The sequence below is a fragment of the Callorhinchus milii genome, unplaced genomic scaffold (genome assembly GCF_018977255.1).
Source record: "Callorhinchus milii isolate IMCB2004 unplaced genomic scaffold, IMCB_Cmil_1.0 Scaffold32, whole genome shotgun sequence".
NCBI lineage: Eukaryota > Metazoa > Chordata > Chondrichthyes > Chimaeriformes > Callorhinchidae > Callorhinchus > Callorhinchus milii.
The window spans coordinates 3,315,364-3,571,639 of NW_024704773.1; the positions used below are offsets into that span (position 1 = coordinate 3,315,364).

At 41.0% G+C, this 256,276-nt stretch overlaps 1 protein-coding gene and 1 non-coding gene across 2 annotated transcripts; one reads left to right on the forward strand and one right to left on the reverse strand.

Moving 5' to 3' along the window:
• Nucleotides 1–40,000: 40,000 nt before the first annotated feature.
• On the forward strand, nucleotides 40,001–226,374 carry LOC103178047 (fibrillin-2). Its single transcript, XM_007892531.2, is given in 69 exon segments — nucleotides 40,001–40,391; nucleotides 42,277–42,359; nucleotides 44,815–44,913; nucleotides 46,680–46,775; nucleotides 48,705–48,800; nucleotides 88,711–88,908; nucleotides 97,579–97,704; nucleotides 116,061–116,186; nucleotides 133,386–133,538; nucleotides 134,137–134,370; nucleotides 136,477–136,623; nucleotides 136,992–137,111; nucleotides 139,752–139,877; nucleotides 142,077–142,199; nucleotides 144,719–144,841; nucleotides 146,658–146,810; nucleotides 148,135–148,188; nucleotides 150,427–150,552; nucleotides 153,585–153,710; nucleotides 157,007–157,126; nucleotides 157,798–157,935; nucleotides 158,796–158,846; nucleotides 160,398–160,523; nucleotides 162,886–163,113; nucleotides 163,515–163,640; nucleotides 164,084–164,212; nucleotides 165,469–165,594; nucleotides 165,855–165,980; nucleotides 166,296–166,418; nucleotides 166,678–166,803; nucleotides 167,040–167,165; nucleotides 168,417–168,539; nucleotides 175,001–175,123; nucleotides 176,660–176,785; nucleotides 178,119–178,241; nucleotides 179,602–179,724; nucleotides 180,154–180,227; nucleotides 180,229–180,316; nucleotides 181,492–181,560; nucleotides 182,956–183,081; nucleotides 183,583–183,708; nucleotides 187,119–187,268; nucleotides 192,246–192,317; nucleotides 193,937–194,062; nucleotides 194,883–195,008; nucleotides 195,687–195,812; nucleotides 197,165–197,281; nucleotides 199,459–199,587; nucleotides 199,687–199,806; nucleotides 200,189–200,314; nucleotides 200,680–200,832; nucleotides 201,502–201,567; nucleotides 202,080–202,205; nucleotides 202,533–202,652; nucleotides 203,591–203,713; nucleotides 204,354–204,485; nucleotides 205,497–205,622; nucleotides 208,095–208,301; nucleotides 209,181–209,306; nucleotides 209,839–209,961; nucleotides 212,018–212,134; nucleotides 213,504–213,632; nucleotides 218,013–218,132; nucleotides 221,312–221,452; nucleotides 221,455–221,542; nucleotides 223,909–224,062; nucleotides 224,722–224,989; nucleotides 224,992–225,038; nucleotides 225,041–226,374. Coding segments are annotated over 69 exon segments (8,655 nt in total). The 5' UTR covers nucleotides 40,001–40,206; the 3' UTR covers nucleotides 225,098–226,374.
• trnad-guc lies at nucleotides 51,131–51,202 on the reverse strand. The gene has a single exon. It is a non-coding gene; the product is annotated as a tRNA-Asp (tRNA).
• Nucleotides 226,375–256,276: the final 29,902 nt, after the last annotated feature.

A 256,276-nucleotide genomic window follows, 5' to 3' on the forward strand; every position in this document is an offset into this window, starting at 1 on the left:
TTTAAGGTTTCACAGAATTGTGGGAAAATATTCAATTCAATCCTAATTTGGAAGACAGTTCTAGTCAAGCACTACAGAAAGCCGAACTTGCAAGTTAAAGCGGAATTAAAGAATTATCCACATTTCTACTCCATCTTAAATTTTAAGGCAAAGTGGTCTTACAGGTCAAGAAGAGATGGAACTTTGGGCCTAATGTCATCAGATTGTCACTCAAATCCAGCACTGGAACAATGGCATTTCCATAATTTGTTTCAATAGAATCTAAGGACACAATAAAAATCTCGTGAAATTTCAGGTTTCGACACAATACACTTTTTGCCTCATTAATGTACCCAATGGTCAACCTAGTAAGAGTGCAACAGTAGAGCCTCAGAGCAAGCCTTTGCCAAAATGTGTTCAGCACTGAAAGTCCCACCATGAAGCCCCTTCTTTTTTTAATAAATAAAGAACAGAATCTGGCACCATCACAAATAATAATAATAATAATAATCCTTGCATTCGATATAGCGCTTTTCACGTCAGGAGGACGTCCCAAAGCGCTTCACAGAACACACTGTAAAGTGAATTGACTGTATATTTGTGGGCGAACGCGGCAGCCAATTGCGCACAGCAATGTCCCACAAACAGTCGTAGATTGAAAATGACCCATTTATTATTGTTTTAGGTTTTTGAAGGGATTATTATTAGGCGTGTGGAGTAAGGAAGCTTGCCCAAGGTTTCGCCCTCTGCCTGGAATTGAACTCAGGTCTCTCGCTTGCAAAGCGAGTGCTCTAACCACTGAGCTACAGGACTCCAAATGTGAAGCCAATCTCGATTCTGTTGAGACACAATAGCCCTAGAATGACCCCGGTCCCCGACTGCAGCTGTTTCATCTGATATCTTAGTAATCAAGCCTGGATCACGTATGGTTTTGATTATTTGGGAGCTGAAGGGCTGCTTGGTTTTCCAGTTAAAAGTTAAAAGAAAAACAGAGCTAATCTGAGCGGGTAACACAGTAAGTGCAAACACCAGTGACACATTTCACTGAAACCTCTTTCTGCACTAAGACACAAGGGTCATTTATGTTAAGAAGATCACATTTTTCCCAACTGTACATTTATTTAGAATTCCTGATCTTAACCTAATTATAGGATTGGCAACTGGTATCACATGATATGTACTGGAGCATTTCAGCTTTCGGGTCAGTTATGCTGTTATTTGTAGCGCCTGGGAAACTGAGGAAGCAGCACATCATGATTTTCCTCCTTCAAACAGGATGATAAATCTGTGCATGATAACTAGCATGCAATAATACTACTACAACAACTGTAACTACTACTTACAGGGCCTAGAAAAACCATAATTGTGCATAAACATATCAATAAAACAAATGTCTTGACCTTCCAAATAGTGACAAACCCGACCAAATTACTAAAACAACAACAAACAACAACAACGTCCATAACTTGAATAGAAGCTGATCTATTGTTGTTCTCAATTGGACCTTTCAGTCAGGCACTCAAAAATGTCCAGCAGTTCACACAGAAATTTTGGCTTCAAGCAAGCATTTGCTTCTGTCTTCCCAGACCATCTTCAGAAGATCCCTTAATCTTGCAGTGTTCGAGTTGCTATACACAAACACTGTCAGCTGTATGAAAATGAGTGAATTCCTGGGATTAGTTACTGCTGGCAAGCAAAGATGTTTGCTCATCAAGTAAACCTCGCAGAAGTCTGATCTGTATAAATCATATAATCGCCAAAGTCATACATCTGACCAAATTCCATTCAAGAGTTTATATTCTATGCAACTTTGACATAATGTGGAGTCCTGTAGCTCAGTGGTTAGAGCACTCGCTTTGCAAGCAAGAGACCTGGGTTTGATTCCTAGCAGGGTGAAACCTTGGGCAAGTTTCCTTACTCCACACACCTGATAATAATCCCTCAAAAAAAACAATAATAAATTGGTCACTTCAATCCACGACTGTTTGTGGGACACTGCTGTGCGCAATTGGCTGCCGCATTTCGCCCACAAATATACAGTCAATTCACTTTACAGTCTATTCTGTGAAGTGCTTTGAGACGTCTAGAAGATGTAATAAGTACTATATCAAAGGCAAGGATTATTATTATTAAATCATACTTTGCATATTAAATGTATTGAACCAACTGATACCATTTATATGAGGTTTACTATACTGCATGAACAAAACACAAAATACTGCAGATGATGGAAATCTGAAACAAAAACAGAGAGAGCTGGGAAAACTCAGCAGGTCAGGCAGCATCTATGGAGAAAGGAAAGTGAGTCAACATTTCTGGTCCACGACCTTCGTCAGAACTGGGGCATGTTGGGAGGGAGAGGTTTTTAAGGACAAGTTAAGAGGGGAAGGCAGGACAAGGAAGACAAAAACGACAAAAAAGAAGACAAAGGAGAGAATGTGTTAGTTGATGGGTTAAAGAGGTGATAGTGGCGTAATACAAAAGGGGAGGTGGGGGTTTGAAACAAAACTGGGGAGAAGAGGTGTTAATAGTGCAGAACAGGCAACACACTAGAGAGAGACAAAGGGTGTTTGGTGATGATTGTCTATTACAAAGAGTGTCTGGGGTGATAATTATCCATTACAATCATCACCCCAAACACTTTTTGTCTCCCTCTGATGTGTTGCCTGTTCTGCATTATTAACACCTCTTCCTTGTCCTGTCCCCCCCTCTCAACTTGTCCTTAAAAACCTCTCCCTTCCAACAAATCCCAGTTCTGACGAAGGGTCGTGGATCTGAAACGTTGACTCACTTTTCTTTCTCCATAGATGCTGCCTGACCTGCTGAGTTTTCCCAGCTCTCTCTGTTTTTGTTCTACTATTCTGCATGTTTTGAACTGCACCATAAATTGGACTACTTGGTGAACTCGATGCCCTTCCTGTTCGATTTGATAATACACCGTTTGGGACCAGAGATGTGTTGATGACATCTACTCAATATGAGATGAGCTAACCATCAAGGCAAGGAAAACACTGCTAATAAGAATGGCCTGAATATTAGTGCTTAGATATACACATGAGAGTGAAGGGAATAGAGGGAGTAAGCAATGGGTTGAGACTCCTGTGGAGTGTAAACACTGGCCCACACCAGTTGGGCCAAATGGGCTGTTTCCGTGCTATACAATCTATGTAACTCTATGAGACTACAAAAAGAGAGTTTGTTTGGAGTATAAACCAAAGTCTCCATTACCCTGAACCATTAGCCCTTCTCTAATTTAGTGGAAAAATCAATTTAAATTAACTTTTCAGTAGTGAGTGGCTGGATACAGATGAGATTTACAAGTATGGACACATCATCAACTGCTTTGTGTGTACAAAACTCAGTATTGCCAGTGTTTTTGTAGCGTTTTGAAAGAAAGTCTTAATGTTGTTAACTCAACCAACTTCTAAATATTTCTACAGGTACTGGGCACCAAAGGAGCTCCACTAATGAAATGTATTGACAGAATGCAAAAGTGTCTTATGTCTAGACCCGAAGGAGGCCTCAATACTGGCCACTATTCAATAAGTAATTTCACCCACAAAATGTGAATAATAATAATAATCCTTGCATTTGACATAGAGCCTTATCACATCTTTGAGACGTCCTAAAGTGCTTTACAGAATATACTATAAAGTGAATTGACTATAAATTTTGTGGGTGAAACACAGCAGCCAATTATGGACAGCAGTGTTCCACAAACATTTGTGGATTGAGTGACCAAATTATTCCTTTTCTTGAAGGAATTATTACCCCCGGAAAAGCGATCCACCGATGCACTAGCCACTGGGTCCCTACTTTCTGCTAGGTAAACAGGCATGTGGACTAAGGAAATTTGCCTAACATTTTGCCCTGCACAGGAATCAAACCCTGGTCCCCTCGTTTGCAAGGCAAGTGCTCTAACCAATATTCTACAAAACTTCAGTGGGAATTATTGGCCAGGATAACGGAAGAACTTATTTTTGAATCATGTCATGTTTATCGTCTGCCTGAATAAGGCAATGGGACCTTGGCATAATGTTTCAACTGAGGCATGGCAACCTGCAGATTCCGCACCAGGTTCCTATTACCCCATCTGGAGAATTGAATGACAATTTAGGAATTTGGCTGAGATGGTGGCTATCTAAATCAGAGGCTGTAGGTTCAAGCCCCACACCAGGACTTGAGATCCATATCTCAGCTGACATTTACTATAGTGTTGAAGAGATATAATATTGTTAGAGGTGATTTAGATATGTTTTAGATGAGGTGTTAAACTGAGGCCCAGTCTACCTTGGCTACAGAGCAATGAGTTCTCCCAATGTCTTGGTCAATCTTCCTCTTTTACTCAAGCAGCTGAAAGACTGGTCATTGATCTCATTGCGGTTTAAAGGATGTTGCTGGCATGGAATAGCTGCCACATTTGCCAACATAACAAGACTTCTAAAGTTGTGTGAAGTGCTTTAAGATGTTTTGACTTGATAAAGCGCTATATCAAAATGCAAATATTTATTTTAGGAGTGATAAGCATTGTTAAAACCAGCTTCCTGCATTAGCACTAATGTACTGGCTTCCAATGCATTGAAATGGTCAGCAGCATTCATTATCTTGAAAGCAATGCATTCAGAGGTTTACAGTTGGATTGTGAAAAGCACATAAATAGTCTGCCAGGAAATATTATGCTTGGATCAGACTTACACTTGCATCTGGATTTCTATAAAGTACATATTGAACGATTACTAAGGAATTTTAGGTCCAGCTGCAAAGTATGTTTCAGGGGGCCTCCACTGAAAAGAACGTGACTCTAAATCTTACCTCAATGTTCTTGTTTTAATTCCAAAGTGTCGAACATTATAAATCCCCTGGATTTGTCCTGATAGCTTTAGCAACAGGACTCAGGACCACAGGACTCCCATTTAGACAACCTCTATCTGAAACCCATAGATAATGCAGATTCAAAGAGTTGTGATAAAAATGTGATGTTTTCAGCCTGGATTAGTAAAGAATTGTAAATGGTAACCATAATGGTTTTATCATGGTAACGGAATATTGGTCACACTGACCTTTGGGAGCATCGCTCTGCTGTGATTATCTTCCAAGTGCATTGGAGTGGAATTCCCATGTGCTGGAGTCATAATAATAATAATAATAATAATCCTTGCATTTGGTATAGCGCCTTATCATGTCTTTGAGACGTCTCAAAGCGCTTCACAGAATATACTGTAAAATGTAGTGCCTGTACATTTTGTGGGCGAAACTCGGTAGCCAATTGCGCACAGCAGTGTCCCACCAACAGTCACGGATTGATTATTGATTGATTATTTTCTTTTGTTTGAACCAATTATTACCCCCAGAAAAGCAATCCGCCAATCGACTAACAACCGGGTTCCTACTTACTGCTAGGTAAACAGAGGCGTGTGGAATAAGAAAACTTGCCCAACATTTCCTCTGCTGGGGTCTTTCTTCATGCATTGGTCACTCACTCCATGGCTGTTTATGCGACATTGCTATCCACAACAGGTTGCCGCATTTTGTCCACAAAATACACATTGAATCTACTTTACAGTATATCCTGTGAAGCACTTTGAGACATGCAAGGATTATTACTGTTGTTGTTATTCGCACATCTGGATACTGACAAGATTTGATATTTGCAATCCTCTGCATATCCAGATTGTGAAAGCTGCTTTCCCAACCTTGGTGTTATTGTTTGTGGGAAACATTTTGCTATACAGGTTATATGCAAATAATTCATTATGTGCACATAATTAAATTATATGAATCCGTAAACTCCAATTCACCCAAAACTCCACCGCCCGCATCCTTACCTGCACAGATCTCCACATGCCCATCACCCTAGTCCTTACCAGGCTCCACCTCTCTGGGTGGATTGATTTCAAGGGTCCTCACCCTCACTACTGCTCTGCTTGTTCCTCCGATTAGTTGCATATCCTCCACCTTCTCCACATTGGTGGCCATGCTTTAGATAATAATGATAATAATAATCCTGGCATTTGATATAGTGCCTTATCAGGCCATTGAGATATCTCAAAGTGCTTCACAGGCTATACTGTAAAGTTGTTTTGACTGTGTTTTTTGAGCAAAATGCTCTCAAAAGATTCTACGCCCCTACTCTTTGGAACTTCCTCTTTCTACGCCACTGTCACGCCTGCACTCCATCTTTCTTTAAGTCCCGCCTTAAAACCTTCCTCTACAACTGTTCCTACGGTCACTTCTCCTTGCCCCCTCCCCTCTCTTTCCTGTTTGGCATCCATTTGAATCATTGTAAATTACTCTGAGATGTTATCCTAAGTGAAGGGTGCTGTTTAAATGCAAGTTGCTGTTGCATATTTTATGAAAAAAAATGATAATACTGTGCATGGTAATGGTAGGAGTGAGTAACAAGACAGAAAAACAGTTTAGATCAGATGTGTGCTTTGTTTTTGTGATTTGTGACAACAATGACCAATTGATTTACTTGTTGCCTTGGAAAACTTCCTGCCTTTCAAGTAAAGTGTATTCTTTATTCCTGTCGAAAAAACACACTGACTTACTGCAGGCTGCAAAGTCCTGGAAAGAGGATTTATGTGTTATGGGACTTGTCCATTCCCAGTAATTTACAGGATTTCTTATTGTTGTAAAGCTTCAGAGAGATTTTGACCTTTTTTCGTGTTTAGTATTAAAGATGTTAGCATCTGTTCTCCATTACATGATGTGTTATAGTAAAAGACAGTCAACTTCAATTTCCCCCTTATATCCCTGTTTGTGTTTATTGTTTCCCAGTTGTTTCACATGCAGGACACAGAAAGAGGACTGATGGTTTTAAGTCTTTACACTTTTTACCTCATGTGGCAGTCAAATGCAGTATATTCTGTGAAGTGCTTTGAGACGTCTAGAAGACGTGAAAAGCGCAATATTAAATGCAAGGATTATTATTATTATAAATAGTTCATAAATAAAATTCTGATGTTCAATAATGTTATAGTATAACAGTCAATTCACTTTACAGTATATTCTGTGAAGCGCAATGAGACATCTCAACAATGTGATAAGGCACTATATCAAATCCAAGGATTATTATTTCTTTAATCTAACACTGTAATTACATGTGCACGCTTAAAGCACTGTACTACATTCCCTTAATGTTTTTTTTCCCCAAACTTCTGTAAGCAGGATAGGTGGAAGTAGCCCAGAATATTGCCATGACTTCAGCAGTGGTGCTAAAAGTTCAATCAGTGAAGTAATCCTTCTAAAATATCCATTTTCTAAAATATTTAACAAAATTACACTTTCTGAACATACATTATTTTTCACAAAATGTTTGGCTTTCTGAGAAAACCTAACTGCAGATGGAGGACAAAGAGTGACTATGAGAGTGTTTTTAACTGTGACTTTGGATACGTTTGAAATGCTATTCTGTAAGCATTGAGTCAGACTGTTTATTCCTTGTTTCCCATTAATAAGGTGTTTGCTTTTAATTCTTGTTAGGTTGGCAGGAGATGCGAATATTTTATACTTTTAGAGCACAGAGTATATTTGTATATGACATGCTCCTAGTTACCGAAAGTCGTCCCATTTTGTAACACGGAATTGTTATTAAGGATCCCCATCGAAACACACCACAGTTTAACAACAACAACAAATTACATTTGTATGGTGCCTTTCATGTCAGGAGGTCGTCCCAAAGCATTGGACAGTCAGGGATTTGGACCCAAAAAAAGGGGTTGGGATCAGGAGGGGTGGAGGGAAAGCAGGTTAGTCATAGGAGGGTGGCTGAAACGGCGGTCGAAGACGAGGGTCTTGAGATGTGCCTGGGAAGGCTGACAAGCAAGCAGTTGGCGTAGTCGATCCTAGATGTAATAAATACATGGATGAGGATTTCGGCGGCCTTAGGGTAGAGGCAGTGGCAGAGCCACTGGAGAGCCTCGGTCTTGTTGACATTCAAATGTAGAAAGTTAGCTCTCATCCAGGACTTGGTGTCTGACAGACACTCTGTCAGGACAGCAGTGGTCCTGGAGTCGAGGGTAGAGGCAGAGAGACAGAGTTGGGTGTCATCCCCAAGAGGGAGCATGTAAAGTTTAGACTCGGTATTAAAGGTTACAACAAATATCTAACAGTTCATGATATCAGCCAAATTGTCTGATAGACTTGCTGCAATCATCTATTACCTTATATGTACAAGGATTACTTGTGCGCAGACTAGGCTATCAAAAATGAATTGTCAATTTAAAACAGCAACTTTAAACAGCCCGAAGTTAATTTATTCTCAATGCCCTATTTTATGCAAGGTAAATGTTGATTTATTTTGCATTACTCAATGATAAAGCAATGTTGCAGAGTAGGACAGATTGTTTAGAAGCAACGATCGTGAAGCTTTCTGTAGGTATCTGTGTTTCTTAAATCAAAGTTAAATATGTAAGATCATCACGTAATCTTGATAAGAGATCCACTATTGAAATTTGCATTTATATAGCGCCCTTCACCCGTCAGCGGTCCAGTGTCTTAATCATCTGAATGGAAGAATTGCAGATGATGTGGGGGTGGGGGCACTGCCTCCAATGTGGTCCAATATGTTTGGTGAGAAAATGATGTGACTGGCTTCAAACTTCATCTTTTTAAGACCATGTAGCCCTGTTGTACAAGATCAAGATCATGTTGAAAGTAAACATTCAAATATTTGCCAACTAATACCTGTGGATTCAGTTTACATGGTCATGCCCACAATGAGTCTCTGGTGGGCATTGAACCATATCTTGGGAGAGAGTCAATTGGTTTGTTAAGTCAACAGGGCAGCGTCCCGGAGCTCTCGAATCAGTGCAAAGAACAATGCACGAGAGAGTGAGTGCTCTTTGGAAGCAAAGTCCAACATGACGAGAGAAAACAAAGGTGTGAACAGGGTTATCCAAATCTGCATCCCAACATTCCTGAATGCACTGAAACTACATCAGCTTAGATTATCTTGCTTGGTAGACACTACGCCCTCTATTTTCTCAATTAGTAATGACCAAAGATGTTGAAATGATTTATGTGGCATAAGATAATAATAATAATAATAATTCTTGTATTTGATATAACACCTAATCACTTTGTCAAAACATCCCGAAGCACTTTGCAGTATTTACTACAAAGTGTAGTGACTGTGTATTTGTAGACAGAGGCAGCAGCCAATTTGCAATGTCTTATAAACTGCCATGAAGTGGTTGACCAATTCACAACATTTTATCTGGAGGCTTATTGACCACGATACTGGGAGAACCTTTTCTTTTCCAACATTGCCATGGGATCTTTAACTCCAGATGAACAGACAGATGAAACCTTGGATTAACATGTGAGCTGAAGGACAGCACCTTTGACATCACAACATTTCTCCAGCATTGCAGTGGAATGTCAGCCTAGTCTACGAGTTCAAAGTCCCAATGTGAGCCTCAACCAACAAACTTCTGATTCAGAAGGAAGAGGCTACGATCAAATTTGATGAGATCAAATTCCTTCTGACTGAAATATATTTCATGTACATTATCATTTAATGTGCATTTAATCTTTCTTTTTATTTAGAAGTATAAGTTCTCATGTATCCAGAAACCCCACCAAGATCCAAGTAAAGCCAGACAAAACTAAATCCCACTTACACCACATTTGTTTCTGACCAGTAAGTATTGATCTTGATTAGGATTCAGCTAGTACACGGTCCAAATTCTGACATCTGCTTTGTTCAACACAATGAGATTCTTTTATTTCAAAAAACATCCAATCCATTTTTGCAGCTCATATTCCCTATTGGCTCACATGATACAATACTGAATCATACAAACCAAAACTTTGAAAGTTCCTGCTGTCGACTGGCGAGTCCAAAAAACTCAATCCGCAACTGTTTGTGGGACACTGCTGTGTACAATTGGCTGCCGCGTTTTGCCCACAAAATCCACTTTACAATATATTCTGTGAACCGCTCAGAGATATCTCAATGACATGATAAGCCACTAAATCAAATCCAAGGATTATTATTAGTTTTAATCCCTGGTCTTTGTTTAGTTAGATAATTTTAGCTATAATTGGTTTCAATGTCTCCAAGATACAGAGTGGATAACTAGCCTCGGGTACCTCTTATTGATAGTTATTCCTGTTAGAAATGTATATCTGCAGATTCCAGTTGAGGGTATGGTTGGGTTATGCAGTGATGGCTGTCATAATAAAAAATGAGACGCTCTAAGATGCTAACCTACATGGAGGGCGCAATATAAGTGCAAGTTGTTGTTGTTGTAAATTCCTTACTCTCCAATGTATGAAGAATGAATATTTGGTCAAAGCTTAGTAGGTGCCTTAGGGATCCATATCCTGACATGACCTTCAAGAGAGGAAGGTTAAGGAGAAAAAATTGAAAAGAGGAATTATTTCTATATGGCTGAGTTTTATCATTTAAAAATGTTCCAAAAAGCAGAATAACATTACTTCATGTTCCCAGAAATAATTTACTATTTCATTGAAAGGACATTACATCTCATTTTTCTCTTCAGCTGCAAAGTACCTGTTTGGAACAGTACTCTTCTTCTGGCCATCAGCTGTGCATCTTGTGAAAGAGGATTGCTAAAGCCAACTGTTTGCAATAGTTTCTAGTTGAGGGTACAGTTTGGTTATGTATAAATTTCAATATTAGCGTGTCAGTTTGGCTCAGTTACCAGCACACTTTGCCTTTGGGTTAGAAGTCTGTGGGCTCAAGACCCAAATTGAGACATTGGAGAAATCCCGCATTGCAGGATCTGCCTCTTTTTGATGAGACCTTAAGCTGAGTTCATGTTTGCAGGTGAATGTTAAAAGACACACACCTGATCTCCCCAAGATAAACAGAAGAAACTCAGGCACTCTAATGTGATCAGCACCCAAGTTGATAATCTTAACAACTTTTTATCTCATATCTCATATCCATTCACATTCAGTAACTGTCTATCATAGCTAGTATCTAGTATCAGGAGCTCTCCTGAAAAACCTCTTTCAATCTCCATAAATTATGTTAATCACATCGCAAAATAAAAATGTCAGATGTCTTTTCCATGCAGCCAATCCATATCCAGTGGGAAGGATGGAGCAGCACTCAATTTAAGATACTTTGGAAAAGAAGAATGTGGTGTGCAGAGAGTTGCTAATCCAGTAGGTCGAAATGGGTAAGTCAGTGTGCTCATCGTAGCTTATGTTGATGGATGTGTGTGGCACATTGCCATGTGCAAATTGGCTGCTACTTTCACCTAAAATACGATACACAGTCACTGGACTTTATGGTCAAATCCTGTGAAGCGCTTTTTGAGACATCTCGACGATGTGATAAGGTGTTATATCAAACGCAAGGATTATTATTATTATGTTTTATGACTGAAATTTTTTGAGTTGCTTACAAATTTGATTAGCAGATCTGCTTTAAAAAAAGGGAAACATCACAAGCCTGAAAGATGGCAAAAAACCTATCTGCTGGAGATTTGCTTTCTGACCTTTTGTCAGAGAACCTGAGCCTTTTCTCGGCTGAGAAACAGCCCACAAGCAACATCTGACCATTTTGATGACTTATTCTAGTTTTGTGAATGCCATATTTCAACCTCAGTATTGCTCTTCTCTGCACTTTGTAAACTGTGACCTATTCCAACAAGTGTACTGGCTGATACAGAGCAAGCTCTCAGCGAATGGGACTCAGTGAATGGATTTTGTTTTTCTTCCCATTCATTTTCTTTTTTTGGTCAGTTGGGTGTATGACACGTCACCATGCTTGACAGTATCAAAACCAAACTGAGATTTCCATGCATTCATGATAGATTGTTGGAATGGAATGCACACTCTCTCCCTGAAGGGACATATCCTGCTCCTGCTTACCTAATTCCGGAAAGTATGAGGTGCAGGTTGGCAAAGCAAGACTTGGGGACCCAGAGTACACGTTGGGGTACTGCTGGAGTGTAACCAGCTAAAATCATATGGATATTGCTGTCTGGCAAGCTTTCACGCTGCTTGTCCAACTAGGACTACCCTACCCATTAGGGCTTTGGCTTGCAGGATTACCAGGGGCTGAGTGGGATGACTCCCTGCCCCCAATGACTGGTCTGCTCTTCCAGGTCCTGCCGATGAGCTGGGCTGTGCTGTCATCAGCAGTGCCCTGGAATACCTCGGACCCGCCTGGCTCAGGAACCAGACCAGCGAGACTGACACAGAGGGTTGGTTCGATTCCGACGTTCCATTGTCAGGCATGTCACCTTGGAGCCAGTTCAGCAGAGCAACAACAACAACAAAAGCAACTTGCAATTATATAGCACCCCTCACGCATGGTAGCATCCCAGATTGCTTGACAGTGGTGGAGCACAACGCCATGCCAGGGGGAGGGGGAGGTGACCGTAGGCATGGTCGAAGAGGAAGTTCTTCAGGTGTGACCTGAAGATGTGGAAGGAAGGCATAGAGGAAGAGTGTTCCAGAGTTACAGGGCATAGTGGCTGAAAGCGAAACTACTGATGATCGAATGGAGAGCACAAAGGAACAACAACAAAAAAAATTACATTTGTGTAGCGCCTTTCATGTTAGGAGGATGTTCCCAATGCACTGGACAATCAGTGGATCAGAGCTGGGGGTCGAGATTAGTGAGGGTGGAGGGCAGGGGAGGAAAGAGGGTGACCGAAGGCATAATCGAAGAAGAGGGTCTTGACACGGGTCTTGAAGGAAGCAAGGGAGGGGGTGAGGTGGAGGGACTGCTGGATGGATTTTCAGAGGGTGGGGGCAGAGTGGCAGAAGGCCCGCCCACCAATGTTGGGGCGGGCAAGGCAGGGGATGTGAAGCAGGCCGAAGTCCGCTGAGAGGAGGGAGAGGGCAGGTTTGCAGGGGGATAAGAGGTCACAGAGGTAGGGGGGAGCAGGGCCATGGAGGGCTTTGTAGGTGAGGACTAAGATCTTGAACTGTATCCTCTGTGTGATGGGAAGCCAGTGGAGTCAGGCGAGGATGGGGCTAATAGAATCGCGGAGCCTTGTGCGGGAGAAGACATGGGCTGCAGAGTTCTGGATGATCTGCAACCTGTGGAGGGAGGAGTTGGGGCAGTCGACAAACAGGGAGTTTGTGTAGTCGAAACCTAATGTTATGAATGTGTGTATGAGAGTCTCAGTGGCCTGCGGTGTGAGACAGTGGTGGAGCTGGGCAATATTGCGGAGATGGGGGAAAGGCAAAGCGGGTCATAGCACAGATGTGGGGTAGGAAGGATAGTTGAGGGTCAAACAAGATGCCAAGGACTGGCTTAGTAAGCTGGAGTACGCATCCTTCGGTCGTGATGCTGTCAGTCCCTGAGGTGTGGAGGCACTGACGTGAGTCAATCAGGAGGGCCTCAGTCTTCTGATGTTCACTGTAGAAAGTTAGCTCTCCTCCAGGACTTGATGTCTGATAGACATTCTATCAGGACAGCAATGGTCCTGGAGTCGAGTGTGGAGGCAGAGAGATAGAGTTGGGTGTCATCCGCATACATGTGGAAGTTGACCCCATGTCTGCGGATGATATCACAAAGAGAAAGCATATAGATATTGAAAAGGAGGAGACCAAGGACAGAGCCCTGAGGAACTCTGCACAAGATGGTGGGGGCTGGAGGAGAAGCCGTTTGTGGAGATGAAGTGGAGACAGTGTGAGAGGTAGGATCTGAACCATTCAACGACAGAACCATTCAGGTTGAGGTGAGAGGAGAGGCAATGAAGGAGGATAGAGTGGTCAACAGTATTGGTTGACAGAACAGAGGTCAAGGAGAACAAGGAGGCAGAGGGTGCCTTGGTCGCAGATGGACAAACTATCATTTGTCAAGCTGTTTCTGTGCTGTGGGCAGCATACAACAACAAAAACAACAAGACTCCATTTATAGAGCGCCTTTCAAGTCGGGAGGACGTCCCAAGCGCTGGACTGTTGGGTCAGGACCCGAGCAGGGGGGAAATGGTCAAGGTGAGGGGAGGGAGCGAGGAGGGGGTAGAGAGTCGAGAGGGGAGCTGAAGGCACGGTCAAAGAGAAAGGTCTTGAGACCGCCCTTGAAGGAGGAAAGGGAGGAAGCAAGGCGAAGGCACTGGGGGATGGAGTTCCAGAGCCTAGGGGCTGAGAGGCTGAAGGCCTGGCCACCAATGGTAGGGCGATTGGGGCGGGGGATGTGGAGCAGACCGGAGCCAGAGGAATGGAGGGTACGGGCAGGTAGGTTGGGGAATAGTAGGTCGGAGAGGTAGGAGGGAGCAAGGCCGTGAATGGCCTTGTAGGTGAGGATGAGGATTTTGAATTCGATCCTCTGGGGGATGGGGAGCCAGTGGAGGCGAGCGAGGGTGGGAGTGATGTGGTCCTGGTGCGGGACAGTACACGAGCTGCAGAGTTCTGAATGACCTGCAGCTTGTGGAGGGAGGTGGTGGGAAGGCCGGCGAGGAGAGAGTTCCCATAGTCCAGCCTTGAGGTGATAAAGGCGTGGACCAGAGTTTCAGCAGCGTGAGGGGTGAGGTAGTGCCGTAGTCTGGCGATGTTTTGGAGGTGATGGAAGGCGGTACCAGTTGTGGTGCGGATATGAGGAAGGAAGGACAGCTCAGGGTCGAACAGAACGCCGAAGTTCCTGATTGCTTTGAGAGGTGGAGAGTGCAGCCTTGGATGCTGATGCTGTCAGCGCCTGAGGTGCGGAGGCGCTGACGTGAGCCAATCAGGAGGGCCTCAGTCTTGCGCACGTTGAGCTAAAGAAAGTTGTCTCTCATCCAGGACTCAATGTCGGACAGGCAGGCTGTCAGGACATCGGTGGTTGTGGAGTTGAAGGTAGAGGAGGAAAGGTAGAGTTGGGTGTCATCCACATACATGTGGAAGTTAACCCCATGTCTGCGGATGATGTCACCAAGTGGGAGCATATAGAGGGTGAAGAGGAGGGGACCGAGGACAGAGCCCTGAGGGACACAGCCCGAGACAGTGCGAGGGCTGAAGGAAAAGCCGTTTGTGGAAACAAAATGAAGACGGTGGGAGAGGTACGACCTAAACCACTCAAGGACAGGGGCTTGAAGGTTGAGGTGGGAGGACAAGCGGTGGCCGGTAACTTGATAGCTGCGACGCATCAAGGGAGGGTTTTTTCAAAGTGGGAGTGATGACGGCAGTTTTTAGGGGAATGGGAACAGAGCCAGAGGAGAGGGACAGGTTGTTGATGTCTGTGATAAGTGGGGCAAGGAGGTGGAGCTGAGAGATAAGGAATGGAGTGGGGATGAGGTCAAGGGAGCAGGTGGTGGGTTTCAGGGATAGGATGAGTTTGGTGACAGAGGGTGGAGAAACAGGTTCGAAGGTGTGTAGGGGAGGATGGGTAGGAGTCGGAGAGTGGGAGGGAAGGGGTGGGGGGTGGATGGAAGTTGGAGGGGTAGTGACCGCAGAGCGGATTCCTTTGATTTTGGATTCAGTGAAGGTTGGAGGAGATGACTTGCGTGGCGTGGCGGGGGGGATGGAGGAGTCGGGATGTGGTAGAAAACAAAGGCCTGGGGTTGTTCTTCGCATCCAGGATTATCCTGGAGTAGAAGGACGACTTGGCCGAGGCTAGAGTGGAGCGGTAGATTTTGAGGAGGTCCAGCCAGATTTTGTCGGTGGACCGTTAGGCCAGATTTGAGGCAGGTGCGTTCAGCGGCCCACACCTGGCTCTTCAGTGAGCGGAGGTGGGTGGTGAACCAGGGAGAGGAGCAAGAGTAGGAGACAGTATGGGAGGTGATGGGGGCAAGAGCGTCGAGTGTGGAGGAGAGGGTGTTGTGGAGGAAGGTGAGAGCAGAAGAGGGGTCAGTGAGGGCTGAAGGCCAGAGGGAGAGGAGTTCAGAAGACTCCAAGGCAGCGGTTAGGGATTGTGGGGGTAACTTCTTCCAGGGGCGGTAGACGATGGTGGTGGGTCTGGTGGAGGTAGGGAGTGGGGTGGAGGTGGTGAAGCAGATGAAGTGGTGATCGGAGATGGCCTTGTCGGTAATGGTGACATCCGAGACACTGAGGCCCCGGGTGATCACCAAATCGAGTGGGTGGCCATGACTGTGAGTGGCGGTGTTGATGTGGAGGGAGAGGTTGAGCGAGGAGAGCAGGGAGGAGAAGTCCGAGGAGATGGAGCAGGAGAGGGTGAAGTGCAGGTTGAAGTCGCCCAGGATGATGGGGCGATCAGAGCAGAGGCAGACAGATGTGAGTAGGGTAGAAATATCGGAGCTGAAGGTGGGAGAGGTTTTAGGGGGCCGGTAGAGGAGGAGGATTTTGAGTGAGAGGAAGGAGGGGTGGGAGAGGGTGAGGTGCTCAAAAGAGGGAAAAGAGCCAGAGGAGTAGGGGGATAGAAACCTGATTGGAGGTGTTTGTGAATGAAATGGCAGGAGAGGAAGCAGTGAAGCTGGGAAACAACGACTTGTTCCCAGACCTTGGTAAGGAAAGGGAAGTTGGAGATGGGGCGGTAGCTTGAGAGCGGGGATTGGTCCAGGGAAGGTTTTTTAAGGATAGGAGTGATGACGGCCATTTTTAGAGGGGGGGAATGGTGCCAATAGGCAGGGAGAGGTTTACGATATCTGTAAATAGGGAGGGGCAAGGAGGTGGAGCTGGGAGGTAAGGAGAGGGGTAGGGATGGGGTTGATGGAGCAAGTGGCTGGTTTGAAGGTGTGGAGGGAGGGATGGGTGGGGTCCGTGGTGTGATGGGGAAATATGAAGGGGTAGTGGTTGGAAGGGCAGAAGTTGCTGTGCGGATTCCGTTTAACTTTGATTTCGAGGAAGTCCAGCATCTCCTTGCAGTTGGCGATGAAGGAGAGGATGGGCGAGACATGAGAGGATGGGCGGAGGAGCCGATTGGTGATGGACAAGAGGAGCCTGGGATTGTCCTTGGCCTCCAAGATAGTCTGAATTCAGGATGAAATGATTGCTGACCTCAAGTGCTGCTCTGTCAGTTTCCTCATTTTCTTGTTGCTTGCTTTTTAACAGCTCAGAGCTTCTAAAACATTTTCAGGTATCATAAACAGCATATTTACAGAAACAGAAGTTTAGAGTCTTGAACTGCCCTCTGCTCTCTTGTTGATCTCTCTAACCTCCTACATTGCTTCAATCAAGCTGAACGTAAACTTCAGGAGTGAGATGTTATCTTTCTAGGATCGCTTGGGTTTTCGACCTGATTGTTTCCTTTAACATCTCAACTGTCTCCTTCATTCTTCCACTAAATTGTTCAGGTTTGGTTTTTTTCATCTCCTGTCGTGTCCCCTGAGATGCACTGGAATTTCACATCTTCTTGTTGCTCTCTCATCTGTTTTCATTTCTTTCTTCCCACCTGCCCCCCTCACCCCTCCACCCCCAGTGTTTAACTATCTGTTAATAGCCAGTCAAGATCTCTCCAGATGGCAATTTTATGACAGGCACTGGGAACTATTTCTTTACATAGAGAGTATCAATAGTTGGTTAGCAGGGTGGGTGTTAGAGGCCAGGATGCTGAACTCATTTAAGAAACAGCTTGAAGCTGTTAAAGGAAGAAGGTAGAGTGTATATTATAGAAGATGAGAAGGGTCGATCATGTCTTATGTGATCTAATAATTTTGTAACTTATTTTTTGTCTTTTCTTCCCTTGGGTGGCCCTCTTCTTCTCCTATAGAGGGAGCTCTCTCAGCCCAAGAAGGGGTTGTGTAACTTGTGTGCAAAAAAATTTCATCTATCTTAGTCTTTGTGATCCCAATTCACCTTTTGCAAAATACTAGCATTTTCTGTTTTCATTTCAGATTTACTCCATTTTATCTTTTTACTGTTATATTATAAATATGTTTGTGATTCTTTGCATTTATTGTCAGAGGTGTCATCCTTTGGCTGAGATATTAAACCATGGTCCCATCTGCCTAATCAAGTGGATGTTAAAAATCCCATGACATTGTTTGAAAAAAGGGAATTTCTCCCTGTGTCTTGGCCAACAATTCCCCAAATAAAATTGATCACTTATTTCATGGTTCTTTTAGGCTTTTAGGGACATTGTTGTGTACAATGTCTGCCACATTCTCCCACAAAACCCAATCACTATGCTTACAGTATATCCTGTGAAACACCTGACATGACAGGCACTATACCAATCATAAGGATTACTTTATTTTTACTCATAATGGTAACAATATAATTTAACATAAGCGAAACGTCTCAAAGAGCTTCACAAGGTCTATCGTAAAGTGTGATGACTTTGCACTTGTGGGTGAATGCAGCAGCCAATTTATACACAGCAGTGCCTACAAATCACTACAAAGTGAAAGACCATCTTCATCTGGAAATTCCCTACTCTTTTCAAATAGTGCTGTGCAAACTGAATTTGTTTCTTCACACTTTAAAAATATTTTGTTTCCTCATGAGAGCACTTTTGTCTGCGCTGTACAACTTCTCTAATTCATTCGCACTATGCTGGGTGTTTGTCAGCTTGTGAGAGGTTTTCAGTTATACAGCAAACACATGTGGTGGTGGTTCCCGCCCCAGCACACAAACAGGCATTTTTGTTTCAAAATCTAATTACTCACGATACAGAGAATTGGACTCAGAAATGCCTTCATGTGAACAGTAAAAGTCAAAGTACATTTTAATAGATGTAACATGTATATTCTGGAGGCTACTGGCAAGCAGCTTAGTAAGAAGTTTAAACTGCAGCTGATACATGTTTGTAATGTGACATGTAATGTGACATGTTCCCAGTATTTATCATAGCAAAACTTTGAAGTAATTTGTCTTATCCATTCTGAGAACAGAAATTATTCCCAAACCTCCACTCAATGTAAAACACAACTATTTTCTTGATTGAAACTTGATGTTATCATCGTTATCACAACAGAAGTCAACCATTGCGCTTGAATTTGAAAAAAACCTTATCATGAAAACAATCAAAATTACAGTGTGTTCATAATCTAAGGAATACAAATGGTCTTAGCCATAAAGCCATTATCTTAAAATTTGAGATAGGGCAGAATTCTGAAATGTCTTAAAATTGAGTTTTAATTCTGAAGTCAGTTTTTCACATTTCTTAAAGAGCGCCACAATTAACAAGAATAGTGTGAAACCAGCTTTCAATTAAGATTATATAAAAATGTCAAAAAGTCTGGATAATCTTAAATGCTAAGACAGCGATCTTAAGGCTAAGACAGTGAGAAATTTTGAGGCTCACGTTCCCTAAATGTATATTAACTCAAACCCTACATTTAATCGGAATTAATAATGGGGCACGTCTGAACCACAATAGTGAATCTCAGTAAAGAAAAGTTAAAGAAAACTAAAGAAAGCTATTATTATAAGAATATTGAAATAGCAATTGTGAATAGGCAATTCACCTATAGAGCTCTATAAAGCATAGACTAGGTGCAACCTACCCCATTTACTGTACCTATTTATAATAATAATTGTTGCACTTGATCTAGTGCAAGTCATCAAAATATCTCAAAACACTTCACAGGATTTTACTATGAAGGGTAGCGATTGTATATTTGCAGGCAGCTAATTTCTACATGGCAATAACCCACAATCATGAAGTGAATGAGCAATTCTACCTCCTGATAGAAAATGCTGTATCAATACTCTCCAATCCTACATGGTAATTAAATAAAATTGATGGTGGAGTAGCCAGCCTGGTCAATTAGCTTGGAGGAGTAGAACAATCACTGGGCTATGGGATTCTTTCCACTCAACTATGATAATCCTGCATGCCAAAGCCTAATGAGTAGGGTGTTCCTGTCTGGATAAGCCGCAGAAAATTTGCCAGTCTTTGTAATGAGAAGCTGCACGTTTTAGCTGATTAAATTCCAGGAGTAAACTAACATATACTCTGGGATCTCTTGTCTATTGCCAATTGCACCTAAACTACTTAGGATTAGAAAAGTAGAGAACATCCTTTTGAGGAGTGGATGCACACCCACTCTGTACCAGACAAACGGAAACCATACATATGTGGAACTCTCAGTAGTTTGGTGTGGATACTCTTAAAGCATGGTGATGTGTCAAATACCTTGCTGACCAAAAAAATCAAATAAATAATATTCACCTTCATGTTTGCACTATTCAACATCTTCCACAGTTACCATCCCCCCCAAAAAAAAATCTTTATGTTAATGTTTGATGATTTCAGTCAATCCCTATTCCTATAACCTCTAATCTCAAATCCAAATAAATATTTATCCACCTTTTTTGAGGCGTTGATCAAGATAATTTCAGCTGCTTTTATTGAGAATCAGTTCCACATGTTCCTTACTCAGCGGGTGAACCTACCTTTTTCTAATCACTAGTCTCACTTGTTAATTTTAACCGTGTGTCTTCTAGGTCTCTCTGCACTCAAGTCCACAGCCCGGCTTGCAACCACACAAATTCTGGTCTCAGCATTTTAAAGATCTAATCTTAAACCTGGTAGATTATAAATAAAATCCCACTTTTATGCACAGAATGATTTGTAAAACAAATTATGTTCCTCTTGCTAGAAAGAAATTCTGTAGATCACTTTTTCCTAACATAAGAAAGGGTGTAAGATGCAACCCAGTAAAACCACTACTTCCATGAACAATGTACAATTCACTGTACTATGGACATTAACCCCTTCTTAAGAGGAAGAGTGCCTCAAAGTTTCTCCATAAGCTATGAAGACAATTGAGCATCCTTTCACCTCCCTTGATGAATACTGACTGATTACTTTCCTCTGGTGTTATTTTCTCGGTCCCAATGGATTAGGAACCATTAAATTACCCACAGTCTCTGGAGAGTGATTCTCCGTCAATTATTTTAATAACAAAGCCATTTGCACACAGTATTATCCCATAAATGGCCATTTAGTGAATGGTCATTTTTTTTAATTGGAAGGTTGATGAGCAGGACACTTGGTGCAACTCCTTTTCTTTTTCAATAGGCAGACAAAGCCTTCAATAATATCTCATATGAAGAACGGCACCTCCGATCATATGACAACCACTGCTTTGCAGTGTCATTCTGGACTGTCCTCCCGACGTGAAAGGCACTATACAAATGTAATTTTGTTGTTATTGTTGTGAACTCAAAGTCTCCACAAAAGGGCTTCTTGAGAGTGGACCTGTCACCTTGTCAGGTGAGAGTAGTTTATTCTCTCCGGTCAGCACATGAGAGTTCATATTGATAAATTACAAGCAACAAAGAATATAAAGAGCTCACTCCATAAGATTCCTAATTATTAACCAACAGAGAATTACCTTATTTGCCTGCACATATAAGTGTCAGCCTGGCTCAGTGGTAGCATTCTCACCTCTGAGTCAATAGAATGTGGGTTGGAATCACTTAGCATACAATAGTCTGAGCTATTTCCAATGCAGTGTTGGGGTGGTTGCGTTGTGGGTGATGCCATCCTTCGGATGTGACGTTAAACTCAGATCCCGTCTGCTTGTTCAAGAGGATGTCAAAGATCCCAATGCACTATTCGACATGAGAAGGGAGTTTCTCCCAGTATCCTAGCTAACAACCCCCCAGATAAAATGGGTCACTCACTCCATGGCTGTTTGTGGGACATTGCTGTGAACATCTGGCTGTCACATTTCACCCACAAATACAGTCAAACCATTTTATTTTATCCTGTGTAGTGCTTTGAAACGTATCAACGATGCGATAAAGCGCTATACCAAATGCAAGGATTATTTTATTATAATCGTCAATACCACTCTGAACCAGGTATTTACCCAGATTTGTTTTTTGAAGGGGCTAAAAGTCCTTAACAGCTTTTACCAATTCCGCACTTACAGTACTACAGAACACATTTCATACAATGCTACCTCATTACCATTTAAAATAATTCATTTTGATCCAAGGTAGCAATTGCTGGTGCAAAAAGAATGCATTGCACATTAATGTGCACAATGTGCTGCTGTACTGTACAGTGCTTCTTGTGCGTCAGAGGTTGTGGCCAGCATTTCCTCTCTAGTCTAGTAATTTGCAGCAATCCAACAGCACATCTGCAAGAAATTATTCTGGCATGTCTCCCTGAAGACTTACAATATCCATGTGTCTGCATCAGCTTGATCTACAGATTTCTCTCATTCCACAGTACGAGAGAAACCTTATACAGTATGTTCAGAACACGCTAGGTGCAATAGTTACAGAAATATGTTACTCATTATACTCCAACGACAAAAGTGTGTTTTCAGGTTTGAAAGCAAAATGTGCTGTAATGATACACGGTAGAGTGAAACAGATAAGACCAGCCCGCATTTAATGAGAGTATATACAGAAGGCGTGTATCATTCAAACAGGAAACTTAGCAGTGAAAATCTGATGTTTAATAAACAGATTTGATGAATTGTCAGCCCCATTCTCCTACTCACATCCTGCTTCAAACATGGTACCACTGTATGCCCCTCCATCCTGCCATCAGTGTCTAAACCTTCAGTGACTGCCTTTTGGAATTCTTTCCCCAAATCCCTCCTCTATGTGCCTTCCCTACCTTTAAAACACTCCTGAACTCTTTGTTCATACATTCGGTCAACACTCTGTTACCCTTTTACCTTCCTACCTTGCTCAGTGATCTACACTATCTCCGTAAAGTGCTTTGAACTTTTTTTTCCTACTTGTAAGTCCTCTATAAGTTATTGTTACAAAATATTGCATTATCCCCCATTATATGAGGCATTATACACAGGAATAATGGAGTTTTGTTACCATCATTGATTGTTTCTTTATTCCACACGTCTCTGTTTACCAAGCAGTAAGTAGGAACCCGGTTGTTAGTCGATTGGCAGATCGCTTTTCCGGTAGTAATAATCCCTCCAAAATTAAAAAATAAATAATAATAATTTGGTCACTAAATCCATAACTGTTTGTGGGACACTGCTGTGAGCAATTGGCTGCACAGATCTCTTGCTTGCGAGGTGAGTGATCTAACCACTGAGCTACAGGACTCCTGTAGTTCATATAATCATATAATACTTGTATATCAAATATCTGTGCATGTTCTTCCAGCTGTATGGTTCTTCAACATTCACTTCCATTGTAAGGAATCTATCATTGATGGACTTTCAAACACTACTTCCATCAATAACAGGGACAGAGTCAGGTTGGTGTTCAATTTATAATTTGTAGTGTGATGCCCCTCTGCTGAAATCCATTCAAAGCATCCCCCTTTCCACTCTTCCCACTTCCACTCAGTACAAGAAGAAAATACCCTCTGGCTAGCTTTGTACATTTTCTACAACAGCAATTTTCATTTATATAGTACCCTTCTCACAGAGTAGCATCTCAGAAGCCTTACTTCCAATTAACAGCAAGCAGAATGTTCACATAGAGCACAGGATACACTAAAATGTCTTGTGTAGATGGTTGGAAAGTGAAATACTCTGCCACAAACTGTTGTTGAGGCAGAGTGTATAAAGAAGTTAGGAATATATGCATGAAAATGATGAATATTAAGGGAGTATGGGCAGCAAGGAGGACAGTGGGATTAGATTTGATGGTTCATGTGGAGAAAAACATCTGCACAGACTTGATTATCTGTTTCTGTGCAGTAACTATGAAAACCTTACTAACATGTATATAGAATTGATTGGAATTTCCAACCCAGTAATGCATTTATTTTGGAGTATAAACTGCATTGTAATATCTGCCTTACATAACAATATGGAGAGAACACATAATATACTGTTGCTGACCTTGGTCATCTGCAAGGTAAGATTCAGACACCAGCAGCAGAGGTTCAGATAGTATGGAATGAGAACATCTGTTTATGGGTTCAGCTGAAAGGCTGTTGCAAGAGGAAACAATTCTCTGAAAAACCTGAACAGTAACAGTCTCTGAGACTTAGCATTCCCATTACCACATCCTTTATTGCCAGCCCTGGGAAAGATTTCCCACTGTTTGTACATTTGGCAGAGAATTTCAGCTGTAATTCACATACTGGACCAATTAAGAGAGTTTCAGAATCTTATCCATTGAAAAACGCATCTCCTTTTAACTTGTTTTCATCTATCAGAGGATATTCATCCAGCACTAGAGTCAAAGTTGCAAAGCAATTCTATTTTCAAGAATTTAGGAATTTGTCCATTCACCTGATTTGTTTATTCAATATATTATTCAATTAATATTACTCTGTAAACCAGATAAAGTTTTCATAGAATCATAGAATTATACAGCACAAAAAGAGGCCATTCGGCCCATCGAGTTTGTGCCGGCTCTTTGAATAGAGCAATTAATGTCAATCCCACTCCCCAGCCCTTTCCCCATAACCCTGCAAACCTGTGCTCCTCAAATACCCATCAAACGCGTTTTTAAAAGTAGTTATGAATCGGCCTCGACCATCCTTTCAGGCAATGCGTTCCAGATTCGAACAACTCGCTGCATGAAAAAATTTCTTCTCACCTCCCCTCTGCTTCTTTTAGATACTATTTTGAATCTGTGACCTTGAGTCACCGACACATCCACCAGTGGAAACAGTTTTTCCCTTTCTAACCTATCAAATCCCCTCATGATTTTGAAGACCTCTATTAGGTCTCCTCATAACCTTCTCTGGTCCAATGAGAATAATCCCAGCCTCTCTAGCCTTTCCTCATAATCAAGGTCCCTCATTCCTGGTACCATCCTTGTAAATTTCCTCTGCACCCTTTCCAATGCCTTAACATACTTCCTATAGTGTGGTGCCCAGAACTGGGCGCAATATTCTAACTGAGGCCTAACCAGTGTTTTTTATAGGTTAATCATAACCTCCCGACTCTTGTATTCTATGCCCCTATTTATGAAGCCCGTTTGCCCTTTTTACAGCCTTATCTACCTGTCCTGCCACCTTCAAGGATTCATTTGCCTGCGCCCCCAGGTCTCTCTGTTCTTTTACCCCCCTTAAGATTGTATTACCAGCCTGTATTGCCTCCCCTCATTCTTTCTACCAAAATGCATTACCTCACATTTCTCTACATTGAAACTCATCTGCCATGTGTCTGCCCATTTTACCATTCTGTCTATGTCTTCCTGCATTGGCTCTTATCCTTCTCAGTGTTTACCACCCTACCTAACTTTGTGTCATCCGCAAACTTGGAAATGGGCCTTGGTATACCCAAGTCCAGATCATTTATGTATATTAAGAAGAGCAGTGGTCCTAATACCGATCCCTGGGGACGCCACTGTACTCTTCCCTCCAGTCAGAAAAGCAGCCGTTCACCACAACTCTCTGCTTTCTGTCTCCCAGCCAGTTCTGGATCCATGCTGCCACTCTCCCTTTTATACCATCTTTCTTACGTCTTTATCAGAACCAAAACTTGAGATGGAGACTTTGAACAATCGCAAGATTACATTTACTAGTGAACATTAATAATATTCCTTGCCTATGATGTAGTACCTGTAATATTGGAACATCTTAAAGTTCTTTACAATAATTACTGTTAAATGTAGTGACCTTGAATTCATAGGCAAAACACAACATCTAATTTGTGCTCAGCAATGTCTCACAGCAGACAGACAGACAGACAGACAGGATGTAATTAGCTGATTTATCTGGAGAATTGTTGGCCAGGGCTTAATAGTAGTGATAGCCATAAAGGCATTATGGGATCTTTAACATCTAAACAGATAGGCAGGACCTCGATTTAACATCTTATATGAAGGACATCACCTCCAGCAACGCAGCACTGCACTGGAATGTCACCGCTAAGACAAAATCACCGCTATGGCATTTAAATCCACCTTCTGACCCAGAGGTAATTGTATTCCCAACTGAATGAGCTGACACAACTTTTTTGGTGGTACATTCCTTTCCCCCTCCAATCTTATGCCATCTTCTCCAAAAGATGTTGGCTTATACTGGGATATAACTGCAGAGGAACCAGCACCTAACTCTGCTACATTGCCCAATTGTCAATTATATATGAATTCAGGCAAAAGGTGTCAGCAGGCTTTTCAAGTGAGAGAAGAAATTCTGCTGGTCAGTAAAATAACTGCCTTGGCAGAGTGCAGTTAAAATTAATTTCTTTTTATAAGTGTATGCCACCAAGACTGGCAATTTGATAGACCAACAAAATACTTACCCCAGTCTCTGCATGAGGAGAATGCATGACACCTGAATGAAATTGCCCAAAATTCTTATCTCCCTAAACATGAAAACACACATTATCAAATCCTTTCGAACAACAGATGAATCCACCCTGGGTGTCATTTGGGATCACATTAGTACTGAAAGAATAGCTAAGGTAGGTGTAGGACCACCAGGAGGTGAAGGGATCAACTCAACTCACAGGAGATAATAAAGAAATAACTTTGTCATGTCCTCCCAACGTGAAAGGCGCTCAATAAATGTAATTTTGTTGTAACTGGAATACAAAATGAACACTTCGCCTCAGTGTTCACAAAGAAGAACTGACAGAGAAAATATAGGAATAGCAACAACACCACCACCATCACCAACAGCAAAATTACATTTGTATAGCGCCTTTCACATCGGGAGGACGTCCCAATAAATAATGGTGCAGGGAATTAAATTATAGCGGGTAGGATGCAGAGAAAAGAGGTACGAGATAAATTAAGCAAACTTAAAGAGAGCAAAGCCCCAGGTTTGTGATTGCACCCAAGGATCTTTATAGAAACTAGGGTGGAAGTCATAATGATAATAAAAATAATCCTCACATATGATATAATTCCTTTCACTTCGGGAGGATGTCTAAAAGCATTTCATAGGATTTACTGTCAATTCACTTTACAGTATATTCTGTGAAGCACTTTGAGACATCTGGAAATGTGACAAGGTGCTATATTATATGCAAGGATTATTATTACTGTAAAGTGGATTGACTGTGTATTTTGTTGGTGTACACAGCAGCCAATTTGTGCACAGCATTGTTCCACAAACGACCATGAAGTGATTTATCAATTTTTATTCAGGGGATTGTTAGCTCAACACCTCTCTTTTTTCAAATAGTGCCATGGATCTTTAATGTCCACCTGAACAAGCAGTCAGAAACGTGGCTTAACATCTCATCTGAAGGATGGCATCTCCAAGAATGCCATGCATCCTCAGTACTGTACTGGAGTGTCAGCTTGAGTTCAAAGTCCCAATACGGCGCTGGAACCCACAAATAGTTGAGACAGCTGAGATGCGAGTATATATACTGAAGAACTCTGTAGAGAAATTAATCAAGCCAGAGAACTGAGTGATGGCAAACCCATTGCCCATTTTTAAAAATGAGATAGAGCTAATCCAGAAAACCGCAGGCTGATTAGTTTAAAATCTTTGTTGGGGAAGGTATTGGAGTGTATAATAAAGGTTGAAATAACCAAGAATCTCTAGAAGGAGAGTACTGTATAATTAAAAGCAGCCAGCAAGGATTTATGAAAGGAAGGTCATGTTTGACCAACCTTATTGAATTCTTTGAAGAAGTACAAAGTAGATAAGGGAAATGCATTGGATGTGGTGTATATGAACTTTTAGAAGCCCTTTGATACGGTACTGTATAAAAGATGCCTGGTTAAAATCAGTGCATGTAGAGTCATGGGAGAGGTAGCAAAATGGATTGATATATGGCTATAAATAGGATACGAAGAGAAAGAGTAAGGGGCAATTTCACAGGCTAGCAAGATATAGGAAGTGGTGTTCCATATTAAGACAACAACAACAACTTGTACTTGTATAGCGCCTTCCATGCAGGGTGGCATATCAGAGCACTTAAAATACAGCTACTGATCATATGTACATAAATTATTTGGACTCAGATATGGAAGAACTGGATTGAAACCCTAACCCTAATAATGATTGGCAAAAAATACAGGCTTGCAGAACAGGCAGAGAGTTGATAGAAGAAATTTAATGTAAAGAAATTTAAAGCGATTCATTTTAGTAGGAAGAATTATAGGTATTTAATCAAACACAGCAGACAATTTGTATACTGCAATGTCCCACACACAACTATGACCAATTTTATCTGGAGGATTATTAACCAAAATACTGGAAGAAAGGTCTTTCTCTTTTCGAATGAGATTATACAATATTTAACATCCACCTGAACAGGTTCAACAACAACAACAACAACAACAAGATTCCATTTATAAAGCGCCTTTCACGTCAGGAGGACGTCCCAAGGCGCTGCACAGTTGGGTCATGACCCGAGCGGGGGGGGGGGAAATGGTCAGGGTGATGGAAGGGAGGGAGCAAGGAGGGGGGAAATGGTCAGGGTGAGGGGAGGGAAGGGAGGGAGCGAGGAGGGGCAAGAGAGTCGAGAGGGGAGCTGAAGGCTCGGTCAAAGAGAAAGGTTTTGAGACGGGCCTTGAAGGAGGAAAGGGAGGAAGCGGCGAAGGCACTGGGCGATGGAGTTCCAGAGCCTGGGGGCTGAGAGGCTGAAGGCCCGACCACCGATGGTAGGGCGGTTGGGGCGGGGGACGTGGAGCAGACCAGAGCCAGAGAAACGGAGGGTACAGGCAGGTAGGTAGGGGGATAGTAGGTTGGAGAGGTAGGAGGGAGCAAGGCCGTGAATGGCCTTGTAGGTGAGGATGAGGATCTTGAAATCAATCCTCTGGGGGATGGGGAGCCAGTGGAGGCGAGCGAGGGTGGGAGTGATGTGGTCCCGAAGCCTGGTGCGGGACAGTACACGAGCTGCAGAGTTCTGAATGACCTGCAGCTTGTGGAGGGAGGTGGCGGGAAGGCCGGCGAGGAGAGAGTTCCCATAGTCCAGCCTTCAATGCCTTATCTGAAGGACAATAATTCCAACAATTCAGTGCAGCCCCAACAAAGCACTGGAGTGTCAGCCTAGACTATTTGGCACAGATCCATATTTTACTATTTTGTAGAGCAGTGCAAAACCAGAACCATTCCCATCTTACAGGAGTCCTGTAGCTCAGTGGTTAGAGCACTCGCCTTGCAAGTGAGAGAACTGGGTTTGATTCCCAGCAGGGCAAAACATTGAGCAAGTTTCCTTACTCCACACGCCTAATAATAATCTAGCAAGAAAAAAACCCTATAATAATAATGGTCACTCAATCCACAACTGTTTGTGGGACACTGCTGTGTGCAATTGGCTGCCGCGTTTCGCCCACAAAATATACAGTCAATTCACTTTACAGTATATTCTGTGAAGCGCTTTGAGACATCTAGATGACGTGAAAAGCGCAATATCAAATGCAAGGATTATTATTATATTATTATTATCTTAAAAGACTTTGTAAAAAATATTGTTCACCATTGCATTTAGCTCTTTCTTCAAACTCTGCGTCTTATATCACGACAAAAACTTGTGTTTGGTACAGTGCCTTTCATGTCGGGAGCACGTCCCAAAATGCTTCATAGAATTCACTGCCGAGTGACTGGGCATGTTTATTTGGGGCATTTTTTTTGGTCAGCAGGGGCTCTGACATATGCGGAAACCCATCACCATGCTTAAGAATATCCAAACCAAACTGAGAAGTCCATGAATCCCACCTACACATAGAAATTCCAGAGATAGATTGTTGGAATGGAATATGCACTCTCTCCCTGGAGGGACGCATCCTGCTTACTGAATTCTGGAAACTATTTTGCACAGGTTGGCAAGACCCAAGGCTTGGGGACCCCAGAATGTGGGTTGGGGTACTGGTGAAGTCCAACCAGCTTCCCACTGTTATTGCTGTCTGGTAAGCTTTCCCACTGCTACGTCCAGCTAGGTCCACCGTACTGGTTAGGGCTTTGGTTTGCAGGGTTAACAGAAGCTATTATGGACAACTGGTAACATACTTCTGGATTTAAAGTGTGGAGAATAATCCACTGCATGAAGATCTGCTCTGTCAACACTGTAATTGATATTGTTTCACTGGAATAATCGTAATGTGTTACCAGATTGAGTGGTACAAAACTAACAGATTTCAGAAGCAGTACTACTGATACCACAAACCAACTGATAGACAGGAATTGAAAATGTGTGCTTGGGTGAGTTACAAGTTAAAACAAAATCGTTTTTCTGTGGATAAGACACACAGAAACAGACCAACTAATAAAAAGCAAGTCTTTCTAAGTCATGGAGTTACTTGAGTCAACATAATATATTTAATCATATCTGGATTATAAAACAATAAATATGCTTTAAATGAACCTGTTTCTTTGCCAGTATTTGCAGAATTTGGCATGAGATATTACTCTCTAGGGTACACTCGAACTAACCAATGGATATTCCACTACAATGTCTGCTCCCCTCCCTTTTAAAACATACATCTTATTCATTAAATCAATTGCAGTGAGGTAATTTCCTTGGAAACAATTCAGAAAAATGTCATTATTTGTTGAAAAGCAGCAGCTTTGTTCACTATTTTGGGTCTAAACATTGAATAACATCTTTACAATTCTTCCATGACGATATCCAGTGCCCTACAAAGTTACTGCCTGGTCCCCTTCAACACCTTACTACAAATTGAGAACGTTTTCGTCCATAGAATATTTCTTATGGAACACTTACTTTAATACGATTGTGTGCTCAATTCTGTTCAATTCTGTGCAATCAGGCTGATCCCACTCTGTGTGCATTCCAGTGTACTGTGTGTCTCATCTGAAAACTTCACAGGTGCTTTGAACGCAAGAGACGGCACTCTTCTGTTCCTTATTTTTTTCCTTATTGTAATGATTGTTTTTCGGACTCCTTTATCACTTTTTACCAATTGTAGAATACACTCTTACAATAATTCTTGTGAAGTGCTTTGAGACATTCTTTCAACGTGAAACAACAACAACTTGCACTTATATAGCGCCCTCCACGCAGGGTAGCGTCTCAGAGCACTTATCAGTGACGGAGCCTGACTCTGAGCCGGGGGGAGGGGGGAGGTGGCCGTAAGCACGGTCGAACAGGAAAGTCTTCAGTCAGGACTTGAAAGAGGGGAGAGAGGGGGAAAGGCGAAGGGATTCAGGGAAAGTGTTCCAGAGTTTTGGGGCATAGTGGCTGAAAGCATGACATCCGATGGTGGGATGAAGGGTGCGAGTGACAAGCAGGAGGCCGGTGCCAGTTGAGTGGAGGCGCCGAGTGGTGGATTGGGGAGTGAGGACGTTGGAGACGTTTGTGGGCAGCAGAGTTCTGAATGAGCTGGATCTTGTGAATCGTGGAGCTGGGGAGACTGGGGAGGAGTACGTTGGAGTAATCCAAGCGGGAGGTGACCAACACATGCACGATGGTTTTGGCTGCATTTGGGGTAAGGTACGATTGGAGGAGGGCAATGTGGTGGAAGTGAAAGAAAGTGGTCCTGGTCAGGGACCGGGTGTGGGAGAGGAAGGACAGTTGGAGGTCGAACCGAATGCCTAGGTTGCACACTGAGTCTTAGTTTGAGTCTGAGAGTCGATGAGTCTGAGGGAGAGCCCAGGGAGGTTGAGGAGTTTAGATCCACAGGAGTGAAGACGTTGATGGGAGCTGAAGAGCATGGTTTCTGTCTTCTCCATATTTAGCTGCAGGAAGTTTACACTCATCCAACCCCTTGATGTCTGCCAGACAAGCTGATAGAACATCGGCACCTGGAGTTGGCTTAGGTGCCAGAGACTGGGAAGGAAGGAAGGAAGGAAAGAAGGAAGGAAGGAAGGAAGGAAGGAAGGATAAGGTAGCTGAAGGATAGTAGAATATATACTATACTTACCCTACCCTGTCGGATTGGAAAAAGGGGCCAGGAAGTGATGTCCAGCAGCGAGATTCGGCCATTTATCAGGCGGGGGATTTTGAAATGGCGTCTCTGCGCCTGAAGCAGCCGAACCTTCATCTCGCCGGTCGTTCAGCACCGCTAGTTCATCCACTCGTGGCCTCAGTGGTCACTCGCACCCATTATACAGACAGGAGTCCTCCCTACATTCCTCCCTTCCCACCCAGTCTCTGGCACCTAAGCCATGAGTGCCATCCCTCCCCTCCAACCCCCTCGCTGCCTCCTACAGCCCTCAGGCTGATGCTGCCCCACTGATAGCTCACTCCTGGTCTCTGCGTATGTGTTTTTTTCGTGGACCCAAAACGTTGACCCCCTTTCCTTTCTCCATAGATGCTGCCTGACCTGCCGAGTGTTCCCAGGTATTTGATAAGTAAAGGGGACCTAAATTAAATAAATTCCCTGGATCACATGATATATACCTTGGTTTCCCTGATTAGCTAAAAATTGATGAAAAATATATTGATGTTCCACAATCCAATAAAAATGCATTTTCATTGATAATTTTTTTTCAATGACAACTTCCAGATCCTCAGGTTTATTTCTAATGTCACTTCCTGCATACTGTACATGCATGCTATGATACAGCGTAAGAAGCAGAGTGCTGGTTTTACTTTGCAAAGGAACACAGCTTTTTATGAATTATGCACATGCCCAATATACAGGGAGCGACCCGGAAGTCACTGAAATAAATCAACACAAATCGGTAAAAAAACTGAGAAAACAAATAATCATCGATATTATCCAGTGAAAATCAGACAAACAAAATTGACTTCCACCAGTCCTATATATATCCCAGGGTATTGAAGGAAACCAGGGAGAATATTTGTGGGTTACCAGCTACCATGTTGGAAGAATTGTTAAGCACTAGTGAGATTCCATTGTGCTTGAAGTAGGCAAACATAGGACCCATATTTGAAAAGAGCATCAAAGTGACCCAGGCAATTACAGACCCATTAGCTTAACATCAGTAACCTGTAAAATAATATCCATTTAAACGCCAGGCCACAGGAGTACCAGGATAGCAGTAACTTAATAAGAAACAGACAGATTTAAAAGGGACGATCATGCCTGACAAAGTTTCCTGATTTTTTGAGAATGTTACAGATAAAGTGGAACAAAAGCGATTTATGTTGTGTCAATTAACTCCTTCAAAAAGAAAAACGATTAAGTGTCTTTTTAAGAATGGAACATGCAAATTAAGATATACAATGATTACTGTGCTGTTGGGAAGGAGGAGAGAGGGAACCCAGATTAAAGAGTGGATATTGATAAATATTCAGGATTTTTTTCTCAATTACCTTAAAGGTTCTGGGTAGAATCTTTTTTAGGGTGACCATATGTCCCCAGTTTCCAGGGGCAGTCCCAAATGAGGTATTGTGTCCCTGGGGCCAAATTTGCTCTGTCTTGAGTTCAGCAACAAACTAAGCAACTAAGTACCATGACTGTGTACAATTGGCTGCTGTGTTTCGCCCACAAAATATACAGTCAATTCACTTTACAGTATATTCTGTGAAGTGCTTTGAGACATTTCGAAGACATGATAAGGCACTATTACATTGAGGCTCGACTATGCAAACTCACTGCACGTTGGCCTCCGCCAACTCCTCCCTCCATAGGCTGCAGATCATCTAGAACTTTGCAGCCCGTGTCCTCTCCCGCACCAGGCTCCGTGACCCTATCACCCCTATCCTCACCCGATTCTACTGGCTTCCCATCACACAGAGGATATAGTTCAAGATCCTGGTCCTCACCTTCAAAGCCCTCCATGGTCTTGCTCCCCCCTACCTCTGCGACCTCCTAACTTCCTATCATCCTGTTCGCTCCCTCCACTCAGTGGGCTCCGGCCTGTTTCACGTCCCCCGTGTCGCTCACCCCACTATTGGCAGGCGGGCTTTCCGCCACTCTGCATTCACTCTCTGGAACTCCATCCCATGGTCCCTCTGCCTCACCCCCTCCCTCGCCACTTTCAAGACCCACCTCAAGACTCGCCTCTTTGACTGTGCTTTCGATCTCCCTGCCTTCCCCCCCTGCCCTCCACCCTCCCCCACCCCAACCCCCAGCTCAGATCCGTAATTCTCTCTGTCCAGCACCTTAGGACGTTCTCCCAACGTGAAAGGCACTATACAAATGTAATTTTGTTGTTATTGTTATATCAAAATACCAGAATCATTATTATTATTAACCTTCTAAAACAGACACACTTATCAGAGAAATACAGTCATTATTCTCCAGTAACTGCCAGCATCAACCATTGTGGTGAGTTCATTTTTTTAATATATATTTGCCCCCTAACTTTATACATCATATAGAACAACCCCTCTCCTCAGCTATGCCCCTGTGCTATGCACAGGAAATGCAACCAACAGAACGTCTTGCATGCTATGCTAGAAATAGCAGTGTTCTAACATGCTGCTGCCCCTAAGGCAGGAAATGTCATGAGCAGCACCTCCTGTGTGATGTCCAGATGCAGGAATTGACCTGAGTGGTGACCTGACAAGCTGTAGGTTGGCCAGTTTTTTGTCCTCCTTTCAGACGCGACACATTAGACATTTTGGACCCCGTTGACCACAATATAAGGGGGCTATCCCATACCTTTCTCCGAGAGATGCAGTGGGTGGTATAAGGACCATGGTAAACCAGTTTGCATGATCTATGAAAGAGGTGGGCTTGACTGACTCAATGGCAGAAATTTAGGTTCATTATAAAAGGAATTGAATGGAAGGTTATAAAAACAAATTATTTATACAGTAGATGGCTGGAATGTGGAATTCTCTGCCATTAACCATAGTGGAGAGGATGGGGATGGGGGATAAGGGTTGTGGATTCTTTGTAAAGGAAACTAGAACCTTGTGTATGTTACACAAATCTGCGAGTCCTCTGCTTCGAGGCAATCTTGGTTTGGAGCAGAGGTCCTGCATGTTGGTTTGGTATACATTGCATTCTGTGCACAAAAACATATTTTCTGTCTTGCTGTACTTGATGCTATTTTGCTCTGGGGGCTTTTCCCAATCAAACAATTTTTCAAACTCAGTAGAGGCAACCACTGTACTCCATGACAGCTGTGTTGCCTTCAGAAATGGAATAAATAACTACTTTGGGAGTGCGTTGGAATTTCTCTCCCCCTCCTCCTTTTCCTCCACCCCTTCTCCCCCCATCTTCTCCCACCCCCACTTCTGCCCCCCCCCCCCCCCACCTCAGGGGCAACAGTGCCAACAGGTTTACCTTATAGCACTGTAGTTGAAGGTGAGGCAGCATCGTAAGCTACATCTGGCATACTTCTTTATGCAAGTTTTCAATGCACTGATCAGAATGCATTTAGGATATTGCAATCAGTCTTAAACACCAAACTGCAACATATACACACACTGCAGCATTCCGAGATGCTATCCTGTGTGAAGGGCGCTATATAAATGCAAGTTTCTGTTTTTATTCTCTATTTATATGCTTGTATGTGTATATGTATGTATAACAAGAATACTGTATATTCTCTATTTGTATACTGTATATATACTTGCATTAGAAAAGGAGCAGTATTTTAGTAGTTTTTTGGGGGGTCAGCCGAGTGTCTGAGTGTAAATGGGACAGATTCGAAAGACAGATGAGAGAAATTTTGCATTCATAATCTGGAAAGAATGCTGTTGAGGGATGACCTCATCAAAATATAGAAAGTATTGAAGCCAATGTGCCAATGGGTTCCGTATGCTTTCAGCTCACACACTGTGACTTTGAAAAGTAACACTATTATAATAATAAAGCTCCTCAAATATCTGTAATGAAGTTATTACTGCACTATTTATCCCAACCCATTAAATATGAAACACAATTTAAAAAATAAATTGGAAGCTTTCTCGTCTCTGAGTCAGAAGGTTGTGGGATCAGGCTTCATGCATGTTAAAGATTCCATGGTAATTTTTCAAAAAGAACAAAAAGTGTTGTCTTGTGTCTTGGCTAACAATTCTCCAAATAAAATTAGTCATTCATTTCATGGCTGTTTGTGATACATAGCTGTGTGCTACCACGTTTACCTGTAAAATGCCCAGTCTCTGCACTTTACTGAATATCATGTGCAGAGTTTTGAGACATCCTCCTGATGTGAAAGGCATGGTATCAAATTCAAGGATTATTATGTTTTGCTATGTCTTGTTTAATTTTAACATTATGCTTTTTAAATTTATAACTTTTCTACTCTTTTTCTTTTTACCTTTCTTCTATTTGCTCCCACGATTATCTCATCTACATTGTCTCAAAACTGACCTGATAGTCTAGTATGAAAACCCAGTTTGGAGATTGTCAGGACTACACTATAGAAGAGGTCCTGTCAATCCTCATCCTAGAATTAGACATGAAAGTCAGGACATGAGTGCACGTCTGTGGCATGCAGCAAAGAATTGCGCCCTGACTTAAATACATATCAGTATTGCTCTGGAGGTTAATAGTACAGATGAGATGAACCAGGCTTTCACTTCAAAGCAAGCTGAGAATTTAAGACCAGAGAATGTAAATGGCAATGAGTAAAAAGTGAATTTGGAGCATATATCAAGAAATACCTTTTGGGGTAAAAATGGGGTAAAAAGAATGATATTTCATAACAGACGTAATGTGATAACATTGAATTTGTTATAAAACAACTCCCTCTTAACTCCCTATGAGTGATAAATATCCCTTAGATAACACTGGTCATTCACTTCACAGCTGGTTGCGGGACATCAAGTTGGCCACCGCATTCACCTCCTACACAGTCACTACAATTTCCAGTAAAATCCTTGTTAGACAGTGCTCTCAATGGCAAGCTATGCTATTTTAGCTGGCTGTATTCCAGCAATACCCTAACACAACCTCTGTGGTCCCCCAAGTAAGCTGTTGCCAACCTGTGCCTAATATTCTCTGGAATTAAATAAGATGGGTGTGTCCCCCCCAGGAAGAGAGTGTACATTCCATTCCAAACACAGCGAGATTTTCATGCATAAGCAGCATGTGTATGTGAAACTCTCTGTCTGGTTTGGATACTCTTAAGCATGATGAGGTTCTGCATGTGTCAGACACCTGGAGAACCAAAAACAAATTCCATAGTATTTACAGCTCAGAAAGTGGGCTATTCATGCCGACTCCCTGACAGAGCTATCAACCTTCTCAATTCCTGGTTTATTTTTAGGGTTGTTCCAGTGCTTTCGATGCAATTGTTAGATTTATCTCTATGAATTTTGTGATCTGTGCACTGCCACTTAAAACGACCATATCCCACAGCTGGCAGTCGTGAGCTTCATCCAATTACAGAATCATAACCTGAGGGCCACAGAACAGAGGTCAAAGATCACTCTCAAATTCGAGTGAATCTGAAGTTCACCTCCGGTGTGAAAACTTGAATTTATTCATAACTAATGTCACAGTTTCCTTCTGGCAGGTAGGTTACATTTGAGTTTCTTTGGTCAGCCAGGTGTCTGACACATGCAGAAACCCATCCATCACCATGCTTAAGAGTACCCAAACCAAGGTGATATTTGCTTGCATCCTACCTACCAGGGAAATTCCAGAGATAGATTGTTGGAATGGGCACGATCTCCCTGGAGGGATGCATTCTGCTTACCTAATTCTGGAAAGTATTAGATGCAGGTTGGCAAAAGCCTAGGCTTGGGGACCAAAGAGTGTGCATTGGGGTAATTGCTGGAGTCTAACCAGCTAAAGCTCCATAGCTTCTCATAGATAGCATTGTCTGGCAAGCTTTCCTGCTGCTTGTGCACCTTGGACTACCCTACCTGCTAGGGCTTTGGATTACACATTGGATTTCTTCCTCACATCAAAGCCATGACCCGCTCTGCCTTCCCTCACCTACGTAACATCGCCCGACTCCGCCACTACCTCACCCCTCAGGCCGCTGAAACTCTTGTTCATGCCTTCATCACCTCCAGGCTCGACTATGCAAACTCCCTGCTTGTCAGCCTTCCCAACTCCTCCCTCCACAGGCTGCAGATAATCCAGAACTCTGCAGCCGTGTCCTCTCCCGCACCAAACTCTGTGATCCCATCTCCCCCACTCTCGCCCGACTCCATTGGCTCCCTATCCTTCAGAGGACCCAGTTCAAGATCCTGGTCCTCACATACAAAGCCCTCCATAGTCTCACCCCACCCTACCTCAACAACCTCCTAACCCCCTACCAACCTGCCCGCTCCCTCCGCTCAGCCGGCTCGGGCCTGCTCCACGTCCCCCGCCCCACCCGCCCCACCACTGGTGGGAAAGCCTTCAGCCACTCTGCCCCCAACCTCTGGAATTCCATCCCACCTCGCCTCCTCCTTAGCCTCCTTCAAGTCCCGCCTCAAAACATTTCTCTTTGTCCATGCCATCGGCCACCCCCCTTCCCCTCCTCTCCCTTCTTCCCCCGACCCCAGCTTGGGACTGAAATGCCGTACACTGTCCAGCGCCTTGGGATGTCCTCCCGACGTGAAAGGCGCTATACAAATGTAATCTTGTTGTTGTTGTTGCAGGGTTAACAGCAGCTGTGTGGGAGGATTCCCTGCCCGAGTGACTGCTCTGCCCAGGTCCTGCTGATGAGCCAGGCTGTGTCTAAACATTTGAGCTTATCTCTCAGGGGAGTGGAGGGAAAGGAAGGGTTGAGTCAGACAGGATTTGCTGACTAGCATGGAATGGCACGTGGGGAAGAAAATCTGTTAAAGCAGAGGTGAGGGTGGTCGTAGTGTTATTGACAGCTCTTGTTATTTTTCTGTAGTGCAATAGAAGTGTTTTATGGTCAGGACAGCAGATTTTCTGTGTTGATATAACAAGCTACATGTGCTTTACACATTGTTTCAATCCTATTTTCCTGTTTAGGGTAACGGGGGAAGGGCACTTTATTGAACAAGCACCCACCACTTGCAAATTACATAGGCTGCATGAGAAGCGCTCCATACTAGAGACTCAAGCAGCCTTCTCCAGAACGCCAATCTTGCAATTCGCTATCTGAAACATCAATAGTAAATTGTAATACTAACAATGGAATAGGTATGGTTATGTTTTACTGTTACTGAACAAAAACCAAATCAGAGGTGTAAGAATGATACAGAATGTAACATTTCAGGTATTGTTGTTTGTTAATATCGCCCAATCCTGCGCTTTTAGTTATCTCGCATTTATGTAGCACCCTCCAGGCAAGACCCCGTCTCGGAGCGCTGAAAAAAAAGCACTTTTGACAAAATATTTATAAAGATGGAATTTTTAATGAAAATATTTTTTATAATCTTTGCATTTGATATAGCGCCTTAACATGTCGTTGAGATGAGTAACGGCCCACTATATGATGCCAGCTAGATTGTAAGGATTGATAGAAACAGAAAATATAATAATAGCAATCTTTACAGTTTAGCACGTTTCACATCAGGAGGACGTCTCACAGCGTTTCACAGAATATACTGTAAAGTGGTTTGACTGTGTATTTTGTGGGCAAAAACGCGACAGCCAATTGCGCACAAAGGCGTCTCACATACAGTCGTGGATTGAATGACCATTTTCTTTTAGGGGACTACGACCCCGCGGAAAGAGAATCCGCCAATCGACTAACAACCGGATTCCTGCTTAAAGCTCGGTAAACAGCGGTGCGCGGAGTAAGGAAAACTTACCTAAAGTTTTTATCTTTAAAAGAAAGGTTAAACTTTTTCTCTATAACGACAGCGCTTTTATAAAAACCTTTTCTATTGATAGCGATGGGACTTCAGATTATTCCCCCCTCCCCACCCACATAACCATTCAAATAAAGCAACCTCGCTTGAAATGAGAGAAGGGGGAGGAAAAGAGAGAGAGAGAGAGAGTGGGGGGGAAGGGCAAGGGCAGGGCAGGGGGCTGAGCCCCACTGAGCCATTGATCCTCAGTGCTCTGTTTGCTCTGCACCACCCAGTGGAGCTAACGGGATGTCTGGGTGTGAGATGATTGGAGTGAAGGAGCTGAGCACCTCCTTCTCAGGGCTGAGTCCACTCCCTGTAACCCCACGTGTTGCAGGGTCTCTGCTCTCTCTCTCTCTGGGCTGCCCACTGACAGCAGCAGCCACTCAAACCCCCTGCAGCTCCCTCCCCAGTCTATCAGTCAGCAAGTCAGAGAGACTGCTCCTTACACACATCTCCTGCAGTCTCACAGAGCAGAGCAGAGCAGATCTCCTCTCTCTCTCTCTCACTCACTCTCTCTCTCTTTCACTCATTCACTTTCTCACTCCCTTTTGTAACCACTTCCCCACAAGGCACCCCATTTGCAAAGCACATTTTCACTTTCCCCCCCATTTCACCTCCTCCCACCCCCCCCCCCCCCCCCCTCCCTCACCCCCTTCCCATCACCCCCTTCCCCACCCCCTCACACACACACCCACACAACAACTGAGACACAAACTCGATTTGCTGCTGGGACAAAAGTTAAAAGAACCAAAAACTTTTGAGCTGAACTTTTCTCTCTCTCCCCCCCCCCCCTCCCCCCACCCTCTCCCCACCCAAAAAAGAAAAGAAAGTTGATTCCAAGGAACAATTGAGGGGAAAACAGTTATAATCCTGTCTGTCTTTGAGCTGATCCGCGTCTTGAACTGTGAGTGAGGATTTTTTTTATATTGAGTGAAACCTGATCTGGAAAAAAAGCTGCAGAGAGAGAGGGAGAGAGGGAGAAAAAGGGGCCAAAACAGCAAGGAGCGAGTTTCCCAGGATGGGGATACAGTGGTGTTGGAAGTTGCTGCTGGGATGTATGGCGCTAACAGGGATCGCAGTGGAGAAAGCCACAGGACAGAAGTATCCTTCCAGAGGCTTTGAAGCCCAACGCTTCAACCCAGATGAACTGAGGGACGCAACCAACCGAGTGAGGAGACGAGGACAACATGACACTCTGAGAGGGTAGCTATGGATTTTATGTCGATCTCTCAATGTCCATATCAAACATATCCTAGTTTTTACTTGTGATTATTTCAAATTGTTGCTGTGCGCAATCGGCTGCCGCATTTCGCCCACAAAATACACGGTCGATTCACTTAACGGTATATGCTGGGAAGCGCTTTTGAGATGTCTCGAAGACGCGATAACGACGAAAAACATCTTGAATTTATATAGCGCCCTCCATGCAGGGTAGCGTCTCAGAGCGCTTAACAGTGGCGGAGCCTGACTGATAAGGTGCTATATCAAATGCAAGGATTATTATTATTATAAAAATTATAACCTCAGACTCCTTACTGTGTGCAATGTTAACATGCAGGCTGTGTAGATTTTCTCAGTGCTGGAGGGAATAGGCATTTAATCTGCACTAAGCTATTGTATAGCCAGGTCAATTCTACTGCTTGAAAGTATTGACCTAACTATAGTGGTTCATGTCTCCATTCCCGAGCCGATCTGTCACCCCTTTCAGTCTCAGTGAGCAGACGCTTCATTCCGATTTATAAAAGATTTCTTTTTTTTTCTATAAAATAACTTTTTATAAAGATAGAACTTTTTATATGAACGAATAACGTTTATAAAGAGAGAACTTTAGTCTAGCAATTCTCTGGTGTTGGTGTGTGAAGATCATCACCTGCAGACATACTGTAGTAAGATTTATCAGAGCTAGAATGAAAATTCACTTTGAACGTGGCTTAAAGTTGCAGACTCAGATTTACGAGTGATTTTGATGAAATCTTTAAGTGGGGGTCTCCAAAAAAAACCTGGAGTGGAGCAGTTAAAGCTGTGATTTCAGCAAGCAGAAGATGGTTATCAGTAAGCATCAGATAGCTGTTGTTGAGGTTTAACTAACAGTGCAACCGACTAACCCTACACTGTCAGAAAAAGGTGAGCGATTTGAACCTGTGTCTAATCTACAGAGTGGAATGCAGAATGGACTGCAGAACTGCACTACGTAAACTCAGACTAACTCCATACACGGAGGAGGGGGAGGGGAACTAGGAAGGGAATTCAGGGGACTTTTTTTGCTTGTTTGCAAAACTTTTTTTCAAAAAGTTTATTTTCATAGAATCCCTCCAGAGGAAAATTTATAACGTTTGTATTTTCATTTTAAAAATGACAAATAAGTTAGCATTTCCTGCATGTAGATTGCAGGAGGGTCACAAAGTTAGAGATTTATCAGAAAATAAGTATTGATGACTTTTCCCAGATGCATTAAAGGGCCAAGTTTCCATTTGTTGAGCGCATTGCCTGTGCCACAGGAGGCAATTTGGGAGTAACTATATCTGTCTATATAGACAGACTGCTAATTTTATGTGGTTTTTATAATTAAATTGGAAGTTTGTTTTACTTAATCTACATCCTGAGCAGATCAGTCAGTTGAGCACCAGACGAGGGACAAGAAGGTTTTGGATTCACGTCCCAGTGGGTGGGCCTACTCAGCTCTACTATCAAATCCCTTCCTTGTTGATAAAATGCCGACTGAGACTAAAATTTTCCTCTGTGGGGATCGGGTGGGATAAGTAAGCAGTTCGTCCCTGAGATTGGATTGGGGTGAGGTAGGTAAGCGGTTTCTCCCTGAGGTTGGATTGGCTCCAAGTAGCCAAGGGTGGTAAAGACAGTTAGATCCACAGAGATCCAAGGATTGCTGGCTTATCAATAAGATGTGTAGACATGTCTTCAACCCTGCAAGCCAAAGCTCGAACAGATAAGAGGTCTGAGCTGAACAAGTACTGTGCTGGGCAATGACCCTTTGTTTGACTTAATATGTGAGAAATGTCTTCTTTTAACCTACTCTTGTTATAGTATTATCATTGCTGAATAGTTATGATTTGAAATCTGTGTATTACAGGCCGAATGTCTGTGGATCTCGATTTCATTCATACTGCTGCCCGGGATGGAAAACATTACCTGGTGGAAACCAATGCATTGTCCGTAAGTGCTATTGCTCATAATTACTGTATCTGGTCTTAAGGTTGTGTGGTAGGATCTGATATTATGTGATGTGATATGATATTCAGGCATGTGGTAATGCTTTATATAAAATATTGTATGCTGTTAGCTGTATGAGAGAAAACATCTGGACGTAAGAAACGTAAAAGTGTTATGGGAAATACGCCGTATATTATCTTTTCTGGCACAGGGATTTCATTTTTTTTGAGCCATTATTTTCACCGCAGGGCTTGAATTTCAGTTTTGCTGGAGGCGGAAAATTGTTTGTAGCTCTAGCAGCCACAAGCAAATTTTCTCTTTCATTACCAAAGTCAATCAGAATCAAAGGAAGGACCAATGACTGGAACCCAGACTGAAATCTGAAGACAGGGGTGCTGAGACATCAGATTGTGAATCTCATTAGCAAAACTATGTTAATCGAGGAGATGGAATGCTGTTCAGTGGAAGTGCAAACCCCATGAGCATTTCTCACTAGACTGGTGTTAAAGTCCAACCTTATTATTGTGAGCTTAATAAATATTAAAGGAGAAATACAATGCGTCCTCGTTAATACAAGTTCTCTTATTACAAGCTTCTCTATATAACATGTGTTTCTACTGGTTCCAGAATGAATTTCCATTGTAAACTGTAGAAAACATCAGACCTCAATAAGTTAAATTCCTGTTAAGTATACCCACTTTTTTCTGGCCCACAAAACACACAGTCACTCCACTTTACAGTAAATCCTGTGAAGCGCTGTGAGATGTCCTCCCGATGTGAAACATGCTAAATAAACTGTAAAGATGGTTATTATTATTTTCTGTTTGTATCAATCCTTACATGTAGCTGGCTGTTACTTTTGCTACTGATGAGATAACTCACATATATTTCGGCACCCAAATGTCAGTGGTTGAAAAAATTTTTGACCTCGACCTTCAATGATTTCATCAGGTTGAATAAACCTCAATGACAAAGACTCAGCTGGCTAGAAAGCATTATTTGGAATCAGTTTTAAGTCAATCTGTGTTTATACCAGTGGAAGCAAAACCGCTTCATTTCCATCTGTACAGCAATATTGAGTAAAATAGAAATGTTGTAGTAGAAAGCACAATGCCAAGATTAGATGTTAAGTTTTGAATCTTGTTGAAGAGCGCTTCACAGTTATCAGAGCTATTTGGATCACCCAAGGTTTTGCAATGAACCCAGAATGAGGTGTCCGCTCAGTTAATCTGCAGGATTATTGACCACTCCACTGGGAGAAATTCACTCATCTTTTCAAAAAGGTACAAGAGGTTCTTTGTAGCTCACGTGAGAAACAGGCAGACAGGACCTCAATTTTAATGTCGTATCTGAAGGAAGTTATTTTCGACAAATTTAGACTTCACTGTATGACCTTTTGTGTTTACATTTGGAAAAAAACGGATACTATGTTTAAAAAACACTGTAAAGGAAATATTATTATAATAAATAGAACTGATATAAACACCAATCAGTGGGGAAAGAGGGCACTGGGCCAATATATTATGTGCTGCTTATTGCACATGCAGTTGAGGCAGATGAAATATAAGCTGCTTGTCTCTCTCTGATGTTTGAGGGTCTGAAGCAAGTTTGAAAATTCTCATTCCAGCTCAGAGTTTGCCTAGGTCCGTAGAGAAAACCGTAGAATTGGTGCTAAATTATCATCAAGGTCACTGAGCGAGGGAGAGAGGAAATGAAAAAATCCCACCAGGGCAGTGGAAGGTGTTGGTTTGAGGTGCAGAGTTCAGCTCGAAGTCAGAGGCCTTTTCATTATTTCTGTTCTGTGTTCGGAGAGTCCACATTTTCTGTTTTTTTTCTTTTAATTTCCTGTGAATATTTCAGTTTTTACTTTAATAACATCCAATCCAGGTGGAAGGGAATAACAATGTGCCATTCAACAAATCTGAATGATGACTATTTGTTAAACGGTATAAGCTTAGCTCAGCTGGAGCCTTCTTGCCTTTACACCAGAAGCTTGTGAGTTCAAGCCCCACATCAGTGAGTATTCATCTCAGAATCCAAACTGATACTTGATTGAGGAACTAGAAACATAGAAATGTATAGCACCAAAGGAGGTAATTTGGCCACCATGCCTGTGTTGGGTCTTTGAAAGAGCTATTGATTTAGTCCTATTCTTCTGCCTTTTCCCCAGACTCTTTTGTACTGTATTCTTGGAAATGCCATTATTTGAATGTGATGCTAAACCGAGGTTGACACCGAGGTTGACAGATAATGAAATGTTCCATGGCATTATCTCTTACGGCAGAATGGCAACCTCCTATGCTATCATTTCTAGGAGTCTCTAATTCTAAGCACTTCTATTAATGGGGCATGGTAGAGTTTAATGACCTGATCAGACCTAATAACTCTTCTCACTGAAATTAAATGAAATCTATTTCATATTATGTTGATAATGGACAACCCTGTTTCTTGCCTGCAGCTATTTGCCGCAATATCTGTGGCGATGGATTCTGTTCACGTCCCAACATGTGCACTTGCTCCAATGGACATATCTCACCAACTTGTGGAACTAAATCCAGTAAGTTTGCAGAACATGTCAACTCTTTTTTTTATCAGCTGGGAATACTTGTTGCTGTGTGTAGTACTGTCATGGGGAAAAGGCTTTTTTTTGCAATAACAGGAAATGCTTTATATAATACAAAATTACATTTGTATAGTGCCTTTCATGTCAGGAGGATGTCCAAAGGCACTGGACAGTCAGGGATTTGGACTGGAGCGGGGGAGGGGGTTGGGTTAAGGGAGGGTGGAGAGTGCCGAAAGCATGGTTGAAGAGGAGGGTATTGAGATGTGCCTTGAAGGAGGCAAGGGAGGGAGCAAAGTGAAAGGAATGTGGGATGGAGTTCCAAAGTGTGGGGATGGAGAGGCTGAAGGTGGGGAGGGCCGGGTGTGGGACGTGGAGCAGGTCGGAGCCTGCTGAGTGGAGGGAGCGGACAGGTTGATATGGGGTTAGCAGGTCACAGAAGTAGGAAGGAGCAAGGCCGTGGAGGGCTTTGAAGGCAAGGAAGAGGATATTGAACTCTGAGGAATGGGGAGCCGGTGGAGCCGGGAGATAGTGGGGTTCATGGGGTCACAGAGCCTGGTGCCGGTGAAGACACGAGCTGCAGAGTTCTGGATGACCTGCAGCTTGTAGAGGGAAGAGTTGCGAAGGACGACAAGCAAGGAGTTGGCGTAGTTGTGATGAACGTGTGAATGAGGGTTTTGGCGGACTGAGGAGTGAGACAGTGGATGTCAGAGCGGGTTTATGGCATGGATGTGGGGGAGAAAGGACAGTTGAGGGTCCAACAAGATGCCAAGTTTTCTTTATCCCATTAATGAAGCTAAAGGTTTGTGAATTTGAAAATGTACCATTCTATACCTTCTGTAATAACAGGATTATATTGAATTATACAATTAGTACTGTCCAGCCTCGTGGTAACACACTTCAGTATACCATGGGTTCAGATATAACATGATTAACATGATATATTATCATGGAGGTGAGCTTGCCAGCTTCCTGGTAGGGTGTGCAGGCTACCCAGGCTCCACTTGGCTCCTTGCTCCGACACACTGCCCCGCGTAAAGGGTGCTATCCAAATTGATATTGTTGTTAACCCCTGCAAGCCAACAACAACAGGTCGGGTGGTCATGGATGGTCAAGCAGGGAGAAGCTTGCCAGACAATGCTCTCCATGACAAGCTATGCAGTTTTAGCTGGTTGAACTCCTTGCTTGTCGTCCCAACACACACTCTGGGATCCCCAAGCTTTGGCTCTTGCCAACCCTGCCCCTAACAGCCCTCTTGAAGTGGGTAAGCAGGCTGTGTCCCTGCAGGGAGAGAGTGCGATTCCATTCCAGACAAGGGGACATTTTCATGTGCAGGTGTCATACCTACATGGAACTCTCAGTCTGGTTTGGAAACTCTTTATGGATGTTGATGGGTTTCTGCATGTGTCAGACACCCCGCTGACCGAACGAAAGGGATCCGTTACATTAGCAGTGAGTCTGGCAAGCCCTGATGATAATGAAGATAATTCACTTGATGGATCCCCAACTGTGTTATCTTGGGGCTGCACTGTTATCTGGGTCACATTTTAAGAGATAAGAGCTGCCCCACGATGACGCTTTTTATTAAACCAAACATAATTGCTTTTTCTCTCTCTCTGTTATCAACAACAACAAGATTACATTTGTATTGCGCCTTTCACGTCGGGAGGACGTCCCTTATCTTGTCTTATGTTTATGGCTACAACTGTCACACTTACTGCTGTGCATATGACTAGCTTGTGGTAAATGACTGCCTTTTACAGTTCAACAGTGTAACATCAGGTGCATGAATGGAGGGAGCTGCGCAGAGGACCAGTGTCAGTGCCAGAAAGGATATATTGGAACACACTGTGGACAGCGTGAGTAGACTTTACTGCACCAAATTTTGCTAGCCATCATCTGTGTCCTCGTCTGTCTCCCTGTCTACTAGCAGATCGATTTCAAGATCCTCATTCTCATTTACAAAACCCTGCATAATCTTACCCTTCCTTATATCTGTGACCTTCTACAGCCTCACCTCTCCTGCACAGCTCCTCTGAGCAGGAAATGCAGACTTTTGGTGTGTTCTCCATACATCTATTCGCCCCCCGCCCATAACCGCAGAGCCTTCAGTCACCAGACCATGCTGCCTTCCTCAACGTCTTTGTCTCGACCCCTCTCTATCTGTCCATACAAGATGCCTGAAAAACCATGTGTATCCCTATGGTCCTGGGGTCTCTATAAAGCACTCTGAGATATCCTATATGAAGGGCATTGTATGAATGCAAGTTGTTTGGATAAGTTAAGGATTTCATTTCAGTATTTTCATCATTAAACCTATTTAGAACAGTGATTGTGGAAAAAATATTGAGTAAACCGTGTTTTCCAAAATATGTCCTGCAATGTTCCTTATTAGCATGCTCTATTAAGTGCATTTTCTGCCTGATCTTATGTTTTAGGACAATGGTCTGAAGACTAAAACCATGAGAAATTTTGAGTCACAATAGCTATTATTAATTTAGGCCCCAGTTTATGCCTTAGCTAAGTCTGATTCTGTCACAGTGTCCATGCACATATACTTCTGAAATAAGGCATTGGATAGCAGTGAGGAACGAGGTCTTAGCTGATGTTCCCCTTCCCTACCCCAAAGAAATACTGAGCCCAGTTGTTGTGTAATAGTGGATGGCTGAATGTGGGAATGGTGGGCACTCAGATTATTCTGTTTGTGAGCGTAATTTTCATAGGTCACTGATGATTTCATCACTAATGGGACAAAGCGTTTTCTTTTATGTCTAAAATAAAGAGCCCTTCTCACTTTTCTCCTTGCGTCATCTTATTTGTTATTAGTGCTTCTATAGCACATCCTCTGCTCCTAAATGAGCTGAAGATAGCCTCCCCCCTTGCCCCCAGAGGACATTCTGAATGAGAAGGCAGAGAAGCTGGGTTTCAGTGGAGAAGTTGGAGAAGCCTGGTCCATGGTATTGAACTACCAGGCTTCAGCTTGTGGCCATTAGCTGCGGCCTTTCACAGGACATCCACTTCCGAGCAACTAGGAAGCTCCAAAAGTCGGTGTTCTGCTGACTGATAATCAAAGGCCACAATCTGTGAGCCGACAGCCCAAATACTGCAACCCAGCGACTCTGCCTTCTAACTGAGAATGGGTGGGGTGGGGGGAGGTGAAGAGGTAGTGGGAGCTGTACTCGCTTCAGTTGATTTGATATGATAAATATCACATGGATTGTAATTTTCACTCCATAGTTTCCTTCTGTCAGGTATCCAGAGATTCAGAACTTAAAAACTGGGAAATGTACAGTACGCTCCCCTTGAAGGGCCCATCCTGAGATTTTATATTGTCCTCAGTTGACTTCATTTTCCTATTATCTTAGTATTTTGCAGAAGAGAACCATTTCATTCTCCATAGTCGTTACACATTGCACCGTGTGGTTCTGCAATAAAACCCATTCTAAGGAAACAAACTTCAGTGTAGTAGATTCAGTGGAGCACTTTCAACAAAATTAGATGCAGGTGGACATCTGTGGAGCTCACAGAGGCATTTTCTGGAATATTCTGTCACTATGCCAAGTGCTTCCCTCAGTCTACTTTTCTACATCCCTTCGCTGTTTAGAAACTGCTGTTCCGCCCACAAAATAATAAGTCAATCCACTTTACAGTATATTCTATGAAGCGCTTTGAGATGTCTTGATGAAGTGATAAGGCGCTATATCAAATGTAAGGATTATTAATATTATTGTATTACAGACCTGACTACTTGTCACAGTGAAGCATTGACATTTCTCTTTGTGTTGCAGCTGTCTGTGAAAATGGGTGCCAGAATGGTGGCCGGTGCATTGGGCCTAATCGTTGTGCCTGCGTGTATGGATTTACTGGCCCACAGTGCGAAAGAGGTAAAACATTTCCATTGCCTTTTCTTCAGGCATATTCAATGAGTACAGTAACTAAGAAGAGTAATTGAAAGACTGTGACCGAGTCAATTTACTGAGATAAAGTGATGATCTGGAAATCTGGGAACAGACACATTCTAGACCTTCTTCGGGTGCGATAGAACTCGATAGAACTCGAACCCTATTGCAATGTCTTGCATCTTGTTTCTATTAATTAATCTGCTGCTTTAGCGGCATAAACTCAATGTCGGTGTTATTGGGCATGCAAGATCAAATGTAATGCACTACTTACCAGCACATTGCTGTTCCCTGCAGTTCACATAGCGTTGCTGTGGCACTAAACCTCATCAAAAAAAAGAATATGCCACTTCTAAAAATTACCAGGTACCTTAACAATGATTTGACTTACATAGCATCTTTCATGTTGAATGAATGCCTCAAAATGCTCAACAATTGTTATGAGTATCAGGGAGAAAAGAGTACCAAAGACTAGGACCTAAAGCATAGTATCAAATATTTAATGCATGTATTATTTGTGAATTAACTTTATTGTTGCAGTCTGATCTGATTGATTCCTTTTGCCCTCATTTTTTTCTGGTAACATGTATTGATATTTGCCCGAAGTACTTGGTTAAGCTGTTAATGCTGGCTTGCCTGCGAGTGGCATTTCTGTGGTCATGCCATCTCAAAATTAAGACAAATGGGAACAGCAAAGCTAAATAAATGTAGAAACCCATTGTCTTCACCTCCGATTTACCTTGTAAATGGAAAACCTTCACCTGTAAGACAAATGCAGTGGAAGTTCTTTAGAATCATTGCTGAATAAGTTCTTTACTCAATGCTGAAAGAGACAGGACACGTGAATCCATGACTTTACTGACACCTATCTACACAATCACTAAATATAATTACATAATGGGATGGTGCCCAACCATGTGGGTCTTGGCTCCTTCACCTCAGTTTCTCAGTTTTGAAAAAAAGGATTACTTGCACGTCAATAGAAAAACTTCACAGTGTCATTTTTTTGTTGGTTTTACTTTGTTGAACTCAATGTACAAGTAAGCAGACTTTATTACGATGATGTGGGTTATGTAATATTTTTGAGGCAATTAGGTCAAGACTCTCAGATTGGATTTATATGTTTTATTCTTGGAATATTATAACAAAGCTGAATAATGACATAAGCACAGCATACATACAACTCTCTCTGAATGATTTATCTTACAACCATTATTTCTCTGAAACTGAAAGGCTTCAGTTCATCTCTTTCTTTTCCAGAATATGTAAGTATCACAAAATGCCAGGAAAAGTTTGAACTATTAATGTTAAACTGATGTATGATTTGCTCCCCTATATTACATTTATCAACCCCTAGAATTCGTAAAAATTGCTCCCTTTTACAGTGTTTATAAAAGTTGATGGTGATATAACTCAAACAGTCGGTGCCGCTGTATTTAAATAAAGAACCCATTTGGTGACAGAGACAAGACAAGAAAATGCCATTCTCAGCATGAGTGATAAGGTTTAATTTGAAAGAGGGGCAAGTCCTTTGATGTGGTTTCTTTCATGTTTTCCATGGTTTGGTTTTCAAAGTTAGACATCTCACTTATTTTTGCTTCTTTGCAACAATAGTTTCATATTATCAGAAGAAAGCAATGCAAAGAAAATGTTTCAATACAATAGCGTTGTAGTTCTCAGTCTTTGGCCTTCTTCCACCCTCCCAAAAAATGGAAAATATCGTAACTCCTTTGGCATCATTCCCAGTGAATTTCCTGGCCTGAGGAAGACGGCAGATGGCGTCTCTATTGCAGCTGTGCATAGCGGATGCAGACTGCAGCAAGTGAAATGATAATAGCAGAGTGTATAAGTGGCTCAAAGAAACCACATTAAAGACTTGGCCTTTAGGAGGCTGAGTGTAGCCTGACCTGCTTGCTCATCCTTACCACACTGTGGTGCAGATGTAGATCTTGTCTTAGTACTTCGTAGACTTATAGCAGGAGTGAGCACCAATACAAACACAAAATCCAACTTCAAATATTTTCAGAGTGTTCTGGAAAAAGGCAATCTCTTGAAAACCCAGTTTAATAAAATAAAAAATAATAATCCTTGCATTTGATATAGTGCTTTTCACGTCTTCCAGACGTCTCAAAGTGCTTCACAGAATATACTGTAAAGTGAATTGACCGTACATTTTGTGGGTGAAACACGGCAGACATTTGTGCACAGCAGTGTCCCACAAGCAGTCATAGATTGAAGTGACCAATTTATTATTGTGTTTGTTTTCTTGAGCGATTATTATCAGGCGTTTGGAGCAAGGAAACTTGCCCAGGGTTTTGCCCTGCCGGGAATCGAACCCAGTTCTCTCGCTTGACAGACGAGTGCTCTAACCACTGAGCTACAGGACTCCACAGTTTCACTCCTGAGACTAGGGATGAGTGTTTTAACCTGTGAGCAGAGACTAGAAGAAGTTATTCTCTTTTCATTAGAATGGAGAATATTGACAGCAGCCCTGCTTGAAATCTTTAAAATTATGAGGGGATTTGATAGTATTGATAGGGAGAAATTATTCATATTGAATTAATAAATTAGTGATTAGAGGGCATCAATTTAAAGTAATTAGCAAAAGAGAACATCAGGAGGATTGTTTTACACACATATATTTGTTTAAATGCGGAATGCCCTGTCTAATGTAATAGTCAAGGCAGGATCCATATTAGTTTTCAAGAGGGAACTAGATAAATATTTAAGAGGAATAATTTAAGGGGAGATGGGGTAAAATGCATGTAAATGCGACCAAATAGATTGCTTACTTTGCTGCTGCAAAGTTCTCTGTTTCTACGTAATAAAATTACATAGAAAACACGGGAAGCAGCTGCAGGGAGGGAAGGCTTGCCAGATAGTGCTTTCAATGCTAAGCTCTACAGTTTTAGCTAGTTAGACTTCAGCAGTGTCCTAACGCACACTCTGGGGTCCCCAGGGCATGGTTCTTGGCAACCTGCACCCTAATACTCTCCGGAATTAGCTAAGCAGGATGCGTCTCTCCAAGGAGACAGTGCACATTCCATTCCAATAAATATCTTTGGAATTTCCATGTGATACATAGAACTGTCAGGTTTGGTTTGGATACTCTTAAGCATGATAATGGGTTTCCGCATATGTCAGACACCTGGCTGACCAAAACAAAATGCAATAAAATGATGTATCAGATTCCTAGGCTTTCTGTTGTTCCTTTGTCCCAAGTTACAGGTGTTGGTATTTGCACAATTTGTGGTGCATCAACATGCCTCACCATGAGGCTGCTTTATGAGTAAAATGTAACATACAGAAATAATGTGAATTATTTTTCTACTCCAGTGAGTTTAAGTTTGGAAATCTCTCAACGAAGGAAAGAGTTAATTGTTGAACGCACTATAATTTGGGGCCTAGATACACATAGGTCATCGCTTTATCGTTAGCTATAAATTAGGAATTTGAAAGGATTTTTTTTAACTAAGAATAAATGGGGCCTCTTGAAAGTTTGTGATGTGAACACAGTGCATGCCTAATCCTAATCCTTATTTCACATACAAACGTCTCTCCATGTCATTACTACAATCCCCTCATTATTATCAAATTGATTCTAGGGAAGTGGGCATGGTGGTGGTTTATTTGATATGTGAAGCAGACAGGATGATTAATTCATGATTTGGAGTGAGTTTTCTAATTTAAAATATCTGTCCTTATCACTACTGAAGGAATGGCAGACATTACGGAGAATGAATAATAATAATCCTTATATTTGATAATCAATTCTTATCACATTGTCGTGAAGTCTCCCGAGAGCTTTACAGGATTTTACTGTAAAGTGAAGTGACTTTGTGTTTTCTAGGTGAATGTGGCATACAATTTATGCACAGCAATGCCCCACAGATACCAATTTAATGTCTCATTCAAAGGACACCTTCAACAATGCACTGAACTGGATTTCAGGCCTAGACTATGAGCTCAAATTCCCAATGTGGGATTGAACTCACAACTTGCTGACAATAACTTGCTGACAAGAGCGTCAGGAGTGTCAGCCTTGATGATATGGGTTCAGACTCCCAGCTTGAAACCTGAACCCATAACCTTCTCACTCAGGTGAGAGTGCTTAACAACTGAGCCAGTCTGACACTAGTCTATTTCCTTCCTGAATGAGTTTATGCAACTGCTTATATGAAAAATGTTTAGTCAAAGAATTCTTGATTAACCTGGTGCAAAAACAACTCTTGGAGGCGCTGTATGTTGGATTTTCCACTGGAGAAGATTTGCTGATGTACTTTATGATTCTGTCTCTGGCTGACGCTCATTGTACTGCTAGGGTATAGAAAGTGAGCAGTACTTTCAGATAGGTCAAGGCAGCAGAGCAAGATGGCACTTAGTTCAGAGTTGTGAAGGACAATTTTAGAACAGAGATCAGGAAATATCTTTTACATATTGGGTAATCAACAGCTGATTCTAGTTTTGCCCTTCATTACCAACTTTCTCTAAACTTTTCAGGTTTAGAGACAATCTTCTGCTTCTTCTTAATGATCTGTCTGCCTGAACCACTTTGTTTTTTAAATCCAGATAGAGACACAGTTTGGGAGAATGTAATGTTATTAAATAAATTCCCTTGGGCTGAATTTTCGGTCTGAATAACAAGCACCAGGAAGAACAAACCATCTTTTCTCTGTTCTTTTCCAAATTCTAGCAAGGACAATAACCAGTAGAGGTGATAGAGGCCCTAATACTAGACCGAGAAGGATTAATTTCAGGGAAACAACAGGATTAACAGTATGGTATCACGCAAAATTATCCCCAAAGATCTGTTGTGATAACACTTTAACATTAGTGGTGGTGTGTGTGTGCTGTGGAAGTTGACCCTTTATGTACTTTTCTCAGTTATTAATATATTCACAAATAACCAGATACTGTGTGCTGGCATTTCTGTACAAAACAATTTTGTTTCATCTCAGAATATGCTAGCAGCAAAAGAAATCTTGTAGGCGTTATTGTGATGAGAGAATATTTTTGAGGGAATTAAAAGAGGATAAAAAACACAGACCTTAAGTACCTTTTACCCTTGGAATACTAGAACAAATATCCTTGCAGAATTGGGAAGAAATTACACTCTGGTCTAGATTTATGTAATTGACGTAGCATTGCACACCAGCCAGAATTTAGCAAATTCTTCAACGCAGCTTTCATTTAGAAGCTGGTTTAATGTAAGTTCTTTTAACAACTACAAAAAAACTGCTTCAGAGGTAAGACTTTGAGAAGTAAGAGTAAATCTAGACCGTGGTGGAATTTCTTCCCAACTGGTGCATTGAGGTCCTTTCCCAGAGAGATTGGCAAAATGTGGAGAGGACGCTCTTAAAGTAGAAAAAGGCACTTTGTAGAGGCTATTAAATCAACGTAATGTATCCGATAGCTATGATTCAGACTGCTGGGGAGGGAATTATTAGCCTTTGCAACAAGGCCATTCATTCCCTCCACTTCTGCCTCCTACTCCCTGGTTCCATCTCTGTCAATTCACATTTCACACAACTCTTCAACATTTGAATCAGTCAAACGCGCATAAAATTGGTCTTTGAAGCACTTCAAAGGATTTCGAATGTCTACATTTTTTTTCATCTCTGGCCACAATTCTTTAGATTATTTTATCCATTTTACATTGCCATAACAAAAGTCTTGTGTTATTGAATCATCGCTCGATTTGGCAAAAACACCGATGTAGTAAAGTCCTAAGAATTGTTGCTTTCCTTGCAGTGTTTAGTTTGCTGTCCAACTTCAGCTCTATCCTCATTTATCGTCCTGCTGAGAAGACCTGTTGCTTCAGGCTGCTTCTCCTACATATTCGGCTTTGTTCAGTTGTCATGTATTTACATACCAGCTTTGTAAGTTACACTAATCAGTATCCCTATGGCTAATAAGTATTTAGTAAAGGGAGGAGACATCATTGCAATGAATAGTTTCCTGAAAGGGCCTATAAAAGTGAATCAGTGCATTCCTGTGCAGTGATGTACTGGTTTAGGCTATCTAGGAAATGTCAAGATGCCTTGCTATCGAGCTGTATCTATTGACACTGCAATCCATTCTAAATATATCCACAGGCATCAGTGTACTTTGTTTTTTCAGGAAACGGAAGGAGAGTTTCCTTATGTCGAGGTTTATTGAATGGCTTGCTTAATTAGGAGAAGTGAAAAACGAGCACTGACAAAACCCTGAGTCATTCTGGGTTTAAATCTCAAGATTTACATTTCCTAGAGTTTTTCTTTGCTTAGTAAATCTGAGGTTTTTATGGTTTATGTCAAATATTGAATGAGGGCATAAGCTTTCTACCTCTTTTAGACGAAATGCTGCAGGGCCATCTGGCAAAGGGACATAGGAGGTTGTTGTTATAGTCTGGCTCACTTCTCTACATTAAACAGCGGTCACAGTGCAAGCAGCCAATGATCATGGAATGAAGGAACATTACAAGGTAAAATCAACCAGAAGGCCAGATGATGATTGCTAGCTGTAAGAGGTTCAGTTTGTTGGATACAAACTTGTGGGCAACGGCCACTTTCTATGAGGTGGAATTGGGACTCAGACCACGTTTATATTGCAATGGTGTCATGTAAATGAGGCAGCAATGGCGCTATCTCCAGAGGCACCAAGTACTGTGCCCAAAGGCAAATTTTCTTCCTGCTTCTAGAAAGAGCAAGGTAAGCAATGGGCTTATGTTGCCTCTGGTGCTGCTAACTGTTACTTCCTCTGGCTGTGGACTAGCCCACTCATACAGCTTAGTGGTTGCTCTAACACTGGTCTGTACACAGATGCTTCATTATAATGATGGTCTGCAGCAGCAAACGGGGGAAGGGCAGTTCTTTAGACTTAGTATAACCTTAATGTAACAGCTACCGTTTGTAGGAATTTATGGTTGGAACAGTAGTCGGCAGCTTCTTCTGCATTGGACAAAGCAGACTAGCATTGTATGGAATAAACTGGCTTTCTCCTTTCTCTCCCACATCCGTTCTAGATCGAGTTCTAAATTCTCATCCTCACCTTCAAGGCTCTCAATAGCCTTGCCCCTCCTACCTCTTTGACCTGCTAACCCCTTATCAACCTATCCCCTCTCTCCGCTCAGCAGGCTCTGCCCTAGTCCATATCTCCTGCCCAGCTCACCCCACCATGGGCCTTCAGCCTTGCTGCCCCACCCTCTGAAACTCCATCCCACATTCTCTTCGCTCCCCCCTTGTCTCCTACAAGGCACGTGTCAAGACTCTCCTCTTCGACCATGCTTTCAGCCACCCTCCTACCCTTTCTGCCCTCCCTGCTCCCAACCCCCCTCCCCCGCTCAGGTCCTAATCCCTGACTGTTCAGCACCTTGGGACGTCCTCCCAATGTGAAAGGCGCTTTACAAATGTAATTTAGCATTGTATTTTAGTGTAGAATGGGATTGAGTTGAATAGACTGAAACAATGAATAAGATATGAGCTCTCCTGGTGGATGGCTTGGTGTGGTACTCAGCCAAATAGATTAGGAAGGCTCCAGGTTCAATCCCTGGCGTGTGTGTCTCTGTGTCTGTGAATTATAATCCAGATTTTGTAGGCCAGATTTGTTTGTGTGTCTGTGAATGCAAGTTTCTACGTGTGAGTATGTGTGCCCAGGACCGTGGGACGTCTTCCTAACGTGAAAGGCGCAATGCATGTGTAATTTGTTGTTGCTGTTGTGTGTGTACATGCGTGCATGTGTGTATGTCTTTGTCTGTGTCTGAGCGTGCATCTGTGCATGTGTCTGTGTGTATATCGGTAGGCTTGCGTGTGTGTCTCTATTAGTTTGTTCTTGGACAGGATTGTGCCTTGGCTGTGATTCCATCTCAGATCCCCCCACAACTCTGTAGGCAACTAATTTGCCAATACCTGAGGTTCCAAAGTGCTGCTCGGTTGCCAGCATGACACATGACCTTCAGGAAAAGAAAAATAATGGGGGAGGGATGGTGGGGAAAGAATTGTCTAATAAAATAGAATGGACAGACTATGGAATTGAATAGAATATTAACAATTCTGTTTAACTTTTTTTATTCAGTCAAACACTTGTTCTACTTAATTCCTAACTGAATATAATAAACTAGAAAAGGATTTGATTGCCATGTTCCCTCTAAACATCACTTTCTACTCTGTGTGGCCTAGTGTTATTTTGCAATATTGCCTAATAATATTAATAATCCCTGAATTTGATATAGCACCTTTCACTTTGGTGGATGTCTCAAAGCACGTCACATGATTTACTGCAAAGTGCAGTGACCGTGTTTCGTACGTCAGCATCAATGGTAGAAAAAAATCGATGGCACTAGCAAATGGAGCAAAACACATTTAATACAAATGATAGCACTCAGAGATGCAATGTAGGGTGTATAAACATTCAAGTTATTGTTGTTGTTAATAGTGGTGGTGGTACAAGATTGCAGGCAGTAAATCAGTCTCAGGATTCAAGTGACTTAACAAACAACTTGAATACCCTTGCGGTTTACAACACAAGCTGATTTGAATTACTGTGTGACATTCCCCTCCCATCCATTCAGATCCCTCTATAGAATGCAATCAACAGTAAAACAGAATAAAGAAGACTGCAGGATAGAATAAAAGGAAGTAGAATGGTTGACTAAATGGTGGTTAGTAGTTAGAGTCTTCTGAGTGGGAATGAGAATGGACCTTTCTTTGGCTGACATTGATTTACGAGACCAGTGTTAGCCCTTGCATTTCGTTTTTAAATTTCAAAGCCTGGTTTGTTAGTGAGTTGAACTGCGGAGAAGGCTCTCCGGCATGGCCCAGTAGGCTTTGCTTATTGTGCTTTCCAAGCGTAAACTATGGTATTTCCATCTGCACTTACCCTTACAAGATTGGTTGTTCACTTCATGGGTCTTTGGAGGACTCTGCACATCTGTGCGCAAATTGGCTGCCACATTTGCCTACGAAATGCATAGTCACTGCACTTTACAGTATATCCTGTGAAGCGCTTTGAGACTTTCTCCGATTGTGAAAGGTGCTCTGTCAAATGCAAGGATTATCATTGGCAATTATTGTTAATGAGAATATAATCACTTTCATATTGTCGACGTGTGGAGAGGAAAAGCAGAACAGGTTCCATAGTGTGAAAACCACAAGTAATAATATCCAATTTGCAACACACATTAAAAAAAATTAGGATTTCAAGGATAGTTACAAAGCAAAAACACTTATTTTAGAACTTGTGACTAAGTGACTTAGAACTTGGCAGGGTGGGATTGGACTGGTGTGGGCTACTGTCTGAATGGTCTGTCTCTCCTTGGTCTATTTCTCAGATCAATGTACTCACTACTCAAATGTGCACCTATAAATGTGAGTTTAGGACGTAAAATACAACAGCAATCATTTTACATTTATATAGCATTTTCACATCACATAATCCTTCACGTCTCAAAGCATTTCACAGAGCCGACTAGGAGCCTGAGCGAAGGGAGGGTGGGGGAGGGAAATGTGACCAAAGGCATGATCAAAAACAAAGGTCTTAAGGTATATCGATACAATGCTGAATGTATATTTGGCTTGAAAAACAGAAACAATTGCCTGTTCAGTATTACACAAAACCACATACACGGTGCATTTATCCAATGAGCCATTGTCCATAATGTATTTTGTTCAATTTGTCATAAATGTTTGTATGAGATTACAGGTTAAGGGGAAACCCCCTATGTAACATTCATCGACTTCTGCAAGGCTTTCAATCTATTGAACGCCTTCATGATGAAACAAAGCCATGAGAATATATGGCTTTATCTTGGATTTTATCTGGAATGTGTAGTCCAGCTCCAAGATGTGGTATTGATTGGAAGATACAAGGGACATTAGTCCCAGTTGTTGATTCTTATTAATATCTGGAGGTTGTGGTGGACACCAAGTTTTGCTTGGACACTGTCCTGCAGGACTGCACAGAGAAGTGCGAAGGGCACTCTGTTTGTGCTCATCTCTCTTTAGGGGCAGCAAGGTTAGAAAACAGGGCAAGCTTGCAGTATATAAGACCTGTGTGAAAATAGTTCTCTGTTATACATCTGAGCTACTGAGGCTGCAGTAGAGAGGCTTCCTCCGATCCATTTGCAAATATCTCTGAATTTCCACGTTTAGTTTGGTTGCATGGAACTCGGTTTGGTTTGGATACTCTTAAGCATGGTGATGGGTTTCCCGCATGTGGCGGACACCTGGCTGACCAAATAAAACTGTGATGAATGTGGATAAGACAATATCATTCTGATTGAAACCACCGACAGCATTAAAATAAAGTCAAAATGAGTCTCGTTGTATGCAAACAGCAGTTTTTTTCACAAGCAAAAATTCTTGCTTATATAATCAGAGTCTGGATGAATATTGGAGGTGGATTTTTATTTCAGTTTGCTTTTGTGCGTGCTGCAAAATTAAAACAAGTTGTTCCATTTTCCATAATGTGGGACATATGCAGACTTTGTGCTCGACTGAAAATGTGACAGTTTGGCTGACTCTCCAAGTTCATAGCAGACTCATTTCTGGATTGCAGACACAGGGGCTATTTTGTTACCAGAGGATGGCAAGATTACAATATTTGGACTTCAATAGAATTTGACAAGAAAGCAAGAAGGCCTCTTTTAGGAAAACATTTGTACCATTTGGTTTCTTTTCCTCTTGCTGGCACTTCATTCCATTTTGTTCACTGACAGTTACAGTATACAGTATCTTGCATAGAGATTCTGTTTTTGCTTGTTGACAGTAAATTTGCCTTTTGTGGAGTAATGTAACAAACATTTTATGCCTTTTTATCATTTATTTGTGTCATGTCAGTCTTCAGAAAGTGACCAGGGTGGCTTAAAGTTGATTTCAGTTTTGTGAATTGTAGCAGATAGCACATGTCAAAAAAAAGACAGTTTCCCCGAAGCAGAAATTTGTCGAACGGAAATTTAAAATGAATTTTAAAACTCTTTAACTAGGTAAGCAGTTGCCTTTTTTTTAAATAATGTTTAATTCAAAGCTAATATTCTCAACAGGATGTTGTGTTTCAATTATGCCTCAATTTGAAAGCTAGTTATTAAAAAGATTAAGTTCTTAAAAAGATTAAGATTGAATTCAAGAATTTTGTCCAGTTCTGCATGATCTTAAATATTAAGGGAAAATAGTCTCACAGACTGAAACTGGGTGGAATTTCAGGCTTCACTGGTGTCATGATTTTGGAGCTGCAGATAAATTGCAGGATGGAATTAACTGCCGGCATCATTAAATCACTTTTAATCACTCTTTAACTCTCTGTTAACTATAAGTCAAAAGTTAATGCAAGTTGTAAAACCTCTGTCAGAGTGAGAAATGACAACTGTGTAAAAATAGATTCATTTACACAGATGTTTAAACAAAATGTGAAGTGGCACCTGAATTATTGGTGTATTTGACCACCAACTGGTCAAATCCTGAAATAAAAGCTGTTGTTTCACCATCCAGATGTGCAAAAGGAAGTGGGAGTAGTTGTGTTTGGCAGCTCGGGTTTAATGAAGAGCAATTCTGAGTGGCCAGCTCTTCAGTCTGTGGCAGATCACTGACAGAATGTGTTTGTTTTTTTTAAAAAAGTGCCAGATCTTTCTACAGAACCATTTGCTACTGGTTCACCTCCGAATTGTAGCATGTAGCAAATATTAAAAAAGACACTGTTTTCCCAAAGCAGAAATTTGTCAAGTGCAATTTTCTAGCAACAGGGATCTCACTAACATCTTGCTGGAAGCATGCTAAATCAGCTATGGGGTTTGCAGTTTATTTCCATTCCCTCGAACCTTTAGTTTTAAATATTGTCCAAAATGTGAGAGATTGTAGTTAACTGAATCACAAGATGCTGAGCTCTGGATTTTGTATTTGGATGAACTCACTAGTCACCTGTACGTCATTTAAAAAAAGCATATTTAATAGGTTTATATCTGAGCATCACGGCCAGAAGGCTGCTCTTAATTAACACAACCCTCAATTCCTGTCAGTTTCACTGTAGATAAGGTTACCCCGGTGGATGCAAACTTGTTCAAAAGCTTCTGTTTGGAAAATGGAATTAGTTATTCCATCTCCATTTTTTCATTTGGAAATATGTTTGTCTCCACAAAAAGAATGCCTCCATGTAGAAAATGCTCCATATAGAACCCAATTCTGCTTACTGGAGAGCATAATAATAATAATAATTATCCTTGCATTTGATATAGCGCTTTTCACGTCGGGAGGACGTCCCAAAGCGCTTCACAGAACACACTGTAAAGTGAATTGACTGTATATTTGTGGGCGAACGCGGCAGCCAATTGCGCACAGCAATGTCCCACAAACAGTCGTAGATTGAAAATGACCAATTTATTATTGTTTTTTTTGTTTTGGAGGGATTATTATTAGGCGTGTGGAGTAAGGAAACTTGCCCAAGGTTTCGCCCTCTGCCTGGAATTGAACTCAGGTCTCTCGCTTGCAAAGCGAGTGCTCTAACCACTGAGCTCCAGGACTCAAAGTTTACTGAAGGTGCTACATTTAACCTCAGCCCCAGTTCCTACTTCCATTTGGAGAGAGAAGCAAAACAAGAAATTCTTTAACAGTTCTTTGGATGCAAGAACTGCTCTTGAGCTATTTGAATAAGGACCAATATATCAATTATAAACTGTTGGGAACTTTAACAATCAATAATCCGTTTCTGAGAATGTGGCAATTTTCACTCTCTGTAAGCTGGATAGGGTTTCCATGCCCAAACTCTATTGGTTGAATGAGTCACTGAGAGGGTTGAAAACACTGTGAGGGTTGTCATGTTTTAATTAAAAAATCCAAGTGGGAATACCTTTCAGTAATTGGAAGTATGGAATGCATGCCGACACACTGGAACTCTGCTCCAAAAGTAAATCTTGCAGGAATGAGTTCCTGTGATATATTTCTGGATTCTTTAATAAAGGAATGATTTGAAGTTGCCACTGTTTGGTCCTTTACCCAGTGGTAGAAATTGCCTGTGGTGCATGCAGTGGCAGGGATGGGGGATGGGGGGAAGAAGAAAAAATTCCACGAGGTGATACAGAGAATTTTTTTTCAAGAAAAACTGCTTTCAAAATGTGATTTGATGCTGAATGCTGAAGTGGCGTTCAGCATACTTAACACTAAGGTTACATTATAGAAATTGTCTGTCGATTAGTTGCTTGCAAAATAGAAGGAAAGGTGTTAGTGCTGTTTATTTAAGCTAACACACTTACAAACAAAAGATTACCTGTGAATATATTAGCTTCGCAAACTCAAGACAAGGTGATATTGAGTTGCTGAAAGTATCTTTCTGAAAAGAACTACCTCTTCTCTTTGTGTCTTTGGTGGGGAAAAATAGCCAGTCAACTTCCCTGATGGGAGGACAGAAATAGTGAATCTCCTGCAAAGCAAACATTTTACTTGGCAGTGGTTGAGACACTTCTAGAACTAATGTAGACTTTGCTCATGACCAGCAGCATTGATCGGACAAGCGTGAAGAGGAATGATATGTATATTAGAAAAAAAATCTTTGGTACTTCTGTGTAAATTTTGAAGCAAACACTTGACGGAGACTGGGAGGAAAAGAAATAAAAATGATCCACTGCGGCGTGAAAACAAATCAGTCTCCACTGTGGGGAAGCATATGAACTCCCAAAAAGATTCTTCACCAGCTTTGCATCACGGCTTTGTGTCCACTCACTTCTCTTTATAGCAAGGCCAAAGAAAATGACCCTTGTCAATTCTTACTTATTATTTAGCTCTAGCCTTAGTGTTAGTCTGGCTCAATTGGTAGGGCTCTCGCTTTTAGGTTAGAAGTCTGCGAGTTCAAGTACTGCATTAGGACTATGAATGCACAGTCCAAGCTGACACTCCAATGCAGTATTCGGTAATATATTAGGTCTGAGGAGTTGATAGACTGAGGACTGCCTGTTAAAGATGTTGGAAGATTATGTGACAGTATTAACTAAGAAAAGGGAGTTTGAGTCTCTATGTGTACATTGGCTGATGCTTTTGCCCACAAATACACAATCACTAAACTTGACAGCAATTCCCTGTGAAGCGCTTAGAGACAATATTGAAGGCGCTATATCAATACACAGACTGTTGTTATTATCTACGCCCCATGTGTGGAGTAGAACTGCCAAGAGGGAAAGTGAAGGAAGGTGAAAGCGACCTAGGGGTGTTAGTTGATTTGTCGCTCACCATGTCCAAATATTGTGAAGCAACAATAAACAAGGCAAAATAGGATACTGGGTTATATTGCCAAATTAGTTGAGTTTAGATTCCAAGAAACCATACTCAAGCTGTCCAATGTTCTGATCAAGCCAAACCTGGAATACTGCATACACTTCAGTTTGTACTACGAGATGGGGGTGGGGGGGGTTACCTAGGTCCGAGAGGCAATGCAGAAGAGAGGAATAAGACTGATCTCACGTGATAAGGGAAAAGTTACGGTGAACAAAAATAAATAAACTAGGTATCTTCATCCTTGAAAATGGGTGTTTCAAAGGGACCTACAGAAGGCTACACAATGTTAAATAAGCTAAAGAAAATAAATTTGAAACCATACTTTAGAAACACCAAGGCTGCAGAACAGAAGAGTGCAGATTTAAGGTTATAGAGGGCAATATTAGGAAAGGCACCATGATTTTTTTTTTAACGTGAAGGTATTCAACATTTTGAACAGTTACCAGGAAGAGTGGTTTAAGACAGGACACTCAATGTTACTCTTTCAAAGAGCCAGCATAGATGTGATGGGCTTCAATGCTGTAAATGTTATGGTTCTATGGACTCATTTGTGATGATAAATTGGAAGACCCTGTGCTTGGTAATCTAAAAGGATTTTGTGAATTACTTACTTTATTAAGACTTTATTTGGAGAAATTCTCTGGCTCATTTGGTATAATTTGGGTGATCTTAAGAGCCAACCAATGGGCCTCAATGGCCCTGTTTGAGGGAACCAGAGGGAAGATCCTTTGCCTGATTGCTAGTCCGGATGTGGGGTAAAGATAGGACTGAAGTCAACTCTTACTTCTCCCCCCTTCCTTTACTGCTAAGAATTATTACACAGTCTCATGTATGAGGAATTCCCCCACAGGGTGATACGCACAAAGATTGCTATTGTCCGTGGAATTGGGCCTCAGAGTGAATCATTGCCTTCATGAGGAGGAGATGAAAGGTAGAATAAAGTCCCGATTCAGGCTAGATTGGTTGAATGACCTTTTCTCATTCCACACTTGCATATGTTATTTTTGTTGTGCCAGGAACAGCATGTATACTCTGCCTGGGCAAGAACTCAACTGGAATTAGACTCTCCTGTGTATAAAAGGCACCATGCAGGGGTAATGGAGGGAAATTATCAAATGGGAACAATCCAGCGTTAATTGAGTGCCCCTTACAATGAATGAAGGATGGAAGCCAAAAGTTTTAAAGTAAATCAGTAAAATGCCCAGGAATGTCAAGCAACATTCAGTCTGTAGTTTGAGGTTTATTTCAGGTATTTTTAACCACAAGTAATTGGTAAGTGAACTCAGTGTTTCCTGTCCTTTCATTCATGCAAGGGGATAGTGCAATGAGTTGTCATGAGATCAAATTCTGTCTGATGTTTGAAGTGCCAGAAGACCCTTTTCAGATCACTGAAGGTCTGTAGCTTCTTTGGGGAGAGGCAGCTAAAGGTATTTTTGTGGTTGTTTTGTGCTCTTCACAATGGAAAGCATTTGGCTGGGCCTCCTTAAATGTGATAATTTGGAAAAAATGGGAAAAAATCTCCCCCCCCCCCCCCCCCCCCTTCCTCCCTCTTCACTGTCTTGGAGTCATCTGAACTCCTTTCCCTCTGGGCTTCCTCCCGCAATGACCTATCCTCCTTGGTCACTCTTCTCCACAACTCCCTCTCCACCACTCTCGATGCCCTGGGTCCCCTCACTTCCCGAACTGTCTCCTACTTACGGAAGTCACCCTGGTACACCAGCTACCTCCGCTCCCTCAAGGCACAGATGTGTGCCGCCAATGCACCTGATTCAAATCTAGTTCAACGGTCCATTGGCAGATTTGGCTGGATGTTATCAAAACTTACTGCTCCGTCCTCGCCTCTGCTAAATCATCCTTCTACTACAAGACAACGTTGGAGGTCAAGGGTAACCTCAGGCTCCTCTTCTCCATCACCAACTAGCTCCTCCACCCACCCTCTCACCCCTCATCCATCCTCTTCTCCAACGCCAACTGCGAGGCGATGTTGTACTTCTTCGTAACCAAAGTCAAGGGCATCTGCTCAGCTGCCTCTGCCCTTCCGTCTACTACCCCCACCCTATCTCCCCCTCACAGCCCGGCCCCTACCCATCCCTCCCTCCACACCTTCAAATCTGTCTTCCCCCTCCTGGCAAAGTGACGAATGACATTCTGTCCTGCGACCAGGGCTCTCTGCCTCTTCGTCCTCCTTGACCTCTCCGCTGCCTTTAATACCACTGACCACTCTGTCCTCCTCCATCGCCTCTCCTCTCACCTCAGCTTTCATGGTTCTGCCCTTGACTGGTTCAGATCGTACCTCTCACACCATCTCCACTTCATCTCCACAAACGGCTTCTCCTCTAGCCCCCGCACTATCTCATGCGGCGTTCCTCATGGCTCTGTCCTTGGTCCCCTCCACTTCCACATCCATATTCAACTCTAACCACTGTCTGTCAGACATCAAGTTCTGGATGAGAGCTAACTTTCTACAGTTGTACGTCAACAAGACCAAGGCCCTCCTGACTGGCTCCCGTCAGCACTTCCTCACCTCAGGCGCTGACAGCATCACCATCCAAGGATGCACACTCCACCTTACTAAGCCAGTCCAGAACCTTGGTGTCTTGTTCGACCCTCAACTATCCTATCTACCCCACATCCATGCCATGACCCGCTCTGCTTTCCTCCACCTCCACAACATTGCCCGGTTCCGCCACTGTCTCACATCGCAGGCCGCTGAGACCCTCATATATACGCATAGCATCCAGGCTTGACTATGCAAGCTCCCTGCTTGTGGGCTCCCCAGCTCCTCCCTCCATAGTCTGCAGATCATCCAGGGCTCTGCAGCCCGTTTCCTCTCCCACACCAGGCTCTGTGACCCTATCACCCCCATCGTCCCCCGACTCCACTGGCTTCCCATCACTCAAGAGAATATAGTCCAAGATCCTGCTCCTCACCTTCTAAACCCTCCTTGGCCTTGCTCCCCTCTATCTCTGCAACCTCCTAACCCCCTACCAACCTTCCCCCACCCACCGCTGAATGGACTCCGGCCTACTTCACGTCACCCGCCTCGCCCCCCCACCATTGGCGGTCGGGCCTTCAGCCACTCTGCTCCCACCCTCTGGAACGCCATCCCGCAGTCCCTCCACCTCACCCCCTCCCTTGCCTCCTTCAAGGCCCATTCTCAAGACCCTCCTTCGACCGTGCTTTTGATCACCCTCCTTCCCCCCTCTGCTCTCCATCCTCCACCCCCAAAACTCCAAAACTCTGATTGTCCAGAGCCTTGGGACGTCCTCTTGACCTGAAAGGCGCTATACGAATGTAATTTTGTTGTTGTTGTTGATCAGTACGTTTCAAAGCCCAAAAGGCTTCATGATCTTAGACTTAAGAACCTTTAAGAAGGTGCAGAATTTTTCAGAAGACCTGAATTCACTCTTCAAGCTGATTTTCTGCCCTTTATATAAGGACAAAAAAAAATGGCTTGAAATTTAAGACAGAATTGAAGAATTTTCTTTCATTTTCTTAATGGCACAATGGGCCAAATGGCCTTCTTCTGTAGGCCGTACTGAAGAAAGAAACATGAGGAACTTCAGGCCACTGTGGAAAGCTAAGGCATGAGAATTTACGTGAAAGATTAGGATTTTTAGTAACTGGATAAAATAACATTGAGAAAGGGTATTATATATCAAGCAAAGAGCTTGCATTTTTATAGAAAATGCATTAGTGTGAATCAGAGGTGAGGACAGGCTTGTCCTGACTTGTTCCCTTTCCCTCACACAGTGGAATAGCCTGTTGATGCACTTTAAGGGATTCAGCACCTGAAGAATGGCCAATCTGAATAACCCAGCATAAATTGTGACCCTTAAGAGGGAGGGGGGGGGTGTGGGGGTGGAGGTGAGTCAACTGTAGCACATGAGTACCTAAGGGAACAGGGCATTCAGCCCATCAAACCTGTTCCACCAGTTTATTCGATCTTGACGAATAACCAATAATCCAAATATCCACCATTTCTCCATACCCCTTAATACATCATACCTCAAGTGTCTGTCTATCTCTCTTTTAAACATATTAATTCATACTAATAAAGAATTGCATAGCGATAACAGAACAGCACAGTGACACAATAAATTGGGTTCATTCCTGTTACTGTAGGAACTGCTGTTATGAGGAATTCATTTGAATTCTCTCTGCTCAACGAGATCTGTGATTATTTTGTCATCCAACATATAGTTTGCAGTAGGTACTTAGTACTCTCATTGAGAGTTTGAAGTCATGACTTACTGATTTCTGACTCTGAGTGTTGTGCCATCTGGCAATACGCACACCAGAAAGATTAGAGTTCAGACAAGACATCATATTTTTGACATATTGTGTGTTAGCCGAGTGCATTGGTTGCATTCTTTCCCCTGAGTTAGAAGGTTGTGGGTTCAAGCCCCACGTCAGGACTTGGAATCACATAGTGGACACTCCAATGGAACGCTAGGGGATGTGTTACATTGTCAGAGATGCCGTAGTTCGAATGAAAGGCTAAATCGAGAAGCCAGGTTCAGGTGGATGTTAAAAATCCCTTGGCATCTGTTCAAAAAGAGGAGGGAATTCTCCTGGGCCCTGGCCAAAAAATCCCCCAAATAAAATTGATCATTCACCCCTTGGCTGTTTCGGAAATACTGCAGTAGATACTGTGCTCTGATGCCATTAGCAATCAGCTGCTTATCGAGTTATCGTCTAGGTGCCATGTGTGATATTTAAGTTAATAATTCCACTCTCTCAAATTCTTATTCAGCAGTTTATAATGCTGATGGCACATTTTATTGTCGTGTGAAAGTGTCTTTTTGAAATAAATAGATAGTCAAACCAGTTAAAGCATCCCACTTCCATTCAGCAACCACCCCACTGTTAACAACCACCCCGGAACAGCCACTTCAGTGTGCGTTCACACACTGACTAACCCTTACTCAGAGGCTACCCATATATAAAAGGCCAATTTGGCCCAGTGGCCTGAATGGTTGTTGACGACAGGCTTGATGATTTTAAACAAAATGTAGGCTGAGCCCTCGATGCAATAATTAGTTGAACCCTTTTATAATGTAGCTCTGGTGGTGGGCAGGTTCTGTAGAATTGAGTTCCTGCATCGCAGGACGGGCTGCTGGTGAGTTGCCTGGTCAGCACTTCTCAAGTTGTCAGACACATCGCTGATATCAGGAGGAGTAGAAAGTTGGCCAATCACCAGAAATGTACAGTGTACCTGCAATACACCACAGTCTTATGGGGTCACACTATAATAATAATAATAATAATCCTTGCATTTGATATAGCGCTCTTCACGTCGGGAGGACGTCCCAAAGCGCTTCACAGAACACACTGTAAAGTGAATTGACTGTATATTTGTGGGCGAACGCGGCAGCCAATTGCGCACAGCAATGTCCCACAAACAGTCGTAGATTGAAAATGACCAATTTAATTATTGATTTTGGTTTTTTGGAGGGATTATTATTAGGTGTGTGGAGCAAGGAAACTTGCCCAAGGTTTCGCCCTGCCTGGAATTGAACTCAAGTCTCTCACTTGCAAAGCGAGTACTCTAACCATTGAGCTACAGGACTCCACTATAGAGACCAAGTCCATATTGTTTTACGAGAAGAAATGGTACACAGGCGAAACTAGCATTGTTCTTTTTACTAACTAATCAGATTGTTCCCTTTATGATAACAGCCTTTATGTTTAGTGAATCATTTCTCTGCAAATTTCCCCCCTTTTTTCTTTGAAAACTCTGGAACACTCTCCCTCAATCTCTGGAACACTCTCCCTCAATCCCTCCACCTCGCCCCACTCTCTCCTCTCTTTCAAGTCCCGCCTGAAAACGTTCCTCTTCAACCGTGCTTATGGCCACTTCTCCTCTCCCCCTGGCTTGGAGTCAAACTCCACCACTGTTAACCACTCTGAGACGCTGCCCTACGTGGAGGGCACTATATAAGTGCAAGTTGTTGTTGTTTGAAGAGATTAACAGGTCCGTGACTCCTCAGCCTGTCGAGCCTGTTCCGCCATTTAATTAGATCAGCCACGATCTAATTAAATGGCGGAACAGGCTCGACGGGCTAGATGGCCTACTTCTGTTCCTATGTTCCTCACTTTTTTCCTTTTGATAGAGAGGCAGACATTTTCAGATCTACCCGCCTCAAAAAAACGTTTTTTTAAATCTAACATATCTAATATATAGAACAATTATATCTTATAATACTTGACAAATGTGCTTACAAAAATCCCAGACAATACAACCATGAGCAATGCATTAAAGATTGGTTCGTTCTGAATCAGCCACATTTGGAATGTTGTGTGCAGTTTTGGACACTCTACCACCAATGGAGCTTGAAATGTTGGAGAGGGTTCAGAGAAGATCAGCAAGGATGATTCCAGGAACCAGAGCTCTTAAATTATGAGGGAAGTCTCACAGAGCTGAATTTGTTTTCATTGGAAAACAAATTGAGGGAAAATGAAATCCTGGTCCTTAAAATAATGAATGATTGGCATGATGTAGAATGATATAAGTGGACTATTTGATTTGGATCAGGAAGAAGAACTAAAGCTTTAAATGATAAAACCTCATGTGGGAATAGGAGATTTTAAGCAGTGGAACAGTGGATAACTGGAACAGACTCACATTAAGAGTCGTCAAATGTGCGTTAATTAGTTGTTTCAGCAACTTGCACACATTTATATATATATATAGCACCTTTCACACTAGCTAAATGTGCCAAAGTGTGCTACAGTAACGGAGTGGGAATCTGAAGCACGGTGGGAGAAGGGGAGGAGGAAATGATTAAAGGCGCAGTCAAATAAGGGGCACAATATTGGAAGATTTAGGGACAGGTCAAGAGTGAGATGTCTCCATGGTTCACAATGGTTTCTCTGCTGCTGGAGGCAGAATCGGGGTACATAGGAATGTAATAACAAGAGGAGGTCATCCATCTCACCAAGCATGTTCTGTCATTTTATTGCATCATAGCAGCTTTTCATTTGACTACCTTTTAATAATCCTTGTATGTTCTATATACCTCTTGTTGGTTTAGCGTCCACATCGATTTTGTGTACAGGGATGTTGTTTGAGAAGGAAAGGAATCTTGGATTTGTCATCCATACAATAAGCTTAGAAAGATAAATTTGGAACTTGATTCACATTGTAATACTCTGTCAGATCTAGAGCTCAACTGTAATGCAAAGTTTAGGGCACCCTCACTCAAAGGAAGCTTACAAAATATAATTTCACAGAGTGTCCCTTACTACTTTATGCGTTACACAAATACTGTATTGGATAATCTCTCAGTATTTACATTGTTTTAGCTGCCAGCCAACGTTAAATGATTATCCATTTCAGGTTATGCTACATTTGCAGCTACCAGCTTCTGTGGAACGTGTTGCAAAGCATAACTTCTTTCAACAGTTGATCAAACTACAAGTTGAAAGCGATAGCAGTTTAAAAGAGTTCACATTTTGGAAAAATCTTCACATATAATTCAAATCAACCAATAAAATACACAACGGGATGTGAGCTCTCATCTTTCATTTTGAATTTTTGATAACTGAATATTGCTGACAAGTAAATCAAATGCTGTGGAAAACATGATATTAACTAAAAAGGATTTGACGGCACTGATAATATCTGAAAAATTCTCCAGAATACCGACTGGAACACTTGGGCTACTGTTCTGCCCTTGTTGGAGCATCTAGTTCTTGAACTGGCTTTGCTCTGAAGTAATAATATAGCTTTAAAGACTACAACATCTTTTAATCCATATTCCATGCACTCCCATTACCGTGTTCTTAATCTCAATTCAAATAGTTTCAAAAGGTTTTGTACAGGATTATTATACATCAGTCAACTCCACGGATACTTAACTGCTAATGGAAAGCGAGGTCTCAATGTGGAGGACGAATATATTGGATGCCAGCTAATTTAAAAGTTTTTTTTTCAGGGGGTTTGCATAGTTTCAACATAAAATAGCAGTAGTTTATCAAAAGGAATATTGTTTATTTAATCATGGGAAATGCACTCAGCCTGAAGGTTTTTTTTACATATAATAATTTAAAGGAGAAACAATTGCTGGTAACTAAAAATAAGTAATTGAATTAACTTTGGAAAGGATAGAAGACTGCCTGGTATAAGTGAGACTACTTTCAAGAAGTCAATCAGGCAGTGGTCCTCACTTTCACAGCCATTGACTTGCTTAAGAGCCATCCTTAAAACCACTTTGAGGTAAATCCATTTAACACAAGCATATACACCATATCTACATAGTTATAAGGGAAATATCTGTCAGCCTGGCTCATTTGGAGCTACTGAAGCCAGAAGGTTGTGAATTTATACCTTCCTTTGACCACACTGTCTAAGCTGACACACTAATAAGGTATTGGGAATTTGCTGCATTATCAGAGATGCCGTGCTTCGAATGTAGATGTTAAACTGAGGTTCTGTCTGCCTGCACAGGTGGACTTTAAAGGAGTCTATGGCACTATTTGACAAGAGAATGGAGTTTGTTCCATTGTCCTGGCCAACAATCCCCAAGAAAAAATTGGATATTTGCTTCATGGTGGTTTGTGGGACATTGCTGTGTGCAAATTGGCTGCTGTGTCACCAAGATAATATAATCAGTACACTTTACAATATAATCCTGTGAAGCCCTTTGAGACGCTCCCAATATGAAAGGCATTATTCCAAATGTGAGTATTATTATTGTTATTATAACCATTCCATCACAGCCATTGCCAACTAGAGGCCGAGCACTTCCCCACAGGAAAGATAAAGAAAAGCAGACAGGCCCAATTGTTCCATTAATTCTACAGATCCTATAGATACAATAAAGCTCATACTCTTTCTCCCCAGATTGGGATAAACTTGCCTCTTAATAGCATTCCATAGCTATGCTCACTGGGTAGCAGAGAAGGGTGGAAACAGAGAGCTGGATTTAGTGTTTAAATCCCTCCATGCCTTGGCACCAAGGAGGGCGCAAGATAAATGCAAGTTGTTGTTGTTGTTGTGGTTGGATCATAGCTCTGGTAATATCTCATGTCCGGGCTGTCTGTCACAAGGCTGGAACCAAGGCAGCACTTGGGCTTGTGGCACTCGACACAAACTTTGGTGAGGTAACACTGCTCTAGTGTTAATAAGCATACACTAAGTATATTTGGAGAGGACACAACTTCCATTCAGAGCATGCGGAGTAAGTGTGCTTAGGCAATAGGTGTTCTGTCTTCAGGCTATTTTGAGCACTGTTGCTTCAGACCTTTAGATGTACAGTCTTATTTGGGTATACCCTTATTGTATGATGGCGCATTTTTTCTGTCTTTGAGGCACGACACCAGCACTAAGTTGATATGATTTGACAAGGAATGTCGGAAAAGCAGTGTTATCATGAAATGCTGACTGATGTGTGGTTTCGTTTTCTCCTAACACACAAACTTGCTGTGCTTTTAAACTGACGGCCTGCACTCCTCTCTGCTTTCCTGACCTCGTACTTTCTATATAATGTAAGACATAAGCCAGTTTGCACTGAAGAAGTAGTTTTTTGTAATCTTAAGAAATATTTTTTGGTTGTTCCATTTCTTAGCATTAACATCTCTCACTTAGATGAAAATAGAAATCCAGTAAAGAAAATAAGGAGCCAACTGCAGAGATATTGGGAAAGCACAACTAAATTGGACTGAAATAATTGCTCTTAGAAGAGCAATCTATTGCTCTTAGAAGAGCAATATATCAGGAAAGATATATTGGCCCTGGAGTGGGGGGCAGCGCAGGTTCACCAGAATGTTACTAGGCCTAAAAGGGTTAGTTACAAGGAAAGGCTGCATAAACTTGGATTATATTCCTTTGAGTTTAGAAGGTTGGGGTGTGATTTGATTGAGGTTTTTAAGATGATAAAGGGATTCGATAGGGTAGATACAGAGAAGCTATTTCCTCTGGTGGGGGAATCCAAAACAAGAGGGTATAGTCTTAAAAAATTAGAACCAGGCCATTTAAGAGTGAAATCAGGAAGCATTTTTTCACTTAAAGGCTGGTAAAATTATGGAATTCTCTCTCCCAAAAGGCTGTGGATACTGGAGCCATCCATACCTTCCAGAGTGAGATTGATAGACTTTTGGTAGGCCCGGGTATTAAGGGACATGGGGAGAAAGCGGGAAATTGTAATTGAAAGGATTTGTTGAGGTACAGATCAGCCATGTTCTAATTAAATCGGAATAGGCTCGAAGGGCTGAATGGCCTCCTCCTGTTCCTATGTTCCTTTGTTCCTAGAAGAGCTGTGCTGTAAATTTATATGATTCCATAAGATTCACTCTGTTTTGACTGCAGAGAGTGAAACAGCAGCGCAAAGTGGAAAAGGAAGATAGGTATCTATTTCCTGTTCCAAATTTGCTTTGAATTGGACCAGATGCCAAACTTGGAAACTTGGGTATATTTTTTCAATGAATCAGTCATGTGATCAGAACTTTAATAATATTAAACTGCTAATTTCAAAGTTCCCAGGTTGTCCAAGTTGGTATCTGCAAACTGTACCACTTTAACAACATCAACAACTTGCATTTATATAGCACTCTTCATGAAAGGTAGAGTCCCGGAGTGCTTTAAGGTTTGACATGTTTAGGTCTCAACCTCTCTCCACAATGAGGAGAACCAGTATGAGTTATATCCTCCACGGAGTCCTCTCTGCGCAGTGAGGAGTATATTCATATCTCCAATGGGACATCTTGTTACAGTGAGTAGTATTTCTGTGAGCTGTGAATCTTTACTATGCCTGACCAACAATATCCCAGGAAAAAATGAAAAAAACAATCGCTTCATGGCTGTTGGTGTGACATTGCTGTGCTCAAATTGGCTGTTGTGTTCACCAACAAATATAGGAACATAGGAACAGGATTAGGCCATTCAGCCTCTCGAGCCTATTCTGCCATTCTATTAGATCATGGTTGATCTGTACCTCATCTCCAAATTTTGCCTCTTATCCCTTAATATCTTGACCTAACAAAAATCTATCCACCTCAGTTTTGAAAATTTTAATTGATCCAGCATCCACAGCCTTTTGGGGGATTTTACCAGGCCTAAAAGGGTTAGTTACAAGAAAAGGCTGCATAAACTTGGATTATATTCCAAGATTTCCAAAATCCTTTGCGTGAAAAAATGCTTCCTGATTTCACTCCTAAATGGCCCAGATCTAATGTTAAGATTATGCCCCCTTGTTCTGGATACCCCACCAGATATAGTCACTACACTCTGTGGTAAATCCTGTGAAGAGCTTCGAGATATTTTGACAATATGATAAGGTGCTACATCAAATGCATGGATTATTATCACTAGACCATGCTGGAGAACTGCTTTGTGCTGTTTACCTCTAGGCAGGGAACGGAACAGCAAGAATATGTAAAGCCTGTTGAATCGCCCCTGTTGGTATGTGCACAATGTGAATAAGGCAAGTGCTGGTATTCCATCTCTCTCAGCAAGTTTGCTTTACTTTATAATTTCCTTCCAGTTTACCTTTAGCTTTCTGGTAGGGGTTACGATTCAGCTCTGGTGCATTAGATTACGAGACGAGCAGAATGTTTTTGCAGTCGCCTAATGGATCTTATGCCGTAAGGACATTCTTTCGCTGAGCTAATATTTTTATCATACGCAGCCTGGGTGTGTAAGAACTTTCATTTGAACACTGCACAGAGCCAGAGGAGTCTGGGGACTGTCTGCTATTGCAGGCCTTTTCTGTCTCTGTGGAAATAGTACAGTTCCTGTCTGATAGCAGTTCAAACATTTTGTGGTACAGATAGTGTTATTCTGCATTTTTACTTGTTTCAACGTCACCTCATTTGTCTGCTGTGTTTAGTATAGATCTGGATATGTTTCAGGGTAGTCAATGCTATGACTTATAGTGTTCAGCTTACACAAATATACTTTTGTTCACGTGAGGCCAGTTTAAAGCAAACCTGATCTGAATGTAATTCCTATTAAAGTGTAGAATTCCACTGAGGTGTTCCTCAAAGCTTCAGTAGGTAAATGCATTGTGAGGTGCAGTAGTGAACCATATAAATTTGGCTGCAAAATACACAGTCACCACTGTTTACTGTAAATCCTGTGAAACGCTTTGAGACATCTTCTTCTGATGTGAAAGGAGCTACATCAAATGTAAGGATTATTATTATTTATCATTATACAGACCTTAAAGATCCCACTACGACTAATCCCCCTCACACTCAAATGATATTCACAAACCTGATTTATGTTAACAGTGACTTCCGATTTGCAAGTATCAGATTGTGAAGTTCGCAAACTGAATTATAGACCCTAAGCTGACAATGTTTGGATTTGGGGCTAAGATAATTTTTAAAAGGGATAAATTGTGGGAAAATAGTTCCACTAATGGAGCTGTAGAATTGGGTGTTTTATTCACAAACACTTCCACACAATGGATATCCTAATACAAACCCAGTCGTAATCCTGATGTAACCTTTCTTGCTGGTTGTGAATTATTTTTTTCCAGTACCTCTTCATTACACAGGCATGTCATGATTCATTTACACTTCATGTGTGAAGTTTGGCTGTGAAAGGAATCATGAATCATTTCTCTTTTGTAGAAATACATCTTTGTGCACTGATTTGGTGGTTTAGTTCAACAATGTCTAATGTTCGGCCTGGCTCATTGTGGCATTCTGATCTCAGAATCAGAAGGTTGTGGGTTCAAGCCCCATGTCTGAATTTTGAACTTCACAAAGTCTAGACTGACACTAGTGTAGTGTTAGGGAGTGTTGCCTTTTCATAGGTGCCATCCTTTGGATGAGACAATAAAGTGAGATCCTGCCTGCCCTTTCAGGAGGATATTCAAAGTTTCCATGGCACTACTCAAAAAGAGAAGGAAGTTTCTCCCAGTGACCTGACCATCAGCATCCCAGATAAAATTGGGTCATTCATTCCATGTGAGACTTTGCCTTGCACAAATTGGCTGCCACTTTCACCTACAAATACACAGTCATTACACTTCACAGTAAATCTGATGTTTCAAAAACTTGCCAAGATGCTATATCAAATGCATGGATTATTACTAAATGTTTGGCCATGAAAACAGTCACTACACTAAACATTAATGACTGTAAAGCACTTTGAGCATGGTAAGGCATTATAAAAATGAAAGCCCTCCCTTTCTTATATGATATTCCAGCAGTTATGGCACCAGTTTAATAAAGTTAGGGGAGAAGAATATCCGTATGGGACCAATATTGGATTTACTATTTTAACAGTGCTCACAATAATAATGTTCAATGTTCATAGAATCATAGAATTATACAGCACAGAAGGAGGCCATTTGGCCCATTGTGTCTGGGCCGGCTCTTTGAAAAGAGCTATCCAAATCAATCCCACTCCCCCGCGCTCTCCCCATGGCCCTGCAGACTTGTCCTTCCCAAATAATTTTGTACTCTCTTAAAAGTTGTTATTGAATCAGCTTCCACCACCCTTTCAGGCAATGCAATCCAGATACGAACAACTCACTGTGTGAAAAAAATTCTCCTTATTTCCCCTCTGTTACTTTTAACAACTATTTTAAATCTGTGTCCTCGGGTTACCGACCCACCCACCAGTGGAAATAGTTTCTCCTTGTTCACCCTATCGAATCCCCTTGAAAACTTCTATTTAGTCTCCTCTTGACCTTCTCTGCTCCAAGGAGAATAATCCTAGCTTCTTTAGCCTCTCCCGATAACTGAAGTCCCTCATTCCTGGTACCATCCTGGTAAATCTCCTTTGCACCCTCTCCAATGCCTTGCATTCTTCCTAAAGTGTGGGGCCCAGAACTGAACACAGTCTCTAGCTGAGGTCTAACCAGTGTTTTATAAAGGTTCATCATAACTTCCTGACTTTTGTATTCTATGCCCCTATTTATAAAGCCTAGTATCCCGTATGCTTTTTTAACAGCTTTATCTCCCTGTCCTGCCACCTTCAAAGATTTACTTATATGAACCCCCAGGTCTCTCTGTTCCTTCACTCCCTTTAAGATTCTACCATCAGCTTATATTGCCTCTCCTCATTCTTCCTCACAAAATGCTTCACTTCGCATTTATTCACATTAAACTTCATCTGCCACGTGTCTGCCCATTTTACCTGTCTGTTCTATGTCCCCTTGCAGTCTGCTACTATCCTCCTCGCTGTTTAATACTTTTCCTAGTTTGGTATCATCTGCAAACTTGGAAATTGTGGAGTACTGTAGCTCAGTGGTTAGGGTACTCGCCTCGCAGGCAACAGATCTGGATTCTGTTCCCGGCAAGGCAAAATGTTGGGCAAGTTTCCTTACTCTACATGCCACTGTTTACCTAGCAGCAAGTAGGGACCCGGTTTTTCGTTGATTGGCGGATCACTTTTCCGGGGATAATAATACCTAAAAAAAAATAATTTGGTCACTCAATCCATGACTGTTTGTGAAACACTACTGTGCGCAATTGGCTGCCACGTTTCGCCCACAAATATACAATCAATTCACTTTACAGAATTTCTGTGAAGCGCTTTGAGGTGTCTAGAAGATGTGATAAGGCACTATATCAAATGCAAGGATTATTATTATTATTTAAAAAGATAAAAAGAGCAGTGGTTCCAATATCGACCCCTGGGGGACACCACTGCACACATCCCTCCAGTCAGAAAAACAACTATTCATCACCACTCTCTGCTTTCTGTCTCCCAGCCAGTTCTGTATCTATGCTGCCACTGTCCTTTAATACTGTGGGCTTCCATTTTGCTTACAAGTCTCTTATGTGGTACTTTATCAAACGCCTTTTGAAAATCCATATAAACTACATTTGCCTTTAACAAATTTGTGTTAGCTGACCTTTATTAACCCATATTTTTCTAAGTGAAAATTTATTTTGTCCCGGATTATAGTCTCTAGAAGTTTCCCCACTACTGATGTTAGGCTGACTGGCCTGTAGTTCTCGGGTTTATTCTTCTGCCCCTTTTTGTACAGGGTAGAAACATTAGCAACCCTCCAGTCCTCTGGCACCACCCCGGTGTCCAAGGTGGATTGAAAGATTGTGGCCAGAGCCTCAAAGAATTTTGACTCAAAGGCCCACTGAAATCTGCTTATGTCTTGCAATGTGAATGGCTTTGTTGCTTAAAGAGGGACCAGAAAGGGTGGTGGTCTATTTTGTTGAAGATCCAATAAGTATTTGGGGGAAGTTTGATATGCTCTGATTAGTGGCCCATGGTTTGAGGTGTAGGACAATTTGCTGTGTAGACCTATTTTTCTGTCAGAATGAATAGAAGGTAACTGAGTGTAGTTCATTGTCATTTGGTAAAGCAGAAGGATCCCAATTTCAAACTTGGACAATAATCACATTTGCAACCATTTTGGCCACATTATTCCTGAAGAAATTCAAAGCAGATAGTTAGATGTTAAACTAATTCTAGCTTGTTAGTGCAGTAATCAAAAGTGAGTAAATTCAAGGCATTGAAAGCCATAACTGCTGTACTGCTTGTCACACAAGGTTTGTTCTTTGTACATTCTCCAGTCAACGTGATATTTTTCTGCACTGAGATTTGCTAAATAGATCTTGGCTGTAACACACAGTTAGGAAACAATAGCAACTCTGTGCACGAAAATGTTGGAAATTAAATTCCTTTGCAATAAGCTGCTTAAAATGCAGCTGGGTCTTTTTTTTAACCTTATTGAACTTGGACTTGTGACAATGTGTGGAAAAAATTACATAGGGAAATAAAGATTCTGTAATGGAGGCAGTGTAAGATGTAATGTAAATAAAGCAAATGAGTAGATGAATGTACCTTATAGGAATTATAGTATTATTTTCAACACCAATTGAATGAAATAAGACGCTCGATGGAGATCTTTGCTCTTTCTCCAAAAGGCAGGCGGGACTTATTCTAGGCATGGTTCAATGTATGCCATGACTCATATGTGAGCCTAGACAGTGAGTGTCGATGTCAATTCAACCATGGGAGGCAACACAGCTGAAACGCATCATAATCTCACCCAAAAGACAAGCACACGGACCTGCTTGCAGGAGTTACTGGATAATGAACAGGAGCAGAATGCTGGCTGATTTTCCCTTCCTTTCCATGCCTTACACAGTGGATACAGAAGCCAATTGTAGCACCCTTATTGCTGCCCCAACCCAGCTAGTTTAGTAGAGACCGGGGAACAAAGCTAAAACCTTCAGTTCCCACATCACTCAGTTCTTGCTTGTTGTCAACCCCCAGGTTCTTATTGGTGCAGTATTTTATGAAATCTCAGCTTGTTGTATTCGCCCTGAGCAATCATGGTGTTTAACAAAACTCACAGTCACCTTTTTTTAACGTACCCATTGACCCACTTTGCCATTCCTTATAAGGTGATCAGTGAACAATTACTGTATATAAGAACTACCAAATACCCAGTGAAGAGATTTCATTGTGCAATGGTCAAGCTTTTTCTCCTTCAATTGTTTCCTTTACTTCTCCTGCACACACTGACTCATAGCAGTACAGCTGTATGGGAGCTCGTCACCATCATTATGGGGCCAAAGTGTCCGTTCTTCACATTGAGACAGACAGTGAGCATGAGCAGACTCTTTACGACCATGGGGACTGAATCTGATCCTATCTGCACTCACTATCTGCACACATGCATTTTCCTTAGGGGAAACTGGTTGGCAATCAAAAGCATGATTATTGACTGACTGACTTATTTCTCCCCCACCCCTTCCTCCCTCACTCTCTCGGAGCTCTGAGACCAATTGCAGCAACTTGCTGAGGTTTAGGATTTTGAATCGGAAGGCGTTTCCACACAATGGTGACTTTAGGAGCAGGTTGTTTGGAGGAGAATGTCATCAGTTTTATGAATGAACAAATAGATTTGAACTGATCGTTGTTTTTTAAGTGTAATGTTTTTTGTCGGGAGCTGTTCTTTCCGCTGTAACAAAAAATAATGTTTAAGCATGAATATGGAGAGGTCATTGTCCAACCTCTTAAGTGGCTCCAGCCCAGTGTAAAGCAAAAGTTACTTCTAACAATTCCTGTTTAATTAATATCATTGAAGGCCATTAAGCCAGTTGAGTAGTGATAAAATAGCTTGAATTTTCAACATTTCAGAGATCCCAGTGCTGGGAATGTGCTGCATTGTGAGAGGGGCTGTCCTTTGGATGATACATTAAACCAAAATCCTGTCAGCCTATTCAGATGTTAAAGATCCCACGGCACTTTGAAAAGAGAAGGGAGTTTCTCCTAGTAGCCTGGGAGCAATAAAATTGGTCATTTACTTTATGGTTGTTTGTGAGACATTGTTGACTGCAAATTGGTTACCACGTTCACCTACAAAATATACAGACAATACACTTTAAATACTTTGAGACGTCCTTTCCTGACGTGAAAGGCACTTTATCGAAAGCAAGAATAAATTCTGGATGCTTTAAAATGCTAAATAGAGAAAATCTGGTTCCAGGTGGAATTTCTCTATTGGCTTGCAGACCACTTGAGAAACAGTTCAAATAGAACTGTGTCTTAAATAGAACTCTGCCTGAGGCCGCTCGAGTGTGGAATCTGCCTTCTTTATTTTTGTAGGATGGAATCCAAGGTGCCATTGGCAACATGAAAACGGACATGTACACACTTGTGCATGTGTATTTGTTCTCCGTAATGACTCACAGACGTCTTTTGGCTAGTTTCAAAGACCTTCCCCAGATCTCTGAGGAATATCACACGACAGCGATGCTGAAACCTCATTGCTGGTCTGTTGAAGTAAAATGAAATCTCAGCCCACTTTCCTCCCCCCAAATCCATACACCACCCAAGCTAGAAAACAACAAGGAGACAGCACACTGGTCAGCCTGTCAACAAGAAACAGTTACAGATATATGGGATAAAGGGGGTGTCCATTAATGCTGATGTAGAAGCATTTTCACAGTGTAGACTCAGAATTGAACCCGTGACAACCTCCTCTGTCTGACCCAGTGTTACACTGCTTGGCACCTTTACCCACTAGGCAGTCGGACCAGTGAGAACAGTTATTTTAAGATAATGGAAATGAACTCATGCTGAATGCTAAAAATAGCACTTTCTATAACAGGAAATCCCAACATACAGATAAAACGAAAAAAGGCTGGTATTTTATCAAAGACTGGAAAATGGATGTAATTTAATTGACTAGGGTTCTTTTTCTAGGGAAGTGAGAGACTATCTTGTGCCATTGCCCAAACTCCCCAGTTACATATCTTGAAAAAAATTAATTAGTGATGGATTCCAGATGGTTTTGTAACATCTCCTAATTTTCCTCTTTTAGCTGTTTGGACTTCTGGTTTAGCAATTCGAATGACATACCTCCTTCAGTAAATGTATCAGCATCTGATTAAAAACAGATTCCAAAGCTATGCTGCTCTATCACCTTCAGGAATGTGAAAGGATTCTGCCTGTAGCTTGACCTAACATGACATTAGGGAATGTATGAATTTTCTTGGCCCAGGGCACTTGGTGCTGTCTCTGCAGATCCATAACAATACCTGGCTTTGGCAACAACAGTGGTTCCATGATTTGATGATCACATGTACAGGTTGCATTTTTGTGTGGAACGGAGCTATACTTCAAAGCCAGGTAATATAGATTTGGATGTAAATTAATCTGGAGCTACTGGTGCTGGGTGGGATCTTAAGACAACAACGATGATAATTTACTTTAGTGTGTAAAAAAAATCTTGATAAAGTGCTTTACAAACAGATGAATTGGAAATAATGTGAATCTTGGCAAACTCAGATTCTAATTTGCACCTAATTTCCCTCAATCCCTCAGCCTTACCTCCTGCTTCTCCATTTTCATATCATGCCTGAAGAGCTTCCTCTTCAACTGCCCCCAAAGTCATCTCCCCCTGACCCAGCTTGGTGTCAAGCTCCACCACTGCTAAGCGCTTCAAGATACTACCCTCTGTGAAGGGAGCTATATAAACGCAAGTTGTTGTTGGTGCATCACCAAAATCCTATCAGCCCTGTTAATCTTTTACACAGTGGCTCTGTAATCAATGAACGATACAGTACAAAAAATAAACACAAAAAATAAACACCCATAGGCTCAATAAATTTATTATACAAAGGACTACAAAACAGGATCTCTTAAAAGGAAGTGTTTCATCCAGTTCTATTAATGAGAAATACAGAAAGAAAACTATTAACACATGAATACAATTTGCATTGATGAATATCATTTATAATCCTAATAATAATCCTTGCATTTAATAAAGCACCTTATATCAGAAGGACTTCTCAAAGTGTATTGTAGAATTTGCTGTGTTAGACACTTTTTAAAAAAAGGACATTTAAGTTGAAAAATTGTTTCAAAGAATTTAAATTATTGGGAAATAAAGAGTAAATAATGCAATTAAAACAAATATGCTCCATGTTTGTTTCACACAAAACAGAACCACTGAGTCAAACAAATCCAGAGATATAAACATGCCCCAATATATGATCACAAGCATTTTAAGAATTAAAATAATGTCAGGCTTACGACATGTCACTAGCAGTCTAAAAGATAACTGTTAAGCTACAGCAGTTCTCTGAAGGTTTACCCTCCTCTCCTGTAAGAAAGACTGATGGAAAGTGTTTTAGAAGGGCTGTAAACTAATGCATCTCTGAAGGCGATTGTAGCTCAATTAGATGGGCAGCATGAGGAGGGGGTGACTTTAGGTAGTTGATGAACTTCGGCTTGAAGTCAACAGATGATTCAGACCTTTATTTTATTTTAGCTGCTGCTAAAAACGCTGTGATGTATCCCATGCAGCCTGGAACCAACCCACCTGAAATTCGCTGATCTCTTGTTTCTTGGATAGAATCCTTCCCATTTTGAGAGTCATTGTTGAATGTGACCCACTGCCCCTGCGGGTTGGAAAAAGCGTTGTTGGTTTGAGCAACAGCAACAACAAAATTACATTTGTATAGCGCCTTTCACATCGGAAGGATGTCGCAAGGTGCTGGACAATCAGTGTTTTGGACCTGAGCTGGGGATCGGGGAGGGTTGAAGTCAGGGGACAGGAGGGTGACCGAAGGCACAGATGAAGAGGAGGGCTTTGAGTTGGGTTTTGAAGGAGGCAAGGGAGAGAGCAAGGTGGAAGGACTGCGGGATGGAGTTCCAGAGGGTGGGGGCAGAGTGGCAGAAGGCCCGCCCGCCAATAATGGGTGGGCGAGGCGGGGGACTTGAAGCAAACCAGAGCCTGCTGAGCGCAGGGAGCTGGCAGATTGGTAAGGAATTAAGAGGTCACAGAGGTAGGGAAGAGCAGGGCCATGGAGGGCTGTGAAAGTGAGGACCAGGATTTTGAACTGTATCCTCTGTGTGATGGGAAGCCAGTGGTGTCGGGCGAGGATGGGGTGATAGGGTCACAGAGCCTCATGTGGAAGAGGACATGTGTGGGATGCAGAGCTATGGATGATCTGCAACCTATGGAGGGAGGAGTTGGGGAGGCCGACAACCAAGGAGTTTGTGTACCATTGAGCCTGAATGTTATGAATGCGTGTATGAGGGTCTCGGCAGCATGCAGTGTGAGATAGTGGCGGAGCCGGGCGATGTTGTAACATTGGGTGAAGGCAGAGCGGGTCATGACACGGATGTGGGATAGAAAAGATAGTTGAAGGTCAAACAAGACACCAAGGTTCCTGACTGGCTCGGTGAGGTGGAGTGTGCATCTTTGGGTGGTGATGCTGTCAGTGCCTGAGGGGAAAGATTACAGTGGATTCCTGTGGCTGATTGCTGTCCAGTGACCTCAGGTGGAATGTCTGCATGGGTGAACTTTGTTGAGGATGAGAATAAAACTCAGCTGTGATGGTCTGTGGTTGCTGACCTCTGGTCTCCAGACTCCTGTATCAATAACAACAAGATTACATTTGTGTAGCGCCTTTCACGTTGAGAGGATGTCCCAAGGCGCTGATCAACCACAATGGAGCGTTACAAAAGTGCATCCTATCAAACAACAAGAGTTGACAAATTGGGAGGAATATAAAATAAAATATAAAATTAGCATTCAACTGCACAAGTAGTGCATCATTTCCATGGTAAGAGAATTATTGGGGTTTTAGAGTTTTGTTCCTTCTGAAAGTGGTGATTCATGGGCACCAACCAACTTGCCCACGTCGCGATTCTTCGTGTCTGACCCAAAAAATGAGGGTTGACAAGTTCTACAACTCCAGGGTATAACCTAATGTAACTCTTCTCTATATACTATATATAATATATAATATACATACACCCACATATACACACACACAGAAGATCAACTAATGGCACTGACTTGTGTTTGAATCCGAGACCTTTGTGGAGTCCTAGAATATTTGCTGTACAGAAGGACATTCAGCCCATCTCATCTATGCTGGTTCCACTGTAACTATCTACTCTAAACCCAGTGCCCTGCTCTTTCTTGATCCTTCCTAATACTAATACACTGTGTAGTCCCAACAGAGCCATTGGCGAACTGTGATATTTTAATATTTAGGTGGTCCCAGCTGTAACAAGCAGCAGAAAGCGTGCTAAACAGTGCTCACAGGGCCAAGCGATATGGTTTTAGCTGGTTAAATTTCGGCAGTACTCCAATGTACGCTCTGGGATCCCCAAGCCTTGGCTCTTGCCAACCCACAACTAATACTTTCCAGAATGAGGTAAGCAGGATGCCTCCCCACAGAGATAGTGCACATTCCATTCCAGATACAGGGAAATTTCCATGTGCTGGTCACATACATATGTGGAACTCTCAATCTGGTTTGGATACTGAGCACGGTGATGAGCTTCTGCATGTGGCAGATCTCGACCAACCAAAATAAATAAATAAATAGTCTTCCTGTAATTTGTCTACTTGCCTTTCACAGAGAATTGAACAAAGCCTCCCGGTTATCAGTTTAACATTACCTCTCCAGCCGTGGCCAGTTGCATTCCACAGCATGACATTTCCACAATCCCAATGAAATTGGAGCTATTGTGTTCCATAAAGCACTTGGCCTTGATCCCTGCACCTGACTTCATAACCTTCAACCCTCTTCAGAACTGGATACTCACCCAGACCCTTTTAAATGGAGCTCATCATTAGCATAGCATGTTTGATTAGACATGCTTTAGGTAATAATGTGCTACTTTGTGGTGTGTTGTGTGTGTGTGTGTATTGTGGTTTGTGAGTATTTTGGTGTGTGTGTGGGGGGTTAAAGTATTACTGATAACTAGTTATGCTTGAGGCTTGTGCTTGCATTATAACAGTGCAGGCTGCGTTATTGGATTGATCCCAGAAGGTACTGCCTCCCGACAATTTCCAAGTGACTCCTATTCAGTAAGGACCGGTGGGTGGATAAAAAGCAAGAGCAATGATGCAATGCCCCAGTTCACAGAGAGCATTGGCTTCCAGCCGCCACAAACAATGGACATCTTTGTCCATTTTGTTAAAATTTAATTTAGATTATTCCCATCATTTTGCCATATTTTGCTGGGATAGCAAAATTAATTTAGGAAAACATAATACATGTATGTTACTTGCTCCTGATTATTATAGTTGGGATAGGCCCACAAAATGTTCTTGGAACAAATGCAGTTTCCTGGGTTATATTTCTTTCTTAACTTACAATTCTTTTCTCAGAAGCATGGGCAGTCTTGTCCCATCTGCACAGCTGTAAGTTTCATGTTTGACATGATCTGTTTTCTTGCTTGATTAGCAACAAAGATATCATTGACTTTCCTCTGAGAAATGGCTTCTTATTTCCTCCCAGCTATGTGACACCTGCACAAGCCTTCATAGCAAGTTAGTTAAGCCACAGGGATAGGGATTTCGGTACCTCAGGATTTTAATGGAAAGCTCCGTGCATGCCCTGGTTTGATTCTTGCATTTCAAAGACATGCACTCGTGACATTTTTAATTCTTTGTTTGTATTGAATTGAAGCTCAGACATATCCTCTTACTGTTGTCCTTTGCTGACTACAGCTAAACTTGTGTAGTGTAATTATAGCTGGCAGTGAACTCCTACTGGCCTCTGCTCATTTGAAGTCTGCACCTTTAGGGGGAATAGACATACATCTGCAGTTGGGATGCTTGATTCGGGCCTGCCAAAGCTGATTGAATTGTGTTTAATATACTATTCATTTACTCAATATAAGCGCCTGTGGCTGTTTTTATAAAATTGCCGTGGTGAGGAAAGTAGAGGTGTTGAAACTCAAGCATTCCTCTTATAATATTCATAACCCTTGCATTTAATATGGTGCATTATATGTCAGGAGGGCTTCACAAAATGCTTCGTACGATTTACTGTGAATTGTTGTGATTGTATTTTGTAGGTGAATGTGGCAGCCAATTTGTGCACAACATGGTCCCACAAATAAACTTTTTTTTCAGCAGCCAGATATAATAAGCCAAACTGAGAGTTGCATTTATCCCACGCATACACAGAAATCCCAGAAATATTTGTTGGAATGGAATGCGCATTCTCTTCCTGAAGGGACACATTTTGCTTACCTGATTCTGGGAAGTATTAAGCACAGGGTAGCAAGAGCCAACACTCGGCAAGACCCCCAGAGTGTTTGTTGGGGTACTAAAACCACATAGCTTGCCATTGGTATCACTGTCTGGCAAGCTTTCTCACTGCTTGTCCAGCAAGGATCACCCTACCCGCTAGGGCCTTGTCTTGCAGGGTTAACAGGAGCTGATGAGTTGATTTCATGCCCTTCCAATCCTGTCGATGAGCCAGGGAGCGCAAGCACTGGAAGCTTTACATTGAGAGACCATGGAGTTTGGGGATTTTCATTCCACGCGTATAACATCATTGTGTAAATCTGCTGATGGTGTCAATTGCTTTGTGCATGCACGAGACTGTTGAGAAGTTTTTGTTTCTAATTGTCTGATACTGAAATAACACTAGTGGAGCTCGGGAGATGTGCCTGGATATCCGATGACTTTGCGCCTGGTTTTCTTCTCTCAGTTCTGTTGCCATTGATTGTGTAATGGGAAAAGAGCTCTTGTGCAAGTGTGGTGACATAAAGATGTGCTCACGTCAATCATTGTTTCATTTGAAATAAATATGACAAATTTGCCTGGAGCTAATGTGCTTCATAAAAATAAACAATTCAGTGACTGGCTCTCTGTCGGCCTTTTATCCTTACCACATCCTTGATCTTGTGGGAAACTGTTAGCTCTGACCCAATAATACTGGGCAGTGTTCAGTGAAGTCAAAAAATTACTCAACTTCAGATACCTTGTGGAGTCCTGTAGCTTAGTGGTTAAAGCATTCACCTTGCAAGCAAGAGGACCTGGGTTTGATTTCCTGCAGGGCGAAACGTTGGGCAAGTTTCCTTACTCCACACGCCTCTGTTTACCTAGCAGTAAGTAGGAACCCGGATGTTAGTTGATTGGCGGATCGCTTTTCTGGGGATAATAATCCCTTCAAAATAAATAAAAATAATTTGGTCATTCAATCCACGATTGTTTGTAGGACACTGCTGTGCGCAATTGGCTGCCGCATTTCGCCCACAAAATGTACAGTCAGTTCACTTTAGGGTATATTCTGTGAAGCACATTGAGACATCTTGAAGATGCGATAAGGCGCTACATCAAATGCAAGGATTATTATCTTTTGCTGGAGTCCATCATGAAGTTAAATTCTATGATCAGCCTCCTTTCCAGCATGACCCCAACAACAGCAACAACTTGGATTTATACTGTGTCCATTACAGAGGACAATGTCTCGAAGCACTTCACATTGGTGGGGTTGGACACCAAGCAAGGGAGAAGGGGGAGGGGGACGCCACTATAGCAATGATTGTAGAGGTAGGTATTAAGGTGGGATTTCAAGACAGATAAAGAGGGAGCAAGGCGAAGAAACAGAGGCAGGGAATTCCACTTTGTTAGGAGGTTAGCGGTTAGGACTCGATTCAGCACTGCACCCTTTCAGGAAATTCTGTAGTAAATTTAAATGTACAGAATCGAGCCTGCCACAGCAATAAATGCAATGTAAAAATAACCTGAGCCTAGTATCAACAGTGTCCTCACAAACAAGCTGAGTGTAGCTGATTATACCCTCCTGTGGTGTTCTTTATTGAATATGACACGTTTGCCTTCACACTTTATAGTATATCCAGTGAAGCGCTTCGAGACATCCTCTTGACGTGAAAAACGCTATATCAAATGTAAGGATTATTATTGTTTATTTCTCGAGTATTTATCCAGCTCTCTTCTTAACACTGTTTTCACAGCTGTTTGTGGTAAGACATTCCACCAATAGAAACAAATAGCTTTCCCTTTAAATTGTTGCAAAGTCAAAAGAAGCATACATTTAGATTGTTTTATCTATATTGAATAACCAAAATATAAGATCTACTTAGGACAAAAAGAAGTATTTGTAGTTTTGTGAACCATGGGACATGTTCCGTTCCTTATTTAATGAACTAAGTCATAATGTGCTTTGAAATGCATCCCTTCCGTTGTGTATAATGCTAGTGTTCGCACCCAGTTAAAAACCATTATGGATATTTGACTGTTTTCAAGAGCCAAAAGTGGCTGTGCTGAGATTGTTCAAGGAGCAATGTCCTAACTCTATGAATTAGGTACTTCAAAGCACATTTTAATGCTATTCCTTGAATAAAGAACAAAATGTCTTCAGGAAACTGCAATTTTGACCCTGGTTTGTGCGTTTCTTATTGTTTTAACGGTATATTCCTTTTGTGTTCTTTCTCTGAATGACAGATTACCGAACGGGTCCCTGCTTTACCCAAGTGAACAACCAGATGTGCCAGGGCCAGATCAGCGGCATCGTCTGCACCAAAACCCTCTGCTGTGCCACAGTGGGCCGTGCCTGGGGCCACCCCTGTGAAATCTGTCCCGCTCAGCCACACCCCTGCCGCCGAGGCTTCATCCCCAACATCCGCTCTGGTGCTTGCCAAGGTAATGTCTTCCACTCGTTCTATGCTCAGCCTCCTTTCCATCCTGACCCCAACAACAGCAACAACTTGGATTTATACTGTGCCCAGAGTTGGAGTCCCATAGCAAAGTGGTTAGTGTGCTCGCCTCACAAGCAAGAGGACCCAGATTCGATTCCCGGGTAGGGCAAAACTTGAAGGCAGGTTTCCTTACTCCACATGCCTATGTTTATCTAGCAGTAAGTGGTCGATTGGTGGATCGATTTCCAGGGTTAATAATCCCTTAGAAAAAAATAGGTCACTCAGTTTCACGACTGTATGTGGGACACTGCTGCGTGCAATTGGCTGTTGTGTTTCATACACAAAACACACATACTTTACAATATATTCTGTGAAGGGCTTTGAGACGTCTCAACAACATGATAAGGCGCTATATTATTATAATAATAGTTAACTCAGCGTTTACTTGCGTTTCTTCTCAAAAGGGAGGCGGTGGGGACAGATTGTGTCAGCAAGTTCAAGAGGTAATTAAATAGCTATTTGGTAATGATATTAATTGAGGGGTTTGAGAGGTAGAGTAATGCAGTCTTATTAATTTATTAATTTATGAATTAATTACTTTGGGACCATTTCAATGTTCGTTTAATACTGGTTTAATCAGTTTGCAGTGTAGTGGTCTGTGTCTTATCACAGCAATAGCTAGCTGCTATGATAGATTTAAGCTATGTTTTAGATGATCAGGGTGAATTGGGCAGAATCTGAGAAGGAGCTTTGATTGTATAACACAACGGGTGCAAAGTTATTCTGAAATTGGGTCAACAACATTTGACTGTCTAGCTGCAGATCCTCACTGTTCGGTAGGAGAGATCATTGTAAGCCAGTAGGTGGGAGAGCCAAATGGTCAACATGGCAGCAGCCCAAATACAAGGCTATTAGAGGCAATGGGAGGCACTGTTTAGCATCTGTTCTCCAGGTGCATGATAAACTGCCTTTTACGATGATGCAGATACAGCAGCTAATAACTTAAATGCCTTGCACTATCAGGAGCAATTGTCACCAGGTAGATCAGTGATTCAAATGCTGTATGATACTCTTGCCACTAACTTAAGACACTTAAGGTGAGAAAGGTTTGATGTTTGACAGTGATATGCTGGAATATTTTGTGTAAACTACACTTGAGGATTGTGCCTGTTCCAATGAACCAGTGAGATGTGAGGAATTGACAGGAAGTTTGTGACTATTGTAGTTAGTCCAACACAGTCATGTGGAAAATGTTCAAAAGCATTTTATTGAATACTATCGCTTTCACCTAAAGACCCTTATTATCATTCACCTAAAGAACACAGAGGCCAAAATGAATAGTTCACAAGGAATAGTCCACATGGATTCAAAAGCAATAGGTCACATTTTACAAATCAACTCATGTCTTTGAGGATGTGGCTAAATTACTTACAAAATCGTAGGATTGGTTAAGATGAAGAAGGCTCTATGGTCCATCTGATCTCCCTCTTACAGATGACTGACCTACACTTTTTCCACAGTCAAGGAATTGATTTGAATTTTTGATGAGTTTAGTGTCCTGGCCCCTACCACCCTTCCTGGCAACCAGTCATCAGTTGAATCCAATTTCCATTAGTCGATGATTCGATGACTAGAGGGCATCAATTTAAGATCATTAGTAAGGTAGCAAGTAGGAAATTAAAAGGACTTTTTTACCCAAAGAGTGTTAAGCTTAAAATGCTGAATGCCCTATTTGGTTTGTACAGTGAATAAACTGAAGAAACCATTAAAACCAATGTCACTGTAGCCTCCTACATATCACTACATCACAGTGATGCCACAAGAGTTCATTTTATACACCAGTGGTTGTATAGATTATCAATTATAAGATCTAGTTTATCCAAATCAATTCAGAAAATCTCATTTATTATGGGCTACAATCCACAGGATGAATCAGACACCAATTCCAAATCCACTGGATGGAGTAGAAGCCATATTGATATGTTTGGATTTTTTGATCCATTGTTTCATAGCATTTGCATTGAGTTTAAACTATAATAATCTACAATTTAGTGTTAACAATATTAAGTAATAATCTTTAAGCTATTTCCCTGTTGCATTCTTTGAGCCATGGTTTTCTTTGTTCTGTGGAGCCTGCACTACTTCAGGGAAATTGAGTAGCTCCATTGTATTGTGTGGCTTGACCTCTTGCCACAAACTATGACTGGAATTAAATACTATAATTAATTGAACTTAGTCTGCTATATGGATTGCACTGAAATGAGGAGAGGCTCCCAAAAGTTGTATGAGTTTTTGCTGTCAGTTCCAAGTAGGGTATGATTGAAAACAAGTCTGGTTAATTTGTGGTCAGAACAACTACCGAGATTAAACTTGTCTATCAACACTTAAAATACTGTCAATCTTATCCTGTGATTGTTCAGTCTTATCTGATACGTGATCAGCAACCAAACAGAGGAAATACATTTCAACTACAGAGAAACTATTTCATCTGGTGGGGGAATCCAGAACAAGGGGGAATACTCTTAAAATTAGAAGTAGGCCAATCAGGAATGAAATCATTCTTGAAAGCATTTTTCATGCAAAGGTTAGTGGAAATCTGGAATTCTCTCCCCCAAAAGGCTGTGGATTTTTCAAACTTTCAAGACTTAGATGGAAAGATTTTTGTTTAGTCAGGGTATCAAGGGATACGATCAAAGGTGGTTAATTGGAGTTGAGATATAGATCAGCCATGGTGGAACAGGTTTGAGGGGCTGAATGGCCTACTCCTGTTTCTATGTTCTTAATGCATCGTTGAAGCTCTCCTAAGGGGTTAAAGGCACTTCATTTTGTGCAGAACCTGACAACAGAGACCAGAAAATGGCAGGTTGTTATTCTGGTGCTAAGTTAGCTCATCTCATTCAGGGCCTTAACAATTGGCCTCTGCGCTTTTGGGTAAGGGAAGAGAAAAATCAGTCAAGGATATCACACCTAATTGCTATCCAGAGCCCCTGCTGTAACCTGAGTGTGTGGACATTGGGTGAGGAATAAGGAATGTACTTGGCTGTTATGGTCAAATTCCCTTCCAACACTCACAGTGGAGGCTCACAAATATGAGGCACTCTGACGAGGTATTTTAGGGTGACTAGTGTGTGTGTAACACTTCACCACCAGAAGGAAAATGGAGGGGAAGAAAATTGACAGGGATGGATGCCCTTTTTTTTGTAATTTATGAAGCCTTTCCAGCTTGTTATCTGCATTAAACAAATGAGAATGATCATACCTGTCCTAAATGTCAAAGCAGGTGATTTTTTAAAACGCACCACTATCTGGCCAAACTTTCATCCCTCCTCGACTGAAGACATGGCTCCACAGGGACCACAGTTGCCTTGTGGGTCCCTGACCCAAGAGGTCATTATTCAGGTGATGGTTGTGACTGAACATGACTGTGATGGTTGATAGGAATGCCATCAGAGGCTGTCGCAACGTTAGGAAGATCAATGGCGTTCAACAAGATCTGGTTCTGTTAAATAGACGGTCTCAGTAACACCAGGTGAAATTTAATGTGAAGGTAATGTAAGTACAGCTGATTCCTACAGTAATAAATTATGTGTCTGGGGACTTTAGCAGGTATACTCAGACTTCCTAAATACCTGCTTTGCCGGTCTTTGTTCTCGATGGAATGTTGTAACACCTCAAATGCGAGGCCAATTCCTTTATTGCTATTCTTTATGAGTGTTCAGAACTTCAAGGCAGGACAAACACAATATTTCTGAAACCAGGCGGATTGCAATTGGTATAGCGCATTATCAGATCATTGAGACATTTCAAAGGATTTTTACTGTGAAATATAGTGACTGTATTTGTAAGCAAACATGGCAGCCAATTTATGCAAAGCATTGACCCACAAACTGCCATGAAGTGAATAACCAATTTTATTTGGGCGTGAATGACCAATTGTCGGTGAGGACATCAGGAGAAACGCCCCTTCTCTTTCCATGGAATCTTTAACATCAACAGGAACAGGTACAAATAGGTCTTTGGTTTAACGTCTCATTCAAAGAATGGCACCCCTAACAATGACACGTTCCTCCAACACTGCATTGGAGTGTCAACCTGGAATGAGAGTTCCCTCCACCACTCTGGACTCCAGCTCCCTGCTCGTGTGAAAACTCTTCACTGTCCAGCGTCTTGGGACATCCTCCCAATGTGAAAGGTGCTGTAGAAATACAATCTGTTGTTGTTGTTGAGTTCAATGTCCCTACGTGGGGCTTCTATCCGCATTCTTTCTGACTCAGAGGTGAGAATGCTACTAACTGAGCCAAGTTATATTTAAATGACTCCTAGTTGTCATCATAACTGATGTTGCACCTCTGTCACACTCATGCACAGGGGATAGGAAAAAAACTTGTCATCTGATAAAAAATCCTTTTCTTACCTCTGGCTTCCATTCTCAATCTATCGGGGACAACTTCTCCTATCTTCTATTTTCTGGATCCAATACTAACTGTGGTTGTTGCAGTATGCCTCTGAACTTGCATATCTTGTAACTCTCAGCTTCCTATATGCTCCTCCACCATACATGTACAACACACACACACATACACGCTCTCAAGCATTATTGATTAGAACCAAAACTGATCGCATTCTTTCTTACTCCTTCTTTCCCAGGACTTCCAACACTATGAAGATCCTTACTCCTCTCATTCTTTTCTTCCTCTTACAATTAGCAGGCTTTTAAAACCCAAGCTTGGCATTTTCTAGCCACAATGGTTTGATTTGTTTTGCCTTCTCAACTAGTCTTAAATAGATCTTGCATTTGGTATAGCGCCTTTCATGTCGGGAGGATGTCACAAAACATTTCACAGGATTTACTGTACAGTGTAGTGACTGTATTTTGTAGGTGTGAGTGGTAGTCAGTTTGTGTACAGAAATGTCCCACAAGCAGCCATGAAGTGAATAACTAATTTTATTTCCAGTCATTACATACTAAGGGTCTTGCTCTTCAGTTCACTATCTCAATTTTTTGTAAAAATAGTAAGAGTACAACTAAAATTGTGCCCATTTCAGGGATTCAAATTGAGTTACATTAATACGCCTTCCTACTTCATAACAATATTATTTGCTGCTTAATAATCAAATCTTGACTCATTTTATGCACTTAATTTATTGAAGCTGGAAAATATCTTGAAGTAAATTCTACAGAGAAGCCCTGTGCATTAATATACTAATGCACTGCTTGTAAGCAGCATATGCTGAATGCATTAAACAGAGACCCAATGTAGTCCTTTATTTATTTTAGACACCAATGCTTATGAAAACAACTGAAGTCAACTGTTCGTTTCACATATGCTCCTTTTATAGAAGGATTGAACTTGACTGCCTCGTATTTCCAACAGCGGGAATTTCCTACTGCTCATGCCTCATGTACCATAGAGACTTTGATGTAACTTACAACCAATATTGTAGTATTATATGCCCTATGTGATGAATCATCCGCCCACCTTCCTTACAATAATATCGCTTTTATTCTGTGAAGTATTGAAACTTTCTTAAGGCGGAATTTCATTGCAAATTTATATTTATAAATTAAACCTACCGTCGTCATAACAACTTGCTGTATTTCTAAAATATGGTTTTGTTGTAATATTTCCAGATTGGCAGTTTTACTTTTACTAGTTAAACACACATTACAAAGGGCAGCAAATTGGAACATTTTAAGGCCTATCACTTCAACTGTGTTTTGGTCATCTGGACCTAGCTCAGTTCCCAGACAACTGTGTGAAGTGTTTTGCGACCGCCTTCCTGATGTGCAAGGTGCTTGATAAATGTAAATTGTATTGTATTTTCATATATTTTTAGATACCCAAAGCAACAGGCAAAAGGAACATAGGAACAGGAGTAGGCCATTCAGCCCCTCGAGCCTATTCTGCCATTCTGTTAGGTCATGGCTGATCTGTACCTCAACTCCAATTGAGGCATACTGCACAACATGAAATCTCAGTACTTTGTCATATCCGTAGGTACCTCTGATTTATAATAAATGTTAAAATTGGGACAAAGTATAAGTTTACAGGTTTGGAATGGAAGTAACTAGCTTATCTTGCTGTAACAGTGTGCATTGATGTAATTTCCTTTTGAATGTGATTAGTACAATTATACTCCATTCTCTTGGTTTAAAAAAATTGTACCAAACTTTGGCGTGCAAATCAAATGTATGCAAGAGGATTCCTTAAAACTACTGAAGATAATAACCATTTCTGAAGCGTAAGCTTCCTACTGGAGAATCTTTATGTTGCAGTGATCATAACTGTACTCTACATGGAGTCTGACCAGCTTCAGGATTTGAACTCAACTGATTTGGCATTATTCCGCTCGTCCTGTTCGCTTTGTGAATTGTTGCCTCACATTGTTCGGAGATGGTCAATAATTAGTTAATTAACAAATTTTGTGAGGAAGGGGGTAGGGGAGAACAGGAACAGTACAGGTAGCATCTCGGAGCATGTAATTGTTTAAATGTCAGATGATATTTACACTCTCTCCCGTGTTTTCTTGTAAATGTTCTGAAATTCCACTGTGCTACACTGCCAGGTTCTCCTTCTCTGCAGCTCATTACATACGAGGAGGTGTTTTGAACATTCATTCTCAGCTGCATTGGGCATATGTTAAAATTTGTCTGTTCCCATAAACCAACTGTTTCAGATTGTCGAGCCACCTCTAGAATTTGCTGTAAAACTGTCAGAACTAAATCTGTTTTGTGGTGTTACCACCGTAACTTTGGCACCACGTTCATGTCAGTAACCATTTCAATTCATCACCAATTCATATAATAATACTGGTCAGTTGCAAATTGACACATGTACACTGCATCAGCCAGTCCTATCTTAAGCGCATGAGATGACACTGTCAAGAGTCATATATAAATGAGTTGATCTCAGGATGCATCTAATACATCCTCCTTCACATGCAGACACACACACAGATTTCTCCTACTTGGTAGTTGATCTCAATATTAATCTGCTTCCTCGTTCTCCCCTGCACACACACACACATACTGCACTAATAGACTGATACTACTAGGTAGCTTTAAAAAACTAGTTGATCTCAATATGAATCTGAATCTTTACCTCTCACTGCTCTGCAAGCCCCGCCCTGCCTGCTCCACCATCAGCAGTCGGGCCTTCAGCTTTTCTATCTCCATCTTCTGGAACTCCATCCTGGAGCACCATCACCTTGCCCTCTCTCTTGCTTCTTTCAAGGCCCATCTCAAGACCTTCCTTTTCGACCATGCCTTCGTTCATCTTCCCTCCTCCACCACCCACCCCCTTGAGTGGAGTCCTGTAGCTCAGTGGTTAGAGCACTCGCTTTGCAAGCTTTGCAAGTTGCAATTCCAGGCAGGGCGAAACCTTGAGCAAGTTTCCTTACTCCACACGCCTAATAATAATCCCTCCAAAACCAAAAATAATAATAAAAAAATTGGTCATTTTCAACCTACGACTGTTTGTGGGACATTGCTGTGCGCAATTGGCTGCCGTGTTCGTCCACAAATATACAGTCAATTCACTTTACAGTGTGTTCTGTGAAGCGCTTTGGGGCGTCCTCCTGACGTGAAAAGCGCTATATCAAATGCAAGGATTATTATTATTATTGTTGTTGAAGCAAGTGCTCTGTGGCATTACCCTGCATGAAAGGCACTACGTAAAGTTCAGAAGTTATTGTCGTTAAATCTGACACTTGACCCTTTGGCTATGAGAGTGGCAATGCCATTGTTTCAATGTACTGCACTCCCAATGGGCACAGGCATAAATCTCAGAATGATATCAATAACTGATAAAAAAAATAAAAATTGCCATCAAATTGAATTTGTAAAAGGTGTCAAATCTCTGAAATAAAGCGAAGTCTTTGAAGCAAATCATTACTTCCAGTCGGAAATATGGGAAGTTCAGGGAGATTGCTTTGCATTACTGTATTAAAACTAAAGCCCTTTGAATTTCCATGTGGCTTATGCAAAATGATTGCAGCTTACTTGAATTGACTGTATATTTTGTGGCTGACACGTGGCAGCTAATTATGCACAGCAGTATTCCACAAACAATTGTGGATTGAGTGACCAAATTCTTCTTTTTTTTAAGGGATTAATCCCCTCGGAAAAGTAATTCCCCAATCGACTAACCGGGTTCCTGCTTAGTGTTAAGTAAACAGAGGTGTGTGGAGCAAGGAAACCTTCCCAAAGTTTCACCCCGCCCGGGAATCGAACCTGGGTCCTCTCGTTTGCAAGGCGAGCATTCTAACTACTAAGCTACAGGGCTCCAATATGGCTCCTCTGTTTCTCAGGAATAATTTCCAGTTGTATTTAAGTCTCTGTGGCCTTAGATGAAATGACAATGATATGCTTGAACAGGAAATAGAAATAACTTCAAGAAGCTGTGCAGCGATCTCCACAACACAAAGGCAGTGAGTTTCTCACAGAAATCATTAATATTGATTGAAAAAATTTCTCCAACATTAGTTTTGAAGTGGTTTTCAACTATGTCTAGACAAAGACCGATTAATATCCCACTGTTTCAACACAGCAAGCTTGGTAACGTCTTGCAAGTCATTTTTTCCCCTTTCATTCAGAGCAGCATCATTTGTTTATTAAGCACATTTACTGAAGACAGATTGCCAGTTACTGAACTGATTTGCTCTTTTATTCCAGATGTGGATGAATGTCAGGCCATCCCAGGTCTTTGCCACGGTGGAAACTGCATCAATACTGTTGGCTCCTACGAGTGCAAATGTCCCGCTGGTCACAAGCAGAGTGAACTAAGTCAGAAATGTGAAGGTAAGCAGCTGGGTTGAGGGGCATGTATAGCAGTGAGTTTATTGCTGCAGTTCAGCAGTTAATGTTCATTCATATGTGACCAGCTGTTGCTTTTTCTGCCAGCTGATCAAAAGTACAAATAGCTAAGAACTTACTTTTTATTTATCCTGTTATATTAATGAAAGAATTGGACAATTGGTGTGATTTGCAGATTGATGTATGTTGATTTTCAGCTTGCACCTGCACTGTTGCTGATACAGGGCCAAAGCCAAAGCCAATCTGTTATTTGGCTCAGTGTAGGTGTCTTTTATTACCACTTTACATTCTTGAAGAGATGGCTGTTTGGGAATCTGGGTCACTTGACTATACTGTTAAGGAGGCTGAAAAACAATCATCATGTGATGTCAGTAAAATAATATTATAATGGAAGTTAGATATCTAAAATCGAAGGCAAATAATTATGTTGTACTGTATGTATGTGTGGGTTTCATGGACAACTCTTTTAGAAGATACAAGTGGGTAAGTGAACTGGTGTGTATTATATAGAATAATGAATGGTTGAGGACAGAAACATAGAGAAAGGGGGTTGGATAATAATTATTATAATATTAACAATTTATCCTCTTTGGTGAACATTCAAAGAACATGACCTCTCTATATAATCTGTGTCCTTTTTGTAGTGCAAATTGTGCTACACTTCAGTTGTCCATTTGTTTTAAGATTGACATGAGAAAGGTTGGTATGTCAAGTACTCTTAAATTTGAGTTATTTTGTGGCTTTTGCGACAAGCCACTGCACACACCACATGATGGGTCAGATCTAAATAATTCATAGGCTCATTGTACAGATTTCAGCTTTACGCTTGTACTCCCTGTTACAGGGTGAAACCTTGGGCAAGTTTCCTTACTCCACACGCCTAATAATAATCCCTCCAAAAAACAAAACATTAATAAATTGGTCATTTTCAATCCATGACTGGGAGTCACTGCTGTGCGCAATTGGCTGCCGCGTTCACCCACAAGTATACAATCAATTCACTTTACAGTATATTCTGTGAAGCGCTTTGGGACGTCTAGAAGACGTGAAAAGCGCTATATCAAATGCAAGGATTATTATTATTATAACTAGGGCACTCAGGAATTTGTACACGTTTCAGGTATTGAAGTCCTGGAGAAATCATCTCATCTCATTTAATTTCTTTGTATATATATTTTGCCCACAAAATATATGGTGAATTCACTTTAGACTATATTCTGTGAAGCGCTTTGAGATGTCTCGAAAACGTGATAAGGTGCTATAACAAATGCAAGAATGATTATTATTATATACAAACAGCAATTGCTGGTTTGTTTTTTTTTTGTTTAAAGAAAAGGATCAAATTTACTAGGAGACTTATTACATCCTTGGACATGAGTGCGGGGGTGGGCTGAATTAGGACAACATCAAAAGGGATGGTTGTTATTGGAAACTGTCTAGGCTATTCTAGTGGAAACAAAAATGGACCATGAGGTCACACAATCCTTCAGCTTCTTGTAATTGTCGGTTAAGAAGCCTTGATGTGGGTAAGATAATCCCCTTATCCATGTTTTTGTATGAAAATGGGTCGAAGTTAAATGGTTTTGTTCAGTAAACTGATTGGAAGGATTACGTTTCTCTTCTTTCATCGCACAGAGCCATCACTTGTTGTTTTTAGAGCTGCAGTCAAACATACTTGACTCTAGACTGTGATAAATGGACTTGTTTTTGGTGTTGGAGTTTATGGAGATGACCGTCCTGACCCCCAAAAAAGTGCTGTGTCAACATCTCGCTAAACTAGCACTGAGGACTGAGAAGTGGCGCCAGTTCCAAGATAATCTCACAGCCGGTCCATACAAGAGACCTCTTTAGATTGAGTGACCCTACAGTCTGGTTTACAAATGATCTGCTGCATTGTTAAAAGGAACTGAGCCAGTCCCTGGTATCAGAATAGTTGAACAAACACTGCTTCATATCACAGGAAATTAGGAACATACAGGACTGGAAAAGAATATTTGATGGATCCCAAATAATGATCCTCAATCTTTACTGAATCTTAGTTGTTTCTTCAAGCTGCTTTCCAATTCTCTCTTGAATTTGTTTGTTCAGTCTGCCTCCACCTATTCCTCATATGCACACACTTTAAGTGTAATTCAATTTAATTTAACCTATCTGTTCACCTTCCTACTTTTGAGCTTCAGTTTGAGTTCCCTTATGACATAGAATGTTACATCACATCGACTGAGCCAGTGTTTATATTCTACAGGAGCCTCTACGCCTCCTATTTCCCTCTCCACCATGTATGCATCAAGTTTCTTTCCTCTTAAAATGTTGATGCTTTCTATTTCATCCACAGCTTCCAGCAATAAGTTTCACATTCTCATCACTCTCTGCATAAAGGACAGTTCTCTTAAACCTTCTTTTAGATCTGTTACTAACTATCTTATATTTGTGCTGCCTTGGTTTCGACCTACAAACAAGTGGAAGCAGCCACTACTAGTGGAGTCCTGTAGCTCAGTGTTTAGAGTACTCACCTTGCAAGCGAGAGACCTGGGTTCGATTCCTGGCAAGGCAAAATCTTGGGCAAGTTTCCTTACTCTACATGCCTGATAATAATCCCTCAAGAAAAAAATAATAACTAACTAACTAACAAACAATAATTTGGTCACTCAATTCACGACTATTTATAAGACACTGCTGCGTGCAATTGGCTGCCGCGTTTTGCCCACAAATTCATAGTTTATTCTGTGAAGCGCTTTGAAACATCCAGAAGACATGAAAAAGCACTATATCCAATGCAAAGATTATCATTATTATTATTATTAATGTCCATGTTACCAAAATCTTTAATAATCTTAAGCACCTTTATCAGATCCCCTTTCAATCGTCTCCAGAGAGAAAAGTTCTTAATCTGCAATTTTTTGTTACGTGCTGTAATCACCTATGATAACGTCCTAGTAAATCTTCACGGCACTCTCTCCATTGCTACATTATCCTTCCTATACTTTTGGGAAGTATATGCAGCACCCGGGTAAGTGGGATCTAACCAAGGTTTTAGATAAATTTAAAATTCCTTCCCTACTTTTGTACTGTATTGCTTGTTCTAGATTTTCTGTGTTAAACACATTATTCAGGCTCAGTTTACATATAGGATCTTTTAGGATCTTGAAAATTCCTCTCTGAGCGTTATTTTTTCCCCCAATGCCAATCTGCAAGCAGAATCTTTAAACCCAAGATCAGCTTTGAGCCCTTTCAATGTGCTGTTGTTCTCATCAATTTCCAGTCCTGTCTGAGATGAAAAGGAAAGCAGCTCTCTCCAAACAGAAGTCATTTCCAGAATAATCATGTCCCATTGTCACAGGCTGTCCCATGTTTAATTCTCTGCATTAATCACATAGCACCCTTCACCCTTTGAGATAAATAGGTTATCCTTTATTTTCATTAGTTGTAATCGCACCTTCTATGTACAGATCATCATTGGAGACTGTGGGAAAGTGACCACTGACAGTATATCACATGCTGAAATAGTTGTTTTGGTCAGTGGAGGTCAACTGAGGATGTTAAAGCTTTGCCTGGCTACAGACACTATTTTACTTAAAATCTTCTAAATAAACATTGGATAATCCCACTATCGATATGTCATAGAAAATGACTGAGCTGTCTCTTCAGCTGCCTAGAGATAACCTGGTGCCATTCTCCCAGTCGATCTTGTGGGAGATGTGATTATGTTAGGCTGCTCCCAGGTGTAAATGACTCTTTTTGGTATTAATCCTGTTGCCTGAAAATTGCAGCCTGCCTGAGACATGCAAAGCTCTGTGCTTATTGATTCCAGGCTGCTTTTTTTTCCGCGTTACCTCAGTGACTCACAGCTCCGACATGTTGTGCATGCAGTGTACGTGTGTACCTGCTCTTCTCCACGTGCGATTTCTGGGTATTGGCTGTGATACTTTATGAACTGCTAGTTGCTTCCCTGCACTGGAAGGGGAGTTGCTCTATCTTACTATTAAGAGTTTTCTTGGGTGCAGGTGATTCTAAAATAGATAATAATATAATAATAATAATCCTTGCATTTGATATAGCGCTTTTCACATCAGGAGGACGTCCCCAAGTGTTTCACAGAACACACTGTAAAGTGAATTGACTGTATATTTGTGGGCGAACGCGGCAGCCAATTGCGCACATCAATGTCCCACAAACAGTCGTAGATTGAAAATGACCAATTTATTATTGTTTTTGGTTTTGGAGGGATTATTATTAGGCTCTGTGTGGAGTAAGGAAACTTGCCCAAGGTTTCGCGCTGCCTGGAATTGAACTCAGCTCTCTCGCTTGCAAAGCGAGTGCTCTAACCACTGAGCTACAGGACTCCAATGGGAGGAGCCTGAGATGGTTCAAGGCATGGTGAGAAAACAGAAAGGAAGTGGCAATTTTATGAAACAAATACAGTGTCTATTTCCCACTTCCAGTTTGTTTTTTTGAAATTTAAATTAATTACTGTAGCCAGGTGGAGATCTGCTTTTTGTTCCAAACCAGAGGGTATTCACTCCACTGATGTGTACAGCAGGCAGCTGACCTTGTGTCAAATGTTCCCGGATACTGATCCCAAGAGTCACTGTATACATTTACGGCACTTCTGTTCTCCGACCAGGAGATTAGATTTGGTAGGTCTCTACCTTACCGCAGAGTCACTCACAAAAATGAGGAGGTTCTCTTCCTACATGAGGGAAGTGCAGTTTATTTTGCAAATGGTATGATTCAAAATGGTTTCTCTTCATCACCCCGTTCTTCGAATAAAAAAGAGAACACCTTCAGAAAACTCTACTTCTGCTTCGATTTAATGCAAATGTCACAACCACACCTAGGAACTGCAATTGTTATGCAAGATTTGCTTAACTATAGAGATTGTTTTTATAATCCAGGTTTGAGGAATAAGCACTCTACATTTCTCATTACTTGCACCAGTCTGAACCATAGATTACATCAGTTACCAGCATAAATATGGCTCCTCCCCAGCAGACGTGCAAAGGGATTTTATTTAGGCAGGCAGGACATCAAAGAAAATTTGTGTTTTTTTGTGTGTGAGCCAAGTTGTCTGTGTCAATGTTTCTCAAAACACAAAGTGAAGACTTCATTTTAAAACAAAGTACTGCCGGAGAAAGTTGTATGGAACAGTGTTGCAGTCTGCAGTCTTATCACTCTGGCAGCCTGGGTTTCAGTTCAGTCTAGACTGTGACGAGTTTCCCCTCACTGACAGCTGTAATGGTTTTAAGTAAAGTAAGTCTAGGCGCTTTTGACCCAATTCCAATTATGCACAAGTTCAAGCCCACAGAATAAAATTACCTGTAGTTTGCCATTCACTTGGAATATCACTCACAGAGGCTGATGTGACAAGTGGAGAAATTCACACTGGTGTGCAAAGGGCTGTTCTTCATAACTTTCGGGTTAATGCAATTTGGGGTCCAAATCACAGTGATTCTTAAGAGAATTCTTGACAGTTAAAGACTCCAAATTGAAAAGAATGACTCCTTCTGTTTGCTACACAAGAGTGGTCTAGTAGAGAATTGCCATCATTTTTTTCTTTTAACCGCCTGCAAAGAGGCACTTGGCTTCCAATAAAATCATAGTATTGGCAGCACAAACTTTAATTTAAACCTATTGTGCCTGCTCCCTCACTGGAACAATATTCTAATCCCAATTCCCTTGCTTCTTTATATGGTTCCTCTTCAGATATTTTAAATGTTATGCTCTTAGCTTTAAAAGCCACTTGTGGCAAAATACTTTCCATGAGTAAAATACTTTATTCCAACCTCCCATGCTTGGCATCTCTCACCAGTAATGTGGCTGAGATTGGGAATTCATTAAACTGGGGATTAAAGTCATGACTGAAACACTGCCTGGCATGGGACTCACTTACTGCCCCATCCACTCTTCAACACTCATTAATACCTTGCACTGAAATACAACACAATCCCTCTTAAAGCTTTGGGACAGCCTGTCAATTTGTTTGTATTCTTCTTTAAGATAGAAGGACTTAAAAGATCAACCTTTTAAGAAGTACATTTCTCATTTGGCAACTCAATTCAACATTTATGGTCAGGACTAAATTTAATTTAGTTTAATTTAATTTAGTGATTGAATTTCACGAGAGGTTTTTAGTATCTTTTTCAGTCCCTACTATATGGATGTCCATATAAGTCAGTTCAGCAGGCACCAGCTGCTTCATCTTCCTCCGGCCCATCATCGGCAGTGCCCCCACTCTGGAATTCCATTCTGGAGTCCCTCTGATCCTCTGCCTCCCTCACCTCGATCAATGTCCATCTCAAGACCTTCCTCTTTGATCACGCTTTTGGTCAACTATCGGCTCCCACCCCCAGCTCGGGTGGCAAGTCAGTGTTGTTCATCCATAACCCTGAAATATAAATATAATTTTTTATTGTGTTGTTCGCAAACACAATACAATCAGTACCTGAAGTCTAATTGAGCATTTAGTGTGACAAACCGGAATGAAATTAGATAGAATTTGCAAACCTGATATATTATTTCAGGTGGCTTCAAACAAACAAGGAGTTTCGAACATATTAAAAATGAACTTTCAACATCTCGTACTCTCCCTTAGCTATTTGCTGTGGTCTTTCTTTTCTAACTGCAGATGGTCTGTCTTTCCCTTTCAGTTGCTGATTGATCTGTGTATTTCCATCATTTGTTTCCTTTTAATTTCCATAATTTCCATGTTTATATTTTTCTCCTAGTCTCCACCCTAAGCCATTGCTGAACCAATATGGCATGTGATTCCACCAATGTCTGCCTTTCTGAGCTCAGTGTTGAGACCAGTTGCTGTTCTGGCTAAAAGCGCCCTTTTTGTTCCCTGCTGGAAAGTGTACATGTCTGGTAGTGACCAGATCAGGCTCGTCTGTGATGCCCTCCACGTCAAAAAGCCTGGCAATAGTCTATGCTCGAAAATGAAAGTGTGCTCAGATTCTGTAGAAGCATACCACAGCATAAATCAGAGCCTTTAAAAAGTAGAAAGGGGGGAATTAAGCAGTAGTTCCAAGAAATCAATTTGAATAGAAGACATTTCATGAGGACATTTGACGTTTGATTGACCGTTTGAATTGGCAGCATTTTCAAATGTAGGGATGGGAGGTAGATAAAGAGCTGCTGCCCTAGGTCGGAATTGTGGGTCTGTCCAACATTATCTGTTCTAAGCCATGGAATTACAAATCACCCCACAGTTGAAATGATGCAATGCCTTAAGCAACATGCAGAACAACTTGTGACACACCACGCGAATAACATCATGATTTCCAAGTTGCAAATACTGGACCTCTTTGTTTTGTATTTGTGGAAACAATATCTAACGCTATCCCGAGAGAGAGAGAGAGAGAGAGAGAGAGAGAGGGAAATGCAGCAAAGGTGAAAGAGGGTCGCACTTACAGCCCATCTGTATGCAATCAGGAAGACTTTGTTCATTTTACTTTTTCTCTACTTTATTTTTATTTTTGTTCCTCTTTTCCTCTCTTGGCCTCTCTACACCAAAGTTGGCATTTTTGGGAGTGACCTTGGATAATGAAAGTTGTTCAACTATAGGACAGGTGTCAGTGAGGTCAATTCTGACCTTACCAGATGTGCATATGTATATGTGTTCAGCACAGATCACTGAACAGCTAGAAGGCTAGGAACTTGCATTGATTTTTTCCCCTCCCACTCGCCTGGGACCGCTGAGACTAAAAGTAATGCCGATCCTGCCTGAGTTAAACAAACTTAGCAAAGGTCCTGGGATTGCCCCTCCTGCTCGGATGGCTTAGAACCACACCACACAAATGAATTTATCCACCAAGTCACTGAGCCATTGGGGAGCTCTTGTTTATTAGTTAATTATTCAGATGATATTAGGGTGAAAAATGTAACACATAATTTGATAATTGTCAGATTAATGAACATTTGAACTGCTTATTATGGTAGTGACCGTAGCTGGCCCTAAATTGTCACAGTGGTGGAGCCCACAGCAACTAATGAACTTAGCGCCCCATGGTTCACCACATTGATGTGCAGGTTTTCCCACTACAGGGGGCCATGCCTTTGGTCTCTTCCCACTCCCACCCCTTTTAGCCCCCACCACTCTCAAATCCAACTCTCAGCTTGGGTGCAAACCTTCGACTGTCCAGTGTTTTGAAACGTTCTCCCTCTGTGAAAGGTGCTGTATGAATTCTGTATGAATGAATGTTGTTGTTGTAGGTTCCCCCATTACAGTGTAGATTCTCCCTCTTCATCGGAGTGTAAGTTCCTCCCCCATTTCAGCATAGGTGCTGTTGTCCCCCTGCCTCCTCCCCACCCTCATCACAGTGCAGAATCCCCCTATTACAGGGTCACAAGATACTGATTTAACTCAAGTTTTAAAGACATTGACGGGTGGAATTTTCAACTTGATAAATCAGGTAACATGTCACATTTTTCACTATAGGTAACATTGTAGGTAACAGAAAACATGATGAGTGACTAAATTAACATCAGAAATGGGATGATTTGGGGGATAATTTAATTATGTATTCAATGGGTTTAAAATCAAAATCATTTGTAAAGGTAGAGTTGAGTTTATGGTATGAAAGGAGTAAAGGAAGAAGGATTCAATGGAAGAATTTAGACTTGCTTAACTAATTATTTTGTAAAGTGGAGAGGATTCTTGTCTGCCAGGTAACCTTGCTCTCTGTGAAATCGGGAAACAGTTTGGGGCCAGTCAACTGTTTTCAAAACAGTCAGGGATCTTTTGAATGCCTTGTGAATTTTGTGAGTCAAAGGTCAGGGAAAGGCATGTGAAATAATATCCCATCCTTGTGTAACAATGAATGTTTGTTGTTCACTTGAAGAAACAGCTGTTAGTTATATTATGGTGATTACCTCTGATGTGTTTATGACCCATACAACCCTACCCCTAAAATGCTTTGAGTAACCAACCCAAATCTTCCTTTTTGGAGGGGTTTATGATGTTTGCCATTTACTTTAGAAATTGTACCGGACATCAAAAAGTTTCAAATTCCTCAATGTTTGAGTGTCACAAGGATGAATCATTGCACTATAAATGCCTGCATGAATATTTCAGTTGCCTCCATTCTGAAAAAAAAGTGTTGCGTTTCCACCTTGATCTCCCTCACAGAGCACACAGTCATTCTACTTTACAGGATATCCTGTGAAGGGCTTTGGGACGTCCTCAATTATAATAATAATTCTTGCATTATGTAATGTAAGGATTATTATTATTAATCTAAAGCTTTGCAGATGTTGTATCGTTGAACACAAGTTGAGTTTTTAAAGACCAAATCACATTTTTTTTTGGTCACTCGGGTGTCTGACATATGCGTAAACCTAAAAGCTTAAGGGCATCCAAACCAAACTGAGATTTCCATGCATCCTATCTACACATGGAAATCCCAAAGATAAATTGTTGGAATAGAATTCCCTCTCTCTCCCTGGAGTAACATGCTTAGATAATTCCTGAAAGTGTTAGGTGCAGGTTAGCAAGAGCCAAGGCTTGGAGACTACAGAGTGTGCTTTGGGGTATTGCTGGAACCTAACCAGCTAAAACCGCATAGCTTGGCATTCATATCACTGTCTGGCAAGCTTTCCCGCTGCTTGTCCAGCTAGGACCAACCTACCCATTAGGGCTTTAGCTTGCAGGGTTAACAGGAACTGAATGGGATGATTCCCTGCCCCCAGTGACTGGACTGCCCTTCCAAGTCCTACAAATCAACGGTGCCCTGGCCTGGAGTACTGTGGACCCGCCTGCCTCAGGAATTGGACTACCAAGACTGCCGGAAGACTGGCTCACTTCCAACATTCCACTGCCAGGCAAGCAAGACACCTGGGTTCAATTTCAGGCAGGGCGAAACCTTGGGCAAGTTTCCTTACTCCACACGCCTAATAATAATCGCTCCAAAACCAAAAACAATAATAAATTGGTCATTTTCAATCTACGACTGTTTGTGGGACATTGCTGTGCGCAATTGGCTGCCGCGTTCGCCCACAAATATACAGTCAATTCACTTTACAGTGTGTTCTGTGAAGCGCTTTGGGACGTCCTCCCGACGTGAAAAGGGCTATATCAAATGCAAGAATTATTATTATTATTATTATATCATTCTGGAGCCAGTTCAGTTCCAAGGAAGCCAGGGCACTGTGAGCCTCTGCTAAAAGCTGCTAAAGCCCTTTCTTATAGCCTAGTCCAATTTGATGTACTTCTGCTCCACTTACTTTGCCAACTTGAACGCAGCATCATAACTAATAAAGTCAGTAATCCAAGTCAGACCTAGATTTAGTGTGAATAGCAAAGGCAACGAGATACGAATGTTGAAAGCAGTGAATACACAACATTTGGCGGCCTCAGAGCAGAGATGCAGTGGATGGTGTCAGGCTTATCCAAATGGAAAAGGGGGTGCAGGAATCACAATGGAGGCACGAGACTTCCAGATAGCTGGTTTACTGCAATAAATAGTGAGATACCTGGGTACGCCAATGCATGAGGAGACTAGGATTCAATAGAAAGTTATGCACTTACTCTATGAACAACAGTCCTGCATAAAACAGCATTGCCAGTAGCATTGGAGGTCACTTAACTGTCATGCCACTGGAATTCAGGCATCTAACTATGAGTATCAAGACAGATACATGTACTGGTGCCAGGATCACTAGTATTGGTGTTGACAGAGGTGATACCCACTACAGGATCACTTATGCCCGATTGCATGATCCCACAGAGCTGCCACTGACCTGTTTCCAAAGAACCAAATGCTAAAATAAATCATTATAATAGAAATGCTTTATGAGATTTTTACAATAAGCAATTTGCAATTTGGGTTAAACACATGTGCACAAAGGGATTTGGCCTGTTATGCCTGGGCTGGCTCTGTGTGTAAGAGGCATCCATTCACTAGCTTTCTCTTCCCATACCTGTTTACATTTCTTCTTTTAAGATATTTATCTAATTCCCTCTTAAAAGCTAACATGTGTTCTGCCTCAACCACAGTTTCAGATGAGACATTCCATGTCCTCACGTCTCTTTGGGACGTCCTCCTGACGTGAAAGGTGCTCTATAAATGTAATTTTGTTGTTGTTGTAAAAACAAATCTCCTGAACTTGCCGTTGAATTAACAACCAATAAAAAGGATGATTCTTTAATTGTTCTCAATGATTGTTAATCCCTCTGTGCAAGTATGTTTACATATGATTTACAAATATCCCAAATTACACCCCATATGGACAAAATCAATATTTTATTTAATTTTTGACCTAAATCCATGAAACGGTTTCACTTTTAGTTGATTTGTTTGTCTTCTTTTTCAGGGACAAAAATGTTCCCAAGTTACCTCCGTATATTCTTAATTTGTGTTCTTGTGCCTACGTTCCACACCTATCTATGTAGCACTGAGGAGGAAAGCTCAATCATATATTCCCAACAGAAGTAATTTTCACTATCATAGAAACATAGAAACAGGAGTTGGCCATTCAGTGCCTCAAGCCTGTTTTGCCATTCTATAAGGTCATGGCTGATCTATACCTCAACTCCAATTACCCACCCTTGCCCCATATCCCTTAATACTCTGATCTAATAAATCCATCTCAGTCTCGAAAATGTGAATGTGAATGTTGTATTCCATTACCCAGGAGCAGATTGTGAAGACATGAAAAAATATCAAAATAATCTTATTGTTTCCTAGGGAGTGAATTCCTGTTAGAATGATACAATAATCTAAATAGAGTCTAAATAGAAGACTAATTCTAGAAGAAGTCCATGTAAGTCCAGAATGAGTGTGAAAGCCCCTATAATTCATAAACACCTCAAATCCAAGTTAGCTGGTTCTCAGTTTACAATTGGAAAACCATCACACATGGGATGAATGTAACATCATACATGGGATGATTTAAGTGATTCCTGTGATATTGTCAAAACATTAACATTAACAAAAACATTTTTATGGAATACAGCAGATAGAGCAGATGCTAAGTTCAGTAAAAGGAGTTCTAATGAATGGAGTGGTTCTTTCATACATATATACAAAACCTTAGGGAGCACTGCAAAGGAATTCTCATTGTGACTGTAAAGCAATGCATATTAATGCATATCTGGGCAAGTTTTGTTCTCTAACACGTATTATTCCCCATCTCTCATATGTCGTAACTCCGGACCTGGAGACCAAGCAACTATCTGTCCCATCTCTCTGCGCTGCAGCTCAGACAGGGAAGTGCCTGAGAGCATTCCAAGTTGACTCGCCCTCTGCTTTTCTCTGCTTTCCTATTCGTACCTACATCCTGAATAGTCTCATTGAAATTAGAAGCTCACTGGGAAGTGTGGATGCAGAGCCATATTTGATCATTTAATGGAGTATTGGGTATACAGGACTCCTTTGGGACAAAGAGCAAAGTTAGGAAAAGTAATCTAAGTGATCATATTTTTAATGGAATGGAAGAGCCAAGATACCCAGGAGTACAGAAACATAGGTCTTTAAATTTACGAATGCTACTAGACAAGACGATTAAAATAAATCACATTTTAGGTTTTATGTTGAATCTCAGGAACTCCTTGGCTCAATCCCTCTGTTTTGCCCCTTCTTTGTCTGTCTTCAAATCGCACCTGAAGACATTCTTTTTCGACCGTGCCTTTGGCCACCTCTGCTTTCCAGCTCGATATAAAGTCACACCCCTGTTAAGCGCTCTGAGACACTATCCGCATGAAGGGCGCTATTTATATGTAAGTTGTTGCATGTAGGTGGGGACATTGAATTTTAAGCAAGGAGGTATTGTTAAATTTGTACACATATTTGGTTAGTTGTGAGAAAGAAAAAATTAGAAGTTGTAAGATTTTCTTGGAATAATAATCATTGAAATTTGATATAGTGCTTATGATGTCAACAGCATCACAAAGTGCTTCACGAAGTTTCTATGAAGTGTAGTGATTGTATTTTGTAGGCAAGCATGTAGTTTGTTATCTACATAGAGGTACTAGAATGTTTTAGCTCATTTTACCATTGAAGCTGTTTTTAAAAATATTTAAATACTTGAGTAAAATACTAAAGGTTATGGCCTGGCCGAAAAGCAGGAGAGTGGGATTAAAGTAGGCAATTCCTTTGGGGAGTTGGTAGCAGAACGGACACAATGGGCCGAATAGCCTTCCTCTGCATATTGCCTTATTAGTACTCCATAAGTGGCAACTGCAAAGAAGCCATTTGTAAAACATTTTGTGTTTGTGAATTCTATTCAAAATCTGCTTGCGTAAACTATCAATTAATTAATTAATTTAGGTTGTGAAATTATTCTAACCGCAAATTTAGATTTGTGAGGGAGAAATTCCACCGTCTAAAGGAATTGCCTACTTAATTTATATAGCCTTTCACCTACAAAATGCTGTGTCACTACACTTTATAGTAAATCATTTGAAGCGCTTTGAGCCATCCTTTGGACGTGAAAGGCTCTATATCAAGTGTGAAGATTATTATTTGCAGATAATCCAGAATTTTATAAAAACTTGAATACAGTCTTAATTTTTAAGACAGTTCTCTGGAAGAGCTACAGAAAACTGGCTTGAAAGTTGAGACTGAATTCAACAATTTGCAAATGTTGGATGCTCTAAAATGCTTCATAAATAGTAAACCTACATCCAGGTGAAGTTTCTTGCCACTAGAGCCAATGCCCATCTCCTTCAATTCCTATCTTCTGCAGAATGTCTATCAGATGCCAAGATCTTCCCACTGAAGATCCATTTTTTAAGTTTACGGTTGTGGATTTTAGTAAGATTTGTAATATACCTATTTATGTTTAAGGTGAATGGTTTGCTCATAGAGCTGAGAGATGTCAGTGTTAATGAGGCTTGATGATTTGATAATAAATTGGTCACGTCAATCCGCGACTGTTTGTGGGGCAATGCTGTGTGCAATTGGATGTCACGTTTCGCCCACAAATATACAGTCAATTCACTTTACAGTATATTCTGTGAAGCCCTTTGAGATGTCTAGAAGACGTGAAAAGTGCTATATCAAATGCAAGGATTATTATTATTTATTATTATTTGGCCAGTTACTGGAACTAATTGTCAAAGCACAATTTGAAAAAATAGTGGTACAATAATAACTACATATCCTTTTATCTTGTTTAAAGAAAAGTCATTTGCTTAACATGTTCATCCATGTGATTTGGAAGGCCAGTAACTACTAATTGTTAAATGCCACAATTGATAGTTGAGGTCACATTCTGGCTTTGATAACAGATGTTTCTGGACATCAACACTAAATATTAACAGTGAAACTAATAGAAGTCAAAGTCAGGTCCCATTTATTAGTCAGCTCCTTGACCTAGCCTCACATTGGCCTTATTCATGGTATTTTTGTCTCTCCTTGGCACTTCAGCGATAGCATTATTCAAGTGTTCCACTATCCGGACATAACCACAGAGTTGGAGTGTGTAATGACTGCCATGAATCACAGCTGCCAAATGAGCGCCCTGTTTGGTTTGGCAGACGCGATAGGATGTTAGCACTAGGGATGATTTTGAGTTTTGCTTCACATTTTCTGCTTCAGCTTTCGGAGTCAATTTCTAGGCGTATCTCTTTAAACGTCCTGCAGGGAAGGAGATAAACAATTGCCCTCACTTTACAATTGGCTCGTTTATCCCAGCTTATACCTTCCCCACCTCCCCAGAGTATGTTCTAGATGTTTCAGACACAACTGCCTGCTCGCTGCCTGTGAACAGCTGTTGCCTGCAGTGCGAGTTCTGCTTTCCAAGAGAAGAAAAAATTGCTATGTCTGTGCGAAAGCCGGCACAAAGGGGCCCTAAGTTGCATTGGAAACGGCAGAGGAGTTAATGATGGAATTTGAAGAATTAATCACCGTGTTCCTTTTTTTGATAACATCAGGAATTTTGCGGGCCTTTTGGGGTGGGTGTGGGGTGGGGGGGGGCAAAAAAAATATGCAGAAGCGCAGTCAAAACCTTAATTGTACCTCATTAACTGCTCATTTATGGCCCATTGTAAATGTGGACTGTGAAATCCATCCCCTTTCATCTGCGTTCTTTCACAGCTGTTAAGATTTGGTGCTTACATTCTCAAAGCTCATGTTAGAAGAATCAGACATGTTGTCCTGTGGGGAGCATGTTGCGTTAAGTGCAGAACATCTTTTTTCCTCATATCCATAAATATATGTCTCTTTGAGAGCAAGCCACTAGGTGCCCATGTCACTACCGTCTTATCTCTGCTATGCTCAAATAGTAGTAGACTTCTTGCAAAGGCACATCCCAACAGAGCACTGTACCCTTTGAAACATACATACCCCGTATGAGATTGGAAATTTAGCCCACCATTGCGAAAGAAGTTAGTGCACAGCATTGTTATTGACACTGTTTTAAAATAGTAAGGAGTTTGTCCTGGTATTTTGGCAAACAATCCTCCTGATAAAATGGTTCAATCACTTCATGGCTGTTTGTGGAACATTGCTGTGTACAAATTGCCTGCCACATTCGCCTACGAAGTACACAGTAATTACATTGTGCTGCTCTTTGAGACATCCTCTCGATGTGAAAGGTCCAATACCAACTTTAAGGATTATTAAATATCGAATAAAATGATAATAATAATTTGGTCACTCAATCCATGACTGTTTGTGGGACACTGCTGTGTGCAATTGGCTTCCATATTTTTCCCACAAAATATACAGTTAATTTACTTTACAGTATATTCTTTGAAGCGCTTTGAGACGTTTCAAAGACGTGGTAAAGTGCTATATCAAATGCAAGGATTATTCTTATATTATTTTTCATATTATTATAATAATTATATAGCTAAACAATACCTTGAGAAGGCATGTGTGGAAAGGTAAAATGTGCATTGCAAAATCACTGAAAAAGACATTTTAACAAAGCCCTCATTCGGGGAGAAAAAACTCCTCCACGAGATGCCAGACACAGCACCTACTCAGCTTCTGTTTGTGAATATATTAGGTATTATTATGGATGCAGTAACCCAATCTGAAGTGATCTGAAGAACAGCTTCAAACATACCTTCAACAAGTTTTCATTTGGTTAGAAATGGATATATTATCATTCCTGTCTTGATGTGTTGCAATTGTGGAGTGAGCTTGAATGTTTCCCAAAATCTGCTGACTGATTACATGTCAGGGGACTATAGCTGTCTCAATGTCCCGAGGCGAGGCAGAGATGGATTCAGCTAGGATTCCCTGATTCCCAGGATTCCCAGCCCTGATCATTAAGCATCACCACAAGCCCCCATGAAAATATCTGTGCAGGTGAGAGCATGATAGAGCTGAGGATGATGCCTCTGGGATTGGTGGGAGTACGTACTCCCTCTGTGTTAAGTTCACGTATAAATGCCGACCACCTATGAGAAGCACTTCGACATTGTTGATGTCAGGACAAGTGTATCTCAACATATATAGCTGCCTTCAGGGCAGGATTTTGTTTTACAAAAAGAGCTTTTCATGTTGAAAAAGTAGTAATGTCAACACGACATGACAGTTCAATACACCATCATATTATTTTGTCTGTAAAGTTACAAAACAATGCTGTGAGATGACAATAACAACAACAACCACAACAAAATTACATTTGTATAGCAGCTTTACTTCGGGAAGACATCCCAAAGCACTGTACAGTCAGAGTTTCGGACTCGAGCTGGGAGTCGGAATTGGAGAGGGTGGAGGGCAGGGTGATCAAACGCACGGTCGAAGAGGAGGGTCTTGAAGGAGGCGAGGGAGGGGGCGAGGCGGAGGGACTGCGGTAGGGGATGTGAAGAAGGCTGGAGCCCACTGAGCGGAGTAAGCAGGCAGGATGGTAGGGTGTTAGGCGGTTACAGAGGTAGTGTGGGTGATGTTGAGGAGTTGGGGGAAGGCAGAGCGGGTCATGGTATGGATATGGGGTAGAAAGGATAGTTGAGAGTCAAACAAGACGCCAAGGTTCCGGATGGCTCAGTGAGGTGGAGTGTGGAACCATAGATGGTGACTCTGTCGGTGCCTGTGGTGTGGAGGCGCTGACGGGAGCCAATCGGTCTTGTTGACGTTCAATTGAAGAAAGTTAGCTCTCATCCAGGACTTGATGTCTGACAGACATTCTGCCAGGACAGCAGTGGTCCTGGAGTTAAGGCATCAAACAAGACAACAATGGCATCAAATAATAGCTTACGCTTCACTGGACTGTCAAATCACCTAAAAGTCAATGGCAGTCGTTGACCAAAATGTTGATGCAAAGTTACAGGACTGAATTTGACTCTGTTTCCTTTGTGTCTGAAATGCATTGCACTGTGATACAAACACAGTTTTCTCCAACAAAAGTATTATTCATATATTTTTTTTTGTTGCATTTGCTGTTACGTGTCTCTTGTGACATCCGCCTGACGTGAAAGGCACCCTATAAATGTAATTTTGTTGTTGTTGTTGATGTGTCACAGAGGTAGTAGCTTTTTCTTCTTTTTGTCCTTTCTGCTTTTGAAGATACTGAGTTGTGCTGGGACAGTGTTTTTTGACAGGCACAGGTGGGTTGAGATTTACTCTTATCAGTGTAGCATTTCAGAGGGACCAGATTTTCTCAATTTCTTAAATGCAGTCTTAAATTCCTGTAAGCTCTTCAAATACCTACAGAAAACTGGCTTCAAAGTTAAAACTGAATTCAACAATCTTGCCAATTCTGCACATTCTTTCAATGCTATGTTATAGAGTAAACCTAGACCCAGACAGAATTCTACTTCATAGGTGCCTTCTGCTTCTTGCCCAAAAGATTCTTTACCTGAACCCAGTGAGAGTTGGTAGACTGTTTGATCCTAACCTTTCCCTCATCCTAAACTTCCAGTAATTATCAGGAACAAGAATCTTCTCATTTTCTAACCCAGGGCCACTGAGGTTGGTTCTAGAACACCCACTGATTGATGCCTTTGGTAAGATCAGAAAACTCAGCAGAGACTAAGGGCTGAACCTGGGACTTCTCTCACTCCTTCCCTTCTCCTGAAGATACAGCACCGTTGCTAGGGGAAACTTTACAGCAGTTGGCGGCCCTTAGTTAGGTGGTTCATTTTTTTCATGTGATTGTAGCTGGTGATGATAATAATGATGATCCTGGCATTTGATATAACGCCTTATCACATTTTCGAGATGTCGCAAAACGCGTCACAGAATATAATGTAAAGTGAGTTGACTTTATTTTGTGGGCGAAACTCGGCAGCCAATTGTGCACAGCAGTGTTCCACAATGGAGAGCAATGTGTGCCAGCAATATCTGTGATGATCTATAAGCTACTGTTTTATCTGTCAAGTTAATTGTAAGAAATAAAAAATGTTTCTTCGCTGTCAGTCCCCCTTTGACAACTTTTCTTGTTTCTTCTAGATGTGGATGAATGCAGCACCATCTTTGGTTCATGTGATGGAGGCGAGTGCACGAACACAGTTGGCAGCTTTTACTGTTCCTGTCCACATGGCTATGTAACATCTGTTGATGGTTCCCGATGCATTGGTGAGTGAAAAAAGCACACTGCCCCAATCAGTCTGCATCAGCTCTGTTACCGAAAGGTCTGCCAAACATAATAAACATCCTACGTCCTGTCGGTTTATTCACTTTGGGCAGCCCTCTGGAAGAGCAGTATGTCGAGGAAAAAACTGTTCTGTGTGAATTTCTTGAGGAATGCTGCTTCAGATACCTCTAATTCTCTGTTGGATCTTTAGACAATTGCTTCAGGTGACAAATTGAGACTGTGAAGACTTTGGGCTAGATACAGATTGGAATGAGAATATGCTCTGCAGAATGCAGTAATTTGTGTGCTGTGCGACGAGGAGGTGGAGAGGAATGTTTCTGAGAAGAGTCCTGCCTTTTAAGTGAATCCAGCGTCCTGGCTTTAACCACCTTTCCTGGTAAACTGTTCCAGTTGGTAATTACTCTCTGGGTAAAGGAATCCAAAATCCATACTGGTGTCTGTCCTGAAATTGCCTTTGGCAATCCTGAACCACCGCCCTCTTTTTCTGCTGACTTGGCATATCTAAAAGTATTGTTCTGGATTTAGTTTCTCAGTCATTTCGAATCTTAAATACCTTTATAAGATCTCCTCTGAGACGTCACTTTTCATGCATATTAAATTATTGCCAACAGCAGGGATGCAGACAAATTATGAACCAGTGGAACCACTCACAGCACAAATCTGAGGTCTGTTTATGCAGCAGAAGCAGAATGAGTTCACGTCAGCTGAATTAGAACAAACTCCCCAAATTTCTCACCATTTTCACACCAAAAAGCCTGCTGTCGATCTTCCAACACTCACATAGCCTCTTTTTATGTGGTAACTGCAAACAGTGTTTAAGCCAAGTGTACAATACATGGAAAAACCCAACACCGGTGCAAATTCAATCAAGGGGCTAGAATTCAACGGCCTGATTCTCAGTAATTCAACACTCAGACCTTCGGAAACATGAGATTTATTTTGAGAAAACAGTGACACGGAATAAAACCTAGTGTGAATTAAATAAACCCATTGAGACACAAAGATAGAGGTAAAATTTGACTTACCCTGGAAATAAAAAAAAACTTTATAGATCTGAATTCAGGGTTCATACTGGAGTTCACAATGAAGCACCATTTCTTCTCCTCCACTCTGGATGGAGTCACTCTGCCCTTCTTATGGGATCATCAGTTAGTATGACGTACAAGTTATTGGAATTCAATCTACATCAACAGCCTTTTTGCAGACAGAAACTTAGTTTCAACGGCAGAACATAAGGGAAGTGTTCAATCAAGAACATAGGAGCATAGAAACAGTGGCTAATCAGCCAATTGGTGCTGTTCTGCCACATTTTGTAGTTTATGTGGTTTAGAATCGACATGTAAATAGGTATCAAAGAAGAACTTACCAAAATATCCTCCCAACAGAGGAATAAGCAGCTCAGAGTTCACGAGAGGTTTGGCACGTTGAAGAAATAGAGTTGAAAATAATATTAACTGCCCTTCATTGTATCTTTCTTTTCTCTGTGTGGTGAAACACAGGGTTCAAAGTTGAATTTGCTTCGGTTGTGTTTTTCTCACCTTATAGAGCCTGATATCTGGAAGGTTAATGTGATGTAATTTACACTTTCTTTCTCTTTGGAGACTATTTTGAAGTTTGAAGCTGCGTAGAATCAGAAAGAGGAATTGTTCTTTAGTGGCAAGAAAACACCATGCTTCCTGTCTTAATTAAATTTACACTTGGATTGAAGTAGGAGGTCACCATTGCTTTGTTAGATCCCCTTCCACCCAAAATTAGTTGGAAAAATATTTCTTCTATGTGAATGCCCATATAGCATTAGTATTAGCATATTACCAATTCATTCATAAAACAAAAAAGTTATTTGCATGCTATCCTTTGATCATGGAGCAAAGAGTAACAGTCTGAGCATTGATTGGCAATACAATACAATTTACATTTCTACAAGTCCTTTCACGTCGGGAGGAGGGTTGGGGGTGGGAGCCAAGGGGGATGGGGAGGCGAAAAATGACCGAAAGCGCAGTCAAAGATGTATGCTTTGAGATGAACAGGGCCAAAGGGGTTGATTGGATGAAATTTACATTGTTATAGATGAACAGGTAGAGAAATTGGAACAACAAGGAATTCAACAACGATTATTTGAACGGAAGGAAAATAATATGTATGGAGAATGAAAAGGACCTGGGGGTCCTGATTGACAATAAATTGAAGCTCTCCCAACAATGCTCTGTGGCAGTGAATAAAGCAAACCAGATGTTGGGATATATCAAAAGATCAATAGCTAGTTGAAATAGTGGGGTAATACTGCCACTGTATAAATCATTGGTGAGACCATACTTAGAGTACTGAGTACTGTTCTGGTCACCGCAGTACAAAAAGGATATTGGAGAAATCGAGAAGATACAGAGGAGGACAACCAAAATGATTGAAGGAATGGAGGATCTGGACTGTGAGGAGCGACTAAGTAAATTGGGCTTGTTCACGCTGGAAAAGAGAAGATTGAGAGGCGACATGATTGCTGTCTTTAAGATTCTAAAGGGGCAAGACAATATAGATCATGACAGGCTGTTACAACTTGCCCAGAATAGTAAAACCAAAGGACACGGCCTGCGATTGAAAGGGGGTAAATTCAGAACAAATTTACAAACACTATTTCAGTAAGCGAATGGTGGAACAGGCTCCCTAGAGAGACGGTTGAAGCAGGAAATGTTGATTCTTTCAAACACAGATTAGGAAATAACATTATGGGATATAGTACATAGGTAATTTGGAACTATGTGAATGGGACTACTACGAATGTGGAAGGGGAACAAGATGGACCTTGGTCTTTTTCGTCTAGCATTTCTTAAGTTCTTATGAGTCTTGGGCCTTCTCTACAGCAGATCTTGAGCAACATTAGTTGCAAGGTTTGGCATTATTTGTGGACATTTGTCTGGTTTCTATTGGTAAACTGCACACTTTTACAATACATTAGTACCTGACATAATGGTTACAAGCAGAGGACACTTTGATACCTCAGTCCTTGTGGCTGGATTGCAAGGGTCTTCCTCTGAGCAACTATTTTGCTGGTATCTCACTGTGTGTGGAAGTTTCAGTGAATGAAGGAGAAAATGAAATGACAGGCTTATCAATGTATCAGGCTCACACATTCATATAGATAAGGTAAAAACACATTGAAAAGCCATTAGAGAGTTCAATCTGGTCTGCGTAGCACAGAAATCTGTCTGCTACATTTGAATATCTTCCAACATTATGACTCTCTGGGATCTGAATTGGTCTTCAAGAAGAGATTTCCAGTATGCAGTGCTATATAGACTGCCATTTTCCCAGCAAATGCTTTTTCAACCTCAAAGTGAATATCAAGTACTCTCAGGTTGAAAAAAAAGCATGGATCAGATATAAAGTAAAGCCGCCTTCACTCTGCCCAAAAGACATACATTGATCCCAGCTTCAGAAGAGTAATCCCACTGTACTCAGTGTGAATATTTCCATTTCCCACATCAACCATCTTACAGCCCCTCTGAGTAAAGCTGTGAATTTGTTTCGAATTATGAACAGTTTTGCGTTGTGGACCTGTGCCCATTTGGAACTGGTTTGAGACTGTTCAGTTTAATTTTACTTCAACTTCTTACGGCCAGCGGAGAGATGAGATTTTCATCCCATTAGTCTGAGCTGGGTTTGAATCTTGTTCCCCCAGGTGAAACGATATTGTGCTAACAGTACCACTGAATTCTTTACACCACACAGTTTTTTCCCTGCATATTTCATCTTCAAAGTCTCAACTATTTTCCTGGATGTTTTCTGGAAATGAAAACCTGTCCAGAGAAGCTATGTCAATATGTTATGAATAAAAGAAAGGAAGAACAAGAAAAGGCCATTAAGCCTGCTTCCACCACCGGCCAAACACAATGCACTTCATTGTAGACTCTTATCTTACCTCTTTAATCTACTGAGGAAAAGATCTTTATGAATACTCCTCAATTCCCTGAGGTAAAACAACTAAAACTATAAAATATTCATCCATCGCTACTATTAGTGTGCACAAATTAGCTGCACCTTTACCTACCAATAGTTATTACACTTGACAGCAATTACCCTTAAAACAGGTATGAGACATTTCACTGCCGCAGATTGCATATGAAAAGGAAACAAAAAGTCGTATTATTTATTATTTTACTTCAACTTAGTCAGAAATGTAAAGAACTGATTGAAAACAGATTAAATCAGAAATATAACTATACTAATTGGAGTGGTCTAAATTTTCTGTTTCTACCTCAACTGTTCTAAGAAGTGGTTCACATCATCCCGACCGCCCTTACAGAGTGGCAGGTCATAATGTGCCACCTTATCTGGACGGTGCACAGTATTCTAAAATAGGGCAACTGATAGAACCATAGAAATTTACAGCACAGAAGAAAACTATTCATCCCATTATGTCTGCGCTGACTCTTTTGAAGAATAATGCATTCAATACCCTTCAATACCCTTTTCCCCATACCCCTGTAGTTTACTCCTCTTTAAATATCTGTATAGTTAACCTGAAACAAAAGCAGAGAGAGCTTGGAAACCTCAGCAGGTCAGGCAGCATCTATGAAGAAAGGAAATTGAGTCAACGTTTCGGAACAGTTCTGACAAAGGGTCGTGGATCTGAAACGTTTACTCACTTTCCTTTCTTCGTAGATGCTGCATGACCTGCTGAGTTTTCCAGGCTCTCTCTGCTTTTGTTTCAGATTTCCAGCATCTGCACTTTTTTGTGTTTTGTCTAGTTAACCTTTTGGAAAGCTAATATGGATTCTGCCTCAACCACCGCTTCCAGCAGTGCATTCCCTTATCCTAACCGTTCTGTGCTAACCTTCCCATTTATCTGTTTGCTAACTTTTTTTAAATGGACGACCTCATATAAAAACTGAAAGTTTAGACCAATTGTGGTCAATCTTTATGGTCAGCCACTAAAATAAATGTTCTTGATTGATGCCCAATTGATTGATTGATTGATTGATGCCACGGGCCACAGGTTGGGCATCACTGGTCTAGAATGTCACTACAGTGCAGTTCTGAGGGAGGGGGACATTGCATTGTCAAAGATGCCATCCTTCGTGTGAGATGTTAAATTGAGCTCCTTTCTGTCTGTTCAGTGGAAATTGAAGATCTCATAGTACTATTCAAAAAGAGAAGGGTGTTTCTCCCGGTGTCATGGCCCAGATCTCCAACATAAAATCAGTCCGGGAAATCGGTCATTCAGTCTAAAACCAGTCATTCATTTCACTGCTGAGACATTGCTGTCAGCAATCTGACCGCCGTGTTCTCCTACAATTACACAGTCATTGCACTTTACAGTAAAATCCTGTAAAGGGCTTTGAGACATTTAGACAAGGTGATGCGGTACTATTATCAAATGCAAAGTTTATTTTTTCATATTTTTAAAAAAAAAGGAATTCAAGAGGTTAATTTGCTTTTGAGGCTCTTCCACAAGATGGTATCCAGTGATTTAATTCAGGGGGTTCAGTGAATGCGTCATGGGAGAGAAGACAAGACCAGCCATTTGAGCTTCAACTTGAATTCCTTAAACACATGGAAGCTCAGTGTCAGAACAAAGTTGGAACAGTAAAAGACAGAGCTGTCAGCGTTGGGAAAATGTTAGGTGTGAGATTCATGGTTGAAAAAACGAGATAGATTGCAATAGGATTCAAACATATGGAGTTGCTTTTCGCATTTTAAAAAAATTAATGTGAGTTGTAATTTTAAAATAAACTAAGTGAAACATGATAAGTCTGATGAAGATTGTTTTTTAAAAATTCAGTCTCGGAAACGATTGTTTTGCTCTTTGCACTGACCAGAGAATGAATTGGCCAAAGACACTGGGCACTGTAATAAAAGCAGGAGAAAGAATGAAGGGAAAATGGGTCCAAATACTAAAGGAATGGTGTTAAAATATGCTTTGTATTAGGCANTTTTTTTGGATATTCATTTTTGGGCCCATTCCATGCTGCTGGACTCAAAAAAGAACATTTCAGACAGACGTGAGGTAGCAGGCAGTGGTCTACACCCCATATCAAGAGATCTGCTTAAGAAGTAGGAGTGTCAGCAGTTGTGTCTGAATGGTTAAAATCATTTGGGAGTGCAGCACACATTCAAATTCTGCCAACTATGTACGACTTTCTATTTTCCAGCACTGTTACTGTCCGCAGTCCTATATGTTTTCAATATTCGCGTTTTATTTGGAACTTCTTATGGCTTGAGGCTCGAAAGGATATGGGATTAATGCAGGGAGCGGGATTGAACTAGCTTGGTCTGAACGCTGGTTCAGATTCGATGGGTCGAATGGCCTCCTTCCTGTGCTGTATATTTCTATCATTCTTCATGGCAGAACTCACCCAATTGAAGCAGACTAGTTGGGAGATGGGCATTACTAAGTCTTGAGCTTTCTCTTTGGAATCCAAAGATTCAGTGAGCACCAACAAACCCACGTTAGCATGTTGCATTTTCTTGACTATTATATTTATTACAATAATTAACAGTTCCAGCAGTTGACAGCGTTCTGGCTAAATCTCTTTTGGTATGTGAGGGATTGGGGGGAGGAAAAAAAATGCAGTTGCTCCAAGAAATGGAACATTTCAAAGAATTCACTAAAGCAGTATTAATATTTAAACATATTTTTAAGTGCTCACAAAACTCACATGAGAGGGAATGAAGTAGAGGCCAAAACCTACAAACTTCTGCTATAAAGTTATAGTTATAACACACAAAGTAACTCACGCACAAGCCCAGTGGATTGAAACCAAAGCCAATAAAAGCCTTTGAGAGGAGTGTGTTGAGAGGACCTGCATAGTGCGTGCTCTTTGCTAGTGACATTCAGCAGACGTCTGATATATGTACCTCTGGGACTACAGCCATAGACTACCAAACTCTGGGATATTTATTGACTGAGCTTTCTCCTCTCACCTTCTTGTTCTCCAGGTAAAGGAAGCAAGAATATACCAGTCTTGCTTCCTTTGTTCATAAAGCAAAGAATGTTTGTTAATAAACCAAATTAAAGGGTCATGTTCTCAACCATACTGGCTCTGCACACCTGTTACTCTATCCTTGCTAGGCTTGACTGGCTCCCAATATCCCAGCCAGTTGATTTCAGGATCCTTGTCCTGACTGTAAAATCGGTTAATGAACTTTCCTTCCTTATATGGCATTCTCCTCCAGCCTTATTCTGTTGTATGTACCCTTCTGTCCTCTATTCCTCATTCTTCACCTCCTCTGCCCACCATCTGTCTCCAGCTGCTATATCCTGCTCTTGTGGAATTCTCTCCTTACATTTTCTCACCAAATTCCTTCACACCCCAGCACCTCCATATCTCTCTTGATTTTCTCCTATCCCACTCCTCCCTATCTCAGATCGGTTGTGTGTTTCCCACCCTTGACAATGACACCATTTCTGGCTGCGCCTTCAGCTATTCTGTTCCTAACATCTGGCCTCTACTACTCTTTCTCATCCTCTCTGTTTTTAAATCACATCTTAAAACCTACTTATTTGACCATGCAATAATAATAATAATCCTTGCATTTGATATAGCGCTTTTCACATTTCTAGACGTCTCAACGCCCTTCACAGAATAGACTGTAAAGTGAATTGACTGTATATTTGTGAGCGAAATGCGGCAGCCATTTGCGCACAGCAGTGTCCCACAAACAGTCGTGAATTGAAGTGATCAATTTATTATTTTTTTCATGGGGATTATTATCAGGCGTGTGGAGCAAGGAAACTTGCCCAAGGTTTCACCCTGCCAGGAATCAAACCCAGGTCTCTCGCTTGCAAAGCGAGTGCTCTAACCACTGAGCTACAGGACTCCATGTCTATGGTCATCTCACCCTCTTCCTTCTACCTTGCTCAGTGTCTAACCTCATCATTGTGAATAACTTTGAGGCATTATACTAAATGAAGGGCACTGTATAAATCCAAGTTGTTCTCTACCTGCTTTCAAAATCTTCTTAAAAATAGATCTCTTAGACCATGCCTCTGATCAACCCCAATGAATTGCTTCTCCTTTCCTTGTTGATCTCATCATCTTTGTGAAGTGCTTTGAAGCCTTCATCTAAAAGGAAAGATACTTTAAAAGGGCAAGTTGGTGTTCTACAACTGAGCTACAGTACAGTAGGCCTGATAATGTATATGAGCAAATAGTAGTGGACACCAACCATGTGGTAATTGAGTTCTATTGATGACTAAGTGCTATCGATAGTTCCAGAATAAAATAGAGATTGTGATGGTTGGATTAGATGACAATGTTGTGAAGTTCTCCCCTTCAGTCTGAAAAGAGAGACACTGGAGAACATTGACCACATCCCCCATCTTGGAAACACAATGGTATTAGTATTGGAAAAGAACCATCAACTTGCATTGACAAAACAGTTAGTTCTTTTAACAAACGTAATAACATTTGGAGAAATACTAAACTAGCCCTCATAAAATCAGACCATACAATAGCAACATCTTATCTGTCCTATTATATGTGGCACTGAAACCTGGCCAATGACAAAGACTGCAGAACAGAAGCTTGAGACTTTGGAGATCAAATAACGTTGGAATCTATCTGCAAGATTCTCGAGATCTGTTAGACAGCTAAAGTGACAAAGAAATATTTCTAGAAAGAACAAAGAAGCTGGGAGGAAGTTAATTTGCAAAGAAAAGGGTCCTCAGTTGGCAGGATAAGTGATCAGATTAAGAATCCACAGAATCACATCAAACATCAGACTGGAAAAGAGAAATACAGAACGCCAAGAATAACTTGCTGAAGCACAGTACAGAAAAACCTCTTAGAAGCTAGACATCACCTGGATATGAGGCACAGTAGCTAGCTAAAATCAGGGATGGTGGAAAAGATTATAGGTGGCCCTATTTACCTGAGCACTGTAGGACCCACAGACAGATACTGTGCCTTGTATTCAGTTTTGGACCATTTCTCTCCACCATTTTCTTGTGGGGAATTGTCTTATTTCTATCTTTTTTTTGACATATCTCGGTTGTGGATGACATAGGCAGGACCAGCATTTATTGTCCATTCCAGATGGCTCTAGTTGGTGATGGGCCTTCTCTTTAAACCACTGAAATATTTGTGGTGACAGTGCTCCTACAAGGGTATTTGAGAGGGAGTTCCAGGTATTTAATCCAGGGACAGTGATATATGTCCAAGTTAAGGTGGTGAGTAACTAGGAGATGGGGGACAGACTTGGAGGTGGTGGTGATTCCAAGGTGTCCTGGTTCTCTTAGATGGTGGAGGTTGCAGGATTGTGAGGTGCTGTTGAAGTAATGTTGGTGAGTTGCTGCAGTGCATTCTATAAATAGTACACACTATTGTCAAAATGCATTGGTGCAGCCAGTCAGAAGGTGTCCAGAATAGCATGTCGAACATGTGGGGAGAGCTGTAGGCGCAGACTCATGTCCCATTGTTCTCTACAGATCCCACGGCACTACTCAAAAAGGGAAGGGAGTTTCTCTTTTCCGGTGTCCTGGCCACCAATCCCGCAAACAAAATGAGTCATTCACTTCATGTGTTTGTGGGACGTTGTGTGTAAATTGTCTGCTGTATTCGCCCACAAAACACATAGTCGCTGCACTTTACTGTGCATGCTGTGAAGCCCTTTGAGACATCCTCCCAACCTGAACGATGCTATGCCAATGTAAGGATTATTGTTATTGTTACAACACTCTACATGTTCCAGCTTCCCTGAGAGGTTCTGAAGCAAAGTGTTGATTGGATTGCATCCTTTAAAGCATTTGTCAGCAAAACAATTTTAATTATAGGAATTACCAAGTTCTCCAAGATGCTACCCCTTGTCAAGGCCGGCATATAAATGCAAGTTGTAGTTGTTGTTACCAGAGTATTTTAAACTAATGAAAGTGGTTGATCCCAAACTGGCAGCAGATGGTACAACACCTTTCTGCCACCTATAGTGAAAAAGGTCATGTTTACCAGGGAGGATTGTTATCGTTATGAGGATTGATTGAATAAATTGGGACACTATTCATTGGAACAGAGGTTCTGAGATGCTATTCCTCATGAAGAGCGCCAGATACATTCAAGTTGCTGTTGATCTATTAGTAATCTTAATAATTTTTGAAGCCTGTGAGAAGATAGACAGTGAACGATTATTGCTGCTGGTTGGTGAATTGGTAACAATGGGATTCAAACTCGAGTTAGAAGAAACATTTTTACGTAAAGGATTACTTTGCCACAATTGACTATTGATGCTGAGACAAGAGTAACACATCTGAAAGAAAATTTAGTGGAGGAGCTTGCACTATTATAGACTTGATTGGCCAAATGGCCTTCTTGGTTGTGATTTTATGTTTGCATTATGAGAATAGGGATCAGAGTGAACTTTCAGTGAAAGAGCTCACATCACCATAAGCTTGATGGGTCAAATGGCCCTTTCAGATTCAATTCATTTTATGCTCTTATGCAAAAACAGATTTACTGTTTTTTATGCAATGTGGGAGCTGCAGTAGAATTTGAAATTTGAGGTTGTCGGGATGAAATTGCTTGAGGGATGAAATTGCTTGAGGCATTCAACTTTGCACAGGTTTAAATATCTTAAGAATCTGAATTGTGTTATGGTAACCCACAGCCTCAGGCAGTAGGGTGGTTAGTCTAACCCATTGTGGAAGTAGCTTGTTATCTGCATTCTAGGCACGTGCTGATTTCAGAATATTAATTTAGATTATGCATCTCTGTGCAGGGGAGTTTTCCAAATTTCCAAATCAACCTATATCATGGAGCAAGCGATTGCAAAAAAAAAGGGGGTAAAGCAAAATGCTAGATTGCAGTCGTAATAGGGGATTCGATAATCAGAGGAATAGACAGACATTCTTATAGCCACAAACATGAGTCCTAGTCCTGATGGCAGGGTAATCCTCCTGGGGTTGGTTAAGTGGGATCTCCTTCGAGCTAAACTGGCTCCAAATACACCCGAGTGTCATGAAAGAAATAAAAGAGAAAATTGCTGAGGCTCTAGAGATTATATTTCATAAATCAACAGAGGAAAATTACATATCAGTAGATTGGAGAGTAGCTAATGTCATAGGCCATCTTCTAAATAGAGGAAGAAGCTAGTGTGGGTAATTAGAGGCCAGTTAGTCTGACATCTGTAGTGGGAAGAATAATGAAATCCATAATCGAAAACTATTACCAATTTTGTTGAGGCAAATATAATTAGAGCAAATCAACATGGGTTTCAGAAGGGAAGATCCTGTTCGATAAACCTAATAAAATTTTTGAGGGGTAACAAACATAATTTATGTGGGAATTACATTAAATATGGTGTACATGAATTTTCAGATGGTTTTTGACAAGGTACTCCACAAAACACTTGTGATTATGGTCAGGGCATGTTGCATCAAGGGGAAGACAGCCAAATGGATAGAGAAGTGGCAACAGGGGAGAAACCAAAGAAGGTGGGTTAAGGGCAATTACTCAAATTGGATAGATGTGGTGAGTGGTGTCCCTCAGCGATCTGTTCTGGGACAACTGCTTTCACGCTGTACATAGAGGGAGAAATCTCAAAGTTTGCAGATGATGCAAAGCTATAACGAACTGCATCTTGGGTTGGCCACCACTGCTGTATGTTTGCATTTTGTAGGTAAATGAGGCAGCCAATTTGGACCCAGTAGTTTTCAGCAAACAGCCACAAATAATCTCTCTGGGAGATTATTGGGCAGTGCCATGGGATCTTTAACATCCACCTACACAGATAGACCGGACCTCAGTTTAACATCTCATTCAGAGGATGGCACCTTCAATAATGCAAAACAACTCCCAGCATCGTATTGGAGTGTCAGCTGTGAGTTCAATGTCCCAATATGGGGTTTGAACCCATAACTTTCTGACTCAGAGGAACGAGTACTACTAACTGAGCCAAGCTGACATTTGAAGCTGACTGAGAGAAAGTCATTTTCCCTTACTATCACAAACTATGCGTCAGAGCTGAAGACTAAAACTGGAGCTGAATGGCCATATGACTGAAACCTGCTGTAGAGCAAAGTAGGCTCCTGTTAGTACAGTTCCTGAGAAGAGTAGCCTGTGTTTGCGACATTTCCAGTTCTTTATGAATTGAAATGTTGATTGATTAAAAAAAAGTTTGGCAGGTTTTAAGGTCTTGTCCGAATTCTAAGAAATTACAAATCTGAAGAAACAAATGTGGAATTTGGCATTTGACAGCAGAGATGGGAGAAGAGGCAGCTTTCACCAGGTGTCTGCAGGGAAAATAGAGGCAATCCGGACTGCAGCTGTTAAGAATTATCTTCACTTCAGTGACCAAAGAGAGGCTTTGGCCACAGACTCATTTACACATGACTTGAACAGGAATTGCTATGGTTGCAGAAGAGGAGAGGACTGATAAGGTATTAGTCTTTGTTCCCTCGTGTATGTTCTTCTTGTTAAAAGTTGCCAGTTTGAATTTTAGCTGAGGTTTTTTGGGGGCTTTTATTCATTTTCAATTTTATTAAGCTGTTTGGAGATGCTGTGCTGCATGACAACAGTTCTTACACAGTTCAGCATTCAGTGGTGATCTGTCAGTCTGTGTCTACAAACATACCAGGTTTGCAGAGTTCTACTTTATGCCATTACTTTATGCTGTACAAGTTTGATCCATGTGCATTTTCACTTGCCATTCATTTACCTTATGTTTGAGGTACAGTAAACTCCTGATACTTCAATGCTGGCTTAACGCTGGCACTACCACTTAAGTCATCATGCTGTCAATATCCCGGCTGCATTTATTTAGGTATTTATACATATGCCAAATTCACACTTCTGAAAGCTCATTGTCGAGCAACGAGTTATCAGGAGTTTGTACATTGATCTGGATTAGTCTGGTAGTGTGCCTGATCTTGCATTGTTCTAGAATCATGGTCTAAACACGACAGTAGTGCATCATCAGACAAGCAATGATCTGCACTTACAATGTGTAGTGAAAGTCCATGTGAGCAGAATCGTGTTGAAGAGTTTAAAATTCAGTGCTCTGGCCAATTCGCCATCAACAGCCTGCCTGCACATCTCCCATGTGAGGTGCATTTGTACAGTACAGTCACGTACTGATGTGAAATTGTTATCTTTGCTCTAATGGAAACGAATGCCATTCATACCACAGCTCAGGCTCGGACCCTCTTAACAACACTTACTATTAAAAGGTAAAGGTAGTTTTGCAAGGGTCAGGGTTCAAAAACAAAATAAAGCACAAAAAGTAACATTTCTTTTGATTTCAGAGCGAAAATATTAACAGTTATTAAGAAAATTCAACGCCTGTGGAAGACTGGAAATGGTGGTTGTAGTTTTACCAACATAGAAAAAACTGGTTAAGTTGATATCCCTAGGGTCAGTGTGGTTGTTTTTCACAGCAGACTGCAAAAGGAACCTTAGATATCTGTGAACATGGTAGTAACCCTCTTTCAATCAAACACTTAGGGTTAGGGTTAGTACATCAATTCCTTGAGGCGAATGTCATGTTAACAGGAATCTTTGCACCCTGAAAAGCTATGAATGTTCACTGACCCCGTGTCTCATCAATAAATAAAGAAGAAAGGTCTTGAAATCTAAAGAGCATTCAAAATGACCCATTGGCCCCTCTTTCCCCTGGCAGGAATGTGTAAGATTCCACAGATCCAACAGAGAAGAGGGACAGCTGAGTTGATGGTGTCAAAAGAGTTTCTTGAGTAGTTCTGACATTGCACGGAGGACTAACGGTTTCTGGATCATAGGCATGGACTACTTTGCCTTCTAGGCATCAAACTATGTTGAGAACTTAACTTGCCAAAGTAGATGCCAGAGAAATGAGTATTGCAATCATGCTTAAAAATGCACTCTTTGTTATTTCAGCAGTGTGTGGAACATCGATTGACTCGCTGAGAGCATGCCAATATGTCTGGGTTGTTAATGCACCTAAATGGGAAGGAAATGGGGTTTATGTCAAATAGCTCGTAGCTGAGTTTTTCAATAGATTTTAATGTACCAAATGTACCAAAGCATTTGGGAATGTTAGATGAAATTTGGCATCTTTTCATTTCAAGATTTTTCATTTTGCCTGCATATTATTATTTCATTTTTATTAAATCTCCTCTGGAGCTGAAAGCACTGCACCGAAGGACATTCAAAACTCCAAAAAGAATATCAAAGATTAGTCTACAACTTTAAATTTGTTTCTCACTGACCACTATCCACATATCTTCTTTTAAGTTAAGTATTTGATACTTAAAACTTGATATACAACTCTCCATTGATTTTCTGCACCAATTATTAGCAAACACAGAGGTCAATTTGTGCATAGTAATGTGTCCCAAACAGCCTTAAAGTGAATGACCAATTTTACCTGGGGGATTGTTGGCCAGAACACTCTTTTCAATTCTTAAGAACAAAAGAAAATATGAATTGCTAGATGAAAGAAGACCAAGGTCTATCCAGTTTGCCTTCCACCATCCTGGCAGCCGCATGCACATGTCATGCCCAAAACTATATCCTGTATCCCGAGATATTATTTCCTTACAGAAATATATCAAATTTGTTCTTGAAATAATCTTTTCCTCTTCCAAGGGAAGGTTCCTGAGGGAGCCTGTTCCATACATTTACTACTCGCTCACTGAAGTAGTGTTTATGCAATTTTGTTTTGAATTTACCCCCCTTCAATCCCAGGCTATGTCCTCTGGTTCTACTGTTCAGTACATGGTAAAAAGATGATCATGGTCTACATTATCCAGGCCCTTTAGAATCTTAAATGCCACAATTATATCCCCTCTCAACCTTCTTTTCTCCAGGGTGAACATGCCCAGTTTACCTAATCGCTCCTCATAGATCTGTTCCTCCATCCCTTCAATCATTCTGGTTGCCCTCTTCTGTGTCATTCTGATTCGTGTTACAGGCTTGATGCCTGCTCCCCGCCCTTTCCACATTACTATCAACCAAGTTTTTAGATTCTACATCCCTATGCTCTAGAACTCCCACCCTTCTCCATCTTACCCCTTATCTTTCCGTCTTCAAGTCCCACCTTAAAATTCCATGTATGGTCACCTCCCCCGTTCCCCCCTCGGCGTTCAACCCCAGGATAAGATGTTATCCTATATAAAGTGTATTATTTAAATCAAGTTGTTATTCCTTGTGAGTGTGATCCAGTGACCCAAGCTGGAAGGTATGCATCTATAGATGTAGCATGCAATTAAACAACAACAAAGTCCCTCTCCCGTCATCCCTAACATAAAATTTTATTTTATGTTAAAGATGAGCTATTGTGATGCTTTATGTTTGAGCACAGTGTAGAGCAAGATATAATATCTTGTAAGCAGCAATATGATGCTGGAATAAAAGGTGTGACCACTGTTCACAAAGCAGCACCACTCCACTTCAATACCTTCAGATTTGTTGTTTAAAACACGCAATCAGAAGAAGAAAGAAATCTTCATCGTTATGCCATTTCTTCAACTCGCACTTATAGTGGAATGTGCACCTCTTTGGCTCAGGATTCAAAGCATGCATTAAACATCTTGACAAGGGTTGGCATCAATCTGACCATGACCACACATGAAACAGGCCATTCTTCCGTGCTTGTGAACTAGGAAATGTAAACTTTGCTCTGGCGGCTTTTTGGCTCCGTTCAGATTTGTGTAAGTAGTCAAGGAAATGAATGAGAAGTGATTTCAAATAACACAATAAATTCCATCTGCGATTCATTTCAGAGCACTTCATTTTACCACGACCCAATTAAGCTTGAGAAAACAGTGGTACCTTTGCTCCAACTCTGATAGTCTACCGCGGGTTGCTTTTGATTACCAAGATTATAGACCGTATACAATAAGAAAAAGAGAGGCTGTGATAAATTAAAGGGCATGTTATGACATTTGTTCTCTCCTGTATGATGATTCAGTTCTGGTCTACCTTATGTTAGTGGCATATGTTTAGCCACAGGAAGGTTGTCTTAGATTGAGAACCCCGGGGACCAGCCAGGGTCTATACGTTCAGTGCAACATCAAGGTTGGAATGAGTAGCAGAGAGCAAAAAATGAAGTAAGAAGAAGTTAGGTGGCCCCAAGCTTGGGGTTCAAACCTCCGCAAATTGCAAGAAGGAGAAAAGACTGAGGGAGATGGGGAATTTCACATTAAGAAGAATCTGGAAAAAGAACAGGTGGTATTAGAAAAAGGTACAGGATGTCATGTTTATTGCTTGGGAGAAACAAAAAAGGAAAGTTTGAAAAAAATCGCACATAGGAGTATCAATAAATATCAATGAATAGAGAGGGGAGGCTTCTCTATTATATTGATATTTTATTGATACCACTTTGTGTGAAAATTAGTCATGTTGAACACACGGCTTCTTTTTAAAAGAAAGAATCCTAGTCAACTTAGTACAATGTCCTTCCAACTCTGAGACCCGGTTGAATCCAATCCAGAGAAAATAGGAAATTTCGAGGGCAAGAATGTAGATAGATGAGGATCAGTATTGGAGCCATCAGAGATAAAATGTGGTACTATTGGTTAGATCTGCAAGAGATGTGAAGAAACTGTCTTTGAAGAATTATAAATGCAATTCAGTGTATATAAATAGGGCCTTTAAGATCAGGGGAATGTTTCAAAGAAATTATTAGAATTGGAAGAAACAAGAGTCATGGGTAGACAGTATGGTGGGTATTCTGGGAGGATGTGATTAAATGATCTGGAAGTTCTTTGTCATCTGAGACAATCTTGTGAAGTGTGATCATTATTTAATAATAATAATAATAATCCTTGCATTTGATACAGCACCTTATCATGTCTTCGAGATATCTTGAAGAGTTTCACAGGATACACTGTAAAGTGGACTGACTGTATATGTTGTGGGCGAAATGCGGCAGCCAATTGCACTCAGCAGTGACCCACAAACTCGTGCTTTGAATTGACAAATTTATTATTATTTTTTTGAGAAGGAAACTCGCCTCTTGTCAATGAGTCATTCCACTTCAGAGTGACAAATTATCATTTTATCTCTATCCCTCTATGCACCAAGATTTATTGAAGTGTACTTGTATAAATTGTGGTACCCTTCGTGCTGTTTTCTGTTTCTGTGATGTGTGTGGTTCATATGTGGCTGGTGAAACCATATATTTTAAATTTTACACATTTATTGACAGTATGGTCCTGTTAAAGCACTGCAAAAACATGCGTGATATTAACCAGATTTATTTTGCTTCTTCACCAGATCAGAGAGCTGGTACCTGCTTTTCCAGCTTGGCTAATGGACGCTGTGCCCAGGAGCTGAATGGACAATATACCAAGATGCAGTGCTGCTGTGAGTCTGGACGGTGCTGGGCACTTGGTTCTGTTCCAGAGATGTGCCCGATCAGAGGATCAGGTGAGAAGTCTATCGATAATATTAAGATTTTATGCACCTTAAATCAAGTGAATATTATTCATTTAAGTTCAAAAATAATAAAACAAAACTCAGACAAGTGTCCAAAGCTCATCTCAAATGAGCATTCAGGTTATTTTGCTTTGTGCGTTCAGTGCAATCATTGGCTTGGGCTTAAATGTTATTCTTCCTTAGTAAATTTTGCAAATGTATCCCTAGCATCTTTAATGAACTAAAATGCAGTTTGAAAGTACAGTCTTCTACAGTAATATCTTGCAGTCTCTGTGTCCCAATTGGGTGAGGAACAGAATGTCAAATTTACCATTGCTTTGCTTGGCTCATCTCCTTCATTATTTCTTTCCTGGGACAATCAACAGACTTACAATCAAAACTTAGAGTCACAAATCCATTTATTGGATTACCTCATTTTGTGCCCCTTTTCTATCCTTGTTTATCCCCTTGGCCCCTTGTCTAGGTTAATAAATACGAAGAATGATTTTGCTTATTGTGTTTATCTTGCTACATTACATTTTCTTTATGTTTAAAGCTGGACTAATTTTAACATGCATAATTGTCTAATATCACTATCTTTGTAATCCAGATGAATATCTCAGGCTTTGCATTGAGGGAGCTCCCGCCGTACAAGGTGGTCCACACCATGGTCCAGACACCAGACCCGGGGGAAACGGATTTCACCCAGGAATTGTACCTGGATTTGGGCCAGGTGGAGGAGGATTTGGTCAAGGATTTGTGCCTGGACAAAGACTTGTTCCTGGTCAAGGATTTCTTCCAAGCAGAGGTCCAGGGTTTAACGGAGGGCAATTTCCAAGAATTAGTAAGTTTGAAATTTGTACCATTCAGTTGTTAGGAAAATAGTTTGAAGGAAAGTAATGATAGAATATTAATAAAGCATATATTGAGACAGAATTAATTAATACAGTCCAACCACATCATAACTCACTTCATTGTAGTCTGGGTCCACTTATGGTGAGGTCACACAGCGGACTGAAGTGGTTACGATTCTGGCTCCAATTGGCTATGTGCACATGGGATTCTAAAGGATTACACAGTGAGTTTAATGGAAAGTTTGGTGTTATGTGTCTTTTTGACTCAGTTGGTAACATTTTTGTCTCTGTGTCAGAAGGTTGTAGGTTCAAGCTATAATAATAATAATCCTTGCATTTGATATAGCGCTTTTCACGTCTTCTAGACGTCTCAAAGCACTTCACAGAATAGACTGTAAAGTGAATTGACTGTATATTTGTGGGTGAAACGTGGCAGCCAATTGCACACAGGAGTGTCCCACAAACAGTCGTGGATTGAAAATGACCAATTTATTGTTGTTTTGTTTTGGAGGGATTATCATTAGGCGTGTGGAGTAAGGAAACTTGCCCAAGGTTTCACCCTGCCTGGAATTGAACCCAGGTGTCTCCAGGTCTCTCGCTTGCAAGGCAAGTGCTCTAACCACTGAGTTAAAGGGACTCCACAATCTGAAATTCCATTGCATCAAGATCTGAGCTCAAAGTGCAGATGGACACTCCAGTGCTGTGGTGAGGGAGAGTTGCATTATTGGAGATGCTATAGATGGACATTAAAGATTCCCCTAACACTATTCAAAAATAGAATAGAGTTTTGCCCAGCATCTCCGTCAGTATTCTCCAGATTACTCATTTCATGGCTGTTTAGAAAACCAGGGGACTGTAATTGAGTTCAAACGCAATGTGACATTATGCCGCAATTCAGACGCAATGTGACATTATGCCACAGCTTAGAAGTTTTATCTGCGGATATCTTAGTAAATGATGTGTATCATATGTTTCCCAGCTTCGAATGTGCTGAAAAATTTACTGTTGATTTTCTAAAGTATTCGGCTCTGGAACTCTATCCTCCAGTGCCTTCGCCGTCTCCTCCCTTTCCTCCTTCAAGGCCGGTCTCAAGACCTTTCTCTTTGACCGTGCCTTCAGCTCCCCTCTCGACTCTCTACCCCCTCCTCTCTCCCTCCCTTCCCTCCCCTCACCCTGACCATTTCCCCCCTGCTCGGCTCCTGACCCAACTGTACAGCGCCTTGGGACGTCCTCCCGACGTGAAAGGCGCTCCATAAATGGAATCTTGTTGTTGTTGTTGTATTAAAAGTTTTGAAGAATGCATTTTTAGAAATGTGATCATTGTACAATCCTCAGCACATTAAAGCTTATTATCACATAAATTCGCTGGGGACAGGGATTCTTCCCTCTCAGCTCCTGTTAAACCTACACGCCAAAGCCCTAATGGGTAGGGTGAGCCTAACTGCACATGTAGTGGGAAGCTTACCACACAGTATTTACATTATCCTTCCAGGGAGAAAGTGCATATTCCATGTTTAAGTGGCATAAATATGGGGAACTCCCAGTCTATTTTGGGTATTCTTAAACAAGGTGATGGGTTTCCACATGTCAGACACCTGGCTGGCCAAAAATGATCACATAAATTTGGAATTAGAAAAGAGTCTTTGGCTCCTTCCAATAAATTATGTGCAAATATTACCAGTATGGATCCTTCCCAATTGATAATAACCTTTGTGTTTGACACAGCACAAAAGTTTGTTTCGCTCACAAAATATAGTCAGTTCACTTTACAGTATATTCTGTGAAACTCTTTGAGACGTCTTGAAGCCGTGAAAAGCGCTATATCAAATGCAAGGATTATTATTATTATTAGCACCTCATTATGCCGTTGACCCGTCTCAAAGTGCTTCACAAGAATTACGGTAAAGTGCTGCGACTGTGGAATTATAGGCTAACACCACAGGGTGTCAGCCTATACTATGAGCTCAAAGTCCCAATGTGGACCTTTGAACCCACAACTTTCTGACTCATTGGTGAGAATGCTGCCACTGAGCCAGGGAGACACTTTGATATCCGGAGGGAAGTATCATCAAATCAATATTGTACATTTGTTGCAGGCACTGCTACAGTCAACGAAACATCTGTGGACATCTGTAAGCATTTCACCAATCTCTGCTTGAATGGACGCTGCATCCCCACACCTTCAAGTTACCACTGTGAATGCAACATGGGCTTCAAGCAGGATATGCGTGGAGTATGCATTGGTAAGGACCAGACCAAGTAGACTTTGAGGAAACTGATTTCACTTCACCCAGAGATAAAGTTATTAGGAATGAATTTGTGAGCATCGGCGAGTATGAATGTTGCTCAAATTCCCTTAGCTTCAGACTGAGTATCCCTCTGATCTAATGCTTTCACTTTTAACTAAATGATAATTTGTTTCCAAATCTTACTTTTAATCTTTTCCCCTTAGATTTGGTATAGTGCCTTTTATGTCAGGAGGACATCCTAAGGTTCTTCACAGGTTGACTGTAAATTGGAGTGACTATGTGTTTCATGGTGAAAGTGTTTGTTCCTGCAGAGATTTTTTTTTAACTGAGATGTTTCTTTGTTTGCTTATTGCTCTGTCCAGATGTTGATGAATGTACATCAAGCCCGTGTACAAATGGTGACTGTGTTAACACGCCTGGCTCCTACTACTGTAAATGTCATACTGGTTTTCAGAGCACCCCCACCAAACAGGCCTGTATCGGTAAGTATTTTGGAGAAGTTGATTTGTACCAATTAAGAACTTAACAACAGCAACGTTACATTTGTAAAGTGCCTTTCACATCGGGAGGATGTCCCAAGATGCTGGACAAACAAAGCTTTGGACCTGAGCTGGGGGTCAGGGAAGGTGGAGGGCAGGGGGGGAAGCAGCGAAATCAAAAGCACGGTCGAAGAGGAGAGTCTTCGACCGTGCTTTCGATCTCACTGCTTCCCCCCTGCCCTTAAGCTATCTTGAAAGACATCCTTCAGCATATTCAAGACATTCACCTATTCCAATTATTTCATTGTTTCCTCACAGAGTTAGTGGATAATCACACTGAGCCAAACGGAAAATAGTTCAGGTTTTATCACTGCCCTGTGTTAAGTTTGGTGATCCAAGATTTGAGCACTTTCCAGTATCCATCTTTCATTTAGCAGAGTAGCCAGGCCACACACGCTTTCATTGCATCGAGGCTTGACTATGCAAACTCCCTGCTTGTCGGACTCCCCAACTCCTCCCTCCATAGGCTGCAGATCATCCAGAACACTGCAGCCCGTGTCCTCTCCCGCACCAGGCTCCGTGAACCCTATCAAACCCATCCTTGCCCGACTCCACTGGCTTCCCATCACACAGAGAATACAGTTCAGCATCCTGGTTCGCACCTTCAAAGCCCTCCATGGTCTTACTCCCCCCTACCTCTGCGACTCCTAACCCCCTACCATCCTGCCTGCTCCCTCCGCTCAGCGGGCTCTGGCCTGCTTCACGTCATCCGCCTTATCTGCCCCCCGCCTTCTGTCACTCTGCCCCCACCCTCTGGAACTCCATTCTGCAGTTCCTCTGCCTCACCCCTCCCTTGCCTCCTTCAAGATCCATTTCAAGACCCTCCTCTTCAACTGTGCTTTCGATCACTCTGCTTCCCCCCCGCCCTCCACCCTCCCTGATCCCGATCCCCAGCTCGGGTCCGAAACTGACTGTCTAGCTCTTTGGTGATATCCTCCCGACGTGAAAGGCACTATACAAATGTAATTTTTACAAGACTCTTCTAGATTTAAAACATGAAAATACACAGTTAAAAAGTAACATGGTTTTGTTCATTTTGTGTTTTTGTTTAACCTCTGTGCATCTTGGCAGGTGTTCCTCTGGTTTTTGAACATGGTAATAGTTCGGTTGTACACTCATTTCACTAAGACTGGAATTATGAGTGTATCACAGTACTTCCCCATGAGTACAAGACCAGGAAAGCAATTTGGAAAGGCTTGTGTGGTCGCCCACTATATTGATTCAGATTGTGCCAATATAAGCAACACAAGAGAAATTGGAATGGTGTTACTAGACATGTCTACTCTATAGTTACAAACCAGAAATTTTATTGTAGGCTGCTCCGCAGTACATAACTACATTTACTCATTATTTTATAGTAGCGTTTGCCAAAAAGGCAACAAGTCTGGGTTTGTAAGCAGAAGACTGGAAATGTGTTTGGAAATATGTTTCAGACTGTGCAAATGTGCACTGTGCTACATGCTAATTGTAAAAGCAGAATTTACTTATTCTAAGAACCACATCTGTGCACAATAAAGTAATATATTACTAAGAATGTCTGAAAATAATGGGTCTTTGTTTGAAGTAGTTGAGTGTAAATATTGGACAGCTTTTGGAGACTGAGGAACCCAGACCAGTTGGAATTATTGCTCAATACCAATCTGATCTTCGAAGCAAAAGATTTGGGTTAATGGTTTCATATTTGTGTGTTTTTTTTTCCTTTTGTTTAAATGGTATAATTTACTACTGAGGAATGCAAATGTAACTACAGTAATAATAATAATAATAATCCTTGCATTTGATGTAGCGCTTTTCAAGTCGGGAGGACGTCCCAAAACGCTTCACAGAACACACTGTAAAGTGAATTGACTGTATATTTGTGGGCGAACGCGGCAGCCAATTGCGCACAGCAATGTCCCACAAACAGTCGTAGATTGAAAATGACCAATTTAATTATTGTTTTGGGTTTTGGAGGGATTATTATTAGGCGTGTGGAGTAAGGAAACTTGCCCAAGGTTTCGCCCTGCCTGGAATTGAACTCAGATCTCGCTTGCAAAGCGAGTGCTCTAACCACTGAGCTACAGGACTCACTCATCCGGAATGAGTGAACCAGTCTACATCTAAATCTTTCTTCTATTCAGAATGGTCCTGACCACAATCTTTGCTTGTATAACCGCAAAAGGGGACATTTTTCCTCTGTCTCCATTCATTAGGGGAAATTACAGTTTACCAAAAACATGAATCCTTTCTTGATGAAATTTAAAGACATCTTCATTGTTTCCAATGAACTATTGGAAATCTTGAAGATACAAAGCTGTAGACAAATACAGTGGCATGTGAAAAGCGCTATATTGAATGCAAGGATGATGATGGGGGATATTTGGCTGCTGTCTTCATTTGTAGCTTTAATCAAAGCTGTACGATAGGAGAATGAGGGAAAGTTGATGTTTATCTGAGGCTACTTAGGAGACAAGTTCCCATTCAGTTTCAAATTATAGGCAAGGCATCAGTGTGGTTAGTGAAGCCTCACTGATGTAGTGTATCTGGGACTTGTTTAGAGTAAGTGATCTCTTTAGATTCACACTGCTTTTCTTCTGTTTCCAGATATTGATGAGTGTATTCAGAATGGACTCCTTTGCAAGAACGGTCGCTGTGTGAACACAGCTGGAAGTTTCCAGTGCATTTGCAATGCTGGCTTTCAGCTGACTCCCGACGAAAAGAATTGTGTTGGTAAGAAAGGAGTGCTTTTCAATCAAACTTGAATCAGGCGCTCAAACTCACTTCACCTTCCCATTAGACATGACATGTTTGTGTGAATTGCTTTGGCTCCCGAGCACATACATTGGCCGGCCAAATGAATGCAGTAAAAATTTTATTTCTTAGGAAGGTTTTCTATCCTTTTATGAATCCCAAAGACAGAGAGAATTTTTTTTCTGAACCATCAGAAGTTGTATGATTCAAGACCCTGCGATGTAACAGCTGTGGAAGTATAAGAACATTTCCTCTTGTTGCCAGCTGATATGATAAAGCATGAATGTACTGTTATAGCTTTTGTGCTGTTGTTGTTAACGGGAGATGCTCTGCTATACATTCCTCATCCATAGAAACCCATCCAACTGTCAGAAGATATGGTCCCTGAATTTCACAGCCTTCATCGTATATCCTCCTCCCTCCCTTCTGTCAGATGTTTTGGCTGTTTCTATGAATGCTAGCATCCAAAGACACTCTTGCATCTGACTGCGAATTGCAAGGCTATTTGCAGGGCTCATCCATCTCTTAACTATAACCTATTGAAAAGGAAGCAATTGACAATATACTGAAATTACAGTTTCTTAAAATAAGTAGTAAAAAAATGATTGGAATACGGAGTGTTTTGGCAGACTTGCTGATTCTCAGGATCTTAGCTTTAATTTGAGTTTTGTGGTTTGTGGAACATTTCCGGTGAGTTATAAGTCAGACAAAGGGACAGTGTCACCGACAAATTTCAGAGAATTTCATGGTATTGGTTAAAGTTTGAGATGTATTAGTCCAAACGTTGCAGATCTACTTACACAACTGCATTGCCCTACAGCTGTATAATTTAAATCACCTGCATTCATGCAGGCACAATACCTCAATACCAGTATAGTACTCATACATTTATACAACTGCATTAAGTCAACCTTAATCTGACGACCACAGTGTGCATATACAGATGCAGTGTTCTGTATTTTTCACTTACACATGGTATAACTTCTCAAATTACGAAGATACTCTGGTATTTTCTCAAGGTCTGTAGTTTATTTACAGAATTTTAATTGTAATCTCTGATAGAAATTTTACACTCAACCTGTGTTCTTTTTGTTTCACAAAAAAGTTTTTTTTTGACAAAAAGCAATCCAGAGCAAATGTGTTTCATCTTTGCAGGATGGTACACGTTCATTTGTGAGCCATTCTCGATATAAAAATTGTTCAACGAGTATGGATGTTGTCATTTGAAAGAAAAAACGCTGCTTTTCTCTGCAAATTGTCTACTCAATTAATGTATTAAGTCAAAGAGAGCAGATTGAAGGTTTAGAAATTCCTAAATAATTTGCAAATGTTTACACTCCATCCATAAACATGCATGATATCATTTACACAGCAGGAATTCTCATTAAATAGCAAGAACCAAATGTTAGATTAAAAGGATTTTCGCACTCTAGTGTAACCAGGTGCCAGCTTGTGCCTGGCATTCTCCTGCTGTGTTGTTAAGTGGATCTGATGAGGCAATTTACTGCAGAACACCAGAGGAAAACCTCAGCTGTCGTCAAAGCTGGTTTAGGATTAGAATGAATACCAAGATAATATCGTTCCACCCTGTTCATTCTGCTGCGTGCACACACTCCTCACTTAATATGTTTCGCTACTCATTTACATTTTGCTCAGTTAGTGTGTTCGTTTCATGCTGGAGTTTGTTTTAACTCTCTGAATGGCAGACACAGTGTATCGTGTGCCACCCACACACATCGCTGGTTTAGAGTTCCCAACCTTAGTTTTAAACTAGGTGCGATCCTCTTCTAATAAGAATGTTGAGGCAAAAAACAAAGGGGAGAAAGTGACAAATTAATTCTGCTTTCAGAGTAGTTACTTTTCCTTGTCACAAGATGATTTCTTATCCTCATAAACTTGGTCCCAAGTGGTTCAGCTATGAGATTTTTTTTCATATATGGAGTTGTGGTGACCTGTGATTTAGACTTGCATCACTGTTTGGTTCTGAGGCTTATTTGCCCATTTAGCCCAACTATGTGTATTCAGCAGATGTTTGCAAGCACGTGTGAAAGGAAAATAGCAAAAACAAATGTTAGTTGTGATTTGCAGGGGAATGTCCTCTTGTTCAATCATCACCAGTAAAGCTGTATTGAACTTAGACAGTGTCAAGCACTAACAGATGCTTTCCATTTCCTACAGATCACGATGAATGTGCCACCACCAACATGTGCCTGAATGGCATGTGCATCAATGAGGATGGAAGCTTCAAGTGCATCTGTAAACCGGGCTTCGCTCTGGCTCCCAATGGACGTTACTGCATCGGTACGTGAGGGAGAGAATAACATAAACCAGACCTACTTCAGGTTTCCATTGATTAACTTGTTGCAGAAATATGCACTCTTGGCTCGAGGAATAGGGGTACTAATCTGAGTCACAATACTACGTTAAAACGTGTCTGATCCTCACATTCAGGTTTTTAAATCGAGTTACAGAAACACAAGGAAGATCAATTCCATTCCTGACCTGCAGAATAGGCATCTACCACTTATTTTATCTTTTAAAAAATATTATATTATGTACATATATATATGTATATATAGGAACTCTGGTGTCACAATAATATAAACATCTTATTTTCTCTAAGATAAATCCCATGTTTTTCAGACTTGGGAGGGAAATTAGAATTAGATGCCACATTATTTGTAGAAAAGATATTGAGATTGCTGAGGAAAGACCACAATTTATACACATTGTAGAACAAGCTCTCAATGTAGTGGGTAAGGAACTAATTAAGTAGCATTGAAGTTCACTAGAGTCAGACTGCTGTTGTGCAGGGCCAAATTCATTTACTTTTTAATTTATTCTTTTTAATGTCTTATCTGTAAGATTGTATGTAGGACTTTGTGGTGTTTCAAAGATTTGAGTGATTTCTACTAATTCTTAATAGGTGTGTTTAATATCATGAAATTGGTCACTCACTCAATGGCTGTTTGTGGCTATGTGCAAATTAACTGCTGTGTTCACTCACAAAAAAACACAGTGACATTACTTGACAGTATATCCTGTGAAGCGCTTCGAGACATCTCAGCATTCTGACAAGGTACTATATCAAATTCAAGGATTGTTATTATAACCAAATACAACCTGCTCACTCTGTGTGATAGAATTTTCAGATTAGAATGAATTGAGTGACCAAATTATTATTTTTTTTGAAGGGTTTATTACCCCCGGAATGCAATCCACCAATCGACTAACATCCAAGTTCTGAATTACTGCTAGGTAAACAGAGGACACGTGGAGTAAGGAAACATTCGGCAAGTTTCCATACTCCACACAAACACCTCGACCTGCCCTGGAATCGAATATAACAATAATAATCCGTCCATTTGTTACAGCGCCTTTGAAGTCAGGAGGATGCTTCAAAGTGCTTCACAGAAATTACTGTAAAGTGTTGTGACTGTCTATTGTTTAGGTGAATGTGGCAGATGATTTGCACACAGCAATGTCCCAGAAACAGCCATGAAGTGAGTGACCAGTTTTATCTGGGTTTGATAGACCCTGAAGACTGGATGTTTGAGATGTAACAGATACAGATGTCTCAAGCAGCACGGAATTTCCCCGCCAGACTGAGGTCATTAACAGTCAGATCCCAGCACGGGGGCAGATTTAAGGAGTGAGGGGGGAAAACAAATCCGGGTCACTTTCAAGAGCAGGCCTCGAGCACCTGGTTCATATGAGCATATGGTTCAAGTCCGAAGGCTGTCTCTTGTCACTTGGCGTTCTCCTGGGGCACATTACACCATCCGCTGCTTGTCCAAAACAAGGAATAGAAGGAAATACCGAGTCTTGCTGGCAGATGATGATGTGCAGTTGATAGATGTCAGGGAGAAGCTCACGCCCCAGACTGTCCTGCTTTTTCCCCACCTCCTCCCCCTGTTACGAACTGAAGAAAAAAGAATTGTAATAGCCAACAGGCTCCTCTGCTAGGGACTCGCACAGAGTAAAAGTGAGAGAAAGAACTACTGCTGGAAGAAAAGTAATTTCTGCTGTTCAGCGACAGGCCTGCCTCAATATAACCCTCTTCAGAAATTGGTGTAAAGTTAGCAGCATTTTATAGCACAAGAAACGCATTAATGAACACCAGAAACTTTGTCCCCAAATTCATGAGCTGTCCACTGTCCTGCTGGTCAGTCACAGCTTACAGTGTGCTCCCGCGGGCTGCTTGCTATGGGCAGCGATCTTAGAATTACCCATTTTTTGCTTCCTCTGATGTGCCAGTGTGGAGGCAGAGCAGCAGTTACGAAAAAAACACAAAATCAACTTCTTTTTAAATGGAATTAAAAATTGGGATTCTCTTGGACTCAAGCATTGCCACTGGTGGGTGCAACTTGCAAAAAAAACTTAATGACATCCTGCATTGATATTGCGCCCTTCACACTGAATACTTAAAATGTAAGGAGTGCTTAAAATATAAGAGCATCAAAAACAACGTGACCAGCAGCCTTACCAGCAGAAGGTGTCAACACCTGAATATCTTATAATGACAGTAGATTTGTAACAGAGTCCATTGAAGAGAGATAAAATGCAAATCTATTTCACATGATTGTGATTAAAACACCAATAATAATATAACGAATGGCAGCATAAGACTGCAGTAAGTCCAGTGTTTATTAAAGGAAGTCGTTTGCTTATGAGGTTGTGGAGTGTCAGTTGGCACCCTCAGAGCAGAGTGGGTATGAAAATGACAGGTACAGGAATGTATCTCACTGTGTTGTAATTACCCTTAAAGTGTGCAGTAATGCTGCTGTGGTGTGAGATGACTCCTGTGCTTCCTCACTCAGACACTGATGAATGCCAGACTCCAGGAATCTGCATGAATGGCCGCTGCATCAACACGGAAGGCTCATTCAGGTGTGAGTGCCCCCCAGGTTTGGCTGTCGGTGTGGATGGGCGCGTCTGTGTCGGTAAGGAAGTTCTTTGCATTGCAGTCGATTGCCTGAAGGAGAACAGTCCTGATGCACCTGTTTGCAATCCCTAGAATTGATACCATGGGCTTTTCTTAAGTTGCATCAATATTTAATTAATTGGAAATTTGGGGAACTCAGATCATTAGAGTCACTGATAAAATGCCTTCCATTTGGGCTTTTCTAGCGTAAGACAAGTGGAACATGACCTTCAGCCCTTTCCCTCAATGGGAAAAAAGAACTAGTAATTAGAGCGATGGTATATCACTTTCAGTTCAAATCATTATAATTCCTGACCTACTGAAAACCTAATTTATAAAGCCATCATCATGTATATATTAAAGTGGAAAAGTGTGGATTTGGTGTATCTGACTGCTTATTTGCAATATCCTTCAACACTTGGAATCCTCCACTTGAGAGTGATTTTTGAACTCCGATTCTGAATCAATAATAAAACTTCACAAACTTGTCTATAATATCACAGCTGACCGACCTGTGCCCAGAACCCGTCTTTCACAGGCTTTTATCTAACTTGCAGGTAAATGCAAGCTATCATGTGTGCAAAAAACAATTGACATGTTTGTCTTCAAAGCATTGCAAAAAGATCTTCCTCTTGCCTTGAAGTTGGTAGGGTGGATCAAGTTCACTGTGAGTTTTCAATGATAGAACCTGCAATGAAACGTCACAGATTTTACCTCACTGTTTCTGAAACTCCCTCAAGAGAGGAAATCTTGTTACAGTTTTGTGAACTTAGTTTACATTCCCATCGGGAGGACATCTCAAACAGCTTCCCTGACTGACGCTTGGTAAAGTCAGGAGAAAATTGGAAAGACAAGTTTTGTTCAGTGTTTCTGGCATTTATTATACGTGTTCTGTCTGTCTGTGGTCATCTTTGATATCCCAGGAGTAACACTGATGCCAACAGAGAGTTTGTCTGCAGATATTTCTCTCCTGGCGATGCGAAGCCTGAAAATTAGCACAAAATCTTAAAATCAAAAGAACGGGCTGGGAACATGCCGTAAAAGTCACAGGATGTCCACATTTTCCCCAAAGCATCGTACAAAGCTTTAAAGCTGAACCAGATGTCTGATATGCACATTCAGTCAGGTTCTTATCTTAGTGGAGACTGAGCTGTCATTTGTTTGCAAATGTTCAATATGTGTAACTTTTGCTCAACTGAATGCTAAAAGAAGCTGAAAGGCTTCTTTCTAATCACTGTGCTGTGACCTCTGACTTGCACACCACTAATAAAATAATGTCCATTGAACCCCCATCCGCTGCTTGTTTGTAATATATAAAAAGTGCATTTTATAGAGGGGATTCACAGCAAGCATTTCATTACTTCCAAGTGTGAATAGCAGTAACATTTTATGTTCTCTTCCGCAAATATTTTGTGAGTTTTGTTGCAAAAGTGGGTTTTGTTGGAATCTTGAGATCAAATAATGGCAATTTGAGAGTTAGGCTCTGTTTTAACAGCCAGAAATTTGCAGAGTCATGAAAGGTTCAGGTTCTGAGATTTATTAATGCTGCCAACTCAACATTGACGTCAATGTTTCACTGAGAGACAGAACATAAAATGATGGCTTGAGGAGGTGTTTGTGTTTCACATACCTCGTCTACACAAGTGCTGGGGGTTTTGGAGAAGTAATTTTTCCTTCTTGACTGTTTAGCTATAAAGCAGGGGAGTGAAGTGAAGCAGGAGCTTCGGTAAACATTCAAACTAAAAATAAAATCTTTGCTGCCTTCGATGCCAGCCACGGTCTGCGAGGACGATGAACGTCAGCGTTTTATACAGTGTTTTCTTTCACTGTTTCAGATACCCACATGCGGAGCACGTGCTATGGAGGAATTAAGAAAGGACTGTGTGTCCGCCCATTCCCTGGGGCAGTCACCAAGTCGGAGTGCTGCTGTGCTAGTCCAGACAATGGCTTTGGAGAGCCCTGCTTTCCGTGCCCAGCGAAAAGCTCAGGTATACCTTCCTCATCCATGCAAAATGATTTCACCACCTCTTTTGTTTATATTTTGCCACAAAAATCTGATACGGGAAGCTGTCAAATTTCTGCCCTTTTTCCCTGATTGTTTGTTTTCTTTCAGTTGTGAAACAGTTTTGAACATCATTGGCAACAACTGTGATTGTAACAATTTATGCCATTTCATGTTCTATTTATTTTAGTTATTTAAAATAAATGTTTTATTTTATTTAGCTCGGTTCTGAAACACTGTCTGTCCAGCGCCTTGGGACGTCCTCCCGACGTGAAAGGCGCTAAAGAATTGTAATTTTGTTGTTGTCATTTCTTTATGACATGAAATAGGGGGATTAAATCTAACAGTCAGCCTAGACTGTGAGTTCAAATTCCCACAATACACAACCTTCGGATTCAGAGGCAAGAGCATTAGCTACTAATTGAGCCAGGCTGACATGCAAGGGACCACTGAATTGATAAATTTCCAAAGTTAGGTTCACCCATTTTTTCCCATGTTCCCATTTTTTTGAGGGAAGGAGTTGTTGTGAATACGACAAGTAAATTGGGGAGTGTTTACTTTACATTTGTGCTTATCATAGGGTAAAGGGTTGTAACTGCTGTAAAAACAAACCTTTTCCCCTGGTCACCGGATTCCCCAGCTCTTCCCTACACAAACTGCAGACTATCCAGAACATTACAGCCTGGCTTCCAATTCTTTACTCAGAGACTGGCCAGGTGGAACTCCAAATGGCGCTTTCCAGTCCCCTATATTTGTACGTTCTTTTGTTGGAACTCGGGCAGGTGTCTCAATTCAACCCCAGCAGTGTGGCTCTCTGGATGGCACTGACAATTTGTTGCTCTGCTAAAGGCAGTTCTGTCCTTTGAGTGCTCTGGATTGCGATCATCCCAATTCATAAGTAACACAGGACCCTTATAGCCAACAAACAAACAAAAGAGAATTTTATCTCATTATTCTGGGCTGGATTCAAACCCATGGTCCAGAGGAGGAAGCCACTTACCAAGTCACTAATTGCCCCCAAAATGCTTTTTTCACAATAATTATAAATGGCTAAACTTGTGTTTTATCAGTAAGGTCTGTTCATTGGACTTTGTACCCTGAAAGTCCCAGACCAGCTTCAAAACAAGAACTGTATAAGTGTTAACACCAATACATTATGTTACAAGGTGTATATGATTTACCTTTATCTGCAGTCACACTGATTGGTTTTGCTGAACCTTTCTCTATCGGTGTTGTTTGCGAGGTGAGTCATTGCTTTTTGCGTGTTACAAGGATTAATGTTGATCAATATTTTGCTCCTGTTTTTGCAGATGAATTCCAGGCCCTGTGCAGCGGTGGAATTGGTATAACAGCTGACGGAAGAGGTAAGCTGAAAACAATTCATTTGCTTTTTAGAAACATTAAGTGAAGATTAAACCTCGGTTTAGCATCTCATCCAAAGGACATACCTTCAACAATGCAGTGCTCCCCCAAGCACTGTACTGGAGTGTCAGCCTAGACTGTGAGTTCAAATTCCCACAACACAAAACATTCTGACTCAGAGGCAAGAGTATTAGCTACTAACTGAGCCAGGCTGACATGCAAGGGACCACTTAATTGATAAATTTCTAAAGTTAGGTTCACCCATTTCATTATCTCCCTGTGCCATGATGAGCCACAAGAAAAGTTATTCAAGCACTCATCAGAAATGTTGTCAAAGTATCAGCTTTATGTTACTGTGTCAGTTGTCTTCATTCTTTTCTCTTGTACATTCTTTGGTGCTTCTTTCTATAATATTCTTAAGATGAGTCAAAAATAGAGACTCCTGGTGGTAGCAGAATGTGCATTACTCCAGGCTGCAGGAACACTGATCTGACATAATCCCAATAGACATCTGGCTACTTGCAGGAGTATCTGTTTGAGACTTTTGTTATTAATCCCAGGTTGTATCCCAATCCTATGCCTCTGGAAGCCATAAAGTGCATGTGGTAATGGGTAACATGTTAAAGAAAATCGATCTTTTATACATTTTCCATCTTTCGATCGCAATGGAAAGTGTGAAACAGTGAAGTGCCATTACGTTTATCATTGTGGGGGATGGGATTCTTCTTACTCGACTTCCGGTTGCCCTTCAAACCAAAGCCCTCATAGACTAGCAACAGTTAACCTATCAGTGGTTTGCAATGGGCGACTGCGTGATTTTTTCTTATTTTATGATTCGATTCAGTTTGACTTGTGGAAACCACTGTTGACTCAAAATGTGAGGAGGGCCTCTCGAGTATGAAATACCAAACTGTCCCACCCAGAACATGACAGCAGCACACTGCATTTAAACAAAATGATTTATGTTTTAAAACCTGATTTATTGTCCTTATTAAAGTCAGCCCTGAGAATGCGGTAAACGTGCAACATTTTCAAATTTACATAAAAGAGTTGCGCTGTGGTAAAGTAGTGATTTTTCAGCGGCAAAACCTTTTTGCAAGATAATCACCGAAGCATCTTTTGCTTTCCAAACTACAACAGTGCTTTCCAGTGTGGAGATCTTTCATTTACCTGTGAGCCCTTGTGCTGATAAATGCCTCAACTATTTTTTTCAGACAAGACCACTTAATATCTGATACTTATTACTACCAGGGATGAGAGTTTGGGAGAGTGATTTATGTGTTACTGGAAGCTATGGATTCCTATGTCATTGCTGTGCTGCCTGAGCGCTGATTTACAGCCATTGCCACCGACTTTGCTGTAACATCCTATGTGCTGCCCTCTTCCAGGTGGAGCTGCACCATTCACACGCTCAGTGCTGCACCAAGCTGCTAACTAACAACAACCTTGTTTCTTCTGAGAAATTGCACATCCTGTAAAGCCAATAGTATAAACCTCACCAGAGTCTCTTCATATTCTTAGCCTTCAGACCATTATCTTAACATTTGAGATCATTCAGACTTTTGGGAAACATGTCTTAAGTTCGCTTTTAATTTGGGAGCTGTTCTTTTTGACACAACCTTTCTGCAGGACTTTTCGACACAACCAAAAACGATGTCTAAATTAAACCAACATTTAAAGGTTGTATTCCAGAATTGTGCATGGTTTGAATTGAGAAGACAATAATCTTAAGGATGAAGACCACAAGGAATTTTGGTCCTGGGGGTTGGCTGTCTGCAACTTGGTTTAAAGCTATGTTAATTGAAAATCTCCCAACACTCCCCACCCACCTCGAAAGTCTCAGTTGGTCACATGGTGTGCTGCCAAGCTGCCCTGGCTGAGATTCACAAGCTCAGTTCAGACCCGAGTCTACGTACACAGCAATCCATTCAATAAGGCTAGATTTGGGCTGGCTTGGTGACAATGCAGTTAATCTTTAATCTGTCTGCGATCTGACAGGGGATTTGTGCAGTGCTCTTAACCTTAACGCTAGAATCTTAAAATGTGTTTCTGATTTCACTGTTAAACATTTAAAATATTCAAGCTGATGCCCTCTTGGGTGATCTGCAATTCGCTGTTCACCGTATAAGGTAAAACACAGTTTGTAGTGCCCAAAATACTTAATACTTATAGTAATAGTTCAAATAATCAAGACAAAATTTCTGTGTGTTTTTCTTATTATGCTATTCTTTGCTAAGTAGATATCAATGAGTGTGCTCTGGATCCGGATATTTGTCTCAATGGAATCTGCGAGAATCTTCGAGCCAGTTACCGGTGTATCTGCAACATTGGTTATGAGTCTAGCCTCGGAGGGCAGAGCTGTGTGGGTAAGTGAGTCATAGTTGTTTCTGTGTGACTTAAAAGTTTATTGGGTTATTTAGAAAGTCCTTCCCTTGTGCTTATTTTTCATTCACACATCCTTGTGTTTTAATCACATGTCCTCACATGTCAGGCTTGCAGGATATTCTTACTCCAAAATAAGGTAAAGGGAACATTATGAGACTGAAAACTTCTCGCTGTTTCTCTGCCTCTTTCTGTAATGGAAATGACTCCTTTTCAAATCTCTGCTAGCGTTGTTCTCTAGACAGCTGCTTGTAGGTGCATGAGAGCACCCTTAGAGGAACAGCCCCTAATGTTCTCACCCGCCTTCTCTACCTAAGTCAACACATTGTGAATGCTGCAGGCTAGAAGCTAGAGTGGGGGCATTAGCAAATTGTGAAATTGCAGGTTGAAATTGCTGAGGCCCCTGCATACCCTGTAGCAATCTATCTCATAACAGTGAGAATCACTATCTAAAGTTAGAGAGTTTGTTTGGGAGGCTGTAATGATGTTGAACGAAGGGCACAGAAGGTTACAAGAAAGCCATGGAGTTGCATTTGAGCTCACATAAGAGTCCCTTGAAGTTTTGATCATTCTATTTAGGTCTGAAGATAAAACATTGGCTTCGAACTCCAGCCTTACACACTTATTTTTTATGCCACTGTGATCTTTACTTCACAGTCCTTGTTTGCTTCTTCCCCTGGCTGTAGTTCCAGTCTCTGCTGGTTATCATTGTGATCTCTTTGCCAGCTGAAATAATGGCTGATGTCATATTTTTTAATATATTGCACGTTTGAACTTTCAAAGCTCAGAAAAAAAAACTATCCTCATTGCAGCACAAAAATGGGTGGAAAGTTGGCACAAACTCCGAACAATGTCTGACTGGGTCTTTCTACCTCAATACCAATTGTGTGTCTGAACTTAGTTGTAGGTTACTGCACAGACCCACAGTGCAATATTCAACAGTCTTCTACTGGTGTGTCAGCTTAACAGAGCATGAATCTGTACATCTTGTCCCAATCTAGAGAGACTTATTGTACTCTGCTCTAAAAAAATCACTCTGCCAACTTCAGACACAGTGGAACATGAGTACATATGGACCACGTAATATAGCACTACTTCAGCAAGGATTATTAATATATTGTATAACTATTATATAATGAACAAAATAAGTTAAAGTTTTGAATTTTTCAACAGAGAGATACAAAATCACAATTCAGGGAACTCAACATTGCAGGGCATTTTGCCTTTGGAAAGAAAGGACATTTTGACTTATTTAATTGAAGATATTTTTGATAACACATTTTTTTATAGTGTGGTAAGAGATTTTTCCTTGCACATGTTTGACTGAAAGGAATTCTACATCTGTTTACCATAGAGTCTTAACAGCCAAAGACCACTCATACTTTTGGCAAAAAAAATCGTTTCCACTGTCATTTGTCAAAAATATTGTTTCTTTAAATATTCCTCAAGCTTTTCCTTTCTTAACGTATTTGTTTAATATGTTGCACTGAGTTAGCTGCCAATGTTTGAAAAGCCAAAATGTCTAACACAGCTACAAATGAGTTGTCAAGGTATTTTACCCTTTCAGTCTGATCAACTCAGTACCAAAGATTTGATGCAGCCAAGAGATTTAACTCTCTGACATGCCTTTCTCAAGACCTTGTATCTGTCAGAAATGTTCATTCATTTTTATCCTTTCATTTATTCAGTACATGTTTTCACCTTCCCTTTTCTTTGTTTTCTTTCTATGGTATGTCACACCTCACACATTTGCCAAATATTGTGGCTCAAATTTTTCTCCTCGTGCTACTGACATCAGCACAGTTCTACATTCTTGGAACAAGAGGTCCCTCTGCTGAAAAGGCCTCACTCCTCTGTCCTACTCTGTCACACAATGCTCCTTGTAGTGAGCCAGTCTTGCAGAATATGTTCATTGAAGAAGAGCCCAATTTGTTGAAAATCTTTGAGTCAGGTAGATTTGTACCAGATTGATTGTTCAAAAAAAATAAACTTTCCATTTTGGTTTTCTTCTCCCTCTTACTTCACAGTTTATTGTGTAGATAAGGATCCTGTCAACTGCGTTATAAAATAATTGAACTGATGTTAAATGTCTCACCCAGAGAATGCCTCTAAATGTTATAACCTGAAACAGTTTATAAAATACACAACCAGTCTCAAAATGATATTTGGACCTTTGTTCCAAACTTAAACTTGCACTCAAAACTATTTTATGGGACATTCAAAACTCAGAATGCTGTCTCCTAACTTTGTTCTTCTTATCCCAAGCACTTGTGACACTGGAGCTTCTTTGACCCTTTTGGTCTGGTCATGTAGATAATCTGAGTACATAAGGATGGTATCAGTTGGAGAATAAAATAGTTGAACTGCCATTAAATGTATCATTCAGTCTTTACTTCTCTCCGTCTTCCCTCATGTAATCTACTGACTTAAGAAACTAATGCTTTAGATCAGCTAATCACTTATATTTTTTCTCCACTACACTTGTTCGGCCTTGATTATGTACTGCATGGCGGCCCAGGGTCTCTCACCTAAGTCTTTCATTTAAAATATGCAACAGTATGCACCTTGTTTGAATGCAGAAAACACGGAGCTCAGAGGCCCAAGGATCGTGCTATATAATCAAAACCACAAATTCATTGTTTTTTTTAAATCTGTTTTGTTCACTAGATTTTAAAGTATTATGATTGAAATACATAGGAATTATAAGAACAGTGAATACAGTCACTGGACATTAGGGAAGAGAATTCTCAAAGTAACTAAATCTGGAAGTAAGGCTGCCAGTAATGTAAACTATTCAGCGACTGACTGTACTTTTGAGACATTTGATTTGATACATTTGGTGTAAAATTTGATGCTGAATGCCAAACAGACCTTAGAAATGTATGCACATACGTTTGAAATAATTTGCACATGTTTTAGTGATTTGATGATGGTTTGCCAATCCTCCTAGATCTTTAGTAAATGCTATTGGGGTAATTCTCTTCTCTCTGTCACTTATTCCACTCCTGTTTTCTAGATATGGATGAATGTGCAGTGAACAGGCTTCTGTGCGATAACGGCCTCTGTCGCAACACGCCAGGGAGCTACACCTGTAGCTGCCCTCAGGGCTACCTTTTCAGCCCTGACTCGGAAACATGTGAAGGTGAGCAAAGGGGTTAGTCAATGCAGTCACTGGACATTAATTGAAAATGACATCTACCCAGTCGTAGATTGACAGCAGCCTCATCCTATTGCAGAAGGTGATTTCCCAAGGTCACGCCTGGCCAAATCCCAACCTTCGAATGCCAAAAAGAAGGAATGTATGCTTGCGGTATTTACAATTCAGGAGGGGCGTGGCAAAATAAACAGGAAAACATGATTCATTTTGTTTGGGAATCAGTGAGAAGGATAAATTTCCAGTAAATGAATCAGACATTTAACTCGATATACTTAGTATTGTACTGTACCATTTTACCCATTGTCAGAAGAGTTCAGCAGGCTGATTGCCCACCCTTTCAAAATATACAACCATTTTACTTTTGAGTAGAGACAAAGACGCGGCAGTATGGCTACCTCTCTGAGAATAGAACTCTGCTGTTATTAAAGATATTTCCGACACCATTCCATAAATACAACCAAATATAACCATTTTAATGACTGCTCCAAAAAGGGAAATATTCAGTGGTAATGTTATTAGTCGACAGTGACACCATACCCACCTCCTATTAGACTAGCCTGACTTCCCTGACCCCAGCATAGATATGTCTCACTATCACTCGAGGAAAGCTAAAAATCTGAAGCTTAGCGACAAGCAAACTCTACTGGTTCACAGGATCACCGAAGAATGAGTATAAAGCAGAGGTTTGTATGAGGCGAGTACTACGTGTACTCTTGAGTAATTGTGGCATTTTCAGTTAAATTAATTTTATGCGTGGTAAGCTCAGCACTCCCAACCTGACCCGATCCACCGCCATTAGCTCCTGGTTTGACCCTTTGTTCCTGGCTCCCATCACTTCTCCCTCGGGATATTTATTTTTACACTACATTTAAATGTAAATTTATGGATATGACAGTCCTGGAAATATCCCAGATTTGAATCCAGAATGAGAAAAATAATGTTGTATAGCAGAAACATTATTCGTTTTGTCATTTTCGAAAGAAAAACTTTTTTCTTCTCCAGTTCAAATTCTTGTTTGCTATGAGTTGCCTCACACATTTTGATTGCAACCATCAGCCACTGGGAAATTTACATGGAAAGTTTTTACTCGTGAATGATTAACTGAAGATTTATGCCTTGCATGGATGTGTTAAAACAAGCAGGTTGCCACTTCCGCACCTGCAGTTTATATGTAACTGACTGAAGCTTCAAAAGGAATCAATATTTGGAATTAGCATCAGATAAAGTGGAGGTGTTGGAAAGTAATGCAGGTGATAGAGATTGTGAGTACAAAATGGTTAATTCACTGAAATCATTATGTGAGGATGATCAAATGGAGTTTGAAAGGGAGAAGATTAGCACCAGCCAGCTTTTTTTGCAGAATAGAGCTAAAAATAATAATAATTATCCTTGCAAAAATCACAGAACTACTGACACAGTAAAAAACCACAGGAAGGCGTAGGTCAAAATTGGTGGACATTGGGTTGGTTGCTAATAACTAGCTAATCTCAGGGGATTCTCATTTAAAATGTTAGCATGCCTTTCAACGCTGCAATATTCTGCTTATCTGGCACCAAGCACTTTACTGACGTTCAAAGCTTTAATCAGTGGTGGTGAGAGAAATGAAAGGGATGTAGTGGATTATAAAGAGATGTAAAGTGACCATGAAGGCAGCTGAAGCAGAGAGATGCAGTGAGGTCTGCTTCTGTCAGCAAGGACATAATGGACGGAATGCAATACATGCCAATTCAAAAGGGTCTGGGGACAGGGCAGGAGAGTGGGACTTAAACAGACATCTCCTTCAGAGAACAGTGGGCCAGATGGTGTCCTTCTGCACTTTAAAAATCTATGACTCTATGAATGAGTAGAACGAGCTGTCATTGCCCTCTTTTAGCTGTTGTTTTTTTTCACACCTCTTCGCTCCCAAAAGGGCCTGTACCCTTGGTCACACCTCATAAGGGAGGCCAGCCTTAGCCAACCAGCTGCATGGGTGTAAATGTTACGTGAGAACAAACTCAGGTCTGATTCTCCCTCCACCACCACCCAGCATAATAACAACTGACTCAATGTTAGGCATGCATTACTGGTAAGAGCGGCCACTTGGGTGAGTTTCAGGGCTGCTGGTGGCTGTGAAACCCTTGGGGAGAGCAGGAGGAGGGGGGGAGAGAAGGAAAAATAGACCAGCCTTTTTCCAAGTTGAATGTTGTTGTTTCCCACGGCTGTTTTTTTTCCTTTAGAAAATTTTGCAAACATCCCAGATCCTTATCCCCTGTGAGGCTGACTCACTGAGCTGAATCACAGCTCCATGGCTGAGACAATTTATTTTTTAAGCCGGTCATTGAAAATTCCCCCAAATGACGTAACAGGATTAATGTAAAGCAGGTGCCTTTTTACTTAAATTCTGGGATATCCAGTGTTGTTTAAGTGGGAAATTTGTATCTCATGTGCAACACACCAAGTCATGAAAGCCTTTAAATAAACATTTAACTCCCCCACTCCCAAGGAATTGATGATTGAAAACAGATATTGCATTTTTCTTCCTGAAGATGTGTGCTTGAGAAAGATCACACCCGCAAGGCTTTGGTCTGGTTTTGAGGTCTGTTAAATGGAAAACTATTATTTGTGTAAAGCAGGAGCAGTGAGAGGACGCTGCTGTTACCGCTATTCTGACAGAATGTAGCTTCTTTCTAAATATACTGTGAGGTCACAAAATCACAAGATTGGTTTGGATGAAGAAGGCCTTTCAGCCCATCGCATCTCTCAAGAATACCCACTCTAGCATCCTCCCATCACAGAATAAAGCTGTTTTTTAAATGAGCTAAGTGTCCTGACCTCAAACCAAACCAAAGGCCCAAGTCTAAATCAGTTACGATTCATATTAAATTGCACAATTTAGCTTTGATGAATTGAAAATGCTCGTGGCCACGTAACTGGTAAGTTACTCATGGTGACAGCTTTTGAATCATTGGAGGGCCTCCATCCTCCTTGTTTACTGGTTTCCAATTGAACGACTTTCTGTTCTGTCAAGAAAAGACCTGGGTTGTAGAACTATGTTTCTGTTTGATATAACCCACAATTTATTGTTGTGGCTAAAGGTAAAGCCTTCGTGTTTATCCGCAGGAAGGTGTCGCCAGCTGATAATTTGTCTCACGTCAAGGCAAATGTTGTATTTAGCACCGTTTTTTGAAGCAATAATCCTGAGCATTTCTTTCTTGAAACATTTTGATAGAACATGATCTGTATTGATTTGCATGAATCAGTAGAAATATTTAACAACAGACCTTCTCTTTCTGTTTCCCCAGATGTTGACGAATGTAAGAGCAGTCCATGTGTGAATGGTCTGTGCAGGAACACAGCAGGTTCTTTTGCCTGTGAGTGCTCACAGGGCAGTAAACTGGATCCAAGCAGAACAATCTGCATCGGTAAGACTGGCGATTACATATTCCATACAATTACAAATAGATCTTCAGAAGGTCTTTGATAAGGTGCCTCACAATAGACTGTTTGCAGAAATTAAGGCACATGCTATTAAAGGGAATTTGTTGACAGTGGCATCAATATAGGCACGTTGCAAGTTAAGCAGTGAATCATGATCATTGGGTACTTCATGGATTGGCAGACTGTTGTTAGTGGCATAACCCAAGGATCTGTTTTGGGACCTATATTGTTTAACATCTATATCAATGATTAAGAAATTAGCACAAGGGAATGCTTTCCCACAAGCTTGAGGCACCAAATTAGGGAAATATGGCAAACTGTGAGGAAGTTTGCAGAAAATTGCAGGATGATGTTTATTGCTTTTCAGAATGGGCAGACAAGTGGTAGATGCAGTTTAAAGCTGATAAATCAAAATTTAGAACAGTTCAGGAAAAAGAACAAAGAAGGGAAGTAAATGATTTAGTTCTTAATGATGTTCAAGAATGCACATGAATAAATCTTTATAGGTGTGATCGCAGGAAGAAAAGTCCATAAAAAAGCACATGGAGTTCTGGGAACAATCCTGCTTAGAGACATTCAGAGGTGCAGTATTTTTCAGTGGAAAAGGGTTAATGTTTCCTCAAATATGATGTGATTTTTTGACCATTTCCAACAGACAGTGTAAAAGGCACTTGCTGGATGAATATCAAGGACAATCGCTGTGAAGTGAACATCAATGGAGCTACACTGAAGTCGGAATGCTGTGCTACTCTGGGAGCTGCTTGGGGCAGTCCCTGTGAACGCTGTGAACCAGGTACAGAAATAGTGTTGGAAAGGGAACCAAAATGCCCGTATTTTTTTTAAGTGCGGGCAATTTAGTGAACTCAACTTCCTGGGCAAGCCACAAACAGCTGGAAGTAAATTTATTTTGGAGACGGTGATTTAAGGAGCAGACTAAATGTTACTACTCAGTTCCAGAAGCCAGTTAGCAGAGCCCAAAGGAGACCCAGCAGTTGAACCGGGTTCCCCTGTACATGTCTTGCAGGCTTTTTGTTAAATGTAGGGACTTTCCTATTTGTGACCACCCCAGGGACACATGTGGAAACCCAGTATCCAAACCTGACTGAGATTTCCACATAGTATGGAAATTTCCCTATGTCTGGAATGGAGTACACACTCTTTCCCTGGAAAGACACATTCTGCTCACCTAATCCCGGAAAGTATTAGGTGCGGGTTGGCAAAAGCCAAGACTTCAGGAGTGTGCATTGTGTCCTGCTGGAGTTCAGCTAACTAAAAATTCCAAAGATTGACTAGCATCTCCCAATTTTTTCATCAGCAGAAGTTTTGTAGAGTAAACGGTGAACTGAGTTTTTTGAGGCCACTGAAATCTGAACCCACCAGTGCACAGCAGAAAATCTTACATTTCTTAGTTACTAAGGTTTCTCTTGGAGAGCTTTCTGTGGTGGTTCTCATGCTTCTGACTAGAATTTCTTATTTAGTTTGAAAATATGAATGTTTTTCATTACCGTGCAAATGTGCAAAAATAATGATGTTCTCTAAAACTAGAATAAAGATCGTAAACTCTCTTTGTGTTTTCACCCGGGTAATGTTTTATTGAGAAGAAATATAGTGCGAAAGAGTTTCAGGCATTTTATTTTCATCTTTTGTCTTCAGATACGACCTGCCCAAGAGGATACGCAAGAGTGAAAGGTGTTGCCTGTGAAGGTGAGAAGCTTGCCCTTGGCTTCATTCAATTCAGAAAGAAAAGGTTGCCAATCAAATGAATCAAATGAGAAACAATCAGTGCTAGAAATCTGAAATAAATGGTGTAAATGGACATCAGATTGATTAGCATGTTTTCCCCCCGGACAGCTGGGTGGCTGATTCATGTAGAAACCCATCACCGTGCTCAAGTATCTAAGGTGGCTTGAGAGTTACACATATGCCCAGAAATGTTTCTGGAATAGAATGTTGTCTTCTCTCCTTGCACACTGCTTACCTAATTCTGGAAAATATTAGGTACAGGTTGGCAAGAGTCAAAGCTTAGGGGTTCCAGAGATTACTTGTATTTAACCAGCTAAAACGCATAGCTTGCCATTGTGAACACTGGCAAGCTTCCAGTTGCTTGTCCAGCTAGGACCACTAGGGCTTTGACTTGTAGTGTTAGCATGAACTAATTGAGAAAAATCTCTGCATTAGTGAAAGCCCTCTGAATCCTGCTGGAAGGCAGGCTGGCACTAATAGTACGTTGGAATACTGCGTCCCACCCTGGCTCAGGAACAGGACTATCTAAACGGCCACAGAGGGCATACCACTGCCAAGCACATCACCTTGAAGCCATTTCTGAAAGCATCTGACAAAAAAATTCAAAATATTAATTTTTATATCAAATTAAAGCTAAGAGAAATAGAACCAATAAAATAACGATTCCCAAACTCGGGCAATGGTTTGTGAGTTAATTTGGCCCACATTATACTCTGGCCAGTAACCCAGAATGTGTTTACTGTTTAAGTGTTGAGCACATTGTATAGTATGGTAGCATGCAGGGTCTTGTGCACGCATCACAACCATCAAATGCAAGGATTATTATTATTTATTATTATCAAACTTGGGCAGTTTTGTTTTGCCAATTTTGAGCTGCTACCGTGAGTCTGGATCCAGTCAATTTATTCTGCAAGTGTACGGAGAAATTATCCAATTTGAGTTACAAGCCACTGACAATCAGTTTGCACCTGTGGCCGGAATCAACCAAACAGACATTTAGGAATATAGGAGAACAGGACCAAGGCTATTCAGCCCATCGAGCCTGTTCCATCAGTTTGTTAGATCTCAGCAGCTCTTTCAATCCCAATCGTCATACCCCTTTAATAACTCTGTCATCTCAGTAACTCACATCCAAACATTTCTACACAGCAACTACTGACGACAAAAAACAAGTAGCAAAGGATTGATCTTGGTGCTAATCCACTTATCTCCTCTACCAGTCCAATTTACTTAAAAAATAATAGCTGCTCTGTGATTACTGGTACTGGATACAGATCACCAGCTCACAAGATTGGTTCAGATGCACCTGTTCAAAGAGTTTGAAAGATAGGCCAGGGAGGTTAAGGAGGTCAGAGCCGGAACTGAGGAGATATTGGCAAAAGCTGAAGAGGAAGGTTTTAACTTTTTATGGCAGCGAAAAGAAAACCAGATTGGCCATATTTTTGTCATCTTGATGAGCCATTCGAAAGAAACAGGGTATAAATACCGACTCACTCTTCTCTCTTTGAACAGATGTGAATGAATGCAAAGTTTTTCCAGGTGTTTGCCCGAATGGACGGTGTGTGAACACCCAGGGGTCCTTCCAGTGTGAGTGTCCAGAAGGGCTGACAAGGGATGGCACTGGGCGTATGTGTGTGGGTAAGAAACTTCCTTTTCCCTTTACTTTTACATATTACAATGATTCAGTCAGAAGTCTTTTGATATCAGATTTCAACCACAAACACAGATGAGGTAGAGGGAGATTTGTTCATCCTGTGCATTCAATTTATGCATTTATATTAAAATGTTAATTGAACATTTCACAGCATTTTACCCCTTTGTCCATTCTACGTACATTTTTATCCAGTTTTGTTCAGAGGAACTTTCATTTAAAAAAAACACTTTCACTAATTAATTTCAACACTTTTGTCCCGTTTCAACACTTTTGTCCACTTTTGTGAACTGGATCAGAGTCTGTCAGAAATGATTTGATTGTGACTCTTGATTCCTCTGAAGACGATATTTCTGTATTAACAAAAGCTTTAAAAAAAGCAATATTCTTCAAACTCATTCTTTTTCTCCTCTCACCCGATAAAACTACTGACAGGCCTCCGGATATTACTCCAGTAGACAGGCATGTGAAAAATAAACCAAACATCTAGAATTACTTAAAACATGCTCTTGGTTTAATTTGTGGGTGCAACATGGCCTTGAGCTATTTCACTGCATCCCACACAGCTCTCTTCACTAAGGCAAGTCAATTAATTCTCAATATTAGTCTGTAAACTACTAGCTTTCCAGCATGCAAAGGGAAGAGTGAATACCCATAAGACAGCACATAAGTTAAATACATACCACAAAACTTCGCATAAGTCTCAAGTCCCAGTGATATTCTACCAGGGTCTAATCCGCCTCCACTTCATTTCCACAACGGTTTCTGCTCTAGCCCATGCACTGTCTCTTGCGGCGTTCCTCAGGGCTCTGTCCTTGGTCCCCTCCTCTTCAACATCTATATGCTCCCTCTTGGTGACATGATCCGCAGACATGGCGTCAACTTCTACATGTATGCGGATGACACCCAACTTTATCTCTCTGCCTCCACCTTTGATTCCAGGACCACTGCTGTCCTGACTGACTGTCTGTCAGACATCAAGTCCTGGATGGGAGATAATTTTCTACAGTTGAATGTCAACAAGATCAAGGCTCTCCTGATTGGCTCCCGTCAGCGCTTCCACACCTCAGGCGTTGACAGCATCACCATCCATGGCTCCACTTTGCTAAGCCAGACCAGAACCTTGGTGTCTTGTTTGACCCTCAACTATCCCTTTTACCCCACATCACCTGCTCTGCATTCTCCCACCTCCTTAACGTCGCCCAGCTCCGCCACTGTCTCATATCGCAGGACACCAAAACCCTCATACGTGCTTTCATTATATCAAGGCTTGACTATGCAAAATCCTTCCTTGTCGTCTCCCCAACTCCTCCCTCCATAGGCTACAGATCATTCAGAACTCTGCAGCCCATATCCTCTCCTGCACTAGGCTCCGTGACCCTATCACCCCCATCCTCACCCGACTCCACTGGCTTCCTATCACATCAAGATCCTGGTCCTTCAAAGCCCTCTATGGTCTTGCTCCCCACTACCTCTGCGACCTCCTAACTCCTTACTATCCTGCTCGCTCCCTCCGCTCAGCGGGCTCCGGCCTGCTTCACATCCCATGCCTTGCTCGCCCCACTATTGGAGGCGCGAGTCTTCTGCCACTCTGCTATCACGCTCTGGAACTCCATCCCGCAGTCCCTCAGCCTCACCCCCTCCCTTGCCTCTTTCAAGATCCATCTCAAGACCCTCCTCTTCGATCGTGCTTTCGATCTCTCTGTTTGCCCCCCTGCCCTCCGCCCTCCCTGATCCCGACCCTCAGCACGGGTCTGAAACTCTGTCTGTCCAGTTCCTTGGGATGTCCTCTCGACGTGAAAGGCACTATACAAATGTAATTTTGTTGTTGTTGTAATCCAGTTCCTCAAGCTTCAATTGTCATTACTTTAACACAACAATGCTGAAATTCAACAGGGAAGGTGGTTTTAAGTTTTAAAACGAACGTTTCTCTGAACAAAATAAGAGCAAACATTTATAGGCCAAAAGTTGACCCTCCAGTGCAATGTTGGGGAAGCTCTGCGTTGTTGAAGGTATCATCCTTCGGATGAACCCTACAAGGACATGGTGAGCTGAATAGCCTTATTTGTGCTATAAATGTCTAAGAAATTATCAGCCGTTTTGTATTAATATGTACACAATGCTGGTTTGAAATCATGTACTGCCACATTGGACAGCCAGAGTCCATAGAACCGTATCCGAGAAAGAGTCATACAGTCTCACGGGGAGGGAGGACAGGTGGAGAGAGGAAAAGGAGGAGGGAAAGAAAAGACTGCACTGTTGAAGTTACTGTAAAGGTGCAAGAATGCCAGAATACAAGCCATCAAGAGCCCTGTGCAGCAGGTAACCAATACGTTACATATCTTGTAGATATCCGTCTCGAGCAGTGTTACCTGAGGTGGGATGAAGACGAGTGTACCGAGCCAGTGACCGGCCGATTCCGAATGGACGCCTGCTGTTGTTCGATTGGAGCTGCCTGGGGTCTGGATTGTGATGAGTGCCCAACACACGGCACTAAAGAATATGAGTTACTCTGCCCAAGAGGCCCTGGATTCGCCAACAGGGGTGATATTCTAACAGGCAGACCATTCTACAAAGGTAACACGCTTTGTGAAGCAGGAGGAGGAGGAAGCGTTATCAGGTTTTGATTAATTACTAATCTAAATCCAAGCGTATCCAAACATCCACTCAACATGAAAGGCGCTATACAAATATAATTTTTTGTTGTCTTGTATTATATTGTAAACATGACCAGGACTGACTGACCAAATCTGGCAAAAAGAAAGGAATAAAAAACTTTGCGTACATAAAGCGGAGAATAGCACACACCGACTTTGTGCTCTTTACATTTATGAGTTGCGTACTGTTGTTTGATAAGGTAGCTAAACTGCGTTTGTATGACAGAAGCTTTCTTTTCAGAGGCAAGCAGCCTGAGATCTCCAAAAGATCTTTTACTGCAGGTTTGTAGTTCTAAGTCATGTTGTTTGCTGCTCTTCCAGATGTCAATGAATGCAAAGTATTCTCCAACATCTGCAGCAACGGGAGATGTAGGAACACCATTGGCAGTTTTAGATGTCGGTGTGAGAACGGGTTTGCCCTGGATATGGAGGAGAGAAACTGCACAGGTAAGAGAGCGAGCAACCCAGCTAGTGATGCCTTAACACAGAGCAAGAACAGCACCAAAAGTACAAACAAGATAACGAGTACATATTGTTCAAGAAAAACAAGACAAACAACATCCTCAGTGTGATGGGCATTCCCTGTGTAATGGGCTCTCACTCCCTATGTGATGGGCACCTCCTGTGCAATGGGCACCTCCTGCGTGATGGGCACTCCATGTATGATGGGCACCCTGTCCATGTGAGATGGGTTGGGTGCCCTGTCTGATGAGCACTCCATGTATGATGTGCCCCCTCACCCTGTTTCAGTGCCTTGGGACGTCCTCCCGACATGAAAGATGCTTTACAAATGTAATTTTGTTGTGATGGGCACCCAATGAAAAGTAGTAGGTAGTGTCCAAGTTTTTCAGAATGCTTCACCTTTCACATCTCTTTTTGCCTTCAATAAGACATTGACGAGTGTCGCATCTCTCCGGATCTCTGCGGCAACGGAACTTGTGTCAATAAACCCGGCAGCTTTGACTGTGAGTGCTTCGAAGGCTTTGAGAGTGGATTTATGATGATGAAGAACTGCATGGGTATGTACCCTCTCCGATTACTCAGTCAAGATTTCTCTTACCCTAAAAATATCAGGGATCCATCATATGCCAACCACTGGCACTAGCAAGCTGTAAATATAGACTGGGAAAAATTGCTACTGGTTGCAAATTGGGGTATAGGAAGGTTACATTTAAGTTAGAGAACAGAGACATTGATAATATAGCACAAAGGTTTACATTTTTCTTGTCTGTTTGACTTCATAAAAAGAAATTGAAACCAGTGCTCTTTACAGTAAACTTAAAATCAAGAGAGATTGTGAGAATAGACAGATACAGGTTTGGTGCGGGAGGATGAAGAGAGAATATAGCGCTACAATTTAGGCTCCATCTGTAGTTCCATCAACTAGCAACCACACTGGTGCAGAAAAATTGCCAACACTTGACATTTGAATATTCTACCAACCACAAAATCAACCAAATTGAAACCCCAACAAAATGAATAGCTTTGGGCTTCCTCTACACCGTAACAGGAGCAGAGTCTTAGGAGCAGGCAACGGGTGTGTGTTTTCATTGAAGAATGATAATTAGAATTACAGTACATCTTAAAATGGGGGAAGGAGTGAATGAAATGAAATCCAACACACCTCCACAATAACTAAAGTGAAGTGTTGCAGCAGTTGTCAAACATACATAGATGACAGATTTCACACAAAGTGACAGGGAAACCTTAAATGTGGGTTTTGACTTTTCAGCCACTATGCCCCGAATCTTTGGAACTCCTCGCCTCAATCCCTCCATCTTGCTCCCTCTTTGCCTTTCTTAAAATCACACCTCAAGACATTCCTCTTCAACAGTGCCTTCAGTCACCTCCCCTCCCCTTCCGGCTTGGTGTCAAGCCATGCCATCGTTAAGCGCTCCCCAGATGCTATCCTGCATGAAGGGCAGTATATAACTGCACGTTGTTGTCATTGTATTACTTAGCACTTGAACATTAGAGATCTATAAGTAAAAATAAGCAGCATTACCTGATCACTCTTATGACACTGCATTGCTAATGCAACTCCTGTACATTCTGAACTGTATATAAAATATATATAATATATACACAAAATAAAATACACAAAATATAAAATAAAAATGCAAAATAAAATAAGTAAAATAAAAATATACAGTCAATTCACTTTGCAATATATTCTATAAAACGCTTTGAGATGTCTTAACAAGGCACCATATCAAATGCAAGGATTATTATTATTATTATTATATCCTTGATTGTCTTTGCTTTCCCTGCACAGATATTGATGAATGTGAGAGGAACCCTCTGCTGTGCCGAGGTGGCACTTGCATCAACACAGAGGGCAGTTATACGTGCCTGTGTCCTCCAGGACATGAGCTTACTTCAGACGGTAGTGCCTGTGTTGGTAAGATGAACACGATTATACATTATAGCGCGATACACTCTTATTATCGATGGAGATCTTTTTGCTTCGTAAGCCTTTGTTTCTCTCAATGACTAACAGACAATGATTAAATATTGCTTTCTCTGGAATTTGTTTACTGTGAACTATTGTTTATATTGTTTTTGATGAGAGATGTTTTGTACTAGTGTGTCAAACCCTTTCTCATGTTTAATAATAATAATCCTTGCATTTGATATGTTTACTCCCTTTCTGTGCCTTAGATATCAATGAGTGCTCCCTCAGTGATAAACTCTGCAGAAATGGCAAATGTGTGAATATGATTGGAACCTACCAGTGTGCGTGTAATCCTGGGTACCAAGCCACCCCCGATAGACAAGGATGTGTTGGTAAGATTCATACATTTAGCTGCTGCTTTGTTTGCCTGAGTTAAAGGTTTAGCTTGTAGTATAGACAGAATATAAAAGAGGAATGGCTAAAATCAATATTTTAGCTCTTCTTAACCCGAAGAGCAGTAAAAAGCACGAAGACGAGGAGGCAGGGTGCAAGTGATTGTTGAGACAGCCAGTGACTAATTATGATTCAGCTAACCTTTCCAATAGTTAATATGTGTTCAGAATCTCCGACTTATATGATCAGGTTTCCAGTGTTTTAACTGGAGTGCTCTGAAAACCATTTTGAATACCGTCTACTTCAAATTACAGATATCGATGAATGTACCATCATGAATGGAGGCTGTGACACAGACTGTACAAATTCAGAAGGCAGCTATGAGTGCAGCTGTATTGAAGGTTATGCACTCATGCCAGATAAGAGAACCTGCACAGGTAAGCAGATAGAGGGTAGAGGGATAGGAGTTGTTGCTTTGCATTCTGCTGGGAGAGCTTTAGAGAAAAGATTAAATCATTATTGAAGAGCTCTCTTTAAAGTATTATAGCATACAGTACTTGCTGTTAAATCTGTACATATATCACAAATTAAATAGCAATCATTAAATCTTATTAAATATGCGGTGGTGTTTATTGAGATTACGACTTTTAAGCAGAAAATGTGATTTTCACATGAGCCTCTTTTCTTGATTATCAGATATTGACGAATGTGAGGATAACTCTGAGATCTGCGATGGTGGGCAGTGCACCAACATCCCCGGGGAGTACCGCTGCCTGTGTTACGATGGGTTTATGGCATCCATGGACATGAAGACTTGTATTGGTAAGTGGCTCAACAACGGGATACAACAATAGTTCCCGATAATGATTAGTAACAGTTGGTTTTTGGTTTCTTTTGCTAGAACATGCATGTGTATTCTACACATCTGCCATCAGCAGGTTTTAAAATGTTTTGGAGTGTACTATACAAAATTCAGCACACTTAATGTGGTAATAGAAATAACACACAGGAAGAAAATCACAGTGTTCTCATAATGACTTGGAGTTGTCTCTTTGCAGATGTGAACGAATGTGACTTGAACCCTAATATCTGTCTCTATGGCGACTGTGAGAATACCAAAGGTTCCTTCATCTGCCATTGCCAGCTGGGATACTCTGTGAAGAAGGGAACAACTGGATGTACAGGTAATTGCTGAAGAGCTGAATATTGTTGAAGGAAACTGATCTTTGAAGATCTTAAAATTACATAATTTAATACCAATCCAATATATACTTGATATCTTTCATGTCACAGTGTCCTATCTACTCCAGCTGAACAAACTGCAAACTTAACAGTAACTATTAGCTTGAGAATAAAATGTACCCATCACTATTGCTATTGTCAAGTTTCTGAGTCAGGCAGATTTCACAGTGATCTAATGCACTTATTGTTGACTGGACAGCCAGCCTGATTCGATAGCAGAAGTTGGTGGAGCAGACAAGTTACTGGGCAGGATTATTCCTGTTCGGTTCCTGTTTATTCCTGGAAGCTAAAGCCCTAAAGGATAATGTGATTTCAGGTGGACAAGCAGCAGGAAGTTCGCTATCTAAAATCAAATTACCCTTAAAAAACAAAATACCCAATTGTTAACTGAAATCTAACACATAAACCTCCTTCAAGCAAAAAAGGAGCCCTACTACAGAGCCATATGAATGGCTGTAAATGCATATGTATATATACATCAGTGACCCCAGGGAAAGATCAAAAAGATCAACCCCAGTGTAAATTTGTATCCACAGTAAGCTGCACTTTGTGGAGCAATGTTCAGTTCATATCCAACAAACTTGTCTGTACATGATTCTCCACTGGTCTGTAAATTTACTACAACAACTTGCATTCATATAGCACCCTTCACTGAGGGTAGTGCATTAGAGCATTTAAGGAGCATTTGTGGAGTTCTGTAGCTCAGTGGTTAGAGCACCCGCTTTGCAAGTGAGAGACCTGAGTTCAATTCCAGGCAGAGGGCGAAACCTTGGGCAAGTTTCCTTACTCCACACAGAGCCTAATAATAATCCCTCCAAAACCAAAAAACAATAATAAATTGGTAATTTTCAATCCATGACTGTTTGTGGGACATTGCTGTGCGCAATTGGCTGCCGCGTTCGCCCACAAATATGCAGTCAATTCACTTTACAGTATATTCTGTGAAGCGCTTTGGGACGTCCTCCCGACGTGAAAAGCGCTATATCAAATGCAAGGATTATTATTATTATTATTATTAGAGCATTTAGTCTGCTTGATTATTTGGTTTATATCCTCAACACCATCTCATGAATTAAGACCGCTAGGCTTTGCTTGTGGTGGTCTAACCAAACTGGGTTTTACAACAGAGTAAAATGTCATTGTCCTGTTTGCAGCACGTACATTCTCTGACTACTTTGCTACTGTCTTTTCAGATGTTGATGAGTGTGAAATCGAGGCCCACAACTGCGATATGCACGCTTCTTGTGTTAACATCCCTGGAGGCTTCCAATGCAACTGCCGTGATGGATGGATCGGAGACGGCACCAGTTGTGTGGGTGAGTGATAATAGCGGAGCAGTGGATATAAAGGTGACATTTTGGATTTGCTTGAAGCAAAAACAAAGTGCTTTTGCAACATAAATAATTGAGATCTTTATTGTTCCACATCACTTTATCTGGCACAGAACAATCATTTGCTAGAAGAGCACTTTCTGAACGAAGCTTATCGTGTTTTATATTACATTGCATTGCATAAATACCAAACAGAGCAACTAAATACTAACTATCATTGCATCAGCATGAATATATCCCAGTCTACCATACTTGGTTCCATAAAGCTCTTGAGATTATGCTGGGTAATTACAGAATGGAAAAATCTGTAAATAGAGAAATAAGATGAATATGAGGACGTAAAACACTTCCACTGAAAGCTCTGAATTCTTTGGCATAAAATCTTTCATAAAATGGCTGGTTTGGTAATAAAGGGAACCTAAATAGAACCAAAAAAAATTACTAGTGATTGATGTAATAATAAAGCCAAGCTGTAAAAGTCTCCATATAGACGTGTTTCATCATAGCAGCCTTTAGTTTGCTGCATATAACATGGATCATTTTACAGAGAGAAAATGTACTTGAACACAGGTGGGTATCACAGCCAAATTTACCAAATTGGGCTTCAAAGTGATTTTATGTATTGCATATACTATCTTACATTGACAAATGTATTTAAATTGAGGTGCATTATGATATATAAAAGGCATCAGTTGCTTCACAGAACAGAAAAGTGCATTATGTCTAAGAATGCATTAGATCCAAAAAATACAGACAAATCACATTATAAAACTCCCTTATAGCTGAAATTGCCCTTTTCAACACTAAACCTATATGCTCTTGTTCTACTGTCTTGTTGCATGCTGAAGTATTGATCTGGGTTTACTTTTTCAATCCCATTTAAAATGTTATTCACCTCTGCGAGGTACCCTTTGAGTCATCTCTCATGACTGGAACACCTGAGTGATAAGAGAGAACAAGGTGATCATTGTAAGATTTCATAACAGCTTCATATTAAACATTTCAGTTGATAATTTTGAGTATCAAACTCCACGACTTTGGTACAATGGTCTGGTCCAAAACCCCTTTCAAAACTGTTTGGCTGCTTTCTGTGTACCCTTGCCACTTTCTGATTTTAATCGGCAAAAATCAGCATTTGTTGTTTGTTTCAAATCAATGAAATTAAATTCCCTGATTATGTCATGTCTGCGGCATGGAATCAACAATGTTTGTAATCGAAAAGCTTGCTAAACACCCCCCCACACACACACAAAAAAAAACAAAGTAAAATAAAACCTTGAACATTATCTACATTTGTTTTAAAAATCAGGCGAGTCTATTTGTGAGATACAGGTTGAGTTAAGCCAGTGACCTATTTTGGGTTCACAAAATGCTGTCAAGATCAATAGCAAGCCAAAATAGTGGGGTAATCCTGCCATTCTATAAATCAATGGTGAGACCATACTTAGAGTACTGTGTATTGTTCATGTCACCGCAATACAAAAAGGATATTGGAGAAATCGAGAAGATACAGAGGAGGGCAACCAAAATGATTGAGGGAATGGAAGGACTGGACTATGAGGAGCGACTAAGTAAATTGGGCTTGTTCACGCTGGAAAAGAAAAGATTGAGAGGCAACATAATTGCTGTGTTTAAGATTCTGAAGGGGTTAGACAATATAGATCATGACAGACTATTTCAACTTGTTCAGAATAGTAACACCAGAGCACACGAGGGCGATTGAAGGGGGTAAATTCAGAACGAATCTACGCAAACACTATTTCAGAGCGAACAGGGAACCCATGGAACAGCCTAGGGAGATGGTTGAAGCAGGAAGTGTTGATTCTTTCAAACACAGATTAGATTTTTTAGGAAATAACATGGGAACTAGTACATAGGTAGTTTGTGACATATGTGCATGCGACCACCAGGAAGGTGGAAGGTGAACTAGATGGACCTTGGTCTTTTTTCAAGGAGGGAAAAAAGAGGGAAATAAGGAGGGAAATAAGAACATAAGATTTCTTATGTTCTTATTTCCCTCCTTGATTAGAAGCATGAATATCATCAGACTCAATCATTGTCCAAAGCAGGGGGTGTGACCACACAGATCTGTTGTGAAACATCATATTTTTTACTCCAATATAGGTTCATCCCTTTTCATCTCTCTAAGAATGGGCACTGCAAAAGGTGGAACTTGAGGAAAACAAGCCCCACACATTCCCAGGGGGGTACCATCCTCTAGACAAAATGAGTTTCAACAATCCTTGTTGTTTGGAAGCTGTATTCAGATACCATTTGAATATAACACCGGTGCTCTGTGCCACAAAGTTGAGCCAAAAAGAAAAGAAAAAAAACATAGTCTGGCCCAAGTCCCACCCAGACTCAGTCTGGACTGCGTTGAGGCCAGCAGACAGAGAAACGTTTAGACTGAGCCACTGCACTGCGAGCCAGGACTGAAATTACAGACCTCACATCAGGAGAGATGAAAGCTTCAGTCCTGTGAAGATCTTTTCAGTTGCCTTTGAGGATATATATTTTTTTACCCTTTTCTGGACCTTGTTGGCAAGCACGACTTTGCATCCATGAGGAGAATCTCTCTCTCTCTCTCTTTCCCATGATCTAAGCAACAGCAGCTCCAAGCACAAATGAGCTTGACTTTTCTAACCACGTGTAAAGCTGTTTATACATGGACTCCTGCTGTCCATTTCTATCCTGCAACCTTAATATACAGTCCCCGCTTTGTTTCCCCCACCCTATCTGCCACACCCATCAGTGGGCAAGCTTTCAGCCATTCTGTCCTCGCTCTGCAGAGCCCCACCCCGGATCCTTTTGACTTGTTCCCCCTCCCTGCCCACTTTCAAAGCCCACCTCAAGACGTCTCTTGAGCATACTTTCTCCCCCTTCACCCCCTTCAGCTCAGGTGCTCGGTGAGCTTTGTAAAGTGCTTTCAGACGTCCTCCTGATGTGATGGTCGCTATCTAAATTTAATGGTGATGGGTTTCCGAATGTGTCAGACCAAAACAAATTTATAAATATAAATTGCATTCTACTGCATGCAGAGCTAATATGAAAAGTAAGAATTGAAGCTGAGTGGTCTGGGATTGTCTGAATCTGATGGTCTGATTGTTAAAACACAGCTTTTCCTGGTGGGCCTCAATAACAGGTGCTGGAATGTTGGAAATACTCCAAGGATACAACAATATCCCGAACCACTGCACACCAATAGAGTGTATGAATTTTATATGATATATTAAAAGATTAATAACACACCCAGCTTCGTGGTTTACTAGCACTTTTATGACAGAGAGGTCTGGTTTGTAGACAGGAGCATTCAGACAGCAGAGAAGGATTATTTGTAATTTCTGTGTAAAAATTAAAGCACACTGTGTGACACTGAGCAGCCTAGGAGAACTGCACGCACTGGCAAACGTTCAGAGATGCAGTGTTTTACGTTTCCTTTCATTCCTGCGGGATTGGCTTTGGCTTCAATGCAGTGCTCCCTGGGAAATAGTATCCTGAGCGAGCAGATCTTACAGAAAGGTTAGCTCTGCTCATTGAATGCTTTTATTGCCTAGCGGTGCGGGCTGACCTGGGCCACACCGTGCACTTCCTGTACGGTCTTATGACTTTAATAAGCCAAGTAGGCTTGCCTTAACCTCCACACATGGACAGACTTACACAGAGGGCTTGCGTGGGTGAAACTATGTCTGTGAGTAGTGTAAGTACAACCAGACCAGTCTTAACACCCACCACTACCATCACCATAAATCTGATCATCAAAACGTTAATTGTTCCACTCTGGTTACCAGCTTGTAATGTAAATATCCACAGGAGATAGAAAAAATTATAACTTAGAAGTGTGTTTTTTTTTATCTTTCTTTTCGCCATTTAATCTCCATCCATTTCCCTGCGTGAAATACAATGGAAACTGCTCATCAGCCAGTTACACTGCTGTGTAACCCTTCACTGTAAAATATAAGAAGGCAGCTTCGAGAGGTCATTCCCATTTTATCTACTTTCATATGAAGGATTGATTAATGTAATACAAATTTACATTCCTATAGAGGCTTTCACATCAGGAGGACAGCCCAAGGCGCTTGACACCACTGACTGGGCACCTGATCTGGGGGGTGGGAGCCGAGGGGAGTGGTGAAGGGAAAGATGACTGAAAGAGTAGCCAACTCTTGATTACCTCCTGTAAAGAGGTAATAATAATAATAATCCTTGCATTTGATATAGCGCTTTTCACGTCTTCTAGACGTCTCAAAGCGCTTCACAGAATATGCTGTAAAGTGAATTGGTTGTATAGTTGTGGGCGAAACGCGGCAGCTAATTGCGCACAGCAGTGTCCCACAAACAGTCGTGGATTGAAAATGACCAATTTCTTATGGTTTTGTTTTGGAGGGATTATTATTAGGCGTGTGGAGTAAGGAAACTTGCCCAAGGTTTCGCCCTGCCTGGAATTGAACCCAGGTGTCTCGCTTGCAAGGCGAGTGCTCTCACCACTGAGTTAAAGGACTCCACAAACGTCTTGAATGGATGATAAGTTTCTATTCCTCACCTTGTCTAACCCGACTGCCCCCATTGAGAATGAATTTTCTGCATGTAGAATATTACAATTTTGGAAATACATACATTCCCCCCACCTTATTTTTGTAGATTAATGCTCGCCCCCAGTGTGTGCACTTAATTGCATCCCCTAACTGAACGGTGGGCAAGCAGCACATTCCAATGCCTGACAAATAATAATTAATTTAATAATAAAATAATAGTAATGCTTACATTTAGTACATCTCAAAACATTTCATAGAATATACTGTAAAGTGTGTGTTTGTGGACAATTGAGGCAGCCAATTTATGCACAAAGATGTTGCGCAAACAGTAATGAAGTGAATGACCAATTTAATCTGGCGGATTGTTGGCCAGGACACCGGGAGAAACTTGAGCCAGTCAGTGGAAAGCTCCTCCATTTCCTGCAGATCTGCTGCTCAACTCCTAATACTCCACCCTCTGTCTGCTGCTGTCAGGCTTCCTGGTTGGCCCCACTTCTTCCTGTTTCCTCTAATCCATATTGCTACTCAAGGAGCAGGTATACTCTTGGCCTTTAGCTGTTACCTTGAAGGCCAGTTTCCAAGCCAGTGTTCCCTTCCCAATCTCAGGGTTGTTGAAGTCAATTCTCGGATCTCAATTGCTACCCCAGCCCCGCCTCAGGATATTTGATTGCCAGTTGTTTGCGTAAGAGTGTCCAAACAAATATGATTATGTCTACATATACCATCAGGCCTACTGTCAGTATACATGATCAATGATCTCTTTAGTATGGACCAGACTCCAAAAAAGTGAGCTGTGCAAAATTGCAGCTGGCAAATCAAGTGCAAATCCAAGGCGATGATGTATTAAACAATGAACAACGTAAAGTAGCATTTGAAATTGCATTTGGTAAGTGTAGTATCAGTGGTGGTGGGGAAGGATAAGGAACCGAACAGCATAAATCCTACTCAACAACAACAACAACAAGATTGCATTTATAGAGCGCCTTTCACATCGGGAGGACGTCCCAGGGCACTGGACGGTTGGGTCGGGACCCGAGCAGGGGGGAAATGGTCAGGGTGAGGGGAGGGAAGGAGGGAGTGAGGAGGGGGTAGAGAGTTGAGAGGGGGGGTGAAGGCATGGTTGAAGAGAAAGGTCTTGAGACCGGCCTTGAAGGAGGAAAGGGAGGAGGCAAGGCGAAAGTACTGGGGGATGGAGTTCCAGAGCCTAGGGGCTGAGAGGCTGAAAGCCCGGCCACCGATGTTAGGGCAGGGGATGTGGAGCAGACCGGAGCCAGAGGAACGGAGGATACGGGCAGGTAAGTAGGGGGATAGTAGGTCGGAGAGGTAGGAGGGAGCAAGGCCGTGAACGGCCTTGTAGGTGAGGATGTGGATCTTGAATTCGATCCTCTGGGAGATGGGGAGCCAGTGGAGGCGAGCGAGGGTGGGAGTGATGTGGTCGCGAGGAGGGGGTAGAGAGTCAAGAGGGGGGGTGAAGGCACGGTTGAAGAGAAAGGTCTTGAGACCGGCCTTGAAGGAGGAAAGGGAGGAAGCAAGGTGAAGGCACTGGGGGATGGAGTTCCAGAGCCTAGAGGCTGAGAGGCTGAAAGCTCATTCCTGGAGTAAATAGAACCTCGGTTTAATGTCTCACCCAAAGGATGGTATTGAAGTGTTAACCTAGACTATAAGCCTAAATCCTGAGGTGGGACTTGAACCGACATCTTTCTGTTCAGTAGACAAGAGTGCCTACGTATAATTATGCCTACTCTGACACACTTTTAATGGTTGATCTGTTAGTATGAGTCTGCTACTGGCTTTAAAATTGAGTCCTTGTTCTTCTGTGCTGGCTGCCCTTGGACCAGTGTCCTGATGTCAATGTGCTTTGTCTAGAAGTGAATAGAGAGGTTTACATGTCCTATGTTTTCTTTTAACCGACAGATCTCGATGAGTGCACCAATGGTACACATCATTGCAATCTCAATGCCAAGTGCATGAACACTCCTGGATCATACCGTTGTCTGTGCTCAGAAGGCTTCAGTGGGGATGGCTTTACATGTTCAGGTAAGGGAATGAATGAACACTCATCACTTTCTGACTCTTACGTTGTGCCAGGATGAGGTGACAATAGATGACAGGTAGTCAAACTTCACGAGTAAAAAATATGACAATCACTGAGGAGTAAATGTGTTAGTTCTTCAGATTCCACTTCACTGCTTTACATTGTTTACTAGGTTACAGTTTTTACTGTAACCTGTTTATTTTCCAGAGGCTGTAATTCATTCTGGACACAGACAGTGACAGCCTCAACTATACCTCACCCAAGTTTCCATTCTTTATCTCTGAGCCCAGATAGTTAGTGTCACTGCTTTCCAGTAGGTTGGCTAAATCTTTGCAGACCAGAAGTCAAATCTGGGATCTTCACAGTCTATACTGTTTGATATAGAAACGACTTACCTGTATATAGCACCATTCATGTAAGATACCATTTTGTGTAGTAACCACATAATGCAGCCCACAGACATATTGGAGGGTTCAGATTATATTGATTTTTAGATTAAATTGGTATCTCTGTAACTCTTAATAACAGACTTGCTGTGGCTGTTCCTGGACAGATTGATATTGACACTGGTGTATCTGTGTGTACCTGCTTGCAATGGTACCATTGCATTTTCCTCTGAAGCTCTCAGTGTATAGCTGGGTAATCTGCCCGACCATTTATATTGACTCTGTTTCACTCTGATCTGCACATCAATGCAAATCTAAAGTCTGATGTCAATTGGGCCAGTAAGTAGATACGCTAGTTTCTACACTTGCCATGATGTCATGACATGTATCATTTAGTTGCGCAGTGATTTTCCAGCCAAGACGCCTCTGTCCATTAAGAATTTGTCTCACAGGGTTGAAGACATGTCACTGATGAGTCATCAACAATGGCTTCCATTAGTGCAATTTTCATAGAATTAAAGAAAGTTTACAATCGTTCTGCCTGTGCTACTGCTAGCTCCCCTAATGAGATTACCTACTATAATCCCATTCCCTTACTTTCCCCTCATGCTCTTTCAAATAAATTTCATTGAATATTTATCCAGTTCTCTTTTAAATGCTGTTATGGACTCGGCCAGACATGTTTCCTCTGAGCCAGTTCAATCCCAGGGGTTTATATGTAGACATGGTATTCATTTGATCAGTTTTAAAGAAATGAGAGGACCCATCAGGATTCTTACCGAGGACCTTTCTGGATCCAAGTCAAATTCTCAAGAAAGTGAGCTACCTTGTTGCTGTGATTAACCATTACGTGAATAATGTTGTTTTAAACAAATCTAGCAAGGTATAACATACTGCACTATGTAAGTCTCATGCACTAATATAAATGTGTGTGAAATAGTTATTTATTACAGTCATTAAAGTACATTGAAACTCAAATCATTTCTCATGAGGAGAAATTATTCTAATCACAGCAATCACCTCCAGGCAAGAGTATGATTAAGTCACTAAAATATGTTCTCTCTGTAGTGTGTTTCGAGATAATGTGACGTTAATAGATTGCTTTCAGCAGTGAGCTAATAGCCCTACTGTTTAATTTGCTTTCCCTCCCAGATGTGGATGAGTGCGCCGAAAATGTTAATCTGTGTGAGAACGGCCAGTGCCTCAACACTCCTGGAGGGTACCGGTGTGACTGCGAAATGGGATTCACGCCAGCCTCTGGCAGCAGGTCCTGCCAAGGTATGTCCGTCCATTGGATTTCATTTTAAACTTGCAATCCAGCTGACCACAGTTAAGGAAAAACAAACACAATGCATGTGGACCATGGCTAAATCTGGAAGCAGGTTACAAAGTGCCTGATCCAAAGTGTGTGTTATCTTCTCAAACTCCAAATGATTAGCCTAACAAACCAAAGTAAGGCTGGTTCTTAGCTCTGGAGTCCGTCTGGTAACATGTCAAGCATTCTCACACAGTCCGGTAGCTTAGCATTTCTTTTAAGCAGTACGAATAATTTATAAATGTGTAACAGCAAAATCAATTCAAGATTGGATTTGCCAATCCACATGAATATATTGAAATGGAATTTGTTTGTGACTAAACAATAAATGATTCAGATCCGTTGCTGGTTACTCTGCTTTTACTGGAATTCACTCGCATGTGAATTTTCCTGTCTGACGACTAATATGCTGTCATGAGCAGTTTCTGTCTGGAACAGGGGAATTGTATACCCCTATCCCAAAATTCATGGAGACTGCTCAGTAGTCACGGTAATGATGCGGAAATTTGATTCTGGGAATACTATACAAAGCAGCATATGTGTAGTAAATATTAAAGGAGATCATTGTCTTTATTTTGGTAGTGAAGGGAGTTTATTTTATATTATTTTAATCAATTGAATATGTGGCAAAATTGCTTCCTGGTCAGTAACTCTCTCCTGGTATATATAGAAACTAATACCTTGGGTCATTTACCATTAAAACACATTGAAACTGTGTATATTTATGTGCCTTGCAGTGAATAAACAGCAGCAAAAAGAAAATAATCACTTCTGTGTACGAAAAGTCAAAAGACATGTCAAAACATTTTGTTTATGCTTGCTTCTATTTTTAAAGATAACACAGTTTCCTCACAGTCAGCATGGTTTTGCCTCTTGCACAACTTTCAGAAATAAACATTCAATATTTATCTAAAGGAAAGACTTTAAATTGAAGTTTCGGGCATTTCTCAGGTTTAAGCTTTGGAAATGTTGGCAAACACTCCTTGTCATTATTACTTTGTTAAAAACTAATCTCTTTCAATCTTTCCTGTCTAAATGAAAGCTCTGGCCTCTGTGGGTAATAACCTGTGAATGGACAAGCTTTGTCCCAGACACTATAATCTTTGCAATTACCAAATAGGTTTGACATGAAAATGACCCTTTTCCAAATCAGCGTTTGTACTTCTGATTGAAAGCTTCATCAGTTATGCCAGACAGTGTTAGTGCCAAATGTTCTGTGGTGTTGGAAAATCTTTTTTTCCGCACTGAAGTGCTTGGGAGCCATCTTGGAATAACCCCTTTGACTTTCTTTTGTAGATATCGATGAATGTTCATTCCAGAACATATGTGTGTTTGGGACCTGCAAGAACTTGCCTGGCATGTTTAGGTGCGTCTGTGATGATGGCTATGAACTTGATCGAAGTGGAGGTAACTGTACAGGTAAGAATAAAATCAGCACGGCTCCCATTTACAAAGTAAGACAGGGTTTCTTATCTGTCTCAAAAGAAAGATGATTAGAATGTTTAGGACGAGGCAAATTTTGTTGAAATGTTGCGCAATGTTGCACAGTGGAGTCCTGTAGCTCAGTAGTTAGAGCACTCGCTTTGCAAGCAAGAGACCTGAGTTCAATTCTAGGCAGAGGGCGAAACCTTGGGCAAGTTTCCTTACTCCACACAGAGCCTAATAATAATCCCTCCAAAACCAAAAAACAATAATAAATTGGTAATTTTCAATCCATGACTGTTTGTGGGACATTGCTGTGCGCAATTGGCTGCTGCGTTTCGCCCACAAATATACAGTCAATTCACTTTACAGTATATTCTGTGAAGCGCTTTGGGACGTCCTCCCGACATTGGTCAAGTTTCCTTACTCCACACACCTGTGTTTACCAAGCAGTCAGTAAGAACCTGGTTGTTAGTCGATTGGCAGATCGCTTTTCTGCGGGTAATAATCCCTTCAAAAAAAAATTATAATTTGGTCACTCAATCCATGACTGTTTGTGGGACACTGTTATGCGCAATTGGCTACCTTGTTTCTCCCACAAAATATACAGTCAATTCACTTTAATATCAAATGTAGCACCTTATCACATCTTCGATATGTCTCAAAGCGCTTCACAGATTTAGGATTATTATTTGGTCTCAGGGTCTCTGGGCAGGAGAGTTAAAGTGAGCCAGGTTCCTGATCACTTCTTAGAACCCCCTACTTGTTTTCTGTATGGTGATGTTAGGTCAGAACAGGATGGACTGTCACTCACTGCCTAGGCTTGCACATGACTAATGTGTTGGTGTCTGCTACTGAACTACTGAATAAGTTGTTGTGTTACCCTTCGTAAAAGACATTTTATAAATGCAAGTTTGTGAACAGCGTCAAGCTGTTTCATAAAACAAAGGTTCAGTGCCCAGGCCTCAACTATACTTCCTGTTAACCTGTTCCAATTGCTACTTACTCTATGGTTAAAGAATTACTTCCTAGATTCTGTTCTGAAATTGTCCTTTGCAACCCTAAACCTATGAACTGCATAAAAATAATTCAAAGCTCAGAAACCTCTCGGCATTACCATAGGCACATTGAACTGGAGCTATTTGGACACAATTCTCAGGTTAAATTTCTCTTAATATAGAGAAGATAGTCAATGGCTCTATTTATTTTTAAGACTTTAATGGAGATTGCACAAAGGCAATTTGACTTTATTACTGCTCGGTTATCAACTACCTTTAATCATTTTTACTGAAACAGGAAATGCTTTGTAATGGGTACTCGGTGCTGACATACAGTGTTCTGTATTTGTAACATGCAGATGTCAATGAGTGTGCCGATCCAGTCAACTGTATCAACGGCTTCTGTGTCAATACTGCCGGGGGTTACCTGTGCAATTGCCCAGATGATTTTGAACTTAATCCGACTGGAATTGGCTGCGTTGGTGAGTTATTCTTTTCAAGTGTATGTGATAATCGTGTGGACTGATTGGTACCAAGATGTAATATGTGATGTAGGGAAACATTCTCTGTAATTGACTGAAAATGATTTTCCAATAAAGCTACGTTAATATAATCACAGAGGAATGTAATAGAGTACAATTCAAGAAGTGTTCTTCAAAACTGCCCTGACACACTACAGTGTTCCCAAACACAGCACAAAAAGATAATAATTTTTATTTACAGACCAGGATTCATACCCTAACCCAGGATTCAGACATGTGACTGTAAGCCCAGTACTGCACAACAACAACCACACAGTGCCTTTACTGGGCCATGTTGGAAACTTAAATGCACATTTTTATATATTTGAACACCATGTAATGTTTCAAATCTGTCTCTATTTACCTTCCTGTCTTCTTGTTCGGTTACAGATACTCGTGTTGGTAACTGTTTCCTGGAGCACAGTACTCGTGGTGATGGTAGCCTGTCCTGTAGCGTTGACATTTGGTGTTGCTGTCACTCGGGCTTCCTGCTGTTGCTCTTTGGGAAGGGCTTGGGGTAACCCTTGCGAGCTATGCCCTCCTGTCAATTCAAGTAAGTCTAATGTTTCTGAACTACATCTGCAGTCACTAGGCCCCAAATTCAGCCTAGTCTTTGCCTATAATATCAGCTTGTTTTAAAGAGTAAGATTACACTTCTGTTTAGGGTGTGGGGAAATGTCAGATAAGTGGGACTAAAAGGTTTGCTCTTAAAAGATCCATTGCAGGCACGATGGGACGAATGGCCTCCTTCTGTGCTGTAAATTTCAATAGTGCTAGGTGCAGAATGGTGGAAAAATTGAGTTTTAGTCTAAGAGCCAGTTATTCATAGTTCTTAAATTGAAATGGTTTCTACATTGAAGCTGATTAGAAATTGTCTACAACTTTAAACAATCTTAAATTTTAAGACAGTTATCATTTAATAGGTGAAGACTAGGTGGAATTTCAGGCCTAATATTCAAATTATCTGCTAGTGAAGGCAAAATTCATTGGTTCTTGTCAATGAGCTTTTTTCCCCCTTTGAAACAATATTTGCCAATAAATATTACACTGTTAGCACTAAATTATTTGTATCTTTCAATTACTCGGTGTAATTAATCGTAACTTTGATGTCTGAACATTGTTGCAGAATTTTGACAGAGTTAATAAAAGTACCAGAGAGCCAGGTGGTCTCTAAAAATCAAATCATGTTGGGTGTAAGCCATATTAAAAGAATAATGGCATTAGATCTCACATAGTGATTATTCTCATATATATACATATTTATTTATGTGTCTGTGTGTTTATGTGGCGTCACCTAATAATATCAGCATATAGTCACGCAAAAGAATATTGTGATCAGTATCCATGCAATTGTCTTCAGACAGTGGAGTTTCTCTGTTGCATTTTTGTATTCTCTGGAACTCTCAAGACCCATGAAGCCCACATGTGAGCCCGCAGTGGTTTTCTTTGGTTTTTCCAGACAAACATGAAGATCTGTAAAGGAGGAAGAGCTAAAATTCTGTTCATGTGGCGAATCACATGTCAATTGTGGCTCCAGGACTTAACTATTTTGGTCCATTGCTGATTTCTGACACTGTAAAAGGAAAGGGCGGGTAAATGGGACTGAAAGGATTGATCTTAAAAGATTCTACACAGGCACGATGGGACGAATAGTCTTCCTCCGTCCTGTAAATTTCTATAATTGTACTATTGACATAACATTGAACGATGTGTTGTTTCTATTCACAGCTGAATACAAAACCTTGTGCCCAGGAGGTGAGGGTTTTAGGCCTAACCCCATCACTGTCATCTTAGAAGGTAAGTACAAGGTGGTTTACAGCATGTTTATAGGACATGGAAATGAGCAAAGTAGAGGCAATGTGAAATGTCCACGATCATTCTAAGATCCATTGACTGCTCCGAGGAAAAATTGAATACATTAACTTGGGGACTTCAAAACTACAGAGGTTTTCTACTGGGTTTGAAAAACCCATTTTGATCATAAGTGGACCAATAGCTTGTCATTAATTTATATATTTGTTTTTCCATTTCTAGAAATATAAACACAGGACAGTGGATTGCAATGTATTTTCTTTACATGAATGACTGACGAGTGAATTCAAATTGAATTTTCGATCTATTCTCATTGAATTCGTTGAATCTAGCCCTTTGCAACTACTTAATGCATATGCAGATTACACACAGCACTATGCCTCTGCCCATATTCCACACACTCATCTTCTATGTGAGCTCTGTTTTATGCTGTGGTTCATAAGTAATAATAATAAACGGTTTACATTTCAGACAATATTCAATTAAAGTTAAGTTAAAAGCAGCCCTAGTAATTGTATAGAAAATCATCACCATAATAATCCTCTATGAGCTCCAGATAAGAAAATACATGTGTTAAATAAATAAAATAACAGAACATGTGTTGACTATTTTAAAACACCCATTTTATAGCAATTTATCACACTAATTTATAACACTCATAAAGCAATACATGGCATCAGAATAGAAGATTATTATTTTAATGATCAATAGCAATGCAAGGAACACATTCTACAACACATTCTATGGCTATAATAAATGCAATTTATAGCAGTCATAAAACAATCAGATACTTCACCTTCTTTATGTCCTACCAGTGAAACATAATAATATTGAGAGGTATATCATCAGATGAATCAGTTAGCCTGCTTTGCTGATAACACAAAGCCAATTTGGATATAACATGTGGCTGGTTAAAGATGCCTTATTGAGCCTTACTTTGCATCTGTTGCAGTCTGTTTAAAAATGTCCTATCAGGGCTTTTGGACTGCCTTTTTCCTTCGGACAGGAAGAAATTGGTAGGTTTGCTGGAAGTTGACTCAATTCATAGAGGAGGGTACATAATGTGTGGCAGGATAGTTACTGTTTAAAATAAAAACATTGAGTACATACAGTCATACCTGTCATTCCTATTGTATTAAATCTCTTACAATGTGCATAAGTTTGGTGGGGGTCCACATTTTTAATACTAAAATAAATATTGTAAAATATGCAGAATCCTACTGCCACTATAAACTATCTTTGCTCACTGAACATGTGGTCCAACTGTCCCTCAGGTTCAAACTGAAGAGTGCCTCATTGGATCAGTGACAATATTGTAAGCACGTTACCCCCTTGGTGACAAACTTTGTGGATGATGATTAATTCCTTCTTTCCCCTCAGACATTGATGAATGTCAGGAACTACCTGGCCTGTGCCAAGGAGGAAATTGTGTCAATACTTTTGGCAGTTTCCAATGTGAATGCCCAGCTGGTTACTACTTGAACGAGGATACCCGCATCTGTGAAGGTGAGTGGGTGCATAATTGGGAAAGAGTGTACACGTGCTTAGAATACTTCACTTAATACTTAGTTTCTTCCGAAGTGTTTTATAAGTATATATATACACACATATATAAACAATGCTAAGATCGCAGCGGAGATGCTTCAGCAACTCAAGTGAAGGGGAGAAATCAGAGAGGATTTCCAGAACTTATCAATCTCCAGTGACTCCTACTGGAAATGTAGGTGTATTGGATGAAGAAAGGATGGGGCTTGGTTGTTACTTCTCCCTACCTCCGTCTCATAGCATCCATTGCCTGGCATTATACATGAACAATGGCCACTTGGGTTGAGGTACCAAAGGATGACCGTGAGTAGAGCTCTACCAACTGGGAGCCACTGAGTTCAGGAGAAGAAAAAGGAAATTGGAGCAATCCATTGGTGGATATAAAAGGAAAACGTGGTGGGAGACTTATAAGGTAGGCAAGGTGTTCTGATAAATAAATAATTGCCTTGTGTATTTTTACAGATATTGACGAATGCGTAACCTACCCTGTTATCTGTGGACCTGGAACTTGCTACAACACCTTGGGCAACTACACATGTGTCTGTCCTCCCGAGTACATGCAGATCAATGGTGGAAACAACTGCATGGGTGAGTCTCACTGCTAACTATCTCCTCTGATCAAGCTTCACTCTCGAGTCCCTAGAACAGAATGCCTGAAGATTACTTGTATTGGAGTTTTCTCTGAAAGAGGGAACAAGAGTGGAACGGAAAGCACCTATTCGTTTAGAGATTTCTCCCAATCTGCGGAGGAGGGGAAAGGCATCAGAACGCGATTCCCTTATTGTGGAGTAGAAATACTTTCCACGGTTGTCACAGAGATAATCAATGATCAAGCTTGACATTTAGGGGTCAGAGGACTTAAACTCGAGCACTTCCCTCAGTGAGGTAATGTGACTGCAGGAACGTTTTTGGCTATTAACTGAATCTGGATAAATGCCACTCAGGAAGCAAAGTCAGAACATTTGGTCCTTTGGGAAACGGCTCTGCAGCTCCTTTTCCAGAATGACTTTTAATAGGAATAAACCCCTGACTGCAACTGAGTTCCATTCTTATTGCAACTGTATTTAACCCTGTCTGACCCCATTTTTGTGAAGCGTTCCTAGAGTTATTCTACGTGAAGGGCACGATATAAACGCAAATTGTTATTTTTGACAGAAATAAACTGTGAAATATTTTTAGCATTAAGGGAGTATGAGCTACTTTATAGAGTATTAATCAATCTTTTGCAGCTAGTTTTTTCTTGCTGTATATTCACACAGAATATATGATTATTCTTCAGGATAATAAGTATAGCTTTAGGAGAAAATGTTACATTTGATAATTGCATGAAATGTTATTCAGCTCCATATGTGTTAAAACATAGAAACAATTTTAGTCATTAGTAGAGACCATTGGAACATGCCTAGCCATCCTATTCAACAAGATTCCTTAAATGTACAGAAATCTGGTATCCTGAATCCTTTTAGATGGCAGGAACTTATCGTGTTCTTTTATTTGAAACCGTTTATAGTTTTTGTTCTAGTCATGTACAGGTAGTTTATTCCACATCTCTATTTCCTTTTCACTGAAAAATATCCCATGTATTTTTACTCTATTTATTTGTGCTTATAATAATGGTCTGACCCCTTATTTCTGAAGTGTGTACTCCTCCAAATTCAGATTTTTCAAATTCTTTTGAATGTCTGAGTGCATCTAGCAAATCTCCCATAAGTCTTGCCTGTTCAAAAGAGAAAAGTCGCAGTGTAGCTAACCTGTCCTCGTAGCTCTGTCCTGTCAATTCTGGAATTATTCTGGTAGCCCGTGACTTCACGCCCTGAAACAATCATCTTATTTTGAAATAGGGAAATCACAACTGCATAACTCCAGATGTAGTCTCTCCAAGGTCCCATCTATATAGTAGAGAGTCGATTATCCACACTAATTGGAGGTGACCTGGTTGCAGATAAGAAAAACTGTGTGGCTCACTGGTAAACACGTACAAAATACAAATTGGCCTTGGTGTAAAACCAAACATTTTTTCCTACATCTTCTCTTAAATAAACATTTACCTTTGCCAGTTCACAGTCACACTGCGCAGCAAAATTTCAAGCCCTATCATTTCATGTAGACGGGTGCAACTGAAATTTTTGGTTGAGTTGTGGTGTGTAGCTATACGGCATTCTAATGTAATTTAAAAATAACCTTGCTTGACTTATCCTTAAGCATTACATTCCATTTTGTTACATAGGTGATAACACACTTGTACATACCCGACAGCTTGCCATTTGTGTTACACTGATTGTTAGCAATTGACATAACAGAGCTCTAGCTCACTCTTCACTTGGAGTGCTGCATTAATTTCCAGTCCCCACAGCACACTGCTGACATCCTTCACTTTATTCAGCAGAATGATTCAGCTTACAAACGTACACTGGCATCGATATAGAAGATTAAAAGTTAATTTATAAAAGGAGTCCAGGATTTCACAACCTTTCAAAGGAACCCAAAGTATTCAATCATTCAGTTAAATTAATTACCCAGACAAGTGTGTGGAAATCACAAAGCAATCTGTTACAATTAAATATATGTAATGCTATCCCTTTTCAGAAAACCCACTCTGGAATTAAAAGTTGTTGAGTGCATTTAAACATCATTGTAATTTGTTCTGAGAGAGGAAATCTGGCTGTCAAATGACAAGTTTCCCTTCAGACGGTTGCACACCTTCACTACGAATTGTTTTGATGAGAACAAGATTTTATAACATATCAGATGCTCTGCCCTGAAAACATAAGTGAAGAAACAATCTGTAAATTGTTGAACTCAGTTATAATTTTGAAAAACATGTCTCTAACTCCTAACTCTTAAGCTGTTCAATAAGGGAGAGTTATTGAAACAACAAGTTACATTTCACATCGGGAGGATGTTTTGAAGTGCTTCATATAAATAACTGGATAAACAACTGGACAACAAGCAGAATGGGTGGGTGGAAAAAGAGAGACATACACGGAAAACCAGCTGACATTCCAAAGTAGTGCTGGGGACCACTGCATTGTTAGAGGTTCTGTTATTCAGTTGAGACATTAAACTGAGGTCCCATCTGTCTGTTCAGATGGATGTTAAAGGTCCCATTCTGATCATGGATTATGTAAGATTATTTGAAAAGAGAAGGGAGGTTCTCCCAGTGTCCTGGCCTAAATAAAATTGAACATTTACATCTTGTGAGCTGTTGGCTGCTGTGTTCGCCTACAATTACGCAGAAAAGTTGTGAAGTGTTTCAAGACGTTTCCATACTTTATAAGTGCAGTATTATTATTATTATTATTATTATTATTGGAGAAGTCAAACCACTGGATCAGCTGATTGCTGCTGGTGGGAATTGATAACAGCAGAGCAGTGAGACTTGGAAGTTGTTAGAAATTAACATTTCACTAAGGATGAAACATCTTAAATTGGCCTTAAGCAGAGCTTCTTGAGTCCCTCAGGCTTCTGCAATCTTTCTCTTCTTGTAATGCCTCGCAGAGAGCTTCCAGTTTATGCTTAGCTGGCTAGTTAGAAAGAATAAATCAGTGCAAAATATGCCTGACATAAGACGCAGCCTATGAATATGAGTCCAGAAAGACTCTGATGTGACCTGCTTTCTCCCCATTCCACTACCAGCTGCCTCCGCTTGGCTGGCTCTGGCCATCTGTTTTTCCAGAGGTTTCGTCCCCTTGACTCCACCATTGGAGTATTTCAGCCACTACACCCCTAGCTTTGGAACTCTTTCCCCTAATCCCTCTGTCTTTCCCCCTCCTCCACCTCTTTTAGATAACTACTGAAGACCTTCCTCTTCAACAGTGTTTGCGGTTACCTCCTCCTTCCACCCCCCAGGCTCAGCAACAGGCTCCGCCATTGTTAAGTGCTCCGAGACGCTGCCCCATGAGAAGAGTGCTGTATAAATGTTATTGATGATGTATGTTAAGATGTAGCCTCTGGTCAGGTGTTCTGATGCTGTGGGACTTTTTTCTTCCTCTTTCCAGATATGCGAAAGAGCTTCTGCTATCGGCACTACAATGAAACTTGTGAAAATGAGCTCTCTTTTAACCTGACCAAGAAAATGTGCTGCTGTTCATATAACGTCGGCAAGGGCTGGAACAAGCCTTGCGAGCCCTGTCCCACACCTGCAACACGTGAGTCAATGGTCCTACTGGTCAGGTCCTCTCCAAACTCCTTGCATCGTTCAAATAACAAAAGTGTATTTGGAAAAAGTGACTCAAGATGCAGAAATACAGTAGTGTTCATTGTTTTTCCTTTGGAATACACTGAAGAAATTCTTTACATATCTAGTAGATATTTGTCAGTTTAAAGAGCAGTCACATCACTTTTACAAAGTTGAGGATAGGAACAGAGAGTGGACTGGGCGATGTTGCATTTATCATCAGGAATGGTGAAGAATGAAAGCAATGCCTGCTCCTGGTGATTTTCCCCCTTATGAAATCTAAACAAAGCTGAAAGATGGAAATGGCCAATCATGGATCTATAGATTATGACTGGCATTTTTGTCAGCTACCTTGGATATACTAAGCCAAATGGGGATCCGTATGCTGTTTTCCTTCTTAAGGCTGGTACGAGTGCAGAGTGGCTGAATCTCAATGTTACATTAATTTACTATTCAAAAAAGAGATGGAAATTTTTCCTGGTGTCCTTTCCAACAATCCCCAGTTAAAATTGCTCATTCTTCATGGCTTTTTGTGGGACATATATCTGTGCGCAAATTGACTGCCGTGTTCAGCTACAAAATAACACGCACTTTCACTGAACAATAAATCCTGTAAAGCTCTTTGAGACATCTCATTGGGGTGATAAGGCGCTGTATCAAATGCAAGGATGCTTATTGTTATTATTATGACTTCTGGCTAATATCTGCACTTAACTGTAAACCATGAACCTACGCTCATTTGTAAACAATTAAGTTTGCCTCCACAATGAGCTTTTTTAATAAAAGGTTAAAAGTAGATAATCAGATAGCTAACTCATGCAGCAAACCTATTTTGAACTGTTTAAACTGTTTCCGTGTTACATGACCTGCTCCAGTTTACATTGGGTCATTTGGAAGTCATTTCCCTTGCTACTTTTCCTTCTTCCCCCTTCCTCCTCTCCAAACACAATCATTAACATTTGACTAGGGCTGTAGGAGGTTTACACTTGATCCACTCCATCAGAAAGCATACTTTGCTTCACAAACTCATGTTTAGCCTTTAAATGGGCTTTGTCTGTCCTCCTTTTATCTGCAACCACATTTGCACCAGCGCAGAGATCATTCCTTACATTTATTTGTTTAGTGGCTTCTATTTGGTAACCATGGCACGGAAGCTGGGAATTTTAGAATTCAGAGAAATCCTCAGCAAACAACCATCAACTCGAACCACAAGAATGTTTGTTCTTCAGGGAGTAGGCTCGCTGAAGGAAATACTGAACGAGAGCTCCAGCAACTGCTCTATCTCAAACCCTGTGAATTACGCCTTCCAGATCAGCATACGATCATAGTAATAATAATGATGATCCTTGCATCAGTACTCACAAACCAGATATCCATTGTGTTAATTGCTTCTGAGCACGATTTAAAGTTTTTTTTAAAACACACAGATTTTCAAACCCTGAAGGGGTGGGGGTGGGGGCAGGTGGGGGATATGTTTTGCTTTCTGACGAGTTCCCAGCTTTTGCAACTTAATTTGTAAGTTTTATGTTTCGCTTGTTTAAAATCTCGAAATATGTAATAGCAAACCAGAAATTGTAAATTAGCACAACCCCTCCCGGTTTGCAAATGGCGCAGTTTGGCCCCCTCCTCCCGTCCACCAAGAAACATACAGCCATTTCACGTTACAGTATATTCTGTGAAGCGCATTGAGATGCCTCAGTGACATGCAAAGGTGCTATATCAAATCCAAGGATTATTATGATTCCCTTTATTGTGATAACTAGACCATGCTGCCAATCTTGTGTATTTCTTAATTTTCCTCTGAGGGCTGATGCTGAGTTATTGAATGTACAAACCACTAAGGAAAGGCTGTGGTGCAGCTTGAAAAATAATTTATTACAACTCAATTTTCTGCTCATGGATTATGCAAAAGGGAAGTTGTGCAAGTTGTCTGCATGTTCTTTAAGATTTTGAGATATGATTTATGTTGAATAACATTTGAATTTGCTTTTTTTGGATCCTGAATGAATACATTTATAGATTCATTGTAGTGACAAATGGCGCCCGATAAATAACAGAAGAGAATAAAGAACAGGATGGGGTGGGAGGGCCCTATCATCTGTGTGGAGGAAAGGGATCAGGTTGCCTGAATGATTAGCAGGGAGCACTGAATCAGTGCCTGAACGAGTGGTGGTATATTAAAAAGAAAGAGGATTAACGGTCACAAAACAAAAAATCTGTTCAAAATCATAAGGCTGACCAGTTACTGTTTCCCTGTATGGTCTGATGTGGATACAAAAGACGCTTTCATTCATTTGAAAGCAAAGATCTTGTGTGGGCGTAATCCCCTGCTAGGTTCAGGCCATTTTGACCCAGTCAAATAAGTGTTGCATCATTGTTTCCCTCGCCAATTCTCTTCTCTTGAATTTGACCCTTTTTTTATTTGTCTTCTTTTGAGGTACAGTTCTACAGGCTCCGATCAGACTCCAGTAACGTGCCCAATTGGCTGCTGTTCTGGTGAACTTTGACAGTGAGCTGTTGACAATGTGGAGTTTCATTCACATTTGATCCCAGTCCTGTCTTCCCCCAATGTCCACATATTGTCTTCACCCATTGTTCAGACAATGTCTGGTTATAGGTCAGAAGGTTATCACACATAGATCTAATGAATAGTCATTCTGAACTGGCACAATCTTAATGAATAGCCCAGGGCACCCGAAGGGCGAGGCAGAAGCATTCCAGTTACGAGCCCAAGCGAATGAAGCTCCTATAGTATCCAGGAAATTTTGTTAATTGTTAACACATTTCAGATTGCGGGAGCTCCTTATTTTCCACACCAGTTAGTTTTCATTTGGGCCAGATGCTGATTGCGATCAATTGTTAACATCAGCAATTCGACTGGAAATGAAATAATACAGGTTTCAACTCTCCCTCGTCCAGTACTTTTTGAAATTTCCTCCTTTAAAGTCAGTAAAGTAAGTCTTCTTGCCACTCCCGACATTTGAAAAGTAAGTTAATCACAGGAAGGAGCCCTGATTTAACAGGAGTGAAATTGTTGATCACCTCAGACGAATAAAGTTTCTGTTGTATTGTCACTCTAGAGAATTAATTGTTGATTCAATGGGCAGCTAGTAACATAACAAAAGGAGAGTTAACATGCACAGCTCCACCTTGTTTTTAACATTCGTCCAAACTAAGGTGGAAGAGTCGGTGGTCTTTTCCACTCTTAAAAGTGATAAACTCATTATTCGAACCATCAAGCCCTATCTTTACACAGAGCACAGCCTCTCAATCTTAATTTTTTTTGGTCTGTTGGGTGTCTGACACATGCGGAAACCCATTACCATGCTTAAGAGCATCCAAACAAAACTGAGTTCCATGCATCCCACCTACACATGGAAGTTCCAGAGATATTTATTGGAATGGAATTTGCACTCTCTCCCTGGAGGGACGAATCCTGCTTACCTAATTCCGGAAAGTATTAGGCACAGGTTTGCAAAAACAAAGTTTAGGGACCCCAGAGTGTGCTCACCAGTTCTGGTCAGGCTCCACTGGCTCCCCATCACCAAACAGATCAACTTCAAGATCCTCACACTTGTGTTCAAATCCATTCACTCCCTGGCACCTCTCTACTTCTGCGACCTCCTCACTCCCCAAACAACCACCCGGCACCTCCGCTCAACTGGCACCGGCCTCCTGCTTGTCCCTTGCACCCTCCACTCCACCATTGGAGGTTGCGCATTCAGCCACTACATCCCGAAGTTCTAGAACACTCTCCCTCAATCCCTCCGCCTTGCCCCCTCTCTCCTCTTTTTCAAGTCCTGCCTGAAAACCTTCCTTTTCGACCGTGCTTACGGTCACCCCCGGCTCTGAGTCAAGCTCCGCCACTGTTAACTTAGAGGGCAATATATAAGTGCAAGTTTTTGTTATTGTCTTGCTAGGACCGTACCTGTACCTGTTAGGGTTTGACTTGCAGGATTGACGGGGCTGAGTGGAAAGAGTCCTTGCCTCCAGTAATTGATCAGCCCTTCCAAGTCCTGCTGATGACTGTGCTATCATCAGCAGTGCCCTGGAATACTGCGGACCTGCCTGGCTCAGGAACCGGACCACCAATAGTGCCACAGAGGGCTGGCTTGTTCTGACATTCTGTTGCCAAACAATACCTAATAATAATCCTTGCATTTAATATAGCACATTATCACATCTTCCAGACGTCTCAAAGCGCTTCACAGAATATACTGTGAATTGACTGTCAATTGTCCACAGCAGTGTCCCACAAACAGTCATGAATTGAGTGACCAAATTATTATTATTTTTTAAATTGTGAAGGGATTATTACCCCCGGAAAAGCGATCTGCCAATTGACTAAGAACCGGATTCCTACACTGCTAACTAAACAGAAGTGCGTAGAGTAAGGAAACTTGCTCAACGTTTCGCCCTGCCCGGGAATCGAACCCAGGTCTTCTCGCTTGCAAGGCGAGTGCTCTAACCAATATACTATAGTAGTTCACTCCAGTATACCTTAAGTCTTATATTGGAGTCTCACTTACTCATGCTCAGACATTGTTAACAACATAGGCTTTACTCGTACTGCAGTGTTAATGGCGTTTAAATACTGTAGAGGGTAGTGTAGGATACTGTAGACCATAGTCTGAGCTACTACCCAGTGTGACTGTGGAGATGGGTATGAGAGTTTAACAACAATAGCAAACTATAATAGCCTGAGTTTGTTCTCAGAGGAGTCACTTCTGAAACAAAGTGGTTTTGATTCACTTAGGATTGACACTGATGGGGGGTTGTAAATGGGAAGCAAAAATATTTCAATGGCTTTGGCCAGTATCTTGAAGGCCGAGACCGAAAATGCTTTTTGTAGAAGTGGTTTGTACTTTATAATAACAGTGTAGAATGCAATTAATCAATTAGTCAGGTTGAGCACTGCACTAAATTCTGATTCAATTCTATGTTCCAGCTGAATACCAGTTTCTGTGTGGTAATCAAGGCCCCGGCTTTACCATTGATATCCACACTGGAAAACCTGTTGGTAAGTAAAGAGATATACAATGCAGTTTACAATACAGTACAATTTTCGTACATTTATACAGCATCTTTCACTTTGGGAGAAAATCTCAAAGCATTTACACAGCTGTCTGCACAGCTGAGCCAGGTGAGGGGGGGTGGTCAGCTGAAGACAGTGAGTGGGGGGGGTGAAAGGTGATTGAAAATGCAGTCAAAGAGATAAGTCTTAAGGGGGACTTTAAAACTGGGAAGTTAAGGGTGAGTGGGAGGGACGAATCAGAGGGACTCAGGTTTTGCATGCTCCCTTCTGCTATATCTCATTTCCCTTTTGTTGCAAAGAAGGGGGATTCAAGAGACATCTAAACCATAAGATGCAGCGTTTGACACAAGATAAACAGAAGGGGAGGGGGAATGAATGAGAATCAAATGTCTTGGGAGCTTCTTACCCTTTTTCTTTTGCAATTTGAGGTTATGGCCTTCTTGAGAAGCATAATTGGCAAACATTTTGTTTGTTCTCTTACAAACAAAGCCTGCAATACTATAATTGCGATGATATCCCTTGCTTGTCTGTGGTAATCTTCTGATGATAGAGGTCTCCAGCTCCTTAGTTTTTCCTCCCTTCCTAAACAAAAATCAGTTTGCTGGAAACTTTTTCATGCTACTTTAATGTATTAATTTCAAATAAACTAGTACCAAGAAGACATTTTATATGTGAAAGTACAATAGGATTTAAAATATCCAGCATATTGTTGTATTTTTCAGTAATGCTTTGAATCAGTCCAGTTATCCCTGGTCCACATGACAATATCACCTTCTTCAAAGGAAGAAGACCCTTTTGCCCATCTGATCTCATCCCTTCAGAATGCCCATCCTGCAGTCCTTTCATCACAACATCACTTGCTTTTTTATGAGCCCAGTGCCCTGATCTACACCACCCTTCCAAGTAACTTGTTCCAGTTGTTAATTTTCATCTGGGTAAAGAAATACTTCCTGGTGTCTGTCCTGAAATTACCCTTTACAACCCTCATCCTGTGCTCTCTTGTTCTGCTTTCTTAGTTCATCCAAAAGTATTGTTCTGGGTTTAATTTTTCAATCCCATTTAAAATGTATATCTTCTATAAGGTTCCCTCTGAGACTTCTCTTATCAAGACTGAAGAGTCTAATTATTGCCCATGGATCCTTGTTGTGCTCATAATGACTGCCTTTAGGGCTTGGGCAGCCTTGTTTGTGACCAGAACTATGCACGAAGCAGATGTATTTTTCACTGTGATGGGTCATTATTGTTAATTCTCCTGTCAACGTGTTGTGGTTGAAACACACCTGTATTTATTTCAGTACAAATGCAGGAGCAGCAACTTGTATGTATATAGTACCCTTCAGAGCATTTTATTGAGAAGGTGTCAGACACTGAGCAGGAAGTGGAGGTGGGAGGTGACTTTAGGCACTGTTGAAGAGATAGGTTTTGAGGCAGCATTTGAAGAGACACAGAGGAGGGGCTGTGATGGAGGGTGTTCCAGAGGGTGGGACATAGTGCCTAAAGGTTTGGCTACCGATGGTGGGTCGGGGAAATCAGGACGGCCAGCAGGCCCGAATTCTGCGAGAGAAACAGGAGAGTGTAATGATTTCTGATTTCCCATCCCACAGATATCGATGAATGCAGAGAGATCCCAGGCATGTGTGCAAACGGAGTCTGCATCAATCAAATCGGTAGCTTCCGCTGCGAGTGCCCAATGGGCTTCAGCTACAATAACCTGCTTCTCATCTGTGAAGGTATCATCTCATTCACTGTACCATCTTACTGGAGAAGCTGGAAAGCTGGACAGTGCACAAATCAATTCTACACATCTGCATTTTGAATCTTATTGTGCCAAAGCACTCTTAAGAATCTTATACGTTTTAATTCTATTTATTAATTTCCTGCGCTCTGAGATGGAGCCAGGCTTTTCCCATACACAATTCATATAATTTTTTTTCAAAAGAAAGTTTCCCTCTTATTTGTACGCAGAAATGCAGATACTGTGAGCGATTCAAATAGTTGCAGATAGTCGTTACATAAAGTTTGGTACTGATTCTTTGAATTATCGGAATATAATGACACACAATAAAGAACTGATCTCATCTGGATCTAGTTCATTGAGGAGTCACGGGAATGACTGTGGGGTTTGTATATGCAGAATATTACAGTCAGTTTCAGAATGAAGAGCCCATCTTTGCGCCTTGAATGCAAACAGTTATGTAGAACTTTAGACATTTAAGGTTCTGTTCTCAGAGGTTTACTCCATTTAGAAAAAAACGCTTTGTTTTTCATTATGGTTTATATTTTAAAATTATATTCTTGCAATTGCGAATTATGAACTTTAAATTCTTTTGATGCGTAACAGACTATAAAATTATTTTTGTTATTATAAGCTGTTAAATCTTAAATATGTTTTCATAGCTGTTTCAAAAATATCTAATTTATCTTTCAGTGGTATTTCCTGTTATAAACTACAAATGGAAAATTACAGTTCCTAGCATGATAGATAATATCTCTTCACATCTTAAATTCTGTTGTACATCAAGTTGATGCGACTATTTTGCTTCATTTCAGATATTGATGAATGCAGTAACGGTGACAACCTTTGCCAACGCAATGCAGACTGTATTAACATTCCAGGCAGTTATCGCTGTGAATGTGCTGCTGGATACAGACTGGCACCCAACGGAGCTTGTATTGGTAAGAGACAGATTCTTCAAAGTAACAGGTTTTTGTGAACATCAAACCAATAGATTGTCAGCAGGTCTATGGAGTCTTGTGTCTCGGGGACAAGTGATTCTATACACTATAAGCTCCACTCAGGCTGTGAACACCTCAGCCCCAACTAATATTGCACTAAGTTTGCCCACAAATACACCTAGTTACATCACTTTACAGTATGTACTGTAGAAGCGCTTTGAGATATCTCATTGATCTAGACAATGAGAGATATCAACTGCAATTATTATTAGTAATTTTATTATTATTAAGCTTATTATTAATCAAAAGTGAGAGCCACAAATTTGTATGGGTTGGGCTTGATGGAATAAATGGCATGTCTTGTTTCATACTTTCTTATATTCTAAATACAATAATTCATCCTTAATTAGCTGGCATGGGATGAGCTGGCATGGGAACAAAAATAGTTTGGATAAAAGAGAGCCTGACATCTAAAGTTAATTTCACTCTTAATTTCTTAAATTCATTTTAAATTATCCCAACAAAGTTCATTGCTGGGAAAGAATGAAATCATTTCAATTATCACAAATAGAATTGAAAAGCAGCCAACATGCAAACATCTTTTTTTGATAACATAACAAAATGATGGAATTTGTGGTCCTCTGTTGTAAAGATTTGTTTTGATATGTTTGTCCTTAGATCGCAACGAGTGCCTGGAAATTCCAAATGTCTGCAGTCATGGAGAATGTATTGACATGAAAGGAGGCTATCGCTGTGTCTGCCACCATGGTTTCAAGCCAACTCCTGATCAGACCATGTGCATGGGTGAGTGAAGGCTTCAGTATTGAGTAGTTTAACTGCAATGCAGGTTAGGGTTCTCAGTGAGTAGCTCACACCCTTTAAATTGAGTGCGATCGTGCTATAATTTGCTTCACTATAAGAGAATTTGCTTATAACGTGGTTGCACTGTGGACTCATTTCATGGCTTAGGCAGACAACCATCCCCCTCGCTTCCCTCACACCTTTTTGAGCCAAAATGGCCAACTTCGGGGTCATTAGGTTGCCGTCAACAACGCTTTCCATTTTGCTGCACATGTACAAAGCGGCATGTGACATTAGTGACAACCTTATGCCTTGGACATTTTAACCTTCCCCACGAGAAAGCCAATTTCTGGATCATCAGGTCACCGTTACATCATTTCCTGATTTTCAGTTATATACAGCAAACGTGCAGTGACCTGATGACCTTGAAGTCAGCCATTTTTTTCTTTTAGTGTGGGAGCCAGAATGCGCTCAGAGAGTGAATTGTCCAGCTGCACACATGCACATCAAGTTCACGTGGAGTCTTGTAGTTTAGTGGTTAGAGCACTCGCCTCGTAAACAAGAGAACCTGGGTTCAATTCCTGGGTAGGGCGAAATGTTAGGAAAGTTTACTTCTGCCACACGCCTCTGTTTACCTAGCTGTAAGTAGGAATCTGATTGTTACTCAATTGGCGGATCACTTTTTCAGGGGTAATAATCCCTTAAAAAAAAATTGGGTCACTCAACCCTCGACTGTTTGTGGGACACTGCTGTGCTTAATTGGCTGCCACATTTCACTCACAAAATATACAGTCAATTCACTTTACAGTATATTCCGTGAACCGCTTTGTGTTGAGACGTACCGAAGACCCGATGAGGTGCTATATCTGATGCAAGGATTATTATTATCAAACCCGTTATCACGCCTCTTTCACGATTTTATGGATCCTAAACACCCTGTTATAATGGGAGGGATTCCACTGCTTGCCTGAATTACAAATGTATAATCAGCCAGTCAGTGCACAAGCGCCTAGTTGCAACAACATACGGCTAGTTGGAGACTTAAGTAAACAAAACGAAAATACATAACATAAACATTAATTTGAGTACAGGGTCAAATGTAATTAGAAAACAAACAATGCACCAGCCTTCCATACCACACAAGTAGTTCTATAAAGAGATGGATACTGTGCAACCAAGCTAAACCAACTCGACTTGCACACTTCAAGTGCATGAGAACATAGGAATGTACCGGGCTGGAAAAGGTATTGAGGACCATGTGGACAGCCCTACCATTTGCATTGCTTGTAATGATCTGTAGTTTCTTGCTGTCTCTCCTGGAGCAAATGTTAAGCAAAATCTTCTTGTTTTAACAGATATTGATGAATGTGAACAGCAGCCTTGTGGAAATGGAACATGCAAAAATACCGTGGGATCATACAACTGCGTTTGCTTCCCAGGATTTGAGCTGACTCACAACAATGACTGTGTGGGTGAGTGACACACCCAACAAAACTGAAGCCATCTCAAAGTCACTATCATAGAATCATAGAATCATAGAATTGTACAGCGCAAAAAGAGGCCATTCGGCCCATCGAGTCTGTGCCGGCTCTTATCAAATGAAAGGATTATTATATTATTATAACACAGCCTCCTATCTTTGAAACATCACCAGCTTACATCCCTATCCCGCCAATGCTATAGAAAGATCATGAAAGAATGTCTTCCTAAGACTAGGTTTCTCCCAACATAATCCTCATCAGTCTCCCTAGTTACACCCTCCATAAAGTCGAGTTATTTGAAAACACAGCAACTCTGATCTTCAAACTAAGGAGAGGAAGGAACAAGCAGTAGGAGACAGTCACAAGAATGATGGGCGGGGGAATGGGGCTGGAGGAGATTACAAAGGAAGGATGGACAAGATCATGAAAGAATTTCAAGATCAATATGAAGAACTTGCTGTTACGCTAGTGGAAGCCAATGGAGCCCAGCAAGGATGGGGTAATGGCTTTGTAGAGCATGATATCACAGTGAGAATTGGGTAAGAATATGGAGGCATTTGAAAGTTGAAACAAGGATGTTAAAGTCAATCTGCTGGGAATTAGGAGGCAGTGCGGCTTGGCAAGGCTGAGAGTGATGGAAATGGAGCAATTTAAAGTTGTTTCTTATTTGGCTTTGGGAGTAACCACTCAATCCTCATCCACCGCCTCTCCTCTCACCTCAACCTTCACGGCCCTGTCCTTGACTGGTTCAGATCGTACCTTTCACACCACCTCCACTTCATCTCCACAAACGGTTTCTCCTCTAGCTCCCGCACCTTCTTGTCCACGTTCCTCAGGGCTCTGTCCTTGGTCCCCTCCTCTTCACTATCTATATGTGGTCAACTTCACATGTATGCGGATGCCACCCAACTGTACCTCTCTGCCTCCACCCTTGACTCCAGGACCACTGCTGTGCTGACAGAATGTCTGTCAGACATCAAGTCCTGGATGAGAGCTAACTTTCTTCAGTTGAATCTCAACAAGATCGAGGGCCTCCTGATTGGCTCCTATCAGCGGCTCCTCACCTCAGGCACTGACAGCATCACCAGCCATGGATGCACATTCCACTTTACCAAGCCAGTCTGGAACTTTGGCATCCTGTTTGACACTCAGCCATCCTTTGTACACTACAACCATGCCATCACCCGCTCTGCTTTCCCCCACCTCCACAGCATCACCCAGTTCTACCACTGTCTTACACCGCAGGCGCCGAAACCCTCATACACGCATTCATAACATCCAGGCTTGACTATGCAAACTCCCTGCTTGTCGGCCTCCCCAACTCCTTCCTCCATAGGCTGCAGATCATCTGTAGCCTGTGTCATCTCCCGCACCAGGGTCCGTGATCCTATCACCCCCATCCTTGCCTGACTCCAATTGCTACCCATCACACAGAGGAGACGGTTATTGATCATGGTCCTCACCTTCAAAGCCCGTCATGGCCTTGCTCCCATCTACCTCTGCAACCTCCTACCATCTTGCCTCTCCCTCCACTCAGCGGACTCCGGCCTTCTTCATGTACCCTGCCTCACCTGCCCCACAATTGGCGGGTAGGCCTTCTGTCACTCTGCCCCACCCTCTGGAACTCCATCCCGCAGTCCCTCCACCTCACCCCCTCCCTTGCCTCCTTCAAGGCCCATTTCAAGACCGTTCTCTTCGCCCATACATTTGATCGCCCTGCCCTCCACTCTCCCCGATCCTCAGCTCAGGTCTGAAACACTGACTGTCCAGCTCCTTGGGACGTCCTCCTGATGTGAAAGGCGCTATACAAATGTAATGTTGTTGTTGTTGTTTGTCTGGAAGTTGAATTATATGAGAGGGATTTTTTAATAGGTGATGGAGTAGGTTTGTGGAGTTCAGGGAAGGAGCAGGCTTGACGGGCCGACTTGCTTTTCACAGTGTGAGGGGGAGCAGAGAGAGGAGAACTTTACTCTGCAAAGAGCAGTGCACCTACTCTAAGAGCGATTGGTGACCAAGATTTCCACTTCTCAGCTCAAGCATCCCTCACTTTAATAAGCAACAGGAGAAAAATAAATTGATTTAACACAATTTAGTAATTATCTGGTAAACGAGAAGGACTCTGCAGTGAATTCTCAATCATGGCATTCTTTGCTTCCCATCTCTTCCAGATATCCATGAGTGCATTACTCTCTTCGGTCAAATTTGTAGGAATGGCCAATGCTTCAACACAATTGGCTCATTTGATTGCCTGTGTCAGGAAGGATATGAGCTTACACCAGACTCCAAGAACTGTGTCGGTGAGTGAAACTCATATTGTAAAGTTGCAAGTAATTTTTGTTCGGACTTGCTTCAAGCCTTACAAATGTAATATACTCGTGTTTTGTTTTCCTGCAAAGATATCAACGAATGTGTCCTGTTTCCTGGAACGTGCTCCCCTGGAACTTGCCAGAACCTCGACGGAGCGTACAGGTGCATCTGTCCCCCAGGATACCAGCTGCAAAATGAAAACTGTGTTGGTAAGGATTGCTCAATGCTTTGTACACTTAGATAGCTCCACCAATTAGAAACTTGAAGTTAACCATCCAATACTGAACAAATTATTGCAAATATGCAACTAGATTTATTAATTTATGTTGAGCATCAAATCTGTGGACAGTCACTAACAGAGTAACCTCAGTTGTTTGCCCTGGATTTTCTGTTCCCTCTTGTCCAGTGATAGACTAGATCCAACAAACAGCATGGGAATGAGGGCTCTTCTTAAATCTTATTCTCTCCATAGTCATTTCTCTGTCCTGAGGTCTGTCTTCTGCTCTTTTGTGAATCTTTTCAAAGTACTGAGCGCAGTCTGAAAAGCTGGTGCAATCACTCAAGTTATTCTCGTCTCTCCCATTTTGGCAGATATAAATGAGTGTGAAGATGACCCCAATATCTGCCTCTTTGGCTCGTGCGAGAATACTGCTGGCAGCTTCCAATGCGTGTGCCCAGTGGGCTTTATCCTGTCGGAGAACAGACGCAGGTGTTTTGGTAAGAACATAGTGCTGAATATTCAATATTTCAAACCCTAACTGGGAGCGTATCATTATAGTGAATTAACAGCATTGAACTATTTGTGATTAATAAATAATATATAAATATACAGTCAATTCACTTTACTATATATTCTATGAAGCTCTTTGAGACTTCTCAACGACCTGATAAGGCACCATATCAAATGCAAGGATTATTATTATTTTTAATATTGTAGTAGGTAAATCAGATGATTTAGTGGCTTTACCGCAAAGTGTTGTACTGCAAAGATTCATCGCCTTCTGTTTATTTTTGGTATGTGGAAGCGTGGCTTCCTATGAGGGTGTACTGACAGTGACAGTGTTCTCCTCGGTGTCCCCCAGATACACGGCAGAGCTTCTGCTACACCAAGTTTGTGAATGGAAAGTGCTCGGTGCCAAAAGCTTTCAATACAACCAAAGCCAAGTGCTGCTGCAGCAAGATGCCTGGAGAGGGCTGGGGCTCCCCCTGCGAGCTCTGCCCGACTGATGGAGAAGGTAATGCTCACTCAGATTGCAGCGAAACCAACTGAGCTGCTCAAATCAGATAGACTCACATCAAAACCCCAACGGATTCAAAGAAATTGAAGCCCCAGCAGTTTCCATTTCCTGCAGGATAACTGGCTCAAGTAACAGTGGTTACTGTGATCTAATGGCAATGCGGGTCAGGCCATCAATGTATTTAAGAGTAAACTTGATTCATACATGAGGGAGAAAGGAATAAGAAGATATGTATAAGTGAGGGGAGTATGGGGGTGGGGTGGCTTGTGTGGAGTGCCAAACACAGGCTGAATTTTGAGCTGAATGGCCTGTGTGAAACTAAAGGTCATGTTCATCTTGTCACTGTGTAGACTGGAGGACATCTCTTTGTGCTAAGATAATGCTTTAATTCTGAAGTTAGTGGTGTGTCAGTGGAGTTAATGTTCTCATCCAAGATTCCTGTTCTTGTGAACCTGTTCCAATTCCTAGTTGCAATAGTGATTTTGAGGAAAAGGCAGGAAATTGAGATTAGGATAAATTGCTTCGTTGAATGAGCAAGATCCAACTGGCAAGAATAGAAATGGTCAGAGGGCTTTGTACAATTCTGTGGTTTACATATTAATATATCACCAGACTGCAAAACATTTGTGACCATTTTCAATTGAATATGTGTCTTTTCTCTTACAGTTGCTTTCCAGGATCTGTGCCCATATGGCCACGGTACCATCATTAGCTACGGAGAGTCTCGTGAAGGTAATGGACAGTTTGTATGTGAACTTTGATGCATTGTTGAAGCTCAACTGCTTTCTCAATTACCTGCAAATTGTAAAACACAGATATACTGCATCAGATGCGACTACACTGTACGAGTGTGACTGCACCTCATCAGGTGTAACTGCACCCCATCAGGTGTGACTGCATCCTATCAGGTATTTGCCTACAAAATTCACAGTCACTACACTTCACAGTGTATGCTGTGAAAATCCTGAAAAGTCCTCCTGATGTGAAAGGCACTATATCAAATGTAAGGATAATTATTATTATTGCTGTTACTGCAGTATTTGGAGCATATTTAACTAGTTTGATAAGAATTACACAAAACAATGGTGGAAGGTTAGGTTGAGCAAATCTGCATAAACCAGGTCATGTTAACAGGACAACAGACATCATGAATGTTCCCCTTTTATATTCACGTGGACTGAAGTGCAAGTTCTCAGGCTTCTGACTCTTATTTTGAGTGGATGTCTTTATTTTACATTCTCTAGATGTGAACGAATGTCAGGATAACCCTGGCATCTGTTTAAATGGCCACTGCATCAACATGGATGGATCCTTCCGCTGTGAGTGCCCAATGGGATACAGCCTGGATTACAGTGGAATCAACTGTACCGGTAGGAAACCATTCTTGATCACTAGATAGAGGACACGTGTACCTAGGTCTGCTTATTACTGTAACAGTAGAGCTTTGAACTGTATAGTCATTCATTGTTACGTGAATATTAGTAATATTCCGGTATATTTGTACTATTAACTATAATTCGGCATATTGCAAATCAATGTTTCTCGTAACATTTTATATTTTTCCTAGTTCTTGTTGGAATGTTGATTCATATTATCCCAACGCTATAGTGTCACAGGGCTGTTTGAAAGCATTACAGTTGCATGGCAAGATGCATTCCCTCAGAAAATCATTGTTTGTTACTTTTCCTGTAACCCAGACACTGACGAATGTGGCATCGGGAACCCCTGTGGCAATGGGACTTGTACCAATGTGATTGGTGGATTTGAGTGCAGTTGCGACGAAGGATTTGAACCAGGTCCAATGATGACTTGTGAAGGTAAGCAGTGACTTCCACATAGTTTTGTTCCTTTGAGAAAGGATTTGCAGATCTAGAGCCATTATTTTTAAGCCTTTCCCCTCCTTTAAATATTCTGTTCCCTTATTTTATATATATAGTCCACTGCCTTCCAGCAGTATGAATTTGTTTATTGTAATAAGCCTAAACTACAAATCTGTATGCAACACCTAAATGCAATTTTAATTAAAATTCAGAACTCCTATGATAGTCCATTGGGTTAAAAGAACTACCAAATACCTGGCCTTACAGACTAGACAACACGGATTGGAATTCTGGATTGTGTTGACTTAGCTGATCTCAGTCGAGGCACCAGCTGGTGGCTACAATTGGCCTCAACATTACTGGTTTAGGGAATTAAATAATAGCCAGGGACTGACCTTTTCTTGGTTTGGGTCACATTTGTGTGCACTGAAGTCCACTTGCTGTCTATGCCAGTGGCTTCGTGATTTTATCCAGCAAGTGGGTGAGCCATTAAGACCAGGAAAAGTCTAGGTTCAATCTCTGATGTGCGTGTGCCTTAGTATCCTGGGCTAGGAAGAGGAAACCAACTACAATTCCTCAACACTGTGCAGCCTATGGACTTCTACTGGAAATTGTGTGTGTGTTGTGTGTACAGGCTAACAGACATCTGCTAACTTGAGTCCTGCAGTTGGCTAACCTGCCAACACTCACTGTCAAGAGGAATGTGAGTTTAGATGGTGTTTTAATTATTGATTGTTTGCTACAACCAGACTGTCAATGAGCAGTTTGTGATTTTTAGCACTCTTGAGACGCTACCCCATGTGAAGGGCGCTATATAAATGCAAGTTGTTGTTGATTACGATCAGCATACAACAATCTGAGCGATATTAAAAAAATCATAAACAGTAACGCTTTTGCTGTCCTACTTTCTGATGTCGTCTTTCTTTACGCTTCAGACATCAACGAGTGCTCCCAGAACCCCCTGCTGTGTGCATTCCGCTGCATTAACACCTACGGTTCTTATGAGTGCATGTGTCCCACCGGTTATGCTCTGAGAGAGGACAAGAAGATGTGCAGAGGTAAGCAGAGAGCAAAGGATTTTTCAATGGTAACACACAAGCCTCACACAGAATATGGCCGCAAGAGACAACATGTTGGGTGGCAGGGATTTCATGCATAAAACATTGGCCTACTCTCTGCCAGAGCAGAGCATCCTACATCTATTAGCTCTCACGTTCCAGATCGACATCTATAATGCAGTGCACATGCTTCCAAGTTGTATGTATGCTTAAGCATTTCCTTTTGAACAGGGATTTTTTTTTCCAACCACAAGTCTTATTAATACCAACATGCCCGCAATCAGATTGGCCCCTGCATCCTATAAATGGCAAGTACTCATGATATGTACTTCCCCGTAAACCGCTTTGCGACATTTCAGCATGAATTACACTACATCAAATACAAGGATTATTATTATAAATCTTTTTCAGTGTCTGCCTTTAGAAGCATAGAGTCCAAAAACAATGTAACTTTATCTCTTTTTAAAAAATGACAAAGGTGCGACATCTCCATCTGTTTGCAATAAAACATTTTGTGTGTATCCCGGTGAGCACATTGAAATTAAATATATACATTCTGCTCTAAACTACACCCACATTAGCTGGTGCAGGTTGCTATCTGGAGTTTTATAACCCTACCTTACATATTGTTTAATCACAGACCTCGATGAGTGTTCGCAAGGTCTCCATGACTGTGAATCCAGAGGCATGATGTGCAAGAACCTGATTGGGACTTTTATGTGTATCTGCCCACCTGGCATGGTGCGCAGGCCCGATGGAGAAGGATGCATGGGTAAGTTCTTTATAACTGATTACAAAAAAGCAAAATATACAATAAAGGTTGAGCCATGCCATACGAGGGCTTAATTTACATCAAAGCCTCGCAAAGATCGAAACTTACTTCCAAGAGAATTTATGGTACCAGCAATGATTATTGATTGTTATCGTCCTGATGACTCTAAATCTCCCTGATCTTGCTCTCTGTTCCCAAATGTGTGTATCTCTCTCTGTTCCCGAACTCTCAGAGTGCTCAATTTAATTTAAAGCATGGTTAGGCCATATGATCTGAAATATCCCAGCTTCCACAGTATATTAATTCTCAACATTGACACAGCACAGCATGTGATTCCCACCTTTGACATATTACAACCCAATAACAAGAGCAGCTTGCATTTATATAGCACCCTTCACAGGGGTAGCATCTCAGAAAGCTTAAACACAGCATGTGATTCCCACCTTTAACATATCAAAACACAGCATGTGGTTCCTACCACTGACATCACAACACAATAACAACAACAACTTGCTTTTATATAGTGTCTCAGGAAGCTTAAACACAGCATGTGATTTCCACATTGACATACCACAGCACAGCATGTGATTTAATTGAGGAATCTTTTAAATGTGATGCAACCAGCACTTTAAAAACCTGAAAGCCCATAACGATACTTAGTGAAGATCTGCATGTGCTACTTAGTTGCACACCTACACCAACACATTTACATTTATGCACACTTTCACATTGGGAGGATGTCCTGAGACAGTCCTAGACAGTCCAAGGTTTGCATCTGAGATGGGGGTGGGAGTCAAGGGGAGTGGAAGTGGGGAAGGGGGGAAGATGATGGAAAGCACGGACATAACTCTAGTCAGACCTGGGAGAGAGTGATTGGAAACAGGAAGAATACATTCTCTCTCTCTCTCTTTAAACATGGATATGATTTTGGGATTGAGTTTGGTGGATGCATATTTTGTTTTCCCCTTTCTATGATCATCACCGAATCCTCGTTCTCTCGCTCAATCCTAGATGAGAACGAATGCCGCAGCAAACCCGGCATCTGTGAAAACGGTCGTTGCCTCAACATTGTCGGCAGCTACAAATGTGACTGCAACGACGGATTCCGAGCGACTCCCACGGGGACGGAATGTATCGGTAAGCTCAGCGCATTCGGGAAGCTGTGTTCAGCTCGAGATAAATGTACTGAGACAGACAGCCCAGATCTGTTTAGGAGTAAAGAATTTGTCCACTCCTGTCACTTACACTGGAGCTCTAGTACTCTCTAACCCAAATTCAGGCACTTTTAACTCAGCTGTGCCCTACACATCTATTTCTGGAAAGGTAAGTCCTGTAGAGGAATCACTCATGGGAAAGAGATACATGCATCCCACTGTAGCTTTATTTACTTTAACTTGTGTAAGAGCCTTAGATCAATTCAATTCACTTTACAGTATATTCTGTGAAGCGCTTTGAGACGTCTAGAAGACGTGAAAAGCGCTATATCAAATGCAAGGATTATTATTATTATTGAGAGAAGCAGATGAGTGAGAGGATTCTTAACTTCCGAAAAAGCAATTCGCTAATCGGCAAACAATCAGGCTCCTACTTACTGCTAGGTACACAAAGGCATATGGAGTAAGGAAACTTGCCCAGTGTTTCACCTTGCCGAGAATTGAACCCAGTCTTCTCCCTTGTGAGGCGAGTGCTCTAATCACTAAGCTAACAGGAGTCCAATCCAGGACTCAAATCCTACTGATGACTCAGGTCTTAAACCAAGACCACCACAGAGGGTTGACTCAATTCCTATATTCAATTACCAAGCATGTTATCTTGGAGCAATATCAATGGCGAGCTATAGCTGGTTCGACTCCAGCAGTACCCCAACACACACTCTGGGATCCCAAAGCCTTGGCTCTTGCCAACCTGCTCCTAATACTTTCCAGAATTAGGTAAGCAGGATACTTTCCTCAAGGGAGAGAGTGAGCATACTATTCCAACATTCTATCTCAGGGATTTCCATGTGTAGGTGGGATGTATGGAAATCTCAGCTTCATTTAGATACTCTTAAACATAGTGATGGGTTTCCGCATGTTAGTCACCTGGCTGACTTTGTTTACCTCCCCGGCAAGGCTGTTAGTCATCTGTAAAATTTCTTTGTTGAGTCTGTGATGGGTTTTTTCTTTATAAGCTAAAGAGAATTATTGTTTCAACACAAAGGATTCCTGTAGAGAAATGTTCCTTTTCCGTTAAGAACCCAGAATCTGCTGTGCTACAGAGCAATAGGAAGAGGGTTTGAATTCATGTCCCTCCTCCTCTTTCTCATCCCTTCCCCCACCCAGCAGCACAAGCCAAAGTCTGGATTTCAGCTGTGTAACCTGGGGCAATGCTGCAGAGAGGTACAGAATTTCCCTCACACAGAGGGAGAGAGGATAAATTGGAGATTGTTGAAGGTGTCACCCAGGGACATTCTTACACAGGTCTGATGGTTTGAGCAGAAGTCTCGCTAGGATCATGAACAGAATCCCAAAAGAGGTGGAGCGGGAACAGATCAAGATGCGAGAGAGGAAATAAATAATTCCACATTTGTGTTGCAGTAAAAACAAATGTCCTAATCTGTATTCTGACAACATCACTCGACCCCCGGGTTATTTTAGGTTTTGGTTAACTCCATTCTGAGGAAATGCGATTATGTTTGCTACATGGCCGGCTGAATGGTTTTCAGATGCTTCAGGAGATAGTATAAGATCAAAGCTGTACTGCTTCAAGGGAGTGTTTTTTTTCCTCCTTTAGATCTGTTAGTTTGAAAGGACAGTGTAGGTTTACCATCAGGACATTTACTTCACTGTGTCCCTTAACTACAGAAAACTCCTGACACCCCATCCCACACGCTGTGGTCCCCTTGCCTTGGCTCTTGCCAACCTGTGCCTAATACTTTCTGGAATTAGGTAAGCAGGATGCATCCTTCCAGGGAGAGAGTGCATATTCTATTCCTACAATCTATCTCTTGGATTTCCATGTGAAGGTGGGATGCATGGAATTCTCAGTTTTGTTTGAATACTCCTAAGCATAGAGATGGGTTTCTGCATGTGTCTGACACATCAGGCTGACCAAAAAAAAACTCCTGACAACTCAACCCTGTCTTAACCTATCACTACCATTTAAGTCATACTGCTATCAATATCCCGGCCACATTTATTTATTTATTTATTTATACATATGTCTAACTCGCCACTCTGAATAACTTGAGACTGAGCCCTTTTCCCTTGGAGTGATGAGTATTCAAGAGTTTACTGAAGTTCATATTTTAGGAGTTGTTTCAAAAACCCAAGGTCTGAATTCCCCAAATTAAGGTGTTGCAAAGTTAAATAATCCTAGACTGCAAAGATTGCTTATAGTGTCTCTAAGCAGAAGTTACAGAAAGACGATTCTCTAGTCAACAAACACAGGCTACACTAGGTGACCAATGTAAGCTAATTCTGGTAGAAAGGTGTCTAATAACCCATCCTCTTGGGCAGATGTGATGTGCAGATGAAAAGTCATTAACGTTTTTTTCAATAGTCAAGGTCTGTGTTAAAGTCTCAGTAAATCCTGCCATTCTGACTTTTAATTCTGTTTTTCTACGTGCAGATAATCGCCAGGCCTTCTGCTTCGCAGAGGTCCTTCAGACTATGTGTCAGATGTCTTCCAGCAGCCGTAACCTGGTTACTAAGTCTGAGTGCTGTTGTAACGGTGGCCGTGGCTGGGGGAACCAGTGTGACATCTGCCCACTGCCTGGCACTACCCAGTACAAGAAGCTTTGTCCCCACGGCCCCGGCTACACAACAGATGGACAAGGTAAGATTGTTTGTTTGATCAGCAAAGTGCTCGTGTTCTGACAGAGAGTTAGTATTTTAGGATGGATTATTTGTATTTGTTGCCCTGCAGTAGAAGTGCATGAAATGATTCTCAATCCAGACACTGATGTATTAAGAAATCTTTATTCTCAGCTCACGATACTGCAACACTCCAACCATCAACCCACACATTTGGTCCCCTTCCAGTGTATTTTTATACATCCTGTCTTCTTCTGATTAGCTCTTTCTTAATTGCCATTTATTTCTTAAAACAGTATCCTACAGTGTAACAATCTGCTTTCTGAAAGTCATTATTAGCATTAGAAAAATACCCAGAGAATTGGATTCAAATATTCCTTACAAAACAAGTCGTTGCAGTCCGTCTCTACTAAGTACACACTTTGTTGCAATGTGGGTTCGCTTATCTTGCAGATGAGAGATTAAGCTTTGGATTCTGATATTTATTGATCCCCAAATGTAAATTGCGTGTCTCAGCTACCTTAGCGTATCAAAACACCAGCCAGCACATAGGAACCCAAACTGACCGAGTTCCAGGTCATCAAGCTGACATCAGAGGGCAACCTATTCCCATGGATTTCGGCCACTTTCTCTTCCACCAGCTGGCATTCCGCAGCACCATTGAAGCCGGCTATCTTTCTGAGCACGTGCATTTATTGTGGAAGTGCTGATCGATCAATTGTCATACCCTGATAGAGCACCTGTTGGAATTTTATGGATTCCCAACTACTACATTACAATGAGGCTCCACTTTATCTGCATCTTTTCTAATTCATAAAAGATTAACCAATTGATTGAAATGATTGACCATGTATATTATATTATATATATATGTAGTTACTAAATGGTTGTCTCCCTGCAGATATTGATGAGTGTCGGGTGATGCCTAATCTGTGTAAAAATGGCCAGTGTATCAACACGCTGGGTTCTTACCGCTGCCTCTGCGACATCGGTTACATTACGGATTTCACCAGTACAACATGTGTGGGTAAGTTATAGTACTGTGGTGCACTCAGTTTAACTCTTAAGATATGGGCCTTGACTCGCAACTGTCTAGTTATCTCTATCTGCGATTGCTGCCTTCCAGTCTTGCTACACAAAATACCAGGTAAAATCTGATTGAGATTCTGTGCAGTGTAAGGTGTTAGATCCATGGAGATCTCAGCCGGACATCCAGTGAAACTTATATGCTGAAATCCGAGTGGCGAGGGAAGGGGATGGCAGGTATTCAGCAATTAAAAACAACCTTACGTTGCATTTTCAGCCATGTGAAAATTATTACCAGCGACAGCTATTGTACCACATCCCACATCTTCACCCCATAGTTTTGTCATTTATGATTTTGGAAAAAAGTTTGGACATTTAAAATGGTTTGTACAGGAGGTTTGAACTCACAGGTTAAAAACAAGTGCAGGAACTGACCACTTTTTCAAAGCAAAACATTGTGCAGCATTTGTTGTGATGCCAGAATTATGAAAGTATTTTAACTTCTGCTACTTTGCTTATTGTCACATTACCAGACCTCGATGAATGTGCCCAGTCTCCAAAACCTTGCAATTTTATCTGCAAGAACACAGAGGGAAGTTACCACTGCTCCTGTCCAAGAGGCTACATCTTGCAAGAGGATGGAAAGACATGTAGAGGTGAGCGAAGGGAAGCTTAACTACTAATAGTAAGCACGCAGCTTCAATATCTTGCCCACCTGCTGGTTTGATCTTTGACTTCTAGGCTTCATGGCTTATCTGCACATCCGAGTCTCATTGATGGAAGTCTGGTCAACAATCAGCAGTTGCCTTAGGTTATTGCAGACCTTGCTTTGCCAACCATTCCTTCTTAGGGCCGGTGAGGACTTCACCTCCCTACTTCCTCTCTTTCCCTCCCTCCCTCCTTCCTTCTCTCCTTCCCCCTTCCCTCCACCCTTTTCCTCTCTCTGAAAATATCTTTCAACATAGAGAATGAAATAGATTCTCGATCACTCAGTTTGATAAAGAAAAAGAAACACATTCAATGATATGAAGATCATGATCAGGAACTACAGGCCAGACGGCCTAACGTCTGTAGTGGGGAAACTTCTAGAGACTATAATCTGGGACAAAATAAATCTTCACTTAGAAAAATATGGGTTAATAAAGGACAGGAAGCACGGATTTGTTAAAGGCAAATCATGTCTAACAAACCTGATAAGAGTTTTTTGATGAGGTAACGGAGAGGGTGGATGAAGGTAGTGCAGTTGATGCAGTTTATATGGATTTTCAAAAGGCACTTGATAAAGTGCCACATAAGAGACTTATAAGCAAAATAGAAGCCCAGGGTATTAAAGAGACAGTGGCAGCATAGAGACAGAACTGGCTGGGAGACAGAAAGCAGAGAGTGGTGGTGAATGGTTGTTTTTCTGACTGGAGGGAAGTGTGCAGTGGTGTCCCCCAGGGGTCAGTATTGGAACCACTGTTGTTTTTGATCTATATAAACCTGGACTTGGGTATAGGGAGTACAGTTTCCAAGTTTGCAGATGATACTAAGCTAGGAAAAGAAGTAAACAGTGAGGAAGATAATAGCAGATTGCAAATGGACATAGACAGACTGGTAAAATGGACTGACACAAAGTGATGCATTTCGGGAGGAAGAATGAGGAGAGGCAATATAAGCCGATGGTAGAATCTTAAAGGGGTGAAGGAACAGAGAGACCCGGGGGTTCATACAAGTAAATCTTTGAAGGTGGCAGGACAGGGAGATAAAGCTGTTAAAAAAGCATACGGGATACTAGGCTTTATAAATAGGGGCATAGAATACAAAAGTCTGGAAGTTATGATGAACCTTTATAAAACACTGGTTAGGCCTCAGCTAGAGACTGTGTTCAGTTCTGGGTCCCACACTTTAGGAAAGATGTCAAGGCATTAGAGAGGGTGGGAAGGATGGTACCAGGAATGAGGGACTTCAGTTATCAGGAGAGGCTGGAGACGCTAGGATTATTCTCCTTGGAGCAGAGAAGGTTAAGAGGAGACTTAATAGAAGTTTTCAAAATTATGAGGGGATTCGTTAGGGTGAACAAGGAGAAATTATTTCCACTGGGGGGTGATTCTGTAACCCGAGGACACAAATTTAAAATAGTTGTTAAAAGAAACGGGAGGTGAAGAGAAATATTTTCGCACAGCAAGTTGTTCGGATCTGGAATGCATTGCCTGAAAGGGTGGTGGAAGCTGATTCAATAACAACTTTTAAGAGAGAAGTAGATAATTATTTAGGGAGAACAAGTTTGCAGGGCTATGGGGAGAGCGCGGGGAAAGGGATTGATTTGGATAGCTCTTTTCAAAGAGATGGTACAGACATGATGGCCTCCTTATGTGCTGTATAATTCTATGATTCTATGAAAGCTGCTCGTTGAATACTTATCATATTACAGAGATGCAGAATTGTGACACAGCTTCATAGTCTGAGTGATTTAGACGGGGGTGTTACACAGTCAGATGCTCTTACATACTGCTTTCTCGCAGACCTCACACATCTATTGTAGTGAATCATACAGCCAGTCATTCCTAATGTATGGATGAATAAGCAGGTCACCTGGTTCCCATTTGGACTATCATTTTCTTCATAGAAAACAGAGTATTTGCACTGCTTAGTTTCTCATTTCTAGGTTTATATCTAAAATCCCAAACTCACTGCTGTTGTTGTATTGAATTTGCTTTCTGTTTTCTCCAGACCTTGATGAATGTTCCACAAAGCAACACAACTGTCAGTTCCTGTGCGTGAACACTATTGGAGGATTTACATGCAAGTGTCCACCTGGCTTCACACAGCATCACACCGCATGTATTGGTAAGAATAGCCACTGATGTGTGCATTAGAGCCTGAATAAATGATTCCTGCGTCAATGGCCTTCCCCCTCTTCATCCAAGCTTATCCACTCTTTCATATAATAACAAAAATAATCCTCTTTGGTGCCAAACATTTATTTTCCCCTCATTAACTAACTCCTATTAAAACCCAAGTTTACCCAAGACATATACAGCTCCCATATCTGAGCATGCTTACCAGCACCTTTCTTGCACCCTGGATTGGATATTGAAGAAGCTTTGTTATTCCTCACACCCAGCCCTCATCCTCTCTTCACTCACAACCTTTACTGCTAGTACATTTCTATCAATAAGTTCACTGCTCCTCAAACGTGTTGCTCCCAACCTTGAAATATCTCATTCCACACACTCTTTATATCCAAAGTGTTCTGAAATCAAAGTTCATGCGCAACATTTTCTAAGGACTCTTTTGACAAGACCAGTAGACTGTAGAACTTCCTACCTCTCTAACTATCTTCCTTGAGAGGTGGGGTGGGGGGAGAGATAAGCGGGGTCTCCTTGAAGCTGAACTGGCTCCAGAATTGCTGGTAAACTAGGCTGGCTGGGCTGCCTTCAGCATCTACTGCCCTGCCAGCCTAGTTTATCAGCAGGGTTTGGAAGGACAGACCAATTACTTGGGTGCAAGGATTCTTCCCACTCAGCTCCTGTTAACCCTGCAAGCCAAAGCCCTCGGGTGGTCCTAGCTGGACAAGCAGCAGGAAAGCTTACCAGACAATGCTTTCATTGGCAAGCTTCATAAAATCCATACACTTTTAAACGCCAAAGTTTGGCTTCACCTGACCATTTCCTAATGACTCAACTTTCTGCTACTCTTCAATCGTGGTCACTCAATCCACAATTGTTTGTGGGTTGCTGATGTGCGCAATTGGTTGCTACATTTCGCTGACAAAAATATACAGTCAATTGACTTTATAGTATATTCTGAAACATCTGAATGATATGATAAGGTGCTATATCAAATGCAACGATTATTATTAACACTTTAAGAACTGCGGAAAACCAACTTCCTACAATTCTGCATAAATTTTAAATTTTAAGGCTAAGCATTCTCAGGATAAGACCAGGTGGGTGGATTTTGGGGCTTTTTATGTCTTGTACATGGCACTTTGTAACCATGGAATCCTGTGAAATATGTTGCAGGAAAAAAACAAAGACAATCTGTTTAAAAGGGAGCAAATATTTTGTTTTAGGTTGAATCTTAACAGTGGGTGAGTTAATGGTTGGTGCCTGGACAAATATTTAACATGGATATTATTCTCAGCTTCCTTCACTGAGTAATCGTGGTCGTGTCAGGCCAGAAGCTAACCTCCTTATCTACTTTTCCTTCTCAGATAACAACGAGTGTGCGTCCCAGGCTTCACTGTGTGGAACAAGGGGAATGTGCCAGAACACACCAGGAAGTTTCAGCTGTGAATGTCAAAGAGGATTCTCGCTGGATGGCACTGGCCTTAACTGTGAAGGTATTAATCTGTGGCCTTTCTTTTCTACCCACTTTTACAGTGAAATTCTGTTCAATTGAAAACTTAATATGACAACAAAACTGTTCCAATAAACCAAACTATTCATATAACCAGACTAAACATAAGAGGAGACTCACCTCCCAGAGCTCGGGTTGTGTGGCCTCCAACCACTCATCCCACCAATCAGATGTGTCTTCTTTCACACGTAACCATCCGACCTCTCTGGAAATGAGGGGAGGGGAGTGCGAAGGAGGAGAGGTCACGGACGACATTCCCGCAGCACTGTGGAAGATAGTGATTTGGGACAATGAGTTTATCCACACTCAGATTAATTGTTTTTATACAAATGGTCACGAGGAAAATTATTCAATAAATTAAATTATTCATATATCCGGTATTCAATTAACCAATCTATATTCTTAGATTAGGCTTGCAAATGGTTTGGGATTTCTAAACTTTATTCAATAAATTAAACTATTCAACTATCTGATATTCAATGTACTGAATTTCACTGTACCAGTTTGCACATTAATAAGGAAAGTCAGGTGCCAATATACGGCTGCACGGATGAGAATTTGATCACGGATTTGAGAAGCACAACATTCTTCCTCACTGAGAGCTGTACCTCCAGATGTGTTTGAGAACAGTCATGCCCAAAGGAGGTTATCAAGCATGATATGCTGCAGGATGTCACTGGGTCTTAGTCAAGATCATACCTATTATCATCAACCAATAGTAGAGAACCTGTACTGCACATATTTTAGATAAAGACAAAAGGAATTAAAAGAGGAGGTGAGACAGACGGTGTCTGAAATTTATTGATTTCTTTACATAGAGGGTGGGTTGGATTATGGAACTGTAGTTGAGGCAGACTCATAAATTATTTTATAAGGGAATTAGGCAAACACTTAGGAAGGACGAGTATTGAAGGGTATTACAAGTGAGCAAGATAGTGGGGTCAGATTGGGTGATATAGAGAAAAATATCAATGTGGACTTGATGGTCTGAATGGCCTGTTTCGTTGCTGTAACATCTATGATTCCCACCCAACCACTACCACTTGACCAGGTCAAGCTAGCGACTGATACAATGGCACAGACTCAGTAGAATATCCCATCAAATCAATCACCCCAGCAAACCCAGAAACTTGGCAGTAAAACAGAACAACTGGATTAAATAGTCTATTCCCTGCTTAAGAACAATAACACTAAACTGAATCCAGCCCAGACTGAGAGGATGAGAGTCTTGTCTCTCTATTGGCTGTGATTGTGCTACAACTTGAAACGACTGAATGTGGACTCACAACACAATGTACCCTTAATTCAGCACTAATTGACGATCTCATTTGGGGAATCACAGGATAATAGGGTAAGGGAATGAAATTTGTCATCGTGGAGCAAAATCGGTGATCTTCTGAGGTTGGGCTGAGGCAACCTGTTGAAGCAGAGCAGAGGGAGATTTGCTTTATGTATAACAATCCTGTTTTTGACCTATAAAGGCTTGGTACCAATTCTTGGTGCTTTTTAACCTAAGCCATGTTACCCACTGTAGTATTCCTTTATAATAAGAATTGCTTTGAAATCCTATACAACCTGGCACTTAAAAGTCATCTTACCCATGACTGTGATGCACAATCCCATATATTGGTACCTCCTGTGTACAGCAATGCTTCAACATAACTTTTAATCACAGCAAATGTTTGTAAGATGTTGTACCAGATGAGTATCTAGTAATTCTCTTAAGATCTTCTGTCATTCCGATATAAAAACTGCACCAATAGATGTCATTCCCCATCTTGGGAAACATGTTTAGTGATGGTTTGAAGCTGCCTCAGAACTATCTACTGCACTGTTCCCTGTTACTGTATTCCTGAAGGCCAATTCACTCTTGATTTCTTTCAAATATTGTTCCTGCGTTTTGAATCTACAATGTAATCCTTTAAAGAGAGATTTGAATCCATCATTGGACTGGCAGTCAGTAAAGAATACATTTCACAAAGTGAGCAGCAATTTTACAGCTAGCATAGTAAAAGTCTCACAAGTCTTATCTATATAAATTGTATAATTAGGTCGTAAATTCACCCAAGTCCCATTCAGGTTCCTATCAAGGGCATTTAAATTTCTTTCCGCTACTCATATTAATCGCCTCCTAACTTGTAACGCCGCTCCCCTACCGTCTATTACTCCGGCACTTACCGGCTGTACTGAATCGCCGGAAGCATCTTGACCCATCGACGCAGGCTCAGAAGAACTTTATTTTCCGCGATTCAGTGCAATTCCAATGCTTGCCGGTAAGTGCGCAGGCAGAGACAGTTCAAGCGCGGAAAATGTAGTCTTGACGTGTAACTGCATGTGCCCTTACCAGCTGCATTGAAAAATTACGCATGCGCAGTGCAGTTTATTGATTGAATTAGATTTTATACAATTTATATAGTTTGCCTGCAACTCGGACTTCGCTTAAGTGAAGGCCTGAAGTGGGATAGGGCAAGGCAATGGGATTAAATCTCAGTTTGCTCTAAGAGCAGGTGTAGATAGACCTGATGGGCTGAATGGCCTCCTTCTGTACTGTAAATTTCTATCAATAGGGTTATAAAAAAGGCTTTTTCTTCATTGTTATGAGAGTTGCTATCATTCCTGGCAATGTTAGAGGGAGCTTGAATCAGTTCAATAAATTTGTAAGATTAATTTTTAAAAAAATCAGGATAGGATGTAGTTTATAGTTTGAATATAGCAGGCAGTTGATTCCACCTTTCCACATTGATTTTGTAGGAGCCAGCTATATATCAAAATTAGACATCGAATAACACAAATCTAACAGATAGCGAAGTCTTTTTCACTAATAAAACATTTGTAGCATTACAATGATAATCTACCAGTGCTTTAACATCTGCTTGCCAAAAGACATAAATATATGTTTGGAATCGGGTCGTGCACTTTTTGGAGTGTCGTAAACTAATAAAAAGGATTGCTTGCCCTTTCTACAAGGTTTAGAATAACATTTGGAAAGTTGTGTAAATCTGGAGCTGCCTGTAAGCAATTAGCATGCTTTCTTTAAATCTATATGAGGGCTTGTATTTAGACATGCTTCAGACAGCATGTATACTGGCAGTATTGGATAAGTGGGCTTAAATCACAATTCGGGAAAGCCTCGTAAGTCATAAATCACAGGGTGATAGAGACTTCTGAAAGTTTTCCTCACTCGAAGAATAAATAGGGATTCCCGCTTGCAGCACATCTGGGGTATGTTCATAGCACATAGAGAATAATTTTAGCTAATTTATTAAGGCAAATCTTTAGTTTTTAGCAAGAACCATTGCAAGTTTGCAGATCATTTCAATTCTCCCTCATTTCATCTTTTGACAGTAAATATCCCTTAAACAGTAGATATCCCATGTCATGGAATCTCATGTCTCTTCCAGACGCAGATTGACATCATCCTATATCCCACATCACAGTTCTTCTTCTGTTGCGAGAGTTTAGGAGCTAATGTAATGTTCAGCTCCACAACTCTTGTCAAAGGGCACAAAATACAAATTTGAATATGTTGACAGATTCAGCAATGTGTGCAGAGAAGGACTGTTCAGCTTTCAACATCAATATGTTGTGGCTGCCCAAAAACACCTGAATCTGAGAAGGTTCTGCAGTACAAAGCACTCCTGTTGTGATGTAGATGTATAGAGCTCCACCATTATTACACACCCAAGTTTAATGCAGGTTTCACTTATAGTGTGGATGTGCAGTGTTGACTGACCAGGTTTCTGCGTGCGTGTGTTACACAGGGAGTGCAGCTGACATCACCTGTTGTGCATGGGCACAGCATGCAGGAAGTGACTTCAACAGTGACCTCATGTCCCCAGAAGCACTGACCCACCAGCCTTATCTTTGCATGTCTCATTATAAGCCAGGGTCTACGTTTGTGGACCCAAACCACCACATTATAACCAGGCCTGCCTGTAGCTTAAACATGGTCGATGTCAGCCACATAAAAGCTTCCAATGTTTGATCCTCAATTCTTTGTTCCAGGTGTTTCAAGCATTATCCATAGAAGTTACAAAGGAGAGGAATAGACAGGTTTTACAAAATGGGAAACACAATGTTTATTGTGATGGGTTTTTTTTTTACTGAGAAGCTACACCTTTTTTCCCAGCCTGTAGGGAGGGATGAAAACTGCTGGACTACAAATCTGCAAACCTTAAATCCTGACTGACCAGCACCTTGGGACGTCCCCCAATGTAAAAAGCGTTATACAACTGTAATTTGTTGTTCTTGACGTTGTGGACTACCCGGAGACCTGCTAACATCTCCCACGTCTTCCCTTGTCACTGTTTAAAATGCGGGAGCTTTGGAATGCCTGACTGTATTTTGTTCTCGCCCTTCACAGATATGGATGAATGTGAGGGAAGTCACAGATGTCAGCATGGCTGTCAGAATATGTTGGGAGGTTACAGGTGCAGCTGCCCTCAGGGCTACATGCAGCACTACCAGTGGAACCAATGTGTTGGTGAGTAGCCAGAGTGATCCGTGCTGCATTACCTTTTCTGTATGACCAATAAAACTATTAAAGATCAATTATTATCTAGCTATTAACATCTTAACTCTGGTGCAGGGACTGGGTGCTTTAGCAGATTAAATGTTGACTTTTAATCTCTGGGATCCTGGGTTTGAGATGTTGAGATGCCTCAAAGCGCTTGACAGAATATACTGTAAAGTGAATTTACTGTATATTTTGTGGGCAAAACTCAGCAGCCAATTGCGCACAGCAGTGTCCCACAAACAGCTGTGGATTGAGTGACTTTTTTTGGAGAGATTATTACACCTGGAAAGCAATCCGCCAATCAACTTACAACCGTGTTCCTACTTACTGATAGGTAAACAAAGCGTATGGGGTAAGGAAACTTGCCTAAGTTTCCTTATGCCCAGCCCAGGAATCAAATCGGGGTCCTGTTGCTTACTAGGCAAGTGCGCTAACCAATACGCTATGGGACTCCACATGGGTAGAAAAGGAAGTGTCTTGCTGCCAGAGTGAGAGTGCTATTCAAAGACTGAGGTTTGGAGCTTGATTTCTCAGTAATGTCAAAACCAGTCAGTTTGAAAGCCCTGGGCTGTCTATTGGAGCACAAGAGAATGAGCTCAGTCTGAGTCACACCACAACATTTCCTCTGTGCGGTGAAAATCATTCCGATCCTGTAATCACCTCTTGGTGGTGTCCTGATAAACAGCCACAGTTGGTGGCGATCTGCCTGCAATAGTATGGTATAAATAGAGGCTTATATATCAACTAGTAATAAAGCTTCTCCAGTACTAAGCTACAACTTAATTAATGTAATACTAATCTTAAATTCGACCACAAAAACACACACTTTACAGTAAAATCCTGTGAAGCACTTTGAGACATCCACCCAATGTGAAAGCTTGCTATATCAAATGTAAGGATTATTATTACTAAGTGTTTTACATGTGCTTCCCCTAACATCCTTTTTAACCTTCTTATTTTCTCTTTCTACAGTTTTTTTAAAAAAAGTCTTTGCTTTTTCCTTCCTTAAGGAATCCTATTTTGTTTTCTCTAACGTTTTAGTTTTCTTTTAACACAAAAACTGATTTTCAGACTTAACCTCTGACTGTTTTATGTGTGACGGAGGGGAAGGGGAATGGTATGGCTGACAAGGTGAGTGCAGAAATCGCTAATAAACTATCTCTCGATAGTGACAATTTCCTTGCAATTGTAGCAAATCTATTTCCTTGGAGAGAAGCTCAATCAAATTAGAAACAGAAGTAATAAAGTTCTGACTAATGGTACCGGAAGAGTTAGTTTGTGTCACTTACCTTGCTGTGCCTTTTTCCACGTATGATCTGCATGTTTGAGACCTAACTAGTAAGTGATTTGTGTTTTACTGGAACGGTACCAGATGTCCAGCAGACCGTCTGAGTTTTCAGCATATTAAATCACATAATTACCTCAAATGCTTGTTTTCATTGCACGTGACTCAAATTAGCAAAATACAAGGTATTCCTGTGTCTGGGAATTGCAGATCACATGGAATTGTATTCCTCTGTGATTTGTGATAGTCTAAGAAATCCTATTTATCCCTTTTAATCCACCACCTCGGCCCTTCTTTATCTATCTTTAAATTATAATAATCCTTGCATTTGATATAGCGCTTTATCAACATCGTTGAGATGTCTCAAAAAGCGCTTCAAAGAATATACTATAAAGTCAATTGACATTATGTTGTGGGCCAATTGCATTTAGCCGTGTCCCACAAACAGTTGTGGATTGAGTTACTAAATTATTATTTTTTTCTCACTAGAAGACCAACCTCTTCAACTGCACCTATGTTCACCTCTCCCTCCTTAACTTCTTCCTTGTGAGGTGTCCAACCCCACCACTGCACAATGCTCTGAAATGCTATCCTGCATGAAAGCTGTTATTGTAGTATGAAAAAGTGGGAAGTAAAGAATCTGTGCTCTTACTATCTGGTTACTTCACTTACGTTTTTGATTACTCAGAGGCCATGCTTTGACCTGGGAGACTAAATCCTAGCTATTAACCACAAGAATTACAGCAGTAATATCTTTGGGGGAAATCATTGAATACATCATGTTACAGTTTTTAGAAATCTTAGAAGTCTATCAAACAAACTCATAGAAACAATTCCTGATCAGCCGGTCTGGCTTTATTTTACTTCATTGATAACAAATCTAACAATTTTGAAATTATAAAATATCCAAACTCCACAAAATAACATCCACAATATACCGCTTCAAGAAAAACATTGAGTATTACGAAAAAAGGCTGCACGTAAATGTCAGGTGTGTTTGCATTAGCAGCCAGGGCTCCTGCGGGAATGAATGTGACTCGATTATCAGTGCAACATACATACAGGTGAATCTTTAACACCCACCTGAACAAGTAGATGGGCTTCAGCTTAGCCTCTCATCTGAAGGACAGCACCAGCGACAATTGTTTCCATTACAAATGGTGGTTTTAAAGGAGGGGAAAGGAGACTATTTTAGAACTGTATGGTGCAAACTCTCTCGATGACCCAGACTTTATAGCTCAGTCGGAGGGCGCTGCAGGGTCAGACGGCAGGGGAAATGGTGGGGGGGGGGGGGGGGGGGGGGGGGGGGGGGGGGGGGGGGGGGGGGGGGGGGGGGGGGGGGGGGGGGGGGGGGGGGGGGGGGGGGGGAGACCTAGAGCTATGTAGGCCCATATAGACCAGAAAGTTGCAGGTTTGAATCCAGATTGCGCTGAGTTATCTAATCGCAGTTGGCTTCTACAATTGGGGGAGGAATCAGCCTGCGTTCCTGCTACCAGGGAACCTGCTGGAAAATACGTGTGTGTGTGGACATTGGGTATACTAGATTGAACTTGGCTGTGGTGCCCCCTTCAACAATTAGTAGCTTGTCAACGTTCATACGTGGCAAATAGGGATTTGAACAAGGTAGCAAAGAATGCTCGGTGCCCATCAAACCAGATCATATTAGAAGGTAAAAGCAGCCTGACCCCTGCAGGACAGGAGAACATTTTCAGAGAGAAATAAACATTGTCATCTTGAATGTTAATTGTTCTTTTTGTTCAACCTCAGAGCTGGGATGTTGAAACTGATTGGGATAGAGCACATATGTAAAGAAGTACTGCAGCTTACAACTTTTCTAAATGTTCTTTTTCTTTTCATTTAGATGAAAATGAATGTTCGAGTCAGGCTTCCTGTGGATCTGCAACTTGTTACAACACGCTTGGAAGCTACAAATGTGCCTGCCCGTCAGGCTATTATTTTGACCAGTATGGCAATAATTGCCACGATGTGAATGAATGTTCTTCCTTCAAGAACCATGCTCATATGGCTGTTCAAACACAGAGGGTGGCTACCTCTGTGGCTGTCCACCTGGATACTACAGAGTAGGCCAAGGGTAAGAGACTCCTGATCTATTCATTGTTATCACGGTGAAGCACTTGTCAAATGACCAACCAGTATCTAACCTCCTTGAGGGTAAGGTAATCAAGCTCTCCTTTGAGCTGAACTGAGTTGAAATGTGCTCTTTACTTGTTTGTGCAACTGTATAATGGTGTAGCAACTGTGTTATTTCATCGATTACACTTCATCTTGCTCTCTCTCTTTTCATTCTCACACTCTCTTCTCCACATATATGGGTATTAACGTAATAGAATCTATACAACTGTTCTGTTATTGTTCTATTCACGTTACAAATTAATGTCTGGATTTACTGAACAGCATTGGTCATTTAATACTTTTGTATCCTGAAGTCGTATAAGAAGCTGCTGAAAGCTGTACTTACCTGACCTCCCCCTGGAGTCTTTAAGACGCTGCCTCTACAATGAGTGGTGCTCAGTCTCTAGACACAAACGTCAGGGCTCTCGATTCAAATAGAAAGTGTAGTGTTGTTTGCAAATGTGCAAAACAATAGACTTAATTTTCCCTATCGTCTCTACTGAAGTAAGGTTAGCAGAATGAAGAAAAGGCCGGGAGCAAAATTGCCCGACGTTCAGGTTGCATTCCTGAATCTCTGCTGTCTTTTTTTCAGTAGCAACAGTCGTGAAAGTAAAATTCACGTTTTTTTGTATGTGAGTGATGTCTCTGACACTATCCCCCTGCTGACGATGGAATTGTGTCTACAGTGCACCTGTCCTGGCTCTCTCCTCCCCCAAACCTTCAGAAATCCTAAGGAAAACTCAGCAAAGGTAAAGGAGGCACAGGGGCAGGAAACGTGGCCCAAGACGATTAGCACTTTTGCTTTGCGTCATAGTTTGTGCCACAGGAGTCACAGTGTAAAAGCAACGTAAATGGTAAAGGGAATTGTTTATGCAGTCAGAGGCCCAAAATTCCACTCAGTCTTAGCCTGTAAAGCTTAGAAGCGTAGAAATGTACAACACAAAAGAAGGCCATTCAGCCCACCAGGTCTGTACTTTCAGTCCCATTACTTGCCTTTTCCCCATACCCCTGTAGTTTACTCCTGTTAGATATCTATCTAGTTCCCCTTTGAAAGCTAATATAACTATCTTGTCTTCAAATATAAAATGTTGACCAGAGAGGTAGAAAATTGTAAATTTGGAAGTCCCTTCTTTTGAAAAACTGAAAAAACAACTTCCTATCAGATTGAATTTAAGAAACTTGCACAATACTGTCCTGTCTTTTCAGACAAAATGGTCTTACAGGGTGAAGTGAGGTGGAATTTTAGGCCAAGCATGTCCGAGTAGGATAACGAAGCAGTCTGAAGCAGTCTTCAAACAAACCTTTATTCCCCCTCACATAATTTAAATTGGTGCCAGAATTTGCTTGCCAGAATTAAACAATAATTGATTTATACTTTATGAGAGGAAACGGGGAGCTTGCAACCACATGTGCTTTCTATATTAACGGAGGACTTCACATAAATTTTTTTACCAGCTCCAACTTTACACTACAACTGATTCACTGCATTCAGTTTCCTTCCTGCTGATTCACCCTGCTGACTAATAACAGACAAGCATTTCTAATCAGAAGACCATGCTCCTTTAATGCAAATCGGCATTTATGTTCAGCTTTTGAGTTTGGACATCAAAGCTGACTATGTTTCAGACCATGTTTCAAGGAATGTAAACTCCAGGCTACCTCTTAAAGACTAACCCCCACTGTCCACATGCAACCATTGGGTAGAAATTCCACCTGGGTCTAGATTTACTCTTATTAACAAAGCATTTCAGAGTGTGCAGAATTCGGCAAATTGTTGCATTTTGTCTTAACTTTGAAGCCAATTTTCTGTAGTTCCGCAGTTTAAATTATATCTTCCGCAGATTTTTTCTGTGCTCTTAATTGATCTTGATCTTAATCTATTGGTCTTATGATCCAATACTAATCTAGATTGAAATATCTATCCTACATTACCTTCTTTATCTGACATTTTTCTGATTTCAGATGTGAATGGGTTGTTACGAATTATTAACTGACCTTATTACAAAATGTTTAATCAAAAAAATTGAAATCTAATCTAAACAGGCTTTACTAACAGACAACTGCAGAGCAGGAATCATTGTCAAAAACGTTACTGACTTACTGTTGACCTGACAATACAATGAGGAGAAGGGAATAGAGGGTTATAGGAGCGGGGAATAGGAAGGAGTGGGGATTCGTGGGCAGTCTAAACACAGGGGCAGACTCATTGGTCGAATAGTCTTTTTCTGTGTCGTATCACTCTATGTAGCTCTATGTAATTGGAAGTTTGATTTGTGTTTTGGTAACCTGCTTTAAATCCTAATTTCCCTTTAATTCACACCATAGCCATTGTGTCTCTGGCATGGGATTCAACAAGGGCCAGCATCTGCCTTTCGGAGGAGACACTGATGATGAGAATCTGTTGTCTCATGAAACTTGCTACGAATGTAAGATCAACGGCAGGGCAAGACGAAGTGTCAATGGGAGTGAGACTGAGCAGGTAACAACCTCTCGCATTAACTCTTTCATGATTTACAGCTGTGTTTCATCTCCAATTGCAAAATGTTCATACACTTAGAAACATTCAGATTGAGATCACCTTTGGATTTGCATGATGCAGAATACAAATGGCCTGAATAAATCAGGTTCTTTTGTGAACAGAGAGGACTCCACACAGCCGTTCAAGAGAAAAGGGGGTGGGGTGGGGGTTGCATTGTCAGAAGTGCTTTCCTTTGGATGTTAAACTCATCCTTTAGTGTCTGCTAGTTTAGGTGGACATTGAAGATCCCATGGTACTGTTTGAAAAGAGAAGGGAGTTTCTCTGGGAGTCCTAGCCAACAATCTCACAAATACAATTTGATCATTCACTTTGCTGCTATTTATGGGACATTGCTGTGTGCAAATTGGCTGCTGTGTTTGCCTACAAATACAGAGTCTATACACTTTACAGTAATTTTTTGAAGTGCGTTGACACATCTCTCTGTATTTTATAGATGCAATTTTCCTACGTGGGAGAGGGGAAATCATTTAACCTTAAAGCATTTCTAAAAACAACTAATTATTGTTGTGCATCTATATGAACTTCAGTCACACTTAGATTGTTTTAAAAATAATTATTACCTTGTGAATAAAGGACTACAATTCTTTCTTTGGTGCTAGGCAAAACAGATCAGTATGGCTAGTCTGGACATCGACATTCCAGTCAAGATGAGCCTGAACATTTCAGAATTGAACAACAAAGAGCACATTTTAGAACTCATCCCAGCCATTGAGCCACTACATAACCATGTCCGCTACACCATCTCCTATGGAAATGAGGACAGCTACTTCCGCATCCACCAGAAGGAAGGTCTAAGTTACCTGCATGTGACCAAGAAGAGGCCTGTGGAAGGCACTTACACACTGGAAATCACCAGTATTCCTCTGTACAGAAACAAGCACTGCAGAAACTGGAAGATTCTAAAGACAATGACTACCCCCCTTTGGCGAGTTGGGAGAAGCTCTCAAGATGAAGCTACAGATTGAGCTTCACTGAACTGGCTGAGACTTACATGGTGTTAATTCAAAATTATTCCTTCATATATTATTCTCCTTCCCCCACCCCCCCACACACTCACACACACCTACCCTTCATCCCCCCCCACAAGCACCTCTGCTTTCAAAAAGCTTTCACGAGTCAAGAGCTTCAAGTCTCCTGTATGGATGTCTTGACTTTACATTCTGTCCAAGACTGCATGACCCTTTTTACACATTGAAGGGTTTTTAGACACTGCCATGTTTAAAGGTATTTTAATATAACCACAATCATGGTTACTGTATATTTAATATCACCTCAGTCTTCTCAGTCAGTCAGTAAGCTCATATTTTACATGAGAATGCGTGTGAGAGATGTAAATGGCTTCTAGTAATGTAGAGCAATAGCAACATATTGAGCCATTTCTCTGGATTACAGATCATATTATCTAACTGTTCATATCATATTAATTGGTATAAGCGATGCTCAGTCAGACTGTACTGTACACAATAGGGCATTCTCAGAGGAACCACTTTAATCACCACAACCTTTTTTTCCAGTGGTGCAATACAACAGATTAATAACTGGTATCAAAGCATAAGCCATAATGAATTGTGTTTCTTCAGTAATGCATTTAAGTACAGCGTTGAAGCACATACTTGTACTTTTCTCATTACGGAAGACTGGTGCTAATGATATCTATTTTATCAGGGTCAGCAAGCTACAACCAAATCAGTTTTTATCAGTATTGAATCTCTGTGTTCCAGTACATCATGATTTGTGCAGCATTTTACAGTATGTTTCATGTTCTCGATGCATTTCATGTATGAAAGGTTAATGTCTGCACATTGAATGCCTACTAGTTGCTAATGTGAAGATTGTAAAGTCTTCTCTTTTTTATATACTGTACAAATGTTTTCTATATCAGGGGTATTTCATTGGTGCTTGTCAACAATTGGTACTTGTAAAAAAATAATAAAACGAGCAAAAAAAAAACAATTTGGACTTAAAGTTAGATTCTCCCAGTTTATAACACCCAGGAAATGAGCCTCATTTTGATAAATATGTGTTTTGTCCAAAGATGTATTTTCCTTTTCTATTGAAGATTTCTGAGCACAACTATTTTGAAATATGCCATCTTTTGTTAGAAGGGAGAAAAAAAGATTTGTATAAAATTCTAAAAAAAAACTGAAGAAAGAACATTTCTTACTGGGATGCTTTATTCTGTAGATTTTTTTTGAGTGTCATTATGCAACAACGTTTCGTACAATAAAGCTTATTATTTTGGGTTATATAGATTTTGAAGTGACTGAATGTACTACTTTGAATCCATGTGTTGGAAACCACCTCAAACTATTTATACCTAGACATTTTTGGCAAATAGTAAAAGGTGGGGTGGAGAGGGTAGAGGAACCAAAAATTGCTTAGTACAAAGTCTAATCTGGACACTTACGTGATCCTCCACTACTCCGTTATAAAATTGTTTTATTCTGGGCTTTGTTTTTAGTTTTTTCCTTACTGTTGCCTCCCACACCACAAAATATTAACCGATAATCATTCAACCCTCCACTATTTGTAGAGAAACGTTTCAAAATTTCTTTCCTGCAGTCCCAGGATTTGTGTAGATGAAGTCTTTCCAAGTCTTGAAGTCTTGTGTTTGTTGTGTGATTTCAATCTGCAAAATACTCTTAACCCTGGACCAGGGCTGACAGTAGATGTCAACTTCTGCCTTTCAACCATGTCAAGGACTCTTCCCACAACACCCAGCTTATCTCCCAAAGTGTTATAGTGGGAAGCCCACTGCAGACTCAGCACAAAGTGCTCAATAATAATAATAATAATCATCTTTGCATTTGATATAGCGCTTTTCACGTCTTCTCAACCTCTCAAAGCACTTCATAGAATAGACTGTAAAGTGAATTGAGCGTATATTTGTGGGCGAAACATAGTTCAACGTAGTTGAATCAATGACTTGAAGGTAAGTCCTGGCTACAGGAATGCAGGATCTTGATTATCATCAGCACAGAGAGACCTCGGGATTAAGGTGAGCAGAGGAGCATTGTCAGGTCATTTGGAGAATGGGCCAGCAGTTTTCACATTTTGTCGGAATAATCAAATGACCTTATACACAGCTTACAAGGCCAGGAATAAGATGTGAATGACTTTCAGGACGCACATAGCTTCCTCCACCGTCGGTCACAATTAACCCCAACCTATAAATAAGGTGGGATAAAACCTGATGGCAAAATGAAACAATGGGATTAGTTTTTTGTCGAGATTATCCAAATTATACAGCACTGGGAGGAAGCTGGTGAGAACAGCTGTTTGTTTACCCTTTAAAGATATAGATAATGATTGACTTCTCACTCGGAGTGGAGGGAAGTGTTGGAATCTATTGTTTCTATGAGTGATGTTTGATCCAATTTGTGTTGGGATGACCCGTGCACTCATTTAATTCATTTCACCTTGCTGCATAAAAGTACAGCTATGTATTAGTCACTTCGTACCAAAACAAATGCAAGCTTTGCAATATTAATGGTATTTTTACCAATGATTGGAAGATTAAGGTTTTAACATTACACCATTGCGTGCAAAATGTGAGGTTTTATATGTGATCACATTGACTCTGTTAAAAGCCATCCACGTTTTCACTCTATTAATGCCAGACTGTCACCAAGAACACACAAAATAATAAGTCAACGGCACACATTCAATCAGGTGGTCAGCAGTGCCCTGTGGGACGTACTAAATAGGAACAGCTGGTATCAATACATTATTTGTGTGCTAAAACATCATTAGGCAGCAGAGACTACAGAGATAGGCAATATCGTACAGAATATCAGTTGAAAATCCTTATGCTCTTTTGTCTTTTGAAAGTCAAACTTATAATAATTATCTTTGCCTTTGATGTAGCCCCTTATCACGTCTTATCCTATCTGCTCCCTCTGTTCAGCGGATACTTGCCTGCTTCAGGTACCTCCACACTTCTCGCCCCAACATTGGTGGTCAGCATTTATGCCCCCACACTCTGGAACTCTATTCTGCAATCCCTATGCCTCACCCCTCTCTTGCCTCCTTCAATTCCCATCTTAAGACCTTCCTCTTCGACAGTGCCTTTGGCCACTCTCCCACCCCCTGCCCTCCACCCCTCCTAACCCAAACTCCTAGCTCGGGTCCAAAAAACTCTGACTGTCCAGCTCACTAGGACGCCTTTCCGATGTGAAGGGCACACGTCTATCAGCAATACAGTAGTATGTTCATTGTAAAAACTTTTGTTGCGGCTTTTGCTCACTGGGCATCAATAGATCTTGTAATGTTTTACCAGTTGGTAAAATTCATGCTCGTGGCTAATTAACAGTCAAAACTTCTAAATTCAATATTTATTTAAATTTTTTTGCAAAATAAACGTACACTCTCAAGCTGCAGAGTTACAAAAAAATCAGTAGAAAGTGCTACCATATAGCTGGCCAAATCCGCACATAAATAGGCTGCTGCTTTTCAGTCGATGAACTGAAGATTGAAACAAATATTTTTTTAACACATTTAAATGAGGAAATAATTAAATCATTCGAACCTTTTGTGCACTTTTCAGTTAATACAGTAATCTATGATACTTCATAACTGCAATTGCTTCTCCTATTGGTAGAGCAGTTATCCTTTATATCTATATCTAATTGTACTTTGTGTTTCATTCCAGATAAATGCAAAACTGTTGCCAAGTTTTAACTTTGCTGCTTGCCCAATGAATATGAAAGAGCTCTCTTGTTACATGTAAATCTGCTTTCTATCCATTCCAACCTATTGTACACAATAAGAGTCCATTGTAATCACACAGAATTCTGCCTCCTTTGTAATTGAGTATACCCCAGATTAAGGAACAGAGAGTGTATACATATGCTTTAAATCACCACTTTCACAAAAGCATGCCTTTTGAGCAGTGATCAATCAAGCGTTTATAAAATATTTTTGCACTAAGAATCTGAGGTGCAACAGAAAGTTTTCATGAAAACGACATCAGTGAAGACTGACGTTGCTGGCAAATTCACATTTTGAGGGGAATTAGCTGTGGTTTGTATCACTGGCACTTCACAAATGCATGATTTAATAATACGAAATAACATTCAATATAACCTCCAATCTTAGGAGATATTATTAGCTTCTACCTTTGAAATTTTCTTAAAATTGTTAAACCAGATCTGCATATCTTTCTAAAAATGCTAAATACTGTCTAATGGGCTTTTTTTAAAATTACAAAATAGACATGGTATTGGGAAAGTGCCAAGGTAGCTTCATCCAAATGCGCAAAAGAGTCCTCAATTTTTATTGCGTTCATAAATTTTGTTCCTTCACTTCAATCCTGGCAGCCGCAGAGTAACCGAACAGACTAAACAGTCTGCCAGTTGGGATGTGAATGTGTCGTAGTTTAGCTGAGCTCACAGTCTACTCAGCTTTTTTGTGGTAAATGGTTTGGATCAAAATTCAGGATGTAGTGGAGACTTTTGTGGGAATGAGGACCCCAAGGACCAGAAACACTTGGACTGATGCTGTGTCCTTGGTGCAGATCCAACGTAAAACAAAAGGTGCACAAACCAAACTGGAATGAGCACACCTTAGAGTGTAGTGTATTTAAAAGCTTCTTATAGGAATGTATTCGAAATGTATGCTTTCAGTCTGCTTAGCAATACTGCTTCTCTTCAACAGTTTCCTCAGATAATCCCACAATCAGACTCACTTGTCCCCTATCAACTGAACCTATATGATATATGATAAATGCAATTACCTTTCGCATTGTTAGAAAATGAAGAATTGTATTTCTGTTCAATACATGAGTTAAAATCTACTTTTGATCACAGGATGACTATTCTTTGGCAATTAATTTTATCAGTAGCTATTAAAATATAATACTGTAACCAGTATTTATTACCAGTAAAATATAATACTGTGACCACCTGAGCCAGACAGATTCTGAACACACGTGGAGACAGAACTTGGTTCATGAATCAAATGGTTTATTAATACAGGGAGAGGAATCCAGCCTCCTTTCAGGGACAGACAATGCTAACAGGCCCAGAGGTGTGCAGGTCTGGGTTTGTGATTTTACCATCTGTATTGCCTCTTACAACTCACTCTCACAGTTCACGTTCCCCTCAGATACTGACCTATATGATCTCTCTGGCAGTGCATTCAACAGCCTTCTTCCCAGCATCCGAAGCCTGCCACGTGGCTAGGCCTCAGGGTCGCATCATTTTCCCTGTTCTGTAGGACAGAGACTTCACTCCATGTGGTCCTCTGAGTCAGAGTGACCAGTAGTTGTATAAAAAAATAATCCTTGTATTTGATATAGCGCCCTATCACATTGTTGAGACGTCTCAAAGCACGTCACAGCATATACTGTAAAGTGAAGTGACAGTATTTTGTGAGTGAAATACGGCAGCCAATTACGCATAGCAGTGTTCCACAAACAGCCATGGAGTGAATGACCAATTTTATTTGGAGGATTGTTGGCCAAGACACCGATAGAAATTCCCTTCTCTTTTCAAATAGTGCCATGGGCTCTTTAGCATCCATGGTTTTGTCATCATAATTAAATATTAAATGGCCTAAGTTTCTCCCCCCAAACCCCTCACCCGGCATAATGCAACGTCATTTAGGACAATAGCAATACATTGCCAGATTGAAAGTCTGTTAAAAACTATAGAGATAACTTTAATACCTAATAGTAGCTTGCATTCAATCCCTGTGGTGAGTCTGCATTATCACTTTGCAGACTAGCTGTGCCCCAGGCAGACAATAAACTGATGTTTTACTGGGAATGCTTGTACTTCCTACACAACACCCAGTTTTTCAGAAGACGGATATTACAATGTAGACCAACAGACTGTACAGTAAATTAGATACTACATTATTTACAGCCAATTCTAACACTAGATACAATTTACAACTGTTGGAAGTATTGAGAACGTATTGTACTTGTAACGATCCCTGCAATTAATGGGGATTTTGGTAGTTTGGAAAACCATCTTGCAGAGGTTGAGCCTGGGGACTATTTAAGGTTTTGCTCATGCTCAGTACAATGTGTATGGCTGGAACTCCCCTCATTGCTTGTTAGGGCTGAGGTCAAATTAATTCTTTATAACTTTTACTTTGTGTGTGGATTAATTCCTCATACCAATAGTGTCATTAGCAAGAGCCCTTGCCTTCCTAAACAGAAACATTATATACTGTAGAAAAATAATTCTCAGAGTAACCGCAAAACTCAATGCTGAAACATAAGAGTGTTTAAAAGTTTACTTGTGCATTCCTCAGTTTCTCTTTCTCCCAAAGACTGGACAGTGAGATTGCTTGTAGCCAGCGTTACCATTCACTGAAAATCCCAGAGTTCACTCAGTCCGCAGTAGAATTGAAGGATTGTATTCCAGTTCACATTTATGAACTGAAATCTTCGTTTGATCTCAGAGTGAGCCAGCAAGTTGTGGATTCAAGCCCCATGTTGGGACTTCGAACTCATATATTATAGACTGACACTCCAAAGTAGTGTTGGGGGATTCCTGGGCGGAATCTTAGGCAAGTTTCCTATCTCCACACACCTCTGTTTACCTATCAGTAAGTAGAAACCCAGTCGTTAGTCAATTGGTGAATCACTTTTCTGGGGGTAATAATCCCTTTAAATATTTTTTAAATAATTTGGTCCCTCAATCCATGATTGTTGTGGGACACTGCTATGCAAATTGACTGCCATGTTTTGCCCACAGAATATACAATCAATTCACTTTACAGTATATTCTATGAAGCGCCTTGAAACATCTGGTAAGGCGCTATATCAAATGCAAGAATTATTATAACACTGCATTGTTTGAGATGTCATCCTTTGATTAAGATGTTAAACTGAGATCCCATACATACCTGTTCATGTGGACATTAAAGATCCCATGGCACTCTTTGGAAACAGAATGGAGTTTCTGCTGGTTGAAAATCCACCAGATAAAATTGATCATTTACTTCATGGCTATTTGTGATACTGCTGTTTACAAATTGGCTGCTGGTTTGCCTGCAAATACACAGTTACTGCATTCTACAGTATATCCTGTAAATCACTTTGAGACATTGCTGCACTGTATCAAATGTCAGGATTATTATTATTATTTCATAGGTAATTCACACCTCTTAGTAATAAAACCACAGAATGATTTTCAATGTTCAGATCACAAATTTGTTGCTTGCTTTTCTGGGTTGCAGGAGTGTTGTACTTAAACCATAGAAGGATCTGTTGGTATTTGTCAGTTCTGAATGTCATTTCTTGCTTGGCAATCTCTGAACGGACTATTGATATATTCATGCAGAGTTTCTTATTACAGTGAAGAGGACATTCCAACCTCCAATCACCACCATCACCACAATATTTGACGAACTCCACACAGCTATAAAACATTGACATCCAGATATAAGAACATAAGAATACGATTTCACAAAGCTGCATGTTTATTCCCTTCTTTTCACTGACAGAATTGTGGAAGGATATACACTAAATGAGGGTAAGGCAAGAGCAGCCTTAGACCACTGCCTTAGGACATACTCCTGATGTGAAAGGCAATATACAAACAACAATTTGTTGTAGCAGAAGTTATCAAGCTGTTTAGAAAACAAAAACACAAACAACCAAAGAGCGCAGATGGATACTATAAAAGATTTGATTTTTGCTCATTGAGGTACTCACTGCGTTTGCAAAGGTGCTCATAGGGAAAAGACTAATATAAACGTCAAGAGGACAAAAGCTCCTGGGGAGATAAAGTGAGTTTCCTGTAGGAGCAAAAGATTCCGACAATCTAAATTTCACAAAGAGAGGTACAGACAAGAAAGCCCTTCAACTCATTTTATTTTGTTCTTCCTCAATAATACCATATCATATATTACCCCATTCTATCATCAATCTGATTCTCAAATGAGTTCAGCATCCTGGCCACTGCCACCTTTCTAGTAATCCTGCTGCAATTCTGTAGCTCAGTGGTTAGAGCCACTCGTCTCACAAGAAAGAGACCTGGGTTCAATGCCCGGCAGGGCACAACATTGGGCAAGTTTCCTTACTCCACACGACACTTTTACCTAGCAGTAAGTAGGAATCTAGTTGTTAGTTCATTGTTGGAACGCTTTTCTGGGGTTAATAATCCGATAACAAAAATGTTGTCACTCAGTTAGGACTGTTTGTGGGATACTGCTGTGCACAATTGACTGCTGTGTTTTGCCCACAAAATATGCAGTCAATTAACTTTACAATATATTCTATGAAGCGCTTTGAGACATCTAGAAGACCTGATAAGGTGCTATATCAAATGCATGGATTATTATTACTATTAATCCGTTCCAGCTGCTTATTATCCTCGATGTAAGTAAAGGATGGTTGGATTCTGTTGGGATACTGTTGCAATGAAGTCTTCCTCTTTAATATTAATTTTCTCCCCACCAACTCCACATTTTCCTGAAAGTGCTGACTAATTCAGGGGTACAGGCCCTTAGGCGAGAGAGAGAAAGAAAGACAGAAAGAGAGAGTTTGATTCAGATCATATCCTTATTAACCTAGAATAAATAACAAGATAAACTAGGAGATCTAACCTTATGCCTTCAATATCCAAGTCTGGAGTTTACATTTTTGAGACGTGAAGCCAGCAGTTCTTGTTTCAACCGGAAAGTGCACTTTATTCAATTTATTCCAGTGAAAGACTTTGTTATTTTCTACCTTGTTTTATGTGAGAGTGCAGAGGGAGGGGGAGCCTTTTTAGTTACTGTTCAAAATTCCTTATTATAAAACAAATCTCCTCTTCAAGGTCCATTATCTTCAAGTTTCAGATTAACTGACCTTCTTTGGCTGAAACCTCATATTATGCTGATATCATGTTCTTTGGGCAGCTTTTACCTGGGTTTTTTTTTCCATTGAGCTTTAAATGGCTAATGAGCTGTACCTCAAGAGGTTTGCATTTAGTCAATCCGTAACTGAGTTAAAACATTCTACAAAGTAAAAATTGAGCAAGAAGTTGAAATGATTTTACCCTGTACAATCTTTCGCCAGACATTCGACAGCAGATAACAGCCCTTGCTTGACTTTCCCAATTTCTGCGAGAATCTTGGCAGTCAAAATCCTTTGAACGATGTTAGAAGTTGTGTTAGATTTACTCTAAATAGCTGCTCGAGTGCAAACCACATTCAGCCCTATCCACTCTGTTGAAAATCAAAGGAGAACATTAACAAGGAAAAATCCTACACACACTTGCAAAGTCAACCTGGAGGCCAATAAAACCCAAAGACACTGTTTTCCACCATCCATTACCTCCTCTGTGCACCCCCTCTAGCTCACTCTATCCTCACATCAAACGGTAAGTGCGGAGAGGTCCTAGACTTCTTCACTTCAAAGATTGAAAACATCCTCTTGGCTGCATCATCTTCCCTGCACCTTGTCCCTTTTCACCCCACGCAGACCATCCACACCACCTTCTCTCTCCTCCACAGCTCCTGCCACTCTCCCCTCCTTATACTCCATTCCCCCTGAAAACCGTTGTCATCACACCCCTCCTCAAAAAACCCACCCTCAATCCCTCTAATCTCTCACACTACCATTCCATCTCCAACTTACCCTTCCTTGCCAAAGTCCTGGAATGCGTTGTTTCAGGTCAACTTCGGTCACGCCTCTCCCTCCACTCCCTCCTCGAGCCCCTGTAGTCTGGTTTCCGCCATGTCCCCAGCACAGAGACAGCGCTTGTCAAAATCACAAACGACATTCTCTCTATCTATGACCTGGGCTTCCTCTGCTCCTCGTCCTCCTGATTTCTCTGTTGCGTTCGACACAGTTGACCACGCCATCCTCCTCCAGCGCCTCTCCTCCCTCATCTACCTTAGTGGGGTCACACTCGCATGGTTCAAGTCCTACTTAATCAACTGCCTCCATTTCATCTCAGCAAATGGTTTCTCCTCCTCCCCCATCCAGTCACCTGCAGGAATACCCAGGGCTCCATCCTTGCCCTTCTTCTTTTCCTTGTCTATATGCTCCCTCTGGGCGATAATAATAATAATAATAATCCTTGCATTTTTTGATATAGCGCTTTTCACGTCGGGAGGACGTCCCAAAGCGCTTCACAGAACACACTGTAAAGTGAATTGACTGTATATTGTGGGCAAACGCGGCAGCCAATTGCGCACAGCAATGTCCCACAAACAGTCGTAGATTGAAAATGACCAATTTATTTATTGTTTTTGGTTTTGGAGGGATTATTATTAGGCTCTGTGTGGAGCAAGGAAACTTGCCCAAGGTTTCGCCCTGCCTGGAATTGAACTCAGGTCTCTCGCTTGCAAAGCGAGTGCTCTAACCACTGAGCTACAGGACTCCTGTCATCCGCAGACACGGGGTAAACTTCCACATGTGTGCGGATGACACACAAATCTACTTTGCCTCCTCCAGTATCAACTCCAGGTCCACCGATGTTCTATCAGCTTGTCTGGCAGACATCAGAGCCTGGAAGAGTGTACATTTCCTGCAGCTGAATGTGGACAACACAGAAGCCATACTCCTTGGCTTCCATCAACATCTTCACTTCTGCAGATCTGAACTCCTCAACCTCCCTGGGCTCTCCATCAGACTCACCGACCCAGTGCGTAATTTAGGCGTCCGGTTCGAATCCCAGCTGACCTTCCTCCCCCACATTGCCCGCCTCTGACTGTGCCTTACCTCAGATTCATGAGATCCTCGTGCATGCGTTTGTCACCACCCGCCTGGATTACTCAAATACAATCCTCGCCGGTCTTCCCAGCTCCACTATTCAAAAATTCCAGCTCATTCAGAATTCTGCTGCCCTCATATTGACCCAGACCAAACTCTGTACCCCACATCTCACCAGTTCTGGCCAGGCTCCACTGGCTCCCCATCACCGAACGGATCGGATCGACTTCAAGATCCTCACACTTGTGTTCAAAACCATTCACTCCTGGCACCTCCCTACCGCTCCAACCTCCTCACTCACTAAACCACCACCCGGTGTCTCCGCTCGACTGGCACCGGCCTCCTGCTCGTCCCTAACGCCTCTCCGCTCCACCATTGCAGGTTGTGCTTTCAGCCACTATGCCCTGAAACTGTGGAACACTCTCCCTCAATCCCTCCGCCTTGCCCCCGCTCTCACCTTTTTCAAGTCCCACTTTGTCACCGTGCTTATAATAATAATCCTTGCTTTTGATATAGCACCTTATCTCTCCCATTGAGATGCCTCAAAGCGCATCACAGAATATACTATAAAGTGAATTGACTGTGTATTCTGTGGGCGAAACGTGGCAGCCAATTGCCCACAGCAGTGTCCCACAAACAGTCATTGAATAAATGACCACATTTTTTTCTTGGAAGGATTATTTATCACCTACCGGAAAGTGATCGCAAATCGACTAACTTGCAGTAGGACTGTTAAATTACGTCTGTTTATTCTGTGAGAGATACTCCATGTCTTACCTCCATCAGAGCTCAGAACTCTGCGAGAGACAGTCCACGCTTCATCGCCACTGGCACAGCAGGCTTACTGACGCTCCATGCCTCACTTCCCCTGAATGAACCAGGCATTTTCTGTAACTAATACCCATTGCTCAGACGTCTGCATTTTTCCTAAGATAGGGCTGTCCTTATGTAAGAATTGACATCTCCATGACTAGTCTGTCAGAGACTGAACCTGGGAAATGCTGCAAGTGAAGTAGCATGACGCCAGGTCAGGCCACCCAGTAAGAGTTAAAATGATAGCCCAGTGCTTCAGGATTTACAAGGCATGTAACAAGATCTTTTAAACAAAATTTCAGACTGTATTCAATTACAATTTATTATCCAAATCCTACAGTGAATACAACATTATTGCGATGCTCCTTGATGGATTTATTAATTATCAAAGTGTCCACCTGTCTCAGTTGGTAGCACTCTCACCTCTGAGTCTGAAGGTTGTGGGTTCAAGCCCCAAGTCTGGATTTTGAAGTTTCAGAGTCTACGCTGATGCTCCAGTGCAGTGCTGGAGGTGCATTGCATTGATGGTGGTGCTCACCGTTACCTGAGACACTAAACCAATGTCCTGTCTGCCTTTTCAGGAAGATGTTAAAGATTCCATAGCATTTTTCAAAAACGCGAAAGGAGTTTTTCTCCCAGTATGCTGGTCATCAATCCCCGAGATGAAATTGGTCATGCATTTTATGGATGTTTATAGACACTGCTCTGCATAAATTGGCTGCTGCGTTCACCTACAAAAATACACAGTCATTACAATTTACAGTATAGAAAACAACAACAACTTGCATTGATATAGTGGTCTTCATGTGGGATGGTGTCTCGGAGCACTATGCCCTATGAAATATTTTGAGTTGATGTGAAAGACACAATATTAAATATAAGGGTTATTATTATAAGAAACCCAAACATCCATAAGGCCAACTCCTGAGACCATTTCAACTTAATAACTTTTGAGCGGAGCTCCCTTAAGTCAAAATGACATGAATAATCTACTTCCAATTCCTAGAATGAATCTCCACTCAGACTTTTTAATCAATAAATCCATTAAGGAATACTCACTGTTGCAAGTCATCTTTGCATTGACTTGCAACAGTGACTGCTGAAGGTACTAGCAATTTGTCCATCCTAAGTCCTGCTGGTATAGAGCACACTTCAGAAACAAGTTCATCCATAAATAATTTTAACAAGAAGATTTTTAAATGGACAATGAAATCAATCTGCCAGACACTATTATTAGCTTTGTGGTTCCCCTGTCCTATGATTTTGGATATTTTTGTATACCCACAATGAGATGTATATATTTCCATCAGATAAAATGGGGCACTCTGCTCTATTTCTGGTACAGAGTTTTATAGACATTAGCAAAACTGAAATAAATTGGGTTCTTAAAATCTGTGGTTTGAGGGCATATTCACTACAGAATTAATACCACATATTGGAGCAGATTTGTTGTTGACTTTGGAAAACAATTTCCTTCGCTTTATTTTTATATATAAAAAAAGTAAACTAGACTGTTTATTATTGTGTATAATAAATGTCAGGCTGAGATGAGAAACTGGAGATGGTTTATGGTTTCATTGACAGTTATTGATATATTTCTGAAAGTTATAATTACTTTTTGTGTGAATTTCATGATGTAGTGCAAATTACCTCACTCTGGGTAAAAAGCTCTGTATTTCATTTATGTCTGCCAGTGATACGTCTTCATAAGATGGTTATCACATTTCTCTCGCTCCACTTCTTCGATATCCTTCTATATAACTTTATTTATAGTTTTAATTTATAATACCAATGGAAAATACACCACCCAGATGTATAAGAAAAACACTGAGCTACATATTAAAATAATCCAACTGAATAATCTGCTGCAAAAAAAATGATAATTTCTCAACAATAATAAGTATCCTTGCAATGAAAAAGTGTGTTGATAATTTGTCACTTTATCTGGCAACCAACTTTGAAAATACTTGTCAGGGCCATCAATGCTTGCTCCACTTCCTGTTCCTGCATGTCCAGATACCTCTAAATGGAGACTTGTAGTAGGCTGCACACTGTGACTAACCCAATCTATCCAGAAAACAGCAATGTCAATCTATATACCAACTACATCAATATTTCTTCTGCCGAGATCCTTATTCAATCTTAATTCATTCACTGCATAGAGTTCAGGTTTTACTGTATAAAGTTCTGGTTGTCGAAACACAAGGGGCAGCCCTACGAGGCATTAATAATAATAATAATAATAATAATCCTTGCATTTGATATAGCGCTTTTCACGTCAGGAGGACGTCCCAAAGCGCTTCACAGAACACACTGTAAAGTGAATTGACTGTATATTTGTGGGAGAACGCGGCAGCCAATTGCGCACAGCAATGTCCCACAAACAGTCGTAGATTGAAAATGACCAATTTATTATTGTTTTTGGTTTTGGAGGGATTATTGCACAGGAGAGTAACGAAGATATTCCCCAGTATTAGAGGAATAATAATAATGCTTGTATTTGATATAGTGCCTTGTTAAGTCATTGAGATGTTTCAATGCGCTTCACTATTGTAAAGTGCATTGACTTTATATTTTTGTGGGCAAAATAAGCTATGAGTCATGATAGGACAAGATAAGGCTCTTCAGTCTTGACAGAAGATGTCTCAGAGGGCTCCTTATAGACGTATGTAACATTTTAAATTGAATTGAGAAGTACATCAGAACAATATTTTAGGATTAAAGGAAGTAGAATGAGAGAACACAGTTCAGAACTGCAAAAGCCAATTTCAGGACAGACACCAGGTTTTCCTTTAGACAGAGGGTAATTAATGACCGGAACATGTTACTAACTGAGGCCAGGATCAAGGACTTATTTTAAAAATACAGCTGTGTTAATAATAATCCTTGCATTTGATATATCACGTCGTTTAGATATCTCAAAGTGCTTCACAGAATACACTGTGAAGTGTATATTCTGTAGGCAAATCGCGATAGCCAATTGCGCACAGCAGTGTCCCACAAACAGTCGTAGATTAAGTGACCAAATTATTATTTAAAATAAAAGCGATCCACCAATTGACTAACAACTGGGTTCCTACTTATTGCTAGGTAAATAGTGGCGTGTGGAGTAAGGAAACTTGCCCAACATTTCACCCTGCCCAGGAATCAAATCTGGATCCTCTTACTTGCGATGATGGCAACAACAACACAACTTGCATTTATATAGCGCCCTTAATGCGGAAGAGATGGGTATTCTGATTTCATCTGAATTTATCCTGTGATCTTGTAATTTTGCAGGGTTTATGGATTTAAGAAAGGTGTCATGAGCTTCAGTGGTAACTAAAACCCAATTCACCCAATGTCCATCCATCCAGTGACCATCCAATCTATTGGTTAACTTGGCTCAGCCTTTGATAGCCAATAGCCAATGTGTGCCTTCAAATGAAATGTTAAACTGAGATCCTGCTTGTCTGTTCAGGTGAATATTAAAAAACCCATAACACTATATGAAAAACTAAAGGGAGTTTCTCTTAGTGTTCTGGCTAACAATCCTCTAAAATAACTTTCATTCAACTACTGGCTGTTCGTGGGCATTACTGTGTGCAAATTGCCATATATACAATTTCAAATATACAATTTACAGTTATCACTCATTGAGATATGTTGACATTTTAGACACAGTATCAAATTCATTCATTATTTGTTATACCATAGATTAAATCTACATTCACTGCATTAGATATGGACAGAACAGTATCATGATAATAAGTACAACTAAATTCAGATTTCCCAATACAAAAAAAAAGTTTCATCCACGCTATGTAGTGAATCAAAGTGAAAGGCGCTGTATCAAATGCAAGGATTAGATTATTATTATTGTATATGACAAAACCATTCAGAAAAATGATGCACAAAACTGTTGGGAAGAAATTTTACCCAGGTCCAGATTTATCCTATTTACGCAGCATTTCTGAGCAGCCAGAATTTTAGCAAATTCGTAAATCAAACTATTTTTCTGCACATTTATTTCTAGAACTACAGAAAAATTGTCTTCAAAGGTAAGGCTGAATTCAACAATTTGTTACGTCTTGGAAGATAAAGTAAATGACAACACAGGTGAAATTTATGATAAATATAATATTTATTTATAATAATACAATCTCTGTTTCTGTCTATCAGATGTTATCTAGCAGCATCTAAACATATAGCAAACTCCGCCTAGCCTTAGAAATTCTAAATAGTCACAGAAAAACAGCAAACTCATGGATATTTATATTATGATAATGTTACATAGAAGCCAATCTATTACACAGAATTGTACAGTGTTGTTTTCCAATATGCAATGAAATTGAGCATTGAAGGGCTTAGAAAAGTAGGAATCAGGGTATGACAAACACACATCGCCATCCAGTGGTCAAACTAGACAACACAAAAAAAACCGCAAAATGCAAAAGCAAAGGATTGTAAAAGTGGTATGGTATGTAAAGTCAAGTCAAAGACTATAATCAATCTTAGATATGACATTGTAATATTTCTTTCCTGAAACCCATTGGGACCAAGATCACTAAGTCCTTCAAGATCTGTACTAAGTCCAAAAGGAATTAATCCGCCAAATATATGAGCTTCTGTCAAATGGAAATGTCTTTAATTCATATCTACAGTAGCACGCAGTATTAATAAGTCAGCAGGGCAGGCCCCATAGACCTTCAGAACCAGCGTGTTTGCTTTCCAGAGTGTGTCAAATTACACAGAATGGAAAGCTCCAGACATCCTTTTCAGAAGGAGCCATCAATCTGCTTTCTCTAAGTCATTGGTCCAAGTGCACATTTGTTCCGATAAAAAGAGAACCACGGACATAAGAAGTGGGTGAATGTGGTCACAAGATAATGACAACAAAGAGATGGCAAACAATAAGAAGAAACACTAGAGAACCACAACATACAGTCTGTAGATACTGATCGAGAAATGACTTGGCAGTGAGCAAACGTCTGACCTGGAGAAAGGAGTAAACTGTGACCTGGAAACATGTCCAATTCCTACAGCACCATATGGCTTTACCAGGACTCGAGCCCTGGGGACGTTGAGACAATTCTATATTGTATTTCACTTGTGCAAATGAAGAAGGCGCTTTGACCCATCTTGTATATCTGGTCACAAAAAGCATTGTTGCCTTTCACAGGAATAAAGGCATTCGGTAAGAACTAAAGCATGAGGAGAAAAGGAAAGACTTATATAGAGTTTAATCACATCAACACATTTCAAAGTGCTTTACAGGAATTACTCTCAAGTGTTCTGAATCTTTTTTGGAAGCAAAAAACAGAAGCCATTTGTGCATACCCACAAACAGTAAGTGATCAATTTATCTGGAAAATTGTTGGCCATGGCACCTGGAGACAGTTCTTCACTTTTCAAATTGTTTTGCCTGATTCTTATCATCCATCTGAAAAACAGGCAGGCGGCGCTTGATTCATTGCTTTGTCTGAAGGATGATACTCACGGCGATGCCTCCATCAGAACTGCACTGGAGTATCACGGTAGAGTGTGAGTTGAAACCCTGACGTGGAGGCAGAAAGCTATCAATTCAAAAAAATCACAAGATCAGTTCAAACGAAGAAGGCGCTTTGACCCAACAGATCTCATTCTTTCAGAATATCCACCCATCCTTCCTGCACAGCATCGTGTGTTTTTTTTAATGATTCCAGTATGCTGGCCTCAAAGACACTTCTCGATAATTTTTTCAGTCGTTATTACTCTCTCTGTAAATTGATATTTCCCAATGTCTGTCCTGAAATTGTTTTTGACAACAGTAAACTTGTGTCCCCTCAATTCTACTTTTTCAGTGAACCAAACTGACACCAAAGTTGACATCCACATGAATGGCTTATACAACATTAGAAGCTTCCCCATTATAAGGACCCATGCACACTCACTGTGAATATGATTTCATTTTTTTAAATCAGTCAGTAGTGATTCTCCATCAGAAAGATTATCTAGGTCATAAGTTCCTCACTTTACCATATTGGAAGTTTAGGATTGTCAAACTCTTACATCTTAGAAACATTATTAATTTAAAACATAGTCTGGAGCAGATCTGGCTCAAACAATGGGAATAAATTGCCTTTGTAGCTTATCGCCAAAAATAAGAAAAATAAATAATCAAGGTATGTTAGACATGGGCCAACCATAGTCTTCAAACACTTTACCTCCCATCTGAAGCTGCCTTTGATTTGAAAGAAAAGATGGATGGGACTACTCATTGATTTGAATTTAATCTCAGAAATCACTGGAATGTGAAAGACTGGGGCTCCAAAGGTCTGACATCTTAACAGCAGCCAGTGCAGAGAACAGTAAGCTTGAAACTAATGGAGATGCTGATAAGTTAGTCTTCAGAGTGAAGATAATGAGCAAGATACTGTCCCAGACACTGCGATTAAAAGCATTAAATCAATTCTAAAGATCATGGCAGATTTGTATTAAGAGGAGCAATAAGCTTTATTGTTTCAAGCACCACAAACATGGCAAATGAAAATATGCACATAGTGCTCAGTGGTTAAATGCAACACTTGATGTGTGATAAGTCGTACAGGCCAGGAGGTTAGATACCCTGAAGTATTGCAGAGCAGCCTGGCTAGGGAACTGGATTACTAAACCTGCCGCAGAGGATCAAGTTGATTCTGATATTCCATTGCCAGGAGCATTGCCATTCTACCGATACAGCTTCAAAAAGAATGTGTTTACTTCAATTTGTAATTTACATGACTGCCATGATTTGCCCTGTTTATTTACCTAAGATGGGGCCTGAACCAATTATTGTAGAAAACCATTGCTCTGCTGTATCATAAAGAATGTAACAAGATAAAGCCATTCAATCCATAAAAAAGACATTTACAATTTACACTGTGGCAGACCAAACCTGATTTAGTTTAATGTCCTGATCGAGGTGAAAAACTGCAGATAGATCTAACTAGCTAAAACAAGTGAGGCTTCTTCCTGACCTCCAATGGGAATTTAGTGAACCCTCCATGGTATCAATCTAACATTACAATTTACATCATTCACCTCTGACTGGTTGCATTCCACACATAGCATTTTGTGGTTTCAAAATAGCACAGAAAGAGCAGAGTTCCAAAGAGCATTCGATTGTCTCTTTCTGTACTTAAAATAAAAATTAGGTGTCAGCCTGCCTCAGTTGGTAGCATTCTCACCACTCAGTCACAAGATTGTGGTTTCAAGTTCCTTATCACTACTTTGAGTTCACATCACCTTGGATGACACTCTAGTGCAGTGTTGAATGTCCACTGTATTGATGGACGTGCCATCCTTCAGATGAAACATTAAACCAAGGTCCCGTTTCCCTGTTTAGGTTAAAGATCTCATGGTACTATTCAAAAAGAGAAGGGAAGTAATAATCCCAAAGATGTAATTGGTCATTCACTTCGTGGCTGTTTGTGGGATATTCCTGTTCACAACTTGGCTGCAAGTTTGCCTACAGTATACACAGTCACTGCACTTTACAGTAAATTCTGCAAAGTGCTTTGTGGCGTCCTCCAGATATGAAAGGAACTGCAGCAAAATCAAATTATTATTAAACAAGATAACTGCAAAGGATGAAAATATGAAATTGAAACAGAAAAGGCTAGAAATGCACTGCAGGTCAATCAGCATGCAAACGAAAAAGAAAAAGACAGGCTAATGTTTTGAGAAATCTCTCCATTAATAATGGTTATTGCTTCTCAATTATTGCAGTTGGAGACCTAGTCTGAGATGTTCAGGAGGTCATGCCATCAAATAAAATGAGCAAACTGATGTGACTGGCACAGCATTGCAAGTACAAAAAAATCTAGAATGTGACCAGAAGACATCTGGAATGCAACTGGATATTATAATAATAATAATAATCCTTGCATTTGATACAGTGCTTTATCGCATCATTGAGATGACTCAAAGCGCTTCACAGAATATAGTGTAAAGTAAAGTCATTGTACATTTTGTGGGCGAAACGTGGCAGCCAATTACGTACAGCGGTGTCCCACAAACAGTCATGGATTGAGAGAAAAAAAAATTTCTTAAAGGAGATGTGAACTCCCATTGTTTCTGAGAATGATTGCATTCAAGATGTCAGATACAAATTCAGCTGTAGGGATGGAATACCAAGGACATCCAGATGTGTGCATAATGAGATCTTCCTAGTAGCACTGAGTGTGATTACTGCAGTCCAGTATACTGCAGCAAAATATACAGTCAATTCACTTCACAATATGTTCTGTGAAGCACTTTGAAACGTCTCAATAACAATATAAGGCGCTATATCAAATGCAAGGATTATTATTATTAATTAAAACCTTGTAGTTGCACTGCACAAGACGGAGCCTTGGTATTAATCCTGACTGGTCAGACATGACATCAAGATTTCTAGGGTTACTACCTTTTGGGTCCCTCACTGTCTTGATTCCCTAATCATTTTTGGCTTTCATGAGCTATTAATTTAGAGATTTTCAAAGGCCAGTCGTGCTAACTTAGCTGGATTTCTTTTGAGAAAATATTGCATTCCTGATGTCAGCTACAAATACAGCTATCGGGATGGAATAACAAGGACATCCAGATATATGCATAATAAGAGCTTCCTGCAGCAATGAGTGTGATTACTGCAGTCCAGTGTACTGCAGCAAGCATGGAAGATATGGTGAGCTCTTTCTCTGAGAATGTACTTTCAACTGGCAGAATCAATGTCTGTGAAGTCTCTCACAGTTGTGTTGTTTTGAGTGTCTCTATTTGTCCCTGGCTGAGAAATGTTCTCTAAGTGTCCTTCCTGTGCAATGGTGTGTCATTCACATCAATTTGCTCATTACATTTGCCAGCATGACCCCCTAAACAACTCAGACTTGGTCTCCAATTGAGATTAAGATGCATTGTTAGAACAATCTCCTTAACCTTATATTGTTTACAGACCGTCTTATATCTCAGAGTCAATGTTTATTAAAATTACTTCTGAGCAGTTGAGAAGAGAATCAGTTTATTATTCCTAGAAGTGCTCCAACACCTTGAATTCAATTCTCTTGTTCTCTCTGAGTAAAATATGAATCGAAATGTTCAATTATTCTTGTCGAGAATTGCATTACAACTAGATCATTTGAAACTTAGTCAATATCTTGAAATAAACAAAGGTATTGAGACAGCACAGTATATACATGAGACTTCTGAACCTCAGTCTGAAATGAAATCCACCATGATTATTAATAACCTTCAGGAACAGAAGCTTATATCACTACAGTTTCCTGAGGTGTCTGAACTCCTCTTGCTACATCAGAACAATCAAGGATCAGTGCTTAGGAATTGTTTAGTAAAACAGAGTGCGTTTGCTCTTGTTGTTTGTAATCTGGAGAAACATGATAAAGGATCCAGCCACCAACAACTCAATTCGACAAGTCTGATTATGCTGTTTCCTAGGAACATTTCCATAGATTTTCCATAGACTGTTAGCATGGAAACAAGCCATTTGGCCCAACTAGTCCATGCCAGTGTTTATACTCCACAGGAGTCTTCATCCATTCCTTATTCCTTCTCATCCTCTTTTATTCCTCTCGCCCTCATGTGCAGACAGTGAAATTCTGTTAATTGAACACTCAAATTGAAGGTGAAAACTGGAAACACTCTCCTCCACCTATCAGACGCACCCTCCTCCATGTGGCTGGCTGACCCATCGACAGCAATCTCTCTGTAGAGTGAGGGGAAGGGGGAGGAGGAGATGCCACTGACGACATTCCTGCTGCACTGTAGAGGGGAGTGATTTGGGTCAATTTGTTTATCCATTTTTTATATGAACGGTCCCAGAAAATTATTCAATTAGTCAATGCATATATCCAGTATTCAATTAACTGGTCTACATTAGATTAGGCATGCAAATAGCTTGGGATTTCTTAATTCTATTCAATAAACCAAACTATTCAATTATCAGATATTCAATAAACTGAATTTCATTATGTCTAGCTTCCTCTTGAATTCATCTTTATTATTTGTTTCACTCACCACATCAGGTAAAAGTTCCTCATTCTCACTACCCACTGAGTGAAACAATTCCTCCTAAATTCTCTTTTTCGATCCTCTTGTCACTATCTTATAATTGTGTCCCCTGGAATACATAGGAAGAATAAGAATACTGTGGCAGTGAGTGATGGATTTCCCATTCTCCGTTCCATGCTTCATCAATCCTGCTTGGAACATTATTCAGTGACAACACTGCCTGGGGAAGAGAGAACCACAAAGGTTGTGAAGGTCAAGCTACATTTATACTGTTCGTTAGAAAGTTGGAACACTTTACTACAATGGTTGTTGAAGCCGAGTCCATTTAAATGAGAAATGGGTAAACACTGAAGGATAAATAATATGCAATGGTAGAGAGAAAGAGAAGTGGGATGAGAATAGAGCAGATAGCTTGATTACAGATAGATTGAGCTGACTAACATCCTGTGCTGTAAATTTTCTGTGATTCTATTCAAAATTCACCATGAACTTGACAATAAATCACTATAACTTGATTGAGAGTTCAGCCAGTCAGAGTCGTATGTCAGCCTGGCACAGTGGTGACACTCTCACCTTTGAGTCAGAAGGTTGTGCATTCAAGCACCATGTCAGGACTTGGATTCATATAGTCTAAGATGACACTCCAGTGTAGTGCTTGGGATGTATTGTATTGTTGGAGGTGCCATCCTTCGGATGAAACTTTACCAAGCTCTCATTTGCCTGTTCAGGTGGTCGTTAAAGATCCCATGGCACTATTTGAAAAGAGAAGGGAGTTTCTCTCGGTGTCCTGGCCAACAAGCCTCCAAATAAAATTGATCTTTCAACAACAACAACTTAGATTTATATAGCGCAGTCCACGCCAGACAGCGTCTCAGAGCACTTCACAGTAACGGATCCTGGGGACGAGCCAGGGGGAGGGGAAGGAAAGTGACCAAAGGCTCTTTGGTAGCTGGATCCTTTATCATGTCTCTCCAGATTCACTTCATGACGTTTCGTGGGACATTGCTATGTGTAAACTGGCTGCAGCGTTTCAGCTACAAAATACCCAGTCAATCCACTTACAGTATATTCTTTGAAGTGCTTTGAGATGTCTTGACATGATAAGCAGCTATGTCAAACACAAGGATCATTATTATTATTAGTGCTAGAGAGTTTAGGAGCTAGTTTTTGCTCCCCTGCAACATATTTGTGACAGATGGGAATCTGCTCCAAGCTCTCAGGCCATCCAAAGCATAGTTACGAGCTTTCAATTCGGTCTTTTACAAAGAATGTATGGATTTAACAAAAAATCTACAGCATGGAATCAAGCTACTTGGCACAACCAGTCCATACTGGATTTTTAAAAAATATTTTGATTATTATTATCAATCATTTATTTTGCTTTCCTTTCCCATTTCACCATGTAGTTTCTGACCTTTTTGTGTCTTCCAACAGCGCCAACATTGCTCTGAGTTGCCGCACAGACCTTTGTTCAGCCAATCCGAGGTGAGACAAGCAACTTCAACGGAGCCACAATAACTCATGAAATCAAATCCAAGTGGGTTTTGGAACAGCTTTAAAGGTGTGGTGAAGAGAGTTCACACATAAACAGTAGTCACTCAGGTGGGGGTAAAGGAGGGCAGCAAGCCTCAAACAGAGGTATAGATGAAAATAAGATGTATGTGATTCAATAAGATAAGTATTTCACCTTGAATGTAAGATCTGCACTAATCCTGCACTGCACAGGAAATCTCTAAGTAGAAATGTAATGGAAGAATACCTATTCTAACTAACTACAAATTCCAATAAAAATGACTTAAATGCGACTACGAATGCAAAAGGAATCAAGAGCTGAGGTGTGTTCCAATGGAGAAAAAATATTTAAGTGAGTTAATGATTAATAAAATGTTTATATTTTAAAAAATCCAAATGGGTTTGCGTGTCAGGCAGCACTCAAATATCTACCTATCAACACAAGGCTGCACAGGAACTGTTATTTGCACCAACTTTCAGACATCTGCCCAATGTCACTGAATTTTCATCCTGGAATCTGTCCAACTCCCTCCCTGTCCTCTGTCAAGGCACACCTCAAATCGTACCTTTTTGACCGTGCTTCCGGTCATCTTTTCCCCTCCCTGCTCCCCCTCAACTCCCACCCCCAGCTTTGGTATCCAAAGCTTTGTCAAGCTTCTTGAGATGTCCTGACATGAATGGTCTGAAAAATTAAATTGTATATTACTGTATTTGCTTTTATCATTAACTGTTAAAATGAATAAAGTTCTAAAATCAAATATTAAGCCTCCACAAGGTAGTTACTATTACTATTGTGCCTATTTCCTTCAACTTAGTTTCTTTCTCAGTACCAATCCTGCACTGCATAGGAAATCTCTAAGTAGAAATGCAATGGAAGAATACCTATTCTAATTAACTACAAATTCCAAACCAAATTATTTAAACGCTGCTATGAACCCCCAGTAATATATTGGTTGTATGACAAGATGTTACTATTAGATCAGACAGGTCTATTAAACCCCACAGATAAATCTTTAATGAAATACAGACTTAGAGATGAAACTGTGGACTATGTGTCCTGACAGAAGCTCTGCTGAATTGAGTGGTGTTACACTGGTGCAGCAGTTGATGTGCCATCACACTGAACTTGCAGAACACAAACCCGTATCTGCTAATCTCCACACATTCAATTCCTGAAGTCGAAGTTCGTCAGTTCCCCTGCAGATTATGAATTATGATATACTTTTACATACATATAATAATAGTAACAATCCTTGCATTTGATAATCACACCTTTCATGTCACGTCTCAAAGCTTTTCACTGGATTTACGGTAAAGTGCAGTGACTGTGTATTTTATAGGTGAATGTAGCAACCAATTTTCACACAGCAATGTCCCATAAATAGCCATTAAGTGAATGATCCATTTTACCTGGGGATTACTGGCCAGGCTATTAGGTGAATCTGCTTTCTCTTTTCAAATAGTGCCAATGAGATCTTTAAGTGCCATTTGCATAGGCAGATGGGACCTTGTTTTAACATTTCATTTGAAGGATAGCACCTCCGAAGATGTGGTGCTCCCCTAGCATAGTACTGGAGTGTCAGACTAAAAGTACCAGCTGAAAATTAGACTTGGTCCCCATCCTTAATTCTCTTGCTTTCCAATTCCTCGATCTTAAGTTTTCCTGCACCACACAACATTCTCTGGCAGAAGGATGATGGGGTTTTCGACTTCCATTTGACAGTTGCTATTAGGGAGTTATAATAATAATAATCCTTGCGTTTAATATAGCACCTTATCACGTCTTCGAGACGTCTCAAAGCGCTTCACAGAATAGCCTGTAAAGTGAATTGACTGTATATTTTGTGGGCAAAAAAAGACAGGCAACTGCGCACAGCATAGGCATATGGAGTAAGGAAACTTGCCCAATGCTTCACCTTACGGGGAATCAAACCCAGGTCCTCTCGCTTGCGAGGTGAGCAAGTTGTGGGCAAATTGGCTGTTGGGTTCACCTACAAATACAGTGTAACCGTAATTACTGTAAAGCACTTTGAGACATCTTTACATGGTAGGCACTATATCATAATACAAGAATTATTATTATTATTATTATTATTTCAATAATTTTTCTCCTGAAATGACTTGCTGAAGGTGGTTTCATGAGTACCACTCCAACCTGATCTGCAGTGTCCGAGATCCTGTTATACTGCCCAATTGGCTGCATATTGGCAGCCTATTGTGCCAACTAAATGCAGCATAACTTTTTAAATGTTTTTATATTAAAAATCACAGCACGGAATATTTTCTAATAGGCAATTCAATCCTGTCCAACAATTTCTTATCCATTCTCAGATAAATGGTATAATCATTGACTTTTGACAAGAGCTGAATCATTTGCTGAGGAGAGTGAATCTCTTATTTCACCCTGCCTGTCATTTTGCTGCATTATTTCACAGCATTACCATGTTAAAATGCCCTTTAAGTGCTCATAAGATATTGTAGAAGCCATTTGGACTTATAATCACTAACCTTTTGTACACGTGTGAAAAAACAGCATATTCAGCAAAATCCAAGCTGTAATTTCCAGAGTTTTATCTCTCCAGAGGATTCACGAAGGAAGATATTACCGAACTGCTATACTGGTGGTATGATTTTACTGAATAATAGCATTAAGCACTTGAACTGAGGTAGAGATTGTTATAAAATGTTCTCTTGTTTCCATCTTTGCTTTAGCTTGGGACAAATAAAAGAGCATTACACTCATTTTGTAAACAGAAAAGCTGGTTTCATGCAATGTACTGACTGGCAGAATTCAGCATTATTTTGGAATGGAACATTTATTGTTTCCTTTAAGACCTGAGTATGGGCAGAGCTTAAATATTGTATAATGATCAAGAGAATTGTGCAGGGCTACAGCAGACAAGGTAACATAGGCTGCAAACAGAACTCTTTAAATATTAATGAGCAGTCACTGAAATATTGTCCTGGTTTCCTTAACAACAAACATTTAAATTACATCCTATGGAAGTGTTTTACTCTTGATAAATGAATGATTGGATTAAAATGCATGTGTCTTACGTTCTTACAGGCAGCAATGTGCTTCCCAATATCAGTCAATCAAAAGTGTTGCAAAATACAAACTAGTTACACTATTGCCTTTGTTGTTATGTCATTTACAGGTTTGGTTCAGAATGTGTGAAAAAATCCTCAGAATTTATTGGCAATTACATTCTGAATCCCTTCCAGCAGTTCCCTGTTCAATCCCAAATGTTCATATCCTGCAGACTCTGTGAGTCCCTCAATACTTTTCTTACATAGTTTTGATCTGTTGTTGCTGTTCATATCTAGGCATAGTGCACTTCCATCAGCCTGTCTCAGTGGGTAGCACTCTTGCATTTAATAATAATAATCCTTGCATTTGATATAGCGCTTTTCACATCGGGAGGACGTCCCAAAGCACTTCACAGAACACACTGTAAAGTGAATTGACTGTATATTTGTGGGCGAACGCGGCAGCCAATTATGCACAGCAATGTCCCACAAACAGTCGTAGATTGAAAATGACCAATTTTTTATTATTGTTTTTGGTTTTGGAGGGATTATTATTAGGTGTGTGGAGTAAGGAAACTTGCCCAAGGTTTCGCCCTCTGCCTGGAATTGAACTCAGGTCTCTCACTTGCAAAGCGAGTGCTCTAACCACTGAGCTACAGGACTCCACGTACCAAAAGGTTATGGATCCAAGCCCCACGTTGGGACTTTGAACTAAAAGTCTAGGCTATCAGCAGTGCTGGTGGGCGGGGGAGGTGGGGGAGTTGGAGGTAACAATGCTATACAGTGGAAACCTGTTAAGCCGGACACATCAGGAATGGCCATTTTGTCCAACTTAGGACGAGGAGGAGGAGCTGTTGCTGAAGTTAAGCCCAAATTCTCTTGCCTGTTCCAACCAAGCAGATGAAGCACCTCCTCACTCCCAGCCCCGCCTCCCTCCCATTGCCGTTCCCATTGCACGGGAAGGTGACCAATTTGCGGTGACTTAGAAATGACTGACTTGTAAATAGATAGGCTCCACCCATTCACAAGTGCCACCAGCTGTCAATCAGTTGTGGTTTGACTCCTCCCATTCCTCCTGGTTCCTCCGCCCCCCCCCCTCACTGATTGACAGCCCAACGCCAAACATTTGTGAATGGTTGGAGATCTCTGTCAATCAATCTTACACTCCTCCCATCTATATCCTGGAGCCACTCCACACACAGAAATCCCCAGTGAGTGCATTGGGTGGAATGTTAAGGATCCCATGAGCCATTCAGTAGGAGTGGCTCCTGGTGTTCTGAATCCAGATGACATCGGTCAGTCAATTCAAGCTGTTTTGGGGACATTGTTAATTGCAAATTGGCTGCCATGTTTACCTACAAAATAGTCACTATACTTTACAGTAAATACTGACAGAGATGTCCTCCTGACAAGAATGATACTATACCAAATGTAAGGGCTATTATTATGATTAATTAACACTTGGGTCAAACAAATTCTTCCTTCTCATTCTCTAAAACCACTGATTTTATTCTACAGATGTTGCTCTGAAATTCTGTACTACAATCATTTGAAGCTCCAATGGCTCACTTTCTCTCCTTACTTTCAGCTTTGAGGAAATTATACATTTAAAATGTGAGTTTAATATGACTTTCGTTATTTGTGGTTCAGATTTTAATAAAGGTCATGAAATTACTGTCTCCTACCGCTATGTGGCACTGTAGAACTAGTACCTATTTTCCAGCAACAGTGATCACTCCATCTCCTAGTCTTAGCCTGAAATACAATTTTAAATACAAATTTAAGGTTGTGCAGAATCGTGGAAAATTCTTAACTTCAGTAGTAATTTTGAAGTCTGTTCTTGTTAAGGACTGTGGAAAAACAAATTACAATACAATACAGATTTGTATCTATATAGCGCCCTTTCATATCAGGAGGTCATCCCAATGCCCTGGACAGTCTTAAGGTTTGTATCCAAGTGGGAGCTGAGAGGGTCTGAGCCGAGGGGATGTAAAGGTGGCCAAAAGTGTGGTCAAACGGGAAGGTCTTGAAGCGGATCTTGAAGGAGGCAAAGGGATTCTGGGCTGGAGTTCCAGATGGTGGGGGCAGAAAGGCTGAAAGCCTGACCAGTGTCGGTGGGTTGGGTGGATAACTTAAAGCAGACCAGTGCCCACTGAGCAGAGGTAGTTTTGTATATTTTGTATATTTTGAGGTCGCAGAAATAGTGGGGTAAAACCATGGAGAGATTTAAAGATTAGGATGAGGATCTTGAACTTAATCCTCTATCAACTTAAAGGCTCCATATAAATGTAAATTGGTATTATTGTTAGAACCATGTCCATAGGTAAGTTGCATGGGAATTCATAATAATAACCCTTGTATTTTATATAGTGCCATATCGTGTGTTCGAGACATCTCGAAGCACATCACAGAATATACTGTATGTGTCTGATTGTATTTCGTGAGAAACTCGAAATCATTTGTCAATGTCAATAGCTACATCAATAAGACTCAATAAAACTGAACTAACAACTTAAACCACACAACTCAGTGAAACAATAACCTGCTTTCCTGAATTATTCGAGTGATTCCACAGTGCATGGTGCAAACATTGTCTTTGAAATTTAACATAACTGCCTTCAAATGAATTACAATACAGTATTCCCTAACCTGAGCTATTCACAGCATTCCATACCGTTCTGTAGTTTGTATATGCTCAGCCTTTTATCTGATACCTTGACATTTCTGCTGTGTCTTGTTATCTTTCTGGGCGGTATCTGGTTTTCACTGCTGTGAAGGTATCATAGTTTTTTTCCTCTTGATCTATCTGCTGCTCGATAAGAGATTGCTCCCTGTAGGAGATAATACACTGGGAGCTTTTAGCTTGTGCCTCTGCAGTTTCTCCCATCTTTTGTTTGTCAGTAATTATGTTTTAATTTTTATCTTCAACTGTGGTTTCTTGTCACGGTTATGAAAACAGTTATCCATTGACTCTCTTTTAACTTATTTTCTGGCAGATAATCCATCACCATGTACATTCTTCCATTCACCCTTTATTCCTTCTGTTGGTTCCATTATCTGCTCATCTATTAAGTACAACTGTGACTTCCGACCTGTTAAATATTTATTATTAATGGACTGCTGTCTCAACACTCATTTACTTGCTCCTTTCCCTTCACATAATTGAAAGCACTATCTTTGTTTTTTGAATGATTTTATATATTGTACCTCAGACTATTAACCATTCACTCCATTAGTAAAACCTAAAATATTTATTCTGTCTTCATTCCAACTTCCTGTGTGACTTTCTGAATTGTAAACTCCTCTGCATCAAACACTGGATTTTGCTTTCCTCTTTTCAGTGGTTCTGGAGTTGACTTGAATATAACACCAAGCGCTGAAATCTCAAGCCACTTTATTTCTCAATTTCCACGCATTTAGTCAGGTTGCCTTTAAAATGCTTTCAAATTTTGACAGACAAGCTTAGAAGTATTAACTGGTTCAGTTAGTAGCACTCCTGCTTCTGAGTTATAAGGTTATGATTGCAATGACTTGCTAAGGTGACGTATCAAATATATTTTTCAAACATGTGTATTTTTTTGTTGGTCAGGCAGGTACGGAAACTACTGATCTAATTCTTAAGAGTATCCAAACACATACAGTAGAAAATGGTGTCCTTGGCTTAATACAAACACTGCTCCAAACAGAAAGCTCAATAATTTAGGAATTTGAGATTGTAACTCTACAGGGTGTTCATAAAGTCATGTTACCCCCGTGTTTTTCTTACGCATTACATTCCAACAAACTATCTCTGGGATTTCCATGCATAGGTGGGATGCATGGACTTCTCAGCTTGGATTGTGTACTCTTAATGATGGTAATGGGTTTCCACATGTCAGACAACCCCCAGAAAATTATTTTCTTACAATGATGTTTTATTTTCTGTTGTAGATGAGTCAAGTTTAACAATGTCTAACTAGTGACTTCCTGGTCACTCTGTCCGTGCTACAGAAGATGTTGCACTGAACATGGCGACGGATTATTATCTGCCATTAAAATGATGATAGTTAACACTGGCACTGAACACAATTAAGTACTTCTAAATATAATTATCATCATTCTTCCACATGTTTTCAGTTGTTGGATCAGTGCAAAAAAAACATGGAGGTAACAGGACTTTGTGAACACCCTTTACTTTAAAATAAATAATGTAACAGTTGGATGGAGATGGTCAAGTTTTGTTCAACAAAACATAAACCGTTTCTCATCTTAAACCTTTTCCAGTCCTTATGTTCAGCTGCAGGGTGGCCTGTCCCTGTGGTTATTTGTCAGCGGCCTCCTCCTCTGCTGGTTCACAGATGTGAAAAGCAAAGTGCAGGCAGGCCTCACCTGGAGCCAAGGCTGACCTCAGAGACACCAGTTTCCACTTGCACCAAGGCTGCTCGTGCACAAGAACGTTGAGAATATGCATGGCACAGCCCCGAGTGGAATTATTTACAAACTCAGCAAACTGGACTGGATTGACAAATACAGAACATTTTAAGAATTTGTGACACTATACATTTTTTTCATTGGTGAGGGTGGAGGAGAGAGTGCAACATTCTTGTTTTTCTTAAATCTCAGGTCCAAGATGGTGTTATTCTATGTGAAGGCTGCTATATGCTACTGTATATAAAATACAAATTGTTGTTGTTGCTAACCGGAGGTAGCAAAACTTGAATGTCCTAGATACAGTATTTGCACCTTATTTCCTTACACCTTATTAAGGTGTAGCTTTCAATGTTCACAAAGCTCAGGGTTCCCACATTGTTTTGAATATAAGCGTATGGATATCATTGCGTAAGTGGCATGAGGACAATGTATGTATGACCCAAAACGTCATTAAATTAACCATTGGATGTTTTTTCCCCACTGACTAACACCAAACAAGGAATCAAATTAATGCCTGAAAATAGTGCCTCTGATGTTGTGGGAGTTATTGGACCAGTGTTGAACATCTTAAGGGAGGGTTGCTCCTCACTGGAAAGATGGTCTTATGCCATCAAAATGTGGAATAGTTTAAATGAAATGCTCCTTTGTGGGGGCAGGGGGTTAAGTACACTGCAATAGCTATTATTTTTGAAAAAGCTTCATTTATTTTTAAGTGTAGTGCTAATAATGGT